Source organism: Hippopotamus amphibius, chromosome 12 (genome assembly GCF_030028045.1).
Source record: "Hippopotamus amphibius kiboko isolate mHipAmp2 chromosome 12, mHipAmp2.hap2, whole genome shotgun sequence".
Classification (NCBI taxonomy): domain Eukaryota; kingdom Metazoa; phylum Chordata; class Mammalia; order Artiodactyla; family Hippopotamidae; genus Hippopotamus; species Hippopotamus amphibius.
In genome coordinates, this window is record NC_080197.1 from 85,328,804 (window position 1) to 85,570,068 (window position 241,265).

General features: G+C 52.2%; 7 protein-coding genes and 1 long non-coding RNA gene across 26 annotated transcripts; 1 reads left to right on the plus strand and 7 right to left on the minus strand.

The window, feature by feature from the left end:
• Nucleotides 1-47,824: 47,824 nt before the first annotated feature.
• SMIM41 (small integral membrane protein 41) lies at nt 47,825-48,100 on the minus strand. Its single transcript, XM_057700990.1, has one exon. The coding sequence runs from the start codon at nt 48,098-48,100 to the stop codon at nt 47,825-47,827; it is 276 nt and encodes a 91-aa protein (XP_057556973.1).
• Nucleotides 48,101-49,900: 1,800 nt separating this feature from the next.
• On the minus strand, nt 49,901-56,632 carry ATG101 (autophagy related 101). 3 transcript variants are annotated; one of them, XM_057703755.1, is made up of 4 exons: nt 56,610-56,632; nt 56,116-56,317; nt 53,065-53,336; nt 49,901-50,737 (listed from the first exon to the last, which is right to left on the minus strand). In XM_057703755.1, exons 3-4 carry the CDS (start codon nt 53,314-53,316, stop codon nt 50,333-50,335), a joined length of 657 nt encoding a protein of 218 aa, XP_057559738.1. In that variant the 5' UTR covers nt 53,317-53,336; nt 56,116-56,317; nt 56,610-56,632; the 3' UTR covers nt 49,901-50,332. The 3 variants fall into 3 exon arrangements, with proteins under 3 accessions (XP_057559738.1, XP_057559735.1, XP_057559736.1); XM_057703752.1 differs by lacking the exon at nt 56,610-56,632 and adding an exon at nt 56,439-56,603; XM_057703753.1 differs by lacking the exon at nt 56,610-56,632 and adding an exon at nt 56,439-56,603 and having other exon boundaries at nt 53,065-53,394.
• A 7,864-nt stretch (nt 56,633-64,496) lies between these two features.
• Nucleotides 64,497-85,085, minus strand: NR4A1 (nuclear receptor subfamily 4 group A member 1). Of its 6 annotated transcripts, none has more exons than XM_057703874.1 (10): nt 84,951-85,085; nt 80,974-81,093; nt 79,598-79,698; nt 78,947-79,184; nt 68,577-69,454; nt 67,659-67,788; nt 67,251-67,402; nt 66,719-66,921; nt 66,454-66,632; nt 64,497-65,301 (listed from the first exon to the last, which is right to left on the minus strand). In XM_057703874.1, exons 5-10 carry the CDS (start codon nt 69,450-69,452, stop codon nt 65,045-65,047), a joined length of 1,797 nt encoding a protein of 598 aa, XP_057559857.1. In that variant the 5' UTR covers nt 69,453-69,454; nt 78,947-79,184; nt 79,598-79,698; nt 80,974-81,093; nt 84,951-85,085; the 3' UTR covers nt 64,497-65,044. The 6 variants fall into 6 exon arrangements, with proteins under 6 accessions (XP_057559857.1, XP_057559859.1, XP_057559861.1 ...); XM_057703876.1 differs by lacking the exon at nt 84,951-85,085 and adding an exon at nt 82,303-82,341; XM_057703878.1 differs by lacking the exons at nt 78,947-79,184; nt 79,598-79,698.
• Nucleotides 85,086-102,407: 17,322 nt separating this feature from the next.
• Nucleotides 102,408-110,121, minus strand: TAMALIN (trafficking regulator and scaffold protein tamalin). Its single transcript, XM_057702378.1, has 8 exons — nt 109,798-110,121; nt 107,638-107,687; nt 105,976-106,030; nt 105,768-105,870; nt 104,532-104,625; nt 104,371-104,437; nt 104,093-104,159; nt 102,408-103,637 (listed from the first exon to the last, which is right to left on the minus strand). Exons 1-8 carry the CDS (start codon nt 110,047-110,049, stop codon nt 103,141-103,143), a joined length of 1,185 nt encoding a protein of 394 aa, XP_057558361.1. The 5' UTR covers nt 110,050-110,121; the 3' UTR covers nt 102,408-103,140.
• A 10,793-nt stretch (nt 110,122-120,914) lies between these two features.
• Nucleotides 120,915-151,394, minus strand: ACVR1B (activin A receptor type 1B). Of its 6 annotated transcripts, XM_057701718.1 has the most exons (10): nt 151,189-151,394; nt 134,802-135,041; nt 133,735-133,983; nt 130,713-130,943; nt 129,365-129,487; nt 128,015-128,182; nt 126,867-127,023; nt 125,416-125,540; nt 122,698-122,828; nt 120,978-121,263 (listed from the first exon to the last, which is right to left on the minus strand). In XM_057701718.1, exons 1-10 carry the CDS (start codon nt 151,277-151,279, stop codon nt 121,138-121,140), a joined length of 1,641 nt encoding a protein of 546 aa, XP_057557701.1. In that variant the 5' UTR covers nt 151,280-151,394; the 3' UTR covers nt 120,978-121,137. The 6 variants fall into 6 exon arrangements, with proteins under 6 accessions (XP_057557695.1, XP_057557701.1, XP_057557697.1 ...); XM_057701712.1 differs by lacking the exon at nt 129,365-129,487 and having other exon boundaries at nt 120,915-121,263; nt 151,189-151,387; XM_057701714.1 differs by lacking the exon at nt 129,365-129,487 and having other exon boundaries at nt 133,735-133,855; nt 134,761-135,041; nt 151,189-151,387.
• A 26,120-nt stretch (nt 151,395-177,514) lies between these two features.
• On the minus strand, nt 177,515-192,608 carry ACVRL1 (activin A receptor like type 1). Of its 5 annotated transcripts, XM_057702464.1 has the most exons (10): nt 192,253-192,608; nt 187,328-187,396; nt 186,512-186,763; nt 186,120-186,331; nt 185,773-185,872; nt 185,281-185,427; nt 184,725-185,000; nt 183,899-184,096; nt 181,178-181,308; nt 179,529-179,944 (listed from the first exon to the last, which is right to left on the minus strand). In XM_057702464.1, the coding sequence occupies exons 2-10, from the start codon at nt 187,389-187,391 to the stop codon at nt 179,810-179,812; spliced, it is 1,515 nt and encodes a 504-aa protein (XP_057558447.1). In that variant the 5' UTR covers nt 187,392-187,396; nt 192,253-192,608; the 3' UTR covers nt 179,529-179,809. The 5 variants fall into 5 exon arrangements, with proteins under 5 accessions (XP_057558448.1, XP_057558449.1, XP_057558450.1 ...); XM_057702463.1 differs by lacking the exon at nt 192,253-192,608 and having other exon boundaries at nt 187,328-187,424; XM_057702465.1 differs by lacking the exons at nt 185,773-185,872; nt 186,120-186,331; nt 186,512-186,763 and having other exon boundaries at nt 177,515-179,944; nt 192,253-192,602.
• Nucleotides 192,609-204,184: 11,576 nt separating this feature from the next.
• ANKRD33 (ankyrin repeat domain 33) lies at nt 204,185-207,485 on the minus strand. Of its 3 annotated transcripts, none has more exons than XM_057703152.1 (5): nt 207,364-207,485; nt 206,778-207,029; nt 206,403-206,445; nt 206,084-206,224; nt 204,185-205,018 (listed from the first exon to the last, which is right to left on the minus strand). In XM_057703152.1, the coding sequence occupies exons 2-5, from the start codon at nt 206,982-206,984 to the stop codon at nt 204,297-204,299; spliced, it is 1,113 nt and encodes a 370-aa protein (XP_057559135.1). In that variant the 5' UTR covers nt 206,985-207,029; nt 207,364-207,485; the 3' UTR covers nt 204,185-204,296. The 3 variants fall into 3 exon arrangements, with proteins under 3 accessions (XP_057559135.1, XP_057559134.1, XP_057559136.1); XM_057703151.1 differs by having other exon boundaries at nt 206,403-206,532; XM_057703153.1 differs by lacking the exon at nt 207,364-207,485 and having other exon boundaries at nt 206,403-206,528; nt 206,778-206,877.
• A 166-nt stretch (nt 207,486-207,651) lies between these two features.
• Nucleotides 207,652-239,516, plus strand: LOC130833809 (uncharacterized). Its single transcript, XR_009048555.1, has 3 exons — nt 207,652-207,762; nt 210,458-210,595; nt 239,146-239,516. It is a non-coding gene; the product is annotated as an uncharacterized LOC130833809 (long non-coding RNA).
• The last annotated feature ends 1,749 nt before the right edge of the window (nt 239,517-241,265 follow it).

Below are 241,265 nucleotides of genomic sequence, written 5' to 3' on the forward strand. Positions count from 1 at the left end.
CTGTATTCAAACAAGGAAACTCTCCTGCCCCTTTCCTGCTGGCAGATCCTGACTAGTTCCCTGAAGGCTGGAATCTGGGTCCCTCTCCTCATGCAAGCTCCCTCCTTCCCACTCCTCGCCTCCAGAGTCATTCAGTGAACACCGGGCCAAGGGCACCACCCTGCTCTGAGTACAGCAACAAAAATAAGCCCCTGCCTGGGCTTGGCTCTTTCTTCTCCTTGATCTCTAGTCCTCCCTACCACCTGTGAGACGGGCTGGACTGCTATCATTAGCAGAGGCCCAGAGAGGCCAAGCTCTGTAACTCTGGGCGCCCAGCAGATAAGAGGAAGTATGCTGGTTCCCTGGAGCCATTTCTCAACTGGAGACTGCCTGCCACAGGGACAGGAAAATGGCCAAGCCCGGAAGTTGGTGAAGTGGAGACTGAAGGCCCTCACCTTCAAACACAAAGGGTTCTGGGGCTGAGTAGGTACCCAACAGTTGGAGCCCAGCCTGAGCCCCCAGGCTCAGCGTGGAAGATCAGGGCTCACGGGTCTTCGGCCAGGACTGTCAAGTCAACATCCTGGTAATCCTAGAGAAATCTTCCTCTAAGGGGCTCCTGGGGCCAGAACCCATGCAGGCCCTGTGTGCTGGGAGGTGACTGCATGACCGCCCCTCCTGCCTCTTCTGGTCTATTTAGTCCTGAGGAATAACAGCTGGAGGGGAGGCAGTCCCTGTGTCTGGGAAGCTCCAGGGGCTGACGGGGGGTGGGGGTGGGGGGGTGCCTCACACAGAAACAGAGAGACAGACAGAACCAGAGATGCACGGGCAGAGCTCAAGACCTCAGCACTGGGGCCTGAGTTGAAGAGGGCTTCCTGGAGGAGGGGAGGGAGGCGACTTGGGAGGAGGAGTGTCTGGGCTGGCAAAGAAGAACGGAGGGGAAGTGGCCTGGGGGAGTGAAGGGAGCAGATTGCTCAGCCTCCGACTTGCGCAGAGGACAGCCTGCAAGTGCCAGGCTGAGCCGAGGAATGAAGAGAACTATGGGGGCACAGGGTGCAACGCGGGGTAACGCCCGAAACCCCCACCAGCAGCTAAGCCAACAGGTGCGGGCACTGCGTCTCATTCAGCTGTGCACCCCAGGGCCTAGGAGGGAGCCAGGCACACAGTCCGCGCTTATTAAATGCGGAGTAAATGAATGACGGCACGAACAACATGCGATCGCAGCTACTGAGGGAGGCAAGATTTACTCATCGTGGAGGACTTTTTGAGCACCTACTATGTGCTGTGTCCTCTACTAGGCACAGCGGGAAGGAGTGGGGTAAAATGCGATCCTTGCCCTCAAGGGACTTCTGGCTTCCGGCCAGGATCCAACATAGGGTGACCTGTCATGCCCGAGTCCCTTTTGCTGTGGTTGACCACGTGATCTCTGTGGGACCCTGGACAAGACTTTCTTCATCTGCAAAATAAAGGAGTAGATGTGTGCTCCGGAAGACCCCTCAGGGTCGGCACCTTGATGGTCCCCTTCTGCCCATCCCCCGCGTACTCGCCTCCGTTCCCTGGGCAGCACACCCTCCTTGGAGGCAGCAGTCAGAGCAATTGAAAAGTGGCCGGTAGAGCAAATCCTGGTTCTCCCTGTGTGGTCTTGGGCAACCTCTGGGAGACAGAGTACCTGCCTCATAGATCTGGTGTGACGTGTTGAAGAGATGACACTTGATAAAAGAATTTAGCACAGTGGCTGGCACATGCTAAGTGCTTAAAAATAACAATAATAGAAAATACGCTAATGGTGAGAGCCTTTGCCTTTATCCCAATGGAATTGGAACTTGGCCAGGAGGGGTTCGGGGAGGGTCCACACCATCTGCCCAGCCTCACTTGTATCTCCCTCCTCCACCCCCCACCCCCTCCAAGGAGAGGCCAGGGCTTAGAGATCTGTTTAGGGGCAGCTGAGGATTAAGAAGGTGTGGGGTGCCGGGGGCTTCCCCGGTGGCGCAGTGGTTAAGAATCCGCCTGCCAATGCGGGGGACACAGCTTTGGGCCCTGGTCTGGGAAGATCCCACATGCCGCAGAGCAACAAAGCCCGTGCACCACAACTACTGAGCCTGTGCTCTAGAGCCCGTGAGCCACAACTATTGAGCCCATGTGCCGTAACTACTGAAGCCTGCGTGCCTAGAGCCTGTGCTCCTCAACAAGAGAAGCCACGGCAATGAGAAGCCTGCTCACCACAACGAAGGGTAGCCCTGGCTCTCCGCAACTAGAAAAAGCCCGGGCACAGCCACGAGGACCCAACGCAGCAAGTAAAAAATAAATAAATAAATAAATAAATACAGACATGCATATATACATACATGCATAAATGGAAAAAAGAAAAAAAAGAGAAAGAGCGAGAAAAAAAAAAGGTATGGGAAGTAGCCCAATCCTCCGGTTCCCAGCGGAAGCTGACCGCCCACATCCCACTGAGGGAAAGGTCAATGCCTGCCTGGCTGGCACTCACTGCGGCAACCACTGCCCTCTGCCGGCCGCGGCGAGACCAGCACTTCTCAGGCACCTAAGCCTGCAGAGGATTCCCCTCCCCTAGGGAGGTTGCGCGGGAAGAAGCGAGGCGGGACTGCGTTTCCAAATGCTAAGTCCGTAACTCAGACCCCCGCACACTCAGCCCAAATCTCAGGCCTAAATGCTCAGAGGCTCCCATGTGCATCCTGGTGGGGAATGTGTAACCCCTGCAAACCCCCTGCTAGAACCCTCTGTTCAGAAACACAAACAACTCCTAAAAATAAAGTGAGACTACATCAAACTAAAAAGTTTCTGCACAACAAAGGAAACCATCAACAAAATGAAAAGGCAACCTATGGAATGGGAGAAAACATTTGCAAATCACATATTTGTTAAGAGGTTAATATCCAAACTGTATAAAGAGCTTACACAATTCAATAGCAAATAACAATGATAACTAAAAAGGACCTGCTGTATAGCACAGGGAACTCTACTCAATACTCTGCAATGGCCTATAAAGGAAAAGAATCTTAAAAAGAGTGGCTATATGTATAACAGATTCATTTTGCTGTACACCTGAAACTAACACAACATAAGTAAATAAACTACACCCCAATAAAAATTTTAATAGCAAATAACAATAATAATAATAATCCAATTAAAAATGAGCAGAGGAACTGAACAGACATTTTTCCAAAGAAGACACACAGATAGCCAACGGACACATGAAAAGATGATCAACATCACTCATCATCTGGGAAAGGCAAATCAAAACCACAGTGCGATACACCTCACACCTGTCTGAATGGCCATCATCAGAAAGACAAGTGATAACAAGTGCTGGTGAGGATGTGGAGAAAAAGGAAACTTGTGCACTGTTGGTGGGAATGCCAATTGGTGCAGCCACTGTGGAAAACAGTATGGAACTTCCTCCAAAAATTAAAAATAGAACTACCATATACCACTTCTGGGTATTTATCTGAAGGAAACAAAATCACTATCTTGAAGAGATATCTGCAGTCCCATCTTTATTGAAGCCAAGATATGGAAATAACATAAGTGTCCATCTACGGATGCATGGATAAACTCGTGATATATAGACTACTCGGCCATAAAAGGAAGGAAATCCTGCCATCTGCCACAACGTGGATGGACCTTGAGGTTGTTATGCTAAGTGAAAGAAGTCAAACAGAGAAAGACGAGTACTCTCTGATCTCACTTATATGAGGAATGCAAGAAAACCAGACTTACAGAAACAGAGAACAGATAGGTGATTGTTAGAGATGGGGGGGTCGGGGCGGGGAGGTGGTAATTGAGGAAAAAGAAAGAAAGAAAAGAGAGAGAGACAACACCTGCCCCACTTTGATTGCTATATTTTTGTACAACTTTAATTGTTTTTAAAGGGAGCAACCTGCCTCTCCCTGTGCCAACTAAGGCATGTGAGTTTGGTAGACTTTGCCATGAGCCACTCAACTTCTGTCCCAAAGAGAGCAAGAAAGAACCAGGACACTCCTGCCATCTCCTCCTCCCCGTCCCCAGTCCTCCAGCCCTTGCCAGGCTTGTGGCAGCTGCGGCTCAGCGGAGGCCTGAACATCAGGCACCTCCCTGGCATCTGCCCCCATCACCAAGGGTTGCCCCGCACTCAGAGCCAGCACTCAGCAGTCACTTGTCACATATTGATTCACGCCTACAGTGTACTAGGCATGTTTTAGGCTCTGGGGAGACAGCGGGGACCAATCTGCCCAACTCCCTGCTCACATGAGTTTACATTCTCATGGGGATAGACAGATAAGAAAGAAGCATATTATAAAAGATATCGTTGGCCAGATGGCAATAATAAATTCTATGGAGGAAAATTAAGTGGAAACGTGCAGAGGGAATTCTGGGGGTGGGGTGAGTCGCAGGAGGTCAGGGAAAGCCTCACTGAGAAGGGGACCAATCAACAAAACCCAGATGGAGGTGAAGCAGGGAGCCACGAGGATGCCTGGGGAAGAGCATTCCAGCAGAGGGAACGGCATGGGCAAAGGCCCTGAAGCAGGACCCTGCCTGGCATGTTTGAGGACCTGCAAGGAGGCCAGTGTGGTGGCAGCAGCGGAGGGACGAGGAGGAGAACGGGAGGACACTGGTCAAGCTGGGGACCCGGCTGTGCCTGGCCTCGTGGGTGTTACTGGACTCCAGCTTCGACTGAGAAGGAGAGTTGGGGTGGAGAGTCAGATCCTGACTTCTGTGGTAAAAGACAGAGGATCAGAGACAGAGGATCAGAGCCAGCAGGAGCTGGAATTTTCTCAGCTCGGTATCTGACAAGAAATAAAAGACAGAAAACCTTCTCTGCCAGCCTTTCTTTTACCCCATAATTTCCATTTCAGGGAATCAAAGGGCAAGCCGTAGGACACCTGCCCCCATTCGCACCTAAGCTCCTGGAGGCAGGTGCCACCCTCTGTGACATGCTCAGCACTGTACCCAGAGGGTCTCACAAAGGGTCTGGCACTCAGCAGGTGCTCATTCAAGATCTGTGCAAGAAATGTGCAGACCTACCGTGAGGGAGGCTCCAGCAGCCTGTATTAAGCTCCAAGCCCACAGTGCGTGTCCAGGCCGGTGCTGGGCACCTAGCAGACATTGCCCCCTTTTCTGTGAGCTTGAGCGCCTTGCCTAGGGTCAGCGTGAGGCCGCACAGGACTCAGACGGCAGAACTGTCTGACTCCAGGGCCCTTGCCCGCTTCTCAGTGCCACAGAGGCCCAGCACACTCTATCAGGCCAGTGGGTCCCTGCCACCTCCCTCTGGCTCGCCCAGAGCCCTCAAACACCAGCCCAGAAGGCTCCAGAGGGGGAGGGGGCGTCCCTGTGTGTGTCCCCCTGAGGGTCTGTGCATCTAGGGAGGGGAGGGGCCTCTGACCCTCCGTGGAGAGGGTGTATATTTGTCCCTCTAGGACTCTGTCCCTCCTTGTACAAAGGCGGTGCTCCCCCTTCCCACCTCCAGCCCCCTGCAGCTTGATCTGTACCGCTGCTTCAGCCCCGCCCTGTCGGTGCCCATTTCCTCCCCCCGCCCTGCCTACCCACGGGCCGGCCACGCACCTCCATCCGCGGGCCCCGAGCGCCCCCTGCCGACCGCTGCTCCGCCTGCACGTCCACGCCAGCAGAAGCCTGAGGGCGCGAGAGCGAGCGGGCGGTGCAATGGGCAGTTGCTGGGGCTGGAATTCGGCCTCAGCCCTTCTCCCCCACACCCAGCAACCACAGGGGAGTCCCGGCTGGAGTTAAGGGGGGGATTGCCTGGCACACACAGTCTGGGGACAGGGCACAGACTTCACAGTTGCCTCCTCCTGGCCCTGGGACTCTCCTGCGGGTTCCCTGGAGGGCTGGGCCTTGAGAGAGCTGAGTAGAGAAGGCCATGGGGGGAGGGGCAGGACCGGGGCTCCCTGGGTCAGTCCACCGTGGGTCCTCTGCCCCTGCCTGAGACTGAAGAAAACCCAGGCTGGTCCCCACCCCACCCCAATCCCTCTTATCTCCTGTGTCTTCCTCTTGTCCAAACCCCATCCCTGCCAATCCTGTCTCTCCCCAAAATGGCTTTCTTAACAGATCTTCAGACGTCCCAGTGCCATCAACAAGACCATCGCGCATCCCGGCTCGGCACTGAGTCAGGAGCCTGAGAAGGGGACAGAAGGTGGGTGAGCAGGAGGGCGAGGTCAGCCTTTGGAGAGGACCACGTATGCACAGGCTCACGGCTGTGTACAGATGTAAACACATGTACACAGCACATGCCCTTGAGCAGTGTCCCTGTGAACACACATGCACAAATACGCCCATGCATACGTATGTGAGTCACCTGCTCACGCATGAGTGTGGCGCGCACACCTCCATGCCTGGGCACAGGGATCCACACCTACAAGCAGGCGTCCTTAGACAGACACAGACTGATACAGGTCTGCCATCAAAGCCTACATCTGCACACGTGGGTACACACCCCCCTGGGTGCATACTCACGCGCACACACATCCACACTCGCTTGGAGTAAAACTACTCTGGAGTCAGAAAGACCTCAGTTTGAACCCTGGCTTGGCTTTACCACTCTCTCGCACCACGATCTTTGGTGTGTACAGCTTTTCAAAGCCTCAGTTTCTGTGTCTATACAGTGAGTGATAAGGGTGCCTGTCTGTCACGCTGTGAGGGTTAAAGGTAGCATGAATGGTCAGGCCTGGCACATAGTCAGCACTCAGCACGGCAGCAGGCAGACCTCCAGCCCCAGGCCTGTGTGTGGCAGTGACTGTAAGGTAACCAGAAGGGCTCCCATCTGGGGGTTGAGGCAAGGAGGCCCCCAACATAGCCGCACACACGTGTACACTCACACCAGGGCTGCTCTGTATGTTCCTGCTGTTTGTACAGGCTGCTTAGCTACGAGCCGGGCTGAGGAGCACGTGGGCCCGCACGGGAGCCCTCCCACCCCAGCCTGTTGGGACAGGGCCTGGCCAGGACTGCTGCATTCCTGCTGCCTTCCCTGCTCCTCGTGGCCACAGACATTCGGGGTACAAAATGGAGGACGTAGGGACCTGCCCTCCCTCCAAGCCACCTAGGCTTTGCCCCGCCCACAGTGCGTTGGGGTTGCTGCAGGGACCCTCCCTGTGACAGGGGGAGCCTGGGATCCTCCTGGGGGCTCTCCAGCTTGCTTGACACCCCCCTTTCCAACTCCATCTCCTCACAAGCCCAAGGCTGCTGAGACTATACCCCTGGTGGAGTGAGAGGTGGGAGTCCCTGCCCTCCGTGGCCTGCTGGGAAAAGGAAGCCAGCCCATAGCCCCATGAGCGCCTCTCCCAAGGACTCTAAGTCCCCTCACAAAACCCTGCCCCGAAAGCCACTCCCATGGCCACCCTAGTTCCCAGGCCAGTAGGGAGAGGAGCTCCCTGTCCTGGGTCCAGAGCAGAGATCAAGCTGGGCTCATAGGCTGGCTCTAAAGACCTTCCCAGGATCAGGGACAGCAGGTCACCCCTTGAAAGTGTGCCTTTCCATCACCAAGCCCCCAAAACAATCAGCCCCCAAAGGGATGACTGGGACTCTTCCCCTTGCCTGTCATCACCGCCAGTGGGAAGGGTGCACCGGGCAGGAAGTGCTGCCATATTTCATGCAATGACAGTGCATACGTACCGCCACACTGCAGACACTGAGGGCCCCATTCTTTGGTAAACTGGCCCAAAGGTAGCGGGTACAACCCACCCACACCCTTCCCCTCCCAGGTCCCTCCAAAATAGTTCAGGGCCACCTCACACCTCAGGGGTGGGGGTGTAGAGGGTAGCACAGTCATCTCAGGGGTGACGCCGAGCACTGTGAGTGTAGCCTGCCACCTCATTTTACAGATGGAAAGACGGAGGCCGAGGGAGGAAGGGCCTTGCTCTAGGCCACAGTGGAGCTGGGCCTCCGGAGCCCTCACCACCCTCTTCGGAGACAGCCGGGGCTCCGGTAAATCTCCCGTGGAGCTTTGCTCTATGCCCTTGGACTGCCTGACAGATCAGGTAGAAAGAGAAAGAGGGGACACGCCCCCCCCAAATCAGCTGATGTTCTGTTGGGAGGGGGGCAGGCTGCAAGAAGGCTTTTTCCCAGGACCTAGCCTTAGGGCTGACAGGAGTGACAGTGCCCAGATAGGGTCCCCTCTGGAATTCCAGGGGCCTAGAGCATGGCCAGAATGAGAGGCTCACTGGTGTGACCACAGACAGGCCAGGGTTTGGAAAGGGGGACCCTGAACACATTCTGAGATCCATACCCTCTCCACCACTGTGGCTTTACAATTGTAAACCCCAAAAAGTGTGGAGATAAGAAAATGGAAAAAGAACACTGGACCGGGAATGAGGGGCTCTGACTCTGGTCCTGTTTCTGTCCCTAACTCACTGGGGGAGCTCGAGCCTCAGTTTACCCATCTGTCAAATGGCAATGGCATTTGTGCTCTCCCTGCCTCCACCCCCCCCCACACACCGCCAGAGCCTGCCCCTCTGCAATGGGATGGGGTGGGGGGACCACGGGGCCCCTTCCAGAGGAGTCCTGCCCTGGGGGAGCTGCCAGTCTGACAGGGGAGGTGGACAGGCACTTTCATTCTTTGGCACTGTCCTATGGGTCAGTACAACAGTACCATGAGGTAGGGTCATCACCCTCTTTTACAGGTGAGGAAACTGAGGCCCAGGGCCGAGACTGAGGCCCAGGGCCGGGACTCCAGCACAGCTCCGGCTGCCTCCAGCAGGACGGGGCGGGGGGGAAGCCACTGCAGCAGACTAAGAGCCTGGGCCCCCAGCCACCCACCACCAGGGCAGGTGTGTCATGCCGCTGCTGGCAAAGGGTCCCCTGGCCCCAGGAACTCAGGGACTCTCCGCAGGCAGCCGTTCTGCGCCCACCCCCACGGCGCCCGACGGGGACAGGGCCGGGTGTGGCGCCAGGTCCCCGGGCGGGGCTCGGAAGCCTCTGTTCCCGCAGCGCTGACACCTGGTGTCCGCCCGCCCGCCCGCCCGCGGTTCGGCGTGCCCGGGCAGGGAGGCCGCTCGGGGCCGCCCGGACCGGACAGGACGAGACGCGGGCGGCGCCGCCACATCTGAGCCCCGCCGCATTCCGGGGCGCCCCGCCCGGGGCAGGAGAGGAGGAGCCTCCCGAAGCCTGTCGGGCACCGCCCCCTGCCGGCCGCCGCGGGCAGATGCAGGTCCGGGAGAAGGCGCCGCCTCCCGGGTTCCACCACCCCCATCAGCCACTCAGCAAACACTTCCTGCCTGGGGCGGAGGCTGGGCGTCCTGCAGAGGACGAAGCTAGAGCCTGGGAGAGAGGCCTTGCCCTCTACCATCTTTGACTAAGGCTCTCAGCCACCCCGACAACACCCAACACCCCCTGGACCACACCAGCCACACCCTCTGCACACCCGGAAGCCAGGCTGCAGAAGTGGCCTCCAGTTTGGACTCCTGTTGCCCAGAAAATGGGCAGAGCGGGAGCCTCCTCTCCATGACATCGAGCTGCTCACACACCCTCCAAGCCCACCTGTCGTGCTACCCTCGATGCCCACTCCTGCTCCAGCCCACAGCCCAGCCAGCCTTCCCCACCAGGCACGTCCACCCATTCCTTGCCTGCCCCCAAAGTATCAACAGCAAAATGCTCATGTAGCAATTACTGTGGGCAAGCACTACTCTTCCTGCTTTATGAACATCATACATTGAACAGTCCCGTCCAGAACAGACACTGCACCGCCCCTGCCCCCCCACACACCCACACACACATTCTGTGCCTGTCAGTAACTCCATGTTCCCCGGTCTGGGCTTCTGTGGATTTCTCATCCGGGCTGCCCACCATGGGCAGCTGCGCTTCAGAACATTGGGCACTGCCTGTAATTCCCTCCACTGGAGCCCCCGCACTCAGGAAGCTCCGTGGGCAGCAGGTGCTGGGGAAGGAACGTAGACTCTAGTCCGGGCCGTTATGCACTCCTCTGTGACCCAGGGCAGCACAGGACCCTCTCCAAGCCCCAGGCTTCTGAGCTGCATGAAGAGGTCATTTCTTTTTTTTCTTGTTTTTAATAAATTTATTTATTTATTTATTTATTTTATTGGCTGCATTGGGTCTTCATTGCTGCACACGGGCTTTCTCTAGTTGCAGCGATCAGGGGCTACTCTTCGTTGAGGTGCACAGGCTCCTCATTGCGGTGGCTTCTCTTGTTGCGGAGCACGGGCTCTAGGCGCGTGGGCTTCAGTAGCTGCAGCACACGGGCTCAATAGTTGTGGCTCACAGGCCTAGTTCCTCTGGGGCACGTGGGATCTTCCCGGAACAGGGATCAAACCCGTGTCCCCTGTGTTGGCAGGCAGATTCTTCACCACTGCACCACCTAGGAAGTCTGAAGAGGTCATTTCTAAGTCCATGTTAGACCTGCCCCTGTGGGATTTCGTAAACAGTGAGTGCTTACTAAGTGCATGACAGTTGTTCACAGATTATAACCCTGTTCTCAGCCCCACTTTGAGCTCAGGACCTGGGAGGAACCACACCCTCTGCCACCCTTGCCCTGGCCTTTCTGGCTTCTAGAACCTCCTAATAGACCCTGGTCTAGGCCCAGAGAAGTCCATGGCAGGAGGGGGTGATGATCTGTGAACAGGCCAGGCCATTTCCTCCTCCCTCTAACCCTCTCCAGGGCCTGGCACCAGCCTACAGGCCAGAAAAGAAAGATAGTCCAAGTTCACACGTGTTCAGACACCCTCATTAGAGCGCTATGAACCAAAGGTCCCTGTGACTTGGACCTACAGGGTCTACCCTGGAGCTTCCCATTTGGAAAGTCAGGAAGGATCAGCTGACCATGGTTTTCAGCATGTACTTGAAGAGCTGACCTTAACAAGCTTGTAACACTTATTGAGCACCGACTGGTGACAGGCACTGCCCAAGGCACTGGAAAGACAGGCTAGTGCGGACGCAGAGAAGATGCTGGCAGCCAGCTCAGATGCAGAGGCAAGGACAGAACCGGAGGCAGCAGGTCCTCTTCCTGGAGAGAGAAGCGTGCACAAGGTGTGGAAGGCCAGGGCAGGGCCAGCTGGTGGGGAGGGGCACGGCGCAGGGCATCCCCGTGGGAATTCAGAACGGAGCCTCGGGTTTCCTGAAACCCCACAGGTGGAGGAGAGGAGAGGGCACTTGCAGTCCTGACGTCCAACTTACTGTGGCCTGAGCACCAGACAGTCACAACCTCCGGTGGACAGGACAAGAAGAGAGGGGGTTCAATACACAGAGGGAAAGACCAGAGCAAGGCAGCAGGCAGAACTTCCTGCTAGAACTGTCTGAATTCCAAACTGGCAAGGGACTGAGGGGGTCCCTGACCCCCGGGGCTTTCAAGAGGGGGGGTGCCACCAAGGGGCTTCAGGAGGGTCCTTTCTGCACCGAGGCAAGGGGCTGGGGGCAGGCCTCTCAGGGCTGCTCCACACAGGGGAGGCTGGGAATGGGAGAGCACAGCTCAGCCACTCTCACATGTTTGGCCTTGTTTTCTTCACACAGCAGAAGTTGCTTTGTCAGCTCCCTGGAAAACTTCTGTGCAATCACTGATGGAGGAGCCCTGCCCTGGGCCTCTCTCTCTCCCTCCGCCCTCTGTTCTGATGCAGGAGCACAGACCTGCCCACTCCCAGCACAGGCTTGGGACCTGGCCCTCACCATGTCCTCCCCCAGCTGGGCCATCAAAGTGCACCTACCAGTGCAGAACCCAGCGCCACCCCCCCACCCCACCCCACTCCTCGGCCCAGGCCCAGCCAGATGGGAAGCGAGTGGGGAGAGCACACAGCCTGCCCCCAGGAAAAGGGGCAGGACTGGGAGTCTGGAGTCCTGGGCTCTAAGTCCCAGGGCTGGACCTGTGTTCCCCAAGCGCCACAGTGAGGGGCTGAACTAGGTAATATCCAAGGATACTCCCAGCTTGAACATTCTAGGACCAACAGGAAGACACTCTCCTTTCCTTCACTGTGCTCACAAGAGGGCCAGGGCCGGGGCGGGGCGCTGCCTCCAGGCTCTGCCCCCACCAGGGTGTAACGTCTCTGTCGACCTCACTTGCCCGAGTATCCTGGCAGAGGGGCTGTTGCAAGTGTCGGATGAGATCATGCTTGAAAACTGCGCTGGGAGCATAGAGTCAGTGCTTTCTTCTTTCATCTCCAGCATGAAATTCCAAGATGGTGCATCTGGCACACACAGGATGACCAGCACAGGAAGATACAGAGCGTAGTGCACCGGAGGGCTGGGGAGAGCATGACCAGGGGTAGGCTGCAGGCTTCCAGGGAAGCTCAGTCAGCTCCTCAAGGGAGGCACTGGTTGAGAGCCTTACAGACAGGGAGATGGGTCTAAGGAGGAGGTGCCTGCTTCCTCAGGCCATCTCCACCGGGTCCCCTGGCTGGGAAGTAGGCAGGCTGAGCAAGGCTGCCCCACCTAGAGACCTGACCAGGAGAACTGCCTGGAACCTCAGTTCCCTTGGAACAGAGAGGGCAGCCCTTGCCAAGGGAGCCCAGCAAAGGCTCCTGGGCTTGGGGAAGGGGGCTGGGGCTGTGCTGGCTGTGGTCCTGGCCTGTTAAGAGTCTATAAATGAAGGGACACTCCACGGGGCTTAAGATCCTTGGGGAAATTCACGGTCTCAGCCCCTCCCCTCCCTAAATGTTCAGAGGAGGAAACTGAGGCTTGGAAAGGAGCAGTCACCTAGCCAAGGTCACACAGCAGCTGAGCAGCCTCTCGGAGCCCCGACTGCCTCTTCTGCCTCCCAAGTGGGGAAGGCCAGGCCTCCCCAATGCCAGGTGCCCCTATCCAGGTCTGGGACAGGCATCAGGGTCTCCATAGGGGCTGGGGGATGTTGTTGGGCTCAAGGCCAGGACTGGGATTCCACAGACGCCAGCTTCTGCCTGAGCAGGGCGGGGAAGCCTGGAGGCAGGGAGGTAGCCTGGTCTCCACCTGGCAGACAGCATTTGTTACCTTATAAGGTACTTTCTCTTCTCCCTCAAACAGCTTCTGACAGAACCAGGTGGGGTTGTAGGTGGAGGGGGGTGGGGCCTGCTCTTGGAGCCACACCTACTCACCCAGCCAAGGGCACCTGAATAGAGTCTGGGAACAGCAAGGTCCAAAGCAGCCCCCAGCCTGTCAGAGAAAGTCAACTAACACACAGGCCCATCTGAGGATCCAAGCCCGGCCTGGGAACCAGGACCCCTGGGTTCCCACCCTCCCTGCTGTGGGAAGGGGTGGTCTACCTGCCCTTAGCCTGAGCTGCCTCCCCCTCACCCCTGACTTACAGCGGTCTGGCTCCCCTGCCCTCCACACTCATACCCGGACGTACACACAGCACCCGGACATACACACACACAGCACCCGGACATACACACAGCACCCGGACATACACACAGCACCCGGGCATACACACACACAGCACCCGGACATACACACAGCACCCGGGCATACACATAGCACCCAGACATACGCACAGCACCCGGACATACACACAGCACCCGGACATACACACAGCACCCGCACATACGCACACACAGCACCCAGACATACGCACAGCACCCGGACATACACACAGCACCCGCACATACACACAGCACCTGGACATACGTACACACAGCACCCGGACATACGCACACACAGCACCCAGACATACGCACAGCACCCGGACATACACACAGCACCTGGGCATACACACAGCACCCGGACATACGCACACACAGCACCCAGACATACACACAGCACCCGGACATACACACAGCACCTGGACATACATACACACAGCACCCGGACATACGCACACACAGCACCCAGACATACACACAGCACCCGGACATACACACAGCACCTGGACATACATACACACAGCACCCGGACATACACACAGCACCTGGACATACATACACACAGCACCCGGACATACGCACACACAGCACCCGGACATACGCACACACAGCACCCGGACATACACACAGCACCCGGACGGGGAGGGGGCTGGCAGCAGGGGGGAGGCTGGTGGTTGTGTGAAAGCTGCACTTCCTATCCTTCCCTGAGGGCAGTGAGGCCTGGCTCCCCAAGGAGGGAGCTGCCCATCAGGGTCCCAGGGCCTCCTGCCTCTTGCCCAGAGAAAGCAGGGGGGGCGCTGCCCAGGAGTCCAGCAGGGCCATATCTGTCTCCATCCTCAGAGGCATGGAGGGGTCTAGGACCCAGGCCCAGTGGCTGGGAGGGGCAACAAGGCTGCTCACTCAGAGTGAAGGGTGGTGTCCGGGGGTCCCGGTGATGAGCTGGACTGAAGTGGAGGGCCAGGGCCAGGCCACCGTCACGGATGCCCCACACCCGGCACAGGGCATGCCACACTGGACGCCTGATGGTGAGCTTCTGGGCCCGCTGGCCACCCCCCAGCTGTGTGACTTTGTGCCACTGCAAGATTCCCTAAGCCCTGGTTTCGTCTCTGTAAAGCGGGAGTGGTAGTTTCCTCCTCCTGCAGTTGTTTTAGGGGTCCGCTGAGTTGACAGTTTGGACAGTAGCACATAGTGGCCTGCAAATGGCCCTTACTGGGCAGCTGGGGAAGGGTCCGTGTGCTCCCCAGGCTCTCTGGTTGTGTCTGTGGACGTCAAACCCCATTTCAGCCTCTCCAGGCCCTGACTGGAGGGAGCTCCGGGGCCACAGGGCCCTTGGTCACCAAGGAACACCTCGGGAGGGGCTCACACAACCACCGAGGGAAAGGAGGACAGGCCCCACGCCAGGCAGGCCCCTCTGCCCCCACGTTACTGTGTCCTGGCCCCAGTGCTGTATGTGCACACAACTGTGTATGTGTGTCCAAAGTGCCGCCAGGCCCGCTGGGCCACACCCTGGTGACTCAGGGCGACGGCATGCACCCTGCCCGGCCAGTGGGAGAACAAAGCCACCAACTCAGGGCCTCGGCATCCAGACTGAGTCACACACAAACACACCCGGCCAGGTTCCCCCATGCCTCCCAGGCTGGTCCCACCCCAAGGGATCTGCAGTGGAGAGCAGAGTGGGGGGTTAGGGTTAGGGCTAGGGCTGGGGTTAGGGTTAAGGTTTAGGGGTTAAGGTTAGGGTTAGGGTCAGCGTTAGGGTTAGGGGCATTCCTCAGTGCAGCTGACTGAGAGACAGGAGCTGGGCCCAGGGAAGCCTGGAGGTCTCAGGTCCATTGGCCCACCTCTGGGCGCCCAGACTCCACTCATCCCAGGCAGCAGAATCACAGGCCTGACCTTGGAACCCCACGTCAGACATGCAAATGTGTGGGAATTGTGACATGATGAGATGACCAGGCCTCCCAGTTACCACTCTGCTTCAAGCCAGGTGAGAAGTGGTTTCCCCACCTGAGCCTGGAAGTCAGGGTGGTCAGGAGAGGGGTCAGGGCTCACCCTGCTCAGACCTCCACCTCCTCGACCAGCAGTGGCTCAGAGAAGGAGCTGAGGTTCTCAGACACGTGTCCAGAGTGAGAGAGGACAGCCAGGCAGGAGAGCAGGGAGCAGGTGGGGTCTGGGGACTGCCTTCACTGGCAGAGAGGAGCCCCAAACCCCAGGCCAGGCCAGTGTGACCTGGGGCCCCTGCTCTAGCCACTACCCAGGCCCTAGAGAGTCTGGGGCTCAGCTGCAGAATGACACCTCCTTGGACACCCGCCTGAGCACCAATGGTCAAAGGGGTCCTGCCACCACCTGGGGCCAGAGGATCTGGTCTCCAATCAAGGCCTTGGCTGAGAGCAGTCTACCAAGAAGAGAGATGACAGACCCAGCAGGACACCACAGGGCAGACAACCAGATGCCTAAAACCCACAGTCAGCTGCGACCATGCCTGACCCTAACGTGGAAACCCTGGCCCCGACCCAACCCGACCTAACCTCAAACTGTGCATGGTACTAAACTGGGCCTGCCCCAGCCCCACCTCAAACCATGGCCAGATCTGACACTGCACTAACCGCAACCCTAAGTCCAAGCCTGAACCATACCCCAACTCTACCCTGAGTCAACTTCACTCCAAACCTGGGTGCTCCCCTATGCCCAAACCTTACCCCATCCTCAAAACCCAGCTCTGAACTGCACCCACTCTCAGATTTGTGCCCAAAATTGCAATGTCAGCCCAACTCCTGCCCCAAACCCACAACATTCTTCCAAACTCTGCCTTTCCAGTGTCTCCCCTAATCCTAACCCCTATTCCACATCCCAGCAGCATCCCACACCCTGCCTCTACTCTCACCACCGACCCTACCCCAAGCTCCCCAAGCCCTAAGCTCCCCACAAGCCCACTTCTACCCCAACTGCCCCCATTGAGCCCACCCTGTGTCCACTGTCTGACAATCAGAGACCTCCGCTGAGCCTGGGAATGTCCGGTGCAGCATAAATCCAGAGCAGTTGGTCAGGTCCCACATGCCCAGGCTGGGAGTCAAGGTAAAAGCGCAGGGGCTGGGGATAGGACGCATCCCCCCAGTAAGAACAGCAAGCACTCTGTCAGCACCATGAGCCCCTGCACCCAGAGGTTCCACGCTAGGGCTTGTATGGCTGGAGGGGGGTGGGGGTGGATTCATTCAGACTCCGGGCCTGTCCTAGCCTGCCTGTCCTCCCAGCTGAGGTGGGGGGTCTGCTCACAGCAGTCCAGGTGCCCACTGTGCCCACCCAGCTCAGGAACCCACTGCAGTACAGCCTCCAGCCCATGCCTCTACCCCAGACCCCGGGGTACCTGCACCTCAGGGGAGGGAGTCAAACCAAGGGCCCCGGGACTTGTGCCAGCATCCCCCAGGGGGCCCCAGCCCCCCTCCCCCCTGTCCCTGGTCTCTAGGCCCAGTAGGCTGAGTTTGAGGCCCTCCCTCTGCGGTCTGGGGAAGAGGGAGCAGGGCTGCCTGGCTGGTATCAGCCCCACCTCCTCCCAGGCCCCAGCTGCACTCCCAGCAAGCCAGGACCCGCCACTCGGGTAAACAGGCCGAGCTCAGCAGCCTCCTCCGCCGGCCTCCCAGACGCCAGGGCGGCTGCTGCAGCCAGATGAGAAGGTCTCTCCCTCAGCTCTAGCCTGAGGCCTTCATGCTGCAGTTTCAACTCCCCAGGACCCCTCTCAGGCAGGCCCGAGCACCCCAAACGCCTCAGGCCCGCACAGCCTTCTCTCACCCACTCAGCCCTACACCCCAGAGACCCTGCACCCACGGCAGCACATAGACGATGGTGTGTGGGTCCTTTCCTTAGCCCGCCACTCCCTGTCAGAAGACCTGGCCCTCAATGGGACAGTCAGGAGCTGCAGCCCCACACCCCCCACCAGAGCAAGCAAGGGAGACCCTGGGAGGCTGTAACTCATCACATCTTGCCCCAAATTGCCTTGCCCCACGTCAGGCCTCAGCCAGTCCAGGGCTCTCTCCAGAAGCTGAGATAAGCGTCCGGGGCCTCTGGAGGCTGTGGGAGCTAGAAGAGGCAGAGGACTAGAGATGGGTAAGGCAGGACCAAGCCCCTGGGCCAGGGCTTCCCCAGACCTCAACCCTGGAAGTGCTCGCAGTCATTCAGCCTGATTCCCTACAACGCAGTCCAAGGGGAGAAGGAGCTTTTCCTCCTCTCCATCCCTCCAGGCACCAGACAGGTCCAGACCCAGGTGCCTCTGGCCTGGTGTGCACTCTGCCCCCCCTCTGCTGCTCTCGCTGGCTCTGACCCTGGCAGCCCCACCCCCGCCCTGCTCCAGCCCGCATGCTGAGCAGAGGGACCTGGCCCTCCCTCCTCCAGGGGTCTGGGCTGCCCAGAGTCTTCCCAAAGCTCCCCTGCTGCCTGTGGAATTCACGGCAGGACTCCTCACTACCAATCAAGGACTCCCACAGAGTGCCAACCCACCCACCCCAGCAGCGGGACCCCTGCTGCTCTCCACCTGCCCCTGCCCGGGCCACGCTGGCCCCCGATGCTCTCCAGAGAGGCCCTGCAGTGTCAGCCTCCGGCCTTTGCTCAGCTGCCCCACGGCCTGGACAGCCCTCCCCTCCACCTCCAGACAGGAAGCAAATCCTATCTGTCCCTCAAGCACCAGCTCAAGGGCAGCCCCCACGTCCTCCAAGAGGAGTCCCCTTCCCGGAAGCCCAGACCACTGTGTTCTGTCTCCGGTGGCGCATCCACCTCCCCTGCCCTGCAGCTCTGTGGTGGGTCTTTGCCACCCCCAACCTCCAGCTTCCTGAGGGCACAGCCAATGCGGCCACAAATTTCTGTCCCTGGTGTGGCAGGCAGGAGACAAGGCTGTGATTTCACGGTGGTCTTGTCGGACACCTCCCTCCCTCCCTCCCTCCCTCCCCAACTGGCTTCAGACCACTGGGTGGCAGCTGGGGGTTCGTGCGTCCCACCTGGAGCTCCAGGTCTCACGACCGTTTTGTGACATTGGTGTTATTGCCCCCACTTTACTTACTGGGACACTGAGGCTACAACAGGGTAAGTGATTGCCCAAGTGGCAGAGTGGGAATTAGATCTCAGAGCTCACCCTCCAAAGAACTAAAGACTTGCCACAAGTGGGTGTGGAGGTGGGGGTCCCCTGGGGAAGGGCCAGGAGTGTGGCAGGGCCAAGGTCAGACTTTCACCTAAGTCCTTGAAATCCTACACCGGGGTCCCCGGGCCTGGGGGAGCAGCCGCTCCCAGGGTACCTCCACAGCCACCTGCGGGCTACTGATGCCCAGTCCCTCGCCCCGCCCCGCCCCGCCCCCCTCAACTCACCTTCCAAGTTGCGTGCGCAAGCCCAGCACCACAGCCCCTCCCCCGCGGAGCGCACCCACGCCCCTCACGCTCGGCCGCCCCCGCCGTCCACGCCCAGACCAACCCGACCGGCTGGGCCAGCCCCGCTGCCAAGGAGAGCGGCTCCGCAGGCTCCCGCCCCCACTCGGAGCGGCCGGGAAGCGATTCCGTGGCGCAGGAGCGCCCCCAGCTGACCAGTGTGGGACAGGCAGGGCACAGGGGCCCAATCCGGGCGCCAGGCCAGAGCGGAGTCCTGTGTGCCCCAGGATCGCTAACTGCCCCCCATGCCTTGACCTTCCCGAGTGCCCAGGGCCAAGGCTGAGGGGGTGAGCCAGGAGCAGAGGAGAGGAAAGGGCAGGCCTGGGGACCCCCTTAGCACAAACACGGAGGGGAGGAACAGCAGGGCCGGGGCCGGTAGGGGCTGGAGCCTGGGTTTCCAGCTTGGACTTGGGGATGGATCAGGCCCGGGCTGGAGAAGGGAGAGTCGAATGGGTGTCCCCAGTTTCTGGCACCAGGCTAATGTTGGTCAGAGCTGCAGGTGAGGACAGGTCTGGGACAGCGGCTGAAGGACTTGTCTGGGTCACGCAGGCCTTGAGGGACCGGAGCGACATCCGGTGGAGACCTGCAGGAGGTGGCCTGCAGAGGCCGTGGACATGGGCGCAGGTCCCTTCTCTGGCTTCTGACCCGTCCTTGGGCAAGCCTCGCAATGGGCTTGGTGTGGATCAGCTGCTCCTAGTCCCTTCCTGCCCTTGTACTTGGCATTACCTGCCCAGCCTCCCTCCACTTAGGCCTCAGTCCCCTGCAGAGCCCTCCTAAGAACATTTATTGAGCATGTACTAAGTGCTAGGCACTGCGCTAGGTGGCCTCACCAACCTAGGGGTGAAAGCTGGCCACTTTGACATCAGTGCCCAAATCACAGAGGCTCCTGGGCCCCACCTGTGTAGCCCCCAAGGTACTTCCAGGGCCCCCCAGGGATGCTGCCTTGTCCACAGACAGGCACATGTAAAGGCACCCTGCCTCAGTGTCATCCATGAGAACCGTGCACTGGAGAGCTCCCCATCCCCCACCCACAGCCCTCTGAGTCCTCAGACCTTCCTTCTTCCTGAGGAGGAAGAAGTGGGGCTGGAGTCAATGCTTCCCTCTCTAACCACCATGCTCTCTGGGCCTCAGGGTCACACTGTTTAGGCCCAAAATCACAGAGGCCTTCAAAAAAAGAGGCTCCTTCATCTCCTGGTGCTAATCCCCAGAACCTCTCTCTCTGAAGGGACCCCACAGTAGCCCTCCAGGCTGATGGGACTGGCACTGGGCCTGCTCCATCCACGCTCTCCCTCCCCCCTCTCACCCCAGACACTTCTTGCACAAACCTCCATCCTCTTGCCAACCCAGACACCAAATACACCCTATAACATCATTACTACACCGTATACTGTACCATGTACTCTATGCTATACTATACCCTATATTATTCCTATAACAAGAGGAGGAGGAGACTGAGGGTCAGAGAGGTTAAGTAATCTGCCCAGGGTCAAACGGATAGATTGGAAGAGAGGCACGTCCCACCCCAGCCACTCAGGGTAATGCCTGGCATAGCAAAGGCCCTCTGTGAGCTGCCTCCCTCCTGCTGGCCTTTCCAGATCCAGCCCCAAGGTGTCTCCTCAGTGAGGCTGGGTGAGGAGCACCTTCTCTGTGCTGACCCTGAATGTAATACTTTTCATTCATTCCCTTAATAAACATTCACTGAGCATCCACTAGGTTCTAGACACTGCAATAACACCGTAAGACCAATCCCTCCCTTCATGGGACTTACATTCCATTGTGGGGGGGGCGGGGGGGGCGGGAGGACAGTAAACAAATATGTACAACATTGTTGGGGCCATTTCAAGGATGTGAAACCCACACAGTCACCCTGGGCCCCGCGCTTGGTTTAACGCTCTGCTGTCACCATCTTGGAATTCTCAATAATTTTTTAACAAAGTGCCCACATGTTCATTTTGCATTGAGCCTACAAATTACGTAGCCAGTCCTAAACATAGTATGTTAGATGGCCGTTGCCGTGGAGAAAAATGAAACAGGAAAAGGGAATGGGGGTGACAAGGAGGAGGAATGATAAATTTAAATAGATCTTCATCCAAAGGCGATGTTTAGCGAAGACTTGGATGAGGTAAGGGAGCCAGCCAAACGGCTGTCTGGCTGAGGACAGGGCAAGGGCAGAGAGCAGAGGTGGGACATGGCTGGTGTGTGAGGAGAGGCAGGAGGCCAGGGTGGCCGGAGAGGGGTGATGGTAGGTGATGGTAAGAGGGCTGGTAAGAGGTGAGGCCCGAGAGGCCCCAGGGGCTGATCACTCAGGACTTGGCTTTCCTGTGAGACACAGGAAGATACAGGAGACTGGTGACCAGGGTGCTGACGTGATCTGACTTGAGGACGTACCAAGAGCCTTCTGCTGCCAAATTGAGGAAAGCTTACAGGGAGAAGCAGGGAGACCACACTAATACTTTATTGGGATCCCCGTTACTTTTCTGTATCCCCAGTAGACCTGGTGGACTGGGGGTGGGGAGGAGGAGTAGAGGCCTCAGGGGTGATGCCCAAGTGTCTGGTTCGGGCAACCAGGTGGGCGGAGGAGCCATTCCACAAACCAAGACAGGGACCATCACAAGAGGACAGGGTAAGTGGGGAGGTGAGAGGCCGTGGCTGCAGCTTTCACCTCGGAAGCTGAGCACAGGCCCAACCGGGGTCAGGGGTCCACCCACAGACACCCATCCCCCACCCACCCTCAAGCTCACCTGCCCCTAGATGCTGCAGGGTGTATTAAGGCCTGGCACTACCCCTCCTCCTCTCTTCCCTGTCCCTGACCCCCCCCCACCCTTGATGAGGGAGCCTCTCCTCCGTTCCCCTCGGACCTCCCCAGACCTTCCTGTCTCCCTCACAACCTCAGGGAGGTGAGGGCTCCAGCAGTAGTGAATCTGCATTTCACTTAGAAATACGACCACCGGGCAGGGCCACCAAGTCCAGCCTTCAACCAGGGTCCCCTCTGCAGCATCTCGTGTAGCAGCTGCCCTCTGCTTGCACACCTCCAGGGCCCAGGAGCTCACTCTCTCACCAGGAAGCCCATCCCACGCTTGGACAGCTCAACCAGCCACCAGCCACCTCCCTGTTAGTCCCTGCCTGGACTTCTCTGAAGCCACATGGAACACAGTGGCTCCCTCCTCCGTGAGATGGGGGCAGGTGGAGACAGAGATAGCTTACTAAACACCTGCTCTGTGCCAGGCACTTGGGGTACAGAGGCAACCAGCAAGCCGGGGTCTCTGCCTTCAGGGGATGTGACAGGTTCCTGCAATGCAAATTGAAAAGCAAAAGAACAGCGAATTTTATCAAGCACTTCCTATGTGCCAGACACTGTTCTGGGCACGTTATGTGTAATAAAATCATTTAGTTCCCCCAAAAGCTCTCAAAGCTGGGCTCTGTTAAGTACCTTCACCTACGCATTGGCCCAAAGTCCTGCAGAGAATGTGATGAACCAGAGTTCGTGCCCAGAGGAGCAGGCCGCTGGAATTAGCAACTCGCTGCCTGTTTTAAGTGTCCGCCAGGGTTTCGCTCCTAAATTTAAAAGGTTTCTCTCTTCCGTCATCTCCAGAATACAAATTGCCTCTTCCCCAAGTGGCCTGCGCAGGTGGGAAGGGGCACAGTCCTGTGGCGCCATCTAGGGGCAGAAATATGCATTGCAGAAGTTTAAATGCAGCCCAAGCGGGTGGGGGGGGCCTGCCTCCTAGGGACCCAGAGGGACTAACCGCAGAAAAAGATCTTATTGGAAGGTCAAGCACCAACCACCTCCCACCACACGGGTGTCGTTCAGTACTGCAGTGATGACTGCACACCTGCTTTATCTAGTTGCCAATCGGGAAACGGCTCCCTGTAGAACTGTCCCTAAAACGTTATTGTTTCTTTGGGGGTCCCAAGCCCTTTTCATATGAACACAGGTGACTTTCCAAGTTCTGAAACCTGATGCTCTGACAGATGGCTTCATACAGTCCCTGAGCCTTGTTAAATTGTCCCTGCTTCCAGAGTTAGGTAGGCTTGAAACAGAGACCTCATTGGGGGATGCATGTAACGGGGTATCACTCTTTGGCAATATTCTTTTCCTTAGGGTGGGGGTGGGTGGGTACATGGATGTTCATTTTATTATTTGTTTAACTTTGTGTGTAATTTTTTATAGATATGAAATATTTTATTTAAAATGAATTAATTCTTTTAGACGAACTTCCCAATGTTTGAAGCCAACTCAGTTATTGCCTAGTTATACCAACAATGAACTACAATGAAGCAGCCCTGGAGACAGGCCGGCAGGGAAATCTCAGTTTGTGGCCACACACCAGCCACTCAGAGAATAAAACCAAGCCCTGAGGTCAGGAAGTTGCATGCAGCTCTTTCCTGAGAACTCTGCCCCTTGAACTACCGAAGTTTAAAGTGCGAGAACTGCAAGAGGGATTTCACTCATTTGAAAAATAGTGAACACTTACTATGTGCTAAGCACTGTGTGAGGTGCTGGGAATCCAAGAGTGAGCTAGGCATGGCTCCTTCCAGCAGGGAGGTGACCCTTTCGGAAATGAGTCCTGACCATAAACAACAACAGGACAAGGTGGAGGTGCCACAGGAGGGAAATGGGGGGAGAGGGGAGGAGGATGGACAAAATGATCAGGTCCATCTTGGAAAATCTGGGAAGGCTGCCAGGAGGAAGAGGCATAGAGCTGGGCCTTTAAGAGCATTAGAGGTTGCTGCTGGAAGGAAGAGACTCATTCCAGAAGGAGGGAACAGGGTCAGGAAAAGCCCAGAGGGAGAGGATTCAGGAGTAGGTTTGGGGAACAGCAAGAAAGGGATGGATTTTAGGAAAAGAATCCTGGATTCTCAGGCTGGTAGCTTGGTTCGCCACAGTGGCCTGCAAGGGGTTTGGACTTGACTCAGGAGAAGTGGGGAGCCATGGCAGGTGTTTGAGCAGGAGAGTGCCCCATCAGAGTTGCAGCAGTGTGCTAGGTGCTGGGAACAGGGAACCGCGAGCAGAGAGAGAAAGGAGTGCCCCCTCGAGTCTGTCTCTGTCAGTGAGGCTGTCCAGGGTGAGGAGTCACGTGGCAGACCCGCCCCGGCCAGAGGAGGTGGGAGCTAACCAGCCCAAAGCAGTGTGTGCACAGCACCTGCTGGGCCCTGAGGGGCCACAAGAGTTGTAAGACAAGAAGCCCAAGCCCCACCCATAGTAGCCAGGGGCAGCTCCCCGGAAAGCTGCCTCTACTAGGTGGAGCTTTCACAAGCCCATGCAGCCCTTTCCTCCCACCAGAAAAATCCGGCCCCCCACCCATCTACTTGCTAAGGACTGGTCTCACCACAAGATAATCATTGCTTAGATCCAAACTTTAGTCCTTGTAGTGGATTGAATGGTGGCCCCCGAAAGATATGCCCACATCCTAGAATCTGTGAATCTGACCTTATTTGGCAAAAGCGTCTTCGCAGATATAATTAAGTTAAGGATCTTGAAGTGAGATCATCCTGGATTATCCAGGTGGACCCTAATCCCAATGACAAGTGTCCTGATAAGATACAGAAGAGGAGGGATTTCCCTGGCAGTCCAGTGGTTAGGGCTCCACACTTCCACTGCATGGGGTATGGGTTTGATCCCTGGTTAGGGAACTAAGATCCCACATGTTGCGTGGTATGGCCAAAAAATAAAAATTAAAAAATGATAATAATAATAATAATAATAAGATTCAGAAGAGGAGGCATGGACACATAGAGAAGGAGAAGGCAATATGAAGGCAGAAGCAGAGATCAAAGTGATGCAGCCAGAAGCCGGCCGTTATTACTATACTGATGCACAGAGAGGTTAAGTGATTCACCCAGGGTCACACAGCTTCTGAGTGATGGAGCTGAGATCAGTACTCAGGCTCCTGCCTATGCCCTGAATCATTACAGGAGCCTCTCCCCTCAGCTCAGTGCTCCCTGCTTTGCTTCTCTCGCAACACTACTGTTTCCTTCTTTCTGAGGACAGCCTTGTAGCCACCCCCTTTCTGCCCCAGCTGCTAGGAAACTTGAGTCAACACTGACACTCAAGTACAGCAATGGAACTACCATTCGTAGTCCCACCAGTTTTGTTTTCTTCCTGATTAAGGGGCCCTAGTTTTCTATTTTATCATTAATGATAGCCTGCTTCTTTCTAGAGAGAATGTGGGAGGCAACATGTATTAAAGACGTAACAGTAAGACCAAAACAGAGAAGTTAAAATGCTGGCCCCACAGGAAACAGCAATTGTACAAGGCTGACCAAGTGGCCACAGATGCTGTGATTAAGTCTCCGGGCAGCCAGGGTGGAAGAGGCAATCTGATCTGTTACTATCTGCAGGAAGCAGGCTCCTTGCTCAGTGAGAACAGAGTTTTTCCCTTATAATAAACTCAAGTGAAAGTTGTTCCCGTGATTCTTGGTATAGGAACACTGAGTGATATGATCCACTGACTATGTCCTGAAAAGCTATTTTTGCTGCAAAAGGAAAGTGTATTTCATGTGACTCTTGGTCCACGTCAAGGGCACCGCACTGAGCCACACTCAGGGAGGGGGAGTCATCCAGGAGAGAGACCAGCATGGTCCAAGGACAGACTGGCCAGAACTCAGAGACCTGGGCCTGGATGGATGGATCAGCCCTTCAGAGCTGTGCCCTAAACAACCTCCACTGACTCTGGTTTGTGAAAAATCGTGTTCCCTGAGAGCAGGGCCTAGTCTTTTCATGTCTGCAATGCCACTCCCAGCTCAATGCCCACAACAGCTGAGCTGGTTGGGAAAGTTGGCAGAAGGATGGTTAGGACTGGGCACCTCGCCCCCTTGCCTAGTGCGGTAGACTCTTCCTCTGCCCCCACGTCTGCTCTCCCCTTCTGTAGACACAGTGGAGCCCTGACTTGTCACTGGGCACGTGGACACCCTGGTGTTTCCCAGCACCCCGGGCAGCTGGCCACGTCCAAGCGACAGTACAGCCAACAGGATGTGAGTGGAGGCCATGAATCCTGCCTGCACGTTGGGGGACACCGTCTCCCTGCCTCGTCCCCTCCCGCTGGCTGGAAGCCAGAGGTGGAGGTGGCACGTTGGCGTGGATGGAGCTCGCCTGTCAGCCTGTGGAGCAGCAAGACAGAAAAAGCCTGAGACCTGATTCTGTGCAGATGCTGGGCCAGGCCGGGAATGTTCCTGCCAGGACGGTACAGGATGGAAAGCCATGTTCCACCTATTTCAGTCACTGTTATTTTGAGTCTCTGATGCACGGCGAATGGATAACCCGACTAATACCCCAGTGAACCCAGGAACTCGGGTGAAAAGCCGTTGCTGTTTGTCCCTGGGCACTGGGTTCAACCAAGCAGTCTCCCCCCAGGGCTAGTTCCCAAGTAGAAGGATGGCTGTTCCCACTGAGGCTTTTCACGCATTACCTCATCCTCACAGCAACCCTGCAAGGGACTGCACACCGTCCCTGTTTGACAGATGGGGAAACTGAGGCTCAGAGACGTGACCAAACCTGCGGAAGTAAGAGGTGGAGCCAGTCTCCAATCCAGGTCTTCCTGCTCCAGAGTCTTTGCTCCCCTGACAGCAGTGAGAATTGTTCACCACTGAACCAAATGCAGATGAGCTCTTCCCTTAGCGGGAGGGACCCATATCTGCGGGGAATGCCTTGGTAAGCCTGTCTGGAGTCTGAGCTCGGATCCCCCAGGTCTGCGTGACGCGTTGTGACAGTCAGTCGGCAGGGCTCACAGGGCACAGTGGGCTTTACGACTCTGCTGAGGCCTGGTTCCCCCCAAAACCCACTGAGTGCGGGACATGGCAGGGACCCCACAGAAGAAGGTCCCTTGCGTGGGCAGTGACCCCAGGCTGCGGTCAGCTGCCGCAATGTTTCAAACCTCTTCCAACTCAGTAGCATAAGCAACACTCAGTTTATTGTGTTCACAGAGTCCGTGGGTCAGGGGGTTGGGACAGGGCTCGTGTCAGGGGTGGAGGCTGGGGCCTCAGTGGGAGGACTTGAGTGGCCGAGGGTGGCTGGGATGGACATCGGAGGCTGGAATCACCATCACTCCAGCTCCTTTCCTACACGTCTGGACCAGACGATTCAAAAGCAGACCTGGGCCGGCACTGGCGACTCGAGGAGCCACGTGGGCCTTTCTCGTGGCTGCTCACAGCATGACAGCGGGCTCCCAAGAGGAGGTGTCCGGAGAGGGACATCGGGAGAGCAGATGTTCCCAGAGACCTAGGCCAGCGCTGCCTGGCTTTTATGGCCTAACCTTAGATGTCACGTGGAACTGCGTCCACTGTGCCTACTGGTGAAGTGGTCCCAAGCCCACCTGCTTTTAGGGAGGGAACATAGACCCCACTTCAACGGGAGGAGGGTCAAAGAATTGGGGGCCATATGCTAAGCTGCCAAATCCCATACCATCTGAGGGTGTGTCTTCAGCTGACTCAATTGTGTGATTCCAGAGTGTTCTAATGTCAAAAGAATGATTCCCCTTCCCATAGCTGATACCCAGAGTCCCCCTGGAGAGCTTTAGTCTTTGGTCTTGAAGGGACTTTATTCTAACACAAGCCCCTCCAGCCCCAGCTGCCCTTGAGACTGTGCTACAGGCCTGACCCTTCTCATGCCTCAGTGTCAGCAGGTGGGCTCACCAGATCTTTCCAGAGAGCAGCAGTGGCTAAGAGAGCAGGAGGGAGCACATGGGCCATTGTGTTTCACCCAAAGTCCACCCTGACTGGATGCCTGGGAAGGGGGAGGGAAGGAAAGAACGGGGTGGGTCTTAAGGTCCCGGGGTAAACATGGCAATGTCACCGTTTAGCTGGTCCTCTCACGAGTGTCTGCCTCACCCCAACCTATACCCACTGCCCCACACCCCACTGGCTTCCGAGAAACAGGATTCCTGTCCACCCCTGTCCGTCTGAGGGTCCCTCCCTACCTCCTATCCCCCAGTCTGGTATGGCCCTCTCTCTTTTAGGGCCAAAGATCTGTTTTAGGAGCAGATTCAGCATTCTGTTTTCCATTCAAACCAGCCTCCTCTGTATGCCTACTGAACCTGCAGTGCAGGAAACAAGCCAATCTAGATTTAAAAAGGGGGGTGGGGGTGGGGGTGGGGGTGTAAGAGTCAGGGAATTAGCTACTTATAAAATAACGGGTGGAGGCAGCAGGTGGTAGTTGGAGAGGCAGGAAGCTGGAAATTTCCAATAGAATTGTTGAGTTTGAGGATACACCAACATACCACCGTGTCACCATTCACAGATCAGGAATTGCTACAGCAATGGTCTCCACTGCACCTCTGCCTTACAAATCCTGCAGAAGCGCATCTATCTGGCCACACCTAATGCACTCTAGCTGCAAGGGAGTCTGAGAAGGGTAGCTTCTGGCTTTCCGGCCTCTGCAGTGCAAAGGGCACATTGAAGGAGGAGGGAATGGATGCTGAGATCCAGGGCACCATACCCAGCACAGATGACAAGGCAGGAGATGGCTGGACCCACCCCCCTTCTCTCAGGCACCTGCAGAAGGTGGGGACTCTCATCTCGCCAGCACATGTCCTCTGATTTATTTTTCCTGCCATGGCTATGCCACCTCTGGAGTCATCAATCACCCTGTGGGCTTCCTGGCCTGAGTAAGCTGACATCCTCTCTGCTGGAAAGTGGAAGGAGATAGGGTGACACTGGCTCCCTTTGCCATTGTGTCCCTTAAATCTCCCCCAAGGGCACATTTACTCCATATGCAAATTTCTTTACAGAAACATTTGCATAAAAGGGAATTACCTCTTCTGAGAGAAAACAGTTAACTCTCCAACTGACTTGGACTTTCCCTTGTGGCTCACTACGGAATGTACCTAAAGATGAGGGCCTTTCCAAGGAAGGGACTTCTGCACACAGGCTCTCCCCTCCCTCCACTTCCCTCTGGCACCTGCCCCTTCCCTCAGGATCCTCCCCACTGCCCCTTCCTTCCTAAAGCCGCAGGTCTGGGTCCTGCAGCCCTAAATAGCATCCCCAGCTTCAGTGGAACAGGGAAAGGAGGCAATTCCAGGCTACCTATCCCTACACACTCTTGGACGGGGGCTTGGAGGATGTGGGGTGCATTCTTGCCCTGACAGTGGCTGGGATCCTTGCATTCGATTTCTTTTCAGAATTACCACTAGAGGGAGCTAGACACTCACCAGTGCTTCTGCAGATGGCTCCAGCCTAGAGGAACATCTCCCAGGGACCAGAAGTTCAGGGGCCAGACGAATGAGATTCAGAGGAAGAGGATTTCCACGTTTGCAAGGTACCTGTCCTGCTCCAGAGGTCATCAAGTCCCCATTATTCTGTCCAGAATTCTTCATGTCTTCCTGGTCCCCCAGGGCCTACTGGAATCAGAAGAGAAGGGCTCTGGCCTGGATTACCTTCTTTGATTCAGAGCCTCCCTGTGAAGAAATGAGGGGTCTTTCAGCTCCCCTAGCACTCTTTCCGGGTGCCTAAGGAGCTTAGACGAGAGATTTTTAAGCTGAGACAGATGGCCCTCCCTCACTCCCACCACTGCATAAATAAGGGGGTGCAGGGGTGGACGCAACATGGTAAGGGGAACACGGGATGAGGAGAGTTTTGTTAGGCTCCTTGGAAGGTGGCTTCCTCGCCCTCCTAGCCTACCTAACACGTCTGGGGAAGCCACGTCCCAGGGAGCTGCTGTGCTCTCTTGGGCCACACGAGGGCGCCCGTCTCAGAAGGCTGCAGCACCACATCTACCTGGAGAGACCGCTGACTCCCCAGGGCTTGACAGGCTGAGCCCACATCAAACCAGTCCTGTGGTCCATCTTTCCTCTACACTGACCGGTTGGTTGAGCTGATAAGCCCCCTTTACGGCTTAGCCCAGTGTGAGTGAGGTGTGTCCTTGCAGGTGAAAGCCTGCTGCTAACTCCAGGTGCTTCTCAGGATTGTGTTCCCCAGTCTCTTCTGACCCCATCCCCAAGCCCCATGCCTGGAGCAACCTACGGGGCTAGAGGTGGGGCGTGCAGACGACAGGAAGAAAGCACAGCTGGACTCGCAGAGAGAGAGAGGCAAATTGTCGCCAGAGTGCTCAGCGCTAGAGTACAGCTGCGCTATTGCATGATGCAGGCAGGTGTGGGGGCCTGGTGTGGGCTCTACAAAACCCCAAACAAGAGCAGTGTTTGAACTGAGCCTGGGGTTATGCAGGTAAACAAGGGGCTCCAGGCTGCATGACCAAGGGTGCCCGGGCGTGAAGGCAGGAGACGGTCAACACAAGCAGCAGGGAGGTATGGGGAGCTTGGGGAGCTGGAACGGAGGGTGCGTGTGGGGACGAGATGGGGATACAGCTGGACAGGCGCCCCTAGACGGGATGGAGGTATAAACTAGGTTAAGGAGACTGGACTTTATCCAGAGGGAAATGGACCACCAGGGAAGTTTTAGGTAGTAACATCATTACAGAGCAACACTGGCCAATAGAAATTTCTGCAGTGATGGAGATAGTCTGTATCTGCACTGTCCAGTATGGAAGCGACTGGCCACATGTGGCTACTGAGCACTTGAAATGTGGCTACTAAGACTAAAGAACTGAATTTGTAAGTTCTACTTGATTTTAATTAAATAGCCACAGGTAACTAGTGGCCACAGTATTGGACAGTGCAGCTCCAGAGGAAGGACTGGAAGGGAGAAGATTTGGAGACAGGGACATCAGTTAGGAGGCTATGGAAATGGTCCAGGCAAGAGAGGAGCAGGGCCTGAAGACAGTTGCAAGGAAATGGAGAGGAGGGCACAGATGCTAGAGATGGATGCTGGGAGGACTCCCAGGGTGACCTGGGTGATGGGAGGCTGCTGTATCATCACTGAGAACAGAGACCCAGGATGAACAGGCATGGAGGAAATGACAAGGTCAACTTAGGACAAGCAGAAATTAAGATGCTTTGGGACATCCAGGTGTATGGGCATCTGGAAGGTAGTTCTATGTGTGGCTCTGGTGCTCAGGAGAGAATTAAAGCTGAATATAGAGATCTGTCAGCCGCCAGTGGTCACTAAACTGGCAGCCCATGGGTCAGCTTAGACCACATGTGGAAGCTGAGATTGGTCACACCATTTTTTAATGGAGCACATTTTAAAATCAGTAGAATTTATGTAAATTCTTGAGACTTGGATTTCCTTGAGACTTCCCTGGTGGCACAGTGGATAAGACTCCATGCTCCCAGTGCCAGGAGCCCGGGATCAATCCCTGGTCAGGGAACTAGATCCCACATGCATGCCACAACTAAGAGTTTTCATGCCACAACTAAGGAGCTGGTGAGCCACAACTAAGGAGCCCACTTGCCACAACTAAGACCCAGCACAACCAAATAAATAAATAATTTTTTTTAATCCATCTCCTCTTGAACAATCAGAAGATCTGATAGCATCAGGCCTGAATCCCTCATGCAGCAGTCATCTCAGGTCCCTTAGAAGGCACCCTACGTTTCCTGCCTAGCTCTCGTGGGCACTGTACCTGACCACTCCAATAGTATATTTGGTAGCTATGTAGATTGTTTTGAAAGAAAACTCACAACAATCCCCCCACCCCACAGACCCCTTTACCATGTGCTTTTGCCACTCCTCTCATTAAGAATTTCTTAATTTCCACTATTTTAGTCCAGCCACACAGCCAACATGACAACCACCAGCCATAACCACAGCAGCCAGAGTTACGACTCAGAATGTATAACACGATAAAAACATAGCCAGGTAAGCTCAGATGAGTCTAACAAAACATTACCTATCTCTCAACCAATGCAGCCAGCTTCCCCACGGAGCCAGCCCACCAGACCTTCGAGCTTCCGAGCCTTGGCCCCCAGCTCCCACTCCTCAGCCAACAGCCCAGACCCCCAAGCCCACTCTCTGGGTCAGTTCATTTTAGGCAACAAGGATGCTGACTGGCAGTAGACATTGGTCAAGCCAAAGCAAACAAAATAGCTCTTCAAGAAATGGGCTTCCTTCGTGATGATCATGCTGAAGGGAAACCAGCCAAGATCTATTGCGTCGCAGGAACCACGGAGCACGGTGAACTTTGGGTAAAAGAGTTGTGGCAAAAGGAAATTCTGGAATCACATTTGCATCCTGTATAAAATTCTTGTACGTATTTGGCCATTGCTCCATGCAGAGATTTGTTTCACATAAGTAGTAGTTCCAAAATGTGTTTTTTAAAACTCTCTTTGGAAAAAAAAAAAAAAGTGAATTTAAATTTAGTAATGTGGCATTACAGTCCTTGGAAATAAAATTAATTTTATACTGTTGTTCTGACAAAAGGAAATGCGTGATCCAAAGTGGCATGATCTATGGTTTTTTTCCAAAGTTTTTCTTCTCTTCCAAAGGGAAGGTTTTCAATGTTTCCCCAAAGGATGTTGGTTGGAACGGTGGTCCCATGGGGGGTTCCTTTAAAAAAAAAAAAAAAGAGGAGGAGTGGAAAAACAATTTTTTGGTCAAATCTGCTGGGAAGTGCTCTGTGCTTCTCTTAGATTCATCATAATATTGGTGAATGTCTTTTATAAGAACTGCAATAAAGAAACCTCTTTAGCTTTGCTTAACACAATAATCCCCAAATGTATTAGACCACAGAACCCTATTTTCAAGTAACACCCATTAAAGTCCCTTGAGGCTGGAGGACCGTGGAACACACTTTAAGAAACACTGCCTATGGACTTCCTAGGTGGCGCAGTGGTTAAGAATCTGCCTGCCAATGCAGGGGACAGGGGTTCGACCCCTGCTCCAGGAAGATCCCACATACGGCAGAGCAACTAAACCCGTGCGCCACAACTACTGAGCCTGCGCCTTAGAGCCCGTAAGCCACAACTATTGAGCCCGTGTGCTGCAACTACTGAAGCCCACGCACCTGTGCTCCACAACAAGAAAAGCCACTGCAATGAGGAGCCCATGGACCACAATGAAGAGCAGCCCCCGCTCACCAAAACTAGAGAAAGCCCGTGTGCAGCAACGAAGACCCAATGCAGCCAATAAATAAATAAATTTACAAAAAAAAAGAAAGAAAGAAACTCTGCCTTAGCCACCGGGGTAGAGGATGTGGGGTGTCAGCCTTGCTTTCCACCAAATGGTTTTGAAATATTCATCATTTCTCACAAGTGACAAAGGACAAACTATTGTTTCTACTTTGAATTCATTTCTCCTACAATTCCTGTAACATTTGGTGTCTGATAAAGACATTTGAAAAGAAAGGATACATTCAAATTTGGAACCCAGCAGGCAGCGCAGTGTTCCTATTTGCCTGCCACCTGTGCCTTTGAAGTGGCTGTTTCTGCTCCCACCATTTTCACAGCCTCTGGACAGCGCTCCCAGGTGCTGGAACGTGCTGTTCCAATCCTCAACCAATGACACAGCCCTGCCCTCTCCACCCCTCTTGCACAAGGGGGAAAAATGTGCTCTTCTTTTTTTTTTTCTTTTTTTTTCTTTTTCTTTGCAAACCCATGAAGGGTGATGTCTGAAGAACAGACAGTATTGAAAGCACTTTGGATTTATTGGATTTCCTCACAAAACCTCATCGTTGCTAAGTCCAAAAGATGAGCCTCACAATATCTGGAAGCCTGCCAACTGCCCCCTTTAAACTTCGCTGTCATCTGTCTAAAGCTCCACTTCATGCCAGCAGCACATCATATGATCAGACTCCAAGATGCCTCAGCTAGGTTCCAGCACATTTCTGGGAGCTAACACATCTTTCACTCGAGAGAACTAAGGGGTTAGAATCCATTTATAGTTTCTCCCTCCTCCCTACCCTGTGATCAAAGAGGAAATTTAAGGGACGATGCCTTTTGTTCAAACATCGATTTCCTCATAGCCCTCTGCGTGCAGTGAGTGGAACAGCAAAAATCCCTATCCTATCGGAGCTGACATTTAAGCAGATGGCTCAGGCAGAGAAGTTTCCAGCTAACATGGTAGCTCTTGTCATGAGAGCCAGTCCAAGAAGGAGGTAAATCTACTTTCGGCTGGGTTTTGTTGTTGTTGTTGTTTTGTTTTTCTGGTTTTTTGGTTTTGTGGGTTTTTTTTTTTTTTTTAATATTTATTTATTTATTTGGTCCCCTGGGTCTTAGCTGCGGCCTGCGGATCTTTTCTTAGCTGTGGTATACGGACTCTTAGTTGCAGCATGTGAGATCTAGTTCCCTGATCAGAGATCGAACCCGGGCCCCCTGCATTGGGAGCTCAGAGTCTTAGCCGCTGGACCACCAGGGGAGTCCCAGCTGGGTTGTTGTTTTGCAAGGAAGGGGTTCAAAGTCATGAAAATAGGAGGGTTCCCATGGGCTGTCAACTGTGGGTGAAGAGCCGCTGTCATAGGGGTGAGGAGTCCAGGCTGCTGGTGGAGAGAGACCCTGGCAGAGAAGCGCCCCTCCTCACCATGGAGGCAGCAGAGACCTGGGCTGCCGACACCTCCATGACAATCCCCGGAAGCCCGGGAGAGCAGATCTGCACGAGGCAAGGTGACTACAGGAGAAACACAGAGGGGACAGTGAGCTGAAACTGTTAGGGACCCTCACGTGGTACAAGGGACCGAGTTAGTTAAGTCACGTCCCCCACACAGCTTGGAACCCTAACGGGATCCTTTGCTAAAATACATCTTCGGCCTCCAGCAAAGTTCAGTGTGATCCGGGCCAGGGGAAGGGGGGCAGCCAGGGACAGGGACAGTATTCCAGCAGAAGCTATGCGACTTGCTGGCCATCTGGGGATTCTTGGATGAGAAAAGCGTCAGCCAACAGATGCTCTGGCCTGAGAGCTCCGGAGTCCGGCCGCCCAGGCGTCCCTCTCTCCCCAGACACCGCTCCCCTTCCCGTGGGGCGCTCTCCTTCCCACGCCCCCGCGCCATCGCTTCCGGGTTGCTCTCTGGTTGAGTAGAGCACATTCTTTGGTGACTTCCTGAGAAAATGTACAAGAGAGGTGCACGTTCTGGGTCTCCATGCAAGAGCTGGTCAGCCTCTCACTCGTCCTCCTACCCTGCCCTGGACCTCGGCTCTCACCATGGCCCCGCTCCCTGGGCCTCCCTGCTGTCTGCTCCTTGACCGCGAGGGTGGGCTGCTTCCCCAGGCTCCCGGCTCTTGCTATTCCGCTGCCTGGAAGGCTCTTCCCCACTTACCTCTATTGCTCTTTCTCACTCCAGTCTCCGCTCAAATGTCACCTTCCCCAGGACCCCACTCCACATTTCAACCTTTCCCCCACGCTCTCCATACACTCTCCCTGTTTTGTTTTTTCTCCACAGCACTTATTACCACTTGTTATGAATAGTCTCGCCTCAAAAAAATGTGTTGAAGTCTTAAGCCCCAGTACCTTGAATGTGACCTTATTTGTGTTGCAGAGATAATTCATCAAAGTGAGATCACACTGGAATAGGGTGGGCCCCAATCCAATATGCCGGGTGTGTTTATAAGAAGGAAGATATTTGGAGCCAGGCACACGGGTGTCATGTGGAGAAGGCCACATGACGGTGAAGACAGAGGTTGGAGTTACACAGGTTCCAGCCAAGGAACACCAAAGGGTGCCAGCAAGCCACGTGAGCTCAGGAGAGTCAAGGGCGAGTTCCCCACAAATCACGGAGGGAGCGTGGCCCTGCCGACACGCCTTGGTTTTGGACTCCTGGGCTCTAGAGCTGTGAGAGAAGAAATTGCTGTTGTTTAAAGCTCCCCAGTTTGGGACTTCCCTGGCGCAGTGGTTAAGACTCCACGCTCCCAATGCAAGGGGCCTGGGTTCGATCTCTGGGTCAGAGAACTAGATCCTGCATGCATGCCGCAACTAACAGTTCGCATGCCGCAACTAAGGAGCCTGCCTGCCGCAACTAAGACCCAGCTCACCTAAACAAATAAATAAATATTTGAAGAAAAAAAAAAGCTACCCAATTTGTGTGACTGTTATGCCATCTCTCTATTTTCAATTACATGTATAACTACAGGAGGTACTTACATCATTCTCATAACCACCCCTGATGTATTTATTTATTTTTTAAATTCTATTTATTTATTTATTTAAAAAAATAAAATAAAATAAATTACGTGCATAGTTTATCATCTGCCTCCCCTCACAAGAGTGGCAGCAGCGCAGGGGCAGGGCTTTTATCTGTTTTGTTCCCCGCTGCATCCTCGGGGTCTAGAGCCGTGCCTGGCGTAGGATAAGCGCTTCATATATAGCATTGGTGGAATGAATGAATGAATGAAACCTATCATGCCTCTGTACCCACTGAAGATTGGGTGCATGGCTGCCCATCTACTTCTCCCTCCCCGCCCCTGGGTACCTTCTGTGAAGCATGGATGACCCTCCATCACACCGCCCTTCAATGCAACTCCAGTCACCTGCCATCCCCCCACCTGAGCTACCCGAACCCACCCCTGAACTTTGGCGCCACCTGGAAAGGCCCCATCTGGGTCAGAGCTGGGGCTGGACCCAAGGCCTGGCTGTCTCGGGGGCAGAAGTCTCCCAGAGAAGCTGCTGTAATCCGAGAAGTGAGAACAAATGGGAGTCAAGGAAGAGCCCAGGGCCTGGGGCAGGGGAGCAGCCTCCTTCACCCGCAGGTCTGAGGGTCAGAGGCTGAGTCGATGGAATAGAATAGGAGCGGGATGGCGTCAGGGCCTAAAGGTTCAGGACTGAGGCCGCGAGGAGGCCAGGCGGGCAGGGCTCTTGCTGTCGGCTGAGGCTGAGGCGCACGGGTGGATGGGCAGCTTCAAGGAGCAGGGCAGTCCAGGCAGACTCCCCGCCCCATCCTCCCCTCCCACGGCCTCTCTGTAGAACTCAACCCTCCACTCACACAACACGTATTTCCTGAGCACCTACTATGTGCCCAGCACCACGACGGTCACTGGAGAGGCAGCAGGGAACAAGCACAGTTGGGCCCTGTTCTCACTGTGGAGCTTACCTGATGTCCGAGAAGGGACACGAGACGTGTAACTGCACAGCCAGAGGGAGACTGTCGGGGTGAGCCCAAGCTGTGGGAATGACTGACAGGGACCCCCAGGCCTGAAGGAGGGGAAGAGGCCAGCTGGGCAACGGGAAGAGGAGGGTCAAAGGCCCAGAGGACGTGATGGGCAGAGGACAGAGATGATGAGAAGAGGAAGCAGAGACCCAAGAGGGCAACAGCTTGCGGACCTCATTTTGGACTCCATCCTGTAAGCAGTGAAAACCCATGTGGGTGGAGGCGTTCAACAGGGAACGGCTTGACAGGCTGCTCCTTTTTTTTTTTTTTTTTTTAATATTTTATTTTATTTTTTTTTTGGCACATGGGCTTAGTTGCTCCGCGGCATGTGGGATCTTCCTGGAGCTAGGATCGAACCCGTGACCTCTGCATTGGCAGGTGGATTCTTAACCACTGCGCCACCTAGGAAGCCCCCAGGCTGCTCCTTTTTAAAAGACCACTCTGGCGCCCGTGGAGAGGGGGTGGTCCGAGAAGCATCGATGGACGTGGGGGCTGGGTAAGAGGTGAGGTTGGCAGCCAGAGACGGAGCCAAGCCTTCTAAGGGGTAGAATGGACCACATCTGGGGACGTCCCTGGTGGCGCAGTGGTTAATAATCTGCCTGCCAGTGCAGGAGACACGGGTTTGAGCCTTGGTCCGGGGAAGATCCCACATGCCATGGAGCAACTATGCCCGTGTGCCACAACTACTGAGACTGTGTGCTGCAACTGCGGAAGCCCATGTGCCCTAGAGACTGTGCTCTGCAACAAAAGAGGCCACCTCACTGAGAAGTCCATGCACCACAATGAAGAGTGGCCCCCGCTTGCCACAACTAGAGAAAGCCTGAGGGCAGCAACAAAGACCCAACACAGACAATATAAATAAATAAAAAATTAAAAATACCTTAAAAACAAGAGAGAAAGAAACACTCTGATTTAAAAAAAAAAAAAAAGTAAATAATCTGCTTGCCAGTGCAAGGGACACAGGTCAATCCCTGGGCCAGGAAGATCCCACATGCCGCGGAGCAACTAAGCCCATCAGCCACAACTACTGAGCCTGCACTCTAGAGCCTGCGAGCCACAACTAGAGCCCGTGCTCCGCAACAAGAGAAGCCACCACAGTGAGAAGCCCACACAGCGCAACAAAGAGTAGCCCCTGCTCGCCACAACTAGAGAAAGCCCGTGCAGCAATGAAGACCCAACGCAGCCAATAAAAATTAATTAATTTAATAAGGAAACTCTCCCATTCACCATTGCAACAAAAAGAATAAAATACCTAGGAATAAATCTGCCTAAGGAGGCAAAAGATCTGTATGCAGAAAACTTTAAGACATTGATGAAAGAAATCAAAGACGACACAAACAGATGGAGGGACATACCATGTTCCTGGATTGGAAGAATCAACATCGTGAAAATGACTGTACTACCCAAAGCAATTTACAGATTCAATGCAATCCCGATCAAATTACCAATGGCATTTTTCACAGAACTAGAGCAAGAAATCTTACGATTTGTATGGAAACGCAAAAGACCCCGAATAGCCAAAGCAATCTTGAGAAGGAAAAATGGAGTTGGTGGAATCAGGCTTCCTGACTTCAAACTATACTACAAGGCCATAGTGATCAAGACAGTATGGTACTGGCACAAAAATAGAAAGGATGATCAATGGAATAGAATAGAGAACTCAGAAGTAAGCCCAAATACATATGGGCACCTTATCTTTGACAAAGGAGGCACGAGTATACAATGGAAAAAAGACAGCCTCTTCAATAAGTGGTGCTGGGAAAATTGGACAGCAACATGTAAAAGAATGAAATTCGAACACTTCCTAACACCATACACAAAAATCAACTCCAAATGGATTAAAGACCTACATGTAAGGCCAGACACTATCAAACTCCTAGAGGAAAATATAGGCAGAACAGTCTATGACATACATCAAAGCAACATCCTTTTTGACCCACCTCCTAGAATCATGGAAATAAAATCAAGAATAAACGAATGGGACCTCATGAAACTTAAAAGCTTTTGCACAGCAAAAGAAACCATAAACAAGACTAAAAGGCAACCCTCAGAATGGGAAAAAATAATTGCCTGTGAAACAACGGACAAAGGATTAACCTCCAAAATATACAAGCATCTCATGCAGCTTCATACCAAAAAAGCAAATAACCCAATCCACAAATGGGCAGAAGACCTAAATAGACATTTCTCCAAAGAAGACATACAGATGGCCAACAAACACATGAAAAGATGCTCAACATCACTAATCATCAGAGAAATGCAAGTCAAAGCCACAATGAGGTATCACCTCACACCAATCAGAATGGCCATCATCACAAAGTCTGGAAACCACAAATGTTGGAGAGGCTGTGGAGAAAAGGGAACTCTCCTGCACTGTTGGTGGGACTGTAAGTTGGTACAGCCACTATGGAAAACAATTTGGAGGTTCCTTAAAAAACTACAAATAGAACTACCATATGATCCAGTAATCCCACTCCTGGGCATATACCCAAAGAAAACCATAATCCCAAAAGAAACTTGTACCATAATGTTTATTGCAGCACTGTTTACAATAGCCAGGACATGGAAGCAACCGAAATGCCCATCAACAAATGAATGGATACAGAAGATGTGGCATATATATACAATGGAATATTACTCAGCTATAAAAAGGGATGAGATGGAGCTATATGTAATGAGGTGTATAGAACTACAATCTGTCATACAGAGTGAAGTAAGTCAGAAAGAGAAGGACAAATATTGTATGCTAACTCACATATACGGAATCTAAAAATGGTACTGATGAACTCAGTGACAAGAACAAGGAAGCAGATACAGAGAATGGACTGGAGAACTCGAGGTATGGGAGGGGGCGGGGGGTGAAGGGGAAACTGAGAAGAAGCGAGAGAGTAGCACAGACATATATATACTACCAACTGTAAAATAGTCAGTGGGAAGTTGTTGTATAACAAAGGGAGTCCAACTCGAGGATGGAAGATGCCTTAGAGGACTGGGGCAGAGAGGGTGGGGGGGACTCGAGGGGGGGGCGTCAAGGAAGGGAAGGAATACGGGGATATGTGTATAAAAACGTTGATTGAACCTGGTGTACCCCCAAAAAAAAAATTTAAAAAAATAAATAAATAAATAAATATTTAAAAAAATTAATTAATTTAAAAAAAAAGAATGGACCACATTTGGTGATGGACCGGTTATACAGGGGAAGGAGGGGGTGACTCAAGGACAGCTGCTGGGGAGGAGGTGGCCCTACGCCCTGGGAGTCAGGCCAGGAGCAAGGTTGGTGCACCCGGAGCAAAGGCCTTCCTCCCTGACTGCCATGCTCCCCCTCGCTCATTTACCTCCCGCCACACCAGGCTCCTTTTAGTCCCTCAGACACGCCAATCCCATTCCTACAGCAGGACCTCTTGACCCACTGTCCCTCTGGCAGGAACACTGTGCCCCGGCCCCTGGCCCGGCTGGATCCTCCCCTGGCCAGGTCTTGATTCAGATGCCGCCTCCCTGGGAGAGGCTTTCCCTGACCACCCGCACCTAAAGTCGGCCCACAGGTCTCGGCGCCATCGCCCTGCTGTGTTACCATCCGCAGCAACCTCGTGTATTTGTTCACATGTCCGTCAAAGTCCCCTCCCGCTAGAACATAGGCTCTGTAGCAGCGCCCCCTCTGTCTCATTTACTACCACGTGTTCTCCAGTGGCTGCCGGTGGCAAACACACGGTAGTGCTGCTGAGTAAGACATTGCAGAAAGGATCCGTGCGTTGATGCAGCATTCAAGACCCGGGTTACACTGGGGCTGCAGCTTTCAGAGCCGTGGCACAGAAAGGGCGATTTAAGCTCCAGGAGAGCTGGGGGAGCACCGAGGGCAAGAGGGCAGGGTACGAGGAAGGCCTCAGACAGTCCTGGGACAGACCCGGGCGAGGAGAGAGGAGGTGCTGGCACAGGACACTCAGAGAGAGGGGAGACGAGGACGAGGCAAAGCAAGACCTCCCCAAGGGCACGCGGCTGGGAGCCAGGGAGCCTGGACTCAACCCAGGCAGGCGCTCCGGGGCCCCGGCCCCCTCTCTGACATCCACATCATCTCAGGAGTTTCTCAAAGTGGGTGTTAACCTTACCCCACTTCACTAATGCGGGAGAGGGTTTCAGTTACCCACTGATCGGTGGACCCAGTAACGTGCTGGGGCCCACAGGCTCAGCCTCTCCCCTCTCTTCTCCCCGAGCTGTCACAGAAGCCATGGGGACAGCTGTGAAGAGGAGGGAGAAGTCGGCAGCAGGTTGAGTGGCCAGGAGAGCAGCTGAGAAAAGAACTGCAAAGCAGGTTCAAGCAACCACCCAGGGATAGATCTTGAACCATTGGCGCCAGTGTGGACAGAAGCCAGGCTAGAGAGGATTGAGGCGTGAGTGGGAGGCAAGGATGCGGGGACAGCAAGCGTGGGTAACTTTGGAGAAGTTTGGCTGTAAAGGTGAAGCGAGACAGGGTAGTAACTGGAGGCGCCCTGGGTGCCCAGGAGGCCTATTTTAAGGTGGAAGAAACCTGAGTGTTTTGAAGTTGGAGCCAGCAGAGAAGGAGTGGTTAAAGGAGCATAAAAGAAACTAAAGTGAAGGGGGTGGGGTGCAGAGGTGGAGAGAGCATCCTGTGTGGGGAGGAAGGGTGCTTTCCCAGAGTTACAGAGAAAGCCGCTGTCTCCAGAGGAGGTCTGGGGACAGAGTGCAGGGAGTGTTGTCTGAAGGCGCCTCCTTTATGTGAGAAGTAGGAGGAGAGGGCATCTGAGCAGAAAATGGGAGATGAGGGGTGGGGCGGGGGCAGGGGCAGAGTGGAGGGTGGGCGTGGTTTGCAGTAATTCAGCAATGGGAGAGAGAGCTGCCAGACGCAGGAGAGGGTCCTGTGCAGGTCTGGTGACCATTCTCAGTGCCATCAGTCCACCCAGGGGTGAGATGTTCTTTGGGGGCACTCGGCAGCCACCCAGGGCTGAGGTTCTTCCCCGAGGGCTCCGCGGGAGGAGTGAGGTCAGGCCACGGCAAGTGGGACTGGGGCCACGCACCACGGAGTCCAACCGGGAGGAGAAGGAAGCAGGGTGGGGAGGCGCTGAGAGAGAGGAGGAAGTAGGGACAAGTGAAACTGTTGAAGCACACGCAGTGAAAGAATAAAAGGTGTGACCGTAAAGCACGGCAGCATCTGACGTAGGGACTTCAAAGACAGAGTAGTCCCATCTGTGTCCAGGTAAACAGAGGCACCGGGGTGGAGGGGTATGGGTGCCGTCTCAGCCCTCCAGGCGGGATGCAGCCCTCACAGAACTCGCTGCAGCTTGAAAGGGAAGCACAGTAGCCATGGAGCAGAATGAGGTCTTTTGTCTGTGTTTTGTGCTGTCTTGTTTGGCTTAGGTGAGGGGGTGTGTGTGTGTGTGTGTGTGTGTGTGTGTGTGCGCGCGCGCCCTCTCCCTACAATGGCTTTGCCCGCCCAGAGGGACCATGTTCCCACTTTCTTCTATATGGGGGCTCCTCCCCCATCACCCAGGCTTAGGGCAGTGGGAGGCAGAGGGGGAGCTCAGGGAAGCCATGTGTTCCAGAGAGAAGCCTTCCTCCCTCCCTCCCTCCAGAACTGCGGGGGCTGGGGGGCGGTGGGCTTGGACACTCCCCAGTTCCAAAATCCCGTGTTTCCTGACTCCCAAGAGAGCCTGCTCCCCGGCCTCCCCCCACACCCTCCCTGGGCGCCCCTCCTCTCGGCCCTGCCAGCTCCTCTGGCACTCCTCAGCCTCCTCCCTTCTCACCCCAACCTGGTCCCTTCCCACAGCTCCATTTTCCGCCTCTAGCAACACCATGGCCCGGAAGTCTCTCTGCTGAGCCCCAGCCCCGTACATAATTGTCCCCCTTGGATGTCCCCAACAGGCTTCGAACTCAGCAGAGCCGAACTGGACCCATCACGGCCCCCTTTGCCTGTGGCCTCCCCGTCTGCAACAGCCAGGAGTCAGTTAATGGAGTCAGTTCACCCCAGGACTGAAATGGGATTAGATTTGGTGAGGCGACATCCCTCTCCTTTGGACTCTGTGGTGTGGGGTGTCTGAGTAGAGTATGTGACCAAGGCCTAGAACATTCCATTACTGGCATCACAGTACCTCCGGGTTAGCACACAGTCATAGCTGCTCCCGGGGTTGGCCTGAGGGACCCAGGAGATGACCCCCCTGCCCTTTCCTGTTAGATGGGACCCTGAGAGGCCATGAAGCCAACATCCTGCCTTCATGTGGAGGTAATAACTTACTGTGGCAGGCTCTCTACACGTGCAGATCTCCTATCGTTCTAACAAAAGCTATACTAGCTCGGCCCCGCTTTTCCCCACTCTAAAGAGGAGGGATTTGAGCCACCAGGGGTTAAGCACCTTGCCCAGGTCACACAGCTACAGAGTGTGGTGCTAGCTTTCATATCCAGCGGTGTGATTCCAAGCCCTCGCTCTGACCACTAGACAGCCCTGCCAGAGGCTGTCAGAGGCTGCAGAGAGGCCAGGCCTGCTCTCACTGTCAGAACTGAGTCACGGCAGGCCTGAGGCCAGAACTGCCCCTAGGCTTTGCAGTTATGCGGGCCAACAAATTCCCCTCTGCTCAAGCCAAATATCTTTTGGGTTTCCAGTATATTCAGACCAAAAAAGTCCTAACTGGTAACACAGCCCCTCAGTGGGTGGCAGGCATCACCACTGGCTCAGTGATTCAGTCCAGAAACTGCAGCTTCGTCCTCCCCCTCCCTCTCCCTCATCTCTCATATCCAACTAGTGACCAAAGCCTGAATCCCAAACATCACTTGGATCTGTCCCCTTTTCTTTCCACCCTAGCCCAGGCCACCACCATTTTTGCCGGGTTTTGACAGCAGTCTCCTTGCTATCTCTCTACCTCTCCCCTGCTCCCACCCGCAGACTTACCCCAGTTCCCTAAGATCCAGATCTGACCATGTCACTTCCCAGCTTAAAACCTTCCAGACCCTTCACTGCCCCCAGGGTAAATTCCACTCCCATCCAGGCTACCACTCCTGTGGTCTCATGTACCTGCACACCCAGCTCTACCTACCTGCTTCTGGGGCACCGCCAGCCCCATGCCCCTCTGCACCTCTGCCCAGAATGTTCTTCCTCCCCTCTTCACCTCCTGATTGGCGATTTAGTACCACCTCCCCTACGAGCCAAGCTGGTCACTCTCTGCTCTCAGCTCTGTCGACACTGGGCACTTCTTATTGTCTATGTTAACTGTGTTAATTTAACTTCAGTCTTGTGAGCAGTGCTCTTTACTGGACTGTGAGCTCCTTGAGGGCAGGACCTCTGTCTCATTCATCTTATCTCCAGCCCCAGAGCTGGCCTGGCACAGAGCAGTCACTCAATAAACACTCATGGAAAAGATGAATAAATGAAGTGTTCCCAGGAACAGGCTGGGTGGCTCTACACCTTTCCTCTGGAGATGGCCAGGTTGAGAGAAAAAAATAACAATGTTACATGATAATCACAGTGTAGAAAGCCTTCTATCTACAGACAAGCACACTATGTATTTGATCCTCATGACGTTGTTGCCTCCATTTTATGGATGAAGAGACTGAGGTTCATGAAGGTTTACAGTGTATAATTCAGTGCTCTCTCATTTCCAGGCACAAGCTCCAGCCAGACGGCGATCAGACCCCAAGAGATCAGCTGAATGAAGAGGTGTTCTTGCCTACACTGGCCACATGGGGGCAGTCGAGTGTTGGCATGAGAGCCACTGCCCCACCTCCTCCCACCCTTAGAAAGATTTGGATCTGGGTGTGGAAGGGGAATAGCCAGCCCTGAGGAGAGGCCAGGGGAGAGGGGCCATGGCTGGGGTTGCTATTTCAGGATCTGCCAGAAACAGTCCAAACTGGAGCCGGCCCCGGGGTTACCACTAATGCCAAGAGTTCCGGAGCTGGAAACACAGATTGTATACCCCAAACGTGCATTACCAGCATACTTAATAACCAGCCACAGGAAGTGATGGGGCATTACTGGGGCACCCAAAGCCTCCAAATTTGGACATGACGCACAGCCCTCAGCAAGCACAAGTCATTGGCCTGTCGGACCATGGCCACCCTGCACCAAAGATGGGACAGGACCCAGCAGGCAGGGGGCTGGTCAGCATCTGCAGCACTGAGCATCCTGGGGGTGTGGCCTCTTGAGTGCCCAGGACACGCAGCAGTGGCCCGGGGGCCCATTCGTTCCGGGAGCGCTGACCTCCCAGACCCACATCATGAGCACTTCAGAAGGTTGGATGGAGCAGATCAGAGGCAGCAGCTGAGTGCAAGGAGCCCAGGTTGAGGTCTCACCACAATCCAGGTTTCTCCCAGGCCGTCATCTGTACCGCCCAAGGATCAAGGGTAGCTGGTGCACTGAAGGGAAAACTCTCTGGGAGACAGACCATGCAAGGCTCGGAAATCTGTAACAGATAGCCACCCCCGTCTTTGCTGGGAAGGGAGCCAAGGAATGACAGCCTTTTCCAGCTTAGGGTGAGACTCAGGGGCTGGGGGAAGGTTAAGGCAAGGTGTCCACCCATCAGTGGCCCCAGCCTTTCCATCAAGGACAGCGCAGGCTAATGAAGCTTGTGAGGTCCAGACGCCCAGCCTCACTCCATGGCACTCAGACCTGCAGCCACCTCCCATCTCTCACTCCCAGCTGGAGCCTGAGAGATGGCGTGACAGCAGCTCCCATTTCCCAATTTTCTAAATTATTTTCCTCCCCACTGGGTCTGGCAGCCTTGACCAGGGTCAGAGTTCCACAGCAAACATCTCAGTATCTCCCTCCAGGAACAGTGAGGGCCCCAGCACACGCCATGGGCCAGCTCTGCAAGCACCAAGCTGAAGGGACAGCAAAGGCAGGAAGTTGGATGAAGAAAGGCTTTGCCTATCCCCTATTCTCTGCCCCCCCAACACCCCCAGCCCTGCCTGTATGTGAGCAGACATCATGATGCTGGGGGCACAGCCCATCCCTCCATCGAATCTCTCTACACCCCTAACATCGCCCAGACTTGACCCAAAGGCCAAGTCACCACCTTGACCTCTGATCCCTCTGCTCTGTCCACTTGCATTTTTTTCCATAGATGTATATTGCAGCTGACCCTCTGAGCTCACCCCCACCCTCGGGTCCAGGCGGGGAAAGCTGAGCCCTACTGGCTGGGGAGTTGTTGGACCACCTGGAAGCCTATTCCTAGCAGCAAGAAGGTATCTGGCAAGGCAGCTGGGAAGAAGGGGTGGGAGGGAGGACATGGAGAGGGAGGGGAGGAGTTGGGGGTTCCAGTCCCAGAAATCATATGCCAAATGTGTGGTGTGAAGGTTCATTCTTTTGGGGAGAGAGGCCATATTTTGCATCAGCATCTCAAAGAGTGGTGAGAAGTCAGGGAAAGGGAGAACAGAGCAAAAGGGACAGCCCAAGGAGTCCTTCTCACTCAGGGATGCCACCCCCATCCCCTGAGCTCAGAACCAATCAGGAGCCCCAGGGTCCAGTTCCAGCTCTATCATTCACTAGAGCATGTCCCTTTCTTCTCTCTGAGCTTCCCCGTTTGTAAAATGAAGGGTTTGCTGCAGGCATGGAGACTCTCCCAGTTGGGGAAGGAGAAAAGAGCACAGGATGGAGATGGGAGAAAGGAAATGCAGCAGAATGTATGGGGCAAGGGGGTGGGTGAACCTGGGTACAGTGAAGGAAGGGAGTTCCCACCCCCCCGCCAGGACACAGCAAAGGGAAGAGGGGAATGGGCCCGCTGCCCTTGTGCCAGGAGAGCGCGCGCGCGCGCGCGCGCGCACACACACACACACACACACACACACACACACACACACACACGCCCCGGGCCAGCCCTCTCTCCAAGGGGTGGGGGCAGCGTGCCTGAGGTGAGAAGTCCACAGCTCAGCAAGGCCAGTGGCACAGCTGCCCGGGATTAGCACCCGGTCCTGGGCTGCTCTGCGCGGGGCTCCCACGTCGGCAGCTTCCCAGCTGCTGAGCTGCACGCCGCCCCCTCCCGCCCCCACCCCTCCTCGGCCCCTCCTCACACGCACGCGCTTGCTTCTCAGAGGGAAGCTAGGACCCTGCCTCTGCCTCGGCAGGCAGGAGAGGGGCTTTAGGGTGGGAGGGGCAAGCGAGGTCAGAGGCACCCCCACCCCCAGAAACCTGGGAACGCCTAGGTTCAACACTGAACAAAGGAGAGAGACAGAGAAGGCTTCCCTCGCCAACCCCAGAGGCTCTGCCTGAGGCAGCCTTGGCCTAGAATTACCTTGTCTTCAGACCACCCAGGCCCTTCCTCCCAGATGGTTCCTGTCCTTGGAGAGACAGAGGCAAGGAGGGCCAGATGGAGCCCCCACAGCTGGGAATCCTCAGCCCCAGCTTCCTGGAGCAACGCGCTCCTGAGGCCCCCCAGCTGTTAGGAACCTTGTCATCTACCCCCGCAAGCACACCCCGAAGTTCCTTGCTCTGGGCCACATGCATCCCTCCACCCTAAGCAGCGGCTAGGAGAGGAGGCCCCGGTACACCTCCCCATCCCTCATCCAGGTCCCTGGCTCTGCCCTAAAACTCGACCCACACTCCCATCTCTGCCTCAAGAGGGACACCACCGTGAGGAATCTTCCTCTAACCCCCTCGGGGAAATGGCTTCCTGAAGGAGAGGAGGGAAGGAAGCAGACGCCAAGGGCCTGGGCTGGCTGAGTTTCTGTGGCCACCTGGGTCTCCTGAGCCTCCCACTGGGATGGGCAGTGCTGGGGTGACACCAAGTTGGGCCTTAGCACGAGGTGGGGCTGGAGCGAAGTGGGGGGGCGTGGGCGCAGGGGAAGGGGCTCCACGGCACACGGTGGCGCCTCCAGACTCCCCCCTCTTTGATCCGCCCGGCCCCTACCTCTCCCTTAGTAACACAGTGACCGAGAACAAGGCCGTGGGTGAGGGCGCCGCTGATGCAGGGGAGACGACGGGGACAGGGAGAGAGGGGCAGCCTCTCCACTCCCATTCGGGCACACCTTGGGTAGCCGCAGGCCCCGCCCCGTGGGTTTCCAGAGCTGGAACCGGAGTCGCTGAAAAGCTGGGGCTGCGGCTGAGCCCAGAGAGCCCGGCCAGTGCAGAGGTCAGCGGCCTCTGCGCCTTCCGGCCCGCGGCGCTGCGGCTCTCACCTGTGCAGGCTCCCACGTGTGCGTGCGCGCCAGCGTCACCGGAGGGCTTCCCGCCGCAGCCGTCGGGCGCTGGGGGCCGCTCCCACGAAGTCGGGCGCGGAGACCGCCGGCCGCCGGGAGGCCGCGACCCCGGATCGCAGCCGGGCGCCTAGGAGTCGTCGTCGCCTCCGCCGGCGCCGCCGGGCTCTCCCTCCCGGGACGCGCGCAGCTCTCGGGCCAGGAGCGCCGTCAGACCCTGGGCGCGGAGCAGGAGGCCGGCGCCTAGGAACAGGAGCCCGCAGAGCACCAGCAGCGAAAGCACGCCCAGCACCGCCGCCTGCACGGCGCGCGGCCCCTCGGGGGGCTCCGGCAGCACCCCCGACTGGTTGCAACAGGAGCTCAGCCAGGCGGCCCGGGCTGCGAAGCCCGCCTGCGAGCCGTTCATGCTTCGGCGCCGGCTGCCCAGATGTGCTGGGGACCGCCAGATGTGCGGGAGCCCAGGCCGGCGGGTGGGCGGCGGCGGCTGCGTCAGGGAGAGACTCAGGGGGCGGATCCCAGGCGCTATGCACCCCCACTCCTTGCTCAGAGAGCTCTGGCTCTTTCTCGCTAAGGCCTAGAATCCCTGAGGCCAGTGTACTTCTCCGCCCAAAGGCCCACACACCCACACATGCTAGTCGGACCCATGCACGCAAGCAGCCTAACCCTGGAGTCCTGTCCCCAGGGTTCTCCCTACCCCTTAGCCAAAGTCAGGAGATAGCCCTCCCTCAGAATCCTGAGATCTTCCAGACCACATCCCAGGTGGTTAGGGTGCTGCCCCCACTGAGTGGGACACAGGACGAGCAAGGGCCATCTCCACTCCTGGGCTTTCTGTCCCTGGGCCAAAGGTCAATACTGCTAGGTGGCCTAGGTGGCCACTGCGACAGGGAGCAAATGAGCCACCTCTAGAACCTTTGTGAGGCATAGCCTTCATCATTTCATCATGCCTCATCCCCTTGGGAGCTTCCTTGGTCCAAGGGGAAGGAGATGGAGGGCAGGGGGACTTTAAGGCCTGCCCCCATTCCTTTGCTCAGGCCCCAGACGTCAAGGAGAGTCACAAACCAGGGGAAAGCCAAGATGCAAGTTGCCAGGGCTCCTGTCCTGACCTTAGTAAATTAGTCCCCTACCTCCAGGAAGTTATAACACCAATAGGGATGGCGATGTTACTGAACTGCCCACTGAGGGGAGCTTGTTGCCAATTTGATGTCTCACAGCCAAGCCAGGGTGGGAGACTGGGGCAGAGGCTGGCTACAAAAAGGCAGAAAGTCTGGGGAAGCTGGGATAGAGGAAAGACTCTTCCAATCAGGTCTCCTGAGAACTCCTGTAGCAATCCTGAGCTCTGTTTAAAACAAAGTCACTGTCAGCAAACAGCTGAATCAGCCAGCTCCTCAGAAGGGAAGGGCTAATAGCCTCCAGGAGGAAACAAAGGCCCCCCCAGACTGCAGCAGGCCAGGTGGGATCACACCTCATTAAGGACTTGCTGAGAATGGGCCTTCCCCATCTCCAAACCCGAGAATCTCCCGAGTTCTCCCACCCCCTCCCAGTGCCCCAGAGGTCAAGGGTAGGACATCACAAAACCCCTCATGAAATAGCACACGGCCAGAAGTGGCCTGGAATGAGAAAAATGTGCAAACACTTCCTGGCCATCCAGGCACCTACCTGCTCCAGGACCATGGACAAAACCCCCAGCCCCTGGCCATTTCTTCCTTAGCACCAGGGCTTACACACCGTTCATTTAGTTTGGTTGGAACTAGCCCCTATGTAAGAAAAAGCATTGTAAAATATGGAAGAATAAGTCAATGAAAAACACACAACGGCGTTCACTGCTTTGGAGCATGCTTGCCTAGAAATGAGTGTGAGATACCAATGTCCTAACAAGCAGAGAGGGACAGCCCAAACCAAAAGGAGTGCTACCAGACACCAGTCTCAAGGGGGCCAGTCCCTCCAGAGAGAAACACCAAATCAAATGAGCTTCCTGGTGCAAGTGGGGGCCTGTGTGCTCTGTGAAGACAGAGGAGATATCCTTTGGGATCATCTGAAGGAAGACCAGATGATATAAAAGGCAGGGATATCACAGCTTCCTTACAAAGGGAGGAGAAACAGCACAGTCAAATCCAAAAGCAGTAGATCCTGATCTGTGTCCTCACTCATGGGACTGACCATGATCACACGTGCTTATGTGAACATCCAACAAAGTACAAAATCGATCAGCATTAATCTGTCTTTAATCCCATCCACCCACGCCCCTCACCTTGGAATAAGGCCCTCAACACACACGTGTGTCCTGGCAGGTCTGCCAAAAGTGTTACTGTTTCAGGGCACAACGCCAGCCAAGGGAGAGATGGCTCAACCAAACTCACTTCTCAGCTTTATTCACCATCTAGTGACAGCTCCTCTGTACAGTGTAGGAAAGGGGACCCCCACCAGGGGTGCGGAGAGACAGTGTAGGCCGGACTTGACCGTCAGTGAAGGTGACGAGGATGACCAGACTGGCAACCACACAACAAGGAAGCCAGGGGTGGCCCTTCCAAGTCTCATCAAGGACCCGGCGCAGGCTCCAGAGCCCCAAGGGCCTAACAGTACGATCCCCAGAAGCCAAGGTCCACAAGCCATCAAGGAGCGCCCAAGGCTCCAGCGAGGCCTAGAGGGCTAGAGTATCTTTGATGAGCCTGCGCATGGTGGTGGTGACAGAGGAGCCCAGGGCATCGGTGATTTGGAAGGAGATCTTGTAGAGGTAGGGCTGCACATCCCGCAAGCCTGTGTCAAACACGTTGTCCACCTCCGACTGCGTGGGCATCTTGGGCAGGTACTCGTGCCGGTTCATCACCTCCACAATGTTGATGATCTTCTCGCAGAGCTTCTCGCCCACCTTCTCCCGGCAGATCTGCCGCTCCTGCTCCGTTGCCAGGGCTACCACGTGCACCTTGACCGTCCATACTTCCCAGGGGATGCACTCGTCTGAGAAAGGCCAGCGAGACTTCTTCTTCTGATAGAACTCCAAGGACATCTGCCCCAGCCCATCACCCCCGGAGTTGCGCAGAGCATCCTGGGGAAGAGGAGCAAGAGTGAGCAGGCCAAGGCCTCTGAGGGGTTCTCGCCCTGTGAGAGCCTGCTTCCTACGCCCCAGGGAACTGCTCTCTTAGCTTCATTAGTCCTCCGGGGAGGGCAGGGAATGAGACGCAGAGAGTAAAGGATTTGTGTGAAGTGACACAGCAAACTGCTGGCCTAAAACTGAGTGGTTCAAGCAAACCAACGAAATCTGTCTGCACACCCAACACCTCCAGCTGTGCTCAGAACTGATATTTCTAAGCACGTATTCTGGGCCAGGCTCTTTACACACACAATCCCACTCGCTCCTCTCAACAACTCTGTGCAGCAGGTATATAACCTCCATTTTACTAAAGCAGAGTGAGGCTCAGAGTCACTGGCAAGTGACCCTGCCGAGGTCACAGGCCAGTGGATGACTGCATCAGGGTTTGAATTCAGATTGTCTGACTTCAAAATCCTTGCTTTTCACCTTTACAAGAAGGGCCTTTCTTCTCCTTCCACAACCCTAACCCTCTGGCCCCCAGCCTTCAAAAGGTTCTACAAAGTCCCCTCCTCTGCAGCATCCCCTCCTCCCCAGGCAAACCCTAACTGCCTTTCCAGCCAATTAAACACAATCCTACTTTATTCACTCGATGACAACCTAAACTCACAGCCTCTAAAGAAAAGCCCAGTGATCCTTGAATAGAGAGACAGAAACAAAGGAGCAGAAAGGGGACAGGAGGGGAAGGACAGACCAGACCCGGAGCTTCTCCCTCTTCTCTTCTGAGAAGCAAATGGGGCCACTTGGTCCAGTAAATCTGCCGTCCCCCCATGGGTTGCGGTGGCCCCACACTCCTCCTCCTAGTGCAGCCTAAACCCTAAAGCACCTTCTATCTGAGTCAGGACCAACCCAGAAGGTAAGGATGCCTCCCTCAAGGCTTTAACTGCCCATCAGGGAATATCTCCCCTTCATGGACACACGAAGCTCACGTGTGCTTGGCTGACAGTAACAACGGCTACCACTTCTCTAACGCTTTCTGTGTGCCAGCTGTCAAGCACTTGACCTATTTGACTCATTTAATCCTCCTGGTGCACACACCCTAGGAGGTGGGTAGGATTTTCATTCCAATTTTACACACAAGTGAAACTGAGGCCCGGAGGAGAGGAGTCACTTGCCCACGGTCACACACGTGCTGGGTGGTGGAAGCTGGCTCCAGAGAACGTGTTTTTTTTTTTTTTTAATTTTTTTTTTTTTTAATTTTTTTGGGGGTACACCAGGTTCAATCATCTGTTTTTATACACATATCCCCATATTCCCTCCCTTTCTTGACTCCCCCCACCCCGAGTCCCCCCCACCCTCCCCACCCCAGTCCTCTAAGGCATCTTCCATCCTCGAGTTGGACTCCCTTTGTTATACAACAACTTCCCACTGACTATTTTACAGTTGGTAGTATATATATGTCTGTGCTACTCTCTCGCTTCGCAGAGAACGTGCTCTTAAGAGTCCACTCTGTTCCACGTGGCTCTCACAGGCATCTGGAGGACAGAGCCTCAGTACCGCTGCCTGCCTTGAAGGGTGGCTGGGAAATTCTTACGAACTTGCCCTTTCTGGGCTCGCGGGGGTGGAGGGGAGGCCACTGTGCCCGCGAGAGGGTCCACCCCCTGCAAGGATGACACATCTGGGGAATGGAAGTCAGACAGACAACCCTCTTCCTTCAACCTCAGGGAAGGCACCTTAAGAGAAGTTCCCTTGGTTACTTTAAAATTTTAAACTATGCACTCATTGAGATAGTGAAACACTGCAACACTGAATAAAGACAAAATTAAAAATCACACCTCCAGTCCCACCCCGAGGTGACCAACATCAGCAGCCTGGCGTGTCCCTTCCACCTTTCCCCTTGCCGCTACAGACACACACAGACACATGCCACACTGCCCAAGGGACACTCCACACGGAGGGCCACTGCCTGAGCCCAGCAACCCTCCCTCACAGGGAGTTTCGTACGAGAAAGGCCCCGATGTGGAAGCAGAAGCAGAAGCAGAAGCAGAGAGGTGTCGGCAGAGAGCTGCGGAGTCAGAGAGAAGGTCAAGAGCACGAGGGCAGGGATCGCTCCGGGGGCCCGACCACCAACACCCCGGGGGCTTCCTGCTCTCCTTCCTTGTGTTCTTAGGAGGCCCTCTCACCTCCCCCCATACCAAGCCCTCCCCACCCAGAGGAGCTCTGAACACACCTGAAAGAACCCAACAAGCACACCCAGGAAGGGTAAGCTGTTCCGACAGCAGGGCGGGGGGCGGGGGGGCGGCGACACTCAGGGGCCACCTGCCGCCCCCTGCACCCCACCTTACCCTGAACTCCCCGACGACCTTGCGCAGGGCGCGGTCCAGCTCCTCGGAGGAGACGCGCACGTAGGTGAAGTCGATGAAGTCGCAGTCAACGTCCTGGGTGCCCACGGTGCCGATGGAGTAGGTGCCCTCCTTCTTGTAGTGGAACTTGCCGGTGCTGCGGTGCAGGAGCACCGTGTGCAGCACGGCCAGCATGGCCTCCTCCACCTGCCGCCCCTCCACCGACACCTCCAGCACCTCGGAGCGGCAGTTCATCTTGCAGCCAGTGGCCCACGCTGGGGTAAGGGACAAGAGTAAAGACGGGGGAGCTTCACCTGACCCGGGGGGGCCACCCTGCAAGAGGAGCCAGGTCAGAATGTAAACACCTTCTACGTGATCTGCATGTCACCTGTTCACGGCATTCCAGGCCCAGCCCAGCCCCTGCCACCACCGCCCCTCCCTGCACTGTGGCAGCACGTCCTAGCAGAGAATCAGACTCTCGGGATCAGAGACAGGGAGAGCCTCCAAGTTACCAGCCCAAACAACCAGCCCAGGCCTGAATTCCATGGTGGTATCCGGTGCAGTGTACAGCAAATGCTCACTGTGCAACACCTGACAGCCCCTGACCTTGAGAAGCAGACAGGATGGAGGAGAGACAGGCAGGTAAACATTACCAGTGTGGCAAGACTACATGGCGGGAGTAAGAAGAAAAGGAAGACTGGAAGCTGATTTCCTGAGACCTTGAATGACCAGATTAAGGCACGGGGACTCTGTCCCCAGGGCAGTGAAGAGTCAGTGCATCACTGCCCAACACTGAATCTGTGCATCAGAAAGGGAGCTCTGGGGACTTCCCTGGTGGTCCAGTGGTTAAGAACTCGCCTTCCAGTGAGGGAACGTGGGTTCAATCTCTGGTTGAGGAACTAAGATCCCACATGCCCGGGGGCAACTAAGCCCACGTGCCTCAACTACTGAGCCTGTGTGCCACAACGAGACAGCCCACATGCTACAACTAGAGAGAAGCCCGCACACCTGAATGAAAGATCCCACCTGCCACAAGTAAGACCCAACGCAGCCAAATTAATTAATTAATTTAAAAAGGCAACCTAATTAATTTTTTTTATAAAGTTAAGTTAAAAAAATTACCAACGTAAAAAAAAAAATTAGCTGACTGATGGGCAAGGAATGGCTCCTCACTATTCTGGGGTCACAGGCTGCTCTGAGAAGTCAGTGAAAGCTCAGATGACTGGACTTGAAAGCCTGACTGACACATACACACCAAATCTCCCATGTTTCCATCCACAGACTCTGAGCTAAAAACTTGCCGATTTAAGGCACAAAAGGTGAGGCAAGGAGTCCAGTCAGAGGCCACTACAGTAGTAGTGACAGCTACAGAGACAGTGCAATGGGATATGGGAAAGTGAAGCGCAGAGTGTGCGGTTTTCACGTCCAACAGGCCTGGGTCTGAATCCCAGCTCTCCTATATCTTGCTCTGTGACCTTAAGCAAATCACTCAGCCTCTGAGTCTACTTTCTTATCTGTAAATTTGGATTGTTACGAGGATTAAATAAAATAACACATGTAAGACACAGCAGAATAGTGGTTAAGAGCAGCGACTCTAAAGCTAGACTGCCTGGGTTGGAACCCCAGCTCTGCCAACAGCTCACTGTGTGATCCTGGCCAAGCTGCCTAACCCCTGTCTGCCTCGGGTTCCCCAATCCATAAAAGGGGGATATTCACAAAAGCTACCCTGAAAGGGTCGTCTTGAGGACGGGATGAGTTAGCATCTGTAAAGCATGTAAAGCAGTTCGTGGTAAGTAGTAAACACTCAGTATTAGCTGCTATAATTATTACATTGTTATTGCTGAGAAATGACACAAGGCTACGTGACAGGGCTGGTGGAGACAGGACTGGTGGAGAGAGTGGGAAGGAAAGAACAGACTTGAGAACCAGAACTTCAACAGTAACTGAATACGAGCCCGTAACGTGAGGGAACAGTCAAATTTCTTAGCTGAGAGGGTTCAGCCTACACACCTCCCCTGACAGAGAATTCACTACCTCTCCCAGCAGGCCGTTCCGTCTTTTCAAAGCTCTACTCAGTGATTCCTTCTACGGAAGGAATCTCTTAGTGCTTCAAACCACTAATCTGAGTTTTGATATCAGGAGCTACACACAGAATAAGTTTCACCCCTTTTCCACAAAGGAGCCTTTCAGATATTTAAAGGCAACTTTTCCATCACCCCCTCACCCCTTCTACAGCTTAAAGGTCTCCAGTCCCCATAAACATGCCAGCTTGACATCACATCTTACCTCCTCAGGGGCTGGCAGCTCGCTTCAAAGTGTACTGGTTTGTCTCTTTGCCCCTGAAGACAGGGCAGCAGTCCACGGACTGCTCAAAGATCAAGCCGGCTCTGCCACTCACCTGGCAATTGGCCGAGGACTACCCGTAATACCAGTTATCTTTTCGCAGGTATTAATCCTGTCTGATCTCTCCAACTAGGCAGACAATTCCTTGAGCACAGGGAACGTAACGTATCCATCACTGGAATCTCGGTATACCTGGTTCCTACTACACAGTAACTGCTCAATTCATCCTGACCCAGGGACGGTTGCTGGACTGGTTTCTCCTATCTTCTTAGGATGAGCAGGGCTCTCTGCCCTCCAGTCTAACTCCATTCAGCAGTTTTCCATCTAAAGACTCTGGTCCAGCTCCCCCTTCTTCCACAAACCCCCTCTTGTACTCCCCACAAACCTTCACACTGGCCACCTATCTCTTCACTTTGGCCCCAAACCCAGCCTCTTCCCTCATTCTCAGCGCTACTCCAGACTCCCCTCCTTCAGGAAGTCAAAACTAACCAACCTCGGCCTCCTTCCCAACGCGGCCACCCTTGGTCTGTGATGAGCTTGTCTGCTCCCTCACCCCCGACCCCGGTGAGCAGGGGACTTCTCCAAGACAGAGAGCCTGGGAAGTCTCATCCCTTCGGTGCCCCCAAGACCCAGGTCTGCAGAGCACAGGGGCAGAGGCTGACTGATGCCTTCTCTGAGTCAGGCCGGAGCACAGGGTACCCCCATCCTCACCGTACGCGGAGAGACTGCGGCGCCGGTCACTCAGGCTGGATCTTGCCCTTCCTCCTCCTCACGCGCAGGTACGCCCTCCGCAGGTGCGATCTCCGCAGGGGCGATCTCCGCAGGTATGCCCTCCGCAGGGGCGATCTCCGCAGGGGCGATCTCCGCAGGTGCGCTGCAACCTCCGCGCGCGCGACGAGCCGTAAGAGATAGGCTGGACGCAAAAACACAACGTTATTCGGCTGCGCATCAAGAGACCCCGGGAGGACGCGGGGAGGACGCGGGGAGGACTTCCCGCCCGGGTCGCGTTTCTCCCGCCACCAGCCCCGGCGAACCTCCGCGGTCCAGGGACGCGGGAGGAGCGGACTCCTCCGGGTCTCGGGAGCGGCGCGCCAGCGTTTGCACCGGAGACGGGGGCACACGGCTAGAACGACCTCCCCCCTCCCCGAATCCCCGTCCGCGACCCACGGGCCACGCCACCGCCCTCCCGGGAGGCGCCAGATCACCTCAGCGGGAGGCGGTGCCGGCGCCGGAAGACCTGACCCTTCTCCGCGGGCCTGGCCGGTCCCACCTGCTCCATCAGCCTCCGGCGGGGGCGCGAGCACGGCTGGCCGAGCCCCGACACCACTGCAGCTGCGCGGATTGTTCTCCCTCCACACCAGCGGGCAAACAGAATCAGATGCTGCCCTATAATTTGAAAGCCACCTTTTTCTGGGTTATCTATTGGCTTTTAAGATTTGATGGTAAGAAGTATGCCCCTCATTTGGACGAGTCCATTCACTCCCACCACCGAGGATGTTGTTGTGTTTCGGCTGGAACGACTCACTTCCGCCATAGAGAAGAGAGGGAAGGAGGGGCCTGATGGGCTCTGTGCCGCCTCCCTTGGCTGAGAGGAGTCATCGGTGGCGCGCCGCTCGTGGAACGGAGATGTGGTGCCTAACTCTGGAAGGGGCTTCGATCCCCCAAGATGAGGGGCACGCCATTTGGAGAGGTGCTCTGGAGATGAGCTCGGGACAGTGTTCTGAGTGAATGGCAAAACTTTAGCTTGCTCAGTGTGCATGATAGACAAGATCCCTGGCCCCACAAAGATACAAGGCAAAGGGTCTTAGCCTTACTTTGTTACCTTCACACAGCAGCACTTCTTGGTGCTCTGCCATGACCGATCTGGTGACAGTTCTTGTAAAGCTTGTAATTCTTCCATTGCCTCTGTGTGTGTCTCTTGATGTCATTCATCCTTTCTGATTTCCTCCTCTATAAATGGGGCCTGGGGAAGGAGAAAGCTGCCTGCCTTACAGACCAGCAACCTCTTCTAGAGCCTAGGCTTAACCAGAAAAGAATCAGGATAAAATATTGAGAGGGGACGGTCTGTAAGGTGCCAAAGGAGGGGGACCCAGGAAGGTTAGAAGCAGCCCTGGGAAGGGGGAGGAAACAGAGCCTAGGGACTTCCCTGGCAGTCCAGTGGTTAAGACTCCACGCTTGCACTGCAGCGGGCAAGGATTCAATCCCTGGTCTGGGAACTAAGATCTCACATGTCATGTGGCCAAGAAAAAAAAAAAAACAGAGCATAACTTCCAGAGACTGCCAGTGAGTGAGGGGAGTGACTGACCGCTGTCTGTCCCCTCACACGCTTGTCACAGGGCTCTTCACTGCCACTGTCCTGACATCCCCATCATCACCACTACCAGGCACTGAGCTTTACAAGGTACCACACCAGCCCTTCACATGCACTAGCGTGTTGATTTCTCCAACTGCCTTTGAAAGTAAATACAATTTCCCCCCAATTTACAGATAATGAAACTGAGGCTCAATGATATGTAATGACGTGCTGTGATGGCTAATTTCATGTGCCAATTGTGCCACAGAGAGTCCCGACACTTAATCAAACATTATTCTGAGTGTGTTTGTGAGGGTCTCTCTGGAAGAGATTAACATTTGAATCCTAGACTTAACAAAACAGATTACCTTTCCTAATGAGGGTGGGCCCCATCCAATCAGTTGAAGGCCTGAGTAGAATAAAAGGTTCTGATCCTCCCTGACTGCTTTCTTTTTTGTTTTTCTGTCTTTTTGTTTTTAATTTAATTTGTTTATTTTTTGGCTGTGTTGGGTCTTTGTTGCTGCTGCAGGCTTTCTCTAGTTGTGGTGAGCAGAGGCTACACTTGCGGTGTGCAGGCTTCTCAGTGTGGTGGCTTCTCTTGTTGTGGAGCACAGGCTCTAGGCTCACCGGATCTAGAGCGCAGGCTCAGTAGTTGTGGTGCATGGGCTTAGTTGGTCCGCAGCCTGTGGGATCTTCCCAGCCCAGGGGTTGAACCCATGTCCCCTGCATTGGCAGGTGGATTCTAAACCACTGTACCACCAGGGAAGTCCCTCCCTCACTGCTTTCAAGCTGAGACATCAGTTTTTTTTTCCTACCTTCAGACTTGAACTGAACTGCCTGCTCCTGGTGGGCCTCCAGCCCACCGGCATTTGGAGTCACACCACCAGCTCTCCTGGGCCTCCAGCTTGCTGACTGCAGATCCTGGGACCTGTCAGCTTCCATAGTCACATAAGCCAATTCCTCATAATAAATCTCTTTCTGTATATACACATCCTATTGGCTCTATTTCTCTGGAAAACCCTGACCAATACACTTGCCAAGGCCACACAGCTACTCTTTCCTCATTCTGCCAGTCTTTTTACTCACTCTCCTCCCCCCACACCTCACCTTGTCCCTGGAGCCTCTCCTGCCCGAGGATAGGCTGAGCCCTCTCACCTATCTTATTCTCAAGGCCCAGATGCTGGCCAGTCCTCACCTCCTCATACCTCCCTGAATCCTCACAGCGCCATTCTCGTTGCAACTCTGACTCTGGGTCCTTCACCCATCTGGGTGGTCCTGTCAGAGAACAAGGGTCTCAGCCCCCCAAAAAATGAGGCTGTGTGGAATGATTTCTCCGCACCTATGGCACTACTCCTGATGACTCAGATAGAATCATTCAATCATGCCACACCTGTATAACTATCTCCACGTCGGGCCCATATCCTACCAAGGGGGACAGTCACAATCCTGGCCCTCCAGGAACTCAGAGTCTCACAGAGGAGATGGGCCAGGAGTTGCACCAGGGTGAGAAAACACAACGAATGGTATGAAAAATGGCAGCAGGTTTTGCAGGGGCCAGGCTGGAAGCCACTGCTGTCATTCCAGAAAGATGCCTGTGGCCTGGAATAGAAAGTGACACATTCAGAGTGAAGAAGAATCCCAAGCCCTGCTCTCAGCAAGTTGGGAGGTGACTGGGCACCAGCAGAAAACCAGGATGACTGCAGAGAACAACACGACAGCAACCCAAGGAGATGGACAAGAAGGGGGGTGAGCAATTCCAGGAAGAAGTGGGGCTACAGGGAATTATGCCAGGGAGGCTTCCTGGAGGAGGAGAAAGAAAACAGCTGGAGGGAGAGGTCTCACTGAAGCCTGAGGGTGGGAACTGAGAGTTTTGAGGCAGGACAGGCCAGGACAGAGGGAGCTGACTTCTCAGCCAGAGTCACGGCCAGCCAGGCAGACAGGCGACTGGCGAAGGCCCTCGGAGGCACACATCTGCAGCAAAGGCTTGCGGAGGGACCTTGAAGGCCAACCCAAGACCTTGGGAGTAGGCAGCTGGCTTCACATGGCGAGTGTGGCCTCGGATAGCCCCACCCCATCCTAGGGCGCCCAGGGGAGAGCTGAGCCCTGAAGCCTGCCCCGCAGGCCACCCCCAGCCGCTCCAGAGCTGACCCCAGTGCGTCACAGGGAGTGACTCAAGCCTCAGCAGCAACAATGAGTGGGACTGACGTCAGGCTGGGGGCTCCTGACAGTGGCCAGTTTGGCTGGGTCACCGGCACCCTGCCTGCTGACCCTCTAACCCGAGCCAGGCCGTGGGGGTGATGAGGACCAGCTGTCCCCTTCTGACATCTGCCCCCCGGGGATCCTGGGCAGGGGCTGCGCCCCCTCCCACCCTTTCTGGGATGTCACTCCCAGGCACCCCTCCAAGGCAGAGGAAATGGCTGGGCGGATGAGAGAGTGGCAGAGAGCGTGAGAAAGAGGTACCTCCCAGCCCAGCCTCATCAGGCAGCCTCTAGACCTGGGCTGGGCGGGAGGCGGCACATCTGCTGTCCTTTCCCCGGGATACGCAGGGCTCTGTCCTTCTACGATGGGGAAGGGTGGTGTGTCTCTTCTCCGAGAAGATTTATGTGTTTATGTCTCTGGCCAAGTTGGGGTGGGGCTTTATTTCTGTGTCCCGCAGGGGTAAGGGGTCAATCTCTCCTTCCTGCAAGGTCTGTGCCTCTGTTCCTGTGGGAGGTGTGTGCCTATCTGTTGTTCTTTGGGGCAAAGGATTCTGCGAGACTATGCTTGCAAAAGAAGAGGCCTGTTTACCCACCCCTAGGAAGGGAGTCTCTCCACCTACTCCTGGGGGCTTGCTTTTCTGTCCCGGGTTTCCTGTCGGGTGGGGTCACCTCTGAAGCTATCCTCATGGTACGCCAGTTACCTGGGATGGGATCCAGTTCTCCTGCGTGGACTACTCCAAGGCTGGGCTCTCTGGGTGGGGGCCCTTTCCCTCTGATGTGCCTTGACTAGGGCAGCGACAGTCAGCACCCTGCCCGCCTGCCCAGCTCGCAGCTGGGCACCGCTCCCTGCTAACGCAGCATGTACCGAGACAGGCACCCCCCCCGCATTCCCCTCCCTGGCCCAGCTGCCACCCCCAGCCCTCGCAGCCGTGCCCGCATGATTTATGGTCCTGAGCCAGCACCTGGGTGAGACCTTGAGGAGACCTCAAGTGGCCCCCCGGCCTGGCAGGGTCAGAGCGCAGCAGGAGGCAAAGGGGAACCAGGGTGGTGGGCAGGATGGCCGCAGCACGGGCCTAGGGGTGGGGGGCGGGGGGCAGACGCCAAGGCCAGAGCCTCCAGGGCCCCAGAGCCCTCAGGCAGCTCTGAATCCAGCTGGGGACCCTGGAATGTGCCTCCTGCCCTCAGAATGTCTCTGGCTGGGTGGGGAAGGAGATGTTGAGGGGGTGGAGGTGGGTTTCCTCAGCTTTGCACCCTTTCCTGCCCTTCCCACGGCGGGTTGGGCACTTCCAAGCCCCACCAGGCAGCCTAGGCCTTACCCAAACAGCCCCCAGCCTGGGGCCAGGGCAGGCCCGGCCGTGGCCTGAGCCTGAAGCAGGGAGGAGCAGAGGTCTGGGGCTCCAGGCAGCACAGGGCAGCTGCCGGCCGAGCTGTGGCTCCGCAAGGCTGGCCCACACAGGGCGGCAAGGTGGGTGGACAGAGGCTCAGCCCTTCAGCCTCATGTTCTGAGAAGGCCCAGCAGTCCTGGGGTCACTGCTAAAGTCTGGGGCTCGGCAGGGCTGGGGCTCATCTAGATGTAAGTTAAAACACCCTGGGAATCCCCAGGCCCAGCTCTCACGTGAGAGGACCCAGCACTGCCCTCAACCTGAACAGGCCCAACACAGCAGTCGCCTCATGGCCACGGAAGGACATCACCAGACCTGAGGACTGTCCAGCCACCACACAGCAGCCTGCCCCCTCTGACGAGCTCTCCCAGGCTGCCCTCTGCAGCCACAGAGCCGGCTACCACCGGGCCCAGCACAGGGACACAGAGCAACCACGTGGTACTCTACAGCTCAAGTACCACGTGGTTGCCGGCGACCTTCAGAAGCTTCTCTGCCTCCTTGAAGTCGACCCTCACCACCTCCCTCCATAACCATGTCCGGGTGCAGGGCCGTTTCCTCCATCCCAGGCCCCAGGGAAGGGCCATTAGCTCCTACTCAGACCCTAGAGTGCAGAGCTAGTCTGCCCCAGTCACCACGGCACCTCTGGACTGGGGAGGGGGCCAGGGCCTCTGGGCACAGGGCCCAGCGTGGGTGGGGTAGGGGGAGACAGGGAGGCAGGCTTCCTGGGTCTCCTGTGAGGACAAACGGCAGGCTTTGAGGCCTTGGAAAATCCCGCCTGGGATTCCAGGCCCTGCCGGCGTCACTGTCTTTTGACTACTGTCCCTGACGGAAACAGCCCAGCCCCCGGGCCGCAGGGACAGAGCGGCCATTGTGAGGTCCCACCAGGCTCAATGCCCCCTTGTTCGCCCTCCTGGCCCCTAGCACGACTCCGAGGCCAGTTCTTCCAGTTGCTGGTTGGAAAGAAAGGGCCTGCCTCCAGGCTCCAGCCCTTGGGCGGGGCAGGGTGGGGCAGGGCAGGGCTGGAGAAATCATCCCCCCCACCTGTACCCCAATCGCCAGCGTCCTGGAGAGGAGCCACCATCCATGGAGCTTCTTTCGTTTGCAAGGACAGGGAGACCTAGTGGTTAAGTAGTTACCCCACCCCCACCCCCTCCCCCCTGCCCCAGCTCAGCCACTTAGAAGTCAAGTGACCTTGGGAAAGTCATTTCCTTTCCTCTGAGACGAATTCTCCTCTTTGGTGAAAACAATTGCTATTATGTATTAGGTGCTTGCTACATGGCAGACACTGCTGGAAACACTGTATACAATCCCTCATAGCATCCTTATAGCAACTTTGTGAACAAGTACAACTAATTTCCCCACTTATAAATGAAAACAGGGAGGCATAGAAAGGTACAGTGACTTGCCCTATATTCCTCAGTTAGGAAGAGCGGGAGCCACGATTTCAAGGCAGGTAGTCTGATTCTGGAGTCTTTGCTCTTTCCCACTCTGCAGTGTTGCACGCTTTCCTCACAGGGTGGTATCAAGGGCTAGAAATAACAAGCGTCATATGAGAAGAACTTAGTGGGTGATGAAGCATCATATGTGGTAGCTACTATCATCACCATGGTGCCTAGATATCTACAGGGGCCACGATTCTCCACTGCCCCACCCCATTCCCCGACCCCGGCCCCTCCTCAGGCACCTTTGGCCTCCTCCAGGGGCCTGCCCTGTGCTCCACATCTGTCTTTGCCAAAGCATGACCCAAAGGGAGAGGGACTCAGTCCAGCCACAGCTGGTGGTGAATTTCCCAGCAAGCTCTGCTCCTAACCAGAGTACTGCCACCAGACTCACCACTACATGGAACAGAGGGGAAACCAAGGCTCCGTGAGGAAGACAGGCTTCTCAGAGAGCAGCACAGAGCTGGAGGCAGGGCTGAGAGCAGAAGCAAATCTCCCAACCACCCCACGCCCCAGCCCCGCCTTACCAGGTGCAGGCAGTGGCGCTGTGACAAAGCCTCACTCAGGGGCTCAGGGGTGGGGTGGGAGGGGTGCACCAGGGACGCACGCTTGGAAGGTCACACCCTGATGGAGATGGCAGTCATCATGCACAGGGCCCAGGACTCCCCAGCCCACCCCTGGTGGACCCTTTAGAAGACCTGGGACTGGACTGTCTTCACCGAACCTGAGTGAGGGCAGGTGGTTGGGGACTCCTTGGGGAACCTGCAGGCTGAGGCTGCAGCACCAGGTAAGGCCCTTGATTCTGTCCTACTGCCGAGCCTTACTTTGTTCAACTTCCAACCGGCAGGGACTGCCCTCACCCAGCCAGTTCCCGAGGGGTTTTGGAGGTGGAGGCTCAGGGGTCCTCAGCCAAGGGTCCTTCTGGGTCATGATGAGGCTGGAAGGGCACTGAGAGCGGGGAAGGGGACCCTGTGCGGTGGCCAGCTACCTTGGGCCTCAGGTTAGGGACAGGCTAGGTTCATGTTTCTCAGAAGCGTGGCCCCCAGACCTCCAGCCTCACAAGTACCTTGGTGCTGGGTACAAGTAGGGCTCCATGGGCCCCGCCCTGCATCAAATACGGGTCTCTGGGGTAGAGCCTAGGAATCTGCATTTTAAGCCAGCTAAGCATCTGATGGGCTTGGGGGTTGGAGAGCCTACGTGGGGGCATTTGGGCACAGGTAGGGTCCTCAGAACAACCTCCTTGTCCAGAGGGTGCTAGGCATATGGGGAGGAATACTGAACATGGCGATGGGAGAAAACCTGGATACGGAGTAACGATAGCTGCTGGCACCATCCTGGGCTGCCCCCCACCCAGACGTGTGCCGAGCACCACGCCACACTCTCGCAGTCCCAGTGGCCAGGTGAAGTGCGGAGTGCCTCTCTCCCTGTGTCGCAGATGTGGAAGCTCAGTCAGAGGCCATCGCCCCAGGTTGGGAACTTACAGCCACAGCGGGTGCTCTTATCCTTGGATGAATCAGCCTCCAGTGCGGGCCCCATCCAGGAGCCAGGCCTCTTTGCCAGAGGCTTTCTCCGTGTCAGAAACTAGCCTCCGTGCTTTGCACGACAACTCCATGAGGCAGGTGCCATCATCTTCTCCTTTTACAGAGGAGTAAACTGAGCCTGTAAGCTCAGGTTGGTAACATCCAAGATTTACGGGAGCCACCCGTCTCTTATGCCATTTTGGGGGTGGGTGGTATGGGGGAGGGTGCCAGAGATAGACAGGATCCCAGCTTCAGCTACATGTCTATTTTTTATTCAATATATTAAATATATTAATCAGAAAAGTCACATACTATAAATCCAGGAAAATACACAAATATAAATGTCAGAGTCTGTCATTCGTCTTCCTCCTAGAGTGAGTCTATGTACACGTGGAAGGCGGGCGGGAGGAGAGCACGCAGGAGGAGGCGGGTGGGAACCCATCCCTCCCTCCCAACCCCCACTCCCACCTCAACCTCTTCCTTCCTGTATTTACAGCAGCATTTGGCTTATTTACAGCGTGGCGGTGTGTGTGTTAAAAACGGTTTATCTTACAAAAACATGAAGACCAGGGCTGGGCTGGGGGGTAAGACAAATAGTAAGGGTCACCCCTGTGGATGCATCCCCCTCCCCCAGGGCCTGAGCTCCCTGCCGACCTCCCAGAGCAGGTGGTGGGAGGCGCCGCCAGTCTGCAGCTTGGGCCCAGGCCGGGGGGCGCGGAGCTCCAGGGGTCCGTGGGCCGTGGGCTAAAGGCACGTGGGGTGGCGTCCGAGCGTGCACACGGGGTGCACGCGTGTTCCCGGGCCGGGGTCAGAAGGGCAGCGTGTCCATGAAGATCTTGTCCACGATGGGCGGAGGGGGCACCAAGTCCTCCAGCTTGAGGTAGAAGATGCGCTGCAGGCCCTGGGTGCACAGGGTCCGCAGCTCGGGCAGCTTGCCCAGGAGGCGCGACAGGCAGCTGGCCGGCTGGGGCTCGCCCGCCTCGGCTGACACGTGCTCCTTCAGGCAGCTGGCAATGCGGTTCTGCAGCTCCTCTACCCTCCGGGGCTCCTGCAGCCCGTGCCGGTCTGAGGGGAAGATGCGGGATTAGCGGCACAGCTGAGGACCAGACGCCCCTCTCCCCCCCCCCCCACCCCCGCAGACCTGGCCCCTCCCAGGTCTCTGGAAGGGCGGCCACTGACCAACCCCCCACACCCCTCTGCACTTTGCAAAAGCACAGGAGCACCGTCAGAGGCCCAGCAAGGCAGCAACACTCACTATGCTCATCTTCCAAGTGACAGAGTGAGACCCAGAGAGGTTAAATGACTTGCCTAAGGTCACAAAAAGGAAATAAAACCCCAAGCACGTTTTCTGACTAGGCCAGTGCTGCTTTTTGGTTTTTGGGTTTTTTTCCCCCAGACTGTTAGTGAGAAACCCTAGGTTTGAGCAGCAGCGTTTCAGAGGTCACCTCCAAGGAAAGGAGGTCTCAAAACCCACCGTTCTCTCTGCAGCCTAGAGTGCCTTGGATTTTGTCCTACCGTTTTTTGGTCCTTATGTAGCCTTGTGAAATTTAAGTTTAAAAAAATTAAGTAAAAAAGAGATGGGGCAATAAAATTAATATGAAGAAAGGAAAAAAGGAAAAAAAAAAAGAGATGGGGGCAGATACTGGTGCTTTAAAAAATAAACAAAAAAGAGACCTGAAAGCCTTCACATTTAATGCCAAAAACTCCATCCTCCGTGATTATATTTACGTAAAGTGTACAACAGGCACAGCTGATCTGTGCCGTTAGCAGTCAGGGTGGCGGCTACCCTTGGGGGAGCTGATGACCAGAAGGGGGCAAAGCAGGGGTTCTGGAGTCCTGGTCATGTCTGTTTCTTGATCTAGGTGCTATTTCGGTGCGTGTGCTTCGTTTGTGAAAATCTGCTGTATGCAACGTGATTCAGTAAAATTTCTAAAACAAACCCAAACTCTAGGCCATACGTGACACCTACACAGTGAGGATCTCGCGTCGTCGGGGATAATTCACAGGCTGGCTTGGTCTGCAGTCAGCCACAGCTGGGCCTGAACCCTGCCCTGCCGCCTGCCAGCTGTGTTGCCCTGAGCCATGTTTGCCCCTCTCTGCACCTAGTCACCCTCGCTCCACGGTGTGGGGGCCCAGGAAGCGCCAGACGCCAGCCCATCCGGAGCCAGGCCCTCAAGCCCTCCCCACCTCCCCAGGCCCGTGGAACCAGCCACCCACCTGTAATGAGGACGAGCGCAGAGAGGCAGGCAAAGGCAGGGATGTCAACCACCAAGCTGTGCAGGGAGCGAGAGAAGGCCAGGATGCTGTCGATCCAGTCCCCGAAGCCGCGGGCACACTGCAGCCGGTGCAGCACCAGGCCTGAGCAGAAGATGAGCTTCCCCTCGGCCGGCTTAGACCTGGCGGGCGGGGTTGCAGACAGCCGTCAGGGGGGCTCAAGGGCAGGGCAGCAGGGCGAGGGCTGAGCAGACAGAAGGAAGCTCACCGGTAGGCCAGGCGGAGGATGAAGAGCTCCAGGAAGGCGGACTCAAGCAGCAAGTCCTGGTCCCCGGGGCACAACTCGGCAAAGCCGGGGATCTTCTCAGCCCACTTGCGGATAACCTCCAGGGAACCCGAGAGCAGCTCGTAGAACTGCTGCACGTCCCCGGCGTCCTCCTTCCCGAAGTGGGGCAGCACCAGCTCCTGGAACTAGGAGGCGGGCCGGTGGGGTCAGACCCCAGGAAAAGGCCCGCGTCGAGCCCACCACGTACCGCCATGTCGTGCCCTCAGATGCCAGATCCCGGGGGTGAGAGTGGAGTCGAGAGTCCACCCACGCTTGCTTGCCAACTCTCGCATATTAACCCGGGGCCACGGCTGCTGGAAGGAGCAGTTTTTCTAACTGGCCACCACCCAAAAGGGTATATTTTTCCACCTGGTCAGCCTACAGGGACCTCCTCTCTTTTCCGTCTGTGGAACTGGGGGCTGAGGGCGGCTTTCCCAACGCGTGGGAAAGCGCTGAATGTGTGCAATGGCCTCACCTTGGAGTAGTCCAGTTTGGAAGTGCTGGGCCCTGAGTCCAGGTGCGCCCGGACCAGGGAGGTGAGGAGATTGGCAGGGGAGGCATCCGGGGGCTGCTTGGGCTTTGAAGGCAGCCGACCCCGCCGCCCCTTCAGGCTGTCTGTCCGGACAACTGCAGAGAAATGGGCAGGAGTGAGGAAGGGGGAAAGGGACCCAGGGAAGGGACTCGCAGCCCAAGCTGTGCACACCCATGCTGGGCAGGGCCCCTGGGACCCAGGGGACCCTGCGGGGACCTCCCCCACCACAAGGCAGGCAGGTGGACCCGAGGTGGGGGAGGCCCAGGCGTGCCCTCCCCTGCGGCCCCCCAGGACAGATGGCAGGGGGACTCTGCCTGCCCCTGTCCCGCTGGGCCTGTGCCAGCCACCCACCTTCCTTCACCATGCCCACAGCCAGGCACTTCTGGAAGCGGCAGAACTGGCAGCGGTTTCGCCGCCTCTTATCCACAGGGCAGTCCTTGTTAGCCAGGCAGATGTACTTGGCATTTTTCTGCACTGTGCGCTGGGAAGGGGAGGCAACACGGAACAGGCTGTCAGAGTGTGCGGTGGGGGTGGGGAGCGCTCAGGGGAGGGGACCGTCCAGATCCTACTGCCATCACAGACAAAAGCGCTCTCTGTTCACAGCTATTTTTCTAACATTTGGGTGGCAGGGGAGGGAGAGATGGATGGGTGGGGGGAGGAAGAAAAAAGTCTTGGGGACATTGCGGGAGGGTTTAGCCTCACCCTCAGGACACAAGATCAGGGGCTTGGGGCTCCCCAACAGCCCAGACACCGGGACTTCTCAACATGCCTGTGTCCACCTGCCCCTTCCCTGGGGCAGAAATGGGAGGCTGAGGAGGGGCTGGGGCTGGGGCTGGGAAGCGAAGCAGGCACCCAGCACTGGGACAAACACACAGCCTGTTCCCAAGTCCACCCCCAGCCCTCAAGTACCAAGCCCTCGTCTCAGATCCTTTCATCTTGTGCCAGGAACACGAGTGCCTGGGGCACCCCTCTTCCCACCAGGACCTTGAGTGGGGGGAGGCCAGGCAGAGGAAAACCACAGGCTTTCCCTCCTGGGTACCCCTGCAGCCCGCACCCTCTGCCCAGCTCTCAGCCCTCCCGCCATCTCTACAGCCCCAGTCCCAGCTCCCTGCTCCCAGGACAGCGGCCTGACTGGCAGGCCTGCCCTCTTCCTAAAGAGCAGAACTTGTTGGGAGGAGAACCCAAGGGAAGCTACCACAGACCCCGCTGGGGTGAGAGAGCAGCCAGTCCCACCTCTCATAAAGAGCTACACCCAGGGCAGCCCCGTACCTTGAAGAAGCCCTTGCAGCCCTCGCAGGTGCGGACGCCATAATGCTGGCACGAGGCGTTGTCCCCACACACAGCACAACGGCCCTCACTTCCACCCGGAGCCCCACTCCGGGCCTTGGCTGAGGTCACGGGCGCATCCAGCATCCCCGAGCCATCAAGGTGTGGGGAAGTGGGTACCAGGCCTGGGAACGCTGTTGCCATGGAATAGCTCTCTCCCTCCCCCAGCTGGTGGGCGGCCTGCGAGGGGAACAGCTTCAGGGGGCTTTGGGTCAGGCTGGGACTGGGGCCGGTGGGAGGGCTGAAGGAAAAGAAGGTTGGCGGCTGGGGGGGCCCAGAAGCCTTGGGCAGCTGTTCTGTCCATGCCCGCAGGCCTTCATAAGTCTGGCTGGGCGAGAAGGGGCCGAAGGAGCCGTCCCAGGGAGAGAGCTGGGGCGGCTGGAAACTGGGCGTGGACGGTGACGGGGCTGAGCAGGGACTGCCATAGTAGTCAGAGCCACTGGAGGACAGGGTCTCATCTAGCGGGCCACTCAAGGTGCCAGGATAGCAGCCGTACACCTGGAAGTCCTCGAACTTGAAGGAAGCTGAGGCTGGGGAGGTGGCCGACGATGAGGATGTGGAGGAGGCCGAGGAGGAGGCCGAGGAGCACGGCTGGGCTGTTCCCGGCAGCTGGTAGAGGAAGGTGTCAAACTCCCCTGTGTAGCCGTCCATGAAGGTGCTGAAGCTGGGCAAGGCCGTGGGGACAGCAGGGGCCGCCTCGGGGCTGGCCAGGTCCATGGTGGGCTTGCTGAGCTCAGGGGTCAGGGGGTCGCTGGCCAGGTGGTCACGGGGTCCTGGGCTTGGTGCTGGTGTCCCATATTGGGCTTGGATACAGGGCATCTCTGGAGAGGGAAGAGACCAAAGTGGGGGGAGGGGGGAGTCAGTAAGAGAAGCCTGAAGCCTGACCTCTAAGTATAGGTCCCTGAGCAGCCAGGTGGCAGGAATCCCAGCCAGACATGGGACACTGAGGCGTCAGGGCCGTGGCCCACCACGGAACCCAGGAATCCTGGCTCCCGGCCAGAGCGCCATCTCCACCTCCATGTCACAAAGCCCCTGGGCAATGGCCCAGCAAGAGTGGGCTCAAGTCGGAAGGCCAGCCACACCCCAGGCAGCCTGGGAACCCTACAGAAGGCATCTAGCCAGCATTTCTCTGCTGGAACAGGGGAAAGCTGTGTTCCTCCAGCCCCCTGCCCCTCCCTCACGGGGCAAGGCACGGGCGGGGGCTGGGAGAAGGCTGGGTGGGAGAGGCAGCCAGGCAAAGCCTGAGCCCAGTCCCGGGAGCAGATAGGTTGTTCCTCCAACCTGGCACCTCTGGGAATATTCCCAGGCAAGGCCCAGCCTCTCCAAACCCCCCTCTCTTCCTCCCCCCACAGTGCCTGGGCTGAAGGACACCCTGCAAATGCAAGAGGAGCTGGGAGTGAAGGCCCAGCTGCCTACAAAAGCGGCCTAAGCAGCAATAAGCCTGTCTCCCCACCCCCACCCTACATACTGAGCAAAGACTGCAGATCCCACGCGCACCCCAGTCCTGCCATCTGGGGATGGGCACCCACTCTACACTGCCTGGGATGCTCCCAGAAGCAACGAGGAAGGGAGCCCGGCCTCCTTACCCAGTTCCCAGCTCCCCAAGGGATCAGGGAGCCTGGCTCCAGACCTTTAAAGGCCATATGCTGGAGGGGGGAGCATGAAGGAGAAAGCAGCCCCTGGACCATCCTGAAGAGGAATTTCTCTACTACCCTCAAAGCATTTCCCTCTATTATTTTTATGAGAGAACTCAGAGTCCAGCAGAAGACTTGAGGTGGCTATGCAGGGAAGGGAAGGGAAGGAGCCTGCCGGCGGGTGATGGAAGCCTGGGTCCCTCCACGATAGAGTTCTGTGCCCTGAAGAACCCAGGAGCTCAGGCAAAGGGGGCTACACCCCACCAATCCTGAGGAGCCTGAAGGAGCAGAGAGAGCATCATTCAGGGGGATCCTTAAGTTTGTAGATGAGCCAAAAAGTAACACAGGGGAGACTCTGGGACAGTTCCCATCCTACCTCCTTGCTTGGGGAGGGGGGCGGGTCTCCGTGACCCTGGCCTCATCAGTCAGGGAGGGAGGCTGGGTAAGAACGCAGGCTGAAACACAGAGTGCCGTAATCAAGGGGGACGGCAGGAGGGGCAAAGGCGGGCATCACCTCCTGGCCAAGAGCCCAGGGAGTCCTCTGGTTCTAGCCTTTCTTCCACCTCCTTGGGCCCTGGACAGGGCAGCTCCATCCCTGGCCCGACACTCCCACAACCAACCCAGACAACAGAGCCCCTAGAAACTCTGGCCCCACCCACTCAGGGGCACCCATCCATAGGCACAGAGCACCTGCACGAGAGAAGGGTGGCCACGTCTGCCTGTGCGACAGCCCAGCAGGGACCGGGCTGGCGTGGAGGAAGAGAGGCAGCAGCTACGCAGGGCTGGGCTGGGCGTTCCAGCCGTATTCAAATCCCGTCTCTCCACTTGGACATCCCACATCCGGATCAACCCCCACCAAACTACCCCCACTCCTGCCTTCATGCAGGTACTTCATGACACAAGATACAGACCTACATCTACCCTTTGGCAGGGGCACAAGGAGAAGGAAGAGGCGGGGTTGAAGGAGGGAGCAAGGAGAATCCGGCTTCAGGCAGGTCCTGGCAACAATGTGGTTTGCACCTGTTGTGCTAAACAAGCCTCAGGCTGCACCCTACCTGTATGATCCAACAGAGACTGGGGGTGGGGGGTATCCTCTAGGTGGTACCACACCAGAGACTGCAACACTAGCAACTCCTATCAAGGATCCCGAAGGACCAACGTTTCCACACGTACACCCCTTCTCTCTCCCCCTCCCTCCCTCTCTCTCTCTCTCTCTCTCTCTCTCTCTCACACACACACACACACACACACACACACACACACACACACAGATCCAAGCTACAGTGAAAACAATCTTCCCTATGCTTCCAGAGACCCTGCTCCTGCCGGTAAGAAGACTCCATTCCAACACACAGCAGCAGCCCCTGCACAGTTCTGCCAATGCGCCAGTGCTGGCCATTAGCTTCAACAATCCAGACCTCTTCTAAGATAGTTCAGGCTGAAACTTCCAGCTGGGGATCACGACAAACTAATCCACAGCTTCTAAAGTATTAAGAAAGCAACTGATGGCATGAGGAGAGAGCTGACAAGATGGGAAGAAGGAGACCCCTTCCAAAATTCAATCCTGGTAGGAGTCAAACAGATCCCAGCAGCCCAAGCTCTGTGCACCTTCCCGCCACCGCCCCCCACCCCACCGCTGTGCTGAGAACCCCATCGGCAACGAAGTCCCGGGTGCCTGGTGCCCACTAAAGAACCCTGGGAGACTGAACTCTAGCCAGTCTCCTACTGAACAAGTCTCCACTGCCGGCGCCAACCTAACCTTCTGTGGCTTGCACCTTACAGACATCCCCCCTACACACACACAGCACACAGTAGGCTCCAGTCCGATCTGGGTCCTCATCCCGTTCCAACCGCTAAACCCCAAGGCCAGAGCTGCACCCTATACCCGCCTCCTTCATGCTGACCCTAAAACATCTTTTCTGCCCGCGCGAACACCCATCTACTTCATGCAACACCCGCCCCCGCTAAAAAAAACCAAAACAGAGCCGCGCTGAGATGCACGCTTCCCGGGGTGGGGGGGGGGTGTGTGTGGGGGGTGCACCTACCCGGCTGGCTCCTGCTCCCTCTGCCCAGGACCGGCGCCCCAAGTCGCCGCCTGGCCCCGCGTGCGCTCCCGCGATCCTGCACACTCCCCCAACTTTCGCAGCCTCCACCACTGGGACTCCCGGCCGCGCCGGACCCTGCTCTTAAGCGCTCCGTGACGCACGGGGAGGGGCGGGGGCGCCACTGACGCACGCGGCCCGGCGAGCTTTGGCCATACAAGGGCGCGGGGGGCGGCGCGGTTCCGGCGGGAGGCGGCCAGGGGGAGGCGCGGGGACGGGGAGCCCGAGGGGGCGGGGCGAGAGGGGGGGCCTGGAATGTCTGCGCGCGTGACGCACGCGGGGTTCCATTGACGCAGGGAGCGCGGATTGTTTGATCTATAAATAGTCCCCTCGCGCCCGCCGCGCCGCCTAAAAATAGCAGCCGCTTGAGGACTCGAGAGGCTCCCCGGCCCGGCCGCAGGACCCGGCCCCGGGCCCCTGGGGCCGAAACAACCGGCCCCACGGCCGGAGCCCAAGAAGAGGGCGCTCCAGCGCTGCAGCCGCGAGGCTTCCCCGGACGAGGATCTCCGCACCCTCGGGCTGCTCCTGGAAGCCGCGACCGCGCCCCGCTCCTCCTCTGCACCCTCCCAGCCCTTCCTGCAGGCCCAGGGTGCCCAGTGCCCTGCTGGGCGACCCGGGCGGGCAACGCAGGGACGCACCCCGGGGAACCTGCGCCTCCACCTCGGCCCAAGGCGCCGCCGCTGCGCTTGACCCTTCTTCCCCAGCGGGGTCTCGGGCTGAGAGGTTGCCCAGGCACGTCAGACACCACACTGCCCGCCCCCGGCTTATTCCCTCCCCTCAATTTCTCACGCAAAGTACCTTCCGCAGGGCAGGGATTCGCCAAGCCCGAGACAGGCCAGTGGGCTGTGCTTCACAGCTGAAGTTGACTTCTCACCACTACCCTCCCCAGTCCCTGGCAGGCTGAGAGCACTCTAGCTGGGAAATTACCAAATTTCAGAACCGGGTGGAGCCTGAGAAATCTTTTCAAATTTGTGCCGACTCTTCCCCATTTTATAAATAAACAAGGCCAGAGAAAGAATGGCACTTACTCAAGGTCACACGGAAAGGTGGTGGCATACTGGGGTGGAACCTGACTACATCTCTGGGGGATCCCTTCACACCCACTGGTGTCCCGCGATCAGGAAGTTCTCACCCTCCCACCTCACCTCCAGCACCTGTGGACAGGGTGTCTCTCACCTGCGCCAGGAGCAGCCTGTCAGGCTGCACCAGGGCACAGGCCAGGTTGCAGCCACCTGCAGCCTTCCCGGGTCTAGCTGTCACCCCTCCGCCCCTCCCCCATTCTGCCCCAAGCCTGGGGAGCCCGCACCTGCTAGGTGAGAGACGAAGGAAGAAAGGCTAATATTTAGGAGAAGAGAGCCCCTCCCCCCACCCCCCCTCCCCTGTCAACACTGAGCTTGAGCCCAGGGACCCCACTCTGGCCTCCCCTGGTCACCCACCAGCACTTCCCTCTACCCTGGAGGCACTTCCTGCTCCTCACTTCCACTCTCACCTCCCTCTCAGGTTTCTCACACCCTGCTCTCCAGTCCCCACTTCTGCCCACTCAGAGGTCCCGCCAGCACCTCAAATGTCACTCGTCGCAGACAGAGCTTGCCGTCTCTGCACCCCCTGCCCGCCACTGTCTCTGCTCCTGATGCTTCACATGCTACTTTTCACTTTTCCTGAAATTCTGCTTTGGAACCTCTCCTGGATCCTCCATTCCTATCGCCAGCCACAGCCCATGCCTCACTGGTGCCTGAAGGCAGAAGACCTGCTGAGTGAGGCCAGCAACTTCCCCTTCTCCTTAACCCACACCATTAAGAAACTGCTCCTTCACCAGCCTGCCTCCTCTTTCCAAACCCTACTGTCCACCATGGATGGAGCAGTCCTCATGTAACACCAGTCTCACTCAGGGATCGGGTCAGAACCTAGCAGAGCTCCCCCACTGCAGCATACAGTCTCAACATGGACCTGTCTTTGGAGAGCTCTGGCCTTTGCTGAACCATCTTCCAAAGACCCTTCAAGGCCACCTGTGGGAAGGTGAAGTGTGGGCAGGATGTTTAGCCAAAGTTTTGTTTTTCTTTGCCTTGGGCTTTTGCATAAGATATTACTTGGAAAAAAAGGATTCCACAGCTTAAAACTGATTTGAAACCACTAATATAATTCACGTCCTCCCATTTTGCAGATTAGAACCCAAGGGCTCCTGGAAGAGCTGCCCCTTGCTCAGAACCACAAGCAAGTCTGGGCTGGTGAAACTAACCTAGCAGGGTGACGGGCTGGTGAAACTAACCCAGCAGGGTCACGGGCTGGTGTCTCCACCCCCCCCCCCCACCTCCAACCGCCCCCCCCCCCCAGCCCACCCCAGCAGGGCCTTCCTCAGAAAATAAAAACAATTCTAATATGTCAACAAAAGATGATTAGCCAGGCCAGTATTCTTCCCAGGCTAATGTTCTTCCCTCCAAAACTCACCCCACCCCATCCCCCACCCCCCAAAAAAGGTGTATTAGCTGCAGCCTTAATGTCTCTTTGAAAGCGGAGCCAGCCTTGAGCCCTAGCACCCCCTTTTTTCCCCACTACTTTCCATTTGTAAAAAGCAACATAGACCATCCCTACCCTTCCACAGGGAGGCCTACCCAGGAGCCCCAGGAAACTCAAGTGTGGGGAGGAGCTGTCCAGATTCCTCGCCGACATCTCCACGTCTCAGAATCTAGCCTCCAGATTTGTGCCTGCAGCCCAGGCCCTGCCTCCGCAGGAGGCTGCAGGTTGGGAGGCTGCAGTCTTGCTGCCCCAAAGACAGGGGGTGGGAGAGGCAACAGCAGCTGCCCCCTGGCCGTGCTTGTGGAGGCAGGTGATGCTGGGGGCTCGGAACACACTATACTCTGGAAATAAGTAAACGAGGAGAAAAAGGCAGAGTCCCTCTGTAGGAACAGTCAGGCAGCACCTCGCCTAAGAGAGGGGAGAAAGGTAAGAGGGGCGTGAGGACCTCAGGCTTCATCCCTGCTGGCCAGATGCCCTCCAGGGAGAGTGGCCTGGGGCTCTGAGGTGAAAAGGCATAACTGATGTAGACTTTGGGAGGCCTAGAGCATAAGCTGGTCCAAGGCTGGATGGAGACTCCAAGGGACCCCACTAAGTCCAGGCTTTAAGAGAAGGTCAGAAATAACAGCTTCTTGTGGGGGAGGTAAGGGGTGGAAAGGGACAGGTAATGATGGGAGGGGTATCCAGAAGTAGAGGTGATGCTGAGAAGGTAAGGCAGGGCCATAACACAGAAAGGGCAGGGAAAGGTGTCGTGTTGGAGACAAGAGACAGCTGCCTAAGGTCAGGCTCCCACAGGACAGCACAGCCCACCAATCTGCCCTCACCACCCTGCCCCAATATAAAGACCTTGGGCTAAACCTTCCCATCACCCCTTGGGCACATTGTTCCTCTTCCTTCTACTCTAATCCTACGGATCCTCTAAGACTTCAGCTCATGCCACCCTCCTGGACCAGCCTAACTCTTAATAATAAGTACCTTCTCACCAGAGGCTCTGGGGGAGAGTGGGGAATACCAACAAAGGCTCAGACCTCGGCTTAGGGCACTTCACATGGACTCTCCCACTTAACCCTCTCCCTAACCTTGTATGTTTGGAATTACCACCTATATTTTATAAATGAGAAGCTGGAGGCTTAGAGGCCAGGAATCAAACTCCCCTAACTCCCAGCTCTGTGCTGGACCCACTGCCCTTGACTCTGAACTCCAGAACTGTGGCTTCTGGCCCCATGAGCCTTGATTCTTACAAATGCACCACAGAGCCAGGTACACACGGCCTATAAACTAAAAACAGCAGTGCCTATGAGGGGGTCTTTGGGGGACTGGAAACATCCCAGTTCCTAGTCTGAACGATGGTCACCTAGGTGAGCTCACTATGGAAAAGTCATCAAACGATATACTCTTTAAGATTTCACATCTATGATTTGTATGCTTTTTCAAAAATATGTTATACTTTCAGAAACAAAAGTTTACTTACAAAATAGCCACGCCTAAAGGGGAGAGATTTATTCAAATGGATGCAGACGCCACTGGAATTTACTGAAGTCACAGACAACCAGTGGCTGTTTCTCATTATGTGTGTGTTCTAACACATACTCAAGGGCACAGCTACGGTTAGGAGAGGCTGTGGCATCTGACATGAGAAAGGGGTCTTCTTGTAATATGTTTTCTGAACCACTCAACTAGGGCCTGGCCCCTGTTCGTCAAATCTTATGCGGCCCGGGAACGTATGTGCTCAGATCATCCCTCCCCCGCAAAGCAAGTATGAACATGAGGGCAAGGCCCTGTCTCCCCCATCTTGGCAGGAGGCCCCTTCATGTATCCTCAACAGTAAGGAGCCCAGGGCAGGCCCCAAATGGGCAGTCAACGTGCTCTATCGTCCCCCAGCCAAGACGGTGGGTAAAGAGGAGATGGAGGAAGTGGAACTGCACAGCCCCTTTCCCACGCTGCACTCACCACCTCCCCCCCCACCACACACACACACACACACACACACACACACACACACACTCACACACTCACACACTCAGTCTGGCCCCTGCGCGCCTCCCGAGCAAAAGGCAGGAACTTGCCCTACTTTCACCAAGACCATCCCCACCCATGGGCCTCACACCCTTCCCTCGGGGTGGGCAGAGGGAATGAGCTTTGCCTCCTCCCCCTGAGAAGTGGCCCTGGGAGCTTCCCCTCCTTAGCCCCAGGACCTATCACCAGGCCTGACCCGGCCACTTCCTCTTCCTGCCCTGGCAGCAGGCAGGGGGATTTGTGCTGTGGGCAGGGAAGCTCTGCCCACTGCCCCCAGGGGCTTCCACGGACAGCTCTGGGAACTGGGGATGCAGGGTCAGGCCCGGGCCTGATCTCCTGGCCCTTGCCCAGGCCCTGCCACGACCACACGCGCTGTTACCTCCCGGGAAACAAGGACACTTGGGCAGGTCCACCCCCACCCTCCACTTCTCACCCCAGCCCCCAACAGAGGCAAAAGATAAGGAACTCTCGGAGGCATCTTTGACTAGGAGCCAACAAGCCTGGTGTGTGACCCGGGGCCAGTCCCGTGCCCTCTCCTCTCCGAGACCATTTCCTCATCTGCCCGATGCTGACAACATCACAAGTCCTGGTGCTGTTAGAATTCAAGTCACTCACAGAAAGGAGAAGCTCACAGTGAAATGGGAGCGTTGTCCGGGGACTGGGACACGAAGGGACCTGCAGCAGGAACCTGGGGCAGGCACAGAAAGGAGACACCAGGGCCCCCAGCTTGACGGGGGAGCCAGCACCCTCCTTCTTCAAGAAACAGAGATAAAGAGGACCCTCATCCCCACCTCTCCCTCTCCAGGGCTGTATGAAAGGAAATGAGAGTATGTCCAGAGAGATGGCTCCACCCAGTACCAGGAAAATTCCAGACTGTATGCAGCAAGTACTCAATTGATACTCTGAAGAAAGCTGGTTAATTAAGGAGGTCAGACCTCTCTCCATAGAGGTCATTTTCAGTCCAGTGATTTCTCAACCTCCAGCCCCCTCTCAGGCCAGAAGGAATCAGTGAACAGCATAAAGGAATAAGATCAGACTTAAGGAAGAACATCCAGATGGAGCTGGAAAACGCAGACAAGATCACAGAGTTCCTTTGGGAAAAGCTGGCCCACGCCTCATTTGTACCCTCCTCAAATCTCCTTCCGTGCCCCTCAGTCTGCTCAGCTCCTGGCCAGCTCCTCTCTCCCCCACCCTTGGAGGGTCTGCCACCACCTTGCAGAACATCGACAACCCACCAAATTCTCCTGCCCCTGCCCAAGGTCTCCACCCAGTTTCCTTGGGCAAAATTTCAAATTCCAAAATAAAAACCCTCTGATAAAGAGCCCCAGCCGGAAAGACTGAGGCATTTTCCTATTGTTAAAGTATTTTTAGTCACAGGCTCTGGATTCATTTAGAGACTCACGTTCAGAAAGGGAAAAAATTTTTTTCGAGAACCAAGAAGGAGCGCACACCGCCTCCCACGTAAGGAGCTCCGCTTATTCCACGCCGGCCCAAGCCCCTGGACCGGCTCCCGGGGAGCGTGTTTGTGGCAAGCTGGTTGGCCTCGCTCCCGTCCTGCTTCTCAGGCACCAAACCAGCCGAGAAGCCGGGCAAGGAGGGCAGGACAGGGGCTGAGGGCTCAGGGGTGTCAACCCACGGGTTCAGATCCCAAGTCCCAACCAGCTGGGGGACCAGGGACCCTACTCAGGGACCAGTGCTGAGGTACCTGACACCCACTCACTCCAGCATCCCTCCCCAGCCTGAGCAGACCCGTGCTTTATCCAGGCCGGGTCGCCAGGAGAGGAGGATGGAAGACCCTGTTGCAAATCTACGTGGAAGGAGAGATGGCATCACCTACGTCTACGTCTCCCGGTTCTCAACCACAAAGTGGTCCAAGTCCAACTCCCATCATCCGAGTGCCATCAAGCCTTTGCTCTCATTCCTCAGGAGGGTCGGCCATCCCAGCTTCCTCCTCTCGAGGCCAAAGAAACCACAATGTGGACAGTCACCATGGACAAAGAGCCAAACTGCCCAGCCCCTGTGCCTCAGTTTCCCCATTCCTCAGACTCACCAGCTTCCTCCACACGATCTGCTTTGATTCTCAGCGGTCCCGTACAAGGGAGAATCCAGGGGTTGGTTGGGGACCCCTCCCGGGGGCCTCAGGGAGCCCGGTGGAAAGAGACGCGACTGTCCACTCAGCCCGTCCTGCCGGCTGAGGCTGTGCACCGGCTGAGTGGGCCCAGGACGTGGCGCAGCCTCCCAGCCAGCAAGTCCTCGTCTGTTTAAATAGCTGAAACCAGAGCTGGCCCCTGGGGACAGGGGGAGCTGCCTTGGAGCCCTCTTGACTGAGGCCTGACTTTGGCCCAGGTCATCAAGAGCCCAAAATAGTCAGCTGACGGGAGCCCCGGCGTGAGCGTGACCCTGGGCCTGTGCCCGGGCCTGGCAGACAGGTGCCCACGTCACAAGACCAGCAGCTCGAGCGCTCATGGGCCCCCGCTGGCAGCCCCCCAGGGTGGCCTTGGCAGCGTATCGGGCATGGGAATTCCACCCAATCACCACCCTCACCCAGACAACGGACTGAACACAGGGCATTCTGCCCACAGGAGCCACCGCGTACCCAGAGGGAAGGCTGGGCGCTCGGGAGGCCGCGTCTGAGCTGAGGGTAGAGGTGGGGGCCGAGGGGAGGGAAAGACACCCGGCCGCTGCTGTCATCTTCACTCACGTGCTTCCCGAGTCCAGATCTCCGGCGGACCAGGGACACCTGCCTCTTCCACTTACAGTAACTCCTCTCCCTGCCGCAGCCCGGGGCTGGTGGCACAGCGCCTGTTGCCAGCGAGAAGCCAGGTGCTCACCCAGCCCAGCCCCCGGGACAGGAGGCCCTGCTTCCCAGGGCTTCCCCTCCGTCCTCCCATCCCAGCCACCTCTCTGCAACTCTGCGCACCCTGAACACCAGCTCCACATGAGGCAACCGTGTTTGGGGGCCCGAGGGGGGATACTGAGCCAGCTCCTGCTTCATCCGGGGATCTCTCAAGGCCTGAAGCGGGTGTTACTCAGAGACGACCCTTGGTTCTTGGCAAGGAAGGGAATCACAGGGTCCCTGTCCAGGGTGCCAAGCTAACTCCAGCTCTTTCAGGCAAACATGGTAACCCAGACTATGGTACCCTTGACCCCATCCCAGTGTCTCAAGTCCCCAGGGAAAGGCCTGGTGGAAATCCCATTCCCACATTCCACCCCTCACCCACAGATCAGCTTGTGTCTTCTCTGGAGGCATCTTCAGGCAAGGAAGCTGTGTCCTCCACCAGCTGACCAGGCCATCGGGCTTGCCCGCAATCCAAAAGACCCAGATTCTGAGCGTGGCTCTACATGTCCTCACTGTAGGACCTTGAAAAGTCCCTTTTCCCCTCTCTAACTCAGCTTCTTCATCCATAAGAAGAGGAGGGGAGCTAGATGGCCAAGGATTTCTCTGGCCAAGCCACAAGTCTGAGACTTTCCCCCTCAGGGATGTTGGGTGAATAGTGAAGGGTCTGTCCCTGCCCTTTGTCAGCAAGATCCTCCCCATTCACAGAGGCACCTCCTCACACCAAACCCCTCAGGACCTACAGGCCTACCACACGAGGGGGCAGTCCTCACCCTTTCAGGGAGGCATGGGGTGGTCCCAGCTTCCCTTCATGCACTCCCCTGGTGCAGTGCCTACATCCTAGGAACGAGCCAGCTTCCCATCCCCCGGTCTGCCCCACTATACTCCCAGCCTGGCCCTACGCTACCCAACCCCACCCCATCAGCTTCCTGGAACCAAGCACATGCTGCCCTGGGAGCAGCTGTCATCCCCCACAACCCCATGACACCCAGGCCCAGAGCCCCCCAGCCTGTCCTGCGAAGAAAGTCAGGATTCCCCCTCCCCCGCCCCCGCACTACCCCCACCACTGAAGACATCAGATCTCCCCATGCCAAGCAGCACCTCACCCACCACCTCTGCAGGGCTTCCCCCTCCACTCCCCAAACCACATCCGCTTCAGGCTGCTCCACACCCACTTAAGCCCCCCAACCACCTGCTCAGGGGCCCCAGGGGTGAACAAAGGGCAACAGCAGGGCACTTACCACTCTGGATGGACCAACAGACCTTGAACAACACTCAATCATCCCTTGGGCCTTCAGGGCCTGGCAGAAGGCGCTGACACCAGGGAGGGGCCGGGGCTGGCCTCTGTCCAAGGTGGAGGCCTGCGGGGGGGAGAGTCCGTGTGAGAGAGGAGAAACCAGCCGGCAGGGCCATTCCCTGGAGACAGCACAGCCAGAAAACACAGGAGTGGGAACAGAGACAGGACCCAGGCCATGAGGAGGGACCAGCCAGCCCGAGGACCTCCCCCAGCTGGGCGTCAGAGGCTGGGGGCCCACACCCCAAGCAAACAGCACTTGGGAACATGAGGTGTGGCCAGGCACTGCCAACAGTGTCTGGGGCACCTCAGGGCCCTGGAGACACAGCCCCTCACCCTCACGGCCCACTCCAGGGTTGGGGGGTGGGAACCTCAATCCAGCTTTCAGCTCCCTGATATGCATAAAAGGGCATGTTATAGGCAGAGAAAAAGGAGCTATTGTGAGGACAGAGCAGAACACCCCTCTCTCCTTTAAGGGGCTCCAACGTGGCCCCCAAAGCCTCAGAGGCCCCCACAGGGCACGGGCTCCATGCCCCCGTCTCTAGGCAGCCCAGCCTTCTAATCCGAGCAATAGGGACTCTCAGGAAATTGTCTGTGAAGGGATTCCAGTCACAAAACAGGAAGGCCCAGCTTGGGGCAGCGTGGTCAAGAGCACAGATGCTGCATCCCTGCTGCCTGGGTTCAAATCCCAGCTCCATCACTGGAAACCCTGGGCAAGTTACATAGCGTCTCTGGTACTCATCTGTGAAAATGAGAGTCTGTAACTGACATCTCTAAAATTAACAACCATATGGTTATCAGCAGGCTCAAAATGAGTCCATATGTATAAAGGACTTAAAGCAGTGCTGGACACACACAGGTGCTATCACTATGAGGAGAAACCGAATGAGAACACCTAAAAGCTCGCCCCAGACACTGGTTCCTATTCCAAGCCACTTCTGGGCACCTGGCCTCTACCTCCACAGCCACCTGTGTGTGCCACCCCTCCAGCCTCTTCAAGTCCTCCCCCCAAACCCGCTGCTGCCATAGCCTTCAGCCAGGGCAACCCACACCCCACTTCTCCCCTTCCCTTTCCTACTCTTACTCAGCGCTCTCCTTTCTTGACTGGGCCCCAAGGTGAGGACCAGCCAAGGCGTGATCTTCCCCGGGCATCAGGATGCCCTGCGTGCTGAGATGAGGTCTGGGAAAAGAGAAGGAGGTGCTTCCACAGTGGGAGGTAGAGGGAATGATGAGGGGGGCCCAGAGGGTAGGCGATGGGTTCCTTCACCCTCCTAACCTCTGTCCCAGGGTCCACAGGCGAAGGGGAGTTCCTCTGGCCCAGAGTCGCCAGGTTCTCCTTTTACAGAGCTACTAGCACCCCAATATCCCTGTGGGTATAATGAGGAGCAGGGCACGAAGGAGGGGAAGGCAGTCTACATCATCTGGAGGGACTCCAACCCCAAACAGAAGGCAAAACCAGGCTGCAAACCTGGCCCAGCCCACAGCTTCCCAGAATGACTGTCATCTTCCCATACCCCAGAAACAGTCTGCGGTCCTGCCCCAGCCCCCCGCCCCCACCAACCTTCTCTTTTCTCCCTTCCGGCCCCCAGCTGAGGACAAAGGGTAGGGAGGGCCAAACACCTCCAGCCACAGTCAGGCCCAACCTGAGTGCCCAGGTCTTCCCCACCTGTATCTGAGGACAGCGGTCAGAGTCAAGGATGCAGCTGGTGCCCAGAAAGTGATAACATCTTACAGCAGGTATCTGATCCCATCTTCTGTCCCACATCAACACCCCCTCCTCAAGAGTCATTCCACGAGCATTTACTGAGGGCCTACTGTGAGCCAGACGGGGAGCCTCAAACAGTGGGAAATCCAAGAAGGAGCAAACCGAGATCCCTGGGCTCCAGGAGGTTACGGTGGGGGGATGACTCAAGGTCAATTACAATCAGCACCATGCAGAGGACAAATCAAGGGCTGAGTGGGCTTGGAGGAGGAGAAAGTGATTCCCCCCAAAAGGGACTGGGAGCCTCAGGCCAGACTTCAGTACCCAGCTCCTGCTCCCCCTTCTCCCTGTGCTCCAGCTTCACGGGCTTCATTTCCCCAGAGTCTCTGCATTGGCTGTTCCCTCTGCCGGGAAAGTCACTGCCTGCGATGTCCATGTGGCTCGCTCCTTCTCATCAATCAGGTTTCCACTCCCGTTTCACCTCCCACCCCACCATCTTAACCTATTTTTATTATCTCTATAGGACTAATGCTATTCATTTGTTTACAATCTGTCTCAATCGCTGCCGAGTTCAGTCTCTAAACCTGAGCTCAGTACTCATAGGTGCTCAGTAAGTATCTGTGGAATGAGGGAGAGGGGCACTCACACATGCCTGCATCAGAACCGGTTTAGAAGAAGGGTCAGCCAGTCACTTGGAAGGGGGTGGGGAAGACACTGCAGGTAAGCTGTCCCTTCCATGTCCGGGCAGACCCAAAGGCTGAGGGTTCTTTCCTATGTTGAGTCACAACTGAATTAAGGGCCCCTAGCCCCATATCTCAGCCTTGCATGGGCCAACCTGAAACCTCCTTCTCCTCCCTCCTATCAAGTATGCGAGTCTTATCTTATCTAAACTCCTTGTAACAGGACATGAATCACAGACCCTCTGCAGCCCTGGTGGCTTCCAGATGGCATAAACTCTGCATTGGCCAACGTCCCCACCCAGAAATGGGCATATTACTACTATCAACAATAACAACAGCAGCTGTTTGTTGAACACCTTGTGCTAAATACATCACAAAGCACTTCACACCATGTTCGCATTTTAGCCTCACAATACTATGAAGAAGGGATTATTGTTGTTATGAACATTTTAACAAGGAGGAAACGAAGGCACAGAAATGTTAAGCAACCTGCCCAAGGTCACACAGCTAGGAAGTGACAAAGCTAGGATTAGAACCCAGGGAGCCCAACCAGGGAGCCCAAGGCCAGGCATCCCTCTTCCCTCCTTGGGCCTGCTTAGTGGGCACAGTGCAGTATGACAGCCAACACCAGAGAGCGAGTGGCAAGCTCTGGGCCTAGGTTGCCAGGGTGAACTTCTCAGCTAATTTTCTTAACTCCGGCACAGGCCTCCACATTTATAATCAGTCACATTCATCCTGTTAGGATTGGTCCATCCTTCTGCCTAGCTGCCATCACCTGGAATCTTGGCTTTCTTGTACTAGACACTTGTCATTGTTATTTTTCTCAGCTCTAGGTCACTACAGAGTCGGCTGACTTCCCTTTCAAGTCTTCATCCAAGTCACTTGGAGTGGGTCTAGGACCAAGCCTGAAGCCACCACTGAAGCCTCCCACCTAGCTGTTATCAGCCCCCTACTCCATCAGCACCCTTCGGGCATAACTGTTGTGAATTCACCTACCTCTGCCCAGCCTTCCTTTTCCCAGCACACCCCTAATACTAGCCCCCAACCCAAATTAACACTCCCCTGGAAACCACTGGAAGTGCCACCTCTGCAGCATTTCCAATCCCAGGTCCGCTCCTGACTCCACGAGACCCTCTCCAGGCTCGGTTTCTCGGCTCGGACCCCACGCAGGGGTTGCACCGGGCAACGCTGGTCCCTCCGGGCTCGGCGTCCTGGCAGCTGAGCTCCCGAAGTCCTGGAACCCGTTCCCCGCAGCCAGCGGGGCAATGGAAGGAATTTCTCCGGCCTGGCCACCTCCAGCGCCCCTCGCGGGCCAAACCCCACCCTTGGGCTGGGGCGAGAAAGCGTTGGCCGCCACACTCGGGGGCTGACTCGGATCCGGCCGGTTCCGCCGGGAATCCAGTCCCTGCCCCCACGCCCCCCACCCCGCCTCCAAGCGGGAATCCTGGCGCGGCCCCGGCACCCCGGCGCGCACCCGCGCAGCCCCCGCTCTTCCCAGGCCTCTCCCGGGGGCCCCCCGCGCCCCCTCCGCGACCCCCTCACCTGGCCCGGCATGCCCGGCTCGCCTCTGCACCCCCGCCTTCCGGGGCCGTGCCCCCGCCGGCTGGGAGCGGCTCGGCAGCGCAGGGCCGCCCATGGCCGGGCTGCCGGGGGTCGCGGGGGCCCCCACGGCGCCGCCGCCGCCGCCGCCGCCTCGCGCTCCTGCCGCCGCGGCCCCGCGCCCCCCGCCCCCCGGTTCCGGCCGCGGCCGCGCCCCCCGCCCCCGCAGCCCGCGGCCGCCCGCGCCGCCGTCCCAGCCCCGGGCGCGCCTCCCCCGGCGGGCGGGCGGGCGGGGACCGTGACGCGCGCCCATTGACGTCTCCGGAATCCCGGCGGCGCGGCCGACGCAGCCTCATCAATGGGGCTAAAAATAGCGGCGCCCGGAATAGCCGCGAGCGCCCCGCCCCGCGGGCCCCCGTCCCCAACCCTCGCCGCACACCCTGTTACATAATCCGCCCGGCTGTGGCCGGGGTAGGGGAGGTGTTTTTCAGGTGAGGCGTCTGTGGCCTTGCTAACACCTTCCGAGGCAGCAAACCTGGAGCTGGTTTATAAATAAATTTACCCGGGGCTTCCCCGAGGAAGAGGTGGAAAAAGTGAGGCCCAGAGAGGCTCCGCAGCAGCCCAGAGTCACACAGCAGTGAGGCTGCTTTGAGAGAACAGGACCCAGGCCCTCTGAACCCTGGACACCCCCACCAGCATCACTTGGCATGCATGCCACCACCAGGGCAAGGAGCCCAGCCAGCAGTGTTCACAGAGGAAGACTTCCTGGGAAGGTGAAATTTCTCCTGGAGAGAAGCAGTCCCAGAGGCAGCTGCTCCCATACTGCTGTGTGACCTAGGGCAAGTCACTTCACCTCTCTGAGCCTCAGTTTTCTGTCCTATAAAATGAGGATGATGGACTTCCCTGGCAGTCCAGTGGTTAAGACTCTGCGATGCCACTGCAGGGGGTGCAAGTTCAATCCCTGGTGGGGGAACTAAGGTCCCACATGCTGCACAGCACAGCCAATAAATACATAAATACACAAAGAAATAAAATAAGGATGGTTATTATCATCCACCTTTTCCAGTTATCAGGAATCAGGAGACCTGAACAACTGTGGAGGTGCCTTGTACACAATAGGCACTCATAGCTGCTCCTCCTTGCTTTCCTCTAGGAACCTGACTCCCCCAATCCACAGGAGTGCTTAATGCAAGAAATACACACAGGCACACCACGGTGGCCGGGAAGCCCTGCGTGGCCCACTTTCTTTGGACCATAGTTTTCTCCCCAGTAAGAACCTGCCTTGGGGTGAGAGTGCTTGGAAGGTTTCTCTGTCCTGGCGGACTGGAACACTCTTTGGAAATGGGAGAACTATATCTGTATGGAGCAAATAAATTCTTCTCCTCCAACAGCAGCCCACTTAAGAGGGGCTGGTGCAGGGAAGCCAGGCCAAGGCCAGTGCAGTGGGGCTGGGGGCTGGCTGGCTGGGGTTGGGGTTATAGTGTCTGCCCCTGTGCTGCCAGGCAGGCAAGGCCCTTGGGGAACACCCACCAGGCAGAACCAGTCCTGTGCTCTACCGCCCCAGCCACCAGCCCCTACTCATTTTTGGAGCCACCTTAAATAATGAGCATGCTAATCAATTCCAGCACCCAGGCCAGGCCCCACGCAGCCAAGAATCTCTTCTGCATTCAAAACTCTCCAAAAGAGGCCCCACGCCCCCACTCAGCCCTCATTCCAGGGGCCACATTCCTCTCCCCACCCCCTGCCCACCCTCAGAAATCCTTTCCTGGACCTGTCCTAAACTGCTGCAACTCAGAAGCCCCTTTCTCTCGTTCTTGAAAACGGTCCCAAGAATCTCTGGTTTGTCTCGAAATCACCTTCTCAGAACCTTTACATTTCTTTCCCAGATTCAAATATTAGGCCGATATGGAGATAAAGAAACCAAATCTTCAAAAATGGCAAGGTAGGGGTGGGTGGCAAGGGGTGAGGTGGGCTATGAGTCTGGCTTTTCCCTTCCCCCACCACCCTCCTCTCCTTCCTACCCCAGAAGTTCCTTCCAAACGGGCTTTTTAAAGAAGCTACTACCCCCACCTCCTCTTTTTCTTTTTCCAGAAATCTAACTTTTGAAATACATTTTAAAAATATTTGCTTGTGTAGGAGAAATACATTTATTTGGACAGGAAGGATAAAATTTTTAAAAAGTCTCAGTTACCAGTTTTTCCATGAAGGCTTCCAGCCCACAGAGGTCTCTCCCTTCTATAAATACGTTAGCTCAACTTGGCTTTATTATATACTCTCCTGTTTTATAATGAAATAAAAAATATATTAAAATACGTAATGCTAAGACACACACACCTGTGTGGCTTGTGCTGGCAGGCTGAGATGGAGGAAGGAACACAGGCTCAAGAGGCCTGGCATTGACACTAGTGACAATTATTGCCAACTACGTGACTTCAGGGAATTTATCTTCTCTGGCCTTCAGTTTCTTCATTTGAAACACAAGGATGAAAACATACCCATCTCACAGAGTCGTCATGAAGAGTGCATCTTTGTAGATACAAGAATGCAGTAAGGAGTCTGGCATATAGTAGCAGACCTGCCATTTCCACACAGGAGGACACGGGGGAAAGCAGGGCTGGAGACTTTGCCTTGAAGCTGCACATGCAAAGTACTCACCCTGGCTTCACCCAGCTGGTATGTTTATCCGGGGGTTTGAGGAGGAGCTGCACAGATAAGGACAATATTACCTCATTATGTCATGAAAGATGTCCAGTAATTTCAATCCTCTTATTGTCTCCTTGACCCAGTTAGTCAGTGGCCAAGCAAGGACCACAGCCCCGGTCTTCTGACTCCCAGACCAGTGCTCTAATTTGTATGCACCATCTTGTTCCTTCATAACTTAGCTTCTCCTCTTTCTACACAAATTCCAGGAACTACCACAGAGCCCACAGGGCAGATGGGAAAACTGAGGGAAGAGAAGGTCAACTCTTCGCACGGCTCAGGAGCTAGGACTAGAGGGGTAAACAGACACTTCATCCAGTGCTATCCCACATTCTGGGAAATTCCTAACAGAGGGGACAAGATCTTGCCACAGAAAGCTGGATCCTAGTCTGATGGGGAGGCGGGACACAAGAGGCCTCCCTGGAAGAAGGGAACGTGAGCACAGTGTGAAGGGAGAGACGGGACCAGGAAAGGCAGAGAGAAGAGAGGGTATCCCATGGGGGAGAAAGGCTAACCTCAAAGTTCACAGGTATGGGGGGGAGGGGCTGGGGGGGGCAGGGTTGAGATCCTGGGAGTGCAAAGCCCCAGGACCCAAGACAATCAGCCAGACCCTTAGCGGTGTCGCCAATATGCCCTTCCATTTCAAAGTAGCAAAAACCCATGACCCAACTCCACCCAGTCAGGGAGAAACCATTCCAGCTCACCTCCACCCTGGCCCACTGTGGGCGGAGGTAAAAGGATGTCAAGGGGGTTCCCCAGCCCATTTGAGCCCTGAAGGGGCTCCCCTGACCAGGCCCCAGGCCCCAGCCCTCAGTGATGAGAGGGGCTGTGAAGGGGATTCCCTTCGTGGTTCCCTTCCTCATCCTGAGGATGAAAAAGTACCCGGTTGGGGTCCTCCCACCACTCCCCAGGTTTAGGAGAAATTAAAGAGCAAAACAAAACAAAACAAAAATGGGGGCACAAAGACAGGGCCTTCCAGGGGCTGTCCCAAGGATCATGGCCTTCTACAAACAAAACCCGGATGGGAGTACATGATCTGAATTACATAAGGACCAGGAGGGGCCCTGCTGGGTGCTTTTAAAAGTGCCTCCACATTTGCTCTTCCTTAGTTGCCATGGAAGACCATCAGGGCCAACATGAAAAAGTGGCCAAAGTCACCAGGTTGGAAATGACAGAGCTGGAATTAATGCCAAGATTTCTCCTAAATCCAAGCCAGACTCTTTATTAAAAACAAACAGAAATCCTCTGTAATTTATTTTTGAATTACAAAATCAAACACGCTCGTTGTAAACAAATGCAAAACGTTACAGAACTGTGTGATTTACGAAGTGAGAGGACGGTAATCCACTCCCAGAGGAGTCGAGTTTGGTAATCCTCTGCTGTAGGCTTCCAGATTTCTCTCCACGTCGCCAGAGACCAGGTCTGGCCCGACGCGCCCTCCCCGAGGAGCCGAGACCGGAACGCTAGGCCGGAAGGAACAGGGCCGGGCCCCGCTGTAGCGCTGTGGCTTCGGCAGTGCCCCACGTCGCGTTCCCGGGGGCGGCCGCGCATCCCCGCGCCAGGCCGGGCTGGGCCGGGTGGGGCCCGGGGAAGCCGCTACGTCACGAGGCGGACCCGAGGGAGTCCGCGCGGGGTCCAGCCAGGATTCCATTACATCACCCGGCGGCGTGGAGCCGCAGCTGGGTAAACACCGCTGCAAACCATTGGCTACCGTGCCGCCCTTCCGACCAATGGCACGATCGTATGCAAATCAGCCACTGGGCTGTCGCTTCTTTCGGATCTGAAGTCTGCAAACAAGACCTCTTTGCCAGGATGGGGAGCATCTGGGCTGAGGAAGGAGAGGGGTCCCAAATTCCTTAGGGGGACTGGCTTACGACTTTCCATCCCAAATCTGCTCCAGCTACTCCTATGGAGAATAGAGTGTAATTAAGGATAAGCGCCCTTAATTCTTGATCTCGCTTTCTAGTTAGACCCTGCTTCTTGGAGATTCAGTGAACCTAAAAAATGATGCACGAATTATGTAGATCAACTTGGAAACGAAGAGAAGGAAGAAATAAGAAATACAGAGATACAGAAAGCTGGACCGTACTTTGGAGACTATCTAGGCCAACCCTCTCGCTGGGGACACAGGAAAGAACAAAACAGACACAGGCCTTGTCTCCACCCCTACTTACAGCCCAGTGGGGGAGACTGCTGTTAAACCATTTGGCAAATAAGTAATAAAGCGCCCTAAAGAGAAAACGAGTTGCAGGATGCCAATGAGATATTTCACGTGGAGCTGTAATTTACAAGTGGGGTGGTGGATAAAGGAAGTAATTTTTCTCCTTCCTCAGGAAGTAAGTTTTCAACTGAGGAATATTTATGAGGTGCAGAGTAGGGGGGAAGGGCCAAGTGTTCCAGGGAGAGGAAGCAGTATGTGGGAAAGTCCAGAGGTGGGAAAAACGCATGGAGGCCACCTGCCAGACACTGGGCTGCGCACTTTCCTTGCTTTGTCTCTTCTTCCTTCGCGCAACAGCCTTCTCAGGTAGGTACTACTTAGTACCCAGGGAGCTGAGGCTCCAAGAGGCTAAATTACATGCCTGATGTCATACAGCTAAGAAATAGCAGAGGGTGGATTTGTATCCAGGCTGGTGTGACCTCAAGTCTATGCATTGAACCACTAGTTATTGCCTCCTGTATTAGAATCTGAAGTTCAGAGAGGTGAAGTGATTTGCCTCGAATTTCATGGCTCGCAACAGAGCTAGGACCCCCAGAGAGGTCCGCAGCTTTTTCACTGTGCTGTGAAGGAAGATGCAAGATGCGGCTCAAAAATGAGCGAGACAGGAAGGGAGGGGAGGGAAAATGGAGAGAAAAAGGCCCCTCGCTGCCCACACCTTGGCCTAGAACTTGGGGTTTGCTGAAGTGGAAATAGGTAGAAGTTTTTAAGCATCTTCCCCTGGGGGTCTGCTGCTAGCCAGCAGGCAGCTGCCCTGGAGACTGTGAGGGGACTGGCCTCACAGAGCAGCCCAGATTAGCTGGATCTTGTGTGCTCTCCAGGTTGCCAAGCAACACTGCTCCTCCGGCTCTCACCAGATGATCCAGCTCTGGTTACCAGTGACAACTCCCGGGGGAGGGCCTGGAGAGACAGGGAGGCAGGCAGGAGAACAAGGGAAGCGGAAGCGGAGCCCTTCCCTATACAGGTTTACCTGGCATTGGGGTGGGTATCCCTTAGCTCTCTGGCAAACTTTGGGCCTGTCTCCCCTATGCCTCTGCCATGGGCTCAGCAATCCAGGACCCACAGACACACAGGAGGGTAGCAGAGCATGGGCAGTGCCTTGGCACAGATGGGCCCTTCCAGGGAGAGCTGCTATAGGAGTTTGGGCGGGGGTCCTGCCCCCACACCTGAGCACCAAGGAGAGCGGCTGTGTGTGTGTGTGTGTCTGATCACTGAGCAGTGACTCTGTCATTGAGAAGGTGAAGCAACTCACCAGTCTGCAGTTGCTCCTTTGTAAAATTTCCCACCCTTCTCCAGTTGGTGAGTTCCTACATGTCAGAGGGTTCTGGAGTCATGGAGTAAAGAGATTCTAACTCCCTGGGAATGCGCATTCCGCTGAAAGATTTGGGGGAGAATAATTAGGTGATTTAACTGTTAGGTAATTTAAAGCATTTTTATATTTATCGGGAGAGGGTTTTTTTGGGTTTTTTGTTTTTTTGAGGAGTAGGTATCTTAAAGGCATGGAATTGGAATAGCCCTATTTATAATTCTTACCGCATGATCACCCTACACTGGAAGAACACCCTCCCACACCCTGGGTGGTCTTCAAAAGTCTGTGCAAGGTGCTCTCAGGAGTAGGAGTGTATGTGCCTTGTCTCTGGAGGGCTGTGTCCTTTCCAGTGGGCATCAGAGTGTGCGGGCACCTCCTGGGGTCCAGGGGCCATGAGCGTGGAGACAGAATGGGCTGTGACATAGAGGCGTGGGGGTGGGAGTGGAGTACAGCCCTGGAATAAGGGAGCCTGCAGCCTCCAGCAGCCCGCTTCCCACCCCCAATGTCTCTGGCTCCTCTTGTTCTCCTCTTGGGACCCCGAGGAGCAGAGATCCCAGCCCTCCCTGGTGCTGGCTGCAGAGATTCCAAAACATTTTGTCTGGGCGAGGCTCTGGCTCCCAGCCCCCAGGGTGGCCGCAGTGGGCGCGGTGTAGCTGTGAGCTGCCTCAGCCACTCAGGCTTGAGAGTGGGACAATCCCTCAGGCGCTCGCACCATAAATGTCCAGACACAGAGTCACAGAAGACAGGCAGGGCCTCCTCCCAGGGAGGGCTGGGTAACCTGAGCTGCCGGCAGGCCCTCAGGTCACTTCAGGAGAGGTCAGCTGATGTGCCTGAAGACCATTCATCATGCCCCTAGCCTAGCCCGGCCCTGCCATGGCTATTTCCAGCCCCAGGGTACAGAGCAGCTTATGTAACAGGCTGGCAGCCAGGGGCTGGGCTGGGGGCACTTGTGTCAAGGGATGGGGCTGCTGCCACCTCCCACGGTCAGGCCAGCCCCTCAAAGCCCCTGTTCCACGTGTGGGTGTGTGGCAGGAGCTCACAGGCCTGGGTGGAATCGCTGGGGACAGCCTGGTGGCTCCCAACACTTTCACTTCCTCCCTCCCAACCTGGCCCAGAAGATGACCCAGCCAGCCTCCTTCCTCCCACAGACGTGAGGCCACCAAGCAGCCTCTCCTCCACCCTGAGCCCTGCAGGGCCTCTGTTCTCTCACCCTCCCCTGCTGCTCAGAGGAAAAGCCAGGGGTATTTGCTGCTGGCCCCTCTAACAGGTACCTGTATCCATCCCCCAGCCCCTTTGCTGACTCCGGTGGGGACTGGGAGTTATCCCTTGGAGGTTAAGCAGAGTTCAAATACACATATTTGCATCATAGCTTTGGGCTGGCTTGGTCAGCTTGCAGAGCCTCAGTTTCCCGCATGGGAAGTGGAACAATCATATCTCCTTTTCCGTGTGTTTGTGACCATGAGGGCTCAGGAACCCTTTCTGTCAGGAGGCAGATTGTTCACGTTTGAATCTTACCCTATCTTTGTGGCCTTGGGCAGCTTATTTAAGGTCTCCATGCCTCCTTCCCTTGTGTAGAATGGAGACGTGACACCACCCGGCTCCCTGAATTGTAAGGGTCGCATGCGTTTCTATGCATAAAGCATTTAGTGCCTGGCTCGGGGCAGCCCCATCTAAGTGTTGGCTATAATTAGACAATGTTTGGAGATCACTTTCCTCAGCCTTGGCTCCTAATAAGCTCTTGGTGAAAGGGAGTTGTTATTTTTAACTTCTTTCTCCTTCACTATTTTAATCCCTGTCATAAACCCACCTTCACTTAGCCTTGTAAGTGCCCTCTAATCTCTCCTCTTTTGTTGCTAATCTACTGCCACTACCAATAAAGGCATGTGTAAATTATATTCCCCAGGTGTTTACATTCACAAAGCATTTCACACACATTCCTGTCTGGGCTTCACAGCAAACCCGGGAGCCAGCCGTGCAACTCCTGTCATTGCCCTCATTTTGCAGAGCTTGGGACAGGGTGTGACCTGTCCAGAAGCCTCAGCTGCTGAGGGGTGTGTCCAGGACAGCAGTCAGGGTATTCCGACCTCGGGCACCGGAGCACGCCGGACGAGGCGGCCAGCGCGTGCCAGCTCCCTGCTGCCAGGGCAGATTAGCACAGGGGGCCCTCCTGCTTCCGCGCCCAGCAGGACTGAGCGCCCACAGAGTGGGAGGAGAGAGGCCTGTGGGCTTTATAAATATCTCCATCCTAACGCCAGCCCCTGAAGACCCCAAAATGCTGTGTGGTGGTGCCCTCTACTGGACAGAAGTGGCTTCTACTGGGCTGCTGCCTCTTTGAAGGAGGAAAGGCAAGTGGTAGATATATTCATATTCGCACAAAAATCTGTACAGGGCCTACTATGTGCCAGGAAGTCTCCTCGGAGACACAGAGGTGGAGAAAAAGCTCAAAATGTCCTTACCTTCCAGGGAGATACATTGGGTGGGGAGATATAGATAAAAAAATATGCAAACTTAGAAGCTTTTGTACAGCAAAGGAAACCATAAACAAAACAAAAAGACAGCCTACAGAATGGGAGAAAAATTTGCAAGTGATGCAACCAACAAGGGGTTAATTTCCAAAGTATACAAACAGCACATACAACTCAATAACAAAAAAGCAAACAACACAATCGAAAAATGGGCAGAAAACCTTAATAGACATTTCTTCAAAGAAGACATATAGATGGCCAACAGGCACATGAAAAGATGCTCAACATCGCTAATTATTAGAGAAATGCAAATCAAAATTACAATGAGGTACTACCTCACACCAGTCAGAATGGCCATCATTAAAAGGTCTACAAATAACAAATGCCAGAGAGGGTGTGGAGAAAAGGCAACCCTCCTACACTGTTGGTGGGAATGTAGGTTAGTACAGTGACTATGAAAAACAGTATGGAGGTTCCTCAAAAAACTAAAAATAGAGTTGCCATACGATCCAGCAATCCCACTCGTGGGTGTATATCCAGACAAAACTATAACTCAAAAAGATACATGCACCCCTATGTTCATAGCAGCACTATCTACAATAGCCAAGGTATCGAAATAACCTAAATGTCCATCAACAGATGAATGGATAAAGGAGATGTGGTACATACATACAGTGGATTGCTAGTCAGCCATAAAAAAGAATGAAATAATGCCATTTGCTGCAACATGGATGGACTCAGAGATTATCATACTAAGTAAAGTAAGTTAGAAAGAGAAAGAAATACCATATGATATCACTTATATGTGGAATCTAAATATGACACAAATGAACTTATCTACAAAACAGATTCACAGACACAGAGAACAGGCTTATGGTTCCCAAGGGTTGGGGAGGGATGGATTGGGAGTTTGGGATTAACAGATGCAAACTATTATATAGAGAATGGATAAACAACAAGGTCCTACTGTATAACACAGGTCGCAATATTCAATATTCTGTGATAAATCATAACGGAAAAGAATATGAAGAAGAATGTATGTATATGTATAACTGAATTACTGTGCTGTACAGCAGAAATTAACACAACATTGTAAACCAACTATAGTTGAATAAAGTAAATTTTAAAAACATATATAGGACTTCCCTGTCGATCCAGTGGTTAAGACTCCGAGCTTCCACTGCAGGGGTCATGGTTTCCATCCCTAGTGGGGGAACTAGGATCTCGCATGAGAAAGTGCTATGAAGAAAAACAGAGCAGGAAAGTAGCTAGAGAATGCCGGAGGCTGCTTAATGATGAAGGAACAGTCAGAGAGGCTGCTCTGAGGAGGCAACAAGGTAGCAGGGACCCCAGGGAAGTGAGGGAGGGCGGAGAACTTTTCTGGAGAAAAAGCTAAGGAGGCTGAGGATGAGTTGGAGGGCCCTAGAAGGGGAATTTCTGCTTAGGCTGGAGGAATAATGAGACCCACGTGGCCAAGAGCGGTATTGGGGTGGGGCAGGCTCAGAGATGCAGAATTCTCCCTTTTTCTTACCATTATGGCACATGTAGAAGGGAGAACACCATCAGAGCGCCGAGAATCAGGGGGCTGGAGAAGAGTACTGTGCAAAACACAGGCGGCACAATAACACCGGCTAACAGGTTCCGAGCTGGCTATGCCCAGGGCTTTACTGCAAGCCTGTGAAGTGGGTACTCCTCACATCACCATTTTGCATAGGAGGAAACTGAGGCTGAGGAAAGTAAATGTTACGTGGTTTGCTCAAGGACGGAAATATAAAGTCACAGAGCAAGGACTTGAATCCGGGTTTGTCTGACTCCAGAAGCCAGCTTTTACGATGACTTGTGCACTTGGGGAAAAAAAGACAGGACATAAAGGAGCATGCAGAGCATGGCCACATATGCAATATATATACTTATTATATATACATATAATAAATGTTTAATGCAAATGTGACTGTGTGTGTGTGTATATATGTGTGTATATATGTGTATATATATGTGTTTTGTTTTGTTTTTAAAGACTGAAAAGCACTGCATCAAAATGTGGTGATCACAAGGGATGAACTTAGCCTCTCCTTCCAGAAGGCAGGAGAGAGCCCTTAGCTTTACCAACAACCACACCTCATCCTCAGATGCTCCCTTTCAGTTTACGAAGTGTCTTTAACTGTCCTGCAATTGAACTTCACGACCGCTACTGCACAGGGAAGGAAGACAAGCCTCAGGGAGGCCGCGACTCTGCCGCAGACAGCCTGTAACAGAGCTGGAACCAGGACCGACATATACACAGTCGGAGTCCTGCAAGGGTCGGGTCAAGGAAAGGGTCAGGTCAAAGAAGTTAAGGAAGGTCCGAAAACAGGTGGCCCAGGAGGCAGTGAAAGGACGCGGAGACGGAGGTGAAGCAATTCCCGGTCTGCCCAGCAGAGGGCAACGCCGCCCCAAGCTCCGCAAACAGCCGGGGCCACGCCCCCCGTGGGGGCAGCCCCTCCAGAGACCCAGGGAGCTGGAGCCGAGCGCAGGGGGCGCTTTCCTCGGATTCTGGAGGGTCTGCGGGCCGTGGGGATGGAGGGGCTGAGGATGCCGTGGCGCAAGGGATGAAGGGAGGGCCCGCAGGAGAGGTTGCCGGGGTGGGCGTCCGCGGCGGGGTCAAGGGTGCTGGGGCACTCGCGCTGCGGTGGAGCGGGGGGTGGGCAGGGCACGTGCAGGGAGAAGGTCCCGGCGTGGGCGGGGGGAGGGGGTGCAGCGTGTCTGTGGGACTTCCTGAGGCGGCAAGATCTGCTGCTCCGGGGAGGCGGTTACTCACTCGGGCTTTGCCACCTGCTTCCCTCCCAGCTCCCAGCCAAACGAAACCCAGAGTCCCCTTCTCCACCCCCACCCCAGCTAATGGCGGCTGCACCCCTTGGCTGGGGCCTGCATCCGCAACTCAGCCCTCAGCCTCACAGACTCCGGGTGGGCGAAGGTGGGGGGGGTGCCCGGCTGACTGCAATTTGTGCACCCAAGGAGCACCCCCACTCCACCCCATTTCAACCAAGCCCAGAACTTGAAGGTCAAACCCGAAGCCCCACGGCGGCTCAGGGGGCTGCTTCCCTCAGCACCACCAGCAGTCCGATCTCCTGCTGACCCCAAGTGCTGGTCTAGACACGAACCCCTGCTCAGCCCCAGCCTCCTCTCCCCTCCCCGCCCTCCTGAGCACTGGCTACACCAGCAGGTCCTGGATACCTGTGTTGTGTCCCTATGCCCCACGCCAACCAAGGGGGGGACACATGTGTGTCCAGTGGTCTCCCCTTGCTCTCCAAGAGCTCCTAGTTTGGGAGGGAGTGGCCACCACACATCCCCAGACTTCCACCATGAAGCAGAAAGTGGTTCTGTGCCACTGGGAGGCACAGGTCCTCAGTTCCCAGAGGATGACATGGAGGACAGGACCTCCGGGGGGGGCGGGGCCTGAGTCCAGTCAGTATTTGGAGTGCCAAGGTTCTAGGTGGGAGGGAGCTCAGCGAGCTCTAGACTCATCTTCATTCAACATCCAGTCAATAAATCCCTATTGAGGGTCCGGGCTGTTTTTAAAATCCTGATGCTCCAGCCTGCCCAAGAACTCCTCCATCACAATCTTATGGGGGATTTCCCTGCTGGCACAGTGGTTAGGAATCCACCTGCCAATGCAGGGGACATGGGTTTGAGCCCTGGTCCGAGAAGATCACACATGCCACGGAGCAGCTAAGCCCCTGTGCCGCAACTACTGTGCCTGCGCTCTAGAGCTCACGAGCCACAACTACTGAGCCCATGTGCTGCAACTACTGAAGCCCATGTGCCTAGAGCCTGTGCTCCACAACAAGAGAAGCCACCGCACTGAGAAGCCTGTGCACCACAACGGAGAGTAGCCCCCGCTTGCTGCAATTAGAGAAAGCCTGCACAGCAACGAAGACCCAATGCAGCCAAAGATAAATAAATAAATAAAATAATAAATAAATCTTTAAAAGAAAAGAATCTTATGCGGAGCGGTAGGGGCCTGTCTATGGTTAAAGGTCTCCCAGGCGATTTGTTGCTATAGTTGGTAACTGGTCTTGCATTCACTTAACCAGAGGCCATGTTCCTCAAAACTAATGGGGCTTGATCTTGGCCTTCAATCAGGGTGAAATTTGGAGAAAGCTGAAAGTGGGACCTGGGTGGGAAAGTGGGACCAGTCACTCTGGCGGGGGGAGGGGGTTGCTGAATGGACTGGCCAGCTGTGTGTGTTGGGGGTGGGGGCTTTCAATGACACTATGGGGAAGCAGTGGGGAAAGAGGGGCAGTATTTGCATAATTTTTATTTGTCTCATAGACTTATGTGTTCTCTACTGAAAGGCTAAACTCCAGGAACAGAAAATTCACCGCCATTTAGGAGGTGTCCCTACAGCAGCAATTCTGTGTCCTGCAGTGTAGCACCTGTGCTTCCTCCCCTCTCCACCCTCCCACGCAGGTCCAGGAGCCTCCAGACCATGCGGAGTTCCCTGCAGAGAAGGTAAGTTGGTTGAAATCCATGGAGTTGGATGACTTATAAGTTCTGAATTCATTGTTCACTCAGTTCAGACATACCTGCCTTCAGTGTTTTTTGAATGCCCACTCAGTGCCAGGCCCAGCGAGGGTGTCAGAGAGCTTCAGATGGGTTGTGTGGTTCCGAGGAGGCTCTGCTTTGTAGAGCGTGGGGGCAGGGCTGAAGAGGTGGGCTCTAAGACTGGGAGCTGCCTTCACAGCAGGTTGGCGGAGGTGAGAAGCCTACTTCTGCCCCACTGTTTCCCCAGCTCGGGGCTGAGAGGTGCAGTGTTCTGAGGTCACCACCAGGGGTCAGGCGCGCCTGCCCTGATCTCCAGCGTCTGTCTCATTTCTTGGCTATTTTATTCTAGGAGGAAACTTCCTTGGTCCCCTGTCCTTTCTTTCTCATTTCTCTCAGCCGATCCCTCCTTCCTTTAGGTCATCCCATCTAGGCATCAATGCAGGACCAGGCAGCCTCCTAACTCAACAGCCTGATGTTTCTCCCGAACTTGGAGGGTCCCACGGCCCCTCTCACTTCCCCAGCTTCATGAGTGAGTGACAGACTGGTGAGCAGAAAGTCTTCTACTGTCTCACCTTTTCCCCTCCTGCTACCATTCAGCTAGGGTTCTCTGGTTTTGTCTCCAGGCAAAAAAGGAGTGTTTATGGATTCCCTCCTTCTAACAGGTCTTATGTGTGTCCACAAAGCTCTTCTCTAAGCCCAAGTTCTTTTGCGACCCCCAGAACCCAGTCCCAAGAGCCTCTCCCCACCTTATTCCAGGACAGCACCCACATCCAGGAGCCTTGATCCCTGTGGACCTGATATCCTCCTTCTTTTGCTATCTGGCACACCTCAGACCCTGCTCCCTCAGGTCTCACCTTTCGTTTACCCTCGGTGCTCCCACCTTGCTCCCCACGAGTGAGTCTTACAGCTTTGGAGGTTCAATTCCTCGAAATGGTTCCCACCACTTTGACCCTGTCCTCACACTCCTTCCTCCAGGAAGACTTCCCTCTCCCCAGTCTAGGCTCTAGAGACAGACAGATCTGAGAGAATGCTGGCTTAGGCAGGTACCAGCTGTGCTACCTTATCCTCTCTAATCCTCAGTTTCTTCATCTGTAGAATGGGCTGTCAGATATACTGTGAGGCCTGAGTGAGGTGATGGACGTGGATGTGCTTAGGACAGTGCTGATACCTAGGTGATGCTCTCTGGGAGACAGTCTCCTGTCCTTCCCTTCAGGATAGCTGCCCCACCATGGCCCCCCAACTGCAGCCTGCTCTCAGGAACCTGCACTTGTCTCTGTGCACTGGCTGCTTCGGCTCCCCTCACCACCCCTGGGCAGAGGGGGACGAACCAGGGAACTCAGGGGCATGCAGCCACCATGCTGAGGGCATGGGGCAGATGCGGGGCTCTGTGGGGACCTCAGATCCGAACTCCATCTGCAGGGCCGTGTCCTCAGTCTACGATGCATGAGACCTGGAATGGCATCCGCTCTCCTTCTCCCTGGAATTATTAGGGGCCCCTTTTGGTCCGGGGAGGAGCAAGGGCTCCCACAGAGTCCCCTGAGGCTTTGAGAGGACCAGAAGGCTGGTGGGAGGTGAAGGAGGGGAGGCAGGGCAGGGGGAATACCGACCACACAATATTCTGAGTCCCTGCTCCTTTCCCATCCACCCCCACCCCTCCACCAAACACGATCCCTGGGTTAATTTTTAGCATCGCAGCTCGCACATTAGTCACTCCCTGTCACCCACCTACACGGCAGGAGGCCGCTGTGCTGGTGCCGTCATCCCATCAGCTGAGAGGTGGGATCCAGCCCCGCCCTGGGCACCCCCTCCCCCTCCTTGGGGTGCACACGGCCACCAGGAGCCCTCTTCAGCCTGGGTAAGGGGTGCTGACGCTAAGCTGCTTGGTGGAGGAGGGGAGGAACAGGCTGGTAGGAGAGGGGCTGGGAATTCTATTCTGGGAGGAGAAAGCCAAGGAGGCCCTGGCAGCCCCCCACCCCCAGGGAGGTGCTAGGCTATGCCCAGGCAGCTGGTCTCCTGGCAGCCAGGGGCTCTGGCAACAAAGGTGCGAGGGGGCCCCTCCCCTAGACCTGAGCCCCTGGGAGCTGCTGTTTGTCATCGCAGCAGAGCAGCTGTTCAAACAGCGAGCTTGGGGAAGCTCCATTTTCTTAATCAAATGTCCTCCCTCCCCAGGACCAGGGAAGGCAGGGCGGCCAGGTGCAGGTGCCCTGGCTGGAACCGACACCCAGCCCCAAAGGGATTTGGTGAGAGGGGCCCACAGATGCCAGCTACAGATGGAGCAGGGCAGGGGCCTCCCCACCCCACCCTCCAGGGCTGAGAGTTGGGGAGGTGGTGGTCACCCCTGGGCAGGGCTGGTCGCAAGGAGGCATTCCCGTATATTGAGCACCTGCCATGTGCCAGGCTGTTAGGCCCTGGAGGTACAGTGTAACACAGCTGAGTTTCCTGCTTTAGAAAGGCAAAAGGCAGATACAAAGGAAGTCAGTGTAATTACCAATTGGGAGTAAGTGCTATAAAGAAAGAAAAATAGAGAGCTCAAGATAAAGAATAATGGGGACAGGAAACTACTTCCGATCAGATCAGGAAAATCTCTTTAAGGAGGTGATGTTTAAGGTGAGATCTGAGGATGGAGGAATCAGTCTTGCAAAGACTTCTGGGCAGAGGGAACAGTACGGGCAAAGGCCAGAGGCAGGAAAGAGCTTTGAATATTTGAGACTAGGACTAGAAAAAATAGTGTGGCTTAAATATGATAAGTGACATAGGAGGAGAAAGGATTTGAGCTTGAAGAGAAGGGCAGGGCCCAAATCCTGGAGCACCTGGTACAGGGCATCCCAGTATAGTTGCAGAGGTCGTGCACTGCGCAGAGGCTCACAGTTGCCAGACTGCTGGGCCCTTGAGGCTGCTGTCAACCCAGGAAGGGATGCCTTTTTGTAATTTGTCTGCCCAGAGGGACAACACATTATGGATGGGCCATGATAAAGAGTTTGGATTTTATTTTTTTATTCCAGGGGAAGCCATAATGGGTTTTAAGCAGAAGGTTGTAACCCGATTTCCTTTTTGGAAAGATCACCCTAACTGCTGTGTAAAAGGATGGTCCAGGGGTGAGAGAGGAAGCAGGCAGTCCATTCAGGACGCAAGTGCAGTGGTGCAGGAGGGAGAGTATAGGAGGTGGCCTGCCCGGGGGAGGTGCCACTTAGACCTCTCAAAGCCACCTTGTGTGCTGACTCCTGCCAGGGAGGAGCACTGGCTCCAGAGGCTCAAGTCTCAGGCCCACCTCTGCCACGTACTTCCTGTGTGACCCTGGACAGGTCACTTGCCCCGGGTCACCTCCAAGAAGGTGGTGACCACCTCCTGCAGATGCTTTGAGCACACCCTGTGTTTATTTAGACTCTGTTAGGTGCTAGTGTTGGGCCGGAAATAAAGCAGTAAGCCAGGAGCGGTCCCTGAGTCCTGCTGTAAGGAGCATTCATCCCAATGGGGTGGGGAGCCAGGCAGAAACCAAGTCAAGAGAGTTTCAGATGGGGATGTGTAGTATAATGGAAATAAAACAAGGCTCTGTCGGAGCAGAGGGCGCGACTGTACTTTAGACCAGATGGGAGGGCCTTGGGGAGGCCAAGCTGAGTACCAAAGGAGCCAGCTATGGACAGAGCACATGCAGAGGCCTTGAGGGCAGGGCATCTGAAGTGTACCATGGGTGAGGTGGCCAGAGCAGGGAGCGAGAGGGGAGGCAAAGAAACGAGGCAGACAGGGGGGTCAGATATCCCTGTATAGGAGTTAGAATCTTACTCAAGGAGTGACGGGAAGCCTTTGAGGTGTTCTGAAACAATGGGTGACCAGTGATGGAGCCTGTCACAGGTTGGGTGGGTGATGGCTGAGGTCTTCTATGCAGGAGACCCCAGACCCCTGGGAGAGAGGGTGCCAAAGCAGTTGTTTCCACAAGGATAGTTAAGGACTTTAAAGGAGCCTTGACCCCACCTGTTGTGGTATTTGGGGAGGGAGGGTCAAGATGCATGAAACAAGAGGCCCAAGTTCTGAATGCGAGGGTGTGGGGCCCCGGGTTCAGGCCCATACATGTAAGTTAAAATCCTCCAGTCTGTTTCCTTGGCTGCAGGCTCTAAGCAAACAAGATGTAAAATTTAGTGTGTGTGTGTGTGTGTGTGTGTGTGTGCTTGCACACACTGGGGGGTGGGGTGGTAGAGTCAGAGCTTGCCTGAGCCCAATCCTCCCCCTCAGGCAGTCACCACACTGACACAGATGCAAAAAACCGTCAATTTTATACAGTTTGTGGTTCAGAAGCAACAATATGCAAAACGGTGGAACAGTATGTACTGCCCCACCCCACCTGGACACGCCCACTCCTGTCCCCCAAGGGGCAGAGGACCCAGGACCCCTGCCCGGCAGGACCCCACTTAGTTACAGGCCCCTGGGAGGGGCCAAGCCCTTAGGGGTCAAGGCTGGGAGGGAGAGGGACCAGCACCTTGGGCCCCCTCAGGAACCCACTGGTTAACTGGAACTATGTGTGTGTGTGTGTGTGGAGGGTGGGGGAACGACCGGGCGCAGGCCATTTCTCCCCAAGGCCAAGGGTGGGGAGCAAGTAAAGCTGAGGAGAGGGCTTCGCGGGACAGGGTCCCCCCACCCGGAGGAGGGGTTTTCCTGGACACCCCACAAGGCACTACTGACCCAGATGTAGGATGGCACGCCCTATCTTTGGCCCCCGAACCTCTCCCAACCCCGAGCTCGGCTCGTTCTCCCATGCCCACCTCCCACTGTGGTTTTGGGGAGCAAAGGGGCCCGGGGCTCGGGCTTCACCACTCTGCAGATTGTCGACAAGCCAGGAACCAGGCAGGCCAGCTGGGGCTGGCAAGGACCCTCTCCCGCTGCTCTGGGCTCCTGGGGTCCCCCCGGCCGGGAGCCCGCCCCCGCCCCCTCTGTGCACTGGCTGGAAAGAATAAATAAATAAATACCTTCCCCCGCCCGCCGCCGCCCCTACAGCTGGCTCTCCTCCTCCTCCAGGGAGCGGTTGAGTCCGGGGATGAACTTGAGCAGCCGCCGGCGGAAGCTGCGGTACTTGGTTTTGCGCAGGCCGGGGCCGCACAGGGCCTGCTCGCGGGCCTCAGTCCAGAGCGCGCCCGGCGCGCCCCCGCCGCCGCCGCCGCCGGGCCCCGCGCAGCGCACGCTGGCGCTGCGGCTCAGCACCGCCCGCGGCCCCGCGGCCGAAGCGTCGGCGGGGCCCAGGCCGGGCGCGCGCGAGGGCGGCGGCGGCGGCGGCGGCGGCGCGGGCGGGTCGGCGCCCCCGAAGAAGCACGTGTGGTAGACGGCGTCGTCCGCGTCGCCCCCGGCCCGCCGCGCGCCCCCGCGGGAGCCCCCGGGGGCGGCCAGCAGAGGCCCGAAGGGCAGCGAGCCCGGGAGCAGGCCCGCGCCGTACAGGCTGGAGCGCACCGACTCCAGCGTGTCGTAGATGCTCGGGTCCTTCACCACGAGGCCTGGCGGGGCGCAAGACACGGGGGAGGGCCGTCAGAGGGCACGGGTAGGAGACTTCAGCTCCTTCCTGTTGACCACCTGCGTGGCTCTTGGGCAGCTCACAACCTTGAACCCCACTTCTCTTGTCTGTAAAACGGGGATTATACACTCGGGTCCTGTGAGGATCACGTATGACACAAGAGGCACGGAAGGCATGTGAGACAAGCCCTTGGAGCCTTGGTGTTCCCATCTGTAAAATGGAGATGGTACTATCTAGTACTTCTCTTCAGGGGACTATCGTGAAAAGAAACTCGAAACGCGTCTGCATCACCCCGGGGCCGCATAGTACCCAAAGTAGTAGCTCAGCAAACCTTGCTTCACTTTGGAGGGGGAGGTAACCCACTGGTTCTGAAGGGGAGGCAGGGATGGAGGTATCAGTAGGGGCGCAGGTGGCCCTTCACACCCCTATTCTACTCACCGTGCACCAGCCGCTGCTCCTGCACCATCAGGGACCTGTACTCTCCCCACTTCTCATACAGGGTTTGCTGTAAGAGACACCCCCGCCTCACTGTCAGGAGCTAGTAAGAAACTAGCAGGAGGTGGGTACAGACTGAGGGATCAGGGAGTACACAGAAGAAACCTTAAGGTTAAAAGGAGATTCAGGCAGATAAACAACCCCTAAAAAGAGTGGGGCCTGCAGGGGCCGGGGCTTGGGAAGAGGAGGGTGGCGGCTGGATGTTATCTGGGCTGCTTTACCTTCAGGTACTGCAGACGAGCCTCCAGTTCCGCCTTCCGAATTGATGTCCCGTAGAGAGTTTCCAATCTGAGGAGGTTGAGGAATCAAAGGCTGAGTGCACCCACGAGGTGGGGAAACACTGAGGGAGGCTGAGCTCAGGGACCCCGGCACCTGGACATACCTGAGAACGTTGCCGGATGCCTTAATGATGTCAACAATCTCCCGATGCCGGATGCCTTCCACATTCAGGCCGTTGACACTGGCGATGGTGTCCCCTGCCAGGCAGAGAGGGGATCACCATCTGCGTCACGGGGCATGTGGAGGAATTCTAGCCCCCTACCTTCGCCAGAGGGGGCAGGGGCAATAAAACGCCACAGAATTCTCCTGGACTCCCTCCCCCTACTCACTGTTCTGGGGAGATCTTGTCTAGGCCTGGCACCCCAGCGTGGAGGCCAAGGCCCCCAGACACCCACATCCTCACCTCAATCTCAGGAAGTTCTGTCCCCCAAAGGCTGAGCCCCCCCAGCAAGCCTAGGCTGCCCCCAGAGCTGTCATGAGAGCCAGCCAAGACGAGAAGGGGGCAAGGTGAGTAGCACCAAGCTGGGAACTAACGCTGGCCCCAGGCATAAGAGGCCTCAGCTTCTGATACCCTGGGCCGCCGCGGAGTTCCCTGACCTAAGGCAGAGTGAGCTACCATCTCCGAGGGCCCACTTCCCATCTGGAAAAGGGGGTGTGGACCCCTGCGGTGGCTACCATGGGGATTAGGAGGGAGCGTGGATGTGAAACAACGAAGTTGCAATATACCACTTAGCTACCAGGGGCTGCTGGCAAATGAGCAAGGAGGTAAGGGCTTAGGGAAGAAAATGGTGATAGGATTGTGGGGGGAGTCAGTTTGTGCAGTCTCAGGCTGCCCCTTCCTGGAACTTAGAACTCTAGATTTGGCCAATCCGAAGGGTATCCTACTGGCGGCCCCATTTCCTTGTTAGAGGAAGTATCACAGGTATCCCAGTATTGGGCCAGGCTGGGAACAAGATAGGCCCTGGTCCCCAGTGTCAAGCAGATCTAATGGAGTTGTTCTTCTCCAACACCTGCCCATGCTGGACCGCCAGCTCGCCAGGCCGAGGGAGAACAGCAGCAGCAACATCTGTCATTTACCGGGCCCTGGCTCTGTGCCCAGGGAATACCCTCACCACACTGATGTGAGGACATGTTATTGCCCCCAATTTGCAGATGGGACTGCTCAAGATCACACAGTAAATGGCAGATTTGCCTGGGTCCAATCCATTCTTCTTTCTGGCCCTCTCAAAATAGGAGGAGGAAGGGGAACTGATTTCAGAAGAGATTTCTTACCCCCATGCTTGAGAGTAAAGTCACACCCCCCCTTCCCACAGCCCTGTGTCCTGGGCTCATGCCCCACCTGGTGTGAGCCCAGCCAGCTGGGCAGGGCTGGACTCATGAACCCGGCAGACAAAGGTCACCATCTCCACACGCTGCTCCTCCCGGTGGTGAAGGCCATAAGTCTGTAATAAACAAGGGGACCCTCAGCCCAGGGGTGGGGCAGGATCCATCCATCCTTCTGACCCGCCTACCAACCCCTCCCTCCCTCTGCATCCAGCTTCTCCCACCTGGATCTCAAAGCCGAAGGTCTGGTTCTCCTCCTTCTCCAAAGTCAGCACTTTCCTGCAAGAGACACAGGGGCCATCTCATCAAAACTGCCAGGATTAACAGGGGCTTGGTGGTCCCCTAGCACGACCCCCCACTGATGCTGGAGTCTTCTCGGGAACATCCAGGCAGGGCTCACTGTGTCCAGTGACAAGTCACACTCATCACAGGTTGTTGGAGTGCCCTTCCCCACGTGCAGCTGAAATCAGCTTCATTGAGCCACACAGAATCAATCCAGCCTCTGGTGGGGGAGGCACTGGAATGGCTGACCCCCCCAGAGCCCGTGGACCAGCTAAGTTTTTCAGCCACACTCCCAGCTTTCTAGGGAGCCCCAGAATACTACTTACTGACTAGCTGAGGCCCCAAATTCGGCCCCAGCCTGGAGCATCCTCGGCTCCAGGGCCTTGGGGAGAGGGCTGGCCCCACCCCCAGAGGCCAGTCACGAGGCTCAGCCCAGACCACAGCTGCTCCTCCCAGCTGCGGTGGGGCCAGCCCACCAGATGTGAGGGCTAGGGGGAGGGGAGCCTCGAGGCCGCCCCTTCCCGCACTGAAGGCCTGCCCACTGGACACAATGGTCTGGAGTGGCTCCAGATCCTCGCCTGCTGGGGGAGCCCAGAGCTTCCTCTGCCCACCCCCACCCCCTTCCTTCCCGCCCAGTCAGAGGCAGAGCTAAAGCAGCCTCCAAAGGCCCCTTCAAGCCTCACGGCCTCAGAAAGGCCCTGGAGACCCAGGCCTCTCGGTGCCCAGCCTGACCCACACAGCCCCCAAGTGCTGAGCAGCAACTCCTAACCCCAGCCTGAGCCCCTCCCTAGTTTGAACACAGGCCTTTCCCCCTCGGTGTGTACTGGGGCGGGGAGCAGGCTGACTTCTGTGTCTACTCCAGCGCTCTCTGGTTTTCCAGAAGCGTTGGCAAACTTTTTCTGCGAAGGGTCAGACGGTAAATACTTTAGCCTTTCTTTTCGAGGCCTAAATTATTTGATGGCCTCTGTCCTATACTGTTCTTTGTTTTTACTTTTACAACCCTTTAGAAATATAAAAACAACTCTTAGCTCAAGGCCAATCTGGCCGGCAGGCCATAGTCGGCTGACCCACTTTGGAAGAAGTCAGGCCCAAATCAGGATGGAACACGGGCCGAGTGGGGCCTGAGTCAGCACCTACTTCTGCCCTCACCTCAGGCTCTTCCTAAGAGGCCAACACAGGATGGGACCAGCAGAGGACTGAGATTTTGGATGCAGGGGCAGACAGAGTCAAGCAGCTAGACATAGCTAGGCCAAGGTTTGAGCCCACGGGGTTTGCTGGGCTGGGAGGGCTCTGGGGAGCCCCAAAGACTTCTCCTGCCTCCCCCTTCCCAGATTCAGATCTCTCCAGGGAGGGGTAACTGGCAGGGACTGGGGGTGGGTTGAAGAGCACCTGATGACTCAAAAGTCCCTACCTCCTTCCTCTGCCACCCCCTTCACACAGCCCACACCCCCACCTGCCCCTCATTCTTAGTGAGGGCGCTGCACCTTTTGAAAGGGTGGGAGAATGCCTGCCCCTGGCTGGGCTGACCTGCTGTGTCGTGCTGCCCCCATCCCAGCACCTCACCCTTTGGGACTCGGGCAGGGGCTGGGGTGATGGTGACTCACCGCTGCTGCTCAGGACTCTGGCTGAGATTCTTCCAGCGAAATCCTGAGCCCTGGGTGGGAAGGAGAGTCAGGAAGGAGCAGGTGAGAGGGAGCTGTCCTGGAACAGATGCTGACAGCCCTCCTTTGAGGGTTCCTCACCTGGGCTCCGGCCCTAGACCCAGCACCTCACTGCCTGTTGCCTCTTCGTCAGGCCCCAGCTCCACACCTGCTCTGGTGCTGGGGTAACTACCTGCAGAGTGCCACCATCAGCATCATTCCACAGCTTTCTGCCTAAGCTTTACCCCCACAACTGGGACTGTAGGGACACAACAGTCTCCTGGGTCCCAGATGCATGAACCTCTACGCCCTGTGCTGGTTCCCAGCCTGGAGGATGGGAGGTTTCACTACTCTAGATAGAACAGTCCCACCCCCAGGGTGCATGTCTGCCGTGGCTCAGGCCCCCTAGACCCCACAAGCTGAAGCAGGGGCTCTTCCCAGATGTTATTCAGGGAAGGGCAGGGGGGCCCTGGGCTTGCCTATCAAGACACTCCCGAGACCCCAAGGCCAGACAGGGCTCTTGTAATTTCTCAGCCACGGAGAGTGGCTCTGGGGAGCTGTGGTCAGAGGTCCAGGTCTGGAGGGCTAGAATCTCAGCCTGGAAAGGCAGGGGACAGAGGGCCCAAGCCTCCTCCCTCAAAATACAGACTGTTTTAGGGACCAACTATGGATTCCAGCGGCAGGTGGCCAGCTGTGCCCAGCTTCACCTGGGTCTCGCAACATTGCCACATATTTTGTTGCTTTCTGGGACCAAAAAACAAAACAAAACAAAACAAAACAAAAAACTTAGATCTCAAGTCTTGCTATATTCAAGGAGAGAGATTGAGAATTTTGGGGGGTTTTTTTGGTATGGGGATGACAGAGCTGAGGGTCCCTACCTCCTTTGGGTCCTTGAGAAACTAAAGCAGTGTCTCTGCCTCTGTAAATTATTGATCCTTGGAAGAAGCCCAGTCCCAGACCAGCCCTTGTCCCCTGTGCCCCAAACAGCCCAGGGCCTTCCTGGTCGGTGCCCTAGTTAACCCCCCGGGGCAGGTTGCCCCAAGGCCAGGAAGAGAAGGAAGCCCTCCTTCTCCAGAACCAAAGATTGGCCTCAAGGGTGGCGACAGTTCCCAAATGGGCCAGGGAGGAAGGACTGGGCAGCATAGAGAGACCCCTTTGTCTTTCCACCCGATTTTCATAAAATGCAAATCCTCAACAAGCCGTTCATTGTGTTGGGGGGGGGGAGCCAGGGGCCAGGGGAAGAGGAGGGGGGCTGAGCCGGGAAAGGCCACCAGGCCCCCCTCCTTAACCTGGGTCTTGAGTTCCCCTTTCTGAGCGCTAGGGTCCCCCTCAGGCCAGAGGAAGAGCCGGGCGGCGGGGGAGACTCAGAGGGCGGGCGCGGCCCGCATCCTTCCTGCCCCGCGGGCGCCCTGCGACCCCTCCCACCGCGTCCGGTCGCGGCTGACGTCCAGGCAGCGGTGGCCTCGCGCCCCGCACCTCAGACGCAGGGCAAGGCGGCAGGCCCCGAGCCCAGGAATCTGGGCGTCCCCTCGGAAGGCTGAGCTCTCGGAGTCGGCGACGCCGCGCGTACTTCCCGGGCGAGAAGGCACGCGGCGCGTCCGCCGCGCGCCTCCCCACCCAGGGCCGGCGGACCCTCAACTAGACCCGGCGGCCGGCGGGACCTCAGCCCCAGGCCTCCCTGCTCCCACGGGAGGAGCCCGGGCGAGGCGTCCCGGGGACCTCGAGACGCCTGGACGCGGGGAGGCGGGGCTGGGGGCTTGCTGCAGGCCAGACGCGGCCAGGGGCAGGGGACCTGGGGAGGCGGCAGGACGGAGAGCCGCGAGACGGGGCGGCGGCGCGCGGGGAGCGGAGAGCCGCCCAGGTCGGGGGCGGCGTGGGGCCGGGGCCGCGGGTGGGGGCGCTTGCGCCTTCTGGGCAAAGGGTCCAGGGGACCCAGAAGGAGCTGAACGTGTCCCTGGAGGTCAGCGGGCTGGGGAGGACTCGGGGACCCCCCGAGAATGGTGCGGGGTCGGCAGGCGCGGATGGGGGCTGCGGCGCGTGGCGCGGGGTCCTGAGGAAGGGCCCCTGGAGGGTCCCGAGGGCCGAGGTGGGCGGGGGCCGCGGGAGTTGGGGCGGGGGACGCACCTTTCGGCGGGGCAGGGTGCCCCCGGACACGGCGAGCGCGCGATACAGTTCTGCCGGGTGATAGTCCTCCAGCGCCGCGTACAGCTCGTCCCCGGGGGTCCCAGGGCTGGAGGCTGCAGCAGGGGGGCCCGAGGCCGGGGTTGGGGTCGGAGCGGCGGGAGAGGCTTCCGAGTCGGGAGCCCGGGCGGCGGGGTCTGGGGTGGCCGCCGCCTCCTCCTTCTGCTGCAGCTTCCTGAGTCGGCGGAGGGTCATGGCTCCGGCGCCCGGCGCCCCTCGGAGGCGGCGTTCGCTCGGCGCGGCGGGGCAGGCGGCGGCTCCGGGATGCCAGCCGGGAGGGTGGTGTGTCGCCTCCCTTTATAGGCTCGGGGAGCGGGGCGGGCTGGGGGTGCGGGCGGGGAGCGGCCTCACGGGGCCTCGCCCCCCAGCACGGCCGGCTCCGCCCCCCGGGGGGCTGCTGTCCCGGAGCCCCGCCCACAGCTCCGGAGGCCTGCGCAGGCTGGGGAAACTCTTCGGGGCCGGAGCGCTCAATAGGGGAAAAAGCTAGCCGCGGAGGGGAGGGGGGTGCAGGGAATCCCGGGGCAGAGCACAGGTCTCCGTGATACCTGGGGTGGGGGGTGGGGGCCTGTGAAGAGGCTTGTGCGCGAGATTTGAAAATTTAGGGATGGATGTCTTTGGAGATTCAAGGAGTCTGGCGGTGGAGCGACAGTGAGGAGTCCTTAGGAGAGGGTTTGGAGGCCCAGAGTAAGATTGTAGGAGACCCAGGGGGCTGCAGGAGACTTTAAACGAGGAGAGGGAGGCAGGGGGAAGGGTGAGGTTCCTGATGGGAGGGAAGAGATGGCCCTGAACTGACTGTGCAGAAAGCCTCTGGGGAGTGAAAGGGTCCAGGACTTCCCCTTTACACAGCTGTCCCCGAAGAGTTGAAAGAGGCTGCCTCTCCCTCCCATGTCAAGGGGAATGGGAGGGGGGAAACCCAGAAAGCAGTAGACTTAATTCTGGCCTGTCCCCTCAGAGGATCAGGAGTGGTCCCTCCTGGATAAACCTTTCCTCATCTCCTGATGTTGGCGCTCAGGTATCCTTTTCCCAGCAGACAGATGGGGTTGACTCATGGCAGGGATGTGACTGCACTGAGTGGGTGCTCAGGGTTGGGGGATGGTCCTCAGCCATTCTCTGAACTTTCTTCGTGGGGACCATCCCCCCCTACCGCCACTCCCGCCCTCATTGTGTTGCCTGTGGCTACCAGGCCATGGGAGAGGTGGGAATGGCCCAGCTGAAGTCTCTGTCATCAGTGGTACCCGAATAAGAAGTGAGAAGAGGAAGTGGAAGGTCAGGTCTGGCGTCTGAAGAGTGGCCAGCCACCACAGAGCGTCAGCATCACAAGCTGGGGGGCTCCACATCCCAACTCCTGCCCCTGGACAGAAACCAGGAATGCACTGTCCTCCTCCAGTGTTCCCAAATCTGCGTTATGCCTTTATAGCTGGTATTTATTGAGCACTTACCATGTGCTGTGCACACTGTTCTGTGTATTCTTTTACATCCGTGAATGAACACATTTGGTCTTCATAACAACCCTATGAAGTAGATACCATTATCATCCCTTACAGAGGAGGCATCTGAGGCCCAGAGAGGGTAAGTAATTTGCTTTAGATCACTCAGCGGCAGAGCTGATTCAAACCTGGGCAGCCTTGCTGCGGAGGCTGCAATCTAACCACTATGTGATGCTGTCTTCTGCTGTTCTCCATTCACCCTATGTGGAAGCTCTGTTCCAGGCCAGGTTACAGAGGCTCTTGGTTAGGTAGAGAGTGTGTTAGTTGCATGGCATGCAGAGGACAGCGGGGCTAGTGGCCCATCAACCTGGGGAGGGCAGGAAAAGCTTTCCGTCTCCTGTCTTTCTCAGTCCACAGGTCTGTCTCCGTCTCCTTGCTCCCCAGGTTCCTTGACTCGGTCTGTCTCGTCCCCACCCCCAGGCCCCTAGGGCCCCAGCCCCTACGGGAGGTGTGGGTGGGAGGGGGCGCTGCCGCCCCACCCCGCCGTGATTACACAAGTCCAGATGGCAGGATGCTTGTCGGCTGGGGGGCAGGGGGGTGGACTGGGGACTGTCAGGAGCCAAGTGCTAGCTCCCTTAGTGCCTTCTTCTCCCTCCTCCCACCTTCCCCCTTGGCACCACCAAGTGGCCATCAGCTGAGGGGCCGAGGGGGCGTTGGTGGGGAAACACGGGACTCTATTGTGAAGCATTAGCACAGATGGACCCCTGGACCGTCTGCTGCCTGCTCCTGACAGACGGCATCTGCGGTGGGGGTGGGGGTGGGGAGGCGAGCAAAGGCAGCAGAGGCAATGGTTTCTGTTCTCCTCCCTCTGTGCTTATGCCTGAAGGGACCCTCCAAAGGGCATCCTGTAAGCTCTTCCGTACCACCACGCCACCTATCCCAGAGGGTTACCTAAGGGACGCTTCCTTGCCTGAAACCTGGAGGAGCAGATACCACGGGCGTCACAGCACCTGTGTCTGCCAGCCCTGTTGAGACATTCCTCCTTCAGACTGACGTGGAGACAGAGACTTCCTGTCAGTATCCAGGCCAGTCTGCCTCCTCGCCTCCAAGTGAGAGAACAGCAGCAGAGAAGTGACGCCCACTCAAGCTCCCGCCTGCTGCCAGGCAGGGCGCCCTGGAGAACCCCAGAGTAAAAGTGGGCCCAGGAGAAGTGATTTCTGTCCTGTTCGTGGCATGATTTCCTCAAGTCCTAGAACTTCAGAGCCGAAAAGAGCCTTGTAGTCTGGAAAGGACACCAAGTGGTCCAAGCCCTCATTCAGCGGAGGAGGGGAATTGAAGCCAACCAGGGAGGGAAAGACGAGGGCAGAGCAGGCACTGGAGCCCACTAGAGCCCAGCTCTTCTGACTCTGGAGACTATTCAACTCAGCTGCTGGTCGCTCCCCCGATAGCTTAGAGATCCGTGCCTGCTTCCTCCTCCCAATCCGCCCAGTTTCTCCAGGGAGGTGATGGGGAGCCCAGGAGGCCACACTGTGAGGTGGTGGTGCCCTCTGGTGGCGGTGAGTCTCTCGGAAAATCTTCGCGTCAGACCCGGAAGGGCTGTTTGGGTGCTGCTAGACCCCCACCTAGAATCCCAGCTGGGTTTCAGGACCACCCCCAGAGCTGCTCGCCCGCCTGAGAGGGTCTGTGTTCAGCTGAGACACCAAGCTGCACTTTGGTCACCGAGTTCTGGAGTTTCACCCCTGTTAGGAAGTTGTGTTTTCGATCTAAGCCGGTGCTGCTCTGCTGCAGGTGACACTGCTCAGGGACAGGGCAGACAGCTGGTGGACTTCCTCTGTGCAGGAACTTGCACCCGCCAGACAGTACACCAGGCCCCTAAAGCTTTGCCTTTTCCAACCCTCCACGACTTCCTCCCGAGGCTGAGTCTCTGGTCTAGCATCTGCTCTCCTCATCCCATCTTCTGCAGCTCCTTAAGGCTGGTGGGGGCGGGGAGGGGGGAACATGCTGCACGCCTCCTGCAGCCTCATATTAGGACACCTCCCGCTCTGTTCTTCTCCCCCCGGAAACCTTCCTGCAAAAGCCCCACCGCTCTGGCTCCACAGACATCTGCACTCAATCTGTACCTTATTCCTGAGCAAGTCCCAGGCTTTCAGAATGAACTCTCCAGGCTTCGCTTCCTCCGGCTCCAGCCACCCTAGCTCCTAGCTCTCAGGATAGGCAGGGCTTGCCCTGTAGTGGGGGCACAGACAGCGGGGGCTCAGGTAACGGACAAGGCCTAGGTGAGACCCCTTCGCTTTGAGACAAGCCCTTGCTCAGATACTTAACAGTCAACCGTCCCCTGAGTCCTGTCCTCGCCCACCTGCTCAAGCTCCAGGCTCCCATCAGGAGGTCGGGGCACTCGGGGCAAGAGCTCCAGAAGCCCAGGCCCCTCTGGCATCCGAGTCAATGTCAAGGCTCTCTCATAGTCATTTCGTCCAAGGACTGGGGGCTGACCCATCCACTGGGGCTCCTCTCTGGGTATTGCCACTGCTTCTGAGTGGGAGGTGGGAGGGCGGGGGCCTGGGACTGAGCTGGCTGTCTGGGTAGGAATGAAGGGCTGGGCCTCAGTTGTAGGATGCAGAGGGAGGCCTGGGCAGCTGGTGGGCAGCTGACCAGGCAGGGAGTGGTTGTTTTCCTTAATGACTCCTATTGCCCAACTGTTTCCATGGGCTAGTGTCTGTGTGTGGCACTGGGACCCAGGGGAGCCCAGCAGTGGGGGCGGGGAGGTGGACCCATCTCAGCCCAAAGAGCTCATTCTGAGGGGTCTGGGAGCAGGACCAAGCGGATACAGCAGTTTGGCAGTTTATTTGTGTTGGATAGGGTGGCTTCTGAGTCTAGTTCCAGTCAGAGGCCAGGGACCATCTTGCTTCCTAGGTGGGATGGCAAGGTATCTCAGGCTTGAACAGGTTAGACTGGCAGAAGGGAGAAAGGGTCAGCTCTCTCGTTTTCCGTACAGTATCCACATACCACGTCTAGGACCGAGGGCATGTATTATTTTACTCTGCGTCATTTCAGATAGGTACAGATAGCTAGGACAGAAAATGACAGCTTTTAGGGCCCCAGACTCCCCAGATCTCCTCCTTCTTGGCAAGCACAGCTGCTCTGGTGGTCCATCCCTGGTTCCTTCTCCCCGGGGACAGCATTGTACACCAGGCTGAGATTCTCCCCTGGACTCCAAACTGAAGTCGGCTCCTCCTCACTGTCCACATCTGACCACGCCCCTGACCTCTGCACTGCCCACTGTCTCTCCCTGTCCTCCAGCTTTTCCTGCTCTACCACCTTGGCAGTTACCTTTTCAAGTCAGCACTGTGTTCTTCCCTCAACGCAAATAAGATCACATCACTCCCCTGCTCAAAACGCATCAATCCCTACATCAGCAATGACAAAGAGGTGTTCATTCATGGGACAGCTCCACAGAAGCATGCTGTCGAGAAGAATTCAGGTCGAGACTCAAGAGGAAAGATTATGGAGATTAGCAGTCTGAGGTAATTGTCACCGGAAGTGATGGTATTGGTAGCCCTCAGGATACAGTCTTGATGGCTTAGCACAGGATGGCTCTAAAAGATTTCCTTTGCGTACCCCAGCTCCCTTGCTCTAGCCATACGGAACACCTGTGGTTCTCGAATGGCGACACACTCTTTTTGATCAAATCTCACCCCTCCCCAGTCAGCAGGCCCGTGCCTACCCCTAAATAGATGTCACCGCTCTTGACCCCATCTTCCTGTCTGTCCTGTGTTTCCAGAGCATTGCCAGTCTACCCCATCATGGCACTTACCTTACTCCCTTGGACCTATTGGACCTATGGACCTGTTAGGTAGTCCATTCCACCAGGCAGGAAGCCCCTGGAGGGCTGGCTTTCCCTAGGCACCTCACCTGTGCTTCCATGACACAGTACGTCTGGCTCCGTAATGGGACCTGCTAAAACCTGCCCTCCTGTTCTCTGTACAAATCCTCTCCATCTCAAAGGGCAGGGGCCACAGATTGTGCACTCTTGTATTCTGCCTACTGCTTTATACACTAAAGCTGCTGAACACGTGCTTATTATTTAATAAGAATCTAGTTAGAGCCCAGTCCATCCTATTGTTCCTTAAAACCTTCCTGTCCCATTATCCCCCATCCTTGGCCTCCAAGGAGCACTCCCAGGTGGATCCAGAGCTATGTGCCATATTCCTTAAATCCCATCCTTTCTGGCCATGGGATGCCCAGCACTTCAGGGTATGTGCCAGGGGTTTGATCAAAGACTAGTGTGGATGTTACCATGAAGGTATGTTTATATGTGATTAACATTTAAATCAGCAGACGTGGAGTAAAGCAGCTTACCCTCCACAGTGTGGATGGGCTTCATCTAATCAGTTGAAGGGCTTAAAAGACTGAGGTCCCCTGAGAAAGAAGTAATTTTGCCTCCAGACTCAAGACTGCAACATCCATTCTTCCCTGGGTCTCTAGCCTGTCAGCCTGCCCTGTGGATTTCAGACTTGCCAGCCCCACGACTGTGTGAGTCAATTCCTTTAAATTACCTATCATCTATCATCTATCTATCATCTATCTCTCTATCATCTATCTCTCATCTATCTACCCCTCGCATTAGTTTCATTTCTCTTGTGAACCCTAACAAACCATTCCCGTCTTGATCCAAAGCTTTCCCTCCCTTTCCCCCACCTTCATTATGCATTCCTCCTATGTTCTGGCATGACTCTTGAACTCTACTTCTCTACCCCTCATTGTGTTTCGGTTGTACTCAGCAAGCACGTTCTCCAGACTGTAGATCAGAAAACATGGCCGGGGCCGGGGGGAGACAGAAATTTAAAATGTGTGAGACAAAACCCCCAGTGATACACCATTCAAATGAGTTCAGGCCTCATGTGTCGTGGGCCTTCGAAAGGTGAAATGTTGTCAGTAACCTTCAAGGGCACATGAAGAGGGCCCAGGATGTTGCCCTTCTGATTTTCAAAACAGAAAGGTTGAACCTGCAATCCATAGCCTAGTGAATTTTAGGTATCTGCTCGGCAAGATGCTTGATTACTGACTGGCTTTTGAACTGGGGTGAGATCCACTACAAGCCACTTCACCTTTCCTTCTGATAGACAGATCAAAGAGATGCAGCAGCCACAAGAATACCTGGCCACTTCAGCAAGGTACTTGGGCTTCTGCTGTTATCTTTGTCCATAAAAGAATTATGGCCGGGGTGCAAGGACAATTTAATTAGCAGCTAATCTGGGTTACTGGGATATATGCCAAACGCAAAGGCAACTTCTAGAGGTAGGTTGCTTGATTTTCTCCAGCCCAGCAATCTCAGGTGGGAGGACAATGGGTGACAATCAGAATTTTAAAATATTGACAGGCTGGAGCAATGGGCAGGTTCTATGGTAAAATTTAACAGGGTAAACATATAAGGCATGTAAGGTCTTACACTGAAGTTCAAAATACCAACTTCTCACATACAGGACAGAAGAAGGGGGCTGGATTTACTCAACCCAAGACATCAGATACAGTCCTGGGATGTGACCTGAAGGTGTCAAGCAGAGTGTGGGATTCTCGTTCTAGTCTGTGCTGCCAGTCAATGCCTAGGTGGGCTGTCATGTGCCCCCCATGGCCCCAGGCTTGAGCCAGGTTCCCAGGGAAGCACATGCCACCATGGAGGCAGGATGTGCAGAGGTTGAAGGGCTGCAGTCTCTGGTCAGACATCCTGGACCCAAGGTCTTTCCCACCCTTGTGAGCTACGTGGGCAATTTATTTGTCTTCTCTAACCCTCAGTCTCCTAACCCAATCTCATACATTGTTTTGAGGATGAAAGCAGTTCATGTATGTAAAGCCAATTTTGGCACACTGTGTAGCACAGTAAGTTGTTGTTGTTTTTTTCCTGGCCGTGCCACACAGCATCTAGAACCTGTTACCCAACTGGGGATCGAACCCACGCCCCCTGCAGTGAAAACAGTCTTAACCACTGGACCACCAGCGAAGTCCCACACGGTAACTTTTTAATAAGTATTTGCTAATATTAACTGAAGAAACTCTAAGCTTTGCCAGATTCATAGTAGCATAACAGCTGCCTTCAAGTATTTTAAGGGACCTTATATGGAAGAGAGGATAAGTGCTCTGAACCATCTTGGAGAGAAGTCACAGGGCGGTTTCCCAGTTCTATGTAAGGAAGAGCTGTTCACTGAGCAGATGGCCTGCAGGTGGAGGCTGTGGCCCTGAATGTTACAGCACGGGACCCACACCACTCGGCATGGATGCTGTGGGGGAGTCCAATGCCTGATGGGTGCCGGACCTCTGGAGTCCCATCTCAACTTGAGAGTCTATGATTCTAGGATGTGCTCTCGAGTTCCTCAGCCTAGAGATATAAAGACATTCACAGCCACCCACACACTGAAAATCCCAGAGTAACCATTGCAAGACTCCCATCTCAAAGTTGCCTAACCATCCCCACATTCACATTTATACTCCAAGTCAGGAGAGGGGAAGCTAAAACTAAGGACGACCCAGGCTGTCTTCGAGACTAGGTGGTTTGCAACTTACCAGGACCAAGATCCTCTTTTATATAAAGAGAAAAATGCTACAAGATAAAGACAAACACAAAGCCCCAGAAAAGGTGCTGAGTTTGTCCTCCGCTCCCTCTCACACGCCAGGCCTTCCCTCCAAGAAGCAAAGAGGAGCAGCCTCAGGAAGACCGCGGATGTCGGATGTTCTGATGGGGTCCTCTTCTGACATGACCTGCCGCAGCTGGTGTTAACGTCATACCCCAGCAAGTGGTGGGGAGAGACGCGACCTGAGAGCACCTGCCCAACTCCCCTGACGAGGGCTGGGCGGCCAGTCCACGGATGTAAAACACACGCACCAGAAAAGCTCTGTGAATAAAACTTTAATAATGTACAGCAGAAATTGGACAGGCTCATTCTTATATTAAAACAAAAGATTTCCTATATTACAACTTATTTACATTTGCATACTGAAGAGGTAAAGTGTCTAAGTGGCTATTTTACAGTCCATTCTAATAAAATGTACAAAAACAAACAGAAGTACCGAGAATGCCGTTCGGGGGCCTTGATGGCGACGTAAGAACGGGCTTGGACTTGGTCTGCGAATCCAGAACCCAGAGGTGCAGGTAGCCCTATGGACCAGGGTTAGCCTCAGGGGGCCAAAACCACGGCTTCAGTTTCTCCCCAGCTCTCTAACTTGTAACTCTTGGGTTAAGGGTGGCGGCGGTGGGGCTGGAAGCTTCCCCCCGAAACTGCTCAGTCTTCCCTGGAGGTGGAGGAGGAGGAGGAGGAGTGTGTGGTGAGGACAGCAGGGCCACCGGGGGAGTGGGCTAGTGGCTTGGGAGTCCCTGGGTCAGGAGTGTTGGCAGATCCGAGAAGCTGGTTGGGGTGGGGCGAGAGGAGCCTGAGTTCTGTCATCTCCTATAACCCGCCAAGTTCTGCTGCCGGGCGGACAGCTGGGGCGTCAGCAGGTGTGGAGAAAGAAAGTCCCCCTAATGACACAATTGGTATTTGAGGGAAATTAGTCAGTAGCCAGTAAAGCGGCCCAAAGGGTTAGGGGACGATCTCTAACGCAAGGAAAGAAGCGATACACCAGGAAAATAAATAGGAAGGCCAGGGCACTGGGGAGACCGATGGCAGTGGCGGGAGGGCTCTCCCCCTCCTCCACACGCTTTGGCAGAGAATCGCTGGGCTGGAGGCAGGGGTGCTCTGAGCTTGCACACATACTGCGCCTCCCCTGGGGGCAGGAAGGGGGCTCCGGGTGAATGCAGTGATCGGGGGTCTCACTGCCCACCTCCGGTCTCTTTGGTGAGGGACAGGGGGGCATCCTCACTCCTTAGCGGTCTTATATAAGAGCAATCACTTCAGGCTCAAAAGGCTCAGAAACAACTACAAAACTCCTGGTCTCAAAACAGGCACCCACTAACTTGAATCAGTCCCGTCGTCAGTGCTCCAAGAGCAGGACCCACGCCTGTCTGTTCACAGCCGCATTTCCCAGTGCCCGGCACCCAGCAGGCCCCGCATGAATTGTCTGCAGAGTGAATGCCTGGAGGAGAAGGTGCAACCTGCTGGACAACACACAAAAGCCTAGGGCCTCACTGCAAAGCCCACCTGTGGAACTGGGAGGGGAGGCAAAATGCAAGTGAGACCAACCCCCAGGGCAGACGAAGTCTTGCTGCTGAGTGGGGGGAGTAGGCTCAGGTATAAGGACAGACATTTCCAGTGTGATCGAGCTGTGAGCGTTTGACTGAAGCATTTTTTTGTGGTTGTTTTTATAAGGATTTCCTTAAAAACAAATAGATTGAGAGGTAATCATCACATAGAGATGGTTTTCCTTTTATAAAAACTTAAAACAATATTTAAAAAAAGCTAAAATCCAGACCCTCCCAATAAAATTAAAAAAAAAAAAAAAGAAAGAAAAGAAAGAAAAGAAAACCAAACCACTCCAGTTAAGTTATGGCTTCAAAGTTATTATATACCTAAGATATGCTGACCAAACCACCACCCACAACCGTGCTTCTAGACATCGTTAAATACTACACTCAGGTTAAATAACAGGTTCAGCTCGGGCTGTTCCCTTTAGTAAAGCCCCTGAGGTGGATGCAAGTCTCACATCTTCCCTCCACCGTGATCAGATAATCCAGTAAGAGACCCATGCAGATGCCTCCCTCCCGCCCCAGGCTCCCTCCCCACTCCTCGTCCCCACCTTCCCTTCCCCACCCTAAACCCACCACCACCAAAAATATACACTGCTGTTTCCAGAATCTGGGATATGAAAGACAGATGTGACATTCCAATCTGAGTCCCAAGATCTGGGCTTCAAATTCCTCAGCTCCTCCTCTCTGCGGCTGAGGCCAACGCCCTCTGGCTGCCTCGTTTCCCGTGGTGGCCGCTGACCACAGCACCGCAGACTTCCACCAAGGCTCCTTCCCTGCCCATCCCACCCCCCCCCCACATCTGGACCCAAAAGCCTCGTCTGCCAGGGACAACTGGGCCAGCTTTGGTTCCACAGTCTGAAATGGAGAAGGAGGGCCAGGTGACACGGCAGGCTGGGGGAGAGATGACCACCGTGGCGTGGGGGGGGGGGGGGGGTTCTGGAAGGGGGGTGGGGAGGCCCCCGCGGGGCACCAGGGAAACTAGACGCTGCTCACTACTGAACAGAGGCACCAGCACGCAGACACGGCATGACGACCACACCCCTGACCTGCACATGCACAGAAAGCTCAAGCAGGTAAGTGCGCACCTACAGACACACACATACACACACACGTGTAAGGGCGTGGCACAGACCAGGCACAACAGGGGACGCACCTCGGCACATGCACACGTGGCTGGACAGACGGGCGCCGGCCGTCCCTCCAGGTGTCCCCACGGCCGAGGGGAGCGTGAGGCCTGGAGCTGCCGGGAGGGGCCGCCCTCCTGGCTCCCCGGCCGCCTCGTGGCGCTGGGGCTGGTTCCGGGGGACAGCCCTCGGTGCTGCCCAGCACGGGCCACGCTCCCTCCTCCCCGGCCCTCCCAGGCCGCCTGCCACCGCGCCAGGCTCCGCGCCAGGTGCACCGGGCTTTGTGGGACTTCCCACCACAGCCGGTCCGGGTTGTGGCACTGAGTTCTCCACACCATTCGCTCTCAAAGGCTCCGTGCCACTAGGAGGTAAATATAAAAGGTGTCTGTGTCTCAAACCCAACGTGGGAGTGAGCGGGTCTCCCGGGCTCTGTCCCTCTTGCGGGCCAGGCTCCTGGCCACAGAGGGCTGGGCAGAAACGAGAGGTAGGCCTCCATCGGACGCTCAGCACGGCAGCTCGGCTGTAGGTCCCGCTGCCCAGCGGCGTGTGGGAGGGGCAGCTAGATCTTCACGTCCTCCTGCACGCTGAGCTGGGACAGCGTCTTCTTGATGCGCAGCGCGGTCAGGCGGGCCGCGCCGTTGGCGTACCAGCACTCCCGCATCATCTTCCCCATCACCCGCAGCGCCTGCACGGAGACCCGGCGTCACTGAGCCTGCCCCTGCCCCACTGAAGCCGCATCTCCCCCACCCGCCCTCCTTCTGACCGCAGGGAAATGCCTGCAAGCTCCCCTCCCGCCCTGGGCTCTCCCTTCCTTAAGGGACAGCCTGGGGAAGGGGACCTTCTCTGCAAGCGCCGCCAGCCACTCCCCCGCGTCTGAGTGATCTTGAGAGAAATACCTGCAACAGCCTGGGATCTGAAAATCATTTCTGGAAGGTTTGAGTATCCACGTTTATGATTGTTTTTTTTAAAGTAGCATATGAACCTGGCACAGCAGGGACATCCCCCAGCTGTGACCCCACGTTCATATGCAGAGACTGAGTGGAGGAGGAGGAGGAGGAGGAGGCAGTAGCCCCTGAAATGCAGTCTTGCCAGAGGCAGAAGCTCACGGCCAGGGCCTGGATGACACGGGCGGCCACCGCAGGCGGCCAAGGGCTGGGTCTGGAAGGTCACCCGTGGAGGGCTACAGGTGGAGTCTCCTGACTGCTGCCTCAGGCCAGTGTTTTCCAGACTCCTTTCAGCAGTGGGCCCAGTTTTCCCAAGCAGAGTCCCAGCACACACACAGCCCTGCCTGAAGAGGGAGTGGGCCAGGGGCAGCTAACGACCAGCTCTTTCTGCTTCCCTCACCCTCTGAAGTAAGTAAACCCTGAGGGTTCCAAGGAGCATTTTGGAAAATGCTGCTCTGTTATGCAAAGAGGAGGCCTTACTAAAATATGCGCTAAGTCATTCTGTTCTTCAATGCAGACCTGCCCTCTAGTGGTTACACGCCTTAAAGCAGAGCCACGAGTGAAAAGGAGGCCCAAGAGCACTAGCTAAGCAAACTGTGTGCCCCCAGACTCTACGACCCCACAACTCCATGTGTATTAGGAGTCTAGATCACACATTTGTCCTCATTTCTATTATTTCCATCGAATGTCATCCTCTCCCCACTTCATCTGCCATTGCTCCCAAATCCAAATTCTCTACACCCTCCTTGCTTCCTAGTTTTTAGAACGGCCGCTTCCCTCACAGACACATCTTCTCACTGGGTCCCACCCCCTTATCCTCCTACACCCTTCGTGGATGCCTCTTCTTAACTCCTCCACGAAGCTCAGCTCACCCTGTGGCTCCAGGGCCATTTTTCTAGTTGGAGAGGTCTAACGGCTCCCACTCAGTCTTTGTTTTGTCTCTTATCTATGTCCTGGAACCAAGCCTTTTCTTCTTCTAGGCTGTCAGTTTCAAAGGGGACCGTACCGTGCCCCGGACGAGGGCTTAGTATTTAATATATTAGCATGTAATACTATATAATAACTGACACGCCGAAGGGGTAGCCCTGGGTTGGCCCCACTGTCGGGAAACCCTTTTCTAAGAGAGAGAAATCAAGCGGATAGAAAAGCCACAGGAAGAGAGGGGAGCTTCCTACCTCATAACTCTGCCACCAGTTGGGGATGTTGGGGCGGAGCTTCTGGTCGCATACGACCTTCCTCATCTCCTCAATGGAAGGGTCAGAGGGGACCAGGTCATAATACGGCAGCTGATATTCTTCATGGACTCCTGGGAGAAAAGAAAACACCCACCAGAGTTATCAACAGCAGGAAGAGATGACTCAAAAGCCAGTGACAACACCCACATCATGATGTGCAAATACGGCTTCCCGCTAAGAAGAACCAGGGCTCCCTGCAGAGGCTGGTCAGTGCTAGGTATGGGACAAGAGATACACAAGATTAGCCAGGAATATCTTTTTCATAACAAAAAGCAAGGAAACTATCAAAGACTATTGAGGTCATGTCAAAAGGTACCAACTTGAAAAGCTCCCAACTGGCCAAAGATGAGAACATTTAAGCAACAGTAAGACCTATGACTTCAATGGGAACAAATATTTTAAATCACCAGTTCATGACACTAAAAACAAATAAACCAAAACCTCAGTGGCCTTTGTAGGATGATAGGGGATAAACTCATTATTTTGAAAAATGGTAAATAAATGGAAACAATCAAGTATTTTTCCTGCCTTTCCTATTCAAATTAAACATCTTGGTAACCAAACAGACAATAAGAGGAAGTTTCTCTTTAAAGAAAAAAATCTAGCTAATACATGAAGTTTGACAGATTCAGAATACTGGCATTTTTCAACCCCTAATAAATCTGGATTTGGACAATGATCAATGATGGCTAACATCACAAAAAGAGAGAAAATCAGCATTATATGTCTTTTAACAGAAGGATTTGGGGGGGGAAATGATTCTAGCCTTTAAATGTAACTCTCATAGGAAATTCACAGAAACAGTAGAACGTGTGAACTCCATAAGAGGCAATCGGGAAAATCTAGACAGAAAACCTTACACGACAAAGGATCTAGATTCTCCAATTTTAAAAACTGCGGAAGAAAAATAATGGAGGGCTAACCTGCAGATTATGAGACTTAAGAGGTGTACCTATCAGCTGCAGTGGATGGACAATATTTAAACCCTGATTTAACAAGCTGTCTTTCAAAAAAATTAGGAGACAATTGGGGAAATCTCAACATTGGCTAATGTTATACGGTATTAAGAATTACTGTCCATTTTTTTTAACGTGTGATAATAGTACTATATTTTTGAAGTCCTTATTTTCTAGAGCTACAAACTGAAATATTTCCCATAATAAGAAGTTAACTTAGGGACTTCCCTGGTGGCGCAGTGGTTAAGAATCTGCCTGCCAATGTAGGGAACACGGGTTCGATCCCTGGTCTGGGAAGATCCCACATGCCGCGGAGCAACTAAGCCCATGCGCCACAACTACTGAGGCTGCGCTCTAGAGCCCACGCACCACAACAAGAGAAGTCACCGCAATGAGAAGCCTGCGCACCATGACGAAGAGCAGCCCCCGCTCGCTGTAACTAGAGAAAGCCTCACGCACCAATGAAGACCCAACACAGCCAAAAACTAAACTTAAAAAAAAAAAGTTAATTAAAAAAATCCAATGTCACTTTCTTATGCCTTTTTCCAGAAAAAATTCTGCTGTCCTGAGCTGATGGGACAGATTTTTAAATAGAGTCTGACGTGGTAATTACCTAAGGAATGGTTAGCTTAAACTCTGGCCTCGGTCTGCCAGAGTCTGAATTCTAGTTTACTAGCGGTATGACCTTCGACAAATTACCTAATCTGTGACTCATTTTCTTCATTCGCAAAATGGTGACAATAACTGTACCCATACAGACCTGTGTGACCAGATCTATCTTCATCTGTTTCAGGTGTATATCGTGACCAAAATTTAAGATGTACAATACCTGGGTGCCTCCTGCATAACTTGGATCTTACCAAATATATCACAGGTGGAAAAAGGCAGTAAAATACAGAAAAGGGCTCTGCTGGAACACTCACCAGTTCTTTTTAATTAATTTAATTTAATTTTAATTCACTTCTACTGACCTGCAATGTCTTACATCACAGATAAATAGCTGAGGGCAGGGTTCTAGCGGTTCTTGAACTTGATCACGTGGCAGAATACTTGGAAGTCACTGTAAAATTCTGCTGTACTAAGGTGATGATAAAAAATGTTTTCTGCTAAATCTGATACTACCTTTCACTGAGTTCTGATGTGATTGAACAAGTGCAAATGCCAAAGACTTAAGAAAAAATTACATAAGAAAAAACTCATTGTGAGAAAATTCTATGCATTAGTAAGCTTTCTCCCACAAATTGAGAAATCACTATTATTTTATCAATGAAACCCCATATTCCCCAAGAACGTGGCCTGAGAGCCACTGGGTTAGAATACCCTGCCTCGTGTGTAAAGGAGACCCCTGCATTAGTCCCGTGCCATTCCTGGCCAGGGCTTTCCCAACCTCGAGAGACCAATAAAGACAATGTATTATCAAAAAAAAAAAGAAAGAAAAGAAAAGCCCAAATGAGCCTCCAGAACGGTCACTACAACATAAAACACTATTCAACAAGCTGGTCAAAAGAGTAAACACACTCTTAGCACTGCTGCTCCCAGGTCCCCTCCCTCCTCTTGGATAAGAACCCTAAGTGTGACAGGCTCTGGCACCAGGCATCCCACAGGTTGTGAAAAGAAGGGAGGCAGTAGAACACTAGGCCCTCAGCCGGTCCGGCACTCTGGACTGGGAGGGAGGAGCAAGAGAAGGCAGGAAGAAAGGTACCTCCAGAGTTGCATCTTCGTGCAATCTCCCAGTACACGAGCCCAAGGGCATAGATATCAGCGCACTTAAAGGAGTCGAAGTGCTTCATATTGATGGTTTCATCAAGTACTTCAGGTGCCATGTATCTGCAATAGCAAAGGAAACGTGATCACGCGTAGAAAACCGTGACTTCTCTCTTGACTCCACGCACTGATTCAAGGGCCCCCTGCATGTGGGATGGTATCACCCCAAGGAAGCTCCTTGGGGAGGAGGAAGTGATGGATTCTTGTTATTGCAAACTCCTATGCCTTGGATTCGAATCTAAATACCTCAGCATAGGTTTGGTGATACCAGCCTACTCTTACTTCTACCTCTATTTCTTAACCGTCGAGATTTACTTTAAGCGTGTTTTGATTTCTTGGCAGAGGTACGTGTACTGTGGGTCACAGAGCAGGAATAGTACATTATATCTGGTTGCTCCTGGGGGCTTGGGCTTCATTCAACGTAGCCAATAATGGGTTGAGCTTAAATTTCAGTCTGAACTTCTTTTGTTATCTTCCCTGTGCAGATAAGTGAAAATTAATTCCAGGTAGTCATCAGAGTCCCCCTCAGTGAGCTCATGAGCTCTACTTGAGCCACTCCCCACTCCCCATAGATGGCAAATCAGCTCACCTCAGGCCTCATACTTCGGGGCCTGGGTGGCTGCAAGCACTCCGGTCAAAAGGAAGGGGAAAAAAGAAGCAGCACAGTTTAGTGAAATTCACTGAGACTCAGCACAGAGACAGCCCTCCGCTTCCATCCTATGAAACGCTGCATTTCCAACTTAAGTCAGTCTGGAATCACAATCAATCTGTTTCTTATTTCTTTTCTTTTCTTTTTTCAGCAGTGCTGTGCGGCTTGTGGAATCTTAGTTCCCCGACCAGGGATCAAACGCAGGCCCTCGGCAGTGAATGCTCAGAGTCCTAACCATGGGAGTTCCCTGTTCTTTCTTTCCTACTTCACTTCGCTGTGAAACGGGAAGGAGGCCCGTAGTGCTTGAGGGGGCCCCTCATCTCCCCCTGGGCTACCTCTGCTCGACCTGGCAAACCTACGCTCCACACCCTACGGAGAACATGCTCCCTGCCTCCTCAGGGGTCCTGCACAGGCCACCCCTTCAGACTGCAACATCTTCCCTCTCCCCCAGCCAAGCCTGGCGCCCGTCCCCCTTCCAAATCTTGCCCCAGGTTCTCTTTCTCCACGGCCTCGCCCGCCCGATGCGCCAGCACCTATGGGTATACGCGTCTACGGAGCCGTGCTGCTGGCACTTTTATTTGCTCCATGCAACCTGTGTGGCTTCCCATCGTGGGGAGGAGGTGTTGCATTCAACTGCCGGCTGTCTGAGAGCACGGACGACACCTCCTTCTCCCATGCAGATGGGCAAGGGCTGCTCAGCACAAGTGCTGGGCAGGCGCAAAGGCCCAGGGCCTTCCTACCGTTTGGTTCCCACTCTCTGGTTAGGGGCAATGTCAATGGTGTCCGTGACCGCATCGTGACGGACAGCCAGGCCCAGGTCTGCGATGGCGCACATGCCATTTTTCTTCACCAGGATGTTCTTTGACTTTAAGTCTCGATGAGCAATTCCAGGCTTCCCTGGCAGAGATAAAAAGCAGGGATCTTTAAAGGCAGTACAAGCGTTAAGAGCACAGTCTCTGCAGCCGGACATGTGGGCTCGAGTCCTCGCTTTGCCCCCCACTAGCCCAGCAGTAACCCTGGAAACGCAACTTAACTGTCTACACACTGGCCTCCTCATCCACAGAACGAGACTGAACACCAGCACTGACTTCACGCAACGTTGTGAAGATTAAATGTATTGTATTAACGGAGGTAAGTCAAGAGCTCAGAAGGGCACGCGGATGAGCTAATGTTACCACATTAACACCGCTCCTGCCCGCCTTCCCTGAACTAATAAACTCCCGTACAGAACTGCTGAGGACTTCAGAGAGGAGCTGCTGCGCTGGCTAGGTTCTCAGGACCAAACAGGGGAGGGAAGGACTGCTACTTTCCCTGGAGAGCCTCGACACAGGGTCAAACGTTCACGGCTGGTTTTCTGTCACGGCCACCAAGAGCTGCCGCCTTGTCGACCAGGCACCAGGGAGCGACGTGCCACCTGCCAAGACCCAGGAGCTCCCAAAGAGTGGGTGTCAGTCAACAAGAGGGACGCCCAAGGTCGTGTTCCTCCAGGAAGACCCCCTAGATTAGTAGAGCCCAGGGTCTAACCCATCAAGCTGACCCGACGATGCGCATGTGCGGTCACTAAGCTGAGGCTCGGCGCAGCAGTTCATTCGATTTTCTCAGTCCCCTCCTTTACCCGTGAATCGTTGGTGTCTCAGGTGACCACTCAGTTAACACCAGCTCCCCAGCCAACAACCACGCCAGGCCATCGGGGACAAACCAACATTTCCGTCAGGAGTCCCCCAAGGAGCGCTGAAGGCAGAAGCACCTCTTGTTCTCACTCAAGTGAAGCTTGAACTCCTCTCCCTTAGACCAGACCCCAGTCCCCAAGGCCCAGCTCCAGCTTCCTCAGTGAAAAGGAGTTCTGGGAGCTGGGGGGACGGGACGGGCACTGAGCAGGTCCACTCACCTTGGGTGCCCACGATCTCCATGTGCAGGTGTGCCAGCCCGCTCGCGGCAGACAAGGCCAGCTTAATCATCCCCTCGATGGTCACCGTGTACCGGTTCAGATAGTCAAACAGAGAGCCGTGCTCATGATAGTCTGAGACGAGCCACAGCTGCGTCCAGGTGCCGTTATCTGTGGAGAACCACAGAGGAGTTCCAGAAAAGGCACAGAGACCAGCAAGAAGGTCAAGGTAGGAAAGAAAGAGTATGTGTGCGACACAAACCCCAGTTAGACCCCTGAAGTCCCCACTCCCCACCCCTACACCTCCTGAGGCCCCTCTGTGCCCAGCTCATCCACAGCCGTCCGCAGCTTCAGGCTCCAGGAAGGACAGAACAGCCTTTCTTTCTCCGACCTGCTCTCTCACTTCTCAAAGGCGGCTGCAGGATTCTGAACCGCGCCCCCTTAGGACACCAGATTTGAAATGTGAGGCATCCAGAAGAAGAGGAAGCACGTGCTCAGGGACAGCAACAGGATGCTGTTTCTTCTGCAACACTGCTTCTGAGCCTGACCAGACCCGCACCCACCCCCACCAGGGCAGAAGGCTTTGCAGGCCCTCCTCTGTGCTCCAAGACCCTTCGAGCACAGCCCAAACCCAGCACCAGGCTCGTCTGTAGCATTTCTTTGAAGTCCATTGCTCTTACCAGGCTATGAGCTCTCCGTGAGAGGAGGAAAGAGCTCCTTTGTGCACTATTGTGTTCCAGGCCAAAATGCTTTTCAATGCACGGAGAGCACACGTGCAAGTATTCCAGAGAGGAATCGTATCATCTTATCCTCAGAAGAGCAATGGGGGGTGGCGAGCACACCCTCTCACACAAGGGGAGAGGGGCATGCAGCGTACAGCGGGAAGGAGGAGTGGGAGGAAGGGAGGGAGAAAAAGAAACACCCAAAGCTGGTAATCGAATTGGCTTGTGCTGTTGCCAATAAGAAGACTGGAAATTAGATTGAGATCTCCCAAATTCCAGGCTGGCCCTAGTTCCAGGACACTATTCTACGTATATCACGTTAAAAAGGCAAGAATAAAGGAGTCTGATCTTTCTCCTCCCCTGGCCCTGATGTGGGTTTCAACAGCCAGATCCTACTCACACAGCCTGCCCGAATCAATACAGGGAGTGGCTCTTGGAAGAGCACCAACCTCTGCTTCTCTGATTATGAACGAGGGGTCCACCGAACACACCCCCTTACACTCAATAGCACCAACGTCTTGAGGACCCTGCCGATAAGTTAAAAGGGAAGATACCTTTTGACCCCTTTAAAATATGTCAGATTTAAATTAATCATCAAAAGATAATGCTATTTTAAAAAGGCACAGCTTACTCAGAAGGAGTAAGGAATTCTCTCTTCCCCTTCCTCCCTTGTGTGAGAGGTCAAGACTCGTCAGCCTGGGGGCAGCTGAGGCCACTACAAACCCCCACAGCAATGTGAGGAATGAGCAGCCTGCTGCTGTTTCAGAGAGGAAAAACAAACACTTAAGCATCTTCCACAGCCTCTGCCAGCAGCAACTTCTAAAAATCGCTGGACCATGGAGCAAACTGTGTCCTGACTGCCAGAGACACTCTTCTAAAATGTAAATGCCATCACCCACAGTCTTTCTGACCTCAAGTGTGCTACCTGCCTAGGTGTCTGCTGTCCTCTCTTCCTGGGCACTGTAAGCACAGGGACTGCGTCTTGTTCTTATATGTGATGATCCCAGGATCAGACAGTAGCCAATGAATATTACTGAATAAATAAGCGAAATTCCAATGACCACCCACTCTCTATAATAAAATACGATCCTCTCAAAAAGGCCCTTCCTGGCCTCCACCAGCTCTCCACCCATGTCTCTGGCTGGAGCATCCCAAGTCACCTGCAGGTTCCCAAAGACACGTCCTCTTTGCACATGTCTGGAGTGCTCTTTTCATTGGTTTTTCTTTCTGACCAACTCTCTGCCACCTTCGCCTCAATCAAGCTCAGGTATGATCCCCATCTCACCCCCAACCTGTGCTCACCAGAACAGCGCTTGTTTGATTACGTCCTATAATCAATCATTAGTTTACTTGTCTCTGCTAGATTCAGTGAGCTCCTTAAAAATGAGCACGTGCCTAGGCACATGAGAGAGATTCAAAAACTACAGCAAAATCAGCAGAGGGAGGGAGGAGGAAATAAGGAACCTCAGGTACAAGCGGACCAAAAGCTGAGCCTGAAGGCCACGGGGGAGCACCTGGGGGGAGGCAGGCCGTGGCTCTGCTGCGCCCGCTCCACCGCAGGGGTGTGTACGATGCTGGTCAGTCACAGAGCGTGGGCCACACCACATGCTCTTCTGGGGCTATCCTTTCCCGGAAGGGGCTGAAGCCACCCTTCTCCATTCCAGTTGTTTCCAAGGTAAATTCACTGGAGCCCCTGCAGGGACGACCCTGGGCACAGGTTTGGGAGTATCACAGAAGGGAAAGTGAGCAGGTAGGATGAGGATTTATCTGCTTAATAACTGCTTATTTACTTGCTTAATAATCTGGATTTCTGTACAAGCTTTTTGTAGAAGAAAAGTTTGAAAACCACTGCCTTACTCAGAGTCTCCTGCTATGGGTACTAACTAGGAAGGCAGACAGAACTGTGCTGTCCCCCAGCTGCTCGGTCTCCCCGGTCACCCTCCATCTGGGACACCCTGTATCCAGACCCGGCCCTTTACCTTTATTGTCAGCAGCAATAAACCCGAGGATGTTTTCATGGCGCAGCATGACTGTCTGGTATATCTCTGCTTCCCGGAACCAAGACCGTTCTTCACGAGAAGAGAATATTTTCACAGCCACGTCACCACCCCTCCAGCGGCCGCGCCACACTTCTCCAAACCGGCCCTTGCCAATAATCTCCTGTAAAACGATGGTTCGGGCCACTGTGCGCTGGACAAAAAGGGGTAACCCTGTGGGCCAAAGAATGGAAAGAAAGCCGACATTGTATATTTGCTGCACTTTGCAACTCCCACTCTCACTGCCACGCTGGAAAAGCCCTCATCACAGTGCCTCCATTATGCACTGGTCCTCTGACCACAGAGAGCCCGGCTGCCCCTGCACCATGTCCAGGTAATCCCCCGCAGGGCTCAGCTGGGCAGCTCCGAGAGTGAGCGAGCCCAGACACGGAAATGTATATGATTAGCTGTTCCTCACCTAAGCAATTTCTCCTCCCAGTTAGTATGGACGAAAGATCTGAATGTAAATGTCTGACCAGATTTACTACCTCTTCATCCAGGCTCCCGTGGGCCAATCCTCCCACAGCCGCTTCATGTGGAAGAGGAAGGAAAGCGGGGGTTTGAGGGCTGGGAGCCGCCTCCGGCTGCTCTGCTCATCGGCCACTAGAGGGCAGTGCTGTGCGGCCCATGAGCGCTGACCTGTGGTCAGGGCCCACCAGGTTCCCACCTCTCTCCAAAGAGACCAAAGTTCTCCTCCCCGGGAGCTGCAGATGTAGGACGGGGGACTACCCATGCTTATTCTAGGATTAATTTTACGGCCTTTATAAGGACTCATCTACTGCCTCATCTGACCCATGCCGTGTGCCCCTATCTCTGCAATCACCCCCACCACCGTTCCTCTTAACTCTCTCCCGCTCCCTGACTACGTATGTGCGTTGTTAACCCCTAAGTTGTTGACTACGCATGAGGCACTTGCATAAATGGTCTCATTTCCTCACAACCACTAATAAGGTAGGTCCTGTTATTATGCCCATTTCACAAATGAGAAAACTAAGCCTCAAAGGGGAAGGTTACGTAACTCATTCGAATTCACACAAGCTGTACATGGCAAAGCATCTAAGACTGACTCCAAAGTTTACGCCTGTAACTCCCCCAGTACAGAGCCACCAAATGCGTCTTGATTTAGCCCCCTCCTCTCCAGGCCCTCGGCACCTGCCCTAGTCCCGGCCCTCCCTTGGAAGACTTCCAGGGGGTCTCTCTGCCTCCCATCGCACCCGGCCCGCCATGCACACCCTGCACGCAGAGCTGGCCTCTCCCTGCCCTCCCGAACAGGGGACGGGTAAATGGATGCATTCACCCTGCACGCCACTGCCAGAATTCCCTCCGCAGGAAAACATGAACACTTACTTTCTCACACAAAAGCCTTCGGTTGATGCTTCTCATCTCAGCAGATAACACACAGCACCCGCACTTCCCCGCCCTGGCCTGGGGACAGTGTGCCGGCCTCCCTAAACACTTGGTGGTGAATGTTCATGCCTTTTTGTCCTTCTTTTGCTCAAGGGTTTTTCCTTGGCCTAGAATGTTCCCTGCCCTCTTACCTCTCTCAAAACTTCTAACTCATGACCCCTTTAGACACAACCTCCTCCGTGAGACCCTTCTCCACCATCTCTTCTCTCCAATCCTGGCCTCTTTTCTCATCCTGTTTGCCCTGTATCACCCAGAGAGTATTCAACACATACTTGTTAGTGTGAACTGAAAGTCACACAAGCAGCAAGGACTTACTCCTTTAAGTCCACAGAATTAAAACCCCAGCACCTTGGAAGCTTTGGATAGTCTGAACTCAGAATGGACTAAACCATCCAGAAAGAAACAGTTATTAATCATTTTACTCCAGATGACTGGGTAACCACCTCAGACCTGCCCTAACCTCAGCTAATCCTGATCTTAAAAAAGACTCTGAAAAACCCCAGTGGCCCTTCTCCAGCAGCAAATCAAGTCACAGAGTCAGTCAGTTCTAACCACTGCCCTACCCTCTTTCAGCAAAGAACAAGCCATATATTTTCTCTCTTCCTAAAAATATGCAGCTTTTAAATATATCCATCATCTTGGCACTCTCTACTGCAGAGCTTAATAAAGGCAAAACCACGGAAATTCAGGAGATGTCAGAGCTCAAAGTATTCCTGTGCTCAAGAAGAGATGTCTGGCCATGACTGATGGTATAATTTCCCCACAGAAGAGTCTTGTCATGGGGCGAGAAAACATACATCAACACACACAAAACACTCACAAACATGATCCTGCATGTTTTAGTTAGAATGGCAACAGTGACCTTTGTGGATGACTTCTTTCTACAGGAACAGAACACCTCCATCACTAAAAGAACTGTTTATCTTCATAAAAGGACGCCTCTGCAGTCACAGCCACATCTACTAGCTAGCTGAGCTCTACCCTGAGACCCGAACAACCCAACTCCCTTTATCCTAAATTCTAGTCATACGTCAAGATCCACGTAAGAAAGGGTCGGTCACCAACAGGCAGCTCTGGAAGTGGTGCTGATGCCATGCTGGAGGCCCCAGCTGCTTTTATTTCAACCGCCACCAAAAACCTTCGGGCAACTGGTACAAGTCAATGATTCACCCAACCCCGGCTCTCAGCTTTACTCGGTGTCCTTAATCTCCCCTCGCGGTTGCTTGCAGATCAATGATTAGCTGCCACCACCTCACAGGAACCTGGCACACTCCTGTTTCTCAAAAGGGGACCTGACACTGAGCACTCCACTGCTCAGGTGGAACCAGGTGAATTTTAATAGCTGTACTATAGCAAGACTGGAAGAGAGGCAGGGATTCTGGAATGGAGTTTTGCATCTGACCTCTGGAATTCCAGAGAATGAAAGATTTTCTGTGAACCCCATTATCTTGTAATGTGTCAGACTCCAAAAGAAGGGGAATTATGACAGCGAACGGCCAGCCTCCTTCCTGAACGCTCCGTCCTGCTGGGAGGCAGGGGTGAAGGCCAGCGGCAGTACCTGAGCCGGACCCCGACGTGGAGAGGTCGTAGACGAGGTCCTGGAGCGTCCTGTCCTTGGAGAGACACATCTCACACGAGGGGTCCTCCACGTCCAGCCTCTGGCGGTTGTGATAGGCGCGCTGATGATAGTTAATGACAAGGAAAACAGTGATGATGATGAGAAACAGGAGGAACACCGGGCCGGCGATAATGCCCACCAGCTCCACGGGGCCCCACATGGAGGGGTGCTCGGGCTCCTTGAGGTGACCTGGGTCAGGTGAGAGAGCAGAGGGAAAGGACAGAGTAAAAGTGAGGGAACGCCGAGGCCTCATTTCTCCCGGGCTCCTCCCTCCAGGTGGAAACGCCCCTTTCCTCTCCCTGTGTTCAAGGTGCCCTTGGGCTCTCTGGTCTTACTGGGCTGTGTATCTGCCTGAGTGCTCTCAAAAGCACACCTCTTTCGTTAAGGCGCCCTTTGCAACAGTCAAACCCAAAACCCGCTCTGTAATTTCACAGCATTTCACGGTGCTCTTCCCACCTCCACGCCCCGGGCACGTGCCAGGCTCTGCTCCTCCACTCGTGAAGGCCTCTGGAAGCTCGGCCTGGTCTCTCTCCTCCTCCTCTGATCTCCCCGGTCACACCTCCCAAATGGCGGGCCTGCGAAGGGTGGTGTCTACTACTCCTCAGCCTCGATCGCCATCCTTTCCAGCCTCTTCCCCCTTTGCCATCACCATCACGCCAGAAGCTCCCTTCACAAGGCTTAGGGGCTGCCTCCTCAGGGATCAGCCCCGGGCCCTCCCGTGTGGATCCCTGCCTGGCTCTTCCACGCCTCACCAGCTGCTGAGGGCTGCTCAGCCATGACCCAAAACGCAGCTTTCACCTCTGCGGTTCACTTAACAATCTGGTTCCCTCATCCTCCAATCTACAGACCGGACTTGGGAGGAATGCCACCCCATGTCAGCTCAGGAGCATCAAAAAGGCATCTGCACTTATCCTCCAACAAAGGGATGGGGCGAGTAGAGAAGGATGAAGTGACGGGGTGCCCTACCTCCACGCCGAGCCAATAGTCCAACAAGGGTGTCCACTCACCGCTGGGCACCCTCAGGTCTATCTTGTTGCAGAAGTCAGTGTAGCAGCAGTGCGTGTTGCGCAGATCCTCGGAGCTCAGGCAGTAGAAGGGCTTCCCAGCGGGGACCAGCTCCACTTTGGGGATGCAGGTGCGCACATGGTGCTCCATCCTGTCCAGGTTGAAAATGGAAACCATGCAGGCCCCATCCGTCTCACACGTGTAGTTGGCCTGTAGGCAGCTGGTGCACGCACACAGCAGAGCTGTGGGAAATTTGGGAGTGGACACTGACATCAATGGTGAGATCCCATCCTAGGTCCTTTTCCAGACTTACAATACAATCCCCTAGCACACGTGATGTTCCAAAATAAGGTGCTTTTACAGAGATGGGGCCAGAAAGATGACATCGTCAGTGGGGGCCCAACTTTTCCACCTGTTTATTCTGCTCACAAACAAGGCTTTCTGGGTCCCACCATTTTCCTCTAAGTGTTCTAGTTTATGCCTACAAGAAACAGAGAAACTGCCTTTTTAACTTTGCTTTAGACTTAGAATTATTTTTAAAAATTGTTTTGAGGCTAGAAAAGAGGTTTTCCTTTAAATTTAGATGCCTGAGGATGGGAGGAAGGCACTTTTCCTTTGGAGACTAGAGGACCCCTCCCCCCCACATACTCCATCCAACACCACCCGGGTTCCTTCGAGCCATCACCAACCCCATCTCCTTTCTCTGCACCAGAAACGCCCACAGTTTCCTGAATGCAATGTGCGTGCTCTCACACATGCTTTTGCTGCAATGCTTTCCTTCCTAGCTAATTCTTACAAGTTCTTTAAAATTCAGCTTAAACGTCACTTCCTTTGAAAAGCTTCCCCTGACTAGGGCAACAGGCTCCTCCTCCCTTTAGTCCCCAGCAGGTGCCCCTCTCAAGAAGGGCAAAAAGAACACCCTCCAAAGAAGATAATATTAGTGCCTACCTTATACAGTCATTGTGAGGATCAAATGAGCTAATGCATAGAAAGTGCTCAATAAAACTAGCCCATTCTGAAAGGGCAAGGGATAGCACTTTAAAAAGTATTTATATATATATATATGTATATATATATATATATATGTATATGTGTATATATACACACACATACATACATACACATATATATAAATATATATATATTTTCTTTCTTTCTTTTCCCAAATAGGTAGTACATACGATCATCTCTGAGACTAATGAGTTTTTGGCTGGGTGTGTATTATCCCTAAGTGTGCACTGTTGACAGGAAATTACTGTAAATGAATTTGGTGCCTCTGAAAGCCAGTTCAGCAGCCCTGGAATCTGAAATCCTTTATTTATCTGTCTAACAAGAATAGCACAGACAGCAGCAGTTGGTTCTCCCCAGCACTGTCTCCCATGAGCCTAACCCAGCCCTGACCTCTTGGGATGGGAAGGAGGGTGGCTCGAGCCACTAGGATACTGAGGTTGGGGCTGATGAACGAAGCATTCGCCCATCGGGGATGCAGGTGGCAGGACCCGGGACCCACCCGAGGCCCCAACTGGATGCTAAGTGAATACTATCTGGATACCAAGAGGGAACATATTCAAACTATGGCCCCGGGAGAAGAGTTATGACCAGTCCCACGAAAAACTAGCCTGTTGTAACTCACCCCTTTCGGCTGTAAACAGTCTATCTTTGTCTCTTCCTCTAAAACACTGGAAGGCATCTCTTGGCTTTTCAAATCCAAAGACAGATTCTAAATATCTCAGGGTCAACCCCTCCTTCCCCAGGCTTTCAATAAATGACACGATCCTTGCCATCCCCACCAAGGAAACAAAGGAGGGTGAGAGTGGACAGGTAAACGGACAACGTGGATCTTCACTGCACGGTGTGCGGGATTTTTTTCAAGTTTGATCAAATTTTTCTGCGAGAAATTCCAAAACATGCAGCTACCCGCTGAAGGGCTTGGGTAGTGTTATATTTTAAAGGCAGGGAGTTTAAAGCAGGTACCCTTTAGGCTAGGATTCCAAACATAAAAGGGATTTTAAAAGTAAATTCCTCCTAAATTTCTTTCTTCTTACTAACTGAAATTTACTTCTGCAACTCTCAGAACACTCAGCCCAAACCTCTCTGACTCACGCTGGAGTCCTGACTACGCATCCAAGAGCGCAAACGCCCATTCCTCTTTGTGTCAAAGGGGACATTCAGGCACAAAAGGGGTCCCCGTGGCGCGCACACCTCTCAATACATGCGCCCCGACGTCCGGCGACGAGAACAGCCTTGGGTCTATTTTGGGACGCAAGAAGGGAAAGCGAACAGCTCCCGGAGGGCTATTCTGAGCACAGTGGGACACGCGGGCCAGACCCGCAGCCGCCTTTGGGAAAGCAGCTCACTTCAGAGTCCATCAATTAGCAGGCAGGGAACCAGAGCCTTTGCTCCCAGCCACGCACTCTCCTTCCCTCGGTTCATGGCCTCTTTCACAGTGATTCATTCTGGAGAAGGAGCACACCCACACGTGGCTCATTATTTTTGGGAAGTACTTAAACAATCTTGGTGTAAGACAGGAAAGAACAAAAGTGGTGAAATCTATGCGAGACGGGACGAAGAACGGAACTGGGAGCAGGGCCATGTGGCTTTGTGATAAGGATTGGGCAAGTCCCCGACTCTATCTGGCCTCGGCCGCCCAACCAGAGAACACCATTTATGTTACAGAGATGGTATGAAGATTAGCCCACATCTGCTAAGTACTGCGGGTACCCTGAGAAGGCTGCTCACATCTGTGTACATCTCTACTTTTACAGAGGGAGTGAAAAGCCTGAAAAAGATATTTCTGAGATAACCATCGCTACTGCCCACACCTCTGCAGAGGTTTCAGTTACTCTCACTAGTGCCACAGCAGGGTATCATGGCAGGAACAGGTCACACAGACCCAGGGTTCAAATACCAGCTCTAGTATTAGTCACATGACCTTGAGCAAGTTAGTAACCTTCCTGCACCCCAGCTGCCTAATCTGTAAAGTGGGACTGTTAATTACTTCACAGGACTATGTAAGAATCACATGAAATAAGAGATTTTAAAAGTGCTTAGCAAATAGATGAGTCAATACATTTTAACCCCTCCCTTCGATGTAAAACTCAAGTAAACACATCCATGCACAATGTGTCTCTCTAACCGCTAATTAGGAAGTACCAAGTGACAGCAAGACCACAGCAAGGAACTGCTGTTGGTGCTCGGCTCTTCCAGTAACTAGTCGTGTGATTTGGGGCAATTCATTTAACCTTCCTGAACCTCATCTTCCTCACCATTAACCAGAAAGAAGGGGCTGAACAGATGACCTCTAAAACCCTCCAGTTGAAATCTGAATCTAGTTTGTTTTTAAATTCACACTGTTTGGATCACTGATTCAACACTGGGAAGTTCTGCTTTGATACCATATACCTTTTCCTGAACTTGAAAGACAGACTAGTCTCTAAATATGTTAATATTCGTTTTTCACTGAAAGTAAGTGATAATAAAATTACAAAAACATCTGAATTTACCAAAACTTTACTAGTACACTAATTTTGATTTCTTTGAAAAGTTATATCTGGACTGATGATAACAGCCCTTTATAATCTGTTTCACAGTGACTCATCAGGTGAAATCAGCCTACACACATGCACATACACAATACATACTAAAACTGTCAGTGTTTCATCACCAAGGAGTTACACAGTAGAAACAACACAATTAGGAAAGCCAATCACAGAGGAATAATATAACCAAACTACACAAAAGTAAGTTAAAAAGTGGTCAGAGTGAAATTCTCACTGGCACAGCATTTTGTTACTAACAAGCTAGTCAAACCTGAACTAAAGACATTGTGGCAGCATTTGAATGTGGTTCCAAGGTCTGCTTAGAAGATGGTCTGTGGAAGGATGTCAAAGCAAATTTGATTTGTGAGAGAGGGTGTGTTTGGAGGAAGGCTGACAGGTCCCGACGTGGGCAGACTCTATGTCTTGCTGCATGCTGTGGAGGCACTAACACGCTGGGTCTGAGCAAAGGCAGCCCCGCCGCAGGCCCCTCTCTCCTGCCCATGGCATACTCTGGGAGGATACAGTGAGGCTGGGGCTCACTGGAAATTCCCAAGAACCACCATTCAGGGCTAAACTCAGAGCCACTCAATCCACATCACCAGGGGACAGGGTATGGGAGGGACAGGGTATGGGAGGGACAGGGCATGGGAGGGGCAGGGTAGGGGCACCAACCTCAGAAGGTAAGAGGCATGCTGCAGAACACCCACATTTGTAGAGGAACGTCCACGAATGTTTTAAAGCTACAGTATCTATGATTTTTAGCTCATATACATTCTCCTTGGGGATGCTAAGTTTCATCCATTTGGTGTGGAACAGTGTCCTGCTTAGGGACACTAAACCTGCCTTTTCCAAGCTTCACTGGGCAACCTTCTAGTTCTATAGGAGCTAAGATTTGGTGCCCAAATCAGCCTGTGCCACCCTTACTCTTCATGATTTTACAACTTCATCATAAGCTGCCTGTGAGCTCTCATCTTTCCAGGTGACAGCATCCATCAGACAGGCCAAACTGATAAGAATAGCCTACTATGATCCGTGATTCTTTTAATTATTCTTCCTTGGACCTTATCCAAACTCCCTACAGCTTCCTTGGGATAGATCAAAGACCACAATTCCACACAACTCTGTAATCCTGAATAGCCAAGATGACCTTGGGAGGAAAAAAAAGAGAACGAGAACAAAGTTGGAGGACTCACACTTTCTGATTTAAAACTTACTACAAAGCTACAGTTATCAAAACAGTATGGTACTGGCCTAAGTACAGACTATAAATCAATGGAATAGAACTGAGAGTCCAGAAACAAATCTATAAATCTATCACCAACTGATTTTCCACAAGAGTGTCTAGAACATTTTGGGGGCAGGAAGACTAGACTTCAACAAACCGTAATGGACAACCAGAAATTCACATGCAAAAGAATGAAGCTGGACCCTTACTTCACACCATATACAAAAATTAACTCAATTAAGTCAAAGACATAAATATAAGAGCTAAAATTTATATCCTAAAAGTTCTAAAACTTTTAAAATGAAAGTAAGGGTAAATCTTCATGACCTTGGATTTGGCAATGGTTTCCTAGATATCACACCCAAAACACAAGCAACAAAAGAAAAATAGATAAATAGGCTTTCACCACATTGAAAAATTTTTGTCTCAAAGGACAATATCAAAAGAGTGAAAAGAGAATCTACAGAATGGTAGAAAATATCTGCAAATCACCTATCTAATAACAGTCTTGCATCCAGAATATGTAAAGAACTCTTAAAACTCAACAACAACAAAAAATAATTTTAAAATGGGCAAAGAACTTGAATAGACATTTCTCCAAAGATACACAAATGACCAAAAGGTACATGAAAAGATGTTCAATATTATCTCAAATGCAAAGGAATTTCAAATTCAAATGTAAATCAAAACCACAATGAGATACCACTTCACACCCACTAGGAAGGCCATAAGAAAGTGTTGGTGCAGACTCGGAGGAAACTGGAACCCTTTACACTGAAGTAGGATCATAAACTGGTAGAGCCGCTGTAGAAAAGTTTAATGGCTCCTTGGTAAGTTAAACACTGAATTATCATATAAGCCAGCAATTCCACCCGTAGGTATACACCCAAAAGATTGAAAACAAGTGTTTAAATAAAAACTTGTATTCGAATGTTCACAACAGCACTATTCATAACCATCAAAAGGCGGAAACCCAAATGCCCACCGAACAAAGAATGGATAAAGAAAATGTGGCATCTTCATACGATGCAGTATTATTCAGCTATAAAAGGGAATAAACTACTGATATTTACTACAGTGTGGATGAACTCTGAAAATATTATGTTAATTGAAAGAAGTCACATATTGTATGAGTCCATTTATAGTAAGTATCCAAGGCAGCATATTAGTGGTTTTTAGGGGCTGTGGGGGCAGGGGGAGAAGATGAGGAATGCTGGCTTCATGGGTAGTAATCCCCCAGTAGGGATTCCTTCAGGGTAAAGAAAAAGTTCTGGAACTAGAGAGTGGTGATGGTTTTCATAACATTATGGAGGTACTTAACACCACTGAATTACACACTTTAAAATGGTTAAAAACAGTTACATGTGTTTTACCACAATTTTAAAAATACCATAAACCTCTGTACAACACTACGTATAATATAATCTCAATTACAAAACGGTAACAACAAAAACCTAACATCTGCATGCCAAAAATAAAACCAAAACCCAATGGAGGTACAGTGTCCTTCCCGAGTCCCTAGGTCCTTAGATGTCCCAGGAACCTGTGAACTCCTAAAGGAGCAAACCAGTGTCTTTCTTTTCTTCATTTTCTCACTGGTATCCAGCACGGTGGCCAACAAACAGCACCATGCTTAATAAATCTCGTTCAACAGACCTCAGCCTAGCAATTTGAGAGGGAAGGGGGCTCTGCCAGAGTGGACATGCTTTTATCTGTTTTATATACATTTCTTTCTTTTTTTAAAAAATAAACTTATTTACTTATTTATTTATTGGCTGCGCTGTGCCACCAGGGAAGTCCCTATATACATTTCTATATTTTCATTTTTGAAAGAGTTTTACTGCTTTAAGAAGACAGAAAGAAAAAAGAAAAAAGTTGTCCAGTAACTACTGATCTAGACAACTGCCAAAATGTTTATGAAAATCTTGAATCGGATTTAAAAAAGGAGGTGTCTGGCACTAAACTATCACAAACTAGAGGTAATGTTTATTTCTCTAGGGAGGAGGGAGAAGGCAGCAGGTGAGGCTGCGGAACTGACACAGTACCAGGCAGAAAAGGCCTGCTGCATTAAAATAAAGCAATCAGATGCTATTGGTAACAAAGAGTCGAGTTACATTTCCAGCTTTCACAATCATCAAAATTAGATTGTAAAAATACTCTAAAATAAAACAAAACAAGAACTCTCAAGTACCCAAGAGCCATAATAAAGTCAAATTTTACATGTGCAGTTGGTGGTACCTAAAACACCCAAAAACTATACTGTTAAAAAGCACTTATGAAAAAATGTAACTGACTTAATAAACGAAGCTATTTGTATGACGCGGAAAAAAAAACCACACAGATTTAACAATAAGACATTTGATAAGCTTGGTATTTCATTTCAATCTGGGAAAAGGTCTCAGAGTGGGGTTTGCATAAGAGAAAGGTGTTTGAAAAGCCAGCTCCACACTGTATCTATTCTACAAACTGCCTTTCTGACATTCTACTTGGAGACAAACCCAACCCCAGAGAGCTGTTTAAACAAGTTCACCCTTAAGCCTCAGGTCTAGAGAATGAAAGCTTTGTTCTCACTCAAAAGAGACGTTTGATGTTTATGCTAAGGAGACCTGTCATTGCGACTTAATTTATGGCTGACTGTAAATGCCTGAACATCTAGCAAGGGCCCACCTGCTGCCCAGGAGAATGTCAAGGTAAAGCTGGAAGGAGTGGCATCATTATGACAGAGCATGTCCAGTGTTCCCTGGACCTAAGTGTACAGACTCAGCCACCACAACCAGACTGTCTACTAGTAACTTGGTATTTCTCCTTTACTGACAAGTTTATGTTGACGTGTACAACTATTCTGTTTTCTTTCTTTGTTATACCTAAGTAGCCACACTCCTGGCTCATTAGAGCAGGGGAGGGTATTTACCAGGGGTATTTTGTATTTGCTTCCTGACCTACTTACTATACTATGGATGTGTGGAGAGGCGACAGTGTACATCACAGTTTTGAGTGAGAAGAGGGATAGGAATGGTTGTTTCAGGCAACTGGGACAATGAAGGAGAAAAAAAAAAAATCAGCCAGGACTGAGGATAACACTAATGAGATTGAGATCACGTCCGTGTGGCTGGAATAAAATGGGCAGGTAGTAGAATAAACAGAGTGGAATAAACAGAGATGAAGGAGGTGAGGTAGGAAGTGAGATTATGATGTTCCAAGTAACTCACAAATGTTTGTAGCGTTTTGATAGATTGGGATAAAAACTATTGGGACTGGGACTTCCCTGGTGGCGCAGTGGTTAAGAATCCGCCTGCCAATGCAGGGGACATGGGTTTGAGCCCCGGTCTGGGAGGATCCCACATGCCGTAAAGCAACTAAGCCCATGTGCCACAACTACTGAGCCTGTGCTCTAGAGCCCGTAAGCCACAACTATTGAGCCCACGTGCCATAAGTACTGAAGCCCGCATGCCTAGAGCCCGTGCTCCGCAACGAGAGAAGCCACCACAATGAGAAGTCTGCACATCGCAACAAAGAGTAGCCCCTGCTCTCTGCAACTAGAGAAAGTCTGCGCACAGCAACAAAGACCCAATACAGCCAATGAATAAAATAAAATACTTAAATAAATAAAAAACTATATATACAGGAAATAATAAAATTACAGCAGGACAGAACTGGAATTATTTACCTAGGATTTTGCTGAGAGGATGGAAAAGAAATGAATGAATTCAATTAAATTATTAAGTACTTTAAATACATAAGGCTCTGAGGTAGGACAAAGACATATGAAGAAAAATAAGGCAGTTCCTAGCATCAATTTTTAGGGGGTAGAGAGTGGGAGAGTGGGAGGAGCAGAAAACTATAAACCAGTGTGAACCTCTGTACCACTGATATGGACCAAAGAGAAAAGCAGAGAGGATGGAGTCACTGGCTAGGGGAGAGCAGGAAGACAAAGCGGGTCCCACACTTTGTGGGATGCTGGATTTGGCTAGGAAGAGAAGGCCAAGACCAAGAAAAGCACAAGGCATCTTAGGTCCACAGTAAATGGACAGATGCGACAATGCCATGGTTCCAGCCAGAGACAAGGGCAGTAAGGGAGACTAGGCCAGACTGCATGGACTGTGATGCCTGGCTAAGGGGTCTGGAGCTGATCCTGGAGGCCACAGAAAAGTGACACAGAAGGTGCGCTTTCCAAAGTTAAATCCACTGGTAGGACGAAGGACAAGGGAGACACAGGAGGCAGGGACCCGATAAAAAGTTACTTTAATAGTCATCACAGTACATCGTAGAGTACAGGATTTAGAGCACATGCTTTGGAGTCAGACAGACTTTAGGTCTACTGCTTAACTTCTCTATGCCCCAGTTTTCTCATCTGTAAAATGGGGATGAGAGTTGCTCAGAGAACAGTTGTACAGAGTGAGCGATGTAGCACAAATGCTCAGTGTAACACTTGAGTAGATAGTATACATTCAACAAGTCAGATGCTTTTATTACTACTGTCATCCTAGTGAATGAGAAAGGGCTGAGCTCGCTGAGGTTTCATGGTCGTTCTAATAAGCAGAAGTCAATTTGTGGGTAAATGTCTCAATGGCAAGGACAGATTCTTTCCTCAGTATCCCTCTCAACATCGAGCTTGGTCCTAGATATTAGGAATAAACGCTGATTGGATTTGATTCAGGCTTATCTACTCCAAGTGTAGACTGTAATGTATACAGACATACACCCAGGCAACACACCAAGATCTGAGGCAGGGCAGGTTCAACACAAATACTTATTTTAAAAAATATCCTTCAATTCACAGATTCCTCAACTCAAAACATCAAAACCATCTAAAAAACTTGTCTCTAAAGCACCCACAATCTCCTCTCTCCTCCAAACACTCATAAATAGCTAGGAAAAGGTAAGAGGCAGTAGGTGAAAGCCACATGTGGTCAAAGGACTGCGTTCCACGTGCAAGGTCTATCCATGGGATGGCAGGGTACCAGGTCTCAAGGAGCCTCAAGCCTATCTTGGGAGAGTTCTCTTACTTCCCTCTCCTGTTTTCCTTCTCCTCACATCACCATCTGACTCACCACACACACATTTTTAAAAACAACACCTATGTACTATTTCACAGTTTCTACAGGTCAGAAGTCCAGGCACAGCATGACCGATGTCAGCTGGGGCTGCTTTCTCATCTAGGGCTGGGACCTCTCTCAAATTCACTCGTTGCTGGCAAACTCCAAAGCTTTGTGAATGGAGGACTAAGGCCCCCCACTTCCCTCCTCACTGACAGCAAGGGACCACTCAGCTCCTACAGTCAGCCTGCAGTTCCTGGCCACATGGCTCCCATGGGCAGCTCACACATGGATGTTTACTTTCTTCCAAGCCAGCTGGAGCATCTCTGCCCTCTTCGTCTGCAATCAGCTGAGAAAATGCTCTGCTTTCAAAGGGCTAGCCTGATTAGGTCAGGCCCACCACGACAGCCTACCTATCTGGAGGTCAACTGATTTAATCCCTTCACAATACAGCTGACCCTTGAACAACTCAGGAGTTAGGGGCACTGACCGCCATGCAGTCAAAGACCCATGGATAACTTAACAATCATCCCTCTGGATCTATGGATTCAACCAACCTTGGATCGTTTAGTACTCTAGTCTGTATTTACTGAAAAAAATCCAAGTACGAGTGGATCGCACAGTTCAAACTCAGGTTGCTCAAGGGTCAACTGTACTACCTGCATTCATGTCTGACTGCGTAACTGGGAAAAGGTGTGTGACACCTAAGGCTAGGAATCTTGGGGACAGGAGCACAGAGGCGGGACTGTGGTAGACAGAATCACTTTGTATTTTATTTCTTTATTCTCCAGTTCACCTGCCAGAGGTAAGCTTCACTAAGGAAAGCATTTGTCTCCTTTTCTTTACTGTTGTATCCCCGCACCTACAACAATGTCTGGTAGATGGTAGGTGCTCAATAAACATGTGTTAAAGGAACCTTTAGATTATCATAGCAGTACTCGATATACATACATACATATATATATATATATATATATATATATATATATATATATATATACACACACACCTGTTTAGTTTATTCAGAGGCTGGAAATGGGACTTCTTACTGTATACATTAAACTTCTGGTTCAGTGAAACCATTCAGGAGTCCTGGGAATTCCACATGATATAATTTTCTCTCTGCCACAATTACTGCACAGCTTTAACGAAATACAGTTGATTCTCATTATTCATGGATTCGTATTTGTGAATCTGCCCACTTGCTAAAATTTATTTGTAACCCCAAAATCAATACTCTCAGTGCTTTCCTGGTCACTTGCAGACGTGTGCAGAGTGGTGAAAAACTAAGTCACCCGATGCACACGTTCCCACTGAGGTTGAACAAGGCAACGCTCTGGCTTCTTGTTTTGGCTCATACTGTTAATATACGTCCTTCTCATGGTATGTTCAGTGCCAGGCTTTTTGTCCTTTTGTGGTTTTTCTTGGTGACTTCACTGTTTAAAAATGGCCCCCAAGAGTAGTACTAAAACGCGGTCTAGTGTTCCTAAGCTCGAGAAGACAGTGATGTGCCTTACAGAGAAAATACATATACTGGATAAGCTTCATTCAGGCACGCATCATAGTGCTGTTGGCTCTGAGTTCAATGTTACTGAATCAACAATATATATTAAATATGGTGTATTTAAACAGAAACACAAACAACACAAGGGTATGTACTGATCAGCTGATGATAACGTATGACCAGCAGCTGCAGGGACCTAACCCTGTGTCTCCCCCGGGGAGCAGTGGTCCAGTATTTGCTAATCCAGAGCTTACGTGTACCTCACAAAACACAGTTATCATAAATAACGCGACCTGGCTGTATCAGCCCCATTTCACAGATGTGACAGTGAAGTGGACAGGGATGTGAAGTGGCAGCCCCCAGCACACTCCAGCACACCATCCTGTTTTATTTCCTTCACAGCACTCATGAGTGAAAACTGTGTTTATTCATTTATTTTCAGTCTGAGCCACTGCAATCGTAAGTTCCATGAGAGTTAGGGATCTCTGTCCATCTTATTCCCTGTTACCTCCTCATGCCAAGAACCACTGCAGGCACATATCCGATCGAATGAATAAAGAAATCTCGTATATGTAACTGTGTAAATATTAGGGTGACGGATACGTTAAAGGGAAAGGCAGCTCCTTTCGTTGTGTTACATTCAAAATTTTGAGCAAGATAAATGCAGGCTTCAGACTAAGAGGAGAGAAGAAAACCCAAAAGAACACCAGAGCTGCCTGAAGTGCCGCTGTCTTGGACACCCGCGAGCAGGTAGGGCTGCTGGGGACGGCAGCTGCACAGCGGCACCAAGCTCCCAACACTCTACAGAAGGAGAAGAAAGCTACACTCTGCGATGGAAAAGCCAGCGAGCAGAGAGGACAGGCAAGGGCAGAGATGCCGCCTCTAGGCCCCGCCGCAGGCTGAACCACGTGTGAGAGAGAGGAGCTGAGGAGAGCAAAACCCAAAAGCGGGACTCGAACCTGGCCACAAGACCGCCCTACAGAGTGACAGAAATGCAGTCGAGACTGCTGGGGGCTGCCGGCTCCCGAGCCGATCCCATCAAAGGTCTGGACTCCCCCAGTCCAGGCGGAGCGGATGGGCTCTGGGGGCCCGCGGCACGTCCAGCATCGAGGGGACTAATGAGCAAGAGGGCTCCAGAGTTTCTTCTTATGAACACAGAGAAGAAAATGAGATAAGACCCTCTTACATCAGCTCCTACTGTAACAGACAAGCAGCACAAGAACTCAAGACAAAGAGGCGGGATTCCAGAATTAATGTCCACGGCTGCTCTGAGCAAAAAAATCGAACCGTGAACAACAAGGATTTCAAAATTAAAACAAAAGAGCCGCTTCAGTATTCTAACTTAACCTTCACAAATAAAGATCTCAAGCACCATGGACTGAGAACTCCATTCCACCTCAGCACCCTGTACTGCTGAGTTATTATGAGAACAGGCTCCAACGCAATTCAACTCTTGTTCCAAAATGCAACAAGCAGCTTCAACAGGCCATGCTGGAAGGAGCAGCACGCCTCATCGTCTCCTGATTCATATTTTGGTAGCAAGGTTACAATTAGCTCACCGGTGGAGAATAAACCTATTTATAACACAGCAGTCCACCTGAAAGACACAATCATCTAAAAAGGTTTTCTAGATGAAAATGAAGTGCAGCTTCTTCCTGTACTGACTGCAGATTCCCAAGGTCCTTTCGGATGAAGTCCTCAGTCTAACCTTCCTATGTTCACAGGCACCATTCCGGCCACCTCTCAGCCTCCATGTTCTTATGTAACATGTACATAGTGCCATAAACATACCCAGAGTTGCGTAAGAAGTAAAACGCTGCCAAACCAATAAAGCTCAAAGCAGGTCACTCCTGCCAGACTGTCTTTGATTAACACAGGTATGCTGCCTGGTCCAGGATGTAAGGGCCTGTCAAGAGACAGAAATTAACTTGAGGAAATCTGAAAGGGGTCCACAAAAATGCACAAAGTGGAAGAAATTAACCACACTGTGACATGCGGCGCTTCTATCAATCGCGAGAGTTATTCTGCCCCATAAGATAAAAAGTAACCCAACATTGCCTGTTCCCTGAAGTCAGAAACTGTATCTAAAAATACCTCCCGGCCAACTGGCTATCAGTAAGTCAGTCTCACAAATGTCCCAACAGCAGCTACACAGACAAGTTCCTTGCTTTACAGAGGCAAAACTGAGGCAGTCACAGAAAGGTCGAGTGCCTCACTGAAGGGCAACCTGCAAGGGAGCAAAGTTCTGGGGCTGGAAACCAGCCTCCGCCCGCCATCTGGCTCTAACCTTTCACCAGAGTAGCCACTTTATTGTTTTAATCACATCTGCTCCAGGGGCTCTTAACAAAACTAATCCAAGATCCTCTTTTTCTCTATAAGAGTTCATTTTCACTGTAGTTCAAATTCATGAACACTCAACAAAATTACAAGACTTGGCCTGAAATTAAATTGTCAGTTTACTCACAGAAATTAAAAATATTCTTATCAAAACCACAAATGTCTTCTTTGTTGCTTTTGTCTTAAGAAATAAATATCATGTTCTCCTGCTACTAATTCAATTTTACATTTTCAAGTACTAATGTGAGAATTCCAAAGGCAGGCCTTAAAACCTGGCCCACCTATCAAACGGATGCTGTTTATAACCTGGAACTCAGGCTTCTTATCACTGGCCTTTTACTGAGTCAACGTTAGATCACTATTTAACACAGACACCGATCCCCTGGTGCCCTCACGTCCTGTCCAAGTACTAGGCATCAGGGCTGCCTGGTTCTACTATTCCTCCAGCCCACCTAGGGGAGCACAACAGAGGAAATGCAGGGGAGGACAGCAATCAACTTCTTGTTATCCTACAGCCTCTATTTTCCCAGAACTGATGTTTTCCTTTAAGCCTTTTGCAACAGTGGTCTCTGCAACATGCACTATTGGCAACTAGATGTGTCCCGGAAAAAGCTATAGTGTCTGGCCAAGTTTAAAGGCCTTCGAGAGTGTTTGCTGGACACACAATCTAATTTCCAATTTACCAAAAAAAGAAACCAATTTCCTATTATGCCCACCCATCCTCACCCCAACAACATCCATTTTGGGACGGTTACAAAAAAATGAACTCTGCCCCATTCAGGACCAGTTGGATTATCAATTAAACATTCTTAACTAGGCTCACAACAAGAAACACCCCACCAGACACTACACTAAACCAACAGGGAAATGGCTGTTAAAAATCTTGGATACGTTAGGAACAGGATAAAAATTCCTATGGGAGAAATTTAAAGATTTATTTGTTACATGTAAAATGACAAATCTGAAGGCTGAGTCTCCTTATTTACTACCCTACCAGAGAAATCATGTTATACACTCCAAAAACATGGCCCATAGTAAGGCCCAGTAAACATTATTCATGAAAACCATTAACTCACCACCAATGTCAGGCTGTGTTCACACACCTTCACCACGTCTATCAGACGCACTGTACATTACCTATGCCACAGAGCAGCGAGACCCAGGAACACGCACGAAGTGCCTTAGCAGAAGCATTAGCCAGTGAACAAAGACCCCATCGCACAGGCTGCACCATTGGGAACAGATATCAAGGCTTGAGGGAATGAACTTGTTTTTGAGATTCCAAAGAGAGATGATGGCTTCTGTTGACTGGTTTGTGAAAGAAGCCTGAACCCACCTGAGAACCATTATTTTTCATGGAGAGAAGAGAGCCACAAAACACACACTTTCTCTCCCACTGCTGGAAGGTTAGGGGCTGCTGAGAAGTCAAAGCAGCAGGCTTTGTACATCGGGAGCAAATACAATCTCCTGATCGGCTCTCCCAGATCCATCTGTGGGTCAATAATCACTTCAATACAACTGCCAAATATAACCTTCATCTGCTGCCCCAATGCCAACACACATTCGAGCCGACTCCCTTAAATTGAATGTTTTAGGGTTTCATCTGCTCTCCTCAAACCCCCAAAGCCTCACAAACAAGACACCCAGTTGAGTGTCCCACAGAAAGGGACCACCTCTGTAGCAGAAAGGGTGGGGGTGCTACCAGGGAGCAGAAGGCTGTGGGGGTTGGAAAGTAAGGGGTGTGTGAGGATGGGGGCGTGCGTAGGGGGAAGGGCTGGGAAGAGGGACTGTGCGGGAAGGTAAATAAATCCTGACCAAGGGCCGGGAGCCGGTCCAGTGGTGGGGTCTTCAAATGATCTTGCGGGTGGGAGGCAGGTTCTAGGATGTCACATGAAAGGCATCCACAAGTGAAGAAGAGAATGGGCCCCCTGGGGTGGGGTGGGAGAGGCGAGGTGGAAAGCAAATACACCTAGGTGCAGATTAACCGTTCTGGAACTAGGTTTCCTAGGGTTTGAGGGATTCCAAAGCCAAGCTCCAAAAAGGTTTAGGGGCCTGGTCGTCCCATTTCCTCCACAGAGCTTCCGCGGGGCATGTGTATTGGAGGTGGGGGGTTTGGCCCCCTTGAACTCAAGGGACTGCGCGCAGGGGAAATGTGACTCGCTTTCCCAGGCATTAGGGAGGAAGGCAAGGGAGGGGAAAAGGCACCCCAAGTGCAGGAGCTGAAGGAAAGGTGTCAGACCCCTTCCCCTTCCATCTGAGGTGCGCAAGTACTCTCAACATCAGGATACCCTGGAGAGGCAAAGACCCCATCGCCCGAGCCCCACAATCTTGGCGGGAGAAAAGGCGCCCCCCAGGAGCATCTGGAGGGAGGCAATGAAGACCCCGGCCCCCGGACATGCTGCGGGGCAGAAACGTGGATCTCCAAATCTTCGGGACGCAAGCCCGTACTCCCCTCTAGGGAACACAGGGGTGCTAGGAGCGCGACCCCCGAAAGCTCTCCGAGTCCAGTTCCGCCTGGAAGCGGGCTCGGGTCCCCAGGGGCCAGGCGTGAGCTCGGTCCTGGCTGGGCGGCCGCCCCTCGGAGGTCGGGGGAAGCCGACCGGGGGTCGCCGCGACTCCCCCGAGCCCCCCGCCCGGCCATATTGTGAGCGTGGGGAGGGGGCGCGCTGTAGCCAGGGGCCGCGGCGCGAGGCCTCGCCCTCGCCCGGCCCTCTCCATCCCGGCCCCCGCCCCCGCCCCGCGACTCACCCTGGATCCCCCGGGGCCCGGACCCGCCGCTGCCGGCAAGCAGGAGCACAACAAGGGGGAAGAAGGAGGAGGCTCCGGCCGACTCCGCCATAGTAACCGCCGCCGCCGCCGCCGCCGCCGCAGCCCAGCAGCGCCCAGCGCGCGCGCGCGCGCCCCCGGCGCCTCCCCTCCTCCCGCGGCCCGGCTCCCGCCTCCCTCTCCTCCGCCCGGCGCCGGCACGTGCGCTCCCGGCGGAGCCGGCGCCGCGGCCGCCGCGCGCGCCCCCGAAGGGCGGGGCCGGGTGCGCGCGGGCGCCCGCCTTAAAGGGGAGTGTCCCTGTTAAAGGGGTGGGAGGGGTTCGCGCCTCGGCCAACCTCACCCGTGGGTGCAGCGCTGCGCGCGGAGGAGGCCGAGCCGGACGCGCGGCCTCCGCCCTCTCCTGTGCGCCCCGCGGCGCTGCGTGATCTTATCGGCACCGGCCCCCATCCCCCGCATCGAATGTTCTCCGAGTCCCCTGTGTGTTCCCGTTCCCTTCATCCTCACTGCTTAGCCTCAGGCTCCCATCACGTCCCGTCGGGATCTTCGCAACCGTCTCCTAAGTAGTCTCCCAGCCCCAAGTGGCCCCCCTGCGATCCGCGGGATGCACAGCCACCTGTGTGATTGAATCACGGGATGCCCCCCTTTTCAAACATACCGGGGCTTTTTAATGACAGTAGTCAATCCCGGTGAGGGTGCTGTGTGAAGCACTCCTAGTCTGCTGGTAGGTAGACTCCTTTCGGTAAACAATTTGACATTATGTATAAAATGTCTTAAACTGTTAATACCTCTATCCGCTGTCTTCAAGTAATAACAGAGATGAGGACAAATACTTGTGAAAAATGTTAACCGTTGCATGTTTATCATTGTAAAAAGCTGGAAACAAGTACCGAATAATAGGAGGCAAATAAATTACAGCCCATCCATATGATGGAGCATTATTTAGTAATTAAGAATGATGTTGGTAAAAATAATGACGTGAGAAAAATGTTCATGAGATAATGTTAAATGAAAAAGCAAAATACACAACTATTTACAGTATTGTTCCGATTTTGTTGATACTATATATCTTAGCCAATATTGTCAGTAATTTTTTACTCTTTTAAAAAAACATTTCAGTATTTTCTAAATGTTTTGCAAATAAGCTAGCGTTACTATCAAATTTAGGGGAAAAAATGCTTATTAAAAGGTAAACTGAATCACCCGTATCTTTTTGAAAAGAGTTCACTTTCATTAGCTGGAAAAAGAGCTTGAGATCCTGAAAAGGACAGGGTTTTGAACAGAATTCTGGATCTGAAGTCTCCTTTTCTTACCAACTGGCATGAAAACTTGGGCAAGCTTTTTAACCTCTCTAAGCACAGTTTCATCATCTGAAATCTAGGGATGGAGAGGATGACCAAAGGTGGGAGTGGGTGGTGCTTCTCAAATGGAATCCCCACCTTTGAAGTTGTCACCAACCAGAAGAACTCTCTTTCTCATATAAAGAAAAAAAAAAAAGGATTATAGACACACTCCCCAGACACAAATCACACACAAACACACATGTACAAAGTCTTGCAGAGGCACCATGTACACATTGGTCAGTGGCTGGGTAAGCAAACACCTTATATTTATACTGCTCTGCCTCATCCCCCCAAAATGGGCATTCCGCTCTCCATTGTATCTAACTGGTCTCCCAAAGTCTGTTCCACTCACACTTAAGGGCTCCCAGCTGTGGTGGGCATAGTATAAGTTTACTGTGTTAGTGTCCTAGGGCTGCCTTAATAGAGTACCACGAAGTGTGTGGCTTAAAAGAACAGAAATTTATTCTCTCAGTCCTGGAGGCTAGAAATCTGAAACTAAGGTGTCAGAAGCCCCATGCTCTCTCTGAAGGTTCTAGGGAAGAATGCTTTCTTGTCTCTAGTTTCTGGTGGTTCCCAGAATTCTGAGTGTTCCTTGGCTTGTGGAAGCATAACTTCAGTCTCTGTCTCAATCTTCACATGGCTGTCTTCCCTCTGTGTCTGTATCTCTATGTCCAGATTTCTCTCTTCTTATAAAGACAGCAGTCATTGGATTAGGACCCACCCTAATCCAGTACGAGTTAAAATCATTTTAACTTGATTGCATCTGTGAAGATCCAATTTCCAAATAAGATCACATTCACAGGTTCTGAGTAGACTTAAATACTGGGAGCACACTATTAGACACAGGACATTTACCAACACCTGCGGTTGGGAAGGGAAAGCTGACCCCTCAGGAGCACATTGCTGAGGCCAAGCAGGAGGAACTGTCCTTCCCTATACCTTGCTAAGTGCTGCCACTGTGGCTGCAAGACCAGGAGTTGCAGAGGGGGCTTGTGGTTACTGTACTCCTAGATAACAAGGGCAGTCACATAGCTGAGGGTACAGCCCAGGGAATCAGAACACTGGGTCCACAGACCAAATGCCAGCTCACCTGATAGCATTTGACTTTGGGCAAGATATTTTACCTCCCTAAACCTCAATTCCCTCATCTGTAAAATGGAGCTGATGTTCTACCTCATGGAGATATTGTGAGGATGGGTAAAGATACTGTCTTTAAAGTACCTGGCACAGTCTCTGACACATAGGAAGTGATATAAAAAGAAAAGCTATTGTGATGTTGATGATTTAACCTTTACTATAACCCTATGAAGTGGCTGAGGCATGTCAGGGTGTGCGCAATTTATAGGGGAGGCAACTGAGACCTAGGGAAGGTAAGCCACTTGCCCAAGCTCACATCTAATTAAGTGTTGAAGCCACTGCCTCCTGGTCCTGTGCTTCTTCAACATCACAGCATCTCATGCTTTTCCGGGGACTGGTTTTCAAGAGCCAGCTGAAGGTGGGAAATTAGACTTAATGGGGTTGGGGAGGGGTGAGTTATATTCCTCATACCCTATCCCTGAGAGACTGCAGCATCTCCTCAAGCCAGAGCTTTACCAGATGATGCATCTACCTTCCCTTTTAGGTCCCAAGCTGTATGGAGACAGACCACCCAATCTCCCTATGCGCCCTTCCGCAGCCTGGCTCTCCTCCCATCCCTGAAGGCCTCAGCAGTGTGTCCATTTCTGTAAGCCTCCTGAATCCTAGGAATGGACCCACATCACAGTCTATGAACCACTCATCCCCCTTGCTCTGTCCTTTTGTCATGGGATTCCCCAGAGCTACCGGGATTTACTTCTCCAGGAAAACATCATACTCCCCAGGCTCCACTGACTAGACCACCCAGTGTCACAGCTGCCATCTTGGTCACAACATACCAAGACACACCACCTCCTAGGGGATTCAGCACAGTCTGCGTTGGTGAGCTGCTGGGTCATGAATTCCAAGAAAGCAATAGCTCATCTTCATCCATTCTGCAAGTGTGCATTGACCACCAGCAGTACACCAGGCTAACTTATAAACATGGATAAGTCATGGGCCTTATCCTCATGAAATTTAGAATCTAATAGAAATAAGCATGAAAAAAAGGCACAACATATTATATATGCTATCACACACCTGTGAAGGATCAGCAGAGGGACTCAGGAGGGCATGGATGATGCACCTCTGGAAGGCTAAGGAGGTAGGAAAGGTTTCACGAAGAGACCATGCTCCAGTCGGCTCCTGGAAGGTCTAAGAGTGTTCCCTAGATAGACAGGCTTGTGTGGGGCATGGGAAGCAGGAGATTATTCCTGGCAGAGGGGGCAGTATGAGCAAGACAGCAAGGTGAAATTGCTCGATGTTTAGGCATAGCAGCGCAGCCAGAGGGTACAGGGTGAAGGGGGCTGGGGGTGGAGCTGAAAGGTAATGTGGGAGAGACAGACAAATGTGGAAGTCCACTGGGAAGTGTCCTTTTCTCCAGTACTCCTGGAAGGGTTCTAAGCAGGGGTGGTAAAGTGATCATATGTGCGTTTTAAAAATGAACTTGAAAAAAAAAATGAACTTGAACTTTGTACAGATGGTTTGGTGGTAAGGAAACCAAAAAGGAGGTAATGCCAGTAGCTCAGACAAAATAGGAGGAGGACCTGATCCTAGGCAGTAGCAATGGAGATGGGAAAGAAAAACAGATTCAAGAGATTTTAAAGAGGTAGAAACTACAAGACTGATTGGATGTGAGAAGTGAGGAGGAAATGGAGAAGCCCATTATCTTTCCAGTATAATCTGATGCGGGTGACTGGCTGCTCCATGGCCTTCATTCAGCAGATTAGCAAGAGCAAGTTTGGCAGAAAGATAATGAGCTCCTCTTTGGACATACTGAGTTTGAAAGGCCTCTTGTAGGAACCTGGAGCCATGAGGTGTGGATTGGAAATCAGCAGCATATCATGGTTGTTCAAACTGCTCAGGGGTGTGCAATGATTCTGGAAGTATGGCAACGCAGACAGGAAAGAGGAAACAGAGAATGAGCAGTCAAAGAAATAGGAAAATAACCTGGAAAAAAACAGGCTCATGGAAACCAAGGCAGGAGAGGGTTTCAAGAGATCAGTAGTTTTTAATGTTGAGAAGGAGTTAAGTAAGGTGGGAAACTAAGAATGTCTATGATTTGATAACTTGAAACCCAGTAGTGACGTTTACTTGAGCAGGTTCAGTGGAAGGTGGAGTAGAGGCCTAACTTCAGGGGGATACAAGTGAACAGGAGGTGAAAGCTTAGAAAGACTGAGTGTCATCTATTCTTTAAAAGAACTTGGGAGGCTTCCTAGGTGGTGCAGTGGTTAAGAATCCACCTGCCAGTGCACGGGACACGGGTTCGATCCCTGCTCCAGGAAGATCCCACATGCCGCGGAGCAACTAAGCCCATGCGTCACAACTATTGAGCCGGCGCTTCAGAGCCCATGAGCCACAACTATTGAGCCCATGTGCTGCAACTACTGAAGCCCACACGCCTAGAGCCTGTGCTCTGCAACAAGGGAAGCCACAGCAATGAGGAGCCCACGCACCACAATGAAGAGTAGCCCCTACTCACTGCAACTAAAGAAAGCCCACACACAGCAAAAAATACCCAATACAGTCAATAAAATTAATTAATTAATTAATTAAAAAAAAAGAACTTGGCTGTGATGGGAGGGGGAGATTTGGATCTCCTTCAGAATGATAGACCAGGTTCCCTGAGCAAACCTTCTGCTAAAGAAACAACCCAAAAATGCTCGGTAAACTAGCAGGAAAGTGAAGAATACTCAAGTTGGAAACTAAGGAACAAAGAGAGGAAAGCAGAGAACCAAAGCTGGTTTTCACCTTGAGAGCATTTTTATACCAGGTGAACTTGAACTTTGGTGTTCTGAAGGTGAGTAGGATACAGGGGACAAAAGAGAAAGCCCATGCCTGCACAAGGTGGGTGAGTCTAATAAATCATCCTCTGCTCAAATCTGAGACCCACAAGAGATAATGACACTTGGTCAAAGGATGAACTGGAAATAATTCACTCCTCCAGGAGGCTGCCAGGAAAATTGTCTGACTTGAAACTTGGCTCTGAGTGAGAAAGGGGGAAAATCTTCCCTGAGAATTCCAAACCACAGGTTGGCCTGCATGATTTAATTTCATTCCAAATTAACCCTATCTGGATGGTCTGAAAAACCACACACTATTTAGATTCAAGTGGACCTGGGCTGGTAGTACCCCCTGGTAGTACCCCGTGGTAGTACCTGGAAGAAAGAAGAGCAAATAATCTCTAGAGGAACCCACCTTCAACTCAGGCTACAAGGAATTCTCACAGACAAAATACCAAGAAATATAATCTATGTAGTCAAAAATCCAAAAACAATTAAATAGGGCTGAGAGAAAAATAACAGCCAACCTAGAATTACATACTCATAGAAAATGTCTTTCAAAAATGAGGGTTAAATTTTAAAAATGTATAAGTTATATACAAAGTCATGCCTACTTTATTAATTGTCACATATTCACTAATAGAAGAGAGACTATATAACTTCCAGGTTGAGATGAAAAAAAAATAGAATAAGAAAATATAAGCAATTTAAAAGGAGGCAAAAAAGGGAAAAAAAGGGATAGTATTAAGGTGGGATAAATAGATAGAACAAAATAAGATGGTGAAAGTAAATCAAATATATCTGTTATTACAATAAATATGAATGGGCTAAATAATCCAAATTAAAAATACAGATTTCTAGTCTAGAGAAGAGAAAGAGAGAAAAGGGGATTTCCAGAGGATGTACAAGACTGAAGAAGTGTTTGCTGTGTTTTGTTGCACAGAAAGGAGAGATTGCAACATAGACTGCAATAAAGGAGCCAGAAAAAGTTCAAAGATACAGGAATAAGAAGAAGTAAGTGATGGAGCCAGAAGCTGGAGGAAGGAGGTGAAAGAAAGCTTATAGTTGTGAGAGGGTCACCTGGAGGTTCTCAGTCAAGTGTGAGGCATGGCCCTCTGTTCAAGTACAACATTCTCAGGAGGCAGGATAGCATATGATGCTTGAAGAGAGTAGTGAGAATTTGCAAAAGCCACTGTGGGGAATGGTATGGTGTCCAGGAACATAGGAAAGCAGAAGTTAATTGCCAGAGTGGCCCTGGGGCTCAGCCAGAGTTGCCAAACATTAAGTTGAGGTCATAATGAGCCTCTTTGATGGTATGGTTTCCTCTAGAAATGCTCAGTATCCCAAGGTGGGAGCTGAAGAGGGGATGTTTGGAGGCTAAAGTGGTGGGGGAAGCAGTATACGGTCTGGTGGGAGAACGAGTGGGCCAGGGAGCTGAGGGAAGCAGAGGGAGAGCAGCTATGGCAACAGAAGGAACTTGAATGTGATGTGGCTGGTGACTGAGGATGGGAGGCTGGCTAAAGGCACTATTATGGGCCTGAGAATCCCAAAGGCCCGGGTCAGCATTAGGGACCTGATGCAGTCAGTGGCTGCAGTCTGTGTTCAGGAGCTCCGTGGGATGGTGCTGAGCTCTGCTGTTCTTGGAAAAAACCCTCCCCAGGCTTTTCCCCCTCACTTTCTGTTCCAGAGGCCATTGCCTCTGTAGATTGTAGATTACTGTAACCCCACACTGACCTCGTTCCACCCCAGTGCCTCCTTGGTAAACAGGCCCAGTGCCCTCAGCCTTGATGATTCATACTTCAGTTCTATCCGGACATGCCCAGATAGGGCTCTCCCAGTCATTCTTCTTTTGCTGTGGACCTCTGAGCTTTTGCCTACCTGTATCCCCCTCTTCTCCATACCCCCGATGAAGCCCCCAACCAGAGCCTCATATCACACACCCCTGGTACTGCTAGTGCTGCAACCTCCCCACCTCCTCCTGGTCACCCTTCCTGCAGTCACCAGGCATGCCACGGCAAACCTGTGTTCCCTCTCACTTTGTCATCTGCCTTCTTGAGAACATACAGGCTCCCTATTGCCCATACCAGCAAGCCAAAAGCATGGCATTCTAAATCTGGAGGGGATTTTTAGAAATTATTTAGTCTGACTCCATTGTTTTACATATAGAAAAACTGAGGTCCAGAGAAGATAAATGGGCTTCCTAGGTGGCGCAGTGGTTAAGAATCCGCCTGCCAATGCAGGGGACACAGGTTCGATCCCTGCTCCAGGAAGATCCCACATGCCACGGAGCAGCTAAGCCCGTGTGCCAAAAAAAAAAAAAAAGTCTACAGAGAAGATAAATGACTTGTCCAAGATAAAACCAAAACTGGCAGTCAAGACCTCTACATGATAAGCACTTAATATCCATTCAGACTTACTTCCCCAACACATAAAAATAGCATACAGAGACTGGCCGTGTACTCTCCTAAGAGCCCTTTGTGGATTACTTATTTAATCTTCACAACAACCCCATGGGAGCGAAACTACTGTTCACCCTGTTGTAGAGGTGGGGAACTGAGGTACAGAGAGATCAGATAATTTGCCCACAATCACCCACCTAATCCCATTTCTTACAGCTCCCCATCATCCTGGCTCCTCTCTCTCTCTCTCTCTCTCTCTCTCTCTCTCAATTCCTTCCCCTCTTACACACTTATACACTTACACGCACACCCGCCAAGTCCTCACTCATAGTCTTGCCCCTGCTTGGACAGCCCCTGCTCCCTTTTTTTCCATCTGGATTACAAGGGCCTATCACTATCACCTGCCTACACCCCCTTCTACTAGATGAGTACACGGCCTGCCCTCTGGCCACAGATGACTGAACCAGGGTTGGGCGTCTGAACCAAGGGAAAGTAGTAAATAGACTGGCTGAGCTATTCAGCTTCTCTTCACGAGCATTTGATTTTAAGGAGGCGTAGAACTTGAGTTACTTAGGTGGTGGCAGGAGCTACAGAGTAGCACCCGGAAGCCATGTGGTACCAGGAGGAGCTAGGAGAAAGGAGTAGAGTGGAGCCGAGGCAGGGAGAAGGAGAAGGGTGGTCACTGAGGCGTGCTTCTACACACACACCCTCCAGCCTCAGCGCTCTAACAGTCAAATTGTCCTCCACACATACCCAGCCCAAGGTCTTCAAGATCCCATGAGATCTGGCCATATTTTCCCACTACCAGTTTCTCTGAGATTCCCATCTATCTTTCCAGGAAATCCTCTTTTTTCACTTCCACTGGTTCAAGTGTACTGGTCCTTGTAGCCTAGGAGCCCTGGCTAGAAACACCAGCTCAAGGAATTCTACCCATCCTTCAGAGCGAGCTCAGAGTCTGACTCCTCCAGGAAGGCTTCCCACTTCCTGGGTGTGTTGCCTCTTCTTCCCCAGACAGATCATAAACCCTCCCACTTCCATTCCTACCACCACCACCACCCCCGCCGATGTTCAGTAAATACTAACTTTGGGGTGCCCAGTTCTAATTTTGCTACCTGAAGCTGGACTATCTTCCTTGTTATTACTTTATGTTCTAGCAAATCCATGTGTCCAGACATCATTTATTCATCCTGGAACGTGTTTTGAGCATTTTGTGTCAGGCACTGGGCTAGGCCTTGGGAATGATTCAGATGAAGTCTTTAGTTCTTTGCCCTACAGGAGTTCACAGGCCAGGAGGTAAGTCCAGATTCCCCTTGCCAAACTGGTCACACCAACACAGGCTCCGGTTTCATGATCCTAGACACACACACACACACACACACATCCACACCCCAGACGTGACTATCAACGCTGTCACGTTGTCACACACACACCCAGACATGGGCTCTATCTCGTCTTGTCCTCCCCGTTCCTCCACTCCCTTCCTCATGTCAAGTGCCCACCCATCTGGGGCCTGAGCTGACACTCACGCTGCTCTCCACTCAGGAAGATGCCATGGGGTTCCCGCTCCACTCTCCTTTTGGTCATTCTGTGGTACGGGAACTGACACCATAGTCTGAGTGTGTGTGTGCCTTCATGCTATTTTAAGACCCCAGCACTTTGCGAAAACCTGGTGGAGAATCCTGCCAAAGCCTGAGGGTGGGGGAGGGGAGCCCGAGCAACCTGAGCCCCGGCGGCGGCTGGGCTGGGCGTCTGGGAGCCTGGTTAGCAGAGCCAGCTGCAGAGACGCCGCTGTGAACTGCTGGTTTCCCTGTCCGGTCCAGCCTGGGAGGACCTGGGCCTCTACCTTCTCTTTGCCATGTCCTGCCCTCATCCATCCCCAGGAGTTTCTTTGGAGTTAGCACACCAGGCAGCGTGGAAAATTGTTTGTGTTTCTGGAAACACACACACACACATACACACATGCGTGCACGCAGAGAAGCCTTGAAATGCTTCTTGGAACAGTTCCAGGGATTTATTTGTGAAATTCCCAGGGGGAGGGAGAGACAGAAGTCTGGACGTTGCAGACTGAGTGCTGTGCTGTCATCTCATCAACATAACCAGCAGCTCTGGGGTGCACTTACTAAATGCCCACTGCGCGCCTGGGCCAGGCTGGAGGGGTGGGGGTGGGGCACAGGTGCTCCGTCCTCAAGGCAGCAAGGATGCCCCCCCTGCCATCCCCACGAGAGGGGAAAACGCATGATACTGACATATTTTGGCCACGGTCCCCTGCCTCTGCTCTCTCTTCCACGAGCCCCCACCTCCTCACTTTCTGGCTCTCTTTCTCCCTGAGCAGGCAGCCTCTGGCCCCCTTGCCCACTCTACTATGGAGTTCATGCTGTCTTGTGGATGGATGTCTGGGCCTCTAAAGAAAGGCTTCGTGGCTAGTTTCTCCACAGGTGAGAAGCTGGGAGCTGACTGTTGTGTGCTCCCATCCCCGGATCAGAGCGTTCTGCTCTGATCCCTGGCAGTTTGGCAGGGAACAGAAATGGGGTTCAGGCACAGGCATGGCAGGGTCTGCCAGCTGCTGGAGAAAGCTGAGGTGTCCAGGTCTCCAAGGATGGTTTCCAAGTCGTCCCCTAGGAGGTGCTGTGGGAGATTCAGAGGGGAACTGGATGGAGGCAGGTGGTCAGGCTGATGGAGCTGGGGAGAGAGCCTTGATTCTGCTTCCAGCGGAAAAGAGCGTAGAAGCTTCCTGCTGCAAGACAGGTTTCAGCAGGGCTTCCAGCCCCAGTCAAACTTTCTGATGACTGAAGCCCCAATCTATATTATAACTGCAACCTCATGAAAAACGCTGGGCCAGAACCACCAGTAAGCCACTCCCAAATTCTAGAACCACAGATTATGGAAGATAATAAGTGTTTGTTATTGTTGAAATCTACTAAAGTGTGGAGTAATTTGTTGCACAGCAATTGGTAACTAACACATGACTTACAAGCTTGTATGATATATACCCCTCCTTTGGCCTTTAGACCACATCTCCTGCAACCCTCTCCCTTGTTCATTCAGCTCCAGCCCAAATTTACCCAGTTGGCTTTACCAAGTGACCTTTGAAATCACTTATAAGGGGCTTCCTAGGTGGCGCAGTGGGTAAGAATCTGCCTGCCAATGCACGGGACACGGGTTCAATCCCTGCTCCAGGAAGATCCTACATGCCACGGAGCAACTAAGCCCGTGCGCCATAACTATTGAGCCTGCGCTTTAGAGCCCGTGAGCCACAACTATTGAGCCCATGGGCTGCAACTACTGAAGCCCACATGCCTAGAGCCCGTGCTCTGCAACAAGAGAAGCAGAGAAGCCACGGCAATGAGGAGCCCGCCCACCACAACGAAGAGTAGCCCCCATTCACCACAACTAAAAGAAAGCCCACACACAGCAAAAAAGACCCAACACAGCCAATAAAATAAATAAATAAATTTATTTTTTAAAAAATCACTTATAGGCCTGAGATTTTAGAGTACAGATCATAGAGAATAAATTAAGGAATGAAATCATCTATGTTTAAGAAATAGACTCACAGACATAGAAAACAAACTTAATGGTATAGTTTGTATGGTATATACACACTGTATAGAGCAGGGAACTATATTCAATATCTTGTAATAACTTATAATGGAAAAGAATCTGAAAAAGAATATGTATAGGGACTTCCCTGGTGGCACAGTGGTTAAGAATCCGCCTGCCAATGCAGGGGACACAGGTTCGATCCCTGGTCCAAAAAGATGCCACATGCCTCGGAGCAACTAAGCCTGTATGCTGCAACTACTGAGCCTGTGCTCTAGGGCCCCTGAGCCACAGTCACTGAGCCCGTGTGCTGCAATTACTGAAGCCCGTGCCCTAGAGCCTGCGCTCCGCAACAAGAGAAGCCACTGCAATAAGCTCGAGCACCTCAACAAAGAGCAGCACTCGCTCGCTCGCGGCAACTACGGAAAGCCCCTGCACAGCAACAAAGACCCAGCGCCGCCAGTAAATTAATTAATTGTTTTTTTAAAAAGAATATGTATAGTTGAATCACTTTGCTGTATACCTGAAACATTGTAAATCAACTATACTTCAATTAAAAAAAAAAAAGACAGGCTTCCGGTCTCTGCCCCTTATCTAGCCCACCATCTGAGAGGAACTTGGCAGAACTTGAGGTTCTGTTGCCACCCTTGACTATGTAGAGGTGGGAAGAGATGGGTTTAAATGTGTCTTCAGTTTTCCACGTGTACCCTGCCTTTCAGGGGGAAGTTATAGCATCAATACTTGTGCAATGACGGGTATTATGCAAATATTGTGGTTTTACTTCAAGACCTTAAAGGTGAGCTCCCAGGTGAAAATATGGAATGGTCTGACAGAGATGAGACAGAGGACAGATAAACAGAAGGCCACTGCACTTACCGCAGGGACTGTAGGACTTTTAAAACTCAGAGGCCACTACCCAGAAAATAATCAAATCGGGGACACGTAATTAAATATATTAAGTAAAAAGGGGACACTGGAAGAATAATAGAGTCAATGTCCTTCCTACACAACCTCCCCTTCCCTACGCAGCCCAGGCTCCAAGCTCTGAAGTTTAGGCTTCCCATTCTCTTTAGGAAAAAAGTCCCCAAAAGTCCCAGTGGCCTCACAGACTTCCGGAGCTTTCTCCCTCTGTTGGGAAGCCCCAGCCTGGTTACGCAGCATGAGGCGGGGTGGGGAGACGTGCCTTCCAGCAGCCTCTCCCAGCCGAGGCAAGCAGGTGTGGGCAGGCTTACTCCTGGGAAGCCTGGTGTGAGTGGGCGGGCCCATTCCTGGCTGGGAGGAGGGCGTCGCTGCCAACCTGCCAGGGCCTGTGTGCATGTGTGGATGTGTGTGTGTGTGCGTGTGTGTGTGTGTGTGTGTGTGTGTTGGCACAGTGCTAAAGGCACAGAAACATACCCCGCACACACCCCTAAATCTATACTAAGCAAACATGACCTGCCTCTTCCGGCTTCTGGGCTGATGCACCCAGGTGAATGTGTGAAGGACCAGATCCATTTCCTTAGTGAGAAGGGCCATGGGCTCTGGGTTCAGACAGATCTGAGTTCACATCCCAGCTCTGTTACGCACTAGCTGTGTGATTTGGGGCCCATCACTTAACCTCTCTGACCTTTGGCTTCCTTATCTGTAATATGGGAATAATGAGTTTTATCTTACAAAAATTGTGTGGGGATAGAATGAAACTGTCCTTTATCACTTACCAAAGGCTGTAGACAGAAATGTTATGACTTCCAAGAGGTCCATGATGTAGGCACTGAAGTCGGACTGCCAGTTTTTTATCTCACTGTGCTGGTCTCCTCACCTGTAAAACAAGGACGTGAATGGTCCTACCCCATAGGTTTGACCTGGAGATCAAACACGTCAGTATATACACAGCAGCGCATTTAATGGTGTGCAGCCCCAGGAAGCGCTCCAAGGTTTTGTTCCATCAATTGCCTAGCACGGAGCCTGCACTCACCTGTGTGGTCTTTGTCTCAGGATCCAGCTCCACCACAGAGCCCCTGTCCCAGCTTGCCTTGCCCATGGCTTCTGACCAGTTTTTCTTACAGTAAAATCTGGTTTTTCTCAAGCTGGTCCTTCCCAGGCGTGCTGTTGTCATGGGAACCTGCAGGGGCTGCCTGGGTTTGGGGGAGGAAGGGGTTGTGGAGGAAAGCCAAAGAATCCCACCACTGCTGTTGCAGCCACTACAACAACAGCAGCCTGGCCACTGTTCTAGCCCCTCAGAATAGATCCCGTCAGTGCCAGAGGGAAGGGTGTGTGGGAGCTTCCTCCCGCCCTGTGCCCACCGCTGGCCAGATGGATGAAATCCCATGATCCAACATTCTCCACCATCACGTCTCCATCCTCTTATCAGAAGTGGATCCTGATACTAAACACCGTTGTTTCTTTCTGGGGCTGAACAAATGCACAGCTTAGAACAGAGATTTGTAATTGATATATTACTACTTCATCTTCAAGACAAACTACAGGACTCCAGAGTCGGTATAATTAGCCTCACTTTACAGATGGGGAAACCGAGGCCTCAGAACACCTAAGTGATTTGCCTGAGTCATTTAGCCAATGAAATGTGGAACCAGCACCTGCAATCCAAGTCTTTTGATCTTTGCCCTTGCCCCGAAATGCCTGAGACTGGAGGGGAGTTTGCCCTGGAGGGTGCAGAGGAGGGCGGGAGGAGGGCAAAGACCCGGTCCCCATCACCCAGTGCTTGCCATCTGCTTCTCCTCTGGGAGGTGATTCTGAGAGGACAAAATCCACTCTCCTCTCCCACTAAAATTCCACTCAAAAATTAAGGCAGCCATTTTTTTGATGATAGGTTATTATATGATTTTTTAAAATAATTATTTACTTATTTATTTTTATTTATTGGCTGCATTGGGTCTTCATTGCTGTGCACCGGCTTTCTCTAGTTGCAGAGAGCGGGGGCTACTCTTTGTTGCAGTGCTCAGGCTTCTTATTGCAGTGGCTTCTCTTGTTGCAGTGCATGGGCTCAGTAGTTGTAGTGCACAGGCTTAATTGCTCCACGACATCTGGGATCTTCCCAGACAAGGCAGTCTTTTTTTTTTTTTTAATTAATTTATTTATTTATTATTTTATTGGCTGTGTTGGGTCTTTTTTTGCTGTTCGCAGGCTTTCTTTTTAGTTGCGGTGAGTGGGAGCTACTCTTCGTTGCGGTGCACGGGCTCCTCATTGCCGTGGCTTCTCTTGTTGCGGAGCACAGGCTCTAGGTGCACGGGCTTCAGTAGTTGCAGCACATGGGCTCAATAGTTGTGGCTCACGGGCTCTAAAGCACAGGCTCAATAGTTGTGGCACACGGGCTTAGCTGCTCCGCGGCATATGGGATCATCCTGGAGCAGGGATTGAACCCGTGTCCCCTGCATTGGCAGGCGGATTCTCAACCACTGTGCCACCTAGGAAGCCCAGCCATTTTTTTTTTAAGTCCTAAAGAATTTCTAAACCTAGACCTCATAATTCCACTCCTAGCAATTATCCCAAGCACACCATATAGTTCTCGACTCTACAATTCCAGTTGTAGGAATTCATCCTAAAGAAATATCATGGCCGGGCAGCAAAGATGCAGACATAAAGAATGGACTTGAGGACACAGAGGGGAAGGGGAAACTGGGACTAAGTGAGAGGGTAGCATTGACATATACACACTACCAAATGGAAACTGGATGGCTAGTGGGAAGCTGCTGCACAGCACAGGGAGATCAACTCGATGCTTGGTGACAACCTAGAGGGGTGGGATAGGGAGGGTGGGAGGGAAACTCAAGAGGGAGGAGATATGGGGATATATGCATAAATATACCTGACTCACTTTGTTGTACAGCAGAAACTAACACAACATTATAAAGCAATTATACTCCGATAAAGATCTGGAAAAAAAAAAGAAATATCGTAATCGGACACTTGCATAAAGATTTGAAAATCGGGAATGTAATCACAGCTTCAACTGAAATAGTAAAATGTTGGTAACAAATGAATATTCAAAAAGAGAGAATCGTTCATGTGAGGTACACCTATACAAATGCTTGCAGAAAATTTAATGACGCGACAAGGTGTTTATGATATACAGTTAAAATGGGGAAAAGCAGGTTATAAAATATGTAGTATAGTATATTCTAATATTTATTTCTAAATTATTATAAAAAAGAGCTGGAAGGATATTTAGCAAAATGTTTACAAGAGTTATCTCTGGGTGGTGAAATTACAAATATTTTCCTCTTGACTATATTGTCAACATTTTCAAAGATGACTATATATTAAAACTACTTTTGTAACTGAAACAATCAATGTAGGACTTCCTAGGTGGCGCAGTGGGTAAGAATCCGCCTGCCAATGCAGGGGACATGGGTTTGATCCCTGTCCCATGAAGATACCACACACCTTGCAGCAACTAAGCCCATGCGCCACAACTATTGAGCCTATGCTCTAGAGCCCCTGAGCCACAACTATTGAGTCCATATGCCACAACTACTGAAGCCCACGTGCCTAGAGCCCGTGCTTTGCAACAAGAGAGGCCACCACAATGAGAAGCCTGCGCACCACAGCAAGGAGTAGCCCCTGCTCGCTGCAGCTAGAGAAAGCCCGTGTGCAGCAAAGAAGACCCAACACAACCAATAAAAAAATAAATAGATAGATAAATAAATAAATTTATAAAAAAAACCAATCAATGTAGGTATAAAATAAGTAAGATACAAGGATGTACCATACCGCACAGGGAATATAGCCAATACTTTACAATAACTTTAAATGGAGTATAATATCAAATCACTATGTTTTACACCTGAAATTGTTATAACATTGTAAATCCACTATACTTCAACTAAAAAAGTAAGCTGATTTAAAATAACCTTATCCACAAAGCTATATATTGCAACATGATTTACGATAGAAAAAACCAGAAAAGATATATATATGATATATATATATTCCATATATATGTATGGAATGGCTTAATAAATTACACAATACACTGTTATTAAATATTATGAAATCATTAAAACAATGATGAATTCTGTATAGAAATATTAGAAATGTTTATAAGTGAAAAATACTGGACACAAAATAGACTGTGCCCCGTGATTATAAGCATGTACAGTATGTATGCAAATATTTGCTTCCGTTTGGTAAGATGAGATTATGTGTATTTTTTTTCTTTTCTTTCAAGATTACCAAAATGTGATACTTCGCCTTTTCAATTAAAAAAAGTCCTCAGGGGGTGATAGAGTACACTGGGCCCTATTTCTGAAACGATTTTAGAGAAATGGGTGCAGAGAGTTCTGCCATCCCTTCCTGTCACTCACCCTTTGAATCTAAAAAAAAATTATTGTAATTATTTCTTGATTACTGTATATATACATATCTCAATTCTAACTTTCACAATAACTCTGTAAGATAGTAGATTACTTAGGACGTTGTTGATTCTAGGTCATAGAAATCCAATCTAGCTATTTAAGAAAACAAAATTTTTTTTCTTCTTCTTTAGTTTCTCCCACACTCAGTGCAGCTGGTCTCAGGCAGTGCCTGGAAGCAGGATGTCAAACGGACAAGACTCTTTCTCCGTTTCCACCCTTTTCCTCCTGGGCCTTTGCTTCATCTGTGCCTCTGCTTCCATCTTCCTCTGATGCAGACAGCATTCTCTGCATCCCGTCCACAGGAACATATGGCTCCTGACAGTTAGGGCTATGCTTAGTACAGCTGCGCAGGAAAGATTCCAGTGTGATGCTCTCTGGGTCCCAACTCCTCATTCAGGATGTAGGGACTGATGGTCCAGCTTGGGTCAGGTGACAACCTCTGGCTCAAATATCTATGGGGAGTGGGCTTGGTCATTTTGTACAAACATGGCTACCACTGTTTCTATGGAGATAGGGGAGAAGGGGCGATTCCCAGCAAAAGTACGTGTGAGAGTGAAGAGGTGGAGGTGGGTCAGGTAGTTGAAAAGAAAAATCTATATATGTCAGACAATGCAGGCACTATTATTCCTCTTTCTAGAGATGAGGACACAGAGGCTCAGAGAGGTTAGTCAACAGACTCAAGGTCATACATAGAGCTTGAAAACAACAGAGCTGGAATTCAAACCCAGGTCTGCCTCTCTCCGAAGGCCACTTCATCACACCACCACACACATTTACTGATAAACACAAATAGTCAGACCAAGAGTGTCCTAGACAGAGGGGAGAGCATGTGCAAAGGCCCAGAGACAAAGGGAACGGTGGGTCTAAGGACCTGAAAGGAAGAAGTCCAGTGTGGCTGGAACACGAAGCTGCAGGAGGGCTGCAGAAAGAGACATGGCTAGAGTTGTGGGCCGGGTCAGATCGAGCAATAGGGGCCTGCTAATAAGGAGCTTAGACTTTAACCTGAGGGCAGTGACATTCAGCTGAGAGTATTATGGAGTGTTAGTTTGTATTTTAGAGGAACTTCTTCCGCTTCAGTGTGAAGGATGAGCTGAAGGAGCTAGATGGATGCAGGAGAGCAGAGGGACATTCCACTAACCTAGGGGAGAGCTGCTGGTAGGTGGGACCAGGATGGGGAAAGAAAGAGGTAGACTGGAGTTGGAAAGATAATAGGGAGGTAAAATAGACAAGAATTTGTGTTTAATTGATGGGAGGTGGGGATTGGTGATTGGGAGAAGGTGGTCATGAACCAACTTCCTGTGTTTTCTTGGATAGTAATACCATTCTCTGAACATCAGAGACAGAGCAGGTTTGGGGTGACAGGTAAGGAGTTCTGTTTTGGACATGAATTTGAGATGTCTGGGAGACATCTGAGGAGCCGTTGGGAAACAGCTGGGTCTTGAGGTCTAGAGCTCAGGGTGGAGGTGGGGCTGGATACACAGATTTCAAGGTTATCATCGGTGAGGCTTAAAGCCAAGGTATGATGAGCTTTCACAGGAGGTGTGTGTAGATGGAGAAGAGGACCTCAGACAGAACGCCAGGAACACTAGCATTCATGAGAAAGGTAAAGAGAGGACTTCAAAGACATCTGAAAAGGAGCCGCCAGAGAAGCTGGAGAGACACTGGGAGTGTGTGACAGGAAAGCCAAGGGGCAGGAGGGGTCAGGAGTCAAACGTGGCCGAGAGGTCGAGTTAAAAAAGGAAGGACTGATAAGGGTGCGCTGGATTTCGCAACAAGGAGGCCAGTGGTAACCTCCAGGAGATCAGTTTCCATGGCAGAGGAGGGAGAGGGAGGTGCGGAAGCAGAGACTTCACCAACAAATGTGACCATGAAGGGGAGGGGAGAGAGATTGGGGTGGTTGGAAGGGGGGTGGAGTTGAGAGTATTTTATTTGCAGCCAGTTTACACCCCAGTGGGAAGGACTCCATAGACAAGGGCAAGTCCCGGATTCATTTCGAAACGTGAAGGGCCGTTAAGAGTGAGGACCTGGGAGGGGACCCGAGGAGGGAGAGGTGTGGATGCAGTGAGTTTATGGGTTTGGTGCCTGCAGTAGAGGGCATCCTGGGGCTTCCATTTTCTATACAGGAAAAGGCAAAATCAGTGGAGATCTGAGAGTCGCAACCCTCTCATTTACAACTGTGATAAATCCATTTTTGTGTTTTTACCTCAATACCATGGGTTCAAATTCTCAAATTCAAAAAAAAATTCAAATTTTTATTGAAATACAATGAAAGTGCAAATCCAGTAGAACTGTGGAAAGACCAGTTTGAATGAGTGAATATCGGTTTTAAAAAAAAGAAATAATTTTATTCATTTCAGGTACATACAGTAACACAAAATATTACCTAGTGGTTGGGAAAGAATCATTTGTAATTAGCATAGAAATTGTTTGGAATGTAAATTAGTTTTTCTGAAGTACTTGACTATGCTTAAAAACAGTACTTTAGTATTTTAAGAATTCCTCTTGTGGGGTGAAACCACTTTATATCTATTTTAAGACCTTGTTAAGTCTGCTTAAATGTAGTTAATTTTTTTTCTGAAAAAGATACCGGCTACATGAGAAAACAATTTCTGGCAAAGGTAAGATTGTGCAACTGTGCACCGCACGGCACTTTCCAAAGGCCATTTCCACCAGAGAGCAGATCTGATTGCCGGAGATTGTTACTAAGGGAACAGTGGGCATGAATATAAATTTCATTTCACAAAAGCCCTAACCAAAGTATTGATCCAAAAGGAGCAGCCAGTAAGTACAGGATGAGGAGTCTTTTTCTAATTGAAATAAATACACATATATATACATACACATGTACCTATACGTATGTGTGCGTGTACACGTACATGCATATATCTGCAATCATAGACTTTCACATTGCCTTGCAAATCTCTCCTTTTTAGCCACCACCCAGATGAGGAGGCTGGGGAGATTAGAGAGCCAAGTAGAGGCACAAAGCAAGAGTTTTCCGTTTGTTTGTTTTTTGGGGTTTTTTGGCGGCGTCACTCAGCAGGCGTGACCTTAGTTCCCTGACCAGGGATCCCCAGGGATCAGACCCGTGCCCCCTGCAGTGGAAGCGCGGAGTCCCAACTACTGGAGCGTGAGGGAAATTCCAGCCAGAGGTACTGACACCAAGCCGGCCTATAGCTCTGCAGAACCTAAGCCGTGAGCACTGTCAGTGAGGACAGCGTATGCTCATTGGTATTATTATTATTTATTGAACAGCAGTTCTGGCCAGGCCCCTTGCCCCATCTGATCACGATGCCTCACGTTATCCCCATTTCAAGATGAGGAAGCTGAGTATTCTGTGCTGTCTCGTGCTCAGGATCACAAGCTTCTGCGTGGCTGAGCCAAGACTGAGAGTCTGTGGTTTTGTCATCTTTTCCCCTGTACTTACCGGCCTCAGGGTAATCACACGGTAGCTTATCACCACTGGCCTGTGCAAGGCGGCAAGGCAGCTCTCAGACTGTATTTTCCGCCTCTTTCTCCAATCCCCTTTTCGATCTCTGTCCACCTTGCTCCCCTCACCACACAAGTATTCTAGCGAGCCTGTGTCCTTAAGTACGTGCATATCCTTGTTAAGAATGTAGCGTTGTTTTGAATATGCATGAATTCTATTATTAGTGTGTGTGTGTGCTAAGAACACTTGACAAGGTCTCCCCTCTTGGTGTATTTTTAAGTATACAATACAGTATTGTTAACTAGAGGCTCTCTGCTATACAGTAGATCTCTAGGCCTTGTTCATCTTTCGTGAATGAAACTTTGTACCCTTTGACCACTACCACCCCGTTTCCACCTCACCCCAGCCCTGGAAACCACCATTCTACTTTTCTTCTTCTATGAGTCTGACTATTTTAGATTCTTCATCTAAGTGGTATCCTGTAGTATTTGTCCTGTGTCTGGCTTATTTCACTTAGCATGATGTTCTCCATGTTCATCTATGTTGTTGCACATGGCAGGATTTCCTTCTTTTTATTTTTAAAAATTTTTATTTACTTATTTATTTTGCCATGCGGAATCTTAGTTCTCTGACCAGGGATCAAACCCGAGCCTCCTGCATTGGAAGCTCAGAGTCTTAACCACGGGACCACCAGGGAAGTCCCTATGTCTCCTTTCTTATACTCTGCACGCCTGAGTTCCTGGAACTTCACCATCATCCTGGGAATTTTCTTTACTCTTCTTTGGTAGATCCCTTCTTTTTCTTACTCTTGTTTGACTTTCCCACTTATGTAGTTTGTGTTTTAAGAGTCTTGTTTAAATCCTTCCGCATACCTAGGTCACCAGAATGTTCTCTTACATTTTCTTTTATTAGCCTTACAGTTTTACCTTTCACATTTTGGTCCTTAATCCATTTGGAGTCCATCTTTGTATATGATGTGATGTAGAGACCTAACCATTTTTCCTCAGAAATGGTGATCTAGTTTCTCCAACACTATCTGAACAACCTAGCCTTTCTTCACTAATATTTAAACAGTTTCATTGAGATATAGTTCATATACCATACAATTCATCCACTTAAAGTGGCTTTTAGCACATTCACAGAATTGTACAACCATTATCACAATTAATTTAGAACATTTTCATCACTCCCCCTGGAAAAAACCCCACTATATCCTTTAGCCATCATCTTCACTAGTTTTTGATGATACCTTTATCACATATCAGTTCCCAGGTGTATATGGGTCTGTTTCTGAGCCCTTAATTATGTTCCACTTGTCCATCTGTCTATGTATCTACTTGCCTGGTACTATTCTATTTCTATTACTATGGCTTGTTTTACATCTTACTATCTGCTATGCCGTCTCCCCCCCATCACACTTTTTTTGAAATTAATTTGGCCAGGGACTTCCCTGGTGGCGCAGTGATTAGGAATCTGCCTGCCAATACAGGGGACATGGGTTTGATCCCTGGTCCGGGAAGATTTCACATGCTAAGAGCAACTAAGTCTGGGAGCCACAACTACTGAGCCCACATGCTTCAACTACTGAAGGCTGTGCGCCTAGAGCCCATGCTCCACAACTAGAGAAGCCATCGCACTGAGAAGCCCATGCACAGCAAAGAAGAGCAGCCCCCACTCTCCGCAACTAGAGAAAGCCCACAAGTAGCAACAAAGACTCAACACAGCCATAAATAAATAAATAAATAAATAAATAAATAAATAAATAAATAATTTTTTTTTTTTTTTTAAAGAAATTAGCTTGGCAAATTCACATATCCTTCGACCTAGGAATTCCCCTTTTTGGAATTTATCCTATGGAGATACTTGAATGAAGCAAAATGATATACATGCAAGTTTAGTCATTGCAGCATTGTTTGCTATAGTCAAAAATTGTAAACAACCAAAACTTCCAAAATGGGGGACTGGTTTGATTATGGTACATTCAAATAGCAGAATACCATGCTGTTGTTAAAAAGAAGAAGAGGAAGAAGGAGAAGGAAAAGGAGAAGGAGAAAGGGAAGAAGGAAGAAGGAGAAAGAGAAGAAGGAGAAGGAGAAAAATAAAGAATCTTAAAGCTCTCTATGTGCTGATATGGAAAGATCTCCAAGACATATTATTAAGTGAAAAAAGTAAAGTGTCGAATAGTGTATATAATATGTTACTTTTGTGTAAAGATGGGGAGGGACAAGGACCCATATTCGAATTCACTTACATCATATAAAGAAACTCTGAAGAGGCAGGAGCAGAAGAAACTAAGACCAGTATTTCTTTGGGGTCAGGGAACTTGGGCAGATGGGAGACAAAGATGGGAGGGAGAGATTTCACTGTCTGCCTTTGGACACTTTTGTTTTTGAATCATGTGACTAGATGACCTATGCAAAAAAGTCACCTAAAATAAGGAATATTGACTTAGCTCTTCATGAATTTATATTCTTCCATATAAAATTTAGAATATGTATATTGAATTACTTTAAAAAAATCCAAATCTTGACTATGATAAAACCCTCTGCTCCTCCCCTTAAGGGTCAGAAGTGCACTGACAGCTTCAAGGGCCTGAAGTCAAGGGAAGGCCCTGGTCAGGTGGTAACCAGGACTGGAAACAATTCCAAATTCTGGAGAAAGACCTCCAGGCATAGATGGCTGTTGGTTTTCCTTTAAGCCCTGGCCATTTAGAACCGTCTATTCCGCTCCCTTATGTTTGTGTAACTGTCTTATTAAGGAATGATCTCTCTGGGGAAGAGGGGAAAAGAAGTATCACGTATAAATCTTTAAAACACTCCTGTCCATGATCCATGACTACTTGCACTAGTAAGGACAAAGCCTCATCACCCACCTGGTGGCAGGTTATCTTAACTGCAGGCTGGGTGCTTGAGAAAAGGGCCTTTGTTGAGCTGAGATTACAAATCCAAACCCAAGAAGGGCAGTCGGACACACTTTGCAAACTTGTTTGTTTTCTTTTTCTAAACATCAGTCCAGCTTCTTGTCCCGAAGGATCATAGATTCCAAATTAGTAGAGTCAAAATTAATGAGATTTTTCCAGTAATGAGCCCGAGCCTAAAATGATGGAAAATCCACTAATTATAGACTCTGCAGCCACCTAACCACGACTTGGATCCAGGCCTCTTGGGGGGAGGGAGGAGAAGGGAAGAGGGAAGGTTGTAGATGCAACCTATGCCTGACAGTACTTCCTTCCTGCAGCCACTGCCCTCTTCCCTGGACCTGGGGGCCTTGCAGCACCCAGAGTTTCCTGCCTCTGAGCTCCTACCCACCCCCAACCCCCGCTCCCAGGTCAAACCAGGCCTGCTTCTAAGGGCTCTGTAAGGCTAAATTCCTGGAAACTGCAAAACAGGGCCCATAGTGGAGGTGGGGGGCATGTTTTTGCCTCAGTTCTGGGAAGCAGAGGGGGAGGAGTGCTGGGAGAAGGAATAAGGGTAGAAAAGGCAGACCAAATGCCCATTATACCCAAGCCCTGTCAATTTCCTTTTTTCATCTCTTTATCAGTATTTGTTGACTGAGCTTCTTATCAACAGGAAACGCCTGTCTAAGGGGACGAGGCAGGTCCAGGGGGACTGGACGCCAGGGACCGGGAACTCTGGGTGGTACGGTGCTGCTGTCCAGCCTGACCGAGTGGCCTCATGATTCCCAGGACAGCAAGTCTCCCAAGCTCCTTGCCTTGGCATCTGGTGCATCCTTAGGTCTCCACAGTAAGACAGGACAGCAGACAGGCCCTGATGATCCCTTGGGCAGGGCTCCAGCCCTAGCCCTCTGTGACCAAGCACAGGTCACCAAACCACTCAAGCTGTGACCTGAGAACTGCCCTTGCCCCTAAAACCCACCAACCCCGCCTCTTTCTGGCTGAGAGGCCAAGTGACCTGCCAAGGTCAACAGACGTCTTAGCAAGTCACCCTAACCGGCCCTTCTAGCATGTTTGCCTTGAGCCCTCACAGGATGGTGCCTGTTCTGGGCATCCAGGCCTGGGAAAATTAGGTGCTTGGCACAGACTTCTAGATGAAGGAGAGGAGGGGGACTCCAGCACTGATTGACCTCCTACTGTGTGCAGCACTTTAAAAACATCGATCGTGGGACTAGGATACTGGCCTCCTAGATGGGGCTCCCAGGAGAGGGACAGACTGAGGGTCAGATTTCACAGGAGGCGAAGATCAAATCTTAGTGCTGAAAATAAATGCCTAAGAGGGAGAGCTGGGCCAAGCCAGGCTTTACGGTGGCTGAGAGGAACAGGTTTATCTAGATGTCTTCCTTCAAACTGGCAGAAGACTGAACCAAGGGTATGGGAACTGGCTGTTCCGGAAGAAGACGCGGAAGGGTTTGTGGAGAACAGAACACGGGCCACCTTGCTTCCCATTCCTTGCCTCTGCCTATCAGTTGCCCTTGAACAGCCCCACCCCGCTTTTGGTGCTGGTGGTAATAAAGGAAATGCCAGTGTGCCTCTTGACCTGCCGCCGTGGCTCCTCGGACAACCCGCTCCGCCCCCCAACCTCACCACTTGCTCCTGCAGTTGGGGATCTAGGTCAGTAAGAGTGGGTGGGTGAGAAAGAACAGAGAAGAGACTCATCCAGACGTGACACCCCGCAGGGCAGCAGTGACAACACTTTAACCTGAAAGCTGCCTGAAAATAGACTGTGTGTCTATGACATTATGCAAATCATATGCAAAGTCAAGAAGCCCTCTGTCTCTATTTCTAGCAAACTGAATGTGGCCCTGGTGGAAGCAGCTCGTTCCAAGAGTCGCCCACCCAGAGTGACGACTGCATACTCAGCATCGGTTGCCGCCATGGGAGACTGGACTCAGGATGTGCATCCCTCCACTTCGCCCCCAGGGCTGGAGCTTTTAGGCATGGGGATTTGCCACTTCTTGGTCTATTAATCTTGATGTGCATGAGGCTCTGGAGGGAGAAGAGCCACCCTCTGTGAGGGTACATGTGGGGCAGGACTGAGAGAGAATGGTGACTGGGAGAATAGGGAGAATTGGGTACCATGAGGGCTTGACAGGGGAAGGCACGGTCCTTAGCATCAAAGCTTATGCTCCAGGAACCACCTTCACTCTCATTTGGGCATGTTACAGACACTCATCACCCCTCAGGGAGAATCCTTACCACACAGATGATCCTCTCCCTCTTTATATAGGTAAGGAAATTAGAGCCTGGGGTCCCCCAGGAAAGCAGGACAAAGCTGCGAAAAAGCTGATGGGTTTTCTTCTTTGAAAGGCAGGCAGGTTCCCTGAGGCTCTACATGGAGGCAGGAGCTTAGATGCCACGACCTCCCACTGACTCTTCTAACCCTGGAGGGTAAAGAGCCAATTCTCCTTTCCCAGATCCCAGACTGTCTTCTTGTAATTTCTTTTCTGCAATATTCCTACAGCCCTTCTGCCCACACTCCAACCATAATGGGGACCTCAGGTTGGGGATTTAAGGACCAAGGACTGGCAGGCACAGGAGGAGGGGGTAAGCTGCCTTTGCAGGATGCCAGGAACACTTTTATCGCCCCAAAGCTTGTGTAAGAGGTCCTCTGGGAAGAGGGGTACTGTCTGTTGCGGGGGTCCATGGACATCGGTGCCAGAGTCCTAGTGGGCTTCACGCATGAGGCCGCCCTGGGGGCTGCTGAGAAGAGAGGCAGTCCTCCTGGTAAAGCGAATTGGGGTACCCGTTTCTTGGCTCCTTAAGGGGGCCTCTACTGCAAAGACACAGATTTTCTAGGCTGGGCAGCCAAATGGAAACGTCACTTCTTGGCTTCTTTCAGTACCTGCCTTCCCCATGGCATGTCCCCGCCCCCAATTTCCGGGAGGGGGGTGGGGGAGGGGGAGAGGTGCTGTCTGAGCCCGCCCAGGACACCAAGGTGGGTCCCCGAGGATGGCGGCCCTTCCCATTCTGGGGATGAGGACTGACTCCAGGCCAGGTGGAGGCCGCACTTGAGGAGGGAATTGAAAACTGAGGATTAAGGTGGGCGGGTCCAAACTGCCTCTGAGTGAGGACGCAGCTCCTTTCTCGATGTAGTTTTCGGCGGACAGTCCCTACAGAACAGAAGCACCGGGGAGCGCAGGCACGCTGGCGCCGGGATGCGGGTGAGAAGCTCCCGGGAGGGTAAAGGCCCGTGGTCCCCGCGCCAGGGCGGGGCGGGAGGCGGCCGCTGGGCAGCCCTTCGGCCAGCAGAGGGCAATGTGGAGGCGCCGCGAGCAGGCTGCTCCCAGCCGGCGGTGGGAACTGAGATTTCGGTCCAAGCACGGGCCTGAGTCAACTGACTTGTCTCTCAAGGGCAAAGCCCACGCAGGATACCCTGGGACCCTCTCCTTCCCCGTCCCCTCTGGTTCCCTCTGCGACGGGCCATTGCAGAGGCACCGGCCTGGGAAGACTCAGCAGGAGCTTTGGATTTAACCATGCTTTATTGAGGACCTACTATGTGCTAAGCACCAGCTAGGTGCTCCCACAAACAGTATCTCCAGGTTGAGACTGTAATTTTCCGCCCTAGAACATCGTCCTGAACTCAGAAGCATCATGCAGACCTCTCTCACCAATGCCTCCTTTTCTCCCTGGCCATAGCTGTTCTCCCAACTCTGGCCCCTTCTCTCAACCCTCCCCCATCATTCTGCCTCCTGCCTCAGACTTTCTCCTCTTAGGGATCTTCCAGCCTTTGCAGAGCTGCTGCCTTCAGCTTCTGGCTGTGGAGTCTCAGGAGACTTTTAATCCCCAAATCCAATAGAGAGAAAATCTTTCAGGGGCATCCCGATTCCTGGGCTAGGTGGGTTCCAGTGACCAGAAGACATGACGCTGCCAGGAAGCAAAGTGCCCCACAGTGATGTGGGAACCTGGCAGGTCCATGAAGCTTTCTGTTTCACCCAGTTTCACTTCCTGGTTCTCCTCCGGGCCTTGCACAATGCTGAGAGGCAGCCTGGGAAAGTGCCTCTCTGACAGTGGAAGAAACACAGAAGCCAGCCAGGGAGGCTGTGCTGGGGCGTTTCCAGCAGGAGGGGAGGAGGCTGTGTTCCTTAACTCCTGTGGAGACCTGAGGGTCCTTCTCCACCCTGTCCCAGGGCTGAGGGCTGAGAGGCCAGGTCTTCCCAAGTTTGGGGCTGTCGTGTCCCTAGCCTAAGACCTGCTCCTCGCCCCCCCACCTCCAACCCTCAGGCTCTACTTCTAACCCAATCACCCTCCAGTCCATCCTCAGTGTATGGACATACACCCTTGACATTTCCAAATGCCAAACTTGCCATGTGTTTCTCTAGAGCCACCAGCTTCTTCCTAGACACACACTCTCTGAGACCTTGCCAAGGACCCGTGGGGAGCAGGAACCTGGGTGCTAGAGGCTTGCTGGCTGAAGCCAGATTTCTCCTGAGCCTTGGAGGCCCTGCAGGAAGCTGGCCCCTGGCCTCTCAGCCCTGGGCAGAGAAGGTGAAACTACAGAACAGGTGAGTGGCTGCCTTGCCTGCCAGAAGGCCCAGAGCTGTCTGAGTCCAAGGATGGCCACAGGCATGGCTTAAGACAGGAACTGGAGTTTGTAGAATTAGACTAGAAAGCATTTCAGATACCCTTGGCCTCAGATAAAGTTATTTTCAAATCTCCATCTTAAGGCAAATTGCCAGGGGCTGGGGCATGAGGAGTACAAGGGACTGATGAACTGAATTCTGACACAGGATAAACATTTCAAAGAACTTTAGAGCTGAAAAAACCTCAAAAGACATCAGGATCAAATCTTCATCTACAAATCTTTCAATATGTAGATAAAGAAACGAAGGTCCTGGGCCAGTGAAGGCCTCCTTCTTTTCACATAGGGCAAGTACCTGGACCAGACCCTGGGTCTCCTGACTCCCAGCAGAGCCTTTCCGGGGCCACGCTTGGCTCCAACATCCTCTCAGCTTGTTCTGAAAGTCCTGGGCCTTGCACATCTGACCTGCCACCTCTCCACTGGCCTGTGATTGCCACACCTGCAGCAAGACTCCTGGGGTTTGATGCCACAATAAGTCAACTAGGAGGGGCTGGGGGAGGGGCGCAGGCAGCTAGCATTCAGTTAGCTGGGGGTCTTGTCTAGAAGGCAGACAGAGGCCCAAGGCGGCCTGGAGCTGTGATACAAATCCACGGAGAAAAACTGATGGGCCCCGGGCGTCTGGAGCTTGGGCCAGAGGCTAAAGCCTGGCAGGGCAGGGTGTCTACTGAAGGCTGGACAGGGCCCTGTGCCACCCTGGCAGCTCTGGTGGGGCAGTGGGGTTGACTGAGGGCAGGGGTAAAGTGCAGGCCCAGGCTCTGGGCCAGGACAGGGATTCCCTGGCTTGGCCACCCTGACTCTGGGGCCTCTTTTGCATCCTGCCCTAGGGGTGGTAGGGGGAGCGCCCAGGGCGTGGGGGTGGGGAGGGAGCCAGGCGTCAAGGAGCCTGCTGCCTTGAGCAGGCCAGACGGCGGGGGATCAGGTTTCAGCCCAGCTGTATTTTTGGCTGGATGGGCTGCGGGCCAAGTCCGGCAGGCACAGCTGCCCATAGAGGGGCACCCCCCGTCCCCAGCACACACACTCACAGAACCTCTACCCAGACAGGCTGCCATCCACCACCCACCCCACACACTGCAGGCAGAGGGGAGACAGGCTTCAGGCCCCACCAGTGGCTAGTGAATCACTTTGGGCTTCTGGAGACCGTTGCTGAGTTTCTGTAGTGTCTTCTTGATCCGCAGCGCAGTGAGGCGGGCGGAAGGGTTTGGGTACCAGCACTCCCGCATCATCTGAGCCAGGCCTGAGAGGACCTGGGGGGAGGGAGAGCGAAGCAGAGGAGAGGAAGTAGAGACATGGGTCAGGGAAAGTGGAAAGGAAGAGGCAAGGAGGATGCCCAGTAGTGGGGAGACACAAGCAGAACAGAAAGGATGAGAAGAGGGAAACGAGAGTGTTGAAAAGGAGGGGGAGAGGAACGACAGTAGTGGTGAGAGGGAGAATGGTGGGAACCAGGCAAGGATGAGAAAAGAGATAAAAGTGGAAGAAGGGAGTGGAGTGAGAAGGGGATGGGGGAAGGCAGGCAGGAGGGAAAGAGAGATGTAACTCAGATCCTCGGGGACACCTTTCGGTGAGTACCCCCCAGCCTCATCCCCCCCAAGATCCAAGAAAGGGGAGATCCGTAGGCCTTGGGACTCCCACTTCCCTACCTGCGGCCGGACCCCAGCGCAGAGGGCAGGGCTCCCAGCACCTCTACCCACCCTGGCTGCGTCCACCAACCCTGTGGGCACTGGAAGATTGGGCAGTGCTGCTGCCCTCAAAGTGCATGTGGCCAGGGAGGAACTCATCCCAGGAAGCTCAGAGGTCCCAGAGTGAGCCAGCCTCACCTCTGCCTCAGAACTCAAGTCAGTTCCTGAGAGGGAGTAAATGTGTGTGTGCAAAGGAGTGCATGTGAGTGGCTTTTTGTGGATGTGTACATTGTGCAGAAATGTACAAGTGTCTGTGTATACATACATGTATACACATGTGGATGTTTATTCATTCTTTCCATAAACACTTATTGAGTACCTATTGTATGCCAGGCACTGTGACAAGTAACCGGGAGATAAGGGTCAGCAAAGGAGACATGCTCTTTCTCTTCATGGGGCCAACAGGCTGGCATATGTGTGTGTGTGCCTGTACCTGGGAGTGTGTGTGTGTAGGAGCGTGTGAATGCCTATATGTGTCTATATACACGTGTATGTGCCCTGTATAAGTATATGGAGTGTTTTGAGAAAAAACAAACAACAACAAAAACTTCATGGCAGGAAATGCAGCAGAGAGCTTCTGACTTTTCAGGCAAGGTGAAGGGTTCTGGTTACCAGAATAACCAGAGAGTCCCCAAAGGTCCACAGGCAGGGACGTGGGAGGGAGTACCCAGAGAGGTACCCTGGAATCTGTCCCCCAGAATCTATCCAGGCGAGGCAGAGGCCAGACACAAGTTCCTGGGCCCAGAAATCCCAGCTGTGACCCAATACCCTGGGCCATCCCAGCACCCCTAGAGGCCTTACCGGGTCTGCAGCCAGCCGGTTGGGGATGGTAGGAGTCTGCTGGTCAACACACACCACCTTCTTCATGTCCTCAAAGCTGGGATCATTGGGCACCACATCATAGAAGGGTGGCCTGTAGTCCTCCACGATGCCTGGGGAGGGAGGGCAATGGGAGAGTCACTTGGGAGCCCAAGGAGGCCCAATACCACCCAGAGGAGAGCCCTGCCCACCCTCCGTCCCAGGGTCCAGGAGACCAGTTGCCTGGCCAGGCTACCCCCGAGGGGGACACCAAAATATAATAAATATATGTATAAGTAATAATAATTACTGCCTTTCATTTTACATTTACTGTATATGTCAGGTATTGTGCTACAAACACTTTACACGCATTATTCTGTGAGTCTTCACACCAACCTGACCACCCATTTTACGGATGAAGAAACTAATGCTCAGAGAAGTTGAGCCAAAGGTTACGCAGCAAAGTAATGACAGAGTCGAGACGTACACTCGTTGTATTCCCAGGCCAGGTCTTGTTCCAGTCTTTCCACAGCTGCCTGCCACCAAGGGCCCAGGGACTGCTCCTAGGCCCCAGCCATCACAGATGCCCCCAAGTACCTAATGTTTACTGAGCACTTACTATGTGCTAGGCACTGTCCTCACTGCATGGCATTAAATCCTCACAACCCTATGAGGTAAGCAACACTCTCAGCTCCACTTTATAAGCAATGAAATTCAGGCCGGAGAGGTTAAGAGACTTGTCTAAAATCACACAGGTAGTAGGTGACAGAGCTAGGATTTAAGCCAGAAAGTCTAACCAAAGCCCGTGCTCTTGACCTCCAAGCTACACTTAAGGGAGGGAGGCTGGATGCTGCTGGCTAAGGATGTAGAATGAGGAAAAGGGGCAAAAGACACATCTCCCAAGTGAAAGAGATTTTTATCCGCGTCCGGATCACATCCACCCACTCTCAGGGACGGCAGAGGCCTCGGCGGACCCCCTCAGCCAGCAGCTCCCCCTCCCCTCATCCTCCCAAATGCACTGTCCTTAGCGGGAGCTTTCTGAAGATGATGCCTGTGGAGCGGCAGCTGCTGGGGCAGCAGAGGCCAGACCCCAGGAAAGCAGCCCTTGCCCCACCCTGCTGCCAGCCCCAGGCTGGGGGCCTCGGCCACACAGCACAGCCGCAACCTCCGTAGAGCCCGCACCAGCTGTGCTCCCCGTGGCAGGCTTCCAGGCCGGCCCCTGTGCTGCTCGAGCCCTAATCAGTGCTGCACAGAGGCCTGAGCGTGTCTAATGGGCCTTTAATCAGCGCCAGGGCTGACACCAGATTACAGTGTTTATAATGCGCCACGAATCTGTGTGGGGCTGACAGAGCTTCCCTCCGCCCCAGGAGTCTGCAGTCAGCCTCCCCCTCAGCCCAGGCCGGTGCAGCCTTCCTTTCCTGCCTGCGGTCTGGTCCAAGGGGACTCGGCTCCTTCCAGGTGCCCCCTTCCCCAGCCACGGCCTCTAGAGCTCATATCTGAAGGGGCGGGAACCTGAGCCCATCCAGAGGGTGGTCCCCAACCCGTCAGGACTCCCAGAAGCCCCTCCCCATGCAGGGGCCTCCGCAAAGACTGACCAGCCTCCCGACCCGGTCCAGAACCATCTAGCACCCACCCACCCCAAGGCTGGGAGGGCAGCAGCCACAGGGCAGCCCCCTACAGGGGGCCATCAGGAATGAGGTCCCTCTGCCTGCTCCCAACCCCTCCAAATCTGAGTCTCCTGTGGCACCCGCGGTAATAATGAGGTAGCAGGGATGTCCCTGGCGGTCCAATGGCTAAGACTCCTCTCCCACTGCAGGGGGCACAGGTTCGATCCCTGGTCGGAGACCTAAGATCCTGCCGGTTGCACAGTGCAGCCAAATGATAATAGTAAATAATAATAATGTTAAAAATAGTGAGGCAGCAACACACAGGCAGTGTCTGCTGCCTCACATAGGCACTATTACATCCTGCGTTTTTGTGGTCAAGGAAACCAAGGACCAGAGAGGTGTAAGTAGCACAGTAATAAAGAACACTGGCCCCCAGAGTCAGACTGCCTCGTCTCAGACCCCAGCGCTGCCTCTAGCCAGCTGCAGTTCTGTGCCTCAGTCGGCTCATCTATAAAACGGGGATGCTACTGTGTCAAACATTCGTTATTACAAGCATAATTGCCGCTAATACTTACCCAGCTCCAGAACAGCTCCGGACACTGCCCTGAATACCTTAGTGGGATTATCTCAACAACTAGAAATTATTTTTATTCTCATTTTACAAATGAGGAAACAGAGCCACAGAGGAATTAAGTACCTCGCACATGGCAAAATCAGGAACTGGATTTAGGCAGTCTGATTCCCAACCCATGCTCTTACACACTAAACGATACCAGCTCCCTGCCAACGCAGGACGATTCCGTAAGGCAATACATGTATACAGCAGGGCATCTGGCACACAGTTAAACTCGATAAACGTTAGCTGCTATTAATATTTCTGTTATTATCACTTATCCAAGATTTCACAGTCAGAATCAGACTCAGACGAACCTTAAAAGGTCACTCAGCGGAACCAGCTGGTGAGTGACAGGAAAGGGAACATGGGAAGTCTGACCACAAGCCCCTCAGGCCACGGACACCCGCCAGGCAGGAAGCCCCGTCTCTTGCCTGTCTGCCTGTCTATCCACCTGCCCTGTTCCCCTTTTCCCACCCTGTGTGGAGGCGGGGGGGGCCTCACCATTGACTATGGTCCGGCGGGCGATCTCCCATAGCACCAGGCCAAAGGCCCAGATGTCCGTCCACTTGTAGGACTCGAAGCAGTCGGTTCGGATGTGCTCCTCCAGCACCTCGGGGGCCATGTACCGCTTGGTGCCCACTCTCGGGTTGTTGCCGATGTCCAGGTAATCACTGCCCTGGGAGTGCATCACAGCCAGGCCTGTGGGTACCGGACCTGTCACTCACTCAAGCCCACAGACAGAGCGGTCCGCGGGAGGCTGGAGTCCAGGGCTGAGGGGGCATGGAGAGAGACAGCGGGACACACAGGGGCCCGCAAATGGAGACCCGCCCAGAGGTGGGCTGGGGAACAGCAGCCAGGGGGAGGATAACTGTCCCAGTTACACGTTGCTTGGGTGGCGCTCTCTAGGTGCAAGAACCCAGAGAGATGTGAGCAGGCGAGGCAGCCATTATGATGCCCAGAACTGAACCCCAAGGCCCGGGGAGGGCGAGCGAGGTAGTCAGCGAAGCCAGGATGAGAACGCAGGTTGCTGGCTCCCTGCCCCTTTCTCCTAACTCCTGGAGCGCGGCTGCTGTGGTGGGAGGAGTCTGGGCTTGAAAAGAGTGTTAAGGCAACTTGTGGGATTCTTGTGGAGGTGAGATGAGACCACACACGTCTAGTACGTTTCAAAGCGCCAATCAGCGTCGTCAACGACGCCAGGCATCCAAACAGGCCAAGGCTGCCCCTCTCGGAGAGGAAGAACTCACGGACCCCGCCTCCCGCGAAGGCCCCGCCCCGTCCCCGCGAGGACCCGCCCCGTCCCCGCGAGGGCCCGCCCCTCCGCGCTCACCCAGGTCGGCGATGCAGCACTGCAGGTTGCTCTTGACCAGCACGTTGCGGCTCTTGAGATCGCGGTGGGCGATGGCCGGCTTGCCCTGCGTGCCGAAGATCTCCACGTGCAGATGCGCCAGGCCGCAGGCCGCCGACACGGCGAGCCTCAGGGCCAGCTGGGGCTCCAGCGTCTGCCTCTGCAGAAAGTCGTAGAGCGAGCCGTGCTCGTGGTAGTGCGTGATGAGCCACAGCTGTGTGCTCGAGTTGCGGGAAGTCATGTCTGAGGCGATAAAGCCTGTGGGCGGAGGGTCGGGTGGCTCACCAAGGAGCTAGAGGTCAGGGTCAGGGCTGGGGACAGAGGATGGACCAGGTCAGGACAAAGCTGGGGCTGGGGTGGAGGCAGATCTGGCTCAGGTCAGAGAGGAAGCTGGAGTGAGAGGTTGGGGCTGAGGGCCGGCCGGGAGTCCTTCCGGGTGAGGGCAGTGTCCGGAGGCGAGGTGGTGGTCTAGCCCTGCGTGCAGGGGCATGAGAGCCGTGGCCTGGCACAGCACCACCCCCGCCCCGCTCCCGCTTGCCTAGGACGTTGTCATGTCTGAGCAGCACTGTGTTGTAGATCTCAGTCTCCCGGAACCAGGACTGTTCATCTCTCGAGGAGAAGATCTTGACGGCCACGCTCTCCCCGTGCCACAGGCCCCGCCACACCTCGCCATAGCGGCCCTTACCTGATTCGACGGCCAGAGAGGAGGGAGGGGAGTCACATACTGGACACACAGAGCCCTTGGGCACAGCAATCCCCAGAAGAGTCCCCCATCGTGACGCCACACGGACGCCATCCGCAGAACCTCCGATGTTTATGTTTAACCGAATTCACCCCACGTGCCTCTTGTTCCACCCCAGCTCCTGCAGGAGGATCTGGCACTGACCCATCTCCAGCCCCTCCCTGGCCAGCAGAATTCCCATTCTGACTCAGGCCTGGCCCCTGTGACTCCAGGGGCCAAGAGCTCCCTGATCCCTCCAAGCTCACGGGAACTCTTGGTCCTCATCCCCCAGGCTCACCCACTGCTCACCCACACACTCCACCAGGGCGACCTGCCGTGCCACTGTCCTCTGCACCAGGAAGGGGAGCCCTGAGCCACTGCCCGTGGTGCAATCACTGTCCAGGAGGTCCTGGAAACGTCGAGATGCCGCTGAGAGGCACCCCACCCACCCCACCCATCGCTCTCTCCTCAGCCGGGGCCCCACTGCTGTGTCTCCCCATGCTTCTCACTTACCAGCCCCTCCCTTCCAGCGCCCACTCAAATCTTGGAGCGCCTGCCATTGTGCCCTTCTCGGCTGCTGCTCTGTGCCCCCTCTGATTCTGTGGCTCCTGTCTACCCCCCACCACCCTGTGTCCCAGGTCCCCCCAGGCCCATACCCCCAACATGCTGTCCCCCTGCTCGGATGCCTTCAGGATGAGGCTGGACTCGCCCAGCTCGCAGGTCAGGCCCCGCTTCTTCTCCTGCCTCCGCCGGATATGCCACAGGCCCAGGGCAGCCAGGGCCACTAGGACCAGCAAGGCCAGCCCAGGGCCCAGGATCAGAGGCAGCTGGCCATCTCCTTGCGGCTGCTCTGGAGGAGTCTGGGTGGCTGGTGGAGGAGGGACACTGAGGCCCAGCTTCCGCCAGACCAGATGCCTCCCACCTGGCCACTTGGCCAGTCAGATCCCAGGGTCCTGCCTCCCCCGCCCTCCAGGCCACAGCATGAGAGGCAAGCAGGGCAGGGACGGCGGAGTCTAAGAAGAGGGGTTGCTGGGGAAGCTGGACGTACCCTCCAGCACCAGGGACACGTTGTGGTTGCAGAGGGGGCTGTAGCAGCAGTAGTGGTTGAAGAACTCGGTGGGGCGCCCCTTGCAGAGCTCCTGGTGCATGTTCCCACAGCCCCGATGTTCCTGGGGGGCTGTGCCCTCCTCCCGCACCAGCACCACTGTGCACCAGGCCCCCTGGCAGGTAGGCCCCTTGCAGTGTGGGTTCTCACATGTGCAGGTCACCAGCGGGCCCCGAGAGGGTTTCACAGGGTTGCCTGGCAGACACACTGGACGCTCAGCCTCTCTGAGCCCAGCTCCCCAGGATGAGCCTAACACCCAAGTCTGCCCGCTGCTCCCGCCCTTCTGAGCTCTCAAACAAACCTTCGAGGCCTTGCTCCTTCAGTTCCATCCTCAGCTTATCCTTCCCTCCAGGGGCTTATCCCTGCTAGGGACAGCTGCCACCAGGAGAACCAGGCTTCTGTCCCTTCCCTGATCCTATGACCTTCCCTCCCAGGTCCAGGCCCAGCCCACCCCCAGCCCCAACTCTGAGGGCTCTCCCAGGCCCTCCCTCCAACATCCCTACTGCCCGCACCCCCAGACAGAGGTCCCCACCCTGGAGTCTGACAGAGCAGCAGTCTGTGGGTTTGGATCAGGAGGACAGCACAGGGGGGTTGGGGTAGCTGGGAGCTTAGTCTCATTGAGCCTGTCTCCCACACCCCAGCCAAGCTCCTACGTGCCCCTCCTCCCCAGCTCCTCAAATTCAGCCCAACAGGAGCTGAGCCCAGATAGCCCTTTCTCCACCCAGGCCTCTGTTCCCTACTCGCTCCACTAGTACTCACCCTGGGTCAGGCCCAAGGCCGTCAGTAGCATCAGAAGGCTTCTCCTGGGAGGGTCCAAGGTCATGGTCCCTGGAGAGGAGAAGGGGTGCAATAACATCTATGAAATGTGATCCCTCACTGTCTTCAGCCACTGACCGTGGGTCCCTCCCACCCAGAGGAAATCACTGGGAGTTTTTTTTTGTGGGGGGAACAGGGAGGCCTCCTCCCTCCTCCCTGCATCTGGCTTTGGGGCGGGGCCTGCAGGGGAAGTCCTGGTTCACTTCCCCATGGAAACCATCCTGTTAGGGGTAAAGGGTGGGGAGCCATGTTTAAGTGACTGAGAGCCTGGGGGACTCCCAGCTACCCTGCTGCTGAGTTCAGGCTGGAAGGCGCAGGGGGTACAGGACTGGGGTAGAAGGAGCATCTCTTCAGCACTACCCCCACCCTTCTGTCCCCTGCCCCTTGCCTCCACCCCTGCCCACCCCTTTCCCAGTCCATGCCCCCCCCCACCCCCACCCCGCGCCTGGCTGCCTCAAACATAAACAGGCTCCTGTCTTCACTTCCTGCCATTCAGGGTCCCGCCAAGCTGGGAACAGGAATCAAGATTGTTTAGATTGGGGTCTGGATAGAACAGGCAGGAGTCACGCACAGCAGGGAGTTCAGGACATATTCTCAGGGCAGGCTGGAGTGGCTACAGGGTCTGCAGGAGCCACCTGGGGCTGGGCCACCCCCATGATTGAATCCTAGGAGGACACCTTGTGAATCACAAAGCCCAGCTCCTTATTTTAGGGAAGATGGGGATTAAGGCTCAGCCAGGAGAGGAGGCTTGTGCAAGGTCAGATGGGCTTCAGTGGCAATACCAGGAGTACAACCCAAGTGTCCAGACTCCTAATCCAGTGCTTTTTCTTTCTTTTTTTTTAATTATAAATTAATTTTATTTATTGGCTGCATTGGGTCTTCATTGCTGTGCGGGCTTTCTCTAGTTGAGGCGAGTGGACTACTCTTCGTTGCGGTGTGCGGACTTCTCATTGCGGTGGCTTCTCTTGTTGCAGAGCTTGGGCTCTAGGCACATGGCCTTCAGTAGTTGTGGCACACAGGCTCAATAGTTGCGGCTTGTAGGCTCCAGAGCACAGCCTCAGTAGTTGTGGCACACAGGCTCGTTTGCTCCGAGGCATGTGGGATCTTCCCAGACCAGGGCTCGACATCGTGTCCCCTGCATTGGCAGGCGTATTCTTAACAACTGTGCCACCAGGAAAGTCCCCCAGGGCTTTTTCTACTCCATATCCCAATCCAGGGCGGCAGCCATGTCTGAGCCCTCAGGGCTGTAACAACCATACAAAGCTTGGCCGTGCCAGGTGTGAAGGAACCTCTTTGCACCCTCATCAGAGTGTAAGATGCCCTCTCTGAGTCACTTCTCTCTCCTTGCTGTCCTGGGAAAGAGTGGGGGTAGGGCCAACGATGTGGAGGGGAAGTGAAACCTACTTAGACACTGAATGTTTGACCTCCTGTGGCTGGTTAAGGTTGAACTTTTCCAGAAGTTTGGTGGAGAGTGTTAGGGGAGTAATTCTGATCTATGTTAGCCCCCATCTCAGCTCCCAAACTACCTAGTGCTTCAGAAGCTACCCACTTCTTCTCAAAGGTTTAGAATGAGAAGATTCAGGCTGAGGCTGCAGCAAGAGGGACTGAGGTCAGACAGCAAGAAGGACTTTCTGAATGGTGGAGAGGATGCAGGTGTGTGCCTGGGGACTAGATCCCCAGGTAGGGGCAGCCGACATGCAGGAGGGGGAGTGTCTTCTGGCATGACATGGTAAGGCTGGTAGTGCTGGGCGTATGGCCACATAGACTGCAGAAGGCCCCTAGTCTAAGAATTGTGCCAAATGAAGATCCATGATGCTGAGGCTCTGAGGGCAGGATGACTGGGGGTAGGGGGGCGCTTTATGGGCTTCTCTGGCTGGTGGCAGCTCTGGCCTTCCTGCCTGGGCTTCCTCTGCCCCAGAGGCCCAGGGCTGGGGGAGGAAACGGAGCCCTGGGCTGCTGCAGCTGTGTCCCGAGCCTCTGCCTCATCTCCTGCCTCTTGCCCCTCCCGGAAGGCAGTGGAGACTCTGGCAAGCACTCTACAGTGGGACTGGCGGCTGGAGAGGGAGCCCTGCCCCAGACAAGCCGAATTCACCCACTGGGGTGAGGGCGAGAATCCATCCTTGGCCGTCTTTGCCCAGAAAGCAGCTAAGGAGAGGGTACACAGCAAGAAGGAAAAAGTGGGTAGCAATACGGATGACAGCCGGCATCCTTCTAGAATCCCCTACCCGTGCTTTCACTTCTCTGTGCTCCAGTGCACCCTCTCACCTACACAATTACACAGCAGAATCACCTGCAGCGCTTCATTAGAAATGCACATTCTTTGGTCTCACCCCCACTCCAGATTCTGATTCAGCCCATTGGGACCAGTAAGAATCTTGCATTTTAAAAAATTCCCCAGGTAATTCTGATCACTTTGTGTGGGTACCACACTTTGAGAACTGGGTCCTACACTGGGTCCTGCTGACGGGTCCCTGTGCTTTCATTTCACTCTGCTGACGGGTCCCTGTGCTTTCATTTCACTGGGCAGGACCCTGCTGGGTGAGTGGGAGTGGAGTGCAGAGGGCAGGGCCTCTCATTCGAACCCGGGACCTCTCCCTTCTTCTACTGGAGAAGGGACAAAGTTAAACACTGGGGCCAGGGGGTTGGAGACACTGTGGAGGGAGGGCGGGGTGCAGGCTTTGTTCAGGCCATCTTCAGCGTCTGGGGCCCAGGACGCGCGCAGGGAGGGCTCGGCAGCATTTGCAGAATCCGCCTCTGGTCTAATCCTGGGAATGTGGTGGAGGAAAACTGTGACTGTCCAATTTTTAACTGGGCCCAGCGCAAGACTAAATACAGGAGGCTGCTGAGTCCAGATTAGTCCCAACTCAGAGGTGACCCTGCATGATTTGCCCGGAGACCTGACTCTAGCACGGATTCCTGGGGACTTGTGGACTCCTTTCACATCTAACAAAACTTCTTGAGAGATCTGCTGACAGAAGCATCACAGTTTTTAGCCAGAAATCACAAATGCTAAACTAATTTCAAACATTAACTTCCCACTGTGAAATTCTTAGTAATAAGAGTTAACCTTCTCTGAGTAATATTTTGAGAGTAAGTTCTGAACTTTGATGGCTGATCACATTTAATCCTCACGACACTCCAATAAGGAAACGGACGCGCGGGGATGTTAGGTTTCTTGCCCATGTGCGTCTTGATCAACTTAAATTGCTGGTAATACATCCTCACTTGGTCATTTTATTTCTGCAGTTGTTTGGTGTTAGGTAGGTCCCTCAAAGGAGGAAAAAAAGCAAGCAGGGATTGCATTTACAGACTGCAGTTGTCATCCCCTGGTGCCCAGTGTGAGTTTGTTTAGAAATCATCTGTTTTCTGTAGGCTTCATCTTAGGTGGAGAGAAGCAGAGTAGGGGTGTGCTCAGAAGGTGGATGTCAATCGCTTTTGCCCCAGCACACCTGAGGAATTGATATAACCAGCTCCCATCAGCAGCAGGGGCTCAGCATAGCAGGGACTGTCATGGAGCTGGAAGCACCTTGCTCTGCACATCAGCAGAGGACCATACAGCAGAGGACCAGACTGAGCTGCTCATCCTGGTTGCCCCTTACCATCACAAAGCACTTTCATCTGTATCACTTCACAGCACTGGGATGTAGCATCAAGTCTGGATTTTAGGATCTCAGACAGAATGCAAAGGCAGCACAGTGTAGCACAGAGGTCAGGTTGTGGTCTCTGGATCATGTAGACCTGGATTCAAATCCTACTTCTACCACTTAGAGCTATGAGATTTGAGGCAAGTTACTTAAACTTTCTGAGGCTTAGGCTGTCCTATGAAAAGTGGGGAATAATAATAGTGCCCATTTCATAGGTATAATGTAGTAAAATTATTTAGCAGAGTACTAAGTGGTACACGGTAGGCACTTAAATGTTACTAAAAACCCAACCGTCCACGGAGCTTTGGACAAGTGATTCACATTTGAATCTCTTTCCTCTTCTGTAGGATGGACTTAATAACACCTCTTCTGCTAGGCTGTGGCCAGGATTGCATGACAAAAATGTATCTCAGTGTCTCCATAGTAAGTATTCAATAAATGAGGGCTATCTTTAACCATCTGATAAGATGAGAGAACAGGTACCAGGACAAATAAACAGTAAGGGGTCAGAGATGTCAGACAGATCCTGACTCAGCCAGAAGCTGCCCATATAGAGCGGGTGAGAGCTACCGTCCACTATGCCCCTGTCCTTCGAGAAGAAAAGAGGGGGTGGGTGGCCAGCCCAGAGATGGTCATAACAGGCACTGGCCTCCGGGGCAGACTGAACACCTGGGGCCCCTGGCTGGAGGGAGACTGGGATCCCCTCTGACCTGCACCCTGGCTATTACCTGACCACACAGGGTTGGAAGTGAGGTTTGGGGGAGTTACAGGGTCAGATTCCTTTAGCAAGAGCCGCAAAGACTGATCTGGGAAAACTGGGCTTCAAGGGGAGGCTCAACAGCGCTGGGAGTGGACGCCCACCAGGTCAAGCCAGGCGCCTGGAAGGATACGTGATCCCTTACCCTGTACGTGAAGCAGGGCAGGGATCCTTCTGCCCATTTTACGCAAGAGGATGACAGAACAGAGAAGCTAAGCGACTGGTCCCAGGAGCAAAGCCTTCTGATTCCCAGTGCGGGTTTGGTCCAGCCCCCTCCAGTCTTAGGTGGGGTGATGGGCAGATGTTGGAGGAGGGCGAGGGGCAGCTTGCCCCACGAGCAGCTGGGACTGACCCTACGGCGACCTCTCGGAAGGTCTCTCTGGGATCTGCCTGGGGGAAGGGCCCACTGGGGCGGGGGTCAGCCGCCCCCCAGCCCCCACCGGCCTCGCCCACGGACCTCGACTCACCTCTGGGCCTGCCCTGCGGGCGCAGGCGTGCAGCGGACGGCCTCCTCCCCTCCCCGGCGGCGGCCGCGGTCGCACGACGGGCGCTGGACAGCGGGCCGGGGTCCGGGGTCCGGGTGCGGCCCCGGGCGGGGCTGGGGCCGGGGAGGGGCTGGCTCGGCGCGGCTGGCGCGGCGGCCTCCCGGGACTGGGAAAGGGGCCGGAGCAAAAATGTTTCTTATTCCAGCGTCTTCCTGCCTGGCCCGGCTCCACCACTCCCTCCTAATAAACCGTTTCCTATTGCCCAGCGAGCCGACGGCCGCCCGCTCGCCCCTCGCCAGGGCTCGGGGCCGGACCCTCCCCTGCGCGGCTGCAGACCCCGAGGGTGGCCTCCCCCTCGGCCGCCCCCGCCCGGGATCAAGGCCGCGCCCCCGCCCCCAGCCTCCCACATCCGCCTCTCCGAGGGGGCGGGCCTTGGCCTTGGGCCGCTGGGGGTCTCGTGGGGTCCGGGCCCAGAGCCATGCGGGCCAGAGCCAGGACGCGAGGCACCATCCGAGGGCCGGCCAGAGGTGGAGGCTCCCCTCCGCTCGCTCAGAGCCGCCGAGGGGCGGCCTGGAATCCTGGACGGGTGGGGGGCACCGAGGGAACCACATGCAGGGAGGGCAGAATGGAGAGAAGCTACCCGTCTTCCCACCCAAAACTCAGGGTTCTCGGCCTCGCAGGGTCAGAAGCACGGGCAGAGTTTGGGGTTGGCAGGGTACCAAATATTTTGGCTCCGCCCTATCCCCCCTCCCTCGCGGACTCCCCAGTAGGTCCAAATCCTTCAACCTCCTCCCTCGGCCCCCTCACCCCCTCTTGTTCCCTCCGGTCTCGTCTTCCGCAGCCTCTTACCGCTCAGCGCTCAGTGCAGGGTAAGCAGGCCCAGATGAGGCAGCTCTGGGTCAGTGGCGACGGTCTGAGCCCCTCCGGGCGCAGCACAGCTCAATGACAGGGACGCCTCTCTGCTCCATGGACGGCCAGAATGAGGGGAGAGGCTGGGAACGGCTTCGGACTGCTCCTTCGAGGCACCCACCAAGTGGAGCTTTAGACATAGGGACCAGGAGTCTCCCTCGGGACGCTGCTGGGACAAGGTGAACAAGATGCGTTGGGGAGGGGAGCAGAGTGGCTTCTCCCGGAGAGAGAAGTAAACCCTTCCTCCTGATGCCCTTGCCCGGGCTCAGAGCAGAGACACTGTTGCCTCGCTTTGCTCTAACCGCTGCAGCACCCTGAGGCAGGACTCCACTTTATCCATAGCCTCCAGGTTATCCACAAAGATGCTGAAGTCAGAATCCAGACTAGTTGTGTAGCCCTAGACCAGTGACACCTCTCCATGCCTCCGTCCCCCATCTGCTAAATGGGCATGATGAACAGTGTCAGCCTCATAGGGCTGTCGGGAGAATGAAGGGACATGATGCTTATCTCAGTTCATAGCAAAGATGCTAGTTGGCTGAGGCTGACACAGGCCTTCCATGAAAGTGTTTAATTAAATTAATAACTGAAAAGGCTGGGGATGTGGTGGCTCAGAGCCAGGTGGAAAGATGTGGGTATTAAAAGCAGAAGCAGACTGCTAAGGTGTCTTGCTCTAATATGGGGATTGTGTAAGATGGGCCAGGACATCCCCTTCACCCCCCAGACCCCCTTTGACAGGAATAGAGGCTGGGGGAGACAATGACTAAAGGCCCAGACAGGCATCAATTGTTGACTGACCTCACTTCCTCGGCTGAAACCCTCCCCAGCCCCCACCCGCAGCTGCTTCACAACTTGTGAGCCCTGTGAATTCCAGAACCAAGGCACACCCAAATTTCAGTGTCAAGGCAGAGCTGTGTCCTGCAGCCAATAGGAAGTACTATGGGATTACAGTATCTGCTCTTCCAGATTATAGTGGCCGCTTCGGCACTCTATTAGCTGGAGAACTGGGAGTGTGGCTGGTGTCCATCTTTCATACTCACTCTCCCCCACGCCTTGCTGTGGTTGCTGAGAAAGCTTTCCCAATCCCAGCCCACGGATCTCCGTCCTGGGATGTGGAAATGGGGGCTTCCCCAAGGAGAGCATTCGGTCTGAAACATACACTGGGAACAGAAACATCAAGATGGGTAAAGGTGAGCGTCGCTGGGGAGAGTCAGGGGGGACGGGGCAAGAGTTCATGAAACAGACAAAGGGAGAGTAGGGTTTGGAGGAGAAAGACAGGGCCACATGAAGGGTGGCTGTTCCTCAGTGCTGGAGTCTCCCCACCTCTCTAGAGCGTGGAGCCCTCTGGACATGGGTACTCTTTGGGGCTTCTTGTGGACCCCATGCTTTCCACAAAACACAGAGAACTTGGGCAAGGCATCAGAGGAGAGACACAGAGTCGGAGAAAGCACTGGAGACTCAGCCCAGTGAGGAAAGGGAAAAGGAATTACAGACTGTGTCCAAGTCTACAAGAATTAATTACTCAAAAGGACCAGCTGTTCTCCATATTCAGTGAGGACAGAACGAGAGGAAACAGGCCTAAAGGGGTAAGACTTAGATTTAGACATGCAGAAGAATTTCCCAGCAGTGTGCAAAGCAGAGGCCTGGAGATCCTAGAAAGGGTATGGGGGGTGAAACGTCAAGGAGATTCTCACCCACGGAAGGCAGGTGACAGGAAGGCAGGGGATTAGACAACTTGACCTTTCAGGACCAGTTATGAGTATTGAGTTCAAGCATTGCTCTTGACACTAGGGCAGGGCCAACTTCATGGGTGTCCAACCTGTACAGACACCACGCTTGGTTTAATGCTCTGCTGTCATCATCTTGGAATTCTTAATCATGTTTGACAAAAGGGCCCAGCGTTTTCATTTTGCACTGGGCCCCCAAAATTATGTAACCAGTTCTGCACCAGGATGAGCAGGAAAGAAAAGCAAGGTGGGGGGTGGGGTGGTTAGCAGAGGGTGGGGTGGGCTTTGCTCCGTTTAAATTGCAGAGTGGGAGATTTAGATCAGACAACCTAGGGATTTTTCAAATGAAAACAGTAGAACAGGACACCTAAAGAGGAAGAACTGTGGGTCTCCTTCAGGGGGGACGTGGGGCAGATTCCTGTGAATTCCGTGTATCCACCTATGCAGCACAGAGGAGACAGTCTCAGCTCCGTGGACTGCAGGCAGAGGTCATGCCCTCCCTTGGTCTCCTCTGCTCAGGCCAGAGGCACCGTGGAGTCCTGAGAAGAGCAGTAAACCAGGGCGTGTGGGGCCTCGGTTCCAGCCCGGCTTAGACTGGATCCTCCCAAAGGTTCTTCCCAGCCTTGTGTTATCTTCTTTGGCTCTAAGATTCAGGAAACCACCTGGTCCCGGGGCCCTGACACCACAGCTCAAGTGAGAAGGCAGTTTGGCCGCTGCTAACGTTTGGGGAGGGGAGGGGCGGCCAGAGCTCTGCCCAGCACCTCAGGAAGAGGCTGGCAGACAGGGGCCACATTTTGAGTCACTGAGTCACCTTCCTCTTCCTCTCCAGCTCCTCCAGGACATCCCCTAGATGGATCCTTCCACTCCTTGCCCGCCCAGAGCCCTGAGGATGACTCATCTCAGGAGGGAAGCTCTTAAGAAAGGGATGGTGCTTCAGGGCAGGAGTCTGAGATGAGATGGCGCCTTCACAATGCCTCGGGGGCCTGGGCTCTGTTGAGAAGCTGCCCCAGCACCATCTCCTCCTCCGCAGTCCGGCAACCTGAGGACTGCTCCTCCCCACAGGCCTCCTCGAGGCCCTGACCCTCCTCCACCGAACTGGCCCCAGCGCTGGAGGAGAGCGCCCAGGCTTGGAGCTGGAGCCCCTGTGTGTGAACCTCAGCTTCCATACTTGTAAGAAGGGGCTGCAAATCCCGTCTCTACCACATTCTCCAAATAAAAGCAAAACACCTGTGAACGTCCTTCTCTAGCTGTAAAACTCTACAGCTGTCTGGTTTTGCGAGAGGCAGGCAGAGCTAGGGGGCAGGAGAAAGAGCCTGAGCTGAGAGTCTCCAGGAGGGTGGAGGCTTCACTGTGTGACAGGGGCCTCAATTTCCTTACCTGTTCAAAGATATTCAAAGCCCTAAATATTGCCTCTCCTATGAAGAGCTCTCTGAGGGGCTGTTGTACAGCTGAATGTAGAGCCACTGCAGAGGACTTTGAGGCATGAGGCAGCCATTCTGAAAATAACTCAGGAAATCCCAAATAAGCCCAGAGTAAATAAATTTTTAAAATTCTGCAGAAGAGTTTATAATGAGAAGCGACTCTACCCATCCCCAGGCCCTCTTGCTGGGGCCAGCCCCTTCCCAAAGCTATTTATTTCTCTGACATTTACTTCAATAACTTTAAATAATATGTTTACACTGCTATCTTTAGATTTATTCAGCTTTACTGGGTATAACTGATAAATACAATTGTAAGGTATTTAAAGTATCAACATTATAAATCAACTATACTTCAATTTTTTAAAAAGATGCAAGATTTTTTTAATGATATTTAATAAGAAAAAAGATATTTAAAGTGTACATCATGATGATTGGATTTAAGCATCCATCGTGAAAGGATTCTTGCCGTCTAGTTAATTAATGCACCCATTACCTCACATAGTTATCTTCTTTTTTTTTTTTTTTTTTTGGTGAGAAGTTTTTAGGTGAGTAAAATTTAAGTTCTACTCTCTCAGCTAATTTCAATTATACAATACGGTGTTATCAACTCTGGTCGTCACTGAGTGAAGGGCTTGCGTGCTCACCATACAGAAAGCCCAACTCTGCCAGCGGGAGTTTCCAGCAAAGGAAGGATTTGTTGCAGGCCGCCAAGTAAGGGAGTAGGAGACAAGCCTCAGAACCACTCCCACTCGGTCTCTGAGTTAGGGGCTTTTTTAAGGGGATTAATCATGGTCTTGTGACATTTCTGTGACTTTTCTTAGTTGTAGCTTCGAGAGTCAGGTCGTCTCTGATTTATGATTCTCTGGCTAGTTGGTACATGGCTTAGGGTCTGTTAGCTCCTCTTGCCTTGGAGAAGCCACCTAAGTTTGTACCTTAATGGTGACATTTATTAATAGCAGTTTTAGTCATGAATGATGTTATCAACAACAGCAATTTTAGTCCCCTGACTGGTTGATTAGTGTTCAGTTAGCACAGAATTGAGGTCGGGGGGACAAGAAAGGGAATCAAGTTTCGGATAAAGAGATTACTCATAAATGTGGTAAGGGAACTCGGTTTTAGGGGGACTCGGTTTCACAGTCACCGTGTTCTCCATTAGATCCTCAGATCTTACTCACCTTACAGCTGAAGGTGTGTACCTTTTACCAACGGCTCCCTCAGTCTCTGGAGAGCACTTTTCTGCTCTCAGTTTCTATGAGTTTGGCTTGTTTTTAGATTCCACGTGTAAGAACCCCCACACAGTATTTTTCTTTCTGCTGTCTCTAGATTTAAAAGCTTCGGAATTTAGGTCACTTGGGTTTTCTCCCTTCTAATTATTGATCATAAGTTATTCTCTTGTAAATTTAATAATATGCCTTTAGTTCCTCTTCTATTAGTATCACATAGTATCTCGACTGTTCGCTAAGTCAGAAGAGTGATACCTCCGTTGTTCCCTAGAGCTGCAATTTTGCTGCAATAAAGGAAGACGTGCCCACTAGCTGAGGTTTTGGGGGGATGTTCCGTTGAAACTTAGGACATGAAGATGCCCTGAGGGTCTGGCTGAGCATTTTGGATGTCACAGGAGTTCCCAGGGGCATCAGGTCTTTTGCCCACTCTAAACACAAACAGGGGGACTTCCCTGGTGGCGCAGTGGATAAGACTCCATGCTCCCAATGCAGGGGGCCCGAGTTTGATCCCTGGTCTGGGGACTAGATCCCACATGCATGCCGCAGCTAAGATTTCCCATGCCACAACTAAGGAGCCTGTGTGCTGCCGCTAAGACCCAGCGCAACCAAAAACACGAAACAAAACAAAAAAACACAAGCAGGGCCTGAGTTTGCTAGGGTGAGGGTGGGCAGAGTTACCCAGCAAGGGGGTAGGGGTCTGGCAGGCTCTTAGGTGGTACTGAGGGGACCCTTGCTGCCTCAGGAGAGAGTCTGAGGGGTTAAAGGAAACACCCCCAATGGGGAGGGCTTGTTATTTGGACAAGGAGGGGGTCCCCAGGATTTGAGAGCAGGTAATGGCCCTGGCTGGGAGAGAGATTGTTTGAAAGAGAGTCTGAGTGGCTGGGTGAGGCCAGAGGCCAGCGGGATTTCCTTCAGCTCCCGCCACTCGGGTGGGTGGGACCGGATTGCTGGAGCTGGACACAGGAATCGGCCTTTGTTTCCAGCTGGAGGGGAAATGCCACAAATACTGCCCCTTTCCTACCCTCCAGCATCCGTGCCCAGGCTCTGCCCTTCCCAGCGCCAGGGGGCCTGGTACTGAGGGCTCTCAGCAAGCTCTTGTCTCCAAGACTCTCTCATCTGCAGGCCTCTGCCCCTTGTTCCCCAGGACAGATCACAGACGTAGGATGTAGGGGATGAGGGGTCGCCTAGGCTGGTCTGGAGGAAATATCCACAAAGCAGGGTTTAGGCTTTGGCTGCCCGCCTCTCGCCTTTGCCTGTAAGGGACCATGGACTTCACAGTTCAGGAAGATACCTAGGTCTGTGGGGAGAACTCCAGGGTCATGCGTGGCCCTCCCTCAGCCCCCTAACTCCTGCTCCCTATGGTTAGATAGACTCTGCAGCCTTGACCACAGTCACATAGGCCACGTGTGGAGCCGGTTGGCTGGGGGACTGCAAAGTGCTGGGGGTAGAGGGGGTAGGAAGGGCAGGGGACGGGCCAGGAACCTCAGGGAGTGAGGGGACCCTGTATTTTTCTTTGTCAGTGAGCCTATGTGTTTGTGCACCTGTGTGATAGGGTGTGTTTATGTGTGCTTGTGTGGGTGGCCTCTCCGTATGCCGCTAGGAGTTTGTGGACCAGTGGGCCTGTGTGTACTTCTGTGCCTGTGAGCCTGCAGGCCCCTGGCTGACCGTGTGTGTCTACAGGTGACATGGCCTGTGTGACTGTGAGGGATGTTACAGAGTCCGTCCAACCCCAAGCCTTGCCCTCAAGTCCTCCCTTCAAATGCAGTGTCTTCCTTAACCACGGGAAGCCACGGTTCCTCTGAGGAGGAGGGGCATGGCTGGCCTGGTGGCTGGAGTGGTGGAAGATACAGAGATGTTTCCAACAATTTGGAAAGTACCACTGCTGGCGAGGAGGGAATCCTGTCCAGGTGCCCCAGTTTGGGTAAAAGGGGACACAAACCAATGAGCCCCCACTTGTCTTCCTGTTCTCCCCACGTGCACGTTCTCCCTTGCCTTCTCTTGACCCAACAGGGGTTTCTCTAGGTCATGCCCTGGAATAACCAGGGACACTGCCACTCCTGGAAACAGGGCAGCCCTTGAAAAGAAGAGGGAGATGATAACGGCCCCTTCTCAGCATCCCAGGCCTCGGTGGAGCCTGAACTCAGTTCTTTTCGACACACATGTATCGAGTCTGTATGGGTCGGCACAGAGCCAGGGGTTAGAGAGACAGACACGGGTTTGTACCCTCACAGGAGTGAGGGGAGGGCTCCCCAGGAGTCCGCACAGCCGGGCTGACATCCCAGGCTGCGTCAGGACAGCCAACCTCGCAGTCCCCTCTGGAGGAGCCCCTGTCTGCCAGGGTGGAGGGCCACCAGCGCGGCGGCCATGGGGAGGGGACTGGCAGCGGGCCTGAGCTTAGGGCTGCAGAGCTGTGTGGGAGCCGGCCTGAGAAGGCTGTCTGGGAGAAGTGTGTGTTTTCACTTTGCGGGCCATCAGAACAGGATCCTTGAATCACAGGGGTGGCCACGGGGTTCCACGGACACGTCTGCTGGCCTCCTCCGCAGAACGGCCCCCTTGGCCGTTTCCTCACCCGAGGCCACCCAGCCCAGTAACAAAAGCTGCTGTTTACCGGGAGCTGATTGTGAGCCAGGCCTTGCTCTGAGCCTCACAGGCCTCCCACTGTTTAAACCACACAACAACCCTGGGAAGTAGTGGTGACATATTAGCACTACTGGATGTTACAGAGGAGGAGACCGGGGCTGGCAGAGGACCCCGTCACGAAGATAAGAGGCAGGGCCAGGATTCAAACCCAGGTCTGTGGGCCGTGGCAGGGCCGTTTTGACGTGGCCTGTGTTCGTCACCGCCACGGGCCTTGTCCGGGGTTCCTTGGCCTCTGCTGACAGGGACTCAGTTTGGAAGCCTCAGGAGCCGGGCTGGGGGTGCTAGCGGAGAGGCTGCCTTAGGGAGAATGGCAGAGCAACCCACTAGGCTTCTTTCCTCACTGGGGGCCTCAAAGGCTGTCAGGAGCTATTAGAGGATTTGAGAGCAATGGCTTGGCCTGGAACTCTAGCGGCCCTGGATATGGCCGGGGTGGAGAGGTGGGTCTTCTCCAAGGAGGAGAGGCTCCCTCTGCTGGGAAATGTTGTCTGACCCGTGGCCCGGGCATTACCGCCTCCCGGCCCAGATCTACCCCAAGCCAGCCAGCCTGGAGGGAGAGCCACAGAGGGATAGTTCTCTGGCCCTGAGGGTGCCATGGTCACTCCTGCACCCTTGTAAGACTTAAGCTGGTTGGAAGGGAGAGGGAGAGTCTCAGAGAACCAGGGAGCCCGGGCTGTGGGCAGAGGCCGCTTGCTGCAGCAGAAGGGACACAGGCTTCAGAGTCCCACAGACTTGAACTCCAAGTACCACTTAGCCACTTACCAGCTGACCTTGGGCAAGTACCTTAACCTTCATAGCCTCAGTTTCCTCAATTGTAAACAAGGAAGGTTGTGAGGATTAAGTAGGATGATGACATCAAGGCCAGGTGCAGTGCGGAGCGCTGCATTAGCTCATTTAATTCTTACAACAGGCCTTTGGTGACATATTACTACCTCCACTCTACATATAAGAGCCTTGAGGCTCGGAAAGGTCCAATAACTTGCACAAGGTCACAGGCCAACTCCCAGACTGAACCGTGTAACCCCATGCTGTTCCAAGCCTCTAGATGTAGTTTCTCTCCCTGGCTTCAATGCCCAGGGCAGGGTTGGCTTCCTGTGCTTTGATTTCAGCAGTGGGTGGGGAGGAAAGAACTCTAGCTCCATCCCGGAGGTTTGGAAGCAACTCAGTCAAACTTGGTTCCCCAGGGCCTTTCCATAGCACCTCAGCTCTTGGCATCAATTTACAGTTTACAGAGCCTTTTTACCCATATTCGCTAATGGATCTTTCCAATAACCCTGTTTCCCCCAGTGAACAGATGAGAAAACAGAGGCAAGAGAAACTCAAGTGTCATATTCAGGATCACACAGGTAGGAAATGACAAAGTTGAACTTGAACCCATTGTGGTTCACCACAGTTGCCTTCAGAACCCTCTGGGGGAAGTCACACACTAACCCTAACAGTCATTGTCACCTCAGTGCATGTGTGTTTTCCTCTCTTCAAAGAAGAGATGTTTCATTTATTTTTAATTGAGGTATAGTTGATTACAATATTATATAAATTTCAGTTGTACAACAGTAATCCACAATTTTAAAGGTTATATTCCATTTACAGTTATTATAAGGTATTGGCAACCTTCCCTGTGTTGTACAATATATCCATGTATTTTATTTTTTTTTAGGCACACGGGCTTCGTTGCTCCGCGGCATGTGGGATCTTCCTGGAGCTGGGATCGAACCCGTGACCTCTGCATTGGCAGGCGGATTCTTAACCACTGCGCCACCTAGGAAGCCCTATCCATGTATTTTATACGTGGTAGTTTATACCTCTTAATCCCCTAACCCTATCCTGCCCCTCCCCACTTCCCTCTCCCCACAGGTAACCACTAGTTTGTTCTCTATATAAGTCTGTTTCTTTTTTGAATGTTTAGAACAAACATTCATAATTTGTTTTATTTTTTAAGATTCCACAAATAAATGATGTCATGCAGTATTTGTCTTTCTCTGTCTGACTTATTTCACTCAGCATAATACCCTCCAAGTCCATTCACGTTGTTGCAAATGACAAAATTTCATTCTTTTTATGGCTGCCTAGTATTCCGTTGTGTACATATACATCTTTTTTATCCATTCATCTGTTGATGAACACAAGAGCAGATTTATTTTTAAGTCTTTCAAAATTTGGTAATACATGACTGAAGAATCGAAACATTCTGTGCAGAAGAATGCCAAACAATTTATGTAGATACTCTGCACCCAAGGAGATGGAATATAACTCCCCACTCCTTAAGTGTGGGCTTCATGTAATGACGTCCCTCTGAAGAGTACAATGTAGAAAGGGGGTAAAAAGAGTGACATCACAGTGGAGAAACCTGATAAACACCACCTCAGCCAGGTGATCAAGTCACGTTCATAGTAGGTCCCTGGATACGATGTGAGGAGAATGGCATGTCACCGCTCTGATCTTCCTCCCCAAAATCCATAACGCTTGTCTCTTCAGAAAAACCAAATGCATCCCACGCACGGCAACGAAGAGTAGCCCCTACTCGCTGCAACTAGAGAAAGCCCATGTGCAACAACAGAGACCCGATGCAGCCATAAACAAACAAACAAACAAATCCCAATTGAGGGACAGTCTACAAAATATCTGACCAACCCTCCTCAAAACGGTCAAGTTCATCAGAAATAAGGAAAATCTGAGAAAACTTTCACAGTCAGGAGGAAGCTACCGAAACACGCTGACTGAATGTAATGTGGCATCCTGAAAGGAATTCTAGACAGAAAAAGGATATGAGGGGAAAACTAAGGAAACCTGAATTAAAAATGGGTTTTATTAACAGTAATGTGTTACTATGACCTCACGGATCATGTTAACAAAAGGGGACACTGGGTGTGGAGTATACGCAAACGCTACGTGATCTTTACAACTTTTCTGTGAATCTAAAACTGTTTGAAAAAATTAAGTGTGTTTTTTAAAAAGGCCTAAAGTTTTAAAAAGATACTCAGTAAAAAGTCTCCCTGGCACCCTTGATTAGCTGCTTAGTCTCCTTCCCTAAAAAACCACCATGTCTCTTTCCAGGAAGGTGCCCAGCGAGGCAGCATGGTTTGGTGCTGTGTCTGGCCCCCACAAATGGAATGGCTGGCTCTTGATCTCTGCCAGTTTCTAGCTGTGTGACCCTGGGCAATTCCTTACCCTCTCTGTGCCCTGTGTCCTCAAAGATAAAATCCTCATAGGATTACTGGGAGCGTTAAATATATTAATGACTATAGTAAGCACCTTATAAGTGGTTGCTTTTATTATCACAAGTGAGCAAGCAGATATATTTATGCAACAAATATGTTAAGAAAAAAATACCCAAAACTTGTAAATAAGACACACCAAAGAATCACTAAGTGCCCTTTCAAAGATATTTTGGATCACTGGCTAATAACCCCACCTATGGGTCACCCAGGGGAAGTTTGCTATACGATTTTCTATTGATTGGTGTGCATATTCTATAAAGTTAAGAGGTTAACCTGTAGAAGATGGACAAATAGCAAATTATTTTTGTCTGGGAGGAAAAAACAGTTATGGTTTTATTGCCAGTAGGAATTAATTTTTTTGTATCTAACTTTGCAATCTTATTCAAGCATTCTTTTTCCCCCTGAATGTCAATAATAGCTTTTCATTTCTTCCTGTGATCCATCCTGCTGGTTTGCTCATTAAGTAGTTAAATAAGTCTTGGTACTCACTACATATCTGTATCAGTCAAGTTTATCTTGGTGTAGATTTTACTTTGACGCATAGTAGCATGCCATATACACTGTTCCACTACCCCCTTTTTTTTTTCACTTAATATATCTTGAAGATAGTTTCACATCAGAACATAAAGAGCTTCCTTACTCTTGTTTTGCCACTGCATAGAATACATCATATGGATGTGCAGTATTTATACTCAGAATCAATTTAGCCAATCCCCTATTGATGGACACTTAGGTTTTTTCCACTCTTTTATTGTTGCAAACGATGCTGTATGAATAACGTGTACACAGGCTGAGAGCAGAGTCACTTACACAAAGACGGATGGGAAGGCAGAAGGTGCTCTAGAAGGCAAAAGAGACTAAGGGAGGGGCATGATTACCTGCTCCCAACCTGACCTAGCCCATCTTCCCCTGGCTCTGTGCCCGTCTGGCCTCTTCCTGCCTCCTCCTCTCCATCCTGAGCTCCTGGTATCTCCAGACAGGAAGGGACAGCCTTCGACTCTCTGCAGACCTGGGCTCCCGCTTCCACTGAATGCCAGATGAGGGTGCCTTAGACAGGAGGATCTTGGGGGCTTGGGGCCTGGCGCTGGGACTATCTCTGGGCTGGAGCCACGGAGGGCACGTGCTCAGTACACCCTGAGGGCGCTGGTAGGGGATGAAGGCCCGGGGCCCAGGGGCTTCCGGGGGGGGTTGGGGTACTGGGGGAGGGGACAGGGCAGTGCCTAGCAGCTCTGGCACAGACGTGCTTCGGGTGCCCAGTGCAGGTGGGTGGTCAGGGCACAGGGTGTGGCAGGCAGTGGTGAGAAAAGGACTGGCTAGGCTGGTCGTGATGGTCACAAGGTGGTCTAGGACACCCCCCTCCTGAGGAGACGGGGCAGAGGGGAGGCTCAAGAGGGCCCGAAGTCGTTCTAGGAGAGACGGGGCAGCCTCAGCCCGGGCTTGGGCCACGAGCCCGGGCAAGGCTGGCCACTCAGGCTGGAAATGCTGGCTGAGCTGCTCCACTTGGGGCCGCCGCAGCAGCCGCCGGATCCTTTGCACCGTGTCGAAGCTGTCGGTCAGAAGTGCCCACTCCAGGGCTGTCTTGCCCCGGACAGGATCCACTGCAGTCAGATCAGCACCTGGGTGGGGGGACAGGGGGGACATGGTGTGGGACAGGGATTGGTGACTTGCCGAAGGGCAGATTCTTTAACAGCAGGACTGATCTGGGTTAGATGCAAAACCATAGAGTCCACCCTGTTGCACCTGGAAGCTGGGGGCCCTCGGTGGCTACAGCCCAGGGACAGGACCAGTCCCAGATCTCAACTTCCAGTTTAGGATTGGTGAAGAAATTAGAGTCCAGCGATGGGAAAAGACGTCAGAGAGACCTACTGGGGGGTCTCCAAACCTGGCGCATAAGAGAGACCTCCTGAGCCCAGGCATTGACCAGAGGGGTGGTGTGACGTTTGCCCAGGATTGGGGGGGGGCAAGCTGCACCCTCTGGAGCAGGTGGAGGGGCTCCTGCTGGTTCCCACTCCTGGTTCTTCTCTTCACCACCACACACCCCTCATCCTGGGAGCAGGAGGAGTGGCAAACCCAGTCTGATGGGGTGGTAAAAGGAAAAGCTGGAGGCTGGGGTCCCCCAGAGTGAACAACAGAGAGCAGCCCCATCTCATGGAGTAATGAGGGCCCGAGACCCACAGACAGTGTGGACTTCACCCCAGAACAACTCTACACGGCCACACATCTCAACTACCCATCACTGCATTCCTGGAACTCTGGCTCGTCAGAGTTGGAAATCAGCCCAGAGAAAGCCATCGCTCTTATGACACTGGTGAGGCCCGGAGAGGGGAGCCGTTTGCCCATGGTCACTCAGCTGGTGGCAGAGCCAGGACGAGAACTTGAGAATCTGGTTCCAGATACCTGCCCTTTTTTTTTTTGCGTTAGGTTCTCTAGCTGGTTTAGGTTATCCTCCCAAGCTTTCTTTTCTGGGACCGCCACTCACAGTGTAAACAGAACTATCAATAGCTGGACTCTGTTGCTTCTGAGAAGCCCCAGCACCCTCCCCTCCTCCAGGAAGGCAGCCTAGATTGATCTTCCATCTCCACCTCTCTCCTCATTGCAACTATGACAGCTGACTTAGTGTCTGGTGAGGAGGCGTAGGGGAGGGACTGGAGGCCACACATCCCGGTCCAGGCCCCGTGCACCTGCCATGAGGAGGGCAGCCACGCATTCGGAGCGGTCCCGCATGGCGGCCTTCATCAGCGCGGTTAGCCCGCGCTGGTCCCGGCGCTCCAGGTCAAGGCCTGCGTAGTAGTTGATCAGGAGACTCACCAGCGCCGCATGGCCTGCAGGGCACCAAGGGCAGAGCTTAGCTACCCAAGAAAGGGATGACAGAGCCCCAAACCCACCCTCCACCCGACAAGGCAGCATCTGGGGTGAGAACACATCGGTGCAAAGAGTGTGGGGCTGTGGCCGCGTCCCGAGGGGGCCGGCTGGTGAAGGGTGGGGTTAGCAGCCCCTCACCTGCTTGCGCAGCCAGCATGAGGGCTGTGTCTCCTTCTTTGTCCTGCTGGTTCACATCCAGGAAAGGACAGCGGCTGAGCAAGGCCACGACACTTTGGAAGCCGTGGTAGCATGCAACCATGAGGCCTGTCTGGGGGAGGGGCAGCTCAGCCCCTGTGCTTTCCTCCAGGAGCTCCTTGGCGGGCCCGGTGCCCTCTGAACCCACAACCGCCCCAGAGACGCTCCAGCGCCTGTGAAGACGCGCCCTCACCCACTCCCTTCCTCCCGAGGACCCGGGCGGTGGGTGTTGACCCTGGAACTCTCTCAGGAGGCCTGTGGCGGGGTGAGGACACAGAGCGCCCCCTGCTGCCCCGCGAAGCACCCAGGGTAGCTCACCCTCCCATTGCTGTCCACCTGGGTGGCCTCCTCTGGGGAGACCCCATCTTCCAGCATGGCTTGGAGCTGGGCAGGGTCATTGCGGACACAGGCCCCGTACAGGGCCCCCAGCATGCAGCCTGGGGTAGAGGTCTCTTTGTCAGGGCAGGACAGGGCCTCAGACACGTCCAGCCCTCCCTTCTGCAATGTCAGCTCCTCCTCTTCCATCGTGGGGGCAAGAAGGAGAGTCGCCCCTCCTCACACCGTCGGCATCTATAACACAGAATGAAGCGAACAGTCTCCCTGGAGCCCGGGAGCTGTGAATCGCCTGACTGGCCCTGGGGAGAGCTTTTCCCCGCTGGAGTCTCCTGTCCCATCCACTTTGCAGCGAGGACAAGCCCCTGGCAGGGAGGCCGAGTGGCAAGAGCCCTAGGGGGGCAGAAGTCGTTCACTGCAAGTGAGGAGCCTGGTGAGAGTCAAGGAGAGGGGTGGTCTTCTTTCACTCATGGGACCTTACCTGGGGTCTGCAGGGTCTCTAGGAGGCAGTCCTTGCTGGGGCCCAGCCTGGAGCCCACAGCATCCCCCAGACTCCTGGGAGCACACTCACCGGGTTTCTGGAGTGTCTCGGGGTGGACTCTCAGCTCCAGGAAGCAACGCAGGTAACAGATGGCTCGACTTAACGGAAAAAGCTGCCTCAAACACCTAGGGGCTGAGCTGGATCAAGCCGGGTTAGTTAAGGATGGGGTCCGGTGCTCTCTTCTCCAAGCCGACCAAGACCCGCCCCAAGAGCCTGCCCAGAGTGGGCGGGGCCCGAGTCAGGGCAGCTCCTCCCCCGCGGAGGCGGCTCTGAGAGTAAGACCGTTCTCTCCACCTTCGCGCTCACCTTCCGCCTTCTGGAGAGACCTGCTGCCCCAGAAACAAACCCTTCGACGAAGGAAGGGTTATGAGGTTTCCGAGCTCAGCCACGAAACCTGAAGTCCCTTCCTCCTTGGTGGAGCAGGGCTTGGTGAGAGGGTGGTGGTGGGAGAGGGTGCAAGTGAAGACATCTCGCTAAACAGGAGCTGGGAGGAAGGTGGAGGTACCAGGGGTCACCTGAGTCTATTTTTTGAGGTTCTGGGGAAATTAAAGTATAAAGAATTGCTTAATTAGGGGTACAAAAATTATGATATACATACAGTTGATTCACTTTGGTGTACCTCAAAAGCTGGTACAAAAGTGTAAAGCAATTATATTCCAATAAAGAGCTTAAAAAAAGTAAAAAAAAAAAGTTATGATATATTAGTTTAATGGGTTAGCTTGGTGTGGTGAATTAAGTATGAAATATTTAAATTGCAAGTATTTAAGTAAATTAATTTGATTATCTAAATTGAACTATTTTTAATCATTTATTAAATTAATAAGTTATTACTAAATTATTCTTCAAACTAAATTACTATTAAATATAAAACTTAATGACTTGGTTTTGGACCTCAGGTATAGAAAATGGAGCCCATCATATTCCTCTGCTTCTATCACTCCCATCACCAGCCTGTACAAGATCTTGCTCTTGTTTTGTTTTACTTTACTTGGTTTATCTCTTTCATCCCTGATCCCCACAGCCCATTGTCCTCCTTTGCTTTACCAATTGACACATATATCCTTGAAAATGTACATGTCATTGAAAAAGATGGTGTTGATTTGTGTGTTTCAACTAACACCTTAGATTGTGCTACAGAGCTCACTGTGTTTGTTCTTTTCACTCAGCGTTATGTTTTCGGGATCTGTCTTTGTTGCATTCTGTGCAGTGTGTCAGCCAGGAGTGACTTTGGTTGTAAGTAACCAAAAGCTGACCTCAGTGTTGTGGTGGCTGCCACAGACTGGCCGTACAACATCTATCCAAAACTACAGAAGCTGGAAAGCTAAAATGACACCTCCCAGATTCTTGTGAGCTCGGAATCTGTGACTTAAGTTCTGCTCTTGTGTGAGACATAAATTTGGAATAGAGCTAAGTAGCATGGGACATCCGTTTTGCTGTCATAGATCATGACAGATGCAGGAGGGTTCTGGTGAGCAGCTTCCTGATTCATCAGCTTCCTGTACTAGTGATTGTTGTTTTCCCCATCACAGGCAGAGGTCATGTGCCTCTCAAAGCTGGGAGTTGTTCCTGGACCTAGAGCCTACTTCTCCATTTAAGCTAGCCAGATTTATTTCTGTTATCTGCAATTGAACCCTAACTGACACATGTGGCTTAAACAAATAGAGATTTATTTTTCATATGAGATAAAAAGTTCAGGAATAAGAAGCTGTTGGTGTTGATTTCAGTAACTTTATGATGTCAGGGCCTTCTCTAGGAGTCTCTTGCCTTTTCCTCATGGTCACAAGATGACTGCTGTACCTCAAGCTATCACAGTAAAATGTGGTGAGTGCACATTATGGACTCTAAGCAGCAGTTAGAAGAAATCTACTAGATTATGTGTCAGATGTCACTGATTAGATGATAGAATCCTTATCCATAACCCCCCTTCTCTCTAGTCACCTTTTATTATAGTTTGTTGTGACCAGGTAACACAATTTTGGCCAATGATATACAAGCAGCAGTCTGATGGGCGAGGCTCCTGGAAAAAATCTTTGCTCTCTTGATAAAATATGTGGGGTGTACCTTTAACCTCTTTCTTTCTTCCCTTCTTATTCCTGCTGCATAGAATTCCATAGCGTGCAGCCATCGCATTTAATTATCTACTCTTCCAGTGACGGACACCTATGTTGCCTCCAACCTCATGCCACTGCAAATAATGCTGCAGTAAGCATCCTTGTGCATATCTAGTTGTAGACCTGAAAAAGAGCATCTCCGAGACAGCTAGGTCATAGAACACATACATACCTATGGACCAGTACTGTCAGATTGCTCCCTATTTTGCAGTGCACCCACTAACACTGCATAAAATTATCCCAAATCATTGCCAACTCTTGTACTTATTCAGCCTTCTAGTTTTTGTCAATCCAATGGTACAGAACTATAAAGGGATATTGCTATTTTATATTGGATTTTTCTGATTATCAACAAGGTGAGCATCTCTCAACATACCTGATAGTAATTCTTGTTTCCACTCCTGCGAATCACCTGTTCATAGCCTTGGTCCAGTGTTCTATTGGATTTTCCTGTCTTTTGCTTACTGAGTTTTCAGGAATTCATTTTAATATTCTAAATAATAAACCCATTGTCAGATGGGTTTTAAATGTGGCAACTGTACTATAAACCCTTCTGTTAGCTTTATCTGTGGTGAACTTCATTGAAAGAAATCCTGAATTTTGATATGGTTAAATTCATAAAAATTTGTCCTTATACTTTGTGCTTTTGCATCTTGCTTAAGAAGAATTTCCCACTTCAAGATCACAAGGATCTTCATCTGTCTTATTAATCTTGCAGTTTTATTTTTAATATTTAGTCTTTAATCCATTTGGAGTTTGCTTTTATATATGGTGTGAGGAAGAGATCTGTTATGAACTGAATTTTGTCTCCCTAAAATTCATGTGTGGACACCTTAACCCCCAATGTGACTATATTTGGTGATAGGGATGTTATGGAGGTACTTAAGATTAAATGAGTCCATAGGGTGGGGCCCTAATCCAATAGGACTGCTGTCCTTTTAAGAAAAGGGGGAGACATCAGAGCACGCTCTCTTTCTCTTTTTCTCTCCTTCTTTCTCCCCGACCCCCGCCAGCCCCGCCCCTGGGTGAGCACAGTGGAAAGACCATGTCAGGATACAGTGAGAAGAGGCCATCTACAACCCAAGGAGAGAGCTCTCACCAGAAACCAACCCTGCTGGCATCTTGATCTTGGACTTCCAGCCTCCAGAACTGTGAGAAAATACATTTCTATGGTTTAAGCCTCCCAGTCCGTGGTATTTTGTTATGGCAGCTCAAACAGACTAATACAAGATCCAGCCTTTTCTCCAACTACTGAAATAGCCCCATCTATTAAACATTTCTCTTTCCCCTGATTTGCAGCATCATCTTTATCATACATAAACTTTGAGTTCTCTTTAATGTTTTGTGTTGTGTTTCAGTTCTCTTATATCATTTTATTAGACTGTTCCTGTGCTGATGCACTGATTTTATTACTCCAGCTTTGTAGTGTGTCTGACTACCTGATGGGGTGAGCTCTCCATATTTCATTTTCTTTTTCCAAATTGATTTTTATTCTTTCATATAAAATTGCAAGTATTTGTTGAATTCTTTAGAAAAAATTTGCTGACATTTTGATAGGAATTGCATTGAATTTATAGATTAACTTGGAGAAAGTTGACTGTTTTTGTTTTGCTCATTGTTGATGCAGATGCAGTTTTTTCTCTTCCTCTTTCTTAGACCTCATATATGCGGAATCAGATTAATCACAGTCCCCAGTTCATGGCATATTCTCATTACTGGTGCCTGTATAGTCTGCTTTTATTTAGTTTATTAATTAGTTAATTATTTTTAAGAAGGCAATAAACATCCATAATATCACCTCCGCACAAAAGCTTGAACTTGACAATACACTACATGATTTCCCCAATAGATCCCCTGCCTCTCCCCATCCAAGGCAGCTATAATCCTGAATTTCATGGTCTTTCTGTTGTTCCTTTATATATTGTTTCACTGTATCTTTAGGTGTTCCTTCAAAGTATGTGTCTTATGTATATTACACATATATAACTCTAGTATTTTAGTTTAAAGGATGTAAATGCTGTATGTAGTCTTTTGCTGTCTACTCTTATCACTGAATAACATATTGCTAAGTTTCATTCATATTGTTGTGCTACAGTCCATTCATCTTGGTTGCTATGTAATACTCCATTGTGTGAATATACCACAGTTATCACGTGGCCTTATTGATGGATATTTGGGGTGTTTCCAAGTTTCTGCTACTATAAATTCTGCAGCTATGAACACTCTTCTTCTTCTTCTTCTTCTTTTTTTTTTTTGACCCATTTGGGCAGTATTCGAGATCTTAGTTCCCTGACTAGGGATGGAACATGCACCTCCTGCGGAGGAAGTGTGGAGTCAACCACTGGACTGCCAGGGAAGTCCCAAGCACTCTTCTTTTTTTTTATAAGAAATCTCCATTTTAATATAAAAGTTTTCCTGTGCCTGATAATTTCAGTTAGAGAATCACACAGAACGGACTGGATACTAGCATTTAGTAAAATTCAGCTTAAGATTATATTTTAAATATAAAAATAAGACTTTTGGGACTTCCCTGGTGGCGCAGTGGTTAAGAATCCGCCTGCCAGTGCAGGGGACGCAGGTTTGATCCCTGGTCCAGGAAGATCCCACATGCCGTGGAGCAACTAAGCCCGTGCGCCACAACTACTGAGCCCGTGCACCTAGAGCCCATGCTCCCCAACAAGAGAAGCCTGGGCACCGCAACGAAGAGTAGCCCCTGCTCGCCACAACTAGAGAAAGCCCGCGTGCAGCAACAAAGCCCTAACGCAGCCAATAAATAAATTAATTAATTAAAACAAAACAAACAAACAAAAAATAATGTCTTGACTACTCCTGGTCGTTTGAACTACTGGAATTTTGAATCTGTTTGTCAGATGTGACAGATGGAAGATGGCCACAAATCCTTTGACATTCCTCCTACTGGTAGGTGTTCTTTTTACCTTTCCCTTGAATCTGGCTGGTCTTAGGGGCTCATGGCGGAGGTGATGCTGTGTGACTTCTGAAGCTGGATCAGAAAAAATCTTTTAGCTTCCACCTTGGTCTCTTGGAAAGCTCACTCTCCAGACACTCTCTCACGTTATTCCCTCTCAGGATGCAATCAGCATGCTATGAGAAGTCCAGCTTGTAGTCTGTAGTTGACAGCCCCAGATGAGTTTCCAGCCTCCAGCCGGCATCAACAGCATCATGGAAGTGAGCCACCTTGGGCATCCAGCCTAGTTGAGCCCTCAGGTGACCCCAGCTCTGCAATCAACACCTGTCTGTGACCACATAAGAGACTCTGCTATCTAATCTGTAGATCCATTTGAAGAAAACTGATACTTTTATAATATTGAATCTTCTAATCCTTAAACATGGCATATCTTCTGTTTATTTAGGTTTCTTTAATGTCTTCAGTATTTTATCATTTTTCTCCCTAAAGGTCTGTGCTAAAAACCTTATCGTGCACAGCCATGTTCAGTTCTTCTATTTCTTCCAGACGCGTGGAGGGTTATACTTCCCCAGCTCTCTTGCAACTAGGCAAAGTTGTGTGGCTAACATGTCTGATAGGTTGTGAGTGGAATTGACAATGTCCCTTTGGAGCCTGTGCATTCACTTGCTAGTGTAAGACTCTCCAACAGCTTTTTTCCTGCCTTAGTGACGGCAAAGGATGCCCCATGGCAAGATGGCAGGGCCACAGGATCAACAACCTGGATTACCAAGTAGCTACGTGGATAATAACCCAGACACATGGCAGATTTTGAGTGACTGAGAGTGAGAAAATAACTTTTTAAAACAAATACATTTATTTATTTATTTTTTCACTGTGTTGGGTCTTCGTTGCTGCACGCGGGCTTTCTCTAGTTGCAGCAAGGTGGGGGGGGTGCTACTCTTTGTTGTGGTGCGCAGGCTCCTCATTGCCACGGCTTCCCTTGTTGCAGAGCATGGGCTCTAGGCACGTGGGCTTCAATAGTTGCGGCACATGGGCTCAATATTTGTGGCTCGGGCTCTAAAGTGCAGGCTCAATAGTTGTGGCACACGGGCTTAGTCGCTCCGTGGCATGAGGGATCTTCCTGGAGCAGGGATAGAACCCATGTCCCCTGCATTGGCAGGTGGATTCTTAACCACTGGGCCACCTAGGAAGCCCCCAAATCAACTTTTTTTGTGTGTTAAAGTACTGATATGTGGTTGAGTAATGGAACATTTTATGAATGTTTTGATAGATTTTTTCCTAGATACATTTTGATGGTAGGTAAATAGCATCCTTTTATTAACTTTATTAATATTTTCCAACTGCTTATTCCTATATTCTATATTTCTATATATTATTTCTATTTTATATTTTATAAATATAAAAATTCTATAGTTTTTTTTAGAATTCTAGGTATTCTAATAGAATATTTTTGTGTATTAATTTTATATGCAACAAGCTTTCTAAACTTTCTTATTGCTTTTAACACTTTATCTATAAATGCTTTTGGATTTTTACACCTATATAAATGAGATTGGCATATAATTCTCACTTTTTATCACCCTTGTCAGGTTTTGATATCACAAAATAATTCATAAAATAGCCTCATATTAAGTTGAGAAGTATTCTCTCATTCTCTCTTTTCTGGAAGAGTTTGTGAGGGGATCATGATTATTTGTTCCTTAATATTTGTTACGTCTTCCCAGTGAAGTCAACCAGGCTGTAGTTTTCTTGTTGGGAATATTTTTGACCACTAATTCAGTATTTTTAATAGTAATAGGACTATTCATTATTTTTTATTTCTATTTAAGTCAATTTTGGAAAGTTATCTTTTTCTAGGAATTTGTCCATTTCGTCCAAAAATTTTAGTATATTGGCATAAAGTTGTTCATAATGTCGTCTTACAGTCTTTTTATGAATGTGACGTAAGTCCCCATTTTTGTTCTTATGGCGGTCATTTGTGCCTCCTCCTTTTATTTTTCTTGAGCAACCTCACCAAAATTTGATAATTTTATTAGTCTTTTAGAGGAACTTTTTGATCCTCTTGTTGTTTGTTTGTTTTCTAATTCATTGGTTTCCACTCTTATCTTTTAAAATCTATTTTCTTCTACTTTCTTTGGTTTATTTTGCTATTATTTTTCTAATTTTTGAGATATAAATATAGATAATTAGTTTTCATCCTTTCTTCTCTTTGAATATCAGCATTTAAAACTTTAAATATCCCAGTAATTACTGTTTTAGTTGTTCTATTGTTATATCCTCTTTGACCAATGAATTATTATTATTTTTTATTTATTTTTTAATTTATTTATTGGTTGCATTGGGTCTTCATTGCTGCACACGGGCTTTCTCTAGTTGCTGCGAGCGGGGGCTACTCTTCATTTTAGTGCGCAGGCTCCTCGTTGTAGTGGCTTCTCTTGTTGTGGAGCATGGGCCCTAGGTGCGTGGGCTTCAATAGTTGTGGCACATGGGCTCAGTAGTTGTGGCTCACAGGCTCTAGAGCATACGCTCAATAGTTGTGGCACACGGGCTTAATTGCTCTGTGGCATGTGGAATCTTCCCAGGGCAGGGCTCGAACCTGTTTGCCCTGCATTGGCAGGCGGACTCTTTACCACTGCGCCACCTAGGAAGTCCCCAATGAATTATTTTTAAGTATGTTTATTAACTTCTAATCAAATGGTGATTATATTTTTGCTACTGATTTCTAGTATTATGGTGATAGAATGTAATTTTAAGTATTTATATTAATTGAGACTTGCTTTATGGTCTAGTATGTGGTTAAATTTTGCCAAATATTTCATGTATACTTGAAAAGAATGTGTATTTTGCAGCTGTTGGGTGCAATAATACATTGAAAATATCTCACTGATTTCTGGCTTTCATTGTGCTGTTGAGAGTTGTTTGTTTCCTTTAATGTTTGTCTTTTTTCTCTTACTGTCTTTAAAATCTTCTCTTTGTCTTTGGTGTTCTAAAGGTTTTTTCTTTTGTGTAGGTATGGATTTCTTATTGTTTACTTTTCTTTGGATTTTTATTTATCCAGCTTTTGGATCTATAAATTGTTGTCTTTCATCAACTCTGGAAAATTCTCTTTACATACTGCCTTTGTCTCATTTTTTCTTTCCTCTGTTTCTGGGACTCCGTTTAAATATATGTTAACTTTATCACTCTATTATCCATGTCTCTTAACATCTCCTTAAACTTTTCATCTCTTTTCTCTGTGTGAGGCATTCTGGGTAATTTCTTTTTATATATATAAATTTATTGATTGATTTATGTATTTTATTTATTGGCTGCATTGGGTCTTTGTTGCTACCCACGGGCTTTCTCTAGCAAGCGGGGGCTACTCTTCATTGTGGTGCGTGGGCTCCTCATTGTAGTGGCTTCTCTTGTTGTGAAGCATGGGCTTTAGGCTCGTGGACTTCAGTAGTTGTGGCACACAGGCTCAACAATTGTGGCTCATGGGCTCTAGAGCACAGCCTCAATAGTTGTGGTGCACAGGCTTAGTTGCTCCATGGCATGTGGAATCGTCCCAGAGCAGGGCTCAAACCTGTGCCCCTTGCATTGGCAGGTAGATTCTTAACCACTGTGCCACCTAGGAAGTCCTGGGTAATTTCTTTTGAACTGCATCCAGTCTACTATTTCTCTCTTCAGTTGTTTCTAATCTGCTGTTAAATATGTCCATTTAATATTTTATTTTTTAATTAATTAATCGATTGATTTTATTTATTTATTTATTTATTTATTTATTTATTTTGGCTGCATTAGGTCTTTGTTGCTGCACACAGACTTTTCTCTAGTTGTGGCGAGTCGGGGCTACTCTTTGTTGCGATGAGCGGGCTTCTCACTGCAGTGGCTTCTCTTGTTGCTGAGCACAGCCTCTAGGCACACAGGCTTCAGTAGTAGCAGCACACAGGCTCAGTAGTTGTGGCACAGGCTCTGTAGGCATGGTGAACGGGCTTAGTTGCTCCGTGGCATGTGGGATCTTCCCAGACCAGAGCTCAAACCTGTGTCCCCTGAATTGGCAGGCAGATTCTTAACCACTGTACCACCTGGGAAGTCCTCATTATTTTAAAGCTCTATGATTTCAAGCTTTGTGAAATGAAGAGACATTGTTATCATAGGCTGAACAATAGCCTCTCCAAAAATGTCCACATCCTAATCCCCAGAACCTATGAATATATTACCTTAGATGGCAAAGGGACTTTACAGATAAAACTAAATTAAGGATCTGCAGATTGGAGATTATCCTGGATTATCTGGGTGGGCTGGATCCTGCTGATAGACTTTTTTTCTTTTGTGTTTAGTGTTTTGTTGTTGTTGTTTGTTTGTTTTTTTGTTTTAAACTGTGAGCTATTTATTTCCCCTGGAATATTTTGCTGGAAAGTCCTTGAAGCTGAGGATGAAAGTGTCTTCTTTCAGATAATGTGAGCTTGCTTCTGCCAGGCACTTAGAAGTACCACAGTCTTGAACAACTTTAAGTGGAATTCTTGATTTGGAGGTTTTTGGATCACCCGAGATAATGTAAACTTGGTCTGCAGATCAGCTCAAGGACCAGCTAGTGGATAGAGGGGATAGAGCCTTTCCATCAGTTTAGCACTTAGGAGGCTTGCATTAAAGCCCCTGGAGGTGACAGTGGGGTGGATTTATTTGAGGTTCAATCTTATATTCAGTACATACCCTTTAGACTCATAGCTTTTTAAAGAAATCTTCTATGAAATTCCTCATCTTGATTTTGTCAGAAATAAAGGCTATGAAGCTCAAGTTTGCCTAATTCAACAGCTGTCCTCAGACTAAAGCACATTCCTTGTTCTATTTCCCCGAGTTTCTGCCTTTCCTTAAATTTTAATCTAATAAATTCTTGCTATCTGGCCAGCTCTACTATACTTTTAAAATAATTTCTATTTTATCTAGCATTTTTACTGTTTCTCTCAGAAAGATTAGTCCAGCGTTCAGCCAGTCATATTATTGGAAATAGAATTTTCTCTAATCCTAATTAAAAATCAACCTAATAGGAAAATGGGCAAAAGACATGGTAATTAATTCACAGAAGAAATACAAATGCCCAAAATAAATATGAGAAGATGCTTCATCTCACAAGTAAGCAGGAAAAGGCAAATTAAAACAATAACGAAATATCAATATTACTTTGGACCATCAGCTTAGCAAAAATTAAGCACTGATAATATTAAATGCTTACACTGTTGGAGGAATGTAAATTAGTGAAGTATTTTTGGAAAGCATTTTGACAGTGTCTATCAAAATAACAAAGTACATACACATTAATCCGGAAAGTCTGATTTTAGAAATCTTTCCCAAAACAGCACTTGCATATGTGAACAAAGATATACTGTGTATACTTCACAGCATTATTTGTATCAGTAAAGAAAATTTAGAAACAGCTTAAATGTTCATCAGCAGAGGAATGGCTTGAAAAAATATGCACGTGCAGATTTTACCTTCATTAAAAAATAATAGGATGGAGATTTCCCTGGCTGTCCAGTGGTTAGGGCTCCATGCTTCCACTGTAGGGAGCAGGGGTTTGATCCCTGGTTGGGGAACCAAGATCCTACAAGCCGTACAGTGCGGCCAGAAAAAAAAAAAAAGAAAAGAAAAGAAAGAAAAAGAAAAATAGGATAGATCCATATGGACTTCTCTGAAAATATCGCTGAGAAATGTTATTAACTGAGAAGAAAAACCCAATGTAATATATACATATGGTGTGTGTGTACACACATGTGCACAATTGGCTGCTTACATGTATGTAAATGCAGAGAAAGGCCTGAAACAGAAGTTCTCAACATTGGCTGCACAGTGTAATCACTTGGAGACTTTTAAAAATAGTGATGCCTGGGGACTTCCCTGGTGGTCCAGTAGGTAAAACTCCATGCCCCCAATGCAAGGGGCCCAGGTTCAATCCCTGGTAGAGGAACTAGGTCCCGTGTGCATGCTGCAGCTAAGAGTTCACATGCCACAACTAAGAGTTCATATGCCACAGCTAAGAAGTCTGCATGCCACAACTAAGACCCAGAATAGCCGAAATAAATAAATAAATACAAGGGTGAGTCAAAAATTATCTGCAACCTGACTGTAGAATTTATTTTAATTAACTTTTAGAAAAGACAAATACATCATTTTTTGACATAATCTCCTTGCTTTTCAGTACACTTTGTCCATCTGTCAGCAAGCTTGCTATTCCCTCATTAAAAAAATGTTTTAGGCTGAGCTGTGAGCCACGGATGCACCTCTGTCTTCACTTCTTCCTCAGAAGTGAGTCTTCATCCATGTAGGGCTGCTTTCAAGGGGACCAAACAGGTGAAAGTCTCATGGCACATGATCAGGACTCTAGGGAGGATGCTTTAACACCTCAAAACAAAGTAATCCACGACAGACTTAGGTTTCAAAAAGTTTGTGCGAGATGGGTACCAGAACAACTCATGGAAGAGCATAAACAGAAGTGTTTGGATATCTGCAAACAAAAGTATCACTGATACTCTAAGGAAGGTGAAAGTTTCTTAAAGAGAATCATTAACTGGTGACGAGTCATGATTTCATCACTACGACCCTGAGAGTAAATGGCAGAGTATAGGATGGAAACATCCTCAACCACCAACCAAGAAAAAGTTCAAAGGTCAACCATCAGCTGGAAAATTGATGCTTACAGTTTTCTGGGATTCTCAAGGGCCAGTATTGGAACACTATCAGGAAAAAGTTCAGCAATCAACAATGCGTGTTACAGTGAGATGCTTACTGAAGAACTGAAGCCTAAACTTCAGATTCAACGCAGAGGACTGCTATCCAAGAGTGTTATTATCTTGCATGACAATGCACATCCGCACACCTCTGCCTACACTGTCGACACTCTGCAAAAACGTCATTTTGAGGTGTTAAAGCATCCTCCCTATAGTCCTGATCTTGCTCCACTGGACTTTCACCTGTTTGGTCCCCTGAAAGCAGCCCTACGAGGATGAAGATTCACTTCTGATGAAGAAGTGAAGACAGCAGTGCATCCGTGGCTCCCAGCTCAGCCTAAAACATTCTCTAATGAGGGAATATGAAAGCTTGCTGACAGATGGACAAAGTGTACTGAAAAGCAAGGAGATTATGTCAAAAAATGATGTATTTGTATTTTCTAAAAGTTAATCAAATAAATTCTACAGTCAGACTGCAGATAATTTTTGACTCACCCTCATAAATAAATAAATAAAAAAAATTTTTTTTTAAAGTGATGCCTGATGGAACATTTTCCAGGATAGATCACACCTTCGGTCACAAATCAAGCCTCAGTAAATTCAAGAAAATTGAAATCATATCAAGCATCTCCTCTGACCACAATGCCATGAGACTAGATATCAATTACAGGAAAAAAACTGTAAAAAATACAAACACATGGAGACTAAACAATACACTATTAAACAACCAAGAAATCGCTAAAGAAATCAAAGAGGAAATCAAAAAATATCTAGAAACAAATGACAATGAAAGCACAACAACCCAAAACCTATGGGATGCAGCAAAAGCAGTTCTATGAGGGAAGTTTATAGCAATACAGTCCTACCTCAGGAAACAAGAAAAATATCAAATAAACAACCTAACCTTACACCTAAAACTATTAGAGAAAGAAGAACAAAGAAACCCCAAAGTGAGCAGAAGGAAAGAAATCATAAAGATCAGAGCAGAAATAAATGAAAAAGAAAGGAAGGAAACAATAGCAAAGATCAATGAAACTAAAAGTTGGTTCTTTGAGAAGATAAACAAAATTGATAAACCATTAGCCAGACTCATCAGGAAAAAAAAAAGGGAGAAGACGCAAATCAACAGAATTAGAAATGAAAAAGGAGAAGTAACAACGGACACCACAGAAATACAAAAGATCATGAGAGACTACTACAAGCAACTGTATGCCAATAAATTGGATAACCTGGAAGAAATGGATAAATTCTTAGAAAAGCACAATCTTCCAAGACTGAACCAGGAAGAAATAGAAAATATGAACAGACCAATCACAAGTACAGAAATTGAGACTGTGATTAAAAATCTCCCAATAAACAAAAGCCCAGGGCCAGATGGCTTCACAGGCAAATTCTGTCAAACATTTAGAGAAGAGCTAACACCCATCCTTCTCAAACTCTTCCAAAATATAGCAGAAGAAGGAACACTCCCAAACTCATTCTACGAGGCCACCATCACCCTGATACCAAAACCAGGCAAAGATGTCACAAAAAAAGAAAATTACAGGCCAATAACGCTGATGAATATAAATGCAAAAATCCTCAACAAAATACTAGCTAACAGAATCCAACAGCACATTAAAAAGATCATACACCATGATCAAGTGGGGTTTATCCCTGGAATGCAAGGATTCTTCAATATACGCAAATCAATCAATGTGATACATCATATCAACAAATTGAAGGATAAAAACCATATGATCATTTTAATAGATGCGGAAAAAGTTTTTGACAAAGTTCAACATCCATTTATGATAAAAAGTCTCCAAAAAATGGGCATAGAAGGAAATTACCTCAACCTAACAAAAGCCATATATGAGAAACCAAAAGCCAACATCGTTCTAAATGGTGAAAAACTGAAAGCATTCCCTCTAAGAACAGGAGCAAGACAAGGGTGTCCACTCTCACCGTTATTATTCAACATAGGTTTGGAAGTTTTAGCCACAGGAATCAGAGAAGAAAATGAAATAAAAGGAATCCAAATTGGAAAAGAAGTAAAATTGTCATTCTTTGTGGATGACATGATATTATACGTAGAAAACCCTAAAGATTCTACCAGAAAACTGCTAGCACTAATCGATGAATTTAGTAAGGTAGCAGGATACAAAATTAATGCACAGAAATCGCTTGCATTCCTATATACTAACAACGAAAAAGCAGAAAAAGAAATTAAGGAAACTCTCCCATTTGCCATTGCAGCAAAAAGAATAAAATACCTAGGAATAAACCTGCCTAAGGAGGCAAAAGACCTGTATGCAGAAAACTATAAGACACTGATGAAAGAAATCAAAGATGATACAAAGAGATGGAGGGACATACCATGTTCTCGCATTGGAAGAATCAACATTGTGAAAATGACTATACTACCCAAAGCAATTTACACATTCAACGCAATCCCTATCAAATAACTAATGGCATTTTTCACAGAACAAGAACAAGAAATCTTACGATTTGTATGGAAACGCAAAAGACCCCGAATAGCCAAAGCAATCTTGAGAAGGAAAGATGGAGTTGGTGGAATTAGGCTTCCTGACCTCAAACTATACTACAAGGCCACAGTGATAAAGACAGTATGGTGCTGGCACAAAAATAGAAAGGAAGATCAATGGAACAGAATAGAGAACCCAGAGGTAAACCCAAGCATGTATGGGCACCTTATCTTTGACAAAGGAGGCAAGAATACACAATGGAAAAAAGACAGCCTCTTCAATAAGTGGTGCTGGGAAAATTGGACAGCTACATGTAAAAGAATGAAATTAGAACATTTCCCAACACCATACACAAAAATAAACTCAAAATGGATTAAAGACCTAAATGTAAGGCCAGACACTATAAAACTCCTGGAGGAAAACATAGCCAGAACACTCTATGACATCCATCAAAGCAAGATCCTTTTTGACCCACCTCTTAGAATAATGGAAATAAAATCAAAAATAAACAAATGGGACCTCATGAAACTTAAAAGCTTTTGCACAGCAAAAGAAACCATAAACAAGACAAGAAGACAACCCTCAGAATGGGAGAAAATACTTGCCAACAAAGCAACAGACAAAGGATTAATCTCCAAAATATACAAGCAGCTCATGCAGCTTAATATCAAAAAAGCAAATAACCCAATCCACAAATGGATGGAAGACCTAAATAGACATTTCTCCAAAGAAGACATGCAGATGGCTAACAAACACATGAAAAGATGCTCAACATCACTAATCATTAGAGAAATGCAAGTAAAGCCACCATGAGGTATCACCTCACACCAGTCAGAATGGGCATCATCAAAAAATCTAGAAGCAGCAAATGTTGGAGAGGGTGTGGAGAAAAGGGAACTCTCCTGCACTGTTGGTGGGACTGTAAGTTGGTACAGCCACTATGGAAAACAGTTTGGAGTTTCCTTAAAAAACTACAAATAGAACTACCATATGATCCAGTAATCCCACTACTGGGCATATACCCAGAGAAAACCATAATCCAAAAAGAAACATGTACCATAATGTTCACTGCAGCACTATTTACAATAGCCAGGACATGGAAGTAACCTAAGTGCCCATCGACAGATGAATGGATAAAGAAGATGTGGCACATGTATACAATGGAATATTACTCAGCCATAAAAAAGAATGAAATGGAGCTCTATGTAATGAGGTGGATAGACCTAGAGTCTGTCATACAGAGTGAAGTAAGCCAGAAAGAGAAAAACAAATACTGTATGCTAACTCATATATACGGAATCTAAAAAAAAAAATGGTACTGATGAACCCAGTGACAGGGCAAGAATAAGGATGCAGATGCAGAGAATGGACTGGAGGACATGGGGTTGGGGGGTGGGGGGCAAAGGGGAAGCTGGGACCAAGTGAGAGAGTAGCATAGACAAATATACACTAGCAACTGTAAAATAGATAGCTAGTGGGAAGTTGCTGTACAACAAAGGGAGATCAACTCTATGATGGGTGATGCCTTAGAGGGTCAGGACAGGGAGGGTGGGAGGGAGTTGTGGGAGGGAGGGGATATGGGGATATATGTATAAATACAGCTGACTCACTTTGGTGTACCTCAAAAGCTGGTACCAGAGTGTAAAACAATTATATTCCAATAAAGAGCTTAAAAAAAAAAAAAGTGATGCCTGAAACCCATCCTAGAGATTCTGAGGTAATTGGTCTGGGGCACAACTTGGGCAATGTGATTTGAACAATCTCCGCATGTGATTCTCGTGTGCAGCCAAAGTTGAGGACTACTGTAAAGAATACGGCTCATATAAAAAAAAAAAAAAAAAGAATAAGGCTCATTAAAATGCTGGCGGTGATTAACTTAAGGAGGGAGATAGGAATAAGGTGAGAGGCGACCTTCATATTTTGCTTTTTAGTGTTTGAATCTTCCACCAGGATAATTCCTACTTGATAACAAAAGGGGGAAGGGAAAGAATCAGAAAGATTTCCCTGACGATTTCCTCCTCTTCTTCTCCAGCCTCTCCTGTACAGAGTTTATCATTTCTTGGTGCTCCCTCAGTACTTCATTCATTCACTCATTTCATTCATTCATTCAATAACTATTAATGGAAAGCTACTTTGTGTCAGGCACGTATTTTGGCTCTGGTGCTTTTCACACTAGTTATCACTACTCTCGTACTTGGCTATTTCCCTCACCTTGGCTCCCTGTCTCCTGCATCTAGCACAGTGTTCACCACTCAGGAAATGTGAATTTCCTGAGGCTCTCCTCTGGCCTGAAGAAGCCAGCACTATTCAGGAGTGACTGTAACTGTAGTAGAGGGATAGACGCCTTTAACCTGTGCTGAGAGGCCCCAGGAACATCTAGCTAGGTAAAATGGGGTTTCACATTTTGCTTCTCAAATTCTCTTCCCCCAAGCCCAGAGAAGCTCCCGCCAGTTCAGTACACACCGCTCCCAGCATCTGCAAGGGTCCTGTTTCTGCAAGGCCACTCTCAGCCGGCAGGTGGCAGCCCTGTGCAGGAATTGGGAGAGCATCCCCACCCCCCAGAGTGGAGGCTATGGCAGAGGGTTCTCTGGTTAGGTGCAGGGGCAGAGGGTTCTCTGGTTAGGACAGGTGCACAGGGGGAGAGCAGTGGGGTTCCATTTTTGGCACAAACCACAAAGAACAGGAGAATTATTTTTGTAGATCAGCATTAGCCAACTTGTCTGGGTACCCAGAAGTTTTGTGAGGTTTCTTTTACCTTCCATTTGCAATGCCCCATTTTGAGGTGCTGCTGTGTAGGCCTTGGTCCTCGGGAGGACTCTATGTCCCTCCCCCACCCCGGCTCAGTTCCCCAGCCTGGGTCTTGACCCTTCCTGTGTATGATTTTGCTGATAGAGACGATTGTGGCAGAAGGGGAGTGGAGGTTGCTGGTTAATGTGTAAAATAATGGATAACATCCTGGGTGATACAGGTACCTTTCTGTCAGGTACATTTCCTTCTGGAGTCTCCGTGTGGCAGCCTTAAGGGTTAACAGTGAAGGAATTGTGCAGGTTATCCTCCTTTTGATCTCTGAGCTGCTGGGGAGTTTACCAGAATGCTTTTTTTCTTGCCGCTTCAATTTCTCTTCAGCCTAGTTCTCTTCCCTGCCTTCTGTATGTCTGCCTTCTTCCTATCTGGTGTCACCTTTTCTCCATCTTTTCAGCTTTTGATCTTTCTCATGTTATTGTCTGGATCTTTCCATCTTTCTACTCCTCTAACTCTCTCTTAAGCCCTGATAATATGCATTATTTGGAGCACCAGTTTGATTCTGTCTCTATCTTGCTCTCTGACTGTCATGCCACATCTCCAGCCATCTAATCCTCTGGGCTGGGGTTTGCAGGACATGTGGAATTCAATCAACAAAAAAAAAGGGGGGGGGGAAGAGGTTTAGGGAGAGTACAGGGGCGAATCTGCAGAGAAAGAGCTCAGCAAACTCTTGGGTCCAGTTTGGAGCACAGATCAGTCACCTGTCAGGAGCCAAATGTCCTGTCATCTCGTCCTCTTCCTTTCTTCCAGGATCTTTTTCCATTATGAGCCCCCCCCCCCCCATTCCCACCCTACAGGCCTGGTGGCAAGTACAGCTGGGCCACAGGTCAGTAGGGAAAAGGCCAACCCAGCTTAAGGACTACATGTGGAATGGGACCCAGCAGGGTGGGGCAAAGAATGGAGGAGGTGGCCTCTGACCCCAGCTCTGGCCCCTTCTGGGGGTCCTGTGTGACCTGCCATAGGTCATGCCCCCTCGTCCCCAACCATGATCTACATCACAAAACCCACAGCTCGTAACTCAATGCCAACCAGGGAAGCCGGGGATTGATTTAGGGCCCCCTCTGACCAGTTCACCCTCACTGGACTGTGGCCCTGGGGTGGGGGTGGAGATGAGGGTCATGGGTGAAGTTCAGGCAGGGGGGTCCTGCCCACCACTACATCATACCTGTTGCACTCTTAGTGGCTTTGCTGGGGGAGGGGTCCAGGCACAGGAGTTCTAGTTTCTCACGGACCAGTCCTTTCTCACTGGCTCAGCTCAGGACCATGCTGAGGGAGCAGGTTCCAAGGCTTAGTAGATGTTCAGGGTCAGCATGCTCAGGATTCAGGCCCCAGGCATCTTACAAAGTGAAGAGAGCCTCCTTACACTGAGAGAGCAGTCAGGTAGGTCCTAAGTAAGCCCCTCCACCCATTGCCACCAACCTCAGTAACACTGAGCTGCTCAGGGATAATCTTCCCAGCCTGGGGTTCCACAGGCCACCATCAATTACATGTATGTTTCACGTGGTGCATTTCACCTCATTAGTTTCCTTCCATCCACTGTTCCTTTCTGGAGATAACACTAAAGAATCTCCTCCAGGTGGAATGTTTCAGACTGTTTTGACCATCACCCACAGTAAATACATCTACCTTCCGCCCCAGGCCACGTGAATATACATATAACTAAAAGCAAAGTTTTATAAAACTGTGTGATGCATTGTGATGTCTTCTACTCCATTTTATGCACTGTGATGTCTTCTACTCCATTTTATTGTTGTAAGAAAACATGTTTAAAAAAATAATTTTACAAACAGCTAAGGGGCTGACACAGTTTATAAGTAACCTCTTACATTTTCACACCTCACAAGTTGTAAAGCCGATTTTACAAACAGGAAAATCTACATCATCTTCATAAAAGCTAGTGAGAAGGTAAAGCAGGGTTCTTTCACTGACCCATTTTATAGATGAAGAAACACAGACTCTGAGAGGTTACTGGACCTGCTTGAGATCACCCAAGCAGTGAGTGGCAGGGATGGGCTTCCAAGCCAGGTCTTTTCTGTGCTGTTTGTGGTCCCCTTTACCCTGTGGCTTCCCTTCTTCTCCTCCTCAACCCTCCCAGTTGATATCATTGTCTCTTTCCAGTTTGAAGGCCATCCCTTCCGAGGGGAAGATGGAGGGACAGAACAGCTGAGTAATTTTGTTTTCCATGTCATCTGTTAACCCTGCACCATCTGCCAATTCTGCTCTCAGCCCCGACCCTCTCTCCCTGAGCGGCTGAGTCGGGGAGGCAGCTGTTTTATGGGGTCTGGACTCAGAATACCCACAGAAAGCTCATTTTTCTGCTCAGAACCAACAGCAGTGGATGAGAATTTCACAGCGTGTAAGGGAGTGGAGCAAGATGGGAGAAAGGACTTTCTGACCTCAGAGGGATAAAACAATAGGAGTCCTCCCTCTCCCCACTCTCAGGGGTTTGTCTTCACGCCCTTCACACCTCCACCTTGGGGAGGCTCCAGAGCTGTGGGGAGGATGAGCTAATCCGAGCAGCCAGAGCCCTGCAAGCCGCTCAGGGTGAAGGCAAAGTAAAGTCCATCTTACAGGGAGCTGGGGCAGATTTATGGGACCTCGGGTGTGGCCGGCTGTTACTCAGCCTCTGACTTTTTAATTCCCCAGCCTCCTCACCCACCCCACCTCCTCCCCAAGAAGGCCTTTGTGCAGGACAATGAGGCATCTATAAATTCCGGGGGATAGGGATGTGGGGGAGGGGAGCACCGGTCACTTCAGCTCAGCATAGCTAGCAAAGGGGGGCCTTCGTGGACCTGCTGCATCTCATCTGATCCACGCTGTGGCCCAGAGAGAAAGGTGGGCCAAGCCTTTCCACTGCTTTTGACAGAGGAAGAAACAGGCCCAGAGGCAGAGGGTGTCTCTAGTCCCTGCTTCGTTCACTCTGTCTTTGGGCTTGGGTGTCAATACATCACCATATTTATTTATTTTCCCTCTCTTATTCATCCCCTGGTTATTCCCTCACTTGGAAATTCACTCAACAAACGTGTATTCACTCAACAAACACTCATCGAGTACTAACTGTGCCAGGCCAAGCACAGAGGACATAACAGTTGGCGACCCTGGCCCGCCCTGGAGGAGCACACGGCAGAGGGCTGTGACTCAGAGGGGCCAAAGTGTAGCTCTAGCCCCAGTTTTTCAGGCTGGCAACCTGTACCCTGGTCTCTTTCCTCAGTAAGTCCTCTGCAGCTGATGAAGTACTTCCATGAGCAATTTTTTTTTTAAATTAATTTATTTATTTGGTTGCGCCAGGTCTTAGTTGCAGCAGGTGGGCTCCTTCATTGCGGCTCCAGGGCTCTTTTACAGGTTAGAGCATTTTTTAATGTAATCCTGCCAAGGGCTCTGGGAGTTAAGTATTGTGTAAACCTCCCTGGACACTTTCTTAATATGGCCCTGAGAAGGTAAGCGGTTGCCCTCTGGTAGGGGGCAGAACACCAGCACTAAGGCCCTTGTCTCCACATCACAGCTGCACCTCTGAGTGCTGTGGGGACCCAGAGCAAGGGCACGGGCTGTGACCTAAACGTCCTCTTCTACTCCCTTGCCCAAACTAGCCCTGTGCCTGCACGCTGACCCTTCCCTGGTGTTCTGTTCTCCAGTTCTGTTCCACTTTCCTGCAGTAGTTGTTAAATGCCCCAGGTTCAACCATATATTTGCCCATCTCACCTATCTATTTTTTTTAAATATTTATTTTGGCTGCGCCGGGTCTTAGTTGTGGCATGCAGCATCTTTAGTTGCAGCATGCGGACTGCTTTGGTTGCAGCATGTGTGAAGGATCTAGTTCTCCCACCAGGGATCAAACCTGGGCCCCCTGCATGGGGAGTGCAGAGTCTTGCCCACTGGACCACGAGGGAAGTCCATCACCCATCTATTGTATGATAACAATGAATGAATCCAATACTTATGATGTGTGTATATGTTAGCTGAACCATCACACATTGTGGGTGTCCTATTGTGTCTCTACTTATAAACTGAGGATGTTAGAATGTACTTCAGCCTACAAATTAAATTAATTAAGCCGTGTAAAGCACTTAACGCCTGGCACACAGTAAATGCTCTGTAAGTGTTGGCTGCTATTATTGTTACTGCAAACCACAGGCCTGCCCACATGTATGAGGCATCTGGGTGAACACAGGGGTCTGCAGCTGGCTCCTCCCAGGGAGTAGCCCCCTTAGAGGTGACCAGACGGACTAGTGTCCAATTCACTTCCCAGAGACTCCCGAATTCCTGAAATGTATGGAGCACCTTCCAGCTTTGGGCCGGGCATCACGCTAGCAGAGAACAAGAAAGACACCCAAATGCATGAAGCTGGCATTCTGGTAGATGAAACAGACCACAAACCAAGTGAATGAAGTAGTTACAGAAAGTAGTAAGTCCTGTGGAAGACATAGGTGAGGTTAAGTGACACAGTACATCAGGCAGATGGGTATGGGGCTGCTTCAGTACTGTGCTCAGGGCTGATGAGGAGGTGACATCCCTATGAAGGATCTGGGCAGAGAGTTCCAGGCAAAGGGACCTGCAAGGCCAAGGCCAGAGATGGGGAAAAGCTTGTCAAGTTCAAGGAACAGAAAGGCAGCCAGTGTGAACAGAGCCTAGGCAGAGGGAGAAGGATGGCGGAGAGGTCGGCATAGGCAGGGGCCAGGGTGAGAAGTTGGGGCTCTCTTCCAAGCGAAGCCATAGGGGTTGTTTAGCAAGGAGTGACATGCTCTGTTTTGTTTTCTGATTTGTATCCTTCAACTCCACACCCCCGCCCCCCCGCCCCCCGCAGCTGTGTGAATCCACTGTTGGGGAACCAGGAGAGCAGACAGGAGCCTCTGCAGTTGGGTTAAGTAGGAGTAATAGGTGCTTGCACGCTACAGAGATGGGGGGGCGGGCAGGGGCTGATCCAAGATACATCTTAGAAAGGACAAATTTTGCTAATGGACTAGACAAGGGAAGGATGGGAGAGGAATTCGGGAAGAGAGAAAGAGCCAGGGAAGCCCAGTTTGTAGTGCTGCCTGGGTCCTGGCTCTTGAGAGCCTTCCTTATCTCTTTGGCCCTGGCCCTGCCCCACAGAGGCCATTTGCTCTCCCGCACACAGTCAGCTGCCGCGCGGGGCGGCAATACAGGCTTGCTCCTTCCAGGCCTCTGTGAGAAAAGGTGCCCCTTGCTTTCCTCCAGAGTCAACACCTGCCAAGGCCCGAGCTTGCATTTCAGACCCCATTCACCCCCCGCCACCCTTGTTTAGCTCACAACCTGCACAACCGTACAGCTCCCCTCTCCCCAGCCTGGACCACTGGCCCGACCCGAACATCCTCGGAGCTCTGAGACCTACAGGCGCGGGGCTTGTAGGGACACCGGCCTGAAACGATTCGCCGCGGCGGGAGCGGGAAGGGAGGGCTTGGCCTTTCCTAAGGGAATCTCCCAGCCCCGCTCCCAGGGGAAGGAAGTCCCCTCCCGGACCTGCGCCCCCCACCCCTCTCCCGGCCCCGCCGGCTCCCGGCCGCGGAGGCCGCCGCCCCTCCTGCCCGCGAAAGCTCGCAAAGCAGATCTTCCGGCCTCAGGCTACGGGCGGGGGAGGGTCCGAGCGGTAATTGCTGCCATCTGCTCCCTCCTCCCCTCCCCCTCGCCCCAGCCTGGGGGAGGGGCTGAGGCGTGCCGAACGCCCCCCTCTTACGCGCGGGAGGGGAGGGCGGGAGCTCAGGGGTGACCCGCGAACCCTCCTTAGGGCGAATGCTGGGGGGGACCGAGAGCGCCCCCACCCGCCTCTCTTTGGCGGGGGACGGGGATCCCCTGCTGGAGTCACACAGCTTTGCAATACACAAAATCCCAGTGTTCAGGTCCTGCTCCTCGTGGGGTCGGGACTTCTGAAGCATCCTGGGGGGTGTCCCGCCTCGACTCACTGACGCACGCACTGGTCCGTGGTTAAGGCTTGCTTTGGGATATTGACGCATCAATCTCTGAACAGGATGAATGTGACTGGTGTGGCCGGGAGGGAGGGTGAGGAACCCCAGGAGAGGGCCTGAACCCGCGGGGAAGAGGCGGGGCGGCTGGAGATAGAACTTGGCTCTCAGACACCTCCCTTGGGCTGGACTGAAATTCTCATCCAGTTACTCCTCACGGGTGGGGAATCTTGAATACAGACGTCCCTTCCCGGCTCAGAGCTGTTTCCTCCTCTGTAAAACGGGGATACCGCAGTATCTACTTCTTGGATGATTCCACAAAGGGCTAGTTGCTAGCCCTGGGGAGACCAAAACATCAGACCTGCCCTTGGTCTTAGGGAGCCCCTGAGGCAGGGGGAGTGATGACAGGGGTTGACTGGGCCCTATGGAGAATGCTGTGACAGCTGGGGACCCTGAGGAGGCAGGGACTCCGCTGGGGAAGAGGGAGCGTGGGCTAGGGATAGGAGGCTGGGGTACAGATGACAGGAGCAGCCTCACTGGTTTCAGGCCCATCTCCTGCGGTCTCTGCAATATCAGCTTCACGCAGTAAGCATGTCCATTTAACCTCTTCTTCGCTGTACTGGGGGCAGCTCTGGGGGCCACTGGGGGTGCTCATAGAGCCGAGTACCCCACTGCCCTGGCACAGGGGGCCACTGCCCAAATGTTTACACATCTATAGGCGCGCGCAGGGGTCTAAACAATCCCCCAGGTGTGGAAGCACAGGTGATTCTGAATGAGATTAGGTTCCCAGATACACCAAACCCCCCCCCCCACCTCCTTATGTCAAGGTCCCCAGGTGAGGGACTTCCCTGGTGGCACCGTGGTTAAGAATCCGCCTGCCAATGCAGGGGACACAGGTTCCATCCCTGGTCTGGAAAGATCTTTCCCTGTGGGAGGAAGATCCCACATGTTGTGTGGAGGAGCTGACTGGGGCAAGGAGCAGAGGTGTGTGAAAGGAGGCTGAAGGGACATGCACCTTAGACTTGGGTTTGTTGTAGCAAATGGAAGTGTCAACACAGGGAGAGACGGACAGGAACTCAAGTGGCTGGAAGGAGTGAAGCTGACAGGAAGTAAGATTAAAAGGTCAGTGCCAGCCCAGTGATTAAAAAGGCCATTCACTCATCTGGGCCTCAGACCTGGGAGACAGCAGGGACTGGTGGCGACTGTGGTGCTCATGTCAACCCCAAGGATGCCTTCCGAAGACCACCGCTGCTGCTCACCCCGGCCAGCTGTTGCCTTGCCCACATGTGAACTCAGTGTTGTCGGCTATTTAAAGAAAAATTAGAAATACAGATTTGTATGTGTTGCCTCCTGGTTTTTAAATGTTGACAGCTATCTTTTAAACCTTTAAAATGGTGTATCTAAAACACACATAGCACAGATACATCTGAGGATGCAGACAGTGACAGCGGTGGAGTTGCTGGAAAGCTGTTGGAAGTTTTAGAAGAGGCACATGATCTGAATAACAGGCCTAGGTTTCAGGAGGCCCGCTCCGGGGCATTATGGAGGAAAGGCCTGGTCAGTGGGGGCAGTTGCAAGTGTCAGGACCAGAGGGGCTGAGGCCTGAATAAAAGCAGCTGACCTGGAGAGGAGGGAAGGCCCCAGGCCCAGTGCAAGGATTAGCCTTCCCTGGGGGGGTTAAAAGTTTACGACTCCTATCCCTTTGTCCTCTTTAAGGCATGGCAAACACATCATCTAGCCGGTGGGGAGGCCTACTTGGAGTGGGATGCCCCAGAAAATCCCCAGGGTTGCACTTTGGCAGGCCACCCGGAAGAGCTGGGTAAGACATTCCAAACAGCCCCAAAAGGGAGGGGCTGTGTTGGGGGAGGGGCTCAGGAATCTGCCTGGCCTTCAGGAAGACCCCAGCCTGCCCTAATGGGAACCACACGTGGGGTGAGCTGGAATCCTGGATTGCTCGTGACGTCTGGCTTTGGAATCGGACACGTGGCTCAGGTCCCTCCTGACCTGCTGCAGTCTGAGCCTCCCAGCCCCAGCTCCCTTCGTAATCGCTGCCAGACACTTTCTGCCCTGCACCCAGCTCTGGGACCTGCCTGGGTCCTGGAGAGGAGGTGCTTCTCAGCTCCCCATCCCCACTTCCTGCTAGGAGAACAGCTAAATTCTGGGGGAGTAGGAGTCCTCAGACCAGAATCCTAGGCTTCCTGCTGGGCCAAGTGTTAATGATCTCAGAATAGCAGAACAAGAAGTCCTTTCCAGTGTCCCCCACAAACAGTGTGCCCTGAACTTCACAGCCCTCCTGGAAACCCTGAGCTGCTTCTGGCCTTGTAGAAACTGGTGCCCTTGGCCTCTATCCCTCCCCTGCAGCATCTGCGAGGCTCTCTGTGGCTCGGGCAGTCACAGCCTCTGCCATGCCCCACAGGGTTAATTTCCTGCAGGACCTCAGGCACCAGAAGCAGGGAGCAGTCCAAAGGGCAGGGGAAGAGCTTTGTGAGCAGGTGGTTTGCTTCTGAGGATTCTCTGTAAAAACACGGGAGGGGAATAGGTTTCTCCTAGCATGTTTCCTGGTACTCTCTCTGCTCCCAACTCAAACACCTCCAGGCCCAGGGACTGGAGCTGTGTCACAAGATGTCTCAAGACAACATGGAGGGTCTAGGAAGAGTTCCAGTCCTTATTTGAGTGGTGCACTCCAGCCTTTGGGCCATGGCTGTCATCATACCTGCTAAACCTTCTTCATAACCCTCCAACTATAGTGCGTATGTATGTGTACACAGAGCAATACAGCAATACACTTCCTGCTCCATCCAGGACCCTCCCGATGGCTCCCTACAGGACTTGAGGCCCAGCCCCCTCCTCCTGGGTACCCTCCTTGAGAACTTCCAGGCAGCCTGCTCAGCATCAGGCCAGGGGCCCAGAAGCTTGGACAGGTTGCATTCCTGGGGGAAGGGGAGAGGAGAGGAGGACTGCACAGAGCCCCCTCCTCCCTTCTAGCACAGACCCCAGGCTGCCCAGCCTGGAGCTTTCTCCAACCTGCTGAAGATGGCCAGGGTAGCGCCAGCAAAGCCCCTGGCAAAGGCAGCAAGACCAGGGACGTAGGGGTCTCTCCTGGCCTCTGCTAAAGATGAAGCCATCTGTGCCTTGGAGCTACTCCACTCCAGGGCACCTAAGATTCCAGCACTGATGATGACCCACAGTGGGCCCTGGATAAGAGGTCTATGGGGGTGAGCTGCCCAGGCACGAAGGGGATGCAAGGCAGAGGAATAGGGCAGCCCCCTGGCATAACTCAACACCACACTCCTTCGGGGCAGGTGAACCTCCCAGGAGTCTCTAGAGAGGACTTAGGGACTTCAGAGAGAAATTAGGCCCAGCAGAATGGAAATCAGGCAACAGCTGTAGGAGATGAAAGAGTGCTGGGGAGGAACAGGGACCCTCCTCCGGAGCTGTAGATTAGGGTAGTCCCTCCAACCCAGTCCATCCCCATCCCCCAGCCTGGTTTCGGGAAGCTCTCCCAATGAATATTTAATAGCTCAGCGCTGGGCCTGATTGAATTTTAATGCTGGCGACCCGAGCCCGGAGCCGAGTATAGGCAATTAGTCAGGAGCCATTAACGCTGACGGAGCTGATTTATGGGCGGGACTGGACCGATGGGGGTGGGGGTGGGGAGCCCAAGCTGCCAGGAGGCCCCTGATTGGACGGACAAAGTCTCTGGCGTCAGCCAATCCGTACGGCTGTCTTGGCTTGCTTTGCATCTCATTTGCATAGCACAGGCAAACCTGGGCGGTGGGGAAACCCAGGGGTAGGGGCGTCTAGCTGAGAGTTGGACCAGGGCTTGGCCTTCGTCCTGAGGCCTGACTGCGGCTTATGGCGAGGGAAATCTCTGTTTTGCACATGAAATTACATTGACCGGTCCCACTGTTCAAAGGCCCTCCCCCCAAATCTTGGTAGGGCAAAGTTCTGGGGGGAAATTCCAAAGGAAGTGGAAGGGAGCAGAGAGCAGGCCTGACCTGGGAACTCTGGGCAAAGCTGCTGGGTCTCAGGACCTAACAAAGGACTCTGGGTTAAAACAGACAGGAGCGTTAAGGAGCCCTTACTGTGTGCCAGGCTTTGTGACTGTGTGTGTTCCATGGCTCTGCCGCCTCCCTGATCCACCTCCCCTACCAGTTCCCAGTCCCACCTTCGCCTCTCAGAAGGAGGTTCTGCACTGATGGGGTTGAGGCTTGTGGGTTTTCCTGGTGCTGAATTATGCCTCGGAGGCCTGGGAATGAATCCAAGGGGCTCTTGGAGGAGATGGCCCTCCTCCCCTCCCTACCCCTCATCCCCCTGGCCTGCGTGAATGAGCTGGGACTCAGCCTGGAGTGCTCTATTGAACTATGCCCGACCCCTTAAATCGTAGGTCAAGGATTTAGCTGGCCTGTCTGCTGCCACTCTGGCAGGTGGCCTCCTCCTCACCAGCCCCCACCCCTGTCTGAGCTTTCAACTACTGGGGATGTGGTGGAGAGCGGGCATCCTTTGCCTTGGGTCCAGGCCTTATCTGAACAGGAGTGGTCTTTACTGAGGGAGGGGCAATGGAGGGGAGTGGAAAGCGCTCTGGGCTGAGAAGCCAGTCCCAACAGGGAGGCTTGTGGAGGGGTTGGCAGGGAAGGGGGAGGCATTAGTCAGGGAAGACTTCCTGGAAGAGGGAGGGCAGCATAGAGCCTGAAAGGAAGGGAGGGACAGGTCAAAGAAAAGGAGAGGAAATCTTCAGGAGGGGAACACCCTGTTTGAATCAGGAGAAGGTGACGTGTAAGCTCAAAACTCTCCATCCCTTTCAGCAGTAACTCAGTATGAGACTGCCTCCCTAGGCAAATGAGGCAGGGTGTGAAGGGATGAAGAAAATTAGTGTCACTATTTAATGAGCACCTACTATGTGCCAGGCACTATATTGTTTCTTCTAATCTTTATAGCAACCTAGTGAGGTAGTATTCTTAGAATTCCCATTTTACAGATGAGGACACTGAGGCTCTGAGAGAAGAGATAACTTGTCCGAGATCACATAGCTACTTCGTCACAGAGCCCTTCCTCTTCTCCACCCTTCCATGCTTCTCACAAGCATCTCACACTCAACTTATACTCCACTTTTTACTTTCCAAATCTACTCCTCCTTCCATGTTTCTTATCTCCCTTTACCAGCATCTACCTAGTGATAAAAACAGATTCTGCAGGTAATCTTTGCCAAAATCCTGAGAAATGATCTCACCCACATTGTCACCCAAGCCTGAGACCTTGGAGTTATCAATCATTTACAGTTCTGGGATCTGCTTCCTAAAGATTTCTGAATTCTATTCCCACCTCTCCCCCTTGGTTCAGGTCCAGGTAACCCTCACGAGGGCCAGGTGAGGTAAGACAAGAGCCTTATGGAGCCCGCACTATATTCCAGGCACTGTGCTAAGAGCCTGCCTGCATTTTCTCTTAATTAATCCTCACCAGAAGTCTGAGAGCAGGTCCTTTGATTGCTAGGTCACCATGTTATAAATGCGGTGGAGAAGGTCAGGAAACGGCAGGAAGAAACCGCGCAGTTGTAGTGGTCTCACTATGATGGTGGGGAGGGGAACAGACCCCAGTGGGTCAGTTAGAGCTCCCAGCTCTCTTGCCCTTTTCAGCTGTTCCTCAAAGCCCACAGTTTCCCAGGCTGGATCTGTGTCCTGATGCCTCTCCCCGCTTTGACAAGAGGAATTGGGAGTCAAGTTAACAGAAGACCCAACTTAAAATGCCCTAAACATCAAGGATGTTTATTTATTTTGTCACAAAACAAGACATACTAGGTGGGACTGTTGGTTAATTCACTGACTCAACAGTGTTATCAAGGACCTACGGTTCCTTCCTTCCTTGTTTCTTTTTTCTTTATTTCGTTTGTCAACTTTACTGAAATATCATTTACATGCAATAGCATGCACAGAATCTTTTTTCTTTTTGGATGCACAGATTTTAAAAGCACACTTTGATGAGTTTTGACAAATATATACCTAGTAGCCACCATTCCAATCAAGACTGGAACATTGACATCATGCTAGAAAGTTCTCTTGTGTCCATATGTGGTCAGTCCCTCCGTCACCCCCACAGGTAACCCCTGATTTGATTTCTACCTCCATAGATCAGTCTTGCATGTTCTAGACCTTTCTATGAATGGAATCGTATCATACATACTCTTTCACGTCCGACCCTTTTGCTTCAGACAGTGTTTTTGAGATTCATCCATTTACTTATATGTATTGGTAGTTCATTTTTCTTACTGAGTAGGATTCCATTCTATGAATATTCCACCATATTGCCTTCTCTTTTTTCTGCCATCTATAGTATGTGGGTTTTGTCCTTGTACCCTAACTTCTCTTAAAGTCACAAGACTGCTCCACAGTTCCAGATATCACATGCAGACAACAACGTTCCGAGGCCAAGAAAAGCTCTTTCTCCTTTAGCCTCTGAGACGTCTTTCCAGAAGTCCCCCAAAGAACATCTCCTCGTGTGTCACAGGCCAAAATCATATTACATGTCCATTCTTAAACCAAACCCTGGTTTGGAATGGCATTCCCACGGGTGTCAGACTCAGGTGTCTCCAGATTCACCCCTGGGGCTGGGCAGGGGCTCATCCTCTTCTGAAGAATGTGGCAGTCTGGTCCCTGAGCAAAATCAAGGTTCTGTTAGCAAGAAGGGGGGGTGGGGGGTGGCATTCATTGTTGGTCAATAACTAGTGACTGCTGTATTTGCTTTATCTGCTTCTCCGATGTTAACAATTCAGGTTTTCCCTTTGCAGCTACATGGATGGACTTAGAGATGGTCATACTGAGTGAAGAAAGTCAGACAAAGGTAAATATCACATGATATCTCTTACATGTGGAATCTAAAAAAAGGGTACAAATGAACTTATCTACAAAACAGAAACAGAGTTACAGATGTAGAAAACAAACTTATGGTTACTGGGGGGCGCGTGGGGGGAAGGGATAAATTGGAAGACTGAAATTGACATATACACACTACTATGTATAAAATAGATAACTAAAAAGGACCTACTGTATAGCACAGGGACTCTGCTCAATACTCTGTAATGGCCTATACAGGAAAAGAATCTAAAAGAGTGGTTATATGTAGATGTATAACGGATTCACTTTTGTTTTACACCTGAAACTAACACAACATTGTAAATCAACTATACTTCAATAAAAATTAAAAAAAAAAATGCATTCAAGTTGCATGTATCAATTGTTTGCTTTTATTGTTGAATATTGTTCCATGGAATGGATATACCACAGCCTGTTTAACTATTAACCTTTGAAGGACATCTGGGTCCTTTCCAGTTTGGGGTTATTACAAATGAAGCTGCCATAAATATTCATGTAAAAAAGAAAAATATTTTTGTGTGACCGTTAAGTCTTCTTTTTCTGGAATAATCTATGAGTGAACACAAAAGAAAATAATTCAGGTTTTGTTCAGGGATCCACTTCTTAAGCAATGTAACCCATGTCCACCCAGGAGTAAACCCTGATGCATCTACATCAATCCTGGTAATCCTGCCTCCTGACCAGGGATTGGTTTTAAGCATGAGGATTGCGGAAGACACTGATTGTAGCACCTAACATCCATTCTGCGGTTTTCTTCCTTAATAATAAAGAGTCACATTTTATTTAGGGTGACACAGTGCTCTGGTGAAAAATGTCTCTAGATTTCCTTGCAGCTAGATATGGCTATGTGACCAAGTTCTGACCAATAAGATGTAAATAGAAATGTTCGTGGAACATCTGAGAAGGTTGCCTAAGGGAGCTGACTCTACTGAGGAACAACCTTTGGCCCTTCATTTTTGCTGCTTCTGGTCTACAACATGGATCTGATGGCTGGAACTCCAGCAGCTATTTTGGAACAGGAAGTGAATTTAAGAATGAAATCATTCAAATCCAATGATATTGAAACTGTGGAGCCAGCACACCAGCACCACCTATTTTCACTTCTTTTATATGAGAAAGAATATGAGAACTTCAATCTTGTTTAAATCACTCTGAGTTTTGCCAACATATGCAACTGCCAAACACAGGCAGTAACAATTTCTGGTCAATGAGGCAAGAGGGAAAATCTTCTGGATGTCTCTGGGAAAGGTTTCTTTGTTCTCAAAAGGAGGCACTTGAGGGGAATAGTTCAGCCCACATGTGATTAGAACTGCATTTAGGCATTTTGTGATTTGAGGGGAACCATCCAGGGGCACAGCAGATATGCTGAGGGTGTTAGATGTGAAGATGGAAGGAACCTGGGTCTCTGAACAAGGTGCTGGGTCTGAATTAATCAACTCTGGAACCACCATTTCTCACTCAAGTAAAATAATTGTATTTGATGAATTCTGAAATGCACATCTGGTCACATGATAACATTTCTGAAATCAGTATACATCTTACCATCAACAGCACCTTAATCTGCTGTCAGCCAGACGGCAGTTGTGCTTAGCTGTCCTTACTGCGCATGTACACATTTTGGTGACTTTCCCGGTATCTTGATGGGACAACTGCAACGCGATGATGTTTCACTCCACAAACCATATAAGGACTCTTTGAGTCCTGACTGATACCTAGAAATTTTTATCGACTCTGACAAGATTGTCTGCCGGCATCGAAACTTCCAGAATGGATGTCAGTGGCTTAGAGTGAAACCCCAAGGGTTGGCAACCTGCAAAACAGTCCCCAACAGTCCTCACCTTCTGCTAGTCACACCCTTGTGTAGCCCCTTCCCACATCGTTCTGGGTTGGTCTTTGTGACCAGTAGCATAAGGAAGAAATCATGATACTATGTCACTTCTGATATTAGGTTATAAAAAGACTGCGGCTTCTGTCTTGAATGATTGACTGTGTTCTCTCTTGGATCATTTGTTGTCAGGGAAGCCAGCTGCCATGTCATGAAGACAGTCAGGCACCTATGGAGAGTGGTGAAGAACTGAGGTATCAGCTCACAGTCACCTAAGAACTGAGGTCTGCCAACACCCATGTGCCTGAACCAGGAAGTGGATTCTGCTGCGCACAGCTTGAGTGCTAGCTCAAGAGAGACCCTGACCCAGAACCACCAGCTAAACCACCCCCGGATTCCTGACCTATAGAAACTATAACTTAATAAATGTTTGTTGCTTTAAGCTGTTAAGATTTGGGGTAACTTTTTACAGAGCAACAGATAACTCAGTAGAGCAGTCTTTTAAGAAATGCTGTCTCACCAGTCCTTAAATCAGCCCGATGATGAGTCCATGTGGAAAAATATTGACAGCTCAAAGTTGAAAAGTAATACCAAGAATCGGACTCTGAATATAATAAATTTAAATAAATTCTTAAGCAATTTATTTCACCCCTGTTTCCTTGTTATATAGGTACAAGAGTAATTTATGTTAAAAAGTATCTTTCCATCTAAGTCCAAAAGAACTTTTTCAATAAATGTAAAATAAAAATTCCAAGTGATAAGACATCATTATGTCAGTTTAATTGGCAGTGCTTTTTCTTTCTAATGGTACATAAAGTAACAATGCCTCTTAATATCAGTGGCATCTAAATTGGATGAAATATGATCATACATTTTCCTTACTGGACAAGCCCTTGTGAGGGCAGTTTTCTGGTACTTGCATCAGAGGATTTTAATTTGGGAATATAGGATAGGGTTGAGGAGGAGGTGAGTAAGGAGAAGGAGAGAGCAAGTGTGTGAGGGAGAGTAGGAGGAAGTTGGGGAGGGGTCTGTGGAAAACAGCTCAAAAATATTTACGGGAAACCCATGTTGCTCGCTGTTTAAGTGTGTTAGTCCTAAGCCTCCGATGCCGTTATTATGGCCCTGGAATCCTGTCACCCATGCTGCATAGCAATTGCTGGCTGCATTGAAAATGCATTTCCCAAACAAAAGTGTAGACATGTGACCTGACATAGGAGTTTTCCTGTATTTTAAATTTTATTTGCACCGCCGACCCCCGCCAAGCCTTTACAGTTTTACAGCTTTATGGCTCATACAAGGGCAAGTGGAAACATGCTAGACAGAGGCTCCCCTGGGACATCGGTTGCCCCTCACCTCCCAGAGGCGTGGCCAATTGTTGGGAAATTGTCCAGGGGCCAAAATCTCAACAAGGCAAGAGAGGGGACTGGGGCTAGGGATCCTGTTAGCTTTAGAGTTAAATGTGAATCACTATTCATAGATTTGGACGACTCGGCCGTTTGTGTCATGAGTATCTTCTCATCCTTCCTCGGGAAAGTCCCGTGAGGGCTGGGCATCTATCATCCGTCCACTTCACAGGTGGGAACGCTGAGGTGGGAATGTTAAATTCACAGCGTAAAGGGCAAACTAAGATGTGAGCTCAGGCAATCCGGTTCCAGAGACTGTGCGTGTCTTAGCCACTACCTTATGGCACTTTAGATCTGTGGGGAATTTAGCAATCGCTGAATCCAAGCCCCTGATTTTACAGTTGAGGAAGCAGGGATTTTAGAGAGAGAGCAGGACTTGCCCAAGCTCCACAGGGAAGGGGTGGCTGGGCGGGACTCGGGCTGGGGCGTCCGGGATTCGAGTTGGTAAAAGAAGGGGGCGGGGGAAGGGGCTGTAGGCACGCGGAAGCACTGCCCCTCCCCACCCCGCCCCCAGGGCAAAGCGCCCCTTCTTTCCGTTTTGGGAAGGGGTTCAACTTGGGGGGGGGGGCTCGAGAAGCCACCCGGCCTCCTTCATTCTCGGGATTCCCTGGGGCAGCCATTGTCCCGGGAGGAATGTTCGGCCTGCAGCCCCGAGCGGGGCGGGGCGGGGCCTCCCCGTGCCCCAGACCAGCTTTGTGCTTTGCGCTCTGCACCCAGGGCCCCTCCTGGCCTTCACCCGCCAGGCCTTCCGAGCATTTTTCAGGGCTTCCAGGCCAGGTCGCTAAAGGAGGAAGCTATTGGGAAAGGCGTGGGCCTTGGGAGATGCCCTGTGCCCTGAAACGCTAGTCTGGGAGGGCTGCGTGGAGGAAATGTGAGGGCACCGCCCAGAGGCCTGGGGTTGTGGCTCCT

What these genes read in the sequence shown, in the direction of transcription:
- SMIM41 (XM_057700990.1), bottom strand. Translation starts at nt 48,100, where the DNA reads ATGAACGGCTCGCAGGCGGGCTTCGCAGCCCGGGCCGCCTGGCTGAGC.
- ATG101 (XM_057703755.1), bottom strand. Translation starts at nt 53,316, where the DNA reads ATGAACTGCCGCTCCGAGGTGCTGGAGGTGTCGGTGGAGGGGCGGCAG. An exon ending in AGGTCGTCGGGGAGTTCAGG is followed by an intron (nt 50,738 to 53,064) that starts GTAAGGTGGGGT and finishes CCTCTTCCCCAG; the next exon opens with GATGCTCTGCGCAACTCCGG.
- NR4A1 (XM_057703878.1), bottom strand. Translation starts at nt 69,452, where the DNA reads ATGCCCTGTATCCAAGCCCAATATGGGACACCAGCACCAAGCCCAGGA. An exon ending in TGTGGGCATGGTGAAGGAAG is followed by an intron (nt 67,403 to 67,658) that starts GTGGGTGGCTGG and finishes ATTTCTCTGCAG; the next exon opens with TTGTCCGGACAGACAGCCTG. An exon ending in ATCCTCCGCCTGGCCTACCG is followed by an intron (nt 66,633 to 66,718) that starts GTGAGCTTCCTT and finishes CCCGCCCGCCAG; the next exon opens with GTCTAAGCCGGCCGAGGGGA.
- TAMALIN (XM_057702378.1), bottom strand. Translation starts at nt 110,049, where the DNA reads ATGACCCTCCGCCGACTCAGGAAGCTGCAGCAGAAGGAGGAGGCGGCG. An exon ending in GCACCCTGCCCCGCCGAAAG is followed by an intron (nt 107,688 to 109,797) that starts GTGCGTCCCCCG and finishes CTTCCCACCCAG; the next exon opens with GGCTCAGGATTTCGCTGGAA. An exon ending in GCTGGCTGGGCTCACACCAG is followed by an intron (nt 104,626 to 105,767) that starts GTGGGGCATGAG and finishes TCTGCCTGGCAG; the next exon opens with GGGACACCATCGCCAGTGTC.
- ACVR1B (XM_057701718.1), bottom strand. Translation starts at nt 151,279, where the DNA reads ATGGCGGAGTCGGCCGGAGCCTCCTCCTTCTTCCCCCTTGTTGTGCTC. An exon ending in GGAGATCGTGGGCACCCAAG is followed by an intron (nt 127,024 to 128,014) that starts GTGAGTGGACCT and finishes TATCTCTGCCAG; the next exon opens with GGAAGCCTGGAATTGCTCAT. An exon ending in ACGAAGATGCAACTCTGGAG is followed by an intron (nt 122,829 to 125,415) that starts GTACCTTTCTTC and finishes CTTTTCTCCCAG; the next exon opens with GAGTCCATGAAGAATATCAG.
- ACVRL1 (XM_057702463.1), bottom strand. Translation starts at nt 187,424, where the DNA reads ATGTTATTGCACCCCTTCTCCTCTCCAGGGACCATGACCTTGGACCCT. An exon ending in GTGCTGCATCGCCGACCTGG is followed by an intron (nt 184,097 to 184,724) that starts GTGAGCGCGGAG and finishes CGGTACCCACAG; the next exon opens with GCCTGGCTGTGATGCACTCC. An exon ending in CCGCCGGACCATAGTCAATG is followed by an intron (nt 181,309 to 183,898) that starts GTGAGGCCCCCC and finishes CTCCCTCCCCAG; the next exon opens with GCATCGTGGAGGACTACAGG.
- ANKRD33 (XM_057703151.1), bottom strand. Translation starts at nt 206,984, where the DNA reads ATGGAAGAGGAGGAGCTGACATTGCAGAAGGGAGGGCTGGACGTGTCT. An exon ending in AGGTGGACAGCAATGGGAGG is followed by an intron (nt 206,533 to 206,777) that starts GTGAGCTACCCT and finishes CCCCTCCCCCAG; the next exon opens with ACAGGCCTCATGGTTGCATG. An exon ending in CATGCTGGCTGCGCAAGCAG is followed by an intron (nt 206,225 to 206,402) that starts GTGAGGGGCTGC and finishes GGTGCCCTGCAG; the next exon opens with GCCATGCGGCGCTGGTGAGT.